The sequence below is a fragment of the Emys orbicularis genome, chromosome 13 (genome assembly GCF_028017835.1).
Source record: "Emys orbicularis isolate rEmyOrb1 chromosome 13, rEmyOrb1.hap1, whole genome shotgun sequence".
Taxonomy (NCBI): Eukaryota; Metazoa; Chordata; order Testudines; family Emydidae; genus Emys; species Emys orbicularis.
Window position 1 is genome coordinate 44,407,552 of NC_088695.1, and position 207,011 is coordinate 44,614,562.

General features: G+C 45.4%; 4 protein-coding genes across 5 annotated transcripts; 2 read left to right on the forward strand and 2 right to left on the reverse strand.

Moving 5' to 3' along the window:
• Positions 1–11,452: 11,452 nt before the first annotated feature.
• Positions 11,453–80,546, reverse strand: RGS9 (regulator of G protein signaling 9). The gene is made up of 19 exons (XM_065415655.1): positions 80,484–80,546; positions 65,198–65,294; positions 57,397–57,447; positions 57,130–57,236; positions 56,240–56,291; positions 55,031–55,089; positions 53,710–53,786; positions 51,579–51,660; positions 50,280–50,342; positions 35,503–35,532; positions 34,750–34,811; positions 30,293–30,406; positions 29,399–29,514; positions 28,771–28,858; positions 27,905–28,043; positions 26,709–26,794; positions 23,166–23,283; positions 15,419–15,921; positions 11,453–11,609 (listed from the first exon to the last, which is right to left on the reverse strand). Exons 1-19 carry the CDS (start codon positions 80,544–80,546, stop codon positions 11,453–11,455), a joined length of 2,064 nt encoding a protein of 687 aa, XP_065271727.1.
• Positions 80,547–92,853: 12,307 nt separating this feature from the next.
• On the forward strand, positions 92,854–132,255 carry GNA13 (G protein subunit alpha 13). Its single transcript, XM_065416289.1, has 4 exons — positions 92,854–93,217; positions 97,894–98,120; positions 123,071–123,121; positions 131,014–132,255. Exons 1-4 carry the CDS (start codon positions 92,854–92,856, stop codon positions 131,584–131,586), a joined length of 1,215 nt encoding a protein of 404 aa, XP_065272361.1. The 3' UTR covers positions 131,587–132,255.
• Positions 132,256–150,590: 18,335 nt separating this feature from the next.
• Positions 150,591–171,058, forward strand: AMZ2 (archaelysin family metallopeptidase 2). 2 transcript variants are annotated; one of them, XM_065416062.1, is made up of 7 exons: positions 150,591–150,627; positions 153,429–153,711; positions 155,065–155,238; positions 157,114–157,242; positions 166,799–166,962; positions 169,790–169,966; positions 170,770–171,058. In XM_065416062.1, the coding sequence occupies exons 2-7, from the start codon at positions 153,429–153,431 to the stop codon at positions 170,914–170,916; spliced, it is 1,074 nt and encodes a 357-aa protein (XP_065272134.1). In that variant the 5' UTR covers positions 150,591–150,627; the 3' UTR covers positions 170,917–171,058. The 2 variants fall into 2 exon arrangements, with proteins under 2 accessions (XP_065272134.1, XP_065272135.1); XM_065416063.1 differs by lacking the exon at positions 150,591–150,627 and having other exon boundaries at positions 153,487–153,715; positions 155,059–155,238.
• An 8,601-nt stretch (positions 171,059–179,659) lies between these two features.
• SLC16A6 (solute carrier family 16 member 6) lies at positions 179,660–186,253 on the reverse strand. Its single transcript, XM_065416150.1, has 5 exons — positions 186,019–186,253; positions 185,099–185,242; positions 183,147–183,275; positions 180,599–181,420; positions 179,660–179,901 (listed from the first exon to the last, which is right to left on the reverse strand). The coding sequence occupies exons 1-5, from the start codon at positions 186,251–186,253 to the stop codon at positions 179,660–179,662; spliced, it is 1,572 nt and encodes a 523-aa protein (XP_065272222.1).
• Between the last annotated feature and the right edge of the window lie 20,758 nt (positions 186,254–207,011).

The window sequence follows — 207,011 nt, forward strand, 5'->3', positions numbered from 1 at the left end:
TGCTCCAGCCACATTGGTAATAGTGACAAAGCTTTGATGTCCCCCTCATTCAACAGAATGTTGTTTAGTTCAAAGCGAAGAACAGAGGCGATTCTTTGCTTTTAAATTATTAGCTCCCTAAGTCTTCTGTAATGATATAGTTTGACTGAAGTGTGCAGTTTATTAACTACATAAAGACGATATTATTAGAGCGGAGAAAGGCAGCAGAAAGTTTTGCCTTTCAGCTCAGCAGCAGGGGTTTTTGATACTTTGATCTCAATCAATGCTCAATGTCTTTGTGAGATAGAGGGAGCAGCAGAAGTTACCTTTGGCACCACGGCTACATCAATTATTTAGCTCTTTTTCTTATAAATTAAAGTGTTCTTCAACTTTTACCCCAATTTCTGCTTTTGTTTTTTCCCCAGTTGATGGCGGGAGGGGGGAGGGAGAGGCTGACTAAAAATGTCTGGCTGCGTGTGCTAATAATAATCATACGGAGCTTGCCTGCATCCCAGTACTGAACTCATGTCTTAGATGAGCTTCTTCAGAATTGGGGTAATGGATTCTTGACTACAACAACGAAAGGGTGGTGCTGGTTGATTTGGTGTTTAACCACATGGTTATGGGGGTCGTTAAAGCATGATTTAATGTATTTAATTACTGCACCATTTAGTTTCTTATACATCCAGGGAAGGGTGGAGTTGGAGACTGCGACATGAAGGTCTCTCCAAAATGGAGAATATACACACCTGCCCAGTGAGTCTTTTAAGCTGAGAGATGCAGGTGACTGCAGAGGAGGATGGGAGTTAGTGAGCTGGCTGCTAGCGTTGTGGATGAAAAACGTGAGAAAGGAAATTACACACATGCCCGCGTTCTGGATTCCTGAGAGTCTCTTTCCTTCTATGCCCCGTTTCCCTCCGGAGGCTCCTTTCTCTGTACCATCAAAGCCCTTCCTGTGACAGGGCTCTGGCAAAGATTCACCTCTCAAGCCCTTGGGTTTTCTATGTCTGAAAAGTCTGATCCACTCGCCCCTTGGCACCTGGGAACAGAGCCCATCCGGGGTCGTGTGAGATTCCATAGCCTGTCAGGAAACACCTGGACCCAGATCCTCAGCTCGTGTAAATCAGAAGTCAGTGACATCAATGGAACTACACCGATTACACCAACTGAGAATCTGGCTCTGATCTTTCAGACTGTACCCTGCAGCATTTTGGGGGGGTTGAAATTCTGTCCCTCTGACTGTGACCTTTTTCTGAGGAGGAAATAACATAGATCTTTGGGGAGAGTAAAAGCATGAACTCTGGGAGCTTTAATACACACACAGCACACTGGAGAGAAACATAATTCTGTTTTCATGGTGATCAAAGTTTTGCAAGAATGAGAACATGAGGCGCTGTACCAAGCTGCTATGGCAACATGAATTTTAAAAAGTAAATCAAATTACAAGAGCTTCCCTTCCCCTTTTTAGAGCGGCATGGAACAGCTCCAGGAACCAGTATCACTAAGAGGATCCCATCTAGCAATCACAGCTGCTTCTGAGCCAGGCACATGGCAAAATGTATAAACCATGTCACCAGGGAGCAAGGAGGAGATTCCACCAGTGACTGGATTCCCCGCCCTCTCCCCCCATTCACACCCCTATCTAGGCTCTAGCCCTCCATCAGGGCATCTTCACAATGTATTGGTCCTAATTCTAACTGGGGGGAATTCACTCCTGTGCAGAGGGCCAATACAAGACGTATCCACTGCTTAAGTCCCACTCATGCCCTATTTTGAGGGCATGAGTGGGGTTTAAGTGCTGCACAGGCCTCTGCACCAAGGTGAATTCCACCCAGAGAGCATGATTTCCAAGAGCATCATTACCCAGAGAGCTGTGCACAGGGGCTCTGTTTACCTCTCCGCTTCCAAGCTGCCAAGGCAGCAGTGACTGGAAAGTTACTGATGTGATGCTGCAAAGAGCCGCCATGCTCTGAGTCAGCTATTCTTCACTGAGCCTATTCTATATGGATCCCTTTCCTGCAATCATCACTGTGGTATGCACATGGCATTGCAGATAGGAAGAGCTTGCAGGCTGGCCAGAGCTACCCACACCACATAGGCTGGCAAAACTGGGCCAGAAATCTCATGTGAGATATCAGGTACTTCCTGCTTCTGAGGCCTGATCCCGTGAGATGCCAAGTGCTCTCTGCTCCTTTCGAAGTCAGTGGGCCTGGAGAGCAGAGCACTCAGCAATGCCTGGTACCAGGCCTCTGAGGAACAGGCTCTCTCCCTGTATTTGGCACTTTGGCTGCCGGCCCCAGCTGGAGAGAATGGGGTAAAAACGGCAGTCGGAGGTGCCTAAATATGTAGCATCAGACACCCAGCATTCCACTGTGCCACATTGACACGGCATGAGGAGAGCTTGCCCTGATGCTGCCCCTACCCTCTGGGCAAATCACGGATTTCAACCTCCAGGGGTGTCAGGCTGGCCCCTTTCACCAGCATAATTCCCATGCACGTGAACTCCAGAAAACTTGGTTGTGTCTCAGCTACGGGCCCATGTTTGGGTCTGTTTTTATTATAGCCAGAATAAATAAATAAATAAACCCAACCCGAGAACTTGATCCCCCCACTGCACTGTGTGTGACCCCCTCTGTCAGCTGGGGATAGGTTGGGACTCACATTGTTAATCAAGTATCTTTCTTCTCTCTGCCACCCCCCCCCCCCAAGGAATTCTTGTAAGTCCTTCCATTACCACCCCCGCCATGTAATGTCCAACAGCAAGAACCAGGAGCACAAGAGCCGAAATTTCCTGTGCCTACAAGTCAAAAGCAGCTCAGTAGCAGTAAACACTGCCTGTGGGATATGCACAGATGTCCGCTTTGCAGGGCTGAGGCGAACGGTAATAGGATCTGAGCGGCTGAGGCCGCTTTATGTGCCTGTGCTGAACTGGGGATAAAATATCTTCCTCCCCCCACACACTCACCCCGTCAGCGAGGAGGCAGGTGCAGCAGAGACCGACTCGCACTAGGGCAAAGGTTCTCCTCTGCTGCTGCTGGATTCTTCTTTCTTCTGTCAGCCAAGCAGCAGGGAACTTTTTGAGACACTGCCCACAGGGAGCGATCACTTTTCCCAGTCATTAACCTTACACATCCTTCACGTTATCAGAATACTTTGGATGTCTATGTTGCTGCAGCAAGCTAATTCCTCCAGGTGACTTCAGCCAGCTTTAAATGGGCTACCGCACAGCAAGGGGACCTGAACAACCAGAGCCAAAAGCACGCCAGTCTCCAGCACGTCAAGCCTCCGGCGCACGGGTGGGAGGGAGTATCGCCAGACGTCATTGTGCTAGCCGAGTGTAGTGACACGAGCACGTCTCGGAGCTGTCTAGGGATCTGAGGCCTCCAGAGGGATAACTGATAAGGTCCCGCCCCCGTGTCGACCTCTCAAAGGTGTTTGCATCCTGGAGCTGATCACTCTTACTACTGGCTGTGGACACTGAAGACCCCTCTCTGGGTGCACATATAAATCCCACCTACGCCCCATTTTGAGGGATTAAGTGGTGCATAGAGCTGGCACTGGCCCTTGGCACAGAGGCCAATTTCACCCTCTGGGCACAAAGCAGGGTCAGCATGGGCAGCAGCCACAGCAGGCCAAACTTCTCCTGTGCTGCCACCAGTTTGCCTTGCCCCTAATCTGGAGGCCCCATTCGAACTGTACAGTCTCCAGCCCCATTCAGCCCTGGGCTGCTCCGCTGATATGACCAATGGCAGGGAAGATTGTTGTGTGTCCACTCGGAACTGGAAGGAGTCTCCATGGGTCACTTAATGGTCACCACATGGCAGTAGCTTTTGCTCATGTCTGTCGGCATTATTGGAAAGCCAGTGCTGATCCGTGATTAGTCTACTCTCTATCACACTAGTGGAAAATAATCAAGTCAAATTCTTTGTTCAAAATACCTAGAAATAAGATGCTGATGTGTTCCATCAAAATTTACCTAGGAGCCTGGGTTATGCAGCAGGACTCCAGATCTGGGGAAAGACCCCTTCTGGTGTTGGAACCAAAGCCATAGGAGTGCATTTGGAAATTCAGCGGAGTCTGAGAAGTCAGATTTGGGAGGCCTACTTGCTAGACTGCTCTGACATTACCCACTAATGTCTTTGAGGGCAACAACCAGTGCTGGATCTTTCCGTAGTACCTAGGAGCCTGGGTTATGCAGCAGGACTCCATTGTGCTAGGCATTGTACAAACAATTCCACCCTGAAGGGGTCAGTGTTTGCAGAACCCACTGCTGCAATAAGGGATTTCCAGTCTTCTCTGGATCTGTTTTACCGTACGCCCTTTGGGACAGGGATTGCCATGATTACTGTGTACGGTACAGCAATGAGCACACTGTTGGTGCTACAAAAAAAAGAGAACAAGCTGTCAGGGATGGCCATGGAGAATCAATGCACCGACCAGTTGATTGTGACATGGTAAGCTCCTGGCAACAGGCCGCACGCCTTCCTCACAAAGCTCAGAGGATAATGTCAGAGCTCAACACATAATCAAATCCCTATTCCGATACAGTGCGGGGAGAAGCCCACTAAAAGTGGTTGCTGTCAGTGGCCATCGCTGGTGTGTCTAAGCACTCTGTGTCTGTCACAGCCTTACAGATAGGAGGAAACCACACGGATACAGCTGGGTTCTAAATAACCATGTTTACCAATGACATACAAACATACATGGCCTAGATACATGTATACACTGCTACTCAGTTAGGTTCTGGTGGCTTCTGCAATAGAAGAGGAAGGTGGCCCATTAGAGCAGATGTTCTCAACCTTTTTCTTTCTGAGGCCCCCCCCAACATGCTATAAAAACTCCACGGCCCACCTGTGCCCCCAACAACTGGTTTTCTGCATATAAAAGCCAGGGCTGGCGTTAGGGGGTAGCAAGCAGGGCAATTACCTGGGGCCCCATGCCACAGAGGGCCCCCACGAAGCTACATTGTTCAGGCTTCAGCTTCAGCTTCAGCCTGGGTGGCAGGGCTCAGGGCCCTGGGCTTCAGCCCCATGCAGTGGGGCTTGGGATTTCTGCCCTGGGCCCCAGCGAGTCTAATGCTGGCCTTGCTTGGAGCCGCTCCTGAAACCTGCTCGAGGCCCCCTAGGGGGCCCCGGACACCTGGTTGAGAACTGCTGCGTTAGAGGGTTCCCCAACTATTTAAAGGGATACTCCCCAATTCCGCTACACCACAAAGTTGCCCTAAAATTGTGAGTATTGGGTTCTATATTTATTACTACTGCGCAAAGCAAGTACAGCAGAGTAACTTGTAACACACACGGTGTTAACGATGGCAGATTACACCACATTTGTCACACTGACGTCAGAGATGACCATTGTCCGTAATGAAGAGCAGTGGAAGCAGATCCTTCCAGTAAATAGAAGGGAATCAGGGAGAGAACACGTTTTCAGTTCTCTTTTTAAATCTGGTGCTCTTGGAATATTTTCGTCTAAGGGGAAAGCTTAATCATGAGGGGCTAGTTTTCTCTGTTCAAAGTCTGAGCCAAATCCAAATCAAAACTCCCAAGGCAGGCAATGGGACTTTTAACTGCAAGGTCCAGCCTGAGTTATGTTATACCGAAGATATTTTTTTCCACAATAAAATAAATGTTGGATCATATTGCCAGCGGCTTGACACTTTGAACAGAAGGGACTGTCAGTATGCTCAGCCTCTGGGAGAAGGGAATGAGAGGCGGGGTCAGAGCAGGACATAACCCAGTGTTATAAAAGAGCAGTTCTTCTTTGTAGATGAGCTTTGCACAATATTTTTTATCTCATAATTAAAGGGTAAACAATGACTGTTTTGCACAGGGTCAGTTAGACGCCAGGTGTAGGCTGTATTGCTGTTGGCTTAAGCTATTCATTGCAACAATGACTGTGCTAACTTCCACCTGAGTTTAAGAGTGCAGGCAGAGTGGTACAAAACAGCTAATAGCGGATTCTGAACAGAGACGTGGGCCCAGCCGCTGACCAGACACTGCTGCATGATTCCCCCCTTCCCTTTGTGAAACTGTCTCTACCTAAGAATAGCTAGAAAACCAAGTAGGTGTTTGTGGCTTTCCACTACCCAGCAGGGCACATGAGGAGTTGCTGATTGGCTCTGAACAAAGCCCTGTCCCTTTCCAGTATTCTTCAGACACAGGGATAGTGGCCTTGAATGTAGGAGGCAGTTAAAGTAGGTCAAAATCTTGGAGGGTTCCAGACTCCAGCAGGGGTCTAGCTCCCCTCCTCACAATGGGGTGAAAGAGAGGAGAAGTGGGAATGGGGGTTGCCAGAAGGACTCAGTATCACAGTGGAAGTCACCATAAACGATCGTGGCTGATTAAAAGGCAACATGTCTAAAGCAAACAGAAGGGAATACATTTATATGCAATGTACCACAAATCTGCGGAACTCGCTGCTGTAGGATGTTGGGGAGGAAAACAGCTGAGGAAGTGCTTTAAAAAAGTATATGAACATGAACATCTGCAGTTACACTTGCTAGGATAAAATGGTGAGGGAGCCACCAGTCATCATGCTTCAAGGCATAAACTCACAAACAATCAGTGTCAGCTAGAAAATTGGTACAGCGTTACTAGTTGGGCACTGCGTGTTGTCCAAGGCCCCAGTTCAGGAAAGCACTTAACTTTAAGCATGTGCTTAAATCCTACTGAGACCAATGGGACTTAAGCACATGATTGAGTACTTTGCTGAACTGGGGCCCAAGACCAGGATTCCAGAGTAGATGGATTATTGCTCAGCTCCTGTGTAACAATTCCTCTTTGGAAGGTTTCCTTCTCAGAGAAGCTATTTCGTAGCTAGTGCTAGGAAAGGGAGGGAGGGATGCTGCACCTTTGGGCTCCTGTCTGATTCCCTTCTGGTCTTTGGGACCCCTGAGCTGGACAGGGGTGTTTCTCTGCCAAAGCAGCTACAACTCTAACAGGGTAGGGCCAGTTCAGAAACATCTCCAGCTGTGTCTGACCAATTGCCTAGGTCACCTTGTCCCCAATACAGGTTGGGGAAGCTGTCTTCGGGGTTCACAACATGACTCAGTGAGCATCAAACAGGCCAGGCCAGTAGCCTTGTGGTCTGTACTGCCAGGCAGGAGACCTGGTATCATTCTAACTCCCTCCTCGTGCTCCCTGGGCTGGCAGCAAGTGTGCTCAGCCCTGGAGTTGGAGGAAGGTGTCTTGTTCTACCATACCCTCCCTGGCTGATGAAGGAGCTGCACTGATTGGCTCCTCCCCTCTCTCCTCGGCCAGAAGTGCGTCCCCCATCTTTACCATATGCTGCTGTCTGTCAGGATCCATCACTATACAGGGACATGAATGCCCAGGGCAGGAAGCCCCCCCTCTCTCTTTCATACCTAAATTAAACATTGGAATTGGAATGTCCCAGTGAAATAAGGGCCGGGTGGCAAAGCCCGTCTGGAAGGTTTTAAGGCTGAAGCCAATATATTACATAGGTACTCTTTGCTGTCCCCCATCTCTCTCTCTCTCTCACACACCCCCTCCCCCCACCCATTTCTCTCTCTCTCAGACCACCCCCCCACACACACCCATCTCTCTCTCTCACACACACACACACCCCACACCCATCTCTCTCTCACACACCACCCCACACACACACCCATCTCTCTCTCTCACACACACACACACACACCCCACACCCATCTCTCTCTCTCTCTCTCACACCACCACCCCCACACACCCATCTCTCTCTCTCACACACACACACCCATCTCTCTCACACACACACACCCCACACCCATCTCTCTCTTTCTCACACACACCCATCTCTCTCTCTTTCACACACACACACACCCCACACCCATCTCTATCTTTCTCACATACACCCCCCACACACCCATCTCTCTCTCTCTCACACACACACCCCCACACCCATCTCTCTCTCTCACACACACCCCCACACACCCATCTCTCTCTTACACACACACATCCACACACCCCACACCCATCTCTCTCTCTCTCACACACACACACACACCACACCCATCTATCTCTCTCACACACACACACACACACCCAACTCTCTCTCACACACACACACCCATCTCTCTCGCTCTCTCACACACCCCCCCCACCAATCTCTCTCTCTCTCTCTCACACACACACACACACACACACACCTATCTCTCTCTCTCTCTCTCTCTCTCTCACACACACACACACACACACACACACACACACACACACACACACACACACACACCCCGCACACCTATCTCTCTCTCTCCTCCCCAAATATCAGTTTAAACTCAACGGTGAGCCTTATAAGGCCACATCATCTCAGGACCTGGACGCACGGAATCAAAGTCCCCAGCAGAGGGCAGCAACTCTTCAGCAAAAACAGACAGGGATAGTGTCTGGCCTGAGAGTCTTACAGAATCTTCCTCTGGAGGTGGCCGTTGTGACCCCATAAGAAGCTGTGGGAAACCTTCCCCTCCAGTTGTAAAGAAAGGGAGGGTCCTAGTGACGCCCAGGCTGGGACCCCTGCATTAGAAAACTCCCTGCATATAATGCTGGGCAGCAGGAGTGTGGATCGAGACCAGGTGTGTTTGAAATCTGGCAGGATTGCCCCGACGGGCCATGGTTTAGACCATACACAGGAGAGGGTGAGAGGGTGGTGCTGGGGGGACTACGATTTAAATGAGGGGCCCAGTTCTCCTCCCACTTGCACCAGTTTTGCATGGTGCCAACTTCAGCAAGGTAGGGTTACCATATTTGAACTTTCAAAAAAGAGGACTCTCGGGGGGGGGGTAGCCCCGCCCCCTAGCCACTCCCTCCCACTTCCCGCCCCCTACAGAACCCCCAACCCATCCAAACCCCCCTGCTCCTAGTCCCCTGATGGCCCCCTCCCGGGACCCCACCCCCATCTAAACCTCCCTTGTCCTTGTCCCCGACTGCCCCCTCCTGAGACACCCCCCAACTGCCCCCCTAGGACCCCACTCCTTACCTGTCCCCTGACTGTTCTGACTCCTAGCCACACCCCCGCCACCAGATCCCTGGGACTCCCACGCCTATCCAACCGCTGCCTGTCCCCTGACTGCCCCCCCGAGCCCCCAACCCATCTAACCCTCCCTGTCCCCTGACTGCCCCAATCCCTCTCCACACCCCTGCCCCCTGACAGCCCCCCCACAGAACCCCCGACCCATCCAACCCCCCTGCTTCCTGTCCCCTAACTTCCCCAATCCCTCTCCACACCCCTGCCCGACAGCCCCCCCAGAACCCCCGAACAATCCAACCCCCCACTCCCTGTCCCCTGACTGCTCTGATCCCTCTTCACCCCCCGCCCCCTGACAGCCCCCCCACAGAACCTCCGACCCATCCAACCCCCCCTGCTCCGTCCCCTGACTGCTCCGATCCCTCTCCACACCCCTGCCCCCTGACAGCCCCCCCATAACTCCCAACTCATCGAAACCACTCCCTGCTCCCTGACTGCCCCCCAGGACTCCCCTTACCACCATGCCGCTCGAGCCACTGGCTCCACGTGGAGCAGGCTGCCGCGCTGCCGTGTGCATAGCCCCTCCCCCACAGAGTGCTGAGGCGGGGGGAGCGGGGGAGGGGCTCTGGCTGCTGGAGGCCAATGGGAGCGGCTCAATCGGGCCCAGCCACCCTATCAGCCGCGCCGCACTCTGCATGGGGGGGGGGAAATCCCGGACGGCTATTTAAAGACGAAAAAGCCAGACATGTCCGGGGAAATACGGACGGATGGTAACCCTAAGCAAGGTCCCTCCTGATTTTCGTGGAGGTCATTGAGAGGAGAATCCGTCTCTGTTTGCGGGCAGCCTGGCAGCTCCCAAGAGGAGGAAGGGAGCATCTCACATCCACCTGACACAGGAGCAGGGTGGGAGCCACATCCTGCAAAGAGTGTGGGTCACTATGACAGGACCATGCCAGGTGGGGGGCACTGGGAGAGCTCCAGAGACCCTCCCCCCTCCGCCTTTCCCCCTCAACCCTTAAAAACAAGCTCCTTCAGAGGAGATTAAAGAAGAGAGGTTGTCCTATTACAGCCTTGCCAAGCTGGGCTCCATTCAATGATTCCACTGGTGTCCCTCTGACCCACCCCAGCGTTTATATCTATGTTAATCAAAAGCAAGTGGTGATGGGCCTGAGCCAGAACCATGAATCTGAACAGCCTGAGCTTTATGGTGGGGACTGGGGGGCAGGGGGCGGAATTCACACATTGGCCCATCACTAAAGAGAAGGACTCGAAAGCAGATCTTCAGCTGAAACAGCCAATACAGCGAACTGCGTTGGGCTCAACCAAGTACAATGCGTTAAACAGCAGCTTTACTTCCAGCCACAGAAATTGTCCATGTTATTGCGGGCAGGAGAGGTGAAGACTTTAAATGCTGCAGTCGGAATCAGCGTGTTGAACCATTTCAAATCAACATGGACACATATCCACATACCATTAGAAAATACAAAATAACGCCAACACCTACAGTCGCGGGCCACGTGGCCTATTTACAAAACAACACCCAAGGTTAGTCATGTTTAGGGACTGCCACTGTACATGAACTCGTCTGTAGAAACTGAGAAGAGGACTCTCTTGATGTACTGACACCGTACAAGGAAGGTGATTTCTAACACTCTTGGCAGAGATGCAGTTAAGGCGTGGCACAACATATCAATTTCACGTTCAGATGGGCCCAATCTACTGAGTTTGAATCTAGGGCCAATCCCGATCTTCCCAAACGTTCAGAAGGGTGGTTGGATCCTCGGTGTCAAGGCCCATCTTGGCACTGAAGGCCTATTGGAGGTAAGTGGAAGATAAGAAGTCCTTTGTTTTCTGTGGGGTTCACTTTTGTTGTTGGCTAGTGGGTTATGCCAATCCATCTACCTTACAGTTGTCCCATGAGGATGTCTGAGCTTAGATTTCCCCCCCATCCCCAGCCATCAGATGCCTTCAAGTTACATTGCTTTAAAATTCAAAGCTGTTAATAATTAGAGATGGGCCTAAACTCAAACCCAGATTCCAAAGACACCCAAACTTTGGAGATGCTTAAAGTCTGAATTCCAGTCTTAGAAAGGCCTTCAAGACAATTAAATTTCACCAGCACAGCACTTACTAACACCTCAGGATCAAGAAACTACTTACATGTGAAAGAGTATCTCCGAGGACATATTTTTATCAGCTATAAGGCAGCAAATAAGGTTCATTTATCAAAAAGTCAGTAACAGATGAGTCTGACTTTCTAAAGATATGAAGGAAAATAGGTCAGGAGACACTTAGAGTTCCCAAATTACACACAGATGTGCGCAACTGGGTCTATTACTCATAACCAGGGTGGTTTGAGCATCTTTGACGCTGAAGCATAATTCTAATGCACTTTTTTAGCAGCATGGTTCATATATTGAACTGTACATGGTGAACCTTGCAGAGTCAGGGCCTGGAAAGAAAACATCCATTTATAAGTAGGTCACATCCTGTCTGCCTTAAGAGTTGCTTGTTATCCAGCTTTCCCTTGTTCTGTAAAGTTCTCCCAAGGGCAGATAACTTCCTTCACAGAGTCCTTACAAGCCCGGGGGCAGTCCTCCTCTTCCTCCTCAGAGTCTATTGGGTAGATTCTGCTCTCCAGAGGAATATCCACTTTTATCTGGAAGAAGCTGTGTTGTAAAATGAAAACTCGTCATACACAAGGCACTTTCTGAAGTGCTTTCTGAAGACAACCAACCCGCAGCATAGAGTTTGGCTTTGAGTTTTTCTATTTCATAGAATCATAGAATATCAGGGTTGGAAGGGACCTCAGGAGGTCATCTAGTCCAACCCCCTGCTCAAGGCAGGACCAATCCCCAGACAGATTTTTACCCCAGTTCCCTAAATGGCCCCCTCAAGGATTGAACTCACAAGCCTGGGTTTAGCAGGCCAATGTTCAAACCACGTGGCTTGAAGAGGGGAGAATACACATACCAACCCCACTGAAGCAAAAGTGCTGAGTGCCACAGTTCCACAGCCAAGTGAATTAAGAGGTCTTGAATTTGTGCATCTGTTTTTGCAGTTTAGGCTCAGTTACCTGGTCAGGAGCAGAGATAGACCTAAAAGTGGCAGGGGAGGGCTTTCCATTTGGATTAATTTTAGGCTAGGAGAGGAACCAGGGCTAAGGCGTGAGGGTGATGGAATCTCCAGGCCAACACCTCTTGGGTCATAGGCTGGTGTTGTACTATTTTGACCCCAAATGGTGGAACTCTTGATCACCTCACAAGGTTCCCCCCATCTTGTTATCTGTTCTTCCACCTCCGTGGGCCACATCTGAACCAGATCTGGGGAAAGACTCCTTCTGGTGTTGGAACCAAAGCCATAGGAGTGCATTTGGAAATTCAGCGGAGTCTGAGAAGTCAGATTTGGGAGGCCTACTTGCTAGACTGCTCTGACATTACCCACTAATGTCTTTAAGGGCAACAACCAGTGCTGGATCTTTCCAGCAATGCTGCCACCCTCTCTGCCTATTGTCAAGGTGGCCATTCAGCACAAGAACAAAGTGCTCACACCAGGACAAAGGCATCATTTGAAGATCGACTGTGCCTGGAGACAGGCAGCACAAAAACCAAACAAGCTCTCCTGAGCTGTGGTTTTCAATTAGACTGTAAAAAAAAATCCCTTTGTGGGCCTGAGTCCCAGTTCTTCTTGCAGGAAAACACATTAGCTCGGAGAGATCTGCATGAGGTAAGATGACCGGGAAGGATACAGACTCCGAGGAGGCTCAATGTGTGTATGTCAGCAGCCTCCCTCCCTCACCATCAGTCCCAGCAGCTCTATTTGTCTATCATACTCGTATGCCCTCTATCGTCACAGTATCTGTGCACCTCACAATCTTTAATGTTTTGCTCTGTTGGAAGATGCGAATGGCTGCCACCAGTCACAGATCTGGGTGAAGTCTAAGCACTCGTGTGCTGGATTAATGAAGGAGAAATAAAGTGTCCTTTGTTTAGTGATAGCTGACACAGTAGAAGCCACTGCACAAGGCACGGACCAGCACAGCAAGGCTAAACCCTGGGGGCTGAGGTGTTTCCCTGGAGACTGATTGCAAACACAGGGGCTGGAGCTATTACCGGTTGGCAGCTGTGTGTGGGTGACAGGAACCCGAAAGCCAGGAGACAGTGAGAGAAGCAGTCATGAAGGCAGCCCTGAGAGGGAGCAGAGACAGAGCTCTGTGGGACAAAGGACTGGCTGGAGAGGCAGGCTTGGAAACTGTGAGCCAGGAAACTGCCTGCTGCTGTTTGTTTCTACTGTGGTCAGGGAAACAGGGCGGTGTCCACATTCTTTGTAAATAAACAGGATTGCACCAGAACCTGACTCATAATCAATTTCTTCTCCTAATAGAAACAGCCCAGCAAGGCCCTGAATATGGGCTACCCATTTGGGCCATGGGAAAACAGGATTTATCCTCACAGCAGGTAAGGAGGCAATATTATCCTGGTTTTACAGGTGGGGACAGATGCTAAGGGACTTGCCCAACGTCACCCAGGGAGTCTGTAGCGGAGCAGGGAATTGAAGCCAGGTCTCCTAAATCCTAGGTGAAAGCCCTAACCACTGAGCCCGAGCCAAACTCCCCATCTCTTGTGCAGGCCTGGGCCGAGCGGAGGGTTGGAAGATCCCTGGCTACATCCCCAGATACAGCTGGGTCTGAGGGAGGTGAGGAGGGGGAAAGACGACGACACTGAGGAACGGGTAGGGTATGTCAAACATGCTCAGGCACTGGGGTGCAGGGAGCCTCAGAACCACAATAACCCAGGCAGCTCGTTCTCACGGACACAAATCCTGCCAAACCAAACTCCCATGCGCTCCCTGCTGAATCCACGGGCAGGGCAGCCCGGGGGCAAAAGGAACCCTTTGACAGGGCCCCAAACCAAGCCAGATGGGGTCACAGCGCCCCTCTGTCACAACGGAGGGCAGTTGGCCCAAACCTGAGTCACGGCTCTGTGAGCCGGGTCTCAACGCCCAGGCAGGAGATGAACCCAGCCCCATGGGATAGGAGCCAAGCCACCGCTACAGGCGCAGGTGTAACCCACACAGCTCACTCTACAATACCCCCTCTCCTCCAGTGCTCCCCTCAGTGGTAAGGCTTTTAGAAGGGGGGGGGGGGAGGCTCCATTTCAGATTTGGTCCCAGCCATCCCCCCGAAAAAAACCCTCTGTGCGGCCCTGTCAACAGGGCCCCCCAGGAGCATTGCAAGCAGCAGGCTGACATGGGGATTTGCAGCCCACGTAATGCGGGGCAGGAGGGCACAGGGCAGGGAAAGTGAGCGACATTGCTGAGTTACCCCTCCCTTGCAGAGCTACGGGCCCCGGGCACTGGCTTACCTTGGGGGCTGCTGCCCTGCAGGGCTAGCTCTGAATCCAGACCGGCTCCAGGGCAAGGCAGCAGGGCCTGCAGGTGAGGCTCATCTGTAGCCTCCCACACCAGCAGGCGGTGGCAGAAATCCTGTATTGCAGCCTCCCTATCCCTGGGCTGAAAGGGAAACGGGGGCTGCTCTGTTAGCTAATGTGTGTGTTGTTCCTCTGGCTGGTTCCTAGCTTGTCTCTACAGGGTTGGGGGGTCATCCCCATGCCCACCCCATCCGCAAGCTTCCTGTTGGCCCAAAGAGCAGAGGAGATGAATGGTTTCACGCACACAATGGACAGGTGTCTGGGAGCAGGTGTGAAACTGGTTTAGGCACAGCAGGCCGGGCCTAGCTATAGAAGTTAAGCAAGAGCTGGGGGCTTGGGAAACGCTGGAAGAGATCTCTGCCCTTCCTCCCACCACTGAGCTTGGGGGTCTGCCCCCCGGGGCTCACCAGCTGCAGCCTCTAGCGATCGTCATCGCTGAGAGCCTGCCCCAAAGGCTGGTGGTGTTGGGGGAGGGGGTGTTTGCCTACTGGGTATTTCCCTCTTTCCCTTCCCCCGTCTCCTTATTTGAAAATTCTGACAAGTTGAAGAGCTTTTCAGAAGTTGTAGGCATCTTGGCAAGACCCTCTGACTTCTCAGGGCTCTTCCACTCGTCGGTGAGAGACAGAGAGCGCCATTCTCAGTTACTCTGGCCCTGCGCTGAGTGCGGTGCCGGAGGGGGTGGGCGGGGTGGTAAGCCACCTTTGCACGCCCCATGTTCTGAGACTCTTCAGTGCCTCTAGTGTTAGAGCCATCTCAGAGCTGTGCTAATTTATACCCTACTTCTCGCAATCCCGTTCTCTGAGAGTATAGCTGTAGCACTGTGAGCTCTGTCCATCTCCCTCTCTGCACCTGGCCCACCCAGATGTTCTCAGGGGGCCATGTCTGCCCCATGGGAGGCCCCTTCATGTGCCAGAGAGCAACATATAATTAGGCGGAGAGAGCATGGCTAGCGAGGTGCAGACACCACTACCTGGGAGTCCCTCTCACCCAGGCTGGACGCCTGTAATCACTCAGAGCTGAGTTCCTTCACACACCACAGGTATACTTACTTGGTCACTTTTTTGGACTTCTGCTGCAGTTGTTGTTCCAGGTCATCCAGTGGCTGCACCTTTCCGTGGGTGACAGCCGGGCACTTCGGCGAGAAAGTGGCAAACACCGGTGAGTTTAAACATCCCCGTTTCAAGAACCTGCTGAAGGACAAGGTCGTCCGGGATTTGGGAGGCACCTTGGCTTCCATGTTCCCCAGCACCTGGCTGTTGCAAGTGCCTGATTCAGAGTCCATGGAAATCTCTGTGCTCTCAGTGATAGAAGGAAAGTGGTTAGTATTAGACTCATTGGCTTCCCATTTCCTCTCCAAGCAGGGGGTGCTGTCCAGGGCTACACTAATGGGTGAGGGGCAGACAGTGCTGTTTGGCAGAGTGATGTGTCCAGGGGATTGGGAAGGCAGGTTGTTTGGGATGTGGCAGGAGGGGTGCGGAGTTGATGGAGATGAAGGAACAGAGGTACCGGTGTACACAGCCAGGTGAGGGACCGGAGCAGTGAACTGACACAACTGCAGAGAAGAAAAGGAGACATTTTAGAGCAGGAAAAGCTGCCTGCTAGTCATGGGATACACAACACCAAGCCCCCAAACCCTCCCTCTAGCTACCAACTGGAAATAATTCCCCCGGAGAAGGCAAGTGAGAGATTACGAGCATTTTGGGGGATATATAGTTTACTGGAGCTCAGAGATCACAGCAATGTGGGGCAGGTAAATACCTCGAAAGGTAGATAGGTAGACTGTGTATATGAGAGACTGTGTGATGGTGCCCTCTAGTGACTGGCCCTGAGATAGGCTAAGGGGCCCACTACTGCTAGCTGCTGGAAGAGCTCTCTCTTAGCTCAAATGATAGAGGCTTGTGTTCTTGGATCTGCAGGACCTGGCATCCCTGCAGGATGTACATAGTAATGGTGGTTGTCAGATCCATAACAGCAGGAACCAATTTATCTGCCTGGCACTGAATTACCCCTGGCACATCTACCGTGCCATAGAAATGCTGAGGATTATTAATAACAACACTCCAGAGAGCGAAGACTTGGATGGCGAATCAGGTTGACAGCTTGTGGCCCGTATTGTAGGTTAGGCTGATGAACACTTAGGCTAGAATTTCCCCACATGGAGGGCCTCTGACTAGGCCATTGGTGGAGAGGAGAAGCGCTACCTGACCCCGGATGTGTCCCCTCAAAAAGGCTCCTGTCTGCTGGTTCAAGCTGCTGTCTGCTCCTACAGCCACCAAGGGGCATCCCTAGCTGAGCAGTATGGAGTCCATGGGGCCATGAGGGAATTGAGAAAGGGAGCAGCTAGAGGGCAGAGCAAAGGAAAGGAAAAATATGGAGAACAAAAGAGAGAGACTGGACAGAAAATTAAAAGGATGGGAAATAACCCAGGAGAAAAGGAGGGAAGGGAAAGGAGCAGAACAAACGAGAGATGGTGGCAGCTGGGTCAAACCATCACGGTAGCTCCACCAAACCAGCGCTGGAAACTGCTTCCACAGGAGTGGCCCAAACTCACTGCAACCCCAATGCACCCTGGAGGAATTTGGACCTGGATCAGTGCCTGCATTTCACGGGCCATTAATAATGGTCTGAGCCAAAATCCCACCAAGAACACACCGAGCTTGGAGGAAGGTTTGAATCCAGACCCAGACTTTTGAAGCTTGAGCTCACCTCTAACAAGATGGGCCCGGATGGCAAGAAACGAATCCACGTGTGGGTCTAGACATTCCAGAGTGCTGAGCTGGGGGATTGCCTTGAGACCCATCTCTCACTGCCTTTTGCAGGGCCTTAGGGCAGCTAACTCAGCTCTATCACTTTTCACCCCAAGCTCACAAATGGCTTTGCGAAGGCGGGTGAGTATCATTATCCCCTTTATAGAGCTGGGTAAAATGAAGCATAGAGATGTGACTTGCCCAGGATCAGAACCTACATCTCCTGATTCCTAGTCACCTGCCCTACCCCTGGACCAGTCCCCTAGATCATTGCAGTATTGTTAATGCAAGTTGCCTTTGCTTGTCCTGTCAGCTCAGCCAAATCTTAGCTGCACAGGAGAGCTGCCAGCTTCACTCCAAACTCTGACTCTCCTCTTCAAAGGATACAACTTGGTGTTATCTTCAGAGCATCCTCCCCCCAAAGCACTGTGCACTTGGGACAGGACAATCCCCGCCTGTCTGCCCCTGCATCAAAGAGCCAGAGGGAAGCCAGATGCAGAGTTTTGTTCTACCTTGTTGTCTGTGGTGGGCTTCCGTACCATCAGATCAACTACTCTTATTATCTTTTCTTATGTTTGTTAATATAAGAAAGAGCGGGCAAGAGAGAATAGGGATTGAACCTCCTTGAAGAACAAAGGACAGAGGACTAAAAAAAAAAAAAAGAAAGATACAATTCCCTGACAAATGCCGCTGCCACCATGCCACCGAATACAGCACTTTTCAAACCTGATTGTCATGAGCAAACCTGATTCATGACACCCCACGATGTGAGGGATTCTCCTCCCGCATTCAGGATAGGTTGGGTGGGATGCTTTGAGGGCTTTCTGACAAGCAGGAGCTGTCCCCTCCATGACCTCTCTCCTCTGGCTCAGTCAGACTTTGGGGAACTCTAAACTTGTTGCTTTGAGCTGCACTGAGAAGAACTAGCGCTATCCTAGCTATGCAGATGCTTCCATCCACCGAACTCCCTCCCATTGGCCTTGAAGATGGCAGATCTCCAAGGGAATGAGGTATTGAAGAAGTCATCTCTTCTTTCTTTCCCTTACATGCTGATATGGCCATCTGTAAGCATCGCTGGGATTCCACAGAACAGGCCGTGGCTGCACGTATAAGGGCAATGCTTAGGCCGGAACAAGAATGAATGATGGATTCATTTCATGCCACAGGACGGGCCTTAGGGACGGTGAGGCGTGGAGGTGCTCACAGAATCAGAGCAGCAGTAGGGAGTTCAGTGAGGGTGTAAAGGTCTGTCTCCATGAGCTAGCAGGAAGAACGGATGAGCCAGATGATGGAGCTCCAGATCCCAATCTGCCTTTGGGAAATCATCGCTCTCTAGAGAGTCGGAATATCTCAGCATTTCAGAGACTTGGACAGTTACTCTGAAGCATATACACTGATGTACCAAAAGGGGGAGCTAGAGGGGACCTGGGGCCTGATCGAGAATCCACTGAAGTCACTGGAAAGATTCCTATTGGCTTCAACAACCGCTGGACTGGGCCACCGTTACCAGGCAGATTGTTATAAGGGAGCTCATCTTACCTAATTCATTAAAAAGAGATTAGTTGTAAGCAGGGAGTTCTGGGAGACTATAAGGCTCTGTTGTTGCTAGTTACAACTGGGGAGCGTATCTAGTGACAACCCGGTTAGCCCCCGAATCCATTACAACATGGTTAAAGCATGTAGTGAGGGCGGGACTTTGGTTATGGATGGCATAACCAGGCTAAGATCTGACTTGAAGGTGCATGTGTGACGGACGCCATCTTGGCTGACTCCTCAAGGACTGACCCAGGGACCTCCAGAACTATGAAGCACAAGCACCAAGGCTGTCTAGCTGCGGCTGTAACAGTCTTGTGACCTCCATGGGAGACCGAGTGTGCACCCTCACCTGTGGGTTACACAGGCTCAGAAGGATAATTTGCCAATGGTTTTATCCTAGATGATGCATTTCAGGCTTCTCCACGGCATGGCTTTACCATAAGGTTCTAAATAAGTCTCTACCAGCAGAAATAAAAATATGCTCAACTGTTTAAACCAAAATGTTAAAAGCAGCAGCACAAAAAGTAAATACACACATGCAAAGAGACAACACAATGAAGGACAAACACAATGGTCTTTTCCATTTTCTACATACACTTTTATTAGACAGATGAGCTAAAGCAAATAAAACAAAGAAATGATGGCTAAAAATCAATGGAGATTCATTGGAATGCAATGAAATCCAATGGACACGAAATCCAATGGCAGATACGGAGTGAAGTTCAATTCATAGCATGCTGAGGGGGATGGCCGATAAACAGGCCTACTCAGAGAAGATGAAGAGCAAGGGGTGAACGCAGCCAGCTACAAATGGAATACACTGTGAGATGGGGCACCAAAAATGAGCTTACTTCTAAGAGTGCTGGTATTTGGTCATGATCTTGCCAGTCCTGGGTAGATGTTTCACACTCACAGGGTCTGCCTACGCTGCATCAGAGGTGTGACTGAAGCACATATCGACGCAGTGAAGCTGCAGCAACGTGGGCTGGTCAGGCCCACCTAGGACCTTGGGTACAGATGCAAGCAGCTAGCCCATGCTGATGCCCCTACTGCTGTGCCTTCCCTGCTGCTGTTGTTGGAGCTACACCTCTATCTACCCGGGCTGCAGTCACACCTCTGATTGCAGGGTAGAAATGACGGCTGGGCAGTGTTGAGACTTAGATAAAATCTGGGGAAACCAGTCAATGGAGGTGAGAACTAAAATCGATTCATTAAGCCGACTGACTGGAACCTATTTTATTATTTGTGTTATGACAGCATCTAGGAGCCCCAATCATGTATCAGGGACCCATTGTGCTAGGTATAGTACAACCTATAGAGAGACTATAGAGCTCACATGGTCCTTGGTTTCCCTTAGCTGTACATAAGCTTACAGGAGATCCCACATTGCCTCGGACTGACCCTGCTAACTGCAGAGTGCCCTCAATAACCATGTAAGTGGAGAGTAGCTGACAGTGCCCAGCACCTTGCAGAACTGACCCTGCCAAGTGTGGGATACGTTTGAGAATGTAGCGCCTGCTCCCGCTCCCATTAAAAGCAATGGGGATAATGCCATTGACTTCAACAGGAGCAAGAGCAGAGCTTTAACAGGCAGGCATCCAAATCAGAGTGAACAAACCAAACACACCACATGTTGTTTCAACTCCTCAAGGAAGACCTAGCTGTCATTATGTTAGCACAGCTCAGGAGAGCCGCCTGCACCCTAACCAAATGTTAGAAGAGGAGCTCCTCTCATTTTACAGTGATACCAGAATGGGACACAGGGACGGCCAGACTGGATCAGACCAGCAGTCCATCGAGCCCAGTATCCTGTCTCCAATAACAGCCAGTACCAGCTGCTTCAGAGGAAGGTGCAAGAAATCCTATAGGAGGCAGATGGGGAGTAACCTGTCCCCCAGGAAAGGTTCTTCCTGACCCCTATTAGTTGGAGGCTGGCATATACCCTGATGCATGACCATTTATATCCCTTCCAAAACCCTTGGGGGGTTTAATCATTATTCTTCTAACGCTGCATGTTCCCATTACAACAAAAGTTTGTTCCTACCTGTAAGTTTCTTACCTACCATGCCAAAGGCGGCACTCTAGCATGTTCTGATGTGCACGTTCGGCACATTCTCACCTATGCCCGGGAGGAAACGAGGACTGGACAAATGTAATGGGATCTGACCACAGTTCAGAAAGGGGCTGCAGCAGAATGGTGACGGTATAGGCTAGAGTGGGAGCAGAACCTGGCACAATCTGGAGTCTCGAGCTAGGATTTTTAAAGGAGCCTAATGGAGTCATGTCATTAATAATGGAATTTGTGTGCCTAACTCCCCTAGGCTGATTGGAACCTGGCTTTTCCTGGGAAGGTCAATGAGGTGCCTCCAAGGACAGGGTTCTCTATGCCCACTGTTAGCCCCTGACTGCCGATGGGATTCCAACCTCATGGGAGGCCTTCGTTGTTCTAACTGACTGGTGAGGGCATCTCTATGGGAGGAATGGGGGGTAATAGTAAAAGAAAGAAGCAGCCCAGAATAGAAGCAATGCGTGTGAGAGATGGAAGGACTTCCCTTCGCCTCCTCCCTCCCCCCACTGCCCAGGACATTAGGACTGGCTGCTGTCTCGGACACATAAAGTCCTGGGCGGAACAAAGGTGCACCCGCTCCCATCGACTTGCAAGAGTTTGGCCTGAGAAGGGACCTCACGGAGTGGCCCAAGGTGATAACGGGGAATGTCGGAGGCTCCCCAGCTCACAGCTCCAAACCCTTACATGGTACGGATGGCGTCTCTCTGAAATGCACCACCGCACAGCATGGCGAGAGCCTGATGTGGATGCAGCACAGAGCTCCTGAGCAACGGCCGCTGAGCCTGTGACCTTGACAAATGCTCTGGGAGCTGAACTACACTGGCTACTGAACAAGTGTACAGCTGCAAGGCGCTGGCATGGCTCTGCCCCCAGGGCAGAAAGGCTGAAACTCATGTCCAGATAAAGAGGAGAAACTGCTTCTGGGATTCTTCACCTCCACAGCACCTCAGCCCTGTTGCCAGCCACATCCTGCTCTCGCTGCCTCCAGTAAAATCATCCCAGTGAGAGCAGTGGATGAGCAAGACCGAAAGGATTAAAACGTTTTCTGAGCCTCAATGTTTGCCCATCCCCCAGCATCCCCTAAATTCTGAAGGAGGAGGAAACTTCTTTACCTTCCGCCCCTGGGTTTTCCACAAATCCCATCGTGTCCTGGTGACCTTGGCTGGTCCAGCCCCAGGGGCTTCCCAGGCAGGTTTGTATCTCCCTGAAATGTGTTTTGTACCTAACTGGAGGGTTTAGGTTTCAGGAAGTAATTTCCACTCCCCATCCCCTCCAAAAAGGAACAGGAGAGTATTTTATTACACTAGGGGCTGAATAAGCCCTTCTGACCTCTCCCAATCACAGCGGCTTCTGGGCCACAAGCCGGGATGACCACTGGAAGCTGAGGTTTGTTCATTTTTAACAAGGGGAAAGAGCATCGCAGGGCAAAGACAAGGCAAGAGCAAGACAGGGTTTGCTAAAGGAAACCCATCAGGAGCAAGGCACTGCTCTTCCACCCGTCTGTCCTAGCAGGAGGCTGCTTTTCCCTCCAGGCCCATGCATAACTCATTACATGGGTGAGTTCCTGAGGGACAAGGAGAAATCGCTCTCACTGCTAACCACCTCTAGGCTGAGATCTTCAAAGCTGCCTAGGGAATATGGGGGCCCAATTACCATTAAAATGAGTAGGGCATCTTCCAAACCGCCTAGGTGCCTTTGGAAATGTTAACCTTGTTGCTCCCACCAGGCATCCTTCTGCACAGCAGCTGAGCACAACTGCAGCCTCCATGTGCTCCCTCCTATTGCCACATGGGTGCAAGCCACCCGAAGCAGAGCTGGCCAGCTGCACCGAGCAGTGCTTGGGGTACTTGCGGTGGGCATGCTCCCACAGCATGCCTGAGAGCACCAAGAGGTGATGGACCTTCTTGTGCTCTCCCTGGGGTGGGGTGGCTCTGCCCCACCTGACCCAGAAGACGGGGACAGGAGAAGGAGCTGAGTGCTACGCTGCCTTGGGCATCGTAACAGAATCACGATCCGAGTTCTCTGGGTTGCAGGCAAGGATTTAAGAAGCAGAGAGACACAGATGGAGTTTTGGATCCTGGGCAAGGTTTGGGGCAGTTATAAAACATCCCTTCCCGGACTTGTAAAAGGAGCACATCGCATGGGACCCACAATGCGATTCGGACACAGCCGGCTTTCTGACTCTAGCAGCATTGCCGTGCCTGTGACGTGACATCTGCTGCTAGATGCCATGGCAACCTGCAGGAAGCAGGCTGCAGGGAGGAAGGGGTCTGGAAAGGTAAAGCAGCACTGACACCTGCAGGTGGGGGGCAGGAATCTCAGCACCGGCCTTGCCAGCAGCCCCTTGTCTTGTCTTTCCCCTGCTTTATGCCCTAGACAAGGATCTGGAGCCTACTTAGGAGGCTCCTGCTTGAGCTGGCTCCTACGGTCCAGCTTGCTCATAACCTGGGTAATATCCACGTTTGTTGCTGCTTCTTTGGCCTTGGCCTCTTCTTCCTGCTGCCTCAGGATGACGGGGCTGGGGCTGGAGCGGAGGTGACGGCGTGCGAATGGGAAACTGGAACTAAGCACAGAGAGAGAGAGAGAAGCAGGGAGTTACTGGAGGACAGAGGCAAAACTGACCAGAAAATGGGTCCCTGTCACCAAAAGCCCAAGGAACCTGCGTGGAGGGAGGGGGGTTGTTAGTATCCTCCATTTGGAGCAAACGACCTGCTTAACCCAGGGTGCAGAATGTGCTTGCTACAGACTCACATTCCAGACATCTCAGCAGAACCCAGCCCAAGGGCCCGGCCCTGCCACAATTAACTCCCTTTAGCTTCTTCAGGAGCCAGGCTGGGCCCCAGACTCAATTCCCGATGCTGCAAACGTTTCTGTCTGCGCGTGACTATCGCCCCACCGATGCGAGTGCAGTTCAGCCGCAGGATGCACTGAGCAGACTTTTCCCATGGCATTTCCTGCACATTCGTCCTCCCGGCCCGTTTTCACGCCACCCAGATGTTCCGTTGTTATGAAATTTCATACAAGCAGTAACGTGATGATGAGATTGTGCAGGATTAAGACACTTCATGTAAACCCCTTAGCTGGGAAAGGCTCCACAGTGCCATGAAGACGTCATGAAAATGGGACCAGGTTTGAATCGGCCAAACTGCTCAACTGTCATGGATTTCAAATTATGCTGGGAATATTTTGTCCAACTCTATCAATGAGGGCCCAGTTCTGGCACCCGTAATCACTCTGAGTTCACACTGAAATCAGTGGAACTATCTGCACAGGAAGGTCTGACTTATCACGAATAAAGGTGGCAGAATCTGGCCCTAACCAAGAAAAATGGCTGTAAAATAGTAGCAAGCCCCCTCTCCTGTCTCATTTAGAATCTCTTAGAGAGGACACTGGATACAGAAACACCTAAATTCCGACACCACCCCAAGTCCAACAATAACCCCCAAATTTCCCTTGGCTGGTGCCAATTATTCCAAAGTAACAGACGTGTTTTCGATACACAGCAAATAACACAGCAATTCACTGAGCAAGAAGCGCCTGGGCTGAAATCCCTGAGCATCCAGATGGCCCCAGGTAGAGAAGAAATACCAATTACAGAAACAGCCCATTCAATTAAATCCCTGAGGCTATACATTAGATGTGCGTGTGGGCTCCTGTCACAGCATCTGAACAAAGGCGGTGCATGTATGAGATAACATACGATGCTGATACTGGACACTTTGATCGCATCTTTCAGCTAAGGATCTCAAGGTGCTTTCAAACAGCAGCTGGTTATGAATTCTACCAGCCCTAGGAGACAGGTGACATAATACCCATTTCACAGAAGGATATGTTGAGATACAGAGAGACAAAGAGCCTGATTTGTAAACGTGCATTAGTGCACGTGCCATTTCCACCACTGTGCCAATTAGGCAAATGCATGTGCAAAGTAAGAGGTGTATGGAGCGTGCACATTTTAAAAGCAAACATGGTCTCAGTGAATGGACTGAAGCCACACAAATCAGTTGCAGAGCTGCCAGCAGAACAAAAGGGTCCTTGCTCCTGGTCCCAGATATGGGCGTAGCAAACTACCCCTTCATTATACACATCAGAAGGTAACTAACACTGAGCCTGAACCATTGAGGTCAATGGGAGTTGTGCCACTGACCTCAATGGGATTAGGATCAGGGCCATTATGTCCTTAATCATCAAACATGTGCTAGAAGGGATGGGAATGATGGGTGAGATTTTTACAAGTGCTCTCTACATTGGCCTAACTGCTAGTGACGTCAGTGGGCACTTTACCATTGACTTCAATGGGGGCAGTTATCAGTGTTTCTCAACAATCGGTCCGTGGACCGGCGCTGGTCCCTGAGATCTCCCTGACACAGCTTAGGAAGGCAGCAAGCCAGTCCCTGGTATCAAAAAGGTGGAGAAACACCATTAGACCAATGCTCAAACCCTGCCCTAAACGCTTTCTGTAGTGAAATGCACTGCCACTTTGGCTGCAAATTACTTCCCTCCCTTCCTGAGCAGTTTCACCTTACACCACCCTGAGCAGACCTAGAGCAAGGCTCCTCTCTAACCTCTACTCGCAAGGCATATTGGGCTCTGATGGCCCTCTTTGGCTGTTTAAACAGGAGCTTTCATGTCCTCTGTGACGCACAGATCTCTCTCTCTCTCCACTTCCTTTGCTTTTCCGGGATGGAACCATTATCAACAACAATGAAAACAAGTATCAAATAAGCAGCCTTTGATGTGTTTTTCTCTCTCAGCGTATGCTGGATGGATCCCGGGAGCAGCTAGCTGCAAACATGAATGCATTTGCCAGAATTACAAGCGACCTCTCCAGGATGTGCGGCACGGTAGCAAGACAGTGGTGGCAGCTGGGCGTGTTACAGAGCTGCACGTTGCATCTGCTGAGGTGGGGAGGGAGGGAATCCTGATCAATTATCGTCTACTATTGCAGTAGTATCTGGAAGAGCCCTGGACCAGGATTCTGCACAGCTAAGGCACAAGAACAAATCAAGAGCTGGTGTCTCTGCAGAGGAGACACAATCTCCTGACAGGGATCCCAACGTCCCTGAAGCCTGGGGTAATCTGGCATCTGTATCTGCTCCTCTATGGCCTTAACACGACCTGCCATTGGGAGTGGTGGCCCCCAGTAACAACCTCATCCAAAGCCCATTGAAGTTAGCAGGAGTCTTTCCATTGACTTCAATGGGCTTTGGATCAGGCCCTATGAGAGCAGAGCTTGTGAGACCCCCTCCTCCTTACTTGCTGGGTTATGGGCTGTCAGGGGCACAGAGAGGAGCTCCCTGTTCCAGAGGCAGCAGCCGCCCCTTTTGGCTCGGACATGGCAAGTTTGGCCTGATGAGACGACTGTACTTAAACCAGGCTGCCTGAAGTCCCTGAAACTGCTGCGCCAGCTGATACGAGAAGCCAGCATTTGATCTGGAAACAGTCTTGTGGAGCCGGATTTCCCAGTGCCTTGCACCTTGTGCCAGCATTCCTTCCCACCAGTGCAAAAGGGAGTGTCAGACACTATGACTCCGCTCTGCTTTGCACTGGTGTAAACAGCTACCTGAGTGCAGGGCTGTGAGCGCTAACACCACAGAAATGCCAAGTGCCATGGAGCAGAACATAGTTACCCCATCTCGCCTTAAAACCCAGAGGGCTTTGGATGGGATCACTTTAACCCTGCGTAGGTTCTCTCAGGCCTGATGTACAGCACCCCTCTGGGGGCGGGTGATTATTAGCTCAGCAGTCACAGCCTGTCCATGCAGACGCAATAGACAAAAAAGGATTTAGCACTTGCCAGCTAGGCTCTGAACTGCACACAAGCCGTTTCCACGGGGTTCACACACAAACAGGGTAATCAGCAAGACTTAAATCCACTTTAATTAAACAAATGTCTAAATCACAGTCATTTCGCAGAAACTCAGGCTCTTTGTATCCCCAGTACAATCAAAAAGCACATAACCCACAATTACACCCCAATTTACTTGCCTTTTTTTCACTGTCTCTTGGGGCACAATGGCCTTGGCCAACATCTCCTTGTATATTGGAGACTTTAAATAGCGACCATAAGAGTCCTACTGGGGGGAAAAGGGAAACCGGTAGTTATGGATTGCAAACAGCCTAATTAAAATCATCTTTGAGTGCAGCTGCTCAGGCGCCAATGAGGCTGAGAAATTGGAAGTCTTGCCCAGCAGATCTTATTCATTAAAACCAGCAGCTTCTCATCCGCCAGGAAAGTCCCCGATGTAGAATTCAGAACGAAAAGGGGATTGATGAGCCTAGCTCAAGACTAAGTTCTTTTAGGCTACGTCTACACTGCAATAAAAAGCCCACTGCCCCGAGTCTCAGAGCCCGGGTCCACAGACACAGGCTCACAGGGCTTGGGCTGCAGGGCTAAAAATAGATGTTCGGGCTTGGCCTGGAGCCTGGCCTCCGAGTCCCACCCCTCTCGTGGGGTTTCAGAGCCTGGGCTCCAACCCAAGCCCGAACGTCTACACTGCCGTTTTTAGCCCTCCAGCCCGAACCCCACCAGCCTGGGCCAGCTGACCTGGGCCAGCCAGGGCTCTTTTACTGCAGTGTAGATTTCCCCTCACTGTCATGGCAGTGTACTTCAAGATCCTGAAAAAATAACAGGAGTACTTGTGGCACCTTAGAGACTAACAAATTTATTAGAGCATAAGCTTTCGTGGGCTACAACCCACTTCTTCGGATGCATCTAATGCATCTAAGCTTATGCTCTAATAAATTTGTTAGTCTCTAAGGTGCCACAAGTACTCCTGTTATTTTTGCGGATACAGACTAACACGGCTGCTACTCTGAAACCTTTCAAGATCCTGATTTGCCCTTAAGTTCTTTTAGGCTTCTCCATACAAATGTGCATCCTACCACATGTTGACTTGATCTAGGATGCAAAATGATAGATACCGAATAGGGTGGGCATCTATAACTCCAGAGTTAAGATTCAAATTTGGGACTTCCTAGCTCTTAGCCCTGAGTTCTATCCACTAACTAGAGCATGTTGCCTTATAATGGGATGGCATGTACCATTTCTTTCCCACTGCAGGGCAGCAAGTGGTCTCCTTTCAAATAGGGGTCACTTGGGAGCGCCAGCAGCCAGCATGCAGAGACACGGAAAGGCATAGACAAGCTGGGATGCCTTCCGGATTTGTAAGCAATTGACAAACCTTTTTCATGAGCATATAAATATGAGTTTGAGCAGCATCTAAAACGTAGCGATGAGGGTGCTTGAGACCTCTGACTGTGATGCCCATCGTTGTGCCATCAATGTTAATCCAGCGCCTTGCCCCTGGAGCCAGGAAGAGTCTGAAACCAGAAACAGTCAATTTCATGAGGTGAGAACTAACCGAGACTGTTCTGCTTCCACGGATGGAACGAAAAGTGCTTCCAACTGCCAGCCAGAATTAACCCCCGGTTCTTGGTCATACCCTAGGGTAGTAAACCTCCCTTTTGCCAGAATGACCACCTCAGGCACCACCTACAATCACATGCTTTGATGCCACAATTTACAGTATTAACAGTATTTTGCACTCAGGTCCTGCTCCAAAACCCAATGTGGGTCTCTCCATAGACTTCAATGGGCTTTGGGTTAGCCTCTCATCCGGAAAGCTCCAAGTGCTTTCACAAATATTAATTAATGATGCCTCATAACACTAATGAGAAGTATGGACATAATACCATCCCCATTCTCCCGACCGGATATAGGAGTCTGAACATCACAGAATAAGACTTAGGCAGAACCCAGAGCTTTTGTCTCCCAGCAAGACTCACCCTCTCCCTTGTATGAATCATTGGGTGGATAGGGGAGGGGGAAAGTTGCTTTATAATAAAACAACATTTGGTTTCTTTATCTAAAGGGGCTTCCTTCCTCCAGTAGGACTATCCCACATGCGTGCTTCATGCCAGCTCCCAAAGGAAATCCTGGCAGATACTCAGCAATCCACTTTTCCTAGAGGAGAGCAACACAAGACAAGGATGGGGATGGCGACACATCAGGAAGATGGACTGAAAACCAAGGCGTCCTAACACTCACTTGTAAATTTCTTCTGCTTTTTCTTTGACCTTGGATTGGTCTCCATACTTCAGGTCCTCACAGGCTTCCCAGAACCCCAGGTTCTCTCCTGAATAATGAGGGATCAGTGACAAGGGTGGGAGAGGGACAAAGAAAATGACGGCTGAGTGAAATAAAAACCCTCAATTGAATTCACTTGATTCAATATTTGTTAGCTGTGCGCCTGAAACTCTCCGATTATGACAGTCACCCTGAGGCCTTCTGTTTGGCGTAGGCTTTTTGATGGCTCTCTACCACAAGGATGAATTTCACCCTAAGTGCATATAAAATTGACACGTGCAATTTCTTATTAGCATCAGTTGATTTGTAGGTGCTCTGGCAACAAACCAGCTCACTTTGCAGAGTGAGTTCTTTGCTGTTGCATTTTATGTCCTCTGCCACTAGATGGTATTGCATGCACTGACTCCACAGCCTGTCTCCCCAACCATCAACATCACTTCTTAAGCCTTCCCATTTTTGTCTCAGATCACTGCCCCTATTATAAGGTAATGGCTTTCTAAAAATACCCCGTCAGCTGCCACGGTGTGTTGTAAATATGCTGTAGCGATGCTGAGAGGGTGATGGGGGAGGGACAGGAACACAGACCCACCACTGAATTCTTTCTTCAGGAACAGCTGGAAGTTCTGCCGGCCTTTCGGGTCCCTCATCAGCTCGTTAAAATTAAAGGCCCATCGCTCCACGCGCATCCTGGTAGGGATTTCCACTCTGCAAAGGTTTGAGCACAAACACCACCGTTTCCCTCTGGAATCAACTCACTGCTCACCGCGGGATTGGGCATATTAATTAAAAACAGAACGCCCTTCGCTGGAGTGCCAAGAGATTTCCCAGCGCCGTCTGCTTTCCAGTCCGCTGTAATGAGCTCCTGAGGTCAGCCCACTAGGTAAGTAGCAATTAAACAACCTTCTGCACAGTGGGATCAGGAATGACAGTCAGAGGGGCCGATTCTGCTCTGATTTACACCAGTTCTATACTGGTGCCACACCACTGGCTTGCTACTGCTGATTTACATTGGCGTGACATTAGAATCCAACACAAAATATCTGGTGCTTCAGGCCTTAGGCAGGGAAATCTCTTGCTGAAGTTTTGCCTGCCCAGGACTGGGGTCCACACCTATAACTTAGCTAAGGATGTTCCCTTGCTCACAATTGGCCACATTCTGCTCTCGGGTGAATGGCAGCCCCTCACACTCATCCAAGAGCAGAATTAGGCCCAGAAGCATGGTATGAATTTATGAACTCCCACGCCATTAAGGAAGACTACACTTAAAGAGAAGGCAGATGATACTGCAAGTACAGACGTCAACACTGCCCAGGGACCACTGACCTTTCCACGGTCAAGCTACCTCACATGCGAAGAATAGGAAAGCATCGCCACTTATCACAGGAGAGTGGATATCATGAGTAGGTCAATGCTTCTTTTATTTCAATATCCCGCAACGTAAAGGCTTTGTAAGCCACAAGTTGGTGGGAGAGTAAATACATACAGCTTTGCATTGAGCTCCCAGAACTCAGAGTCATCAGTTATCCAGGGGTTGCTGGGGAGGCATCCAGACATGATGGGATCATTGGAGAGGAACTGTTCACAGTACTTCACAAGCCTGAAAATAATTCAGATGAAACCAAGATCACAGAATCATAGAATATCAGGGTTGGAAGGGACCTCAGGAGGTCATCTAGTCCAACCCCCTGCTCAAAGCAGGACCAGATGATCGGCTGCAAGCAGCACTTCAACCAACATGTTTATAAACCTAAGGAAATTATTACACAGGGCTTGGACCTCTTCCTAAGTGCATGTATAATGGGGCCCGGATTCTGAATGGGACCTCTGGGTACTAATGCAATACGAATAATAATTAATAAGAACAATGAATCTTTTCCCATCCAGCCACAACACGCAACAAAAACACCCACCAAATGCAGGCCTGTATGTTGTCTTTCAAAAGTGGCCAGTGATCTTGGGGAGGTCCCAGTGTTTGGGAGCTGAACTTAAGACACACCCAAGGTCACACAGTGACTTCAGAAGCAGAGCGAGGAATAGATTCCCTCACAGTATGGTTGATGCTTTGATATGAGAGGAAGGGAGCAGACAGAAAGGAAAACGGATGTTGCAGGAACCTGAACTGGGATCCAGACAACCTGACTGATGGACTTCGGGGACAACTTCAAGAAGGACCTTGAGCAGCTACCTTACAAAAATGGCATCTTTTTAATTTTGCTGCAATGGGTTCCCTCCCGGGGCTGTCCTGTCCAGCAGCCTGTCTGAGTGAACCCTGGGTAGATGGGACATGACTGAGCATGCCCCAGCTGGCTATCACGTTCCTCTCCACTGTATAGCTTATTACTCTGCAGAGCACTTTGAGCTGTTTTATGTATGAAGCCAAAGTCTCTTCTGTTCTAGTAGGAGCAAAGCAGAGAAATATTTAATGTCCCACCTCCAGTTCAGGGGCCGTCCAGACTTGTAATTACAACCAATTTCATTAACACACTGTGAAAGGTTTTTTCCCCCTTCTTCACTTTTGAAAAATTCATCGGGTTTCTGTGTTTAAAATTCATCCCAGGCTACGCTGCTCTCACATGTTCAAAGCTGGGTGCGTGCTGTCCACAGCAGTGATGCTAACAGATATCTTGGCACAGGTCCTATCACTATACAAGGCTGCTGCACAAAGCATATTGTGGGTTTGACACCAGCACACTTGATACTATTGTCTCAGTGGAAATGCCAAGGCATTCAGCGCTCGCATCATTCAGTCCAAGCCATATATTCTAATCGAGCTGCAAATCTAAACCTGTCAGCTCAGGTTACAGTGCATTTCCAGCTCCTCCTGGATCAATAAAGCACTGTGATGTGTGCATACTGTCTGGAGACTGATCCTGCTCTAACCAATAAGGATTAGAGTCAGGCCTGATCTCTGAGATTGGCTCAAGGTCCACATTTCCTCAAAGCTGAGGGAAGCTTGGCTCTAGGGACTGGGTTTGACCCAGTATAGAGACAGGGCTAGTCACTCTTGTGTGAAGAGTTTCATCAGCAAATGTTAGCTAATTAAGCATCACAGCACCCCCGGGAGGTAGGCAAGTGCCCTCAGCTCCAGTTCAAAGACTGGGAAACGGAGGCACAGAGAGGTGTATGTGGCCTGCCCAAGGCCACAGAGGGAAGACAGAAGCAGAGGCAGGCACAGAACAAGAACTCCTGACTCCTTTCCCCCGTTATAACCACTAGCCCTCCCAGGCCTTCCTCAAGAATGTACCATTTCACACCCACCTGGGGAAATGGCCAGGTAACATGGCCAGTACCAGGTGGATTGCAGGGTGGGGGGAAGGAATCCTCTCCAGAGGGCATGGAGCAGCCGCACAGCCAATGCATGGAGATTGCTTCAGCCCAATGATAGGAACGGTGGCTTCCACGTGTGAAGGTCATGGGGATAGGGCTCGGGACCCTGCTGTCCTTCCCAGCCATGCACTGCTGGGTAAGAGGTGCACAGCCTCCCAAATCCTCAGGGCTGCACCAGTCCCAAGGCCTGAATGCTCTCCACACACCCCAGGAGAAGGCAGGACTTGTCTGTGTGCAATTCCAAATACTATCCCACTATGACACGTCACCGTCCCCGCGCACTTTTGGTTGATTGATTCTCTGGCCTGTGTTAGGCAGGAGGTCAGACTAGATGATCAAAAATGGTCTCTTCCCTCCTTAAAATGTGTGGATCTCCCAGGCCCACAACTGCCCCTGTCCCAGCATTGCCAATCCCAAGCACTCAAGATTCCTGAGTGATGAGCCCCTACGCCACATCATGAGATTGGTTTAAACTCATGAATGTTTAAATATCCTGTAATACATTTGGGGGGAAAGGGAGTTGCCTTCTGGGTTTTGGGCCTCTAGAGGTCACATTCTCAGGTTTTCCTCTACAACCATGAGGGACAGAAACTTCTGGGGGTTTTTTAAATGAAAACTGGGATAGTCTGATGTCATCACATGACTCCAAGAGCTGGAGCTTTAAGACAAAACACCAAATTTCACAAGACTTGCAGTAAAATCGCAAGAGAGGGTGGCACTATCTGCAAAACAGCTGGCAGGGCTTGATGTGCCTGGACTAGACTCCAATGTAACTGTCCAGCACATGCAAACCTCTGCGAGAAAATAAGTGACCTATGTCTGAGGTTGGGCATCATCATCTCCATGGCAAATGCCAAAGGGATGTGACCTCTTTGCCAATCAAGCACTACCCACATCAAATCTAGCTAGGTCCTTATGACAGTCTGGCTGGATGTTCAGTCAGTGTCTATCACTGGAGATCTTATGCCATCTAAGCTTCCAGCGCCCAGGTCACGTAGCAGCAATGCTTGGTAAACATGCTTTGTAATTCGTTGGTCTCCCATCCCTGAGAGCACAGCAGGTAACTGGCATGATCAGGGATCTGTTTGGGAAAGACCCCAATGGGGAGCAGGGCCGCCCAGAGGATTCAGGGGGCCTGGGGTCTTCGGTGGCAGGGGGCCCCTGCTGCCGAATTGCCGCCGAAGACCCGGCACTTCGGCGGCAGGTCCCGGGGCGGGAGGACCCCCCCGCCGCGGGTCTTCAGGGCACTTTGGCGGCGGGTCCCGGGGTGGAAGGACCCCCCGCCGCCGAATTGCAGCCGAAGACCTGGAGCGGAAGAAGCTCCGGGGGCCCGGGCCCCGCGAGAGTTTTCCGGGGCCCCCGGAGTGAGTGAAGGACCCCGCTCCAGGGGCCTCGAAAAACTCTCGTGGGGGCCCCTGTGGGGCCCGGAGCCTGGGGCAAATTGCCCCACTTGCCCCCCCTCTGGGCAGCCCTGATGGGGAGTGAGGACAGTCTGTCACTCGGCCTACCGTGAGGACTAGCCTTCAGCCACCACTTTTAACAACGTGGGACAACCAGGATATGTTTACACTGTCCGCGGCACCGAGTCAACAGACTCAGGCTCTGGGGGCTCATGCTACCACGCTGAAAAAAGCCGTGTAGACGTCGTGGACCGGGCTGTGAAGCCCATTCCCTTCCTTAGGCTTCAAAGCCCGAGCTTCAGCCTCAGCCTCAACCTCTAAGCGCTGTCCACACAACTATTTATAGAGCGACAGTATAGCCCCGCAATCCCCAGTCTGTAGGCCCGGGCTGGGAGGCTTGGGCAGTGGAGACGCGCCCCCAAGCGACTTCATTCACCACATTCTGCAGAACACCCACATCGGGAACTAGAACACTGACACCCAGCTGATGGTGGCAAAGCGGGTCGTGGAGGGGAAGTGTCCATCTCCATTGGTCACTTAGCCCGCTACAGCAAACAGATACAAGACAGAGACACAGCAAAGCAGCCTGTGAAAAGCAGCTGTTGCACTCTGATACTGTACAGCTGGATTCCACACCACCAGATACATTATCTGTCTAACATACTGGTAGTTCTGGTGCTTTCCACTGCTGGAACCAGAGAGTTTTCTTTATTGATGGTGCTTTGTTCCACTCTGTTTTCCCAAATAATCCTTTCCTTTTAACCCAGAACCTGGGTTACGTTCACGGCCCTTCAGCCTCACTAGTCATGATACTGACTTCCTGTCAAAACGATGGTGGTGGTGATGAATATGATAGGGTCCCTATTCTCAGTCCCTGCTTAGTCAAAGTTCCCATTGGTTATAACTGGAATCTTAACGAAAGACCTGATCCTGTTCCCATTTCAGTTTATGGCTAATTGCAGAAGTAAGCCTTCATGCCAGGATTGGGACTCAGAGACTTCTCTGCTTTATGAGTGACCTTGGTTTTACCACCAGTTTCCAATCCAGTTATTACACAGCCTTGAGACACTGTGTCTAAAGAACACTGTGTGAGGCCATGCAATTAATTGCCCTAGTGTGTCACCCGCTGTCAGAGTAAATAGGTTAATCATTTCATTAACGGAAGAGAATTAAAGACTAATTAATGTGTGGGCATAAGGGAATCAGAACTTACCCTCCAAGGGAGACAGAAGACTTCACTGTGGACTTCATGATGACTTGCTGATAGTACATGATCTAAGAGGCACAGATATGTTTTGTAGTTAAGAGAATTGCAGTCATTTGGGTGAAAGCTGGTCATCTACTTCATCCCTTCTGCAAGATAGCAGGACAATTACAATCGTTTCTGCATCACCCCTAACAAGTGGGTGTCCATGGAGTCCCAGAGTCACTGAATTATTTTATCGCCACAGTTATTTTCATTAGGGTTTTTCAAATGTCTCGAGAATGTTCTATAATGTGCAAGTAATTAGCCGGAGTTCCCCATGCTCTATAATAATGGAATAATAGCTACAATGGCACTTCTGTCTGCACAATGAGTCTGATCGCCTACAGATGCTCTGGAGGATTTAGGTGTGCGATTATCATTGCTACTTGGTTGTCTCTATGCTGGCAACTTTTGGGATATTTCCTATCATGGTTCTATCACTGGTGCAGCTCCATCAGTATTCAGCAACGGTGGGAGAGTTTTTACCACGACATTGTTTAATCCTGCTGAGAGCTTTCCCACCATTGCTCACAATGATGTCAGTGCAATGCGGGGACATTTCCTGAAAATGCATTAGACTGAAAGCTTTTGGAGGCAGGAACAATGTTGATCTGTGTGTATGAGAAGCACCTATCTTTGGGCACTAATGCAACACAAATTCCAACAACAACAATAATAGACAAACACCTAATATTTGCAAAGACGTGAAGGTCAAATTACCTCTCTTCTATAAACATCAATGGTTTTTTTCTGTAAAACAAAGAAGCAAAAGCATTAAAAGCAAAAGCATTAAAGTTGGGTGGGTACTCAAAACTACTCTTTAAAAGAAGAAAATGCAGTTACAGGATTCCCTATTGGGAAAGGTTCTCCAGTTTAACCCTCATTACAATTGAAAACAAATACAGGCTAGCATCCAAGCAGCTCATCTAATTAGGGTATCATCAATTCTTATTTAGTCTGCAGAAAAGAAGAGTGAGGGGGGATTTGATAGCAGCCTTCAACTACCTGAAGGGGGGTTCCAAAGAGGATGGAGCTAAGCTGTTCTCAGTGGTGGCACATGACAGAACAAGGAACAATGATGTCAAGTTGCAGTGGGGGAGGTCTAGGTTGGATATTAGGAAACACTATTTCACTAGGAGGGTGGTGAAGCACTGGAATGGGTTACCTGGGGAGGTGGTGGAATCTCCATCCTTAGAGGTTTTTAAGGCCTGGCTTGACCAAGCCATGGCTGGTATGATTTAGTTGGGGTTGGTCCTGCTTTGAGCCGGGGGTTGGACTAGATGACCTCCTGAGGTCTCTTCCAACCATAATCTTTTATGATTCTATGATTCTAATGCTAAGTGCATCTACAGACCATATGTGGCTCCATTAGATGTATGTATTGTATAGTGCCGCCTACTCCATCACAGCCTATGTGGGTTGTAGCCCACGAAAGCTTATGCTCTAATAAATTTGTTAGTCTCTAAGGTGCCACAAGTACTCCTGTTCAATTACAGGGTTATTCTAATGGAGCTAAAATAGATTCATTTAGCAGACACAGATTAGATCATTCAATATTAGTTAAAGGAGACAGGAACCAACACATTGCAAAATATAAACACCACAATTAAAAAGCCTCAGAAACAATATCTGCGGTGGAAAGGTGGTTAAATTGTGATTTGAATAGCTCAGACTATGTTATATGTCATCCACAAATGAACGAGCAATTGAAGGCAAGAAATTAACTGCAGGCTGTTTATTCACGCAGCTTCCTTTGAAGCGCAGCACAGTTATTTTGTCTTGAATAAACTGGAGGAGAGAGAAGGAAAGGCAGGTAAAGTCAGGGATCTTCCAGGCAAGACTCTAAAACCTTGTGTAGGCTTTTTAGCCCCGAGTCTCCCATTAAAGTCATGCCGCTAATCTGCCATGCGTGATCTTTGGAGCTGCAGCCCAGAATTATCCCATCTAATTAACGCTGTGGGAGAATCAGTGCCATGGATTGCTTTGTGGCAGGCTTGCACTTGCGAAAAGTGTTGGCTTGGCAGCCCTAGAGACCCAAGTCCTTTGTCCACTGAGCGAGTACAGAATGGACAACAAGACCAGCACAAGTTCCTCCCTCACCCCCCACAGTCTCGCCAGTGAACCTCAGCCTTGATCTTGTCAGCTGCATCTGTACTGAGGCAAAATTCCCACTGCAGTTCACAGGAGTTTTGCCTGGAAAAGGGCTGAAGGATTGGGCCCTTAATTTAAAGATTTGGCAGCAATTTTGATGGGCTGTAGTAATACCATTTGGAAAGTTACATTTGCAGACATGAGGGTTAGATGCTTCTCTTTTAAACAAAAGCTTAGATTATTCAGAATCTGTACATGCCATGTGGGTCACAGAAATATGTCCAGCACATCAGATCCAATCCAGGAGTCAGGTACTGGACACCTCTGACCTACCCCCCAAAAAAGAATTCATTCCTTCTGCTTTCTCCTGACTGCTGCATAATCCCCTCAGGCCACCAGTGCCACGTTTGCTTGCTATGATCAGAGAGCTACCACTCTCCAGCTGCACACAAGCACCCTTTTACACATATGGAGGGAGAAAATGTGCACACCCAGCTGTTTCTGACAGGATATACTCACCACCTCAGTGACAAGAGTGGGATATGCAGCAGAGCATCCAGCATGCACCATTCTAACACAAATCCAGCTAGTGTGATGCTAACACAAACCTATCCCGTGTGGTACTAACACAGATCTAACCTACATGACATAAGCAGGAGAAGGTATTTCAAGAGACATCCATTGGAAATATCATGAATAGATCTGACCTGCTGCAGTGAAAGCGACCTCAGCTGAAACAAACAAGCTAATAGGAAAAGCAAAAACAATTTCTGCACCAATGAGAGTGATTCCCTACTCAGGGCCGGCTCCAGGCACCAGCTTAACAAGCAGGTGCTTGGGGCAGCCAAGGGGGAGGGGCGGCACCTGCGGCAATTCGGGGGCGGCAGGTCCCTCACTCCCTCTAGGAGCGAAGGACCTGCCGCTGAACTGCCGCCGCCGATCGCGGCTTTTTTTTTTTTTTTGCTTGGGGCGGCAGAAATGCTGGAGCCGGCCCTGTCCCCACTAGATACATGCAGGACCTGATGTGAATGAGAGTGAGGCTTACACAACAAGGGGAAAATGCAACCCCTCGGAGTACAATAAGATCTTTTCACACATGGGATCCAATGGCCTTAATCTGCCTTTGGAGGACTTTGCATTTGATGGAGGACACAACTGCCTTGCTTAGATGGAAGGGACTGATAAGTAGCACGTGCTGGTGAAAGACAGGGAAGGAGAGAGCTTATTAAAAATAGGGGCATCGCTCCTGTTGTCTGTGTACAGGCAAAACTCCTGTGGGTGTCCGCAGCATGCAAGGAATCAGGCTCGGAATGTAAAGCTCCAATGGTATCAGCTGATTAGTATTGGAAACTTGAAGACAATGGGAGTTCTGCTTGAACCTCGGCTGCAGGCTCATTATTTGCAACAAGCCTGTTATTCTGCACGTGGTTAAATTGTTAGTTGAAATCTGCACCCACTGTGTCTGTCATATTGGGCCGGATTCTAAGCCCAGTGAAGTCAATGGGAAAACTCTAGTTTCTTTCAATGCAGCATCAGCTTCATTGTAAGTACTGTGAGAGCTGATAGCATATTACATAATGGGACTAAAGATCAGCCTGTGTTTGCACACATTTCCTGTTCTGAGTTGGCACCGCTGGCTAAATAGCACCTATTAAAGCCACATAAAGATTCCTCACATTTCTACATGGGTTGTCTTTATTTCAGATCCAATTGCTGTAGCCATGGAGGGCAGAAAATCATCTGCTTCTACCCATAGGACAGACTGAAACCCACTGCACTTCTACTACCTTAGAAAGTATCTTCTTTGGAGAACTACAGTTCTATTCCAACCAAGCTATTTCATGTATAATGGGAGTTCACTATCTTCCTGAGGAGCCCTGAGACATAATCAGATTTACCACGTGCTGGCTAAACTATTCCACTTGCTGAGGCATGAGGGTGGCTGGTGCGGTTAATTTAGGAAACATCAATGGGTTGACTCCATTAGATCAGAAAGAAAAATCTTCTAAATTAAAGGCCCCCCTCACCATGGGCGGTGGGTATCATAGGCAGGGGTAGGCTGTGCCTCCCCAAACAGCCTAGCATTGCCCCGCCCACGCTCCGTCCCCAGGCCAGGCCCTGTTCTGCAGTTCCCAGTGCTCCGCCCTAGCTGGCCCAGGCTGCCTGGGGCTGGCTGGCCTGCCTCCCGCAGGGACTCAGGGTGACTGGGGCTGGGGCCGTGCTGCTCGGAGCACCGGGGCTGGGGGCGCTGCGGCCATGCCGCCCTGCCACCTGGAGCACCAGGGCTGGGGACAGCCTGGCTGGCTCCAGAGCACCAGCACCGGGGGCGCTGCCACCCAGCACACGGGGGTTGGCCATGCCACCCGAAGCACCGGGGCTGGTCATGCCACCCGGCTGCCCAGAGCACAGCGCGCTGCTGCCTGGCACTCAGGGGCTGGCCGCCCGGAGCACTGGGACTGGAGCCTCGTCGCCTGGCACTGGGATCCGTGGTGTGGGTGCCTTGGGCTCCTGCGGGGAGAGGGGGCAAAAGTGGAGGGGGAGGGCAGAAGGGGAGGAGGAGAGGGAGGGCAGAAGGGGAGGGGCCAGGGCTAGCCTCCTCCAACGGCTGCCTATGCCCCCCACTGATCTTTATTATCCTGGATGGATATTTCTGACAGACACAGTGCAGCTGGATGAGAAGAGAGGAAAGGAGGATGCCCAGCAGAATGGTTGTAGACGGCTTTCATGGAAGTTAAGATGCTCTAGTCTTCTACAGCGCAACAGATCAAGAGCCTCAGAGGCAGGCAGGCAGCCATGACACACGCAGGAGAAACAAATAACTGGTGGGAAAGAGAAAAAAGGGGGGGGGAAGAGTAAATTAAATGTTACCTAGAGTAATAAATCCATGAATGAAATTGGCATTGTTAGTCTTCAGAAAAATATCAAAGCTCTTCTCCAATCCGTCTGTGTTGTAACACCACTAACGTCCTACCTAGGCACCTGGCAGTATTCATCTGGAAAGCATTCCTGAGTGTTTTGTATTGACTTCAGTGAGAGCGCTGGGTGTGCCAGGGATGCAGGAGAGCCGGCCTTTGACAAGACAAACGGGTTTATTTCTGAAGCAGGGGGAGTGACCTTACTTTGGAAATGAAGGCCCTGCAGCAAGAGGTAATGGGTCACCACAGTAAAGAGGTTGGCACAGTGAGCCCTCTGCGATCTCCTCCATTCCCAATTTGAGGGTCACAAGCAGGTGTCAGGGGTCATGGCCCCTCCCCCTTCCATATTGCTAAACTGGAGGGTGGTCCCATCCAGATAGGAGGAGGCAGGGTCCAAACTAGATGGGAGGCGGTGCCAGGGGCATCACAGAAAAGGGGGTCATGGCATGGTAGCTGAGCACGCTGAATCTGGGATGAATTGAAAGGTGGGCACAGTACGGAACACATGATTCCCCATCCCCTCCCAAAGGCTGGTGGGAGTTTTGCTGGGTTTGCAGGATAACGCCCCCTGTGCCTGGCTCTAGACAGTTGTATTCGCCCCTTGCTTTCCCGAGTACTAAATTCACACAACCCTACACACGGGGATGGGGGCTGTGATTTAAACATACCGATTCTGAAACAGCAACTGGATCCTCTCAAAGGCATGAAACCATTAGGAAGTAACTTCCTTCTTGATCACTTGGCTTTCTCCTGGAGTGGGGCCCCAAACATATCCCCCAAATCCACACCCTCTCCCCCCAGCTTTGTGGAAGTGAATTGCTATTCTCAGTCCAGCGCCCAGCGGACAAGCCTTCCTCCACGTCACCAGTCAGCAGCGTACTTAGCCCCCTGGTTTGGAGTTTCAGGAGAAAGCTGAGGACTGGACGGGCCATTGAGACTGGTCTCCCCTCTCACCACTAGAAGGTAAACACTAGAACGTAGGACATTGTAAAAAGCGAAAAAGAGTCCTGTGCACCTTATAGACTAACAGACGTATTGGAGCATAAGCTTTTGTGGGTGAATACTTTGCTGGAGCAGGGAGGGGAAATGGGCACTGGCAGCATTCATGCTGCACCTGTCATGTGGGTAGGGAGAGGGCTTCAGCCTCCAGAGCTGTCAATCTGGCAGCGTTTTACAATCCTTAACTCCACACTAAGCATTTTAAGACAACAAAAGAAGGAATCCCAGCGGCCTCGCTCCCACCGCTGCACTCAGCTCCCCTTAGCTTCCTCCCACAATATTTCCCGCACCCGCATCTCTACTTTCACTGCTTCTGTCTCTGCTAGAAACCCATCCCAGCGACTGTAAACGCTCTGTGCGTCCTGGCTCTCCTCTGCCACCTACAGCTTGTCTTCACGGCGATTTAGTGCCCAGCAAGCCAGGGTGTGAATCTACTGTGCACTAGTTTGCCAGGCATTCACTGGCCACGTGGATGCTGCTGCCACACGTTGAAAGTTTCCTCGTGTGCGCTGACGTACTGTTCCTTGGAACTGGAGTATGACAAAGCGCACGAGGGAACTTTTAGTAAGTGGGCGCAGGGTCCGCGTGGCCAACAACTGTGCAGCAGCTACTGCATCATAGATTCACCCCCCGGCTTGCCGTGTGCAAACTTGCCTTTAGGTTGAATTCAGAGACCCACTAAACATACCGCCACTTTTTCCCAACCCACTATGCCTACAGGCCCCATTCCAACTCAGAAGCACCCTCCCGCCCTGCCGTGCACCATCTCCGACAAAGAGAGAAATCCTACGCTCGGATTTATACAGGAATATCATTCAGCGGCCAAGGGCCATTTACCATTTTCCCTTAATGAGTGTAAAACAGATTCACTGAGTAATACCCATCAACCAGTGAATTATCACAATTATCCAGTGCAGAAGCTTAATGTCCCTCTAGGCTTAAATCAAAATGCCAAATTAGTGAAGGCTCCAGCCAGTCTCATCTGACCGTCACATGCTCTACAAAAGGTTCTGCGTGGTGAGGTTTCTATCAGCATTCAAGCAGCACACACACAGCCCTGTCACTCGAGCCGAAGCTCCAAAGGCAGCATGCACATACACAGCAACTGGAAGAGGAAAAGATGAGATGTACCAAAGCGTCTCCTAACCAGGAATCCTTTGTCTGGTCCAAACCTGGGGGGATGACGGGAGGAGCTCCTGGCACAATGCTGTGCCCTGGCTCTGAACACAAGCTGCCGAGGATTAATCCCTTGTGTGCTGGTGAATATCTCGGCTTGTTGGGGCAAAATGCCCCTGGGGTGCTGTTCACGTGCCGCAGGTAGATCAGTTCCAAGTGGCACGCAGAACATACGTGGGTGCACCGATAATCAGGGCAGAGCACGTAAAGGACTAGTTTCTACAGCAACAGAGATGGGCCCAGGTGGTATTTGGATCTGGAGTTCTGGGTCAGGCCCATCTCTTCCTCAAAAGTCTTCCTCTGATACTCCACCGTGGGAGTAAAGGGGGTTGGAAGTGACATTGGAAGGTACTGTTGCCAGTTTTCACTGTGATCCTGATTCCGAGTCGCTGCTGCCTGAAGGTAAAGGGCCAGATCCTCAGCTGGTATAAATCAGCGAAGCTGATCTGAGGATCTGGTCGCACTTGGGAGAAGACGTCACTGTTCAGGATACTGGTGTGATTATAAAGTCTCACGGCGTTTGTGTGTCACTTGTTACTACAGCACTAGTGATCCCTTCAGACTTTCCACCAAACATGCTTCTCACAACCACCCCCTAAGGAGCTGGTACACAGGGGCGGCCATTGGTCATTCAACTCCCTGCAGAAAAGCAATGGGGGGGTTAATCTTCACCTGCAGCTCCCGTAGGTGCAGCCAATTTCTGGAGCCTGCTTGCCCAACCTGCAGACTGGCCTGCCATAGGGAGGTGTTGGAGGTGTACCCTAGGATTTAGACATAAGTCAAGAGGCAGCAAGATGGCCCCTTGTTGGGGCCTCGCTCGACCAAGCCTTCTTCCCAGCACAGCCTGCCCCTTTCTGCTTTGCTCTGTCGCCATCACCTTGAAAAAGAACATGAGGGACCCAAGCCCCAACGTCTCCACAAAGACAAATGACCTCATAGAAACGCAAAGCACCTCCTCCTCTCCCTGAAATGCACCTTGTGGGTTACTGATGTCCGTCTGGACCGCCACAAAACTTACTTCATGCAGGGTCATAGCCCACACCCAGGCAGTGCCCTCCTCAGGAGGGATAGCTCAGTGGTTTGAGCATTGGCCTGCTAAACCCAGGGTTGTGAGTGCAATCCTTGAGGGGACCATTTAGGGATTTGGGGCAAAAACCTGTCTGGGGATTGGTCCTGCTTTAAGCAGGGGGTTGGATTAGATGACCTCCTGAGGTCCCTTCCAACCCTGATATTCTATTATTCTTTGCAGCCAACAGTATGTCCTCAGCAGGGCCGGCTCCAGGGTTTTTGCCGCCCCAAGCGGCACAAAAAAAATAAATAAATAAAAAAGCCGCGATCGCGATGGCAATCTGCGGCGGCAATTCGGCGGGAGGTCCTTCGCTCCGAGTGGGAGTGAGGGACCGTCCGCCGAATTGCCGCCGAATAGCTGGACATGCCGCCCCTCTCCGGAGTGGCCGCCCCAAGCACCTGCTTGGCAAGCTGATGCCTGGAGCCGGCCCTGCTCCTCAGAGTAGGAAGAGCAGAAAATGTTTTCCATTCATTTAACTGTTGAGTCCCTTACTGAGGATAAGTAGAGGCTCAGACAAACCCAGTTCCCTGTTTCCAACCTCAGGCGCATTCCTGCCTGGCCACTGCCGCCTGGGTTTCACTCTGAATTTCAAGTTCATGTGGTGCAAAACCAAAACCTCCAGGTTTCATATCAAAACCATACGGAGCTATGCATTGAGCATGATTTTGATGTCAATCCATAAATTATCCCAAGCACGCTTAGGCATGGCCTAGGCACGCTCAGATCCTTTCAGTGACAATGGTCTAGAGTTTCAAGTCTGCAACACACCCTGAAACCAGGGGGGTAGCGAGCATGTCCTGATTTCCCTGCAAACGTTTTCTGCAGCTCTAGTGCCGACCTAAATATGTCAATCAACAACTAAGTCCTGCCGGCTCATTCCGGAGTGGCTAAGAGATGTGTCCCTCACCATGAGGTGGCCAATCACAGAGCAGAATGTTTCACTAGCTCTTGCCTTTCCCAGATCTCCTGGGCTGACCAAAGTACAAGGGAACACTGCCATGGGAGGAAGAGGAGCAGAAGGAGTCTCAGAGCGAAGAAAATGCTGTTCCTATGTAGTGCACTGAAGTGCCTTTGATGTACAAAGCCCCACTGGCAAGAGCAAAGGAGAAGCACTGAGAGAAATGACAGGTGATTATTTCCAAGGCTGTGGAATTACTGTAACGATGCTTCTACTTGTGATAGCACTAGCTAGAAGCTGGGAATGAGGGGCTGGATCACTAGATGATTACCTGTTCTGTTCATTCCCTCTGTGGCACCTGGCATTGGCCATTGTCAGAAGACAGGATACTGGGCTAGATGGACCTTTGGTCTGACCCACTATGACCGTTCTTATGTCCTGGGGTTTACAGGGTCTGGAAACAGGCAAATTACACCTACTTCTTCATGGACTCCAGGACGGCGTTTGAAATTAAGAACCAGCCCATGAAATTAAGTGCCCATCCTGCGCCAGTGCACTGAGCTCCATCTCTGGACCTGCAGCCTCATTGCCGAGCACTGCCAGCGGCTCTCCTCTCTGCTGGGAGCTGCGCAGAGGGTTGTGAGACTGGAGCTGAGCGAGAGACGTGATCTGGGGGATCTGAGCATGAAAAATGCCAGATTCCAGCTGCACACCCCGGACTTGCAGCGCTGTGGCCACACTGCCCGCTGCTGCCCAGATCTCGCTTCCCTTCTCAGCCAGAACCATTCACTGGCAGAGTTTGATCTCAGCAAGAACCAACTGGGGTGGAGCAGCTCATCCATGCACTGAAAAAGGTGCCTTGCACAGTCTGGATCCTGTGGGCTTTGCGACCATCCTGTGGCTTTGGCAAGCCCAAACCATAAGGGAAAATTTGAAGTCTTAGATAAGGCTCTTTTGAAGATGCATCTCTTTAAAATGCATTGGTCACTCCATACTACAAATCAGGTTTTGAATCCTTCCTACCACCCGCTTCTTTCATGGTTCTGTATGTTAGTTAGTGCCTACGGTATATGCTCCTCTCCACTCCTTAATACTGGCCTTTGTATTACAGTGTTGTCATTCACTGCTTCTAAATATGAAGTAATTGCTCATGTTGTCCCTGCTTGATGAAACTCCCTCCCATAACTTTATAGCTGACTTCCTTGGCTAGCTTAGGTAATATTTTTCAGTTTAGGTTTTCTCCAATTATTTTTACCCTTAATTTGCTGGATTTTCCAGTTTCTGTATCTTGCTTATTTGCTTTATTGTCCCATCTCCATGACATTCATGAAAGGTGCAACAGAAACCACGGAAGTAGTTATATTAATTGTAGTAACAATCGCTATCATTTCAATTAGCAACTGTGACTAACATGGACATATTTATCAGTAAAACTCTACTGCTATTCATAGATTTTAAGACCAGAAGGGACTATTATGACCATCTAGTCTGACATGCTGCATAACACAGGTCTGAGAATTTTACCCTCTAATCCCTGCATCAAACCCAGTAACTTGTGATTGAAATACAGCCCCTCTTTTAGAGAGACATCCATTCTTATTTTAAAATAATTAAAGTGATGGAGAATCTATCACAAGCCTTGGTAAGTTGTTCCAGTGGAAGACTATGCCTTATTGCTGAAAATCTGCATCTCATTGGACTTCATCCAACCACAACCTACTGGGCAGCACTAAAAGCCACCTCAGAAGTGCCATGACTCAGCCGCTATTTATTCCCCAAAAAAACATCTAGACAGTGAGCAGCTTGTATAACGAACTATCCCAGGCAAGAAGCAAGCACTTTGATACTGCTCATTCCAAAATCAGCTTCAAAGAAGTAATTTTGATGTCTGAAATTAACTATCAATGGGAATATTTTCTCTTCAGCTAAAGGAAAACTAATTAGCAGACTAAGCCCTGGGGGGGAAGAGGGGGAATCGATCTAAATTACGCAACTTCAGCTACGTGAATAATGTACTTAGATCGACTTACCATGGTGTCTTCACCACGGTGAGTCGACTGCTGCCGCTCCCCCGTCGACTCTGCCTGCGCCTCTCGCGGCACTGGAGTACAGGAGTTGACGGGAGAGCGCTCGGGGGTCGATTTATCGCATCTAGACTAGACACAATAAATCGATCCCCGCTGGATCGATCGCTGCCCACCGATCCGGCGGGTAGTGTAGACATACCCTAAGATGCAATAGCCTGGGCCCAAGCAGAGTCATGAATAAAGCAAACTGCAGTTGGATTAGTGCACATGTTTCTCCTGTCCTCATTGTTCCACATGTATTATAGCTAGATCCAGGTCCTATCGAAAACATTAGTAAAACTGTCATTGGCTTCAGAAGGAGCAGGATTTGGCCATCAGGGCAAGATCCCCCAAAGAGCTGAGTGCTTGGTGAGAAGACTAAAAGTATCATCGTTCTGCTCAGCTCCTTGCAGATTGAGCCTCAGGAGTTTGGGAAAGCTGCCAGTCTAGAGGGGCCAGAAAGCCTGGCATTTTTCAAGAAATGCAAGAAAAGCTGCTAGTCAGATGCTGGAAAAGTCTTGTGTTTCAGCCAATTATTCTGGTGCATTAGTTCCAATCAAACTTTGAAATGGAAAATAGAAACAGGAAGCATCCTATCCACTTTGCATGGAGAAGATTAACTTCCAGAGACAACCACCCGGAGGCGCAGCTTAGAGCCCCAAACTGCTAGAGCTTCTCAAAAGAGTTTCATCCACGTTGGATCGATGGAAAGTGGATTTTTCACAAAATGGAAATCTTCGCTCAAAAACTTCCATTTGCATCTAAAATGTTTGGGTCTTTGTCGAAAAACTGAGGATGTGAAAAATTGAAAACGTTTGCTTTTTAGCAAAAACCCGCAAAATTGCAAAGATATCCCTCCCCCAGACACCCACTGCTCTGCTTATCCACTTTTCTCTTTCCTATTCCCTCTCTCCTTCTGCCCCTTTTTCTTGTTCCACTCCTCTTCTCTTTTCGCCCTCTCCTTTCTTTGTGCTGCTCTGTTACTTACAGCAACCTACCAAATCGTACTCATTTTCATTTATTTCTGTATTTACCTTCTTTAGATTTAGAATAAATAAAAAGTGCCCACAGACAGGCTCTGAGCCTCCTGTTAATTATATAAAAATTACAAAAATTGAAAAGCAATACAATGAGTTCAACCCATCTACGAACGCAAACAATATATTGCCCCCAGACATTGGTCTGTACTGCAATCCACCTGCCTCTCTCCAAAGGCCAGGGGAAATAAACAAGCACTGTAGGGTGCCCTGAAAGCCAGCAAATCTGGACTGGATGTGGGAGGACTTTACAGAGAATGCCCTGCCGGCCACTCCCTTGCTATTATATCCAGGGGAATCTAACAGCAGTGCTTCCACTAACTTGAACCGCAGCAGTATATCCCAGGGAGAGAGGGAACACCAAGGGTCTGATTCTGATCTCCCACTGGTGTTAATCAGGAGTAACTCCGCTAAACACAATGGTGTTACACTGGCATGAAGGAAAAGAGTGGAGCATCCAGCTCATAATGTGAACAGTGAGAGGCACAGCTCCCTTGCCTCTTGTGCTAGTGTTCATTATTTGTCGCTGGTGTCCATGACATTCTCTAGACCTGCAGTATGCCAAGAGTGAATTTTGGATTTCTTTGCAGTTGCCTGTTATTACTGCCCCTGGGGCTTATTTTCTGTCCCTAAATTAAAGAGTAAAATCTTTCCTGATAATGTGCAGATATTGCAGTACGGACCGTGGGAACACTGGGTTGGGGTTTCAATCATAGCCTTATTGTGTGCGTGTGTGTTGGTGGAAAGGGCCCCCTGACAATTCAGAAGCCTGCAGTCCTCCTTTAGCTACGGAGCAGGCACAGCAGGGGCAATAGGAGTATACTCTTCCCATCACCCTGCCAATATACTCCAGCTTTGAGCCCAGAAAGCTGAGAGGGTGTTAAAGTTCACGTGGCCCATTCAGGGCCCGATCAAAGCCCATTGAAATCAATGGAAACTCTCGCATTGACTTCAGTGGGCTTTGCATCAGGCCTTCACTGCTTGGGCTCTCTGCTGAGATGCTAACAAGGGAGTCAGCTGTGCTAGTGAATTGTTTCTTTTGTTGTGGGGGCTTTCGTCCAGTAGGAACTGAACTGAGAACCATTAACTCGTTTCACATAAGTCACTGAATAGCCATCAGAGGGTTAATGACGTTTGAAAACATTTGCAAACCTAAAGATGTCTTTCCATGATGCCAGCTATAATATTGTGGGGGACAGTCTATCTGATTACTCTTTTCAGTCTCTGTTTGGATCCTCCAGCCCAACAGCCACTCATGTTTTTATTTCCTTTTAAAGGACATTTCAGTAGCTCCCACTTAGAGCAAAAAGAGAAAATACTAAACCCTAGCATTTTCCTCTGCTTTTCAGTCGCCATGGCAACAGAACCCACTTGCCCAAAGCAATTATCTGCCTCTGACAGCGGAGATGTTTAAGGGCCGTTATGAAAATGAAAAGTTTACTGGAGATAGGGTGAGCTTCGTCAAAGCAACCATCACCTTTGATTCAATGAGAAATGCTCTGCCTTCGCTCACCAAGCACAGGCCAAACATATGCTGTCAGCTGAGGCCCTAGGCATGTAAATATGGGACCACTTGAAATACTATATACTCGTTCATTAGCCCGTTCATTTATAAGCCGACCCCCCCAAAATGGATAGGTAAAAATAGCAAAAACTGTATGACCCTTTCATAAGCTGACCCTATATTTCAGGGGTTGGAAAACTTTGGCTCCCGTCAGAGTAAGCCGCTGGCGGGTTGGGACATTTTGTTTACTTGGAGCGTCTGCAGGCATGGAGCCCCTTGGCTCCCTGTGGCCGCAGTTCGCCGTTCCCAGCCAATGGGAGCTGTGGGAAGTGGCACGCCCATTGGCTGGGAACGGCGAACCGTGGCCACAGGGAGCTGAGGGGCTCCGTGCCTGCAGACACTCCAGGTAAACAAAACGACAATGTATTAGATATTCAATTCAATGATTCCATAGAGTTTAAAATCATCAAATTTTGGTGTAGACCCATTTATAAGCCGACCCCCGCTCTTTGATGCGTCACTTTTTTACCAAAAATATTCGGCTTATGAATGAGTATATACAGTAACTGACTCACAGTCTCCACTGTTCACCTTCAACAGAGCCATGGGTGAAAGATAAGGACGGTTCTAGCTACCACAGCATACACTTAGTCCTATAGACCAGTGGCTCTCAACCTTTCCAGACTACTGTCCCCCTTTCCAGAGTCCGATTTGTCTTGCATACCCCAACTTTCACCTCACTTAAAAACTACTTGCTTACAAAATCAGACATAAAAATACAAAAGTGACACAGCACACTGTTACTGAAAAATTGCTGACTTTCTCATTTTTACCATATCATTATAAAATAAATGAACTGGAATATAAATATTGTAGTTACGTTTCAGTGTCTAGTATATAGAGCTGTATAAACAAGTCATTGTATGAATTTTTAGTTTGTACTGACTTCACTAGAGCTTTATATGTAGTCTGTTGTAAAACTAGGCAAATATGTAGATGAGTTGATGTACCCCCCAGGGGTACGCATAGCCCTGCTTGAGAACCAGTGCTATAGACAAGTCTACACCAGGGCTACATCATTTACATTCATTTACATTCTCAGATCAATAGCACTACTCTGTTTGATTTAACTAATGTGGCAAGAAACCACTGAAAAACTGATAAGCAAAGTGAAGCTGCCAGATTCTATTCCTAGGGCCAAATTCTGCTCTCTCTCACATCGTACCAGCACAAATCCAGAGTAACTCCACTGCACTCAGCAGAAGTGAAAATCAAATGGGTTTGACTTCACAGTTCTGGTTCTGGCATAGTTCTACATGCCTATCAGTTGTTATTTGGCTTGATATGGCTCGTTCAGACTGTTGCCATGCAACGCTGGAGATCCATGGAGCGCCATTCACACACAATGAGTAGGTCTGCACTGCAATCGGAGGTGACTGCAGCCAGCGAACGTATGCCCAAGGTACCTTTGATACAGCTAACTTGAGTATTAATAGCAGTGAAGCTGCAGCAACATGGACTGGACAAGCCGCGTATGTACTCAGGCAACTAGCCCGTGCTGCCATTGTAATTTGAGCAACCTCGATCAAAGCCAGTTCAAGTGTGTCTACACATACTACAGAGGTGCAGTCCACACCTCAGATTGCAGCACATAGATATAGCCTCTGAGTGTCATGTAGATCTACCTGCTATGTCCTCGTACGATCAGTAAGTTTGAAAGCAAGCAGCCTTACCTAGTTTACCTTATTTTCATTGGGATCGGTTACTCGGTCTAGTCCGTAGTCGAGGATGTCTTGCATGCCTGGCTGTTACAAATAAGAAACAACAATACATTGGTGTCTGCTTTTTCAAAACCATCTTAAGTCACGTGCAGAAATCTGCTGCTAATGAATAATTCCTCCAACTGGTGGAAAAAGGTAAAACACTGATTGATCTTTCCTGAGATGGCCGTAGGGCTTGGCTGGGAGTGCATGGGAATATATATGGGACACCCAACAGAGCAAGAAACATCTATAGAAGGGATAACCAAAAAGCATCCAAGCAGAGGTGACACCAGGAGACAATCCAGGAGAGATTTAACAGGAGAGATCCAGAGACATCCAGCCATTGGAGATCAAGGGTGATACAAGGGGCACGTATATAGGGAAAACCATGCTCAAACCAGCAATAATCTATATAGAGGAGACACACCTTGATATAGACAATGAGAAGGGACAGGATGGTACCACTGTTATGTCTGCCTTGGGCACAAGTGATTTTTGAGTAGTTACCTGAGCTCCATCATAGTTAGATAATTGTCAATAATTAGATCTCAGTAGTGAGCTCTTCTGGGGAAAATGGAGAAACAGACCAGGAAAAAAAGTACTTAGTCTAAGTCTAAATTAGAACCAAAAGAACCAAATTCAGCCCTGGTAGAGCCAAAGGGGTTGCATCGGGGATGAACTGGGGCCAAAGTATTTGAGTGGTGCAAAGAGTCTCCCACCAACTGCTTTATCTGCAAGCAAAGGTCTAATTACTGGCTGACATTTGCCTCAGGCTTGACGCATCCCTGTATGTTAACAGCTGGGTTCTCCACTGGCCACTTACTCAGTATACACCATTAAACTGGCTCTTTGATTATGACTGGGATGAGGGAGTCAAGCTCCTGGCTACATGTCAGAGTCTAACAGCACGCTGGGACCAGCCTGGCTTCACTCAGGAAACACCCTGGTGACATGTGCCTCCAAAATAACAGCCCCCCGGGGGCAAAGGCAGTTAGGATTCTCTGTTCGCAGCATGGATGATGTGGTGAGTTGTTCCTTACTTCCCCTTTAAGAGCAAGTCTCAGGGGTTCGGGAAGTGATTCGGCAGAGTGGATTAAAGTCTCTTTTTTGCGTCTAAGTGCACCTCTGCATCTCTGGCAGCTGGCCAAGCACAACCTTGGAGGCAGTGCCCCCAAAGCTGCCTTCTTAAACATGCAGTAAATTGCTCCTGGCTGAGCTCTCTGGACCCTATACCTCCAATATAGACTTTACAGCTATGGAGGACAGCATTCTACTTACAGGTGTTCGATGCACTAGCCAATAGGCTTTCTCCTGACAATCCAGCGCATACCTGTCTGCCTTTTTCCGTTCCTTTCCTGTCCTGCAAAGCAAAGAGTAGGTTTTAATCCCATCAGAGGAACGTGTGGGTTATTTTTCCCTTTTGATGACATTTTCTTGCATGTTAGCCACAGTTCTCACTGATGGGGACAGCACCGAAGGAATTTGCACTGTTTTCCTTTAAAACTAGCAACAGCGAGAACATGATGCTGTTCTGACCTTTCCTCAGCCTCCTGACCTACAGGCTCACAAGGCTACATTCAGAAGGTTTGAGTGTGTGCTGCTTCTTCAGGCCACAACTAAACTCTGCTATTTCTTGACTGCATGTCTTGCTGTCCTAACTTACAACTGACGATTGGTTGAACCCCACTGATATCAATGCAGGGTGCTAGTTTTTGAGTAACCAACCTCTTCCTGAGCTCAGCTGGGATTAGGTGTAGTCTCTTCTGTTTGGCCTGACAACAATTTGTTAGAATTCCTCCCTTTTACCTGCACTCAATTCTGCCCCCTCATGTATGTCTGTTCCCTGTAACATTTCAGGTGCCTACAGTGTCTGCTGTTTACCATGCGGGAGATAACTGTGATGTCTCTGACACCCATTTGTTTGGGGAACGGGTGGTTTTGATGGGAACAACTGTCCACAGAAGAACATAGCAGACACCATACAGGCCTGGAAGCTAGGTAGTCCTAGGTCTAAACCTCTGACCTCTGACTTGGGGTGCTAGTTCCCAATGCATTCACTGCATAGCAATGAACAAGTCACTTCCCCTGTCACTGTTTCAGTTGCCCCGGGTGAAATTTCACAGAGATGTTGGGAGGATCAGTGTTGGCTTTAAAAAACGCACTGTGCATCTCTTAGGCTATGTTCACACTGCAGTCATGGAGTGTGACTGCCCGAGCTAGCTTCAATCTAGCTAGCTCAGGTCCCGGAGCAGTGATGCCATGGTAGCATGGGTTTCAGCCTGGGCTCTACAAGCCTGCCCGGAACCTGGGTAATTACCAGGGTGACTAGACCGCACTGAAGCCAACACTGCCCCAGAGCTCCACTGCTCCAGCACCCTAACTAGCCAGATTAAAGCAAGCTCGGGTATGTCTCCATGAGCTGCAATCACACGCCTGGACTGCAGTGTCGACATCCCCTTAGCCTGAGCCAGATCTGTACCAAACAGTGTTAATTTGCAGCAACAAACAGGAATTGACGGCATGTTTCCAAGAGGCAATCTGATAGATTCTGTTCTGACTTGCCTGATGCAATTGTAATGCGGAAATGCAAGGTGCTGGGGTACCAGGCAACATCTTATATGCAAGGGCCTAGATGCCTAAAGGTTGAGACAGGAATCCAGGGTTAAGCCCCTAAATAAAAGTGGCCTGATTCAAAGTTCAAAGGTGCTGAGCACATACAGCAGAGAAGACGGCACCAGAGACCTCATGCTGGCTGTCGGCCAGGCCACTCAGATGGTGATTCAAAGAGAACCTTTTACAACTCCAAAGGGTCAAGGGCCTGATTCGGAAATCCCTACTCCAGCAAAACTGGTATTGAAGTTGCTGGAAGCTTTGCCTGAGTAAGGTCTTTTGCGCGGCAGGATCGGGCCCCTCATTTTCAACAGAAGTTGTAACAGAAGTAAGAGCAAAAACCTACTTTTGCATGTGCAATGAAGCATTTGCAAAGAGGTATTTGCACATGCAAGAAGGGTATATGCACACCCACACATGTGCTCCTTTGCATATGTAAACGACACTGCAACTCCACATTGTGTGTAAGCGAATTTAGTTATGCTTGTGTGCAAGAGCAAATGCAGGTGCAATGGGAGAGTGTGAATTTGTGTAGGCCACTGCCCACTCCCTTGAAAACTTGGGCTAAACATTCTCAGTTAAGTGTCAAACGAATAGCAGGTCATGTGTGGAGGAATACAGTTCATATGGAAACAGTTTTCACCTTCACGTTCCCAAGGGACTGTTAATAAGCTGCTGTAAAATTGTAATTTAATATTTTTAATTGAACTCTATTCTTTGATTGCACATCAAGTTAACACCCCATAGTCCCTCATGCCCCCAAATAAAGAAGCAGGTAACAGAATTTGAGAGAGCTCACCTATACTGCTCTTTGGCCTGCATAATAACAAAATCCCATTTGTAGTTTATTTTTTTATTTAGCAAGTTGTAATGTTCCTGAAATTAAAAAATAAAAAACCCAGTTAGTACAAAATTATGAACAATTGTGACAGACCTGGCAATTTCCTGCAATATGCTTGGAAGATTAAGTTTATGTATTATTGCGGGCCAGGATTGGATGTAACTTCTCTAGAGGAGAGATGTGACAGATGTGAGACCTTGGAGTTCAAAAGACTACACTGAAAATGTAGCAGACAAGTATGGACTTCTGGGACAATTAGAGTGAAGTGTATTTCTTGGGGAATCCCAAGGGAGAAGTTAATGTGAATTCCCCAGCTCTGGTTATGCAAAAACCAGCCTTCTGAAGCTGTGCCCTGAAGAGAGGGCCATTGTCTGCTGATTACCTGTTACAGACGGCCAAGATCAAAGGTCCGAGTTGTATAAAAAAAATGGCTGTACTGCACAGACTTGGGGTCTCGTTTTGGGTGATAGATGGATGAATTTGTAACCACAGGGAAAACAGCTTTATGTTTTGAAGGACTAAAACCTACCAGAGTCAAAGACTGGAATCAGGGGGTGATCTCTGGTAAGCTTTCTAGCATGCGTGTAGGGTTTTTTTTTTTTAATTATTTTAGTATGTTTGCTCTGTAATGCTTAAATGTGCTTGCTTAGAAGGCAATGGGTGGTGACGTATAGCTGCGGGAAATACACGGGTCATCCCCCTCGGACAGGAAGCAAAATGCAGGCACTGGCCTTTTAGGCAGTCTGGCTTGCTGGGGATATCACAGTGTAGGCAGGGACCTATGCAGCCTTAAAATTCCCAGTCAGGAGGGAGGGAAATGTGGGTCTCTGCCCAAGAGAGGAGACAGCTGGGAGCCAGAAGCCTAAAGTGGTGGACCAAAGAGGGTGAATACAGGTGCAATGGCTCTGAAACTGTGACAACACCATTCAGTTCAGAGCTTTTGGTTCTCAACATGCAGAACATGATAAAAACACGCCCTCCTCTCTGAACTAAACAAGGGATAGGCTGGCAATTTGAGCTAGAAAAACTGGGTGGTTCTGAAATGCATTACTATGAACTACATTCACTCTGAATACTTCATTCCAATATTTTGGAGAGGGTAACTGCCCCACTAAAATGATCATTTACTTTAAACACTTTTGTACATCCGCAGCTATTTCACAAAACAAAGGTGCCACTGGGGAGTGCACTGGCAGCTCTTTGTCACTTTCCACCCTCCAATCTCAAGAGCAGCTGGCTCGGAGCTGGCAAAGGCACAAACAATAGAATGACTTCCTACCTTTTCATACTCTTCCAAAATCCCTTTCCTCTTAATATTTTTCTTGGCTAGGTAGATTGCTGGGAGAAAAGCAAAAAGGTTCAGTTACGAGGCAGATCAATAAAGTTAGTCCCTGGAACTGGCAAGCTGACCCTATGACAAAGAGTGGACCATTGTCCATCGTGACATCTTTCCCAGACACAAGCTCCAATCTCACAGAAGCCCACTCAAGAAAGATGTCCTTAGGGGCTACAGTCTGTCAAGGATGCTCCACTTGTCGATACAGAAGTGCAAGAATGGCTATCCTGCCTTACTCTCGAGCTTGATGTGGTTGATTATGCAGCTATATGTCAACAAATTGTGCCTTCCTTAAGGCCTGGGCCAAAGTACATTGGAGTCAATGGAAGGGTTTCAATTTGTCTTCAATGGGCACTGGATCAAACCCTTAAAAGGTTAGGAATATTTTTTTTTCCAATTTGGGGGCAATTTTGTTGTTGTTATAAAGCTTTTAAAATATTTTCTTTTAATGTTTAAAACCAAACTGGGTTATTTTCAGAAGGCGAGGCCTTAGGATTCTAGGACAAATATATAAGGTACAAAAGTATCAGGTAAATAAAAGCTGGTGACCTAGGCGTTGGGAGCAACCCCGCAATGAACAAATCAGTGTGCACAGGTGCCAACTTTCCTTGGCGCCGGTGGGTGCTCGCGCCCCCCCCGCCCCGACTCCGCCCCCTCCTTGCCCCTATTGGACCTCTTCCCAAATCCCCGGTCCCGCCTCTTCCCTGAGCACACCGCATTCCTCCTCCTTCCCCCTCCCTCCCAGCACTTGCTGCACAAAACAGCTGTTTCGGGTGCAAGCACTGGGAGGGAGGGGGGAGAAGCAGGACTCGGCGGCACGCTCAGGGGAGGAGGTGGAGGCGGTGAGCTGGGGCGGGGGGTGGGGCAGGGAGCTGTCGGTGGGTGCAGAGCACCCACCAATTTTTCCCCATGGGTGCTCCAGCCCCAGAGCACCCACGGAGTCAGCGCCTATGTCAGTGAGTACCCTAAAGCCCATGAGCAGCCCTATAATAATAAACCAAGATGATCAACCCAGTCTGCATAGCCAGAACAGCAGGACCTAGAGAAAACACTTAAGAGTATCATCAGCATCCACCTGACTATATGGGAGTGTGCTGTACATCCTCACGCTCCATTCAGCTTTCACAGAATAGCTATAATGTTAACACTTACCATAGTCGGTATCATCTGCTGCCCACTGCTGGGTGGGCCAGAAATATGGTGTCTGCAGAAAGAAGCCAAAAACAAAACCTCAGTTTTCATGTAGCCACCATCAGCTGCATCTGGCTCTTTAAAATCATTACATTTGTTGGTATCATATTGGCTACGTTGTCTTTTTGTGTAAACAGAAGGAGGAGGGAGTCACCTGCTTTGCAAATATGCTACAAAAAGAAGCTTATCGTTCCCCATACTTCTACCATTTAAGAGGCTGAATCAACACACACACAAAATATCCATATTCTTAGCTCAGCATAAGCAGTTAGGAGGATAAAACAAGGCTATTTTTGTTGTTGTTATTAAATCAGGTTTAATGGAGTGTCAATTACATATCCACTTCCTCTGCTTTGACAATCAGTTATTGTTAACAAGGTGAGACTTTCAAAACCATGCAAGCTTTCAGAACATCAAAGTGCATGCTTATGTCTTACTTTGCAATGTTCTCCTTGATATTGTCAAGATGTTGGAGCTTGGATTGGGGAACATGAAGGGAACCAGACAACTGGTATTAATAACCTCATTTGAAAACTATATGATAGTGCCCTAATCTCTCATTGTATGTGGAGGCAAGTCCAACCATGAACCATGATCCTAATTGCTTATCACATCCTGTTTCTACAGTGTATTCTATTTGCTCATCATACTGTCTCCTGAAATTGTTCCAGTGATTTCATTTGCTAGTGTACAAGCTGCCAGGGAAAATACATTCAGAAGGAACCACTGGCGTTTCAAAGCTACAAGGAAAAGTCATTTAATTATACCGAAGCACAGAAGCCTCCATTTCTAAGCCAAGATGTAGGGTACATTATGTCCAGCCAGCATTCTCTGTCTAAGATATGACTTGCCTGAAATCTGTAGAGGCTGCTATCTGTTTTGAGGGTGAGGTTTTTCGGCTCCTGCAGAGGGTAGATGTATCCATACTTGACAATTAGATTCCCCAAGTTTAGTGCCTCTAAAAAAAGAGAAGTCAGATATATTGATGATACAAAGAGACTGCAGCAAATTTCAGAAGCAACCCACTACCCAGGAGAGAAGAATGTAGGTTGCATCTAACAACGAATTATAGTTTCACGATTCAAAGCTATAAAAGCATTAGATGGTTACGCTCCTACCTTCCTCAACGATTTTCAGATGCTGGATAATCCACTGCAGTAAATCACTACCTGCAAGGCAAAGAAAATACCAGACACTATAAATCAGAAGTGGTGTGCAGCCCACAGAGTCCTGCACTACAGTCATCATCTCCAGTATGGAGATGGAGGCTGTGAAGACTATAGGTCCTAGCATGCCAAGCCCTATCTTAAGCCAGGCAACTGGCACATATTAAAAATTAAGGCAACTGCACTGCATTCCCATTTATTCAAAGCAGGTGTGACCCACAGGCTTCTGGCTAATTGCCAGTCCAGCTCTTGGTCGGGTGGTAAATGTACAGTCAAACCCATGCAGTAAAAAGGGATCCTGCAGACTACAGCAGGCCCTTCTCAGTTATCACACTGTCCCTTGATGATGGTACTTGATCTGATGTTTTCCCCTTGTCAAACAGATCTCACCCATTGGTCTTCTCAGCATTTCCTGTGTCACTCAACTAACTTGGAAGGACTTCACAGCTAACTGGAGAGCAGAGCATGCTCTGAAATGATGTGAGCACAGCGCCACTGGAAAGTAAATTTACCATGCTTGGGGCAGCGGGGGAGACTAGTGCAGAGGAGCCCAACGACTGTAGCTCCTCTGCCCTACGCTCCTACAGCCCCCACAGAGATGGAAACCCATGAAGCCACCAAAGAGGGGCTGCTGCTGCAAGTCAGGGGCACCGGAACAGGAGGGGCCAGAGGGCCATGGCCCCCACTTTTAATCGTCCCTAAGGACGAATGATGGGGGGAAAAGGGGTGGGGTCTTAGGGAGAAGAGGCTGTGCGGGAACCGGGTCTCGGGGGAAGGGGCAGAACAGGGGCTGGGGCCACAGTTCAGGTGCCGGTGGGGCCCCCCGCACTGTTAGGAAGCTTCTGCCACCCCTGCTGCAAGTGGGGTAAGAGTCACCCCTCTGAAGAGAGCTGACGCCAGGCCTACGCATTATTAAGCCCTCAAAGTAGAGATTTAGTGGGACTTCAGCGATCCATAGGCCTCTTGTGCTGGTTCTCTGAATAGGGTGAATTTCACCCAAGGGAGCGCATGCCACAGAAGCAAAATACCCACATCCTTCTGTAGGTCTAGCCTTGTCTGCTCATGTATGCAGAGAGGAACATGAGGCCCCTAATCTCCCTGTGGCGTAATTGCTCCATGTGTACGTGACCGATAATAATACACACCTGTTTCCTTCATTCATGGAGCGGTGAAATTCACCTCAGTGCAGAAGGCCAACAAAAGGCAAGCACAGTAAAGTCCCACTTAAATCCTAAATGGTGCATTATGACAGGGTGTACCAGGCCTCCTCTAGCCTGACACACCCGCCCCACGGAAGAACGTCACTTGGGAAAGAGGGGCAGTGAGTTTAGTCCTCCAAGCACTGCCTAGAGATGCCACACAGGCTCTTAGTACCAGCAGAACCAACAATACTTGATTCCCTCCCCAGCGGCTAGACGGGAGAGACAGAGGCAGCAGCCAATCAGGATCCATCAGGCGAGATAAGAAGGCTTTGCCTGCTTCTTCACGGGGTGGGTGTTGGTTGAATTTGGGGCAGAAGAGGAGCTCTCTGGTTCTAACCCAAAGCTCCCAGGCCTGGGTCAGGGCCTAGCAATCCGACTGCACCTTCAGCTGAAGCGTGCAATGAACTGTTTATTTTTTGTTGTGGAGTTGAATTGCCTGGGTGGTCATTTTCAGTTGAGTTTCAATTCACTGCTAGACTAGCAAGGCGCTTGCTGTTTGGGGAGGCCTTGCTCCTAGACAGTTTTGATGTACACAGGCCATGTTTGGGCTGAAGTGGGACTTGACAGAGGGGATGAATTTCAGCCTAACGGCTGCGAAGTACTTTGAGATCCTGAGATAGAAGCACAATGGAGGGGCAAAGTATTATCACTACTTAGATTGTAAGCTCTCTGGGGCTGGGGCTGTCTCTTTTGGGGGCCTGTCCAGGACTAGAGCTGCTAGGCGCTATGGCAACACAAATAACAAATAATAGTAATTGCCCCTTACGTGAGGCACCCAGCCAGTCTCGGCACAGGGTATTTTTAAACATCTTCTAGCTACTGCTATTGTGCCTTTAGATATCTCCAAAAGCCTCCATTTTAAAATTCATATTTCTGCTGGTTTTTAATGACTATCTTTCTGCCATAACCAAACAAAATCTTTTATAAAGACTAACAATTTTCAGCGTAGCTAGTGAGTCTCCACATCAAAACCCAACATAATTGGAAATGTGAAGTGGATGTGTTCTTTGTAAAGGTGAACTCATAGGGAACATTGTATTGCCAGCATGAAAAGGAAGGGAATGCTCATCAGGAATCACACAACTCAATTAGAATCCTTACTCGCAAATTAAATTGAAACATAAAGAAACAATTCAGGTTTCAAAGGCTGGAAATGTATAACTCAGTGATATAAAAAGCATTCATGAATCCAAGTTGAAAGGGGATTTATCGTTTGAATAGAAATACATTCAGTAGGCAGGGAGGTAGAAGGCTTGGGGAATTGGTAATGGGGAACAGAGTAGAGCTGGTTAAAAAATGTTTTTCTACAGGAAGTTCTGGGGAACAAAAATCTGTTTTGCAAAATTTTCCATGAGAATTTTTGATTTTCAAAAACAACATTTTCAGTGAAAATGGTTTTAAAAAACTAAAAATGTTTTCAGCCTTTTAAAACCATTTTTGTTAACAAAAATAACTGTTTTTTTATTTAAATGTTTGGGTTTTAAAAACCAAAAGCCAGAAGTTTTTCCTGAAAACTGAACCAAAAAATGAAAATGTTAAAAACTGTAAGATTTTGGTTATCAAAATATTTTCAGTTTCCATTTTTTAGACAAAATTTAAAAAAAACTGAAAAATTTCAGTCAAAATTAAAATTTATATTTTTCACTTTGGTCAAAAAGCTATTTTTGTCAACGATATATTTTGATCAAAAAAATATCAACCAGGACTAATACAGAGCCCCTCATTTTTAGGTCGGCATAGGTTCAAATCTAAGAATTGTTACCATCTGCTGGCTATGTGACATGAGTTTTGTGGGCCTCTGTCCAGACATCTCCATCACAAGAAACGCCATCTGAACTGACACTAAATGGCCAGTCTTATGCAAAACCACGTCTGGAATGGGTCATGGAAACGGAACTACCCTCTCATAGCATCAGATGACAATATCAGCACCACTTCTCTCTTATCATGATGGTCAGGGAGTGGTAGTGATGGACTTTGAAGGGGACCCAGCTCAGTCATCCTGGGCCAGAAGGCTGGTGGCTGTAACAGGGACCTCAAAGGTGTGGGGTGTTAAGGAAAGAAATGGGGGGGGAGGGATCTTCCAAGAAGAATCCCTCCTCCCTAGAAGAAAATGTGCCCAAAAGAGCTGTTCTTTGGAAACCATGGTTTCCCTATTAAGGAAGTTGGTGATGAGGTGGTTGTAGGGGCATGTGATGGGTCAGGGTGGCTGTGTTAGGTATTTTGGTTTTAAACCCTCACCCCTGCACAGAGGGGCCACATGAGGTCTGGGAATCATTTAAACCCCAGTGATCTGGCTTACATGGGAGAGGTAAGCGATGCATAGGTCTTGTGCGCATTTTCCACACAGGGGTGCATTTCTCCCATGGGAATTCCCTAGCGTATGCAATGCATGTGCTTTCCTGTCACCTGCTCTCATGGAATGGGCAAAGGTGTGGCCAAACGATGTCACTGGGGGGCAGGAGTAGGCCTGCAGCCCTAGAAAGAGTGTCTGGGATAAAAAGGGTTCAATGATGAAAGAAAGACAACCTTCACTCGGCAACAGCCTGTCTTAAAAGATAAACCCAAATGCACAGAGCACAGTTCTGCTGTTGCTGCTTTAGAAGGCCACCTCTGTTAAATAACTGATCTTTGCTAGCCCCTTGAGTCGTTTCACTGGTTACCTGCTTTTGCAAATAATACCAAGTGCTTTCTCTTTCAAAATTCCCTTTGAAATAAATTCTGTCATTGAGTTCAATGGGTGTTAGTACCTAGCTTCTCTGTCAAGAGTGGTCAATAAGACATATCAGAGGGAAGCCAAGTTCCATGTACTGAAATGTACTTCAGCTTTCAAAGGCCTCTCAAGATGATATGGCCTGTATCCGTCAGCCATACATAAAGTCAGCGTCAGCCTCCACTAGCCCTTTCCTTATCTTCTGAGGAGCAAACAAAACTCTGAAGCTCTCGCCATTTAAACAAGGCCAGGCTAAATCGCATTCGGTCCCTGATCAATTACTAGCCTCTCTCTTCAAAAGTCACCTACAGCTGCGGATTGAAATGTTGACCTTTCCTGACATTATACTGATTACTTAGCCTTGTACTAGGTGCCTGGAGCTTTTATCCCACTGACTGCTTCCTTAAATAGATCAAATTAAAAGATTATTCTGTCACTCCTACCTAGAGAGCTCTGTTCGTAAGTGCTCTCCCTAAAAGACACAAATTAAACATGGGTGACTATCTGCCTTTTGCAAAGAAATTCTGAAACTTTTTAGGGATTTGGCATGCACCTACGTAGTTTCCTGAACATGAAGAGCCAAGTTCTCTGCATTGCCTGCAGTGGAGTTGTGCCCATTTACACCACACACTCTAGTAATAATGCTATTGGAAGATGTAGGGCTATATATATGCTATACATCTCTTCACTGACTTTGTGCTACACCTGTTTAAGCAAACAGAGGGTCTGCCCCATAGTGTGTAGAAGGATAGAAGGCACGGTCTGAGAATAAGATTGATGGCCAGGACCTCCCAAGTTCTGCCAGCTATTCCCTGCCCTGACACCAATTCCCATTGTGCCCTTGAGCAAGTTACTTAACCTATCTACCTCAGTTTCCCCATCCAGAAAATGGAGAAAGCAATATTCCCCTACAGATCTTCAGGGCCAAACCCTCCTCTCAGTTATCCCTGTGCAGCCCCAGGGCATCACTGGAGAGAAGGATTTGGCCGAGAAGAACTGCAGGACTTTCTGCCGTCCTGGGTTCCCAAGGGCTGCAGAAAAGGGAAAGCTAGAGCAGAATTTGGTACAAGGTGTGCAAAGCAGTGAGTATTTATAGTGTAATATTCTTCTGATGGTTTCTAGGAGAGGGAAGTAAAGGTGTTGATAGTGTATTTCCAGCGACGTGTGAAAGGAGCTGGCACACACAAAAGGAGAGTGTGTTCGTAGCTGACGGTAATGACAAACTTGGCACATCAAAGCACAGCTACCTGTCTGTTTCTTCTTCAACCTATTCAAATGAGGAAAAGCTGTAATTTAGAGGCACCGAAGTGGGTTGAATATTTTGCTCCTCTCCAGTGAATTCAAGAAAAATGATTATTACCAGAAAATGCTCAAAGGGGAGATTAATTGGTTGCTATTCATTTCTAAAACTCCATATTACAGTCTCGTATCGCTCTGCCCATTTTAATTCTTTCTGGAAATGTATATCCAGATGTGATGAGGCACACTCTCATCGCCTGTTAGATGTGGAGTTAAGAGCCAGTGAGTGCACCTATGACTGACTGATGGCCTCCTGCCCACTGGGGGGTGGAAGTAGGTAAGGATCATTAGGTACCTGAGCTTCACAAGGAACTGGAGGGAACTCAGTAGGGAGGAGACTGCAGAGGGGACAGGATTCTCCTGTGGAGAGAAACCCCCAGAGAGCAGGTCAGGCTCCTGTCAGAAGGGAGCCCTGAGGTAGGGTCAGTAAAAGCACTTCAGTGGAAGCTGAGAGGTGGAAGGATGGTTCTTCCAGCAGAGAAAGGAGGAGCTAGGCGGACCTGGGGAGAATCCAGAGGCCTGGGAACCAATGGGAGGCTGCATTAGGCACAAGCTGTAGGAAAGCAACATGGGGGAGGTCACAGGAAGGAAGTGGCCCAGGGAAACAGCAGCAAGTCTGAAGAAGCCGACCTGCCTGCTCAATACAGGGTTCCTGGGCCAGAACCCAGAGTGGGGAGTGGGCCTGGGTTCCCCCACCAGTCCCTCAAGAAGGATCATGCAAGCCCATTGGAAGCAATACTGAGCTCGGGGTGAGGCTGATGACTGACCCCAAAGGATGGGATGGAGGCTCTTTTGTATTGGGATGTCTTGTGAACTTTCAGTTGGACCTTCTTGTTACCCTGGAAGGGGACTGAACTTAGTGACTTGACCAGAGAGCTGAGCCACGGAAGACCCAGCAAGAGACAGACGGCCTGCAGGAGATGCCAGGGACAAGGACCCCTTGCAGCATTATACCCTGACACAAGGGGACGCGACAGGTGGAGAGCACATGACCTTACGCCATAGCTATTGAAGATCTCTCCGAAGTAGGTACGTAACAAGGGTGGAGAAGGGAGCAGCTCTGTGTTCAGTTCTGACACAGTGTGACTTGTCAAGGCCATATGAGCAGTCATTTGTTCTTAACTAGGAATGACCTTCCTCTCTGCTGCTTTAAGGGCTGGGGTGAACTCCTGTGCCCATTTAAGTCAATGGGAGTTTTGCCATTGACTCAGTGGAGCCAGGATTTCAGCCCAGATTCCCAAAGATGGGTGCATGAAACAACAGGCCTATATTTGCAGACACTTCTCGTAAGTGGGCAAAATGTCTGATGTGCATGCAGAAATAACGTATTTGTACAGGCACATGGCCCATTTTAGGCTCCTATCTGGCACACACTGCCTTGTCTATCCTAGAGGTTTAGAACATTCGTTAGAATGTATTATAGTAATACACTTTTAAACCAGCATGGCTAAGGAGTTTCTGCCCAGCCTACTCAGAGTTAATCCCCTCTCAGGGGGTTAATTGTATATTAAATGCTCATTTGCGCTGCACTTGTTTGACAGAATTCTCAGCACTCTTTACACTGACAGATCCAGCCTGTAACAAAGGAACAATATTCCTCCCCAGTGATGGTAAATGGAGAAAGGGTCTTGATTTTTATCCCTAACAAACAGTGGCCTCATGCTGGATGATGAATAGTTGTGTAAACAAAAGCTAACCAAGAATTTTAAACAGCCTGTCTAAAAGCTCCTTCCCCTCTCAACTGACCAGCCTGTAGTCACCTCTCTCATTTGATGGCATCATTTCACTAGTTCTCCAATCATCCATAGAGTCTCCTGGGTGGACAAAACCTGTCTTTCCGGTGTAACCAACAAGCAGATTTTTTATTATTAACAAAACTCTCTCAAGTCTTCTGTATGCATCCCAGAGTGATAAAATAAAGGGGGGGAGGGCGAAGGTTACAAGCCCATTTTTTTCCCTTTTTTGCCTAAAACCACCAGCATACACGACAGGAGCATAGCCACGGGTGGGCCTGGGTGGGCCATGGCCCACCCACTTACCATCCAGGCCCACCCAAATTGCACCCAGACCATCTCCCCAATGGGAGCGCCGGGCTGGTGGGTGGAGTGGGGCAAGCCCCAGTGCCCGGACCCCGCTCCCTGCGCCCAGATCCTGCTCCCCAGCGGGAGCGCCAGGTGGGCGGGCAGAGCGGGGCAAGCCCCCGCGCCCCAACCCCATTTCCATGGCAGGGGCGCACAGGGACTACAGTCAGAAGGGGTGGGAGGGACCCCCACTTGTCCTGGCCCAGGCCCCACAAAACCATAATCCCCATAAGTGGAGGTGGCCCCCCGTCATTGCCCGCCCACCCAAAAGTGAGGCCCACCCAATTTTCCTAGCCTAGCTACGCCACTGATACATGGTGATGGGAGCCATATAAATTGCTTGTAAATAGAATAATAGTAAGAGAAGTCAGTTTTTGGTTCATTACCATTTGTATGAAGAAACAGGCTCTTCTCCAGAGGCTCAGAAAAATAGCAGGGTAGTGCCATTGGCATCTTACCTGTCATAGCATGTGGAATATTTGTGATCATCACCCTCTGAGTGTGCATTTTGATGCCAGTGTCTGGATTCTGCATCTCCATGAGGAGGGCTTCGATCTGCAAAGCATGATGGGTATAAGCAGTTTTGTGAGAACAAACAGGAGGGCAAAACAACAGCACAGCCTGACCTGGTCCATTTTGTAAAGGCAACTAATCCAGACTAGCACAAAGAGAGAGAATTAAGGGGCTGGGCTCACCCCCCCCCATCCCCTCCCTCTTTCATAGAAGCTGCTTATGTGAATATGCTACTTGTACAGGCACGCTAGCCCCAGTGGGCAATCCCGCCTCAAAGTGCCATCTTGCAACCATTCCCTGCTAGGCTACCCCATAGGAGAGGCACACGCCTGTGATTAGCTTACCTGGCCACTGGATGTGGCTGTTCCACACGAATTCGGCTAAGAGAGAATTCAGCTTGGCTTTTTCAGAAGAGATATTGACCAAGGACAAACTACAAACATTGGTTCCTTTTTGTTCTGCTAGCAATTTGCTGGGGCATCAAGAGAACTGTTGCAATACCAGTGGGGGTGAATAATAACCAGGCAGCTAGCTCCATTGCATACCTATCCCCTTTTGCTTAAAGACTAACTTGAAAGTGCATCACTCATGGGGTGAATTAGCAAAGGTGTCCACACAGACTGGGTGAAAGCCAAACCCAAGACTGTCTGTTTCAGGGCCTGCAGAGAATAGCTGGGGTGGATTTTTAAAATACAACAGCAGCAAAAGTACGTTCCACGGCTAACGGGCTGTGCAAAAAGTGCAGGTCAGTTGGAGCCTGACGTCAAAGAGAGCTCAGGGTGGCCAGCACCTCTCAGGCAGCACTCAGCATCCAGCAGGTTAGGAAGATGGCTAAGGCGTCCTCCTTTTCTTGACTACAGAAATAAGGCACAGCTCTGAGCAAAGAGGCAGCTTTGGGGTTCTTCCTCCCTTTTTGTGGACCACTGAACACCACTCTCCTCTCACAACGGTGAGATCACCAAAAACCCCACTGAAGCAAGTGGAATAACAACAGTGTAAAATGCCTATAAGTGAGGGGAGAAACGGGCCCATCCTGCTGCTATTCTGGAGCTCTTATAAAGAGAATAGCTCACTCCTGCACTAACACTTAGGCCCAGATCCTCAAGAGTATTTAAGCACTACCTCCCACTGATTTCAATGGGAGCTGAAAACAATGGGAGTTATGTGACTAAACACCTTCAAGGTTCTGGGCCCTCCGGCATGATTTTTAAAGATAAGTGAGGCACCTAAAGATGCAGATAAGCTCCCAGGTGCCTATCTGCATTTTCAGCCATCCAAATACCTTTGAAATCGTCCTCTCCGCCCTTTTTTAAAGAATACAAAATAACGTTTTATCCCTTTCAAGATTTGATTTCCTTTTAGCTACCAGACTTTGCTCTGAAGATGGAGGAAGACAGAACAGTTGCTCTGAGGAGAGGAAAGATGGTCCCATGCTTAGGGCATTAGCCTGTGACTTGGGAGACCTGGATTCAATTCCTTGTTCTGTCCCAGACTTCCCGTGTGGCCTTGGGCGAGTCATTTAGCCCCTCTGTGCTTCTGTTCCCCCCCCCCCTGCAAATGGGGATAACAGCACCACCCTACCTCCCAGAGGTGTTGTGAAGAAAAATACACTGAAGATGGTGAGGTCCTCTGACAGTGTAGCAATGGGGGTGTAGAAGTACTGAAGATAGCAGGTGTGCAGAAATCTAAAGATGCAATGCACAGAAAACAAAACCATGACAGGTAAGTTACAGAGCTGCGAACACCACAGTTCTGACCCCTGCGAGTCCCAGCAGCTTCAGTGGGAGCTGTGCCTTTCAAGACCTGGTCCTTTGAGCCCATGTTCCATTTTGACCCCTCGTGTCTGGAGTGGCTGCACAGGGCTCTCAGCATCTCCCTGCTGGGCCTTTACTAGTCAAGAGCCAATAGTTGGTTCACAAAACCCACTCAGTCTTCTGGTGCAGGATGTTCTCTTTTCCTAATGAGCAAATAGCTCCGGAGACTTGTAGCTTTCCTACCCCTGCTGAGCACCCTCTGGTCCTTTAAGAAATAACATATATCAAAAGAAACAAGCGAGACAAGCTAGGGAGCTACATCGGGGGGTGCCTGCTGATTCGGCTGCAAACTGCGCACTTTGCTGATCAAAACTCAGCAGGTCTTTTCCTCTTCTCCTAAGGGAGCCGGCTGCTTATTAGGGATTCCTAGAGATTAGAAGTTGCCATCAGCACCAGCTTGTCAGCAGGAGCAAGAAGGGCTGTTTAAAATACGAGGACATCTGCTTTCTTTTCTGCAGCTTTGTCACATTTTGTAACATGATTTTGCCCAGGAGTGCTCTCTGGATGGTTTTCATTTTGTATATATTGAAGCCACATCTTGGCCTTGGTCCACGGGTGAAGGCTGCCACTGAGATCAATTCACAGCAGGTGAAATTTACCACAGCGCAAAAAGCCAGCACAAAGTATAAGTACAATTGAAGACCCTCGTCAGTCCTATTTTGAGCGGATCAGTGGTTCCTAAGACCTCTGCATAGGGGTGAATTTCATCTCTGGGAAAGCCTCCCTGGTCTGTATTTGGGAGGCCATCAACTGTGAAGAGGAAAAGCAGAATCCTGAACTCAGGACTCGGGGAAGAAGTTTATTATTTGTTTTATGGTAACACCTAGGAATCCCAGTCCCAGTCCAGGGTCAGGATCCCAAGATGCTAGGCACTCTACAGACAAAGAACAAAGCAAACAGTCCCTGTCCAAAGAGTTTACAGTCTAAGTGCAGGAGGCAGCAAGTGGGAAGCAAGCGGGTGGGAGGAGGAGGTAGTACAGTGAACAGAATTTTGAGTGTCAGCTATTTAATCCTCCAACTCGTTACCTGCTTTGCTTTTTCCCCTTGCTTGGAAATCCTGATAAGGAGAGGCTTCTGCAAGTCAAAGCAGCCTCCAAGTGCTAAATGAGCAAGTGTCTCTGGAGCAATCTCCTGCATTGCTGCATATCATGAGTCACCAGCCCAGCCCCATTGACATCTGGCTGCAGCACTCAGTTTTGGTCCTTGGGGGCATCCCCAAATACAAATGATTAAACTCACAATTTCTGCACTCCATCTTCAATACAGTCACTATGTAAAATCCCTTGGCTCAGTGAGGTTTTATAGCTCACTGTTGTGGCTAAGTGGTTGATGCCGTAGCTTATTCAAATGCTGAAGGGCACAACTGCCTTCGTAGGCAGGTTAGTTCTTGTTTCATGACATTGGCCACAGCTTTCATTATGGGGTTGAGGTTTGGGGCTGTTTCGTTTTTACTCATCAGTGGGTTCCAACTATTCCGGGAAATCAAAAAGGGACACAGAAAACAAATGAGTTTGAAGGAGTCTCCCAGGCTATCTGGACCACAGTGTAGGAAACCTCCAAGATAGATCTGGTGGGCACGAGAAGTCTTCTCCAACATAATCTCCTCTGATTGCTCCTTTTCTTCCATCTGGCATTTGTGTTTCCTTGAGGGGCGTGTTTCTACAATAATATAGCATAAAACCCCCCTGCAGATAGCCACAGGAAATAGAGAAGCATGTTCCCCTTATGGAGGCGGAGGTGTTTAATGCTGCTTCAAAATGTAGGTTTGTTTCCTTGCAGAAAAATAGCCTTATTGGAAGGCAATGTATAGAAATGGGATTTTTTGTCCCTGTAGGATTGTCAGTTGTATTTCAAATGCTCACCTCCTGCTTCAACTCTTGTATTGTTTGTATTACAATAACACCTATAGGACTCCACCAAGATCAGGGCTGCATTGAAGTAGTCACTGAACAAACACATAATAAGAGACAGCTCCTGACCTGAAGATCTAAATAGTCAAGACAGGCTTTAAGGGTAGGAGGAGATACAGGGCACAGAGAGGCCAAGATCACACAGCAACTCAGTGGCTGACTGGGAGTGGAACCTAAGTCTACAGAATCCCCGCCCAGTACCCTCGCCACTACACCACACTGCTTGTCCTACCATGGTCAATATAAAACTACAATCTCGTCCCTTAACAGTTTTCCCTCCCCACACCCATTCCCTTTCAGTTTTTCAGAAGGGTTTACAGTAGAACCTCAGAGTTACAAACACCAGAGTTAGGCCTGGTCTACACTATGAGTTTAATTCGAATTTAGCAGCGTTAAATCGAATTAACCCTGCACCCGTCCACACCACGAAGCCATTTATTTCGAAATAAAGGGCTCTTAAAATCGATTTCTGTACTCCTCCCCGATGAGCGGAGTAGCGCCGAAATCGATATTGTCATTTCGAATTAGGGTTAGTGTGGCCGCAATTCGATGGTATTGGCCTCCGGGAGCTATCCCACAGTGCACCATTGTGACCGCTCTGGACAGCAATCTGAACTCGGATGCACTGGCCAGGTAGACAGGAAAAGCCCCGCGAACATTTGAATTTCATTTCCTGTTTGCCCAGCACAGGAGAGCACAGGTGAGCACAGAGAGCTCATCAGCACAGGTAACCATGCAGGCCGATAATCGAAAAAGAGCACCAGCATGGACCGTACGGGAGGTACTGGATCTGATCGCTATATGGGGAGAGGATTCAGTGCTAGCAGAACTTTGTTCGAAAAGACAAAATGCCAAAACTTTTGAAAAAATCTCCAAGGGCATGATGGAGAGAGGCCACAATAGGGACTCAGAGCAGTGCCGTGTGAAAGTCAAGGAGCTCAGACAAGCCTATCAGAAAACAAAGGAGGCAAACGGTCGCTCCGGGTCAGAGCCGCGGACATGCCGCTTCTACGCCGAGCTGCATGCAATTCTAGGGGGGGCCGCCACCACTACCCCACCTGTGACCGTGGATTCCGGGTCGGGGATAGTCTCATCAGCCACACCTGAGGATTCTGCGGACGGGGAAGAGGAGGAGGAGGAGGAGGAAGACGAGCTTGCGGAGAGCACACAGCACTCCGTTCTCCCCAACAGCCAGGATCTTTTTCTCAGCCTGACTGAAGTACCCTCCCAAGCCAGTACCCAAGACCATGACCCCATGGAAGGGACCTCAGGTGAGTTTACCTTTTAAAATATAAAACATGGTTTAAAAGCAAGCGTTTTTTAATGATTAATTTGCCCTGAGGACTTGGGATGCATTCACGGCCAGTACAGCTACTGGAAAAGTCTGTTAACGTATCTGGGGATGGAGCGGAAATCCTCCAGGGACATCTCCATGAAGCTCTCCTGGAGGTACTCCAAAAGCCTTTGCAGAAGGTTTCTGGGCAGTGCAGCCTTATTCCGTCCTCCATGGTAGGACACTTGACCACGCCATGCTAGTAGCAAGTAATCTGGTATCATTGCATGACAAAGCCTGGCAGCGTATGGTCCCGGTGTTTGCTGGCATTCAAGCAACATCCGTTCTTTATCTCGCTGTGTAATCCTCAGGAGAGTGATATCGCTCATGGTAACCTGGTTGAAATATGGGAATTTAATTAAGGGGACAGAGGTGGCCCTTCCTACTGGGCTGTTTGCCTGTGGCTGAAAAGAAATCCTTCCCTGTAGTAAGCCGAGCGCGGGGGGAAGGGGGGGGTTTGGCGCTAAGCTTTTCACGTGTGGCTAGCAGGGATCTTCCCTGATACCAGCCACGCGGTGGGGGGAGGGATAAAGCGATCATCCCAGAGAATTGGATGGGCAGGGGTTAGTTTGTTTTCTGCTGCTGAAGGTTAACAGGAAAACCGCAGCACTCAACGGGCTTTGCTTGGTATGTGGGAAAGGAGGACGCAGAAGCCGAAAAACAATGGCTTACCATGGCCGCATGCAAGCCAAATTCTGTTGCCCGGACCTGCGTCTGTGATCTCTAGCAGCAAAGCCACAGGCACTCAATATTAAGAGGTAAAATGCAACCTTGCACAGAAATCACATGTGCTATGTAATGTGAATAATGTTGTTCACCGTGAAAAAGTATAAGCATTGTTCTGTAAAATGTATCTTTTTAAAAAATTCTCTCCTTTTTTCCCTCCCTCCAGCAGCTGCAAATTTTTGAAGCCTCCCTCCTCCGTCCCGAAGGCTATCTCAGATAAGGCGTCGGAAAAAGAGGACGCGAGACGAGATGTTCGCGGAAATCATGGAATCCACCCGCAATGAAAGAGCTCATCTGAATGAGTGGAAGGACACGGTTTCAAAGTATAGGAAAGATGCCCATGAACGTGAGGACAGGAGGGACCAACATGAGGACAGAAGGGACCAATGTGAGGAGAGGAGAGACACTCGAGATGAGAGGTGGCGGCAGGAAGATCAGAGGAGGCAGGATGCAACGCTGGGGCTGCTGCATGAGCAAACAGACATGCTCCGGCGTCTGGTGGAGCTTCAGGAACGGCAGCAGGATCACAGACTGGCGCTACAACCCCTGTATAACCCCCCTCTCCCCTCACCATGTTCCATAGCCTCCTCACCCAGACGTGTAAGAACGCGGGGGGGGAGGCTCCGTGCACCCTCCCACTCCACCCCAGTGGACAGCCCAAGCAAAAGGCTGTCATTATTTTAACCTTTTTTTAGTGGCCTTTTCCTTCCCTCCGATCCTCCTCCCAAACCCCACCCAGGCTACCTTGTCAGTTCTCTCCCTCTTTTTATAATCAATTAATAAAGAATACATGATTTTTAAACGATAGTGACTTTATTTCCTTTGAAAGCAAGCTGTGATCGAAGGGGCAGGGTGGGTTGCCTACAGAGAATGAGTCAATAAAGGGGGCAGGTTTTCATCGAGAAACAAACAGAACTTTCACACGGTAGCCTGGCCAGTCATGAAACTGGTTTTCAAAGCTTCTCTGATGCGCTGCGCTTCCTGGTGTGCTCTTCTAATCGCCCTGGTGTCTGGCTGCGCGTAATCAGCAGCCAGGCGATTTGCCTCAGCCTCCCACCCCGCCATAAACGTCTCCCCCTTACTCTCACAGAGATTGTAGAGCACACAGCAAGCAGCAATAACAATGGGGATATTGGTTTGGCTGATGTCTGAACGAGTCAGTAAAGTGCGCCAGCGACCTTTTAAACGGCCAAATGCACATTCCACCACCATTCTGCACTTGCTCAGCCTGTAGTTGAACAGCTCCTGACTCCTGTCCAAGCTGCCTGTGTATGGCTTCATGAGCCATGGCATTAAGGGGTAGGCTGGGTCCCCAAGGATAACTATAGGCATTTCAACATCCCCAACGGTTATTTTCTGGTCCGGGAAGTAAGTCCCTTGCTGCAGCCGTTTAAACAGAGTAGTGTTCCTGAAGACGCGAGCGTCATGAACCCTTCCTGGCCAGCCCACGTTGATGTTGGTGAAACATCCCCTGTGATCCACCAGTGCTTGCAGCACCACTGAAAAGTAACCCTTGCTGTTTATGTACTGGGTACCCTGGTGCTCCGGTGCCAAGATAGGGATATGGGTTCCATCTATCGTCCCACCACAGTTAGGGAATCCCATTGCAGCAAAGCCATCCACTATGGCCTGCACATTTCCCAGAGTCACTACCTTTCGTAGCAGCAGCTCCATGATTGCTTTGGCTACTTGCATGACAGCAGCCCCCACAGTAGATTTGCCCACTCCAAATTGATTCCCGACTGACCGGTAGCTGTCTGGCGTTGCAAGCTTCCACAGGGCTATCGCCACTCGCTTCTCAACTGTGAGGGCTGCTCTCATCCTGGTATTCTGGTGCTTCAGGGCAGGGGAAAGCAAGTCACAAAGTTCCATGAAAGTGCCCTTACGCATGTGAAAGTTTCGCAGCCACTGGGAATCGTCCCACACCTGCAACACTATGCGGTCCCACCAGTCTGTGCTTGTTTCCCGGGCCCAGAATCGGTGTTCCACGGATAGAACCTGCCCCATCAACAACATGATCTCCAAAGCGCCGGGACCCGCGGTTTGAGAGAATTCTGTGTCCATGTCCATGTCCTCATCACTCTTGTCGCCGCGCTGCTGTCGCCGCCTCCTCCTTGCCTCATTTTTCTGGTCCTGGTTCAGCATAAACTGCACGATAATGTGCGAGGTGTTTACAATGTTCATGACTGCTGTCTTGGGCTGAGCGGGCTCCATTCTTGCCGTGGTATGGCGTCTGCTGTGTTCACCCAGGAAAAAAGGCGCGAAACGGTTGTCTGCCATTGCTTTCATGGAGGGAGGGGTGAGGCTGTACCCAGAACCACCTGCGACAATGTTTTTTGCCCCATCAGGCACTGGGATCTCAACCCAGAATTCCAATGGGCGGGGGAGACTGCGGGAACTATGGGATAGCTATGGGATAACTACCCACAGTGCAACGCTCCGGAAATCGACGCTAGCCCCGGTACATGGACGCACACTGCCGAATTAATGTGCTTAGTGTGGCCGCATACATTCGACTTTATACAATCTGTTTCCAAAATTCGAATTCTGTAAATTCGGATTAATCCCGTAGTGTAGACATACCCTTACAAACTGATTGGTCAACCACACACCCCATTGGAACCAGAAGTATGCAATCAGGCAACAGCAGAGACCAAAAAAAAGCAAATACAGCACAGTACTGTGTTAAATGTAAACTACTAAAAAAAATAAAGGGAAAGTTAAAAAAAAAAAAGATTTGACAACTAAGGTAAGGAAACAATTTCTGTGCTTGTTTCATTTAAATTAAGATGATATAAAAGCAGCATTTTTCTTCTGCATAGCAAAGTTTCAAAGCTGTATTAAGTCAATGTTCAGTTGTAAACTTTTGAAAGAACAACCATCACATTTTGCTCAAAGTTACGAGCATTTCAGAGTTACAAACAACCTCCAATCCCTAGGTGTTTGTAACTCAGAGGTTCTAGTGTAATTTAATAAATGAAACTTAGTAGAGAGGTGTCATACAGAGGGTGCTGGGAGAAAAGGGCAATAGAAACTGGATTAAGCTAATTCAGAATAAGGCACTCCAGAATTAACTAATTAACTCCATGTGTGTGGACACACTTATTCCAGAATAAGTGTGTCCACATGGAGTGAGGCCTGGTCTACACTACCCGCCTGAATCGGCGGGTAGAAATCGACCTCTCGGAGATCGATTAATCGCGTCCCGTCAGGACGCGACAATCGATCCCCGAATCGACGCTCTTACTCCACCAGCGAAGGTGGGAGTAAGAGCCGTCGACGGGAAGCCGCGGAGGTCGATTTTGCCGCCGTCCTCACAGCGGGGTAAGTCGGCTGCGATACGTCGAATTCAGCTACGCTATTCGCGTAGCTGAATTTGCGTATCTTAAATCGACCCCCCCGTAGTGTAGATGTAGCCTTAATTAGGAAGAGTTAATCAGGAATAGCTATTTCTGAATAACTTTCTGTATAGACAAGCACTTAATGTCATAGGCTGCTAATGCTAATGGAGATGTTTCGCTCAGGGCCTGTGTATCTAGAGCAGAAGGATCTGAGTTCCACCATCCCTGCTGTCCCCAGGATATTTCAAGTGGCTGTACTGCAGTGAGCATCACAGTGCCAGGCCAGAAGTTCCAGGTGGCCAAGGATTTGCTCCAGTAGCAACTCAATGTTGCCCCTCGTTCATTGCACAGATGAGTTGAGAAAATAGTTGCCTGCTCCTCTCAGATACACTTCAATACACTACTAAACTCGGAGTTATGCCTATGCATCGGCCTGAAAGAACAGACCACGATCAATTATACATTTTTGATGCTGGAAAATGAACTCTTGGGATATATCCACAATACAGATCCCTTCCTCTTTAAAGGCATAAAGTGGATGGACTCCCGCCACTGGATTACTGTGCTGTTTGCCATGTGTGTACTCCCTGCACTGTGCCTAATTGACCTTTGCTTATGCAAACAGGATTGACTTTAAAGCCAGGTGGAGATAGGCTTTGGGATTACACAGCAATTCCCCTCAGAGCAGACATTTCCAAATTCCAACACCTTAACCCAGGATTCAAATGCTGTTTGCGGAGTGTTTTGCCTGTGATGGCAATGCATTCAGAGATGAAGGGGTTGAACCACGTTCTCACACCAAGCCCCCGTGTCTTTCCTTAAAACACATGCTCCCAGTAGACTCTGTATGACGCCAGCACCCACTCGCAGTGCTCTAATTGAACATCTGCCACCTACTCCATCAGAAATGCTTGCCCAACTCTGCTCCCTCACCCAGCCTTCCCTGCTCCTATTTGTAAAGAACACACTCCCAGCTCCAACTTTGAGGCGGTAATGCACCCTTTCATCTTAATCCCAGCATCATCCTGCTAATTTTATTCTTTTCTAGGCCTGCAATTAATAATCACATTTCGAGACAGGGTAACAAAGTGCTTTTACAAACATTACAGAGCTTGTTAACCCACTGAAACGTTATTTAAAAAAAAAAGTGGAGATGGAAAGTGTGTTTCCCTCCAGTCCACTCACACCCGCCCACTGCACACTATTGCTCTTTTGCTACAAAAATCCTACCCCCAAATGCTAACCAGCCTGGAAATTAACAGCCTCTGCCACACAACCCTTCTTTGCTCAAGGTTACCCCACACCACTGTAACATTGCCGCCTCATGAAATTTACAAAGATATACGCAAAAGTCAAAATAACATTCATACCTAGCCCTGTTCATCAGCAGAACTCAAAGCACTTTATTAAGGAGGTCCATAATATCATCCCCTCTTCTGAGGCACAGAGCAGGGAAGTGACTTGCTCAAAGTCACCCAGCAGGTGAGCTAGGAATAGAAGCCAGATCTTCCAAGTTCCAGTCCTTTATGCTATCCACTATACTGCCTCCCCTAGAGCCAGGGTGCACAACCTTGCCAGACTACTATACCCCTTTCAGGAGTCTGAAACCTGAGCCTCCACCACTCAGGGCTGAAGCATGTTACTTGGCTTCATGGGGCCCTCTGTGGCATGGGGCCCTGGGCAATTACCCTGCTTGCTACCCCCTAATGCTGGCCTTGCACTTGTGACTCCCTCCAAACCCATCTTCGCCAGGTTGAGAAACACTGATCTAGATGAGTTGACATACCACTCAGAAGACCTCTGCATACCCCCAGGGGTACATGGAGAATCACTGCCCTAGATGATGGATTGGAGAGTATAGGACATAGATCCCTTAGACATGAAATGGGATTTTTATGCTCAACTGGTCATTTGTTATTTTACCTTATGCATGAAAAGTCAGCTCCTCTGTGCTGCTCCATCAGCCCCACTCCCCGCTCACTCCCTCTCCTGCAGGAGACGTGCTATGTGTCTATGCATTTCTTAAGAGATGTCAATGGTTTGGGACCCAATTCTATGTCAGTTCCAGGGGGAAGGGCAGAGCAACGCCTGCCAGGGAACAATCTGAGAGTCTGTCTCCTCCCCTGTCCCCAAGAGGTGTCAAGCCCTGCTCCTGTACATTTCATGGAGTTTAAGCCCAGATCATCTAGTCCAGAAGTTCTCAAACTTTTGTACTGGTGACCCCTTTCACATAGCAAACCTCTGAGTGCGACCCCCCCTTATAAATAAAAACACATTTTTATATATTTAACTCCATTATAAATGTTGGATGCAAAGCAGAGTTTGGGGTGGAGGCTGACAGCTCGCGACCCCCCAGGTAATAACTTCACAACCCCCTGAGGTGACCGACCCCCAATTTGAGAATCCCTGATCTAGTCTGACCTAAAGCGCAGCTCCACTGATGTCTAAGCCCTGGAGCAAGAATTCTACTTAATGTCTGAGAATGGCAAACCCAGATCAAATACAGCTCTGAGACTGGGAGGCTCCGAAAGGACGATTTGAGGGCAAAAGGCTGTGGAGAGAGTTTGATCTGAAGGAATTAAAACCAAAGATGGAGCTGGATTGAAACCTCCAGTTCTGAGCTCGGGATCCAGGAGTCAGGCCTGTTTCTACTTAAACCATTCTTCCAGAAGACGCTAGAAGGGGCTTGAGAGACCAGCTTGAAAGGGAAGCAGAGGGCACAGGTAGGCCCCATCCTTCAGCCCTATCTACATATGAGTCATGATGCAGCTAACACAGAACCGAAGGGAAATGTACATATCCCACCACCAGCCTGAGGCCAGCTGCTGCACAATGGTGGGCCAGGTCCTCGGCGGGTGTAAATCACTGAACGGTGCCAATTTACACCTGCTGAGGGTATGGCCTGAAGCATGTGTAACTGGGAGGGTTTATTTCTTAAGCTCGCTTCACTGCCTAACAGGCTTTCCTGCCACAGCACTTCTGAGACGGTTTATGAGAGAAAAACGCGTAAATAAAAGAACCCCAGCAGCTGTCACAGGCACTTCCCATCGCCAGACTGTGCTTTAAAACAGCCAGCAGGTGCCAAATTCATGCCTTGCCTTCTCCAAGGGCAATGCCTGCCATACGCCATCCGGCACACGTGTGTCTTGCTGAAGGCTGGGATGAGTCGGTGTTAGAAACTCCTGTTACCAGGTGTTGGCTTACGGGCAGAGGAAACTACAGAATCCTTCCCAAGGATAATCGCCAAGGTCTTTGTTGTCCTTCGGAATCCCCTGTGCTCCTTTCGCATTAAGCTTCTTACATGCTAACTCTTGTCATCACCTGCCTTTGGGCCTGATTCTGATCCCACTGACACTGGGGTAAAGCAGGAGTAACGCCAAGAGACAGACACTAGAGTAAGTGGATCCAGATCAGGCCCCTTTTTTTCTCTTCTTCCCCTTCTTAGTCCCTTATTATCTTCCCTCCCCCTTCACTTCCAGCTCTTTGGGGATTTTGGTTCTCTCCACGAACCATCTACTGCAGTTCCTCATTACAAACAATCCCTTTCATCTACAATATCACCTCTCTCAGACCCACATCCCTCCACTGGCTTTTGTAGCCTCCCATTTCTTCTCTTTTCCTCTCCTCTTTAACCTACCCTCCATTTTTCTCACATTTATTCTTCACTGATGGTAACCTCTCAGCTGGTTCTATACCAGTAATGTGACAAACTAGCACTGCTCTCTGCTGGATGGAATCAGAACTGCTAGACTGTGTGGCATAGACCTGATAGTGCCAACAGCTAATGGAGATTCATCTTAACCTCAACTAGTAGAGGCCTGTGCTTTTTGGAGCAGGAAGGGCTGAGTTCTAGCCCCACTGTCGCCCTGAATTTCTGAATGCCCATAGCGTGTAAGGAGGCACAAAACAGAAAAGGCTAAGAGGACACTACACAGAGTGGAGAGCATCAGAATGTAAATACTTAGGGAAGGGATTTAACAGCGTCTCTTTAGCCTACCACTTAAAACCCTATTGTAAACACCACAGCAGGTGCCTGGCACTGCCAGCCTCCTTTAATACGGCAAAGGAAACTCTCAAAGCTTGATTATTTCATGCTTTACACTTCCAGGGCACCTTTCGCCTGAGGAGCTCCGAGCGCTTTACAAAGGTGGGTAAATATTATCCCCACTTCACAGAGTGGGGAACTGAGGCACAGAGAGATTCTGGCTCACATTTTTCAGACTAGACTCTATAATTTTTGGGCAGGTCTGATTCTGGGTGCCCAAGTTTAGACACCACCCAAAACCCTAGGCATGGTGACTTCCCCTCCCACCACATGGGGGGGGGGAGGAAATGGGGTACTGCTCAGGGAGGAGGCCACCCTACTGCTGAATGGTTCCTGCAGCACAGTGAGCAGCCTGCAGCCCCGCTGTCACAAGACTGAGTGAGCAGGGCAGAGCAAAGACCCCTGGCCAGGACTGCAAGGAGGAGGACCACGCTGCAGGGGAAGTCACCCCGCTGCTGAATGGCTCCTGCCCTTTTGATTATCCAAACTCTCAGATTATCTGAACAAAATCCAGGTCCCCCCTGCTAACCAGATAATCCAGAGTGTACTGGCATTCATTGCACCTATATAGACCCTTCCGTTTTAGAATCTCAATGCACTTTGCAGAGGTTGATAAGCAGCATCACTCCCATTTTACAGCAAGGGTAACTGAATGCTGTGCATTTGGTTTTGTTTTCATATATAGGCCAATTCTCTGTACCTTCCCATCACCGTCAGTAGAATTTCACAGAGTACAAATCAACCCCAAAGTTGGCCCACTATTTTTTCTTCTTGACAGGACAGAGCTTCTCTGCCAAAGCCACTAGAAACAAACAGCCCCAAAGGAAGTATTGTGTGTACCTCCTTCAGTGTGAAAAGTGCAAGTGTTAGTTGCTATAGGACTCACATTGAGACTGTATAAATTCACACTCCATCTCATCTCACCTTTAAATTTGTGTTCCCACCATTTCCTCCTGTTGGGGTGTTTACATACACGCTCTGCCAAAAGAGTTGATGTATATACTTTTTTTTTTTTTTTCTTGCTGCCCCTGATTGTTTTGGAGAGTTACCTATATCACAAACCTGAACCAGACAGCTGTACTTGTCACTGGAAATTCAGCTAATTCCATTCAACAGGATAAGCCATAGACAAGAAAGACAGACTACTCATGGGAGAAAAGCTGGATTAATACCTATCCTGTTTAAAATCTTTTCAAATACTGGTTATATTAAAATGCTTTTAAATGGATGATGAAAAACATAGAAACACTTTACAAAATTATACATTTCATCCAAACCATAGTTTCTCATCATCATGCTCTGTAAACGTCTAACCATTATAAATACACACGCCTTCCAAAATGCTGTACAGCAGCCAGACCACAAACCTTTTGGCACGATGTACCCTTTGAAAATGTACATTGGCTATCTGACATATGTAGCAAAGAGTGACTCCTGGGAGGGAAAATAAACCAGATTATGGCTCAAAGCAGAATTAGGGAATCGAACTCTTGGGATAATGATTTTTATCCCTGTGAATGATCTAGTTAGAGTAGCCCTCAGGGGGAAAAAATAAATAAAAAAACCTTTCCAATAGGAGGCATAGTATAAAATTGCATGATTAGAGGAATTAATGTTTTTGTGGCTGTTTTTAATATCCATATTAAGCACCCCTTCCCGCTCTGTTTTAATACAATGCCTCTACGACTCCCATGATGCAAACAGTGCCATGTAACAGGTTGCCTTCCTCTGGAGCCTGCAGAAAACGAGGACGCTTGCCTCGAATCCTTCAGTAACACCAGAGCAGGAAAAAGAGAACTAAAAAGGATTTCGAAACACTTAATAACCAATAAGTCACACAAGTGCCCTTGAAGACGTTTAATTCAACAAATGATCATAAATCATACGTAATAACAAAATGCCTCTTAACACCGTGCCCATCCTACTGCCCCCTTGATTAAGCCATACAGGCGGCAAATATTTTACAGATGTGTTTAGGGGTCCTAAATAGGGGTCTACAATAGATAGTGATGTTCATGCTATCGGGCAGAATTGCTATTATTTTTTTTCAAGACCGTGTTACCTTTTTCAGGAATGCCATTCTTGGCCTGTAATGCTGCCCTTGGTCCACCCGTTTGACAGTCATCGTGAGTCAAGGCAACAGCCACAAAGAAAGCAAACTAAAAACCACAAAACAATTAAAAGCCAGGTTTCTACTCAATTGCAGGGAAGCTGAAGCTGAAGCTGCTGCTGCTGCTGCTGGAGACTGGAGCACTCCCCAGTCTAGAGACTAAGGACAGCGGTGAGCAAACACTGCTCCGCCACAGCCAATCAACAAGCAGCTCCGAGGAGCTGATTTGCATGGCCGGCCGGCCTCAGCGCTTCCCACCTCTCAGCGCTAGGGGGAGCTCGCCTGCACACACAGCGAGGAGAAAGGCTCAGGAGTGGGGGGGAGAGGGCGTGTCTTCAGCCAATCAGGTCTTTGCAGCGTCTCAACCTTCCAAACCCGATACATTGTTGCATGCTGTGGAATGCCAACTAGCCACCTCAATTTTTGATGATATTTTAAAGGATTTTTTTAACTTTACACCATGTAAAAGAGATTTAATAAAAACTGTCTTTCGATCAACATATTTTGCTGATGTATAGTGATAAGAAGTTGCTTTAAAATACAGTCTAAACAAATAAATATTTCTGCCCAGGGTTAACATTTCATTTCTAAAAAATAAATCAGCATTTTCAGTTGTTTAATAAAAAGTGCCTTTGCCAACATTTCTGCCGAAGTGTAATAGGAAAGTATTTTTAAAATCAACATTCCTGATGGTGTTTAAATGTAGTAAGTTGTGAAAAAGTCAACATTCTTACTGTTTACTGGAAAACATTTAAAAATATTTTCTTTGTTTAATAAAATGTTTTACTACTACTAACAAAATGCCACTTTGTATTTAGATCATTTTTCTTATTATTCACGTAGTACTTCTATATAAACACCACTCCACAGAAAACAAAAAAGACAAAGAGTTCCCTTAAAGAGTTCCCAGTCAAAGGGCCCAATCTGGCTCCAACTGAAGGCAGTGGCCAAACTCCCAGTCAGTTCAGAAGCAAGGTAGGGTCCTAAATCAGCCACATACAGGGGACAACAATTAGGTTCTAAGGGCTGCAGCCTAGCGAACACTTAAGCATGTGAGAAACGTTACTCACGTGAGTAGTTTCATTGAGGTCAATAGATCTAATGATGTGAATAAAGTTACTCATGTTTGGAAGACTGGAGCTTAAAATCATGAAGGGATAATGTTGATGAAATCAACAGATTTCTAGAGGCCCTGATCCTGTTACAATGCTGAATGTTTTCAACTCCACAGAAGTTAACAGGGGTTGATAGAAAGTGATCCTTGCAGGATCAGGCTCTTAGGGCTGTGTCTTAGCTGACCTCAGTAGTAGGTCGCGCCTCAGGAGAGGGAAGGGAAGGATCCAGAAAAGAATGAGGCCAGCTGAGTTCTTAGGACAAAAGAAAAAGTGCAGAGCAGTGGAGTCATAGGGACAAAACATGGGGATCCCAGGCAAAGCCCACTCCGAGATCATGTCAAGGGAGTCAGTGGATGTCACCAAGGGAATTCTGCCCAATGCATGCTTGAATAAGCACTCCAAAAAAGGCCCTACAATCACACAGAGTCTCCTCATGATTGAGCTTCCTCCTCCAGGACTGATTGATGGGTGAATACTGTCTGACTGACAGTACTGCGGACTGAAATCCTTCATTTATCCAGACAGGTACAATGGAGCAATAGTCATGCAAACTTCCTCATCTCTCCCAAGTGATGCACTTCAGCCCTGATCAGGAGGGACAGCCTCTGTGGCTGAGACAGAGGAGAAACCTTGGTGCTATACGAAAACAATAATTGTGCCAGGTTTCATATCTAATACATTTCACAGAAACACCTGCCATTCATGAGGCCACATACCCCAATACATGCCACACACACACTCACCATAAATGTGCCCATACACTCACCACTCACATGTGCACTCATCCATACATATAACACATACACCAAGCACATGCACATGTATACACTCACCATAGACACAATCACTCACACCACTCCATGTGTGCATACACCCACATCCACACTGCAAAAGCATGTACATATCACACACATTAATTAATATACACTATGCACACACTCCTTTGCATGCACTCACATACATGCTACACCCCCACATACATATCATACATGCAAGTGCCAACACACCATACATGTGGATGCACCCACAAAGAGACCAAGCACATACATACACTATACACACATATGCACACCAAACAGATGCACATATACACTACACTACAGTCAAACACATCTCTCAGCATTACACTCTTTTGTGATTTCCATGACATCACGGGCTCCTACACTTCAGTAAAGTACATTGGCTCTGAACTCATTGCAATGTTGTCTCTCCATTAACAGCCTAAAGGCACTAATAACCTCCTCAGTTGCATTGCAGCTCTTCGGAAGCATCTGAATGACCAGGCTTTCCTCCTATATCCTGTCTCTACTCATGAAGATTCCCATGGGAACTGCCTCCCTTTTGCATCTCTCCCAACCATATGACAGTCAGCACGCTTGCTTTACAGGTGGTTTTCCTCTGGAATTCTCTGCTTCCTGCTGCTGCGTGATTTAATGATTATTAATGACATCTGTAGTTCTGCCTGCAAATGCGAGGGGAAATAGATCTCTGACTTCAGGGCATTAGCTGATTGTCACGGGGTTCAGGAGGGATTTTTTTCACCCATTTTCATCCTTTCACAATTGAATTGTCTCATTGTTGTTTTTCCGAAAGGAGTTCATCTACTGGCGATCCTCATCAGTTGACAAAAGGACAGAAAATCTAGCAGCACAGAAATCTCCTGAGGGCAATCAGCAGGAGAAGGAAAGGACTTAGAGTAGACTCATGCCTGGTCTACACCTAAAACTTAGGTCAACCTAGCTACACTGCGAAATTTCACACCCTGTGTGACATAATTAGGTCGACCTAACCCTTGGTGTAGACACAGCTAGGGCGATGGAAAAATTCTTCCGTAGACCAAGCTACCACCTTTCGGAGAAGTGGATTACCTACATCGATGCAAAAACTCCTTCCGTTGATGCAGGAAGCATCTACACTACTGCTCTACTGCTGCAGCGCCATGCCTGTGCCACTCCAGCCGCTACAGTGTAGACATGCCCTAAGTGAAGTGGAAGAGTAGTGAAGTTGTCTAGTCATTTCAAGGACTATAGTTAATGGAAATTATTTGGTTTTCCAGGAAGAGAGATACTTCAGGAGTGTTCTATGCCTGTATAGACGTAAATAGATAGAGCTAGAGCCACAAAGGAACACAGCTGCTGCAGCGCATAACTTTTAGGTGCCTTGCCACCCAGTGGAATACACAGCCCCAAGCTAGGCATCCAGGCTCCCTATACCCTGCATGGAGAGAACTAGGAGCCTAAGAATGTGGTCCACAAAAGCCAGTGTGCTGAGCGGGGAGCTGCCAAGGCTAGCCAGAAAGAAATGCCAAGGAGAGCGGTGTTGCCTAAGCCACACCCTCTTAAGTGACTTAGGTGCCTCCTTCTGGCCCAGAGGGAGGCATCAGTTTCTGTTTGGGATTCCGAGCTGTGAGCCCTCTTCTGGGCCTAGGCACCTAAGCTACCAGTTCCCCTCTTGTAATGTTTAGCCCCATGGTTAGAGAACGCACCCAGGATTTGGAAGACGGGGGTTTAATTTCCCCCTCTGCTTCACGCGGAGAAGAGATTTGAAACTTGGGTCTCCCTCCTCCCAGGTGAGTGCCCTAACCACTAAGCTATGGGGTATTCTGGGCCATGTCTCTTTTAGCCTCCTGTTGAAGCTGTTCCACTGTAGATAAATAATTAAATGTTAATTGGCTCAGAGGAATTGGAGCCTCCCCCTTCCCTCCATGCCCTGGTGAGTCCACCAAGAGCAAGACAAGAATAGGTTTAGTTAGCAGCAAGGGAGATTTACGCTGGATATTAGGAAAAACTGTCTAATCTACGGATAGTTCAGCTCTGGAACAGGCTGCGTAGGGAGCTTGTGGAATCCCCATCACTGGAGATTTTAAAGAACAGACTAGACAAACATTTGTCAGGGATGGTCTAGGCCAGGAGTAGGCAACCTATGGCACGGGTGCCAAAGGCGGCACGCGAGCTGATTTTCAGTGGCACTCACACTGCCCGGGTCCTGGCCACCGGTCCGGGGGGTTCTGCATTTTAATTTAGCTTTTAAATGAAGCTTCTTAAACATTTTAAAAACCTTATTTACTTTACATACAACAATAGTTTAGTTATATATTATAGACTTATAGAAAGAGACCTTCTAAAAACGTTAAAATGTATGACCGGCAGCGAAACCTTAAATCAGAGTGAATAAATGAAGACTCGGCACACCACTTCTGAAAGGTTGCCGACCCCTGGTCTAGGCCTAGTGACTCCTGCCTCAGTGCAGCAGGACTAGAGGGCTGCCTGAGATCCCTTCCAGCCCTACGTTTCTATGATTTCACACCATTAAGTGCTGATCTAGGGGTCCCACTGAGGGACACAGCCATCCTACTAAAGAGTTCACATTTGAAAACTGGGGCCATATGTAGCAGGAGTTCCCAAACTGGTCTGCACATCTGCTCTGTTCCAGCAGAGACATTTCCTCACCTCATAGAAACCCAGCCCAGGACTCTTTCAGGGTTTCTAGAAGTTTTCTGACTGGCAAAACTAAAATCTACATGCATCTCTGTGCCCCCCTGCATGGCTGCTTCATGTCTTCATTTGTCAGGAGTCTCTGGTGTAAATTCAGCTGAGATCAGCTTTGCAAATGACACCAAAGTCAGAGAGGTAGCAAGCACACAAGAGGACAGAGATGAACTGCACGGAAACCTGTTGAGATTACAGCACTGTGGGCTGCTGGCAACATGAAGAGTTCCGATACTAATTATGGAGGAAGGCTAGTGACTCCATAGTTAAAGGTTGCAGCAGGATTTCTCTTTAAAGTCCAATTTAAATGTAAGGGCCTAAAACTAGGGAGAGGAAATAAACTACTTACACACCAAACCATTCTCTTGATTAGGCATCAACAAATAATGATATTTCCTACCTTACATTATTAAATGATGACACAATTACTCAACCGCCATTAGATCCTACTCCTTATAAAACATGTGCTTCAAAATCAGCATATGAATAAGCACCCTGAGGGGGCTGGAGCATCCAAAGAATAGAGCCAAAATCAGGAATGGATTCAGGGCTCCATGCTGTGAGTCAGAAAAGTCCGGGCACCTCACCGAAAAGCTGCTCTTCATTTGTGGGCCAGAAAGGTTGCCCTGCTGAAGCAGAAGCATCAGAAGCAGACAGCCAACTGTCCTCTTAGATCAGATGTAAAGTGGCAGTTAACTACCAAAGACTAGAAATCAGTAAATCCTGGCCTGTGGTGGCTGGGTAGATTTTGAGTTTCCTTGATTTGATTTTGTGTGCGAGTCTGTTGGGACTTGGGCATGAAAACAACGGGCTAAAAGCATTGGAGGGAGCCAGGCAGAATTAAGGCAGGAACTGTGCAAGATTTCCTTGCCACTCATTGATTTCTGCCAATGCACAGTACTAACCTGCTGCACCCCTGCAAATTCAGTCCCGAAACATACTCACTGGGGAAATCACTTTCTCTCCTTGTGTCTCAATTTTAGAATGGAGCCTGTTATACTTATGTAGTTACATGCTTCATAAGAGTGTTGGGAAGCTACATTTTTTAGGGCCAGATTTTGCCCTGCTGGTCCACAGATCCCTGAGTAGCAGTGGCAACTGCAGATCCTGGACTCGCGAGGGCCCACAAACTGTTACCTCTGTGTGTCCACCAACGTGCCACAAGACACCACCCTTCCTCATCTCTTTTTGGCGAGGAGAGGGCAGAATGCTAGATGCCTGGAGGCAGAATAATGCAGAGAATCCTGCCTGGGGTGAACAACTCCACACCATACCCAATGAGGCACCATGCCTTAAAGGCAAAATTGAATCCTTAATGATTGAAAAATGCTCTAGATCTTCTGACAAAATGCATAATAATAAAAACTCCACAGCAGCTTAATCCAATGAAATGCCAGGGAAAGATCTCATTAGAACCTAACTTTGTGTCATTGTCCTGATGTTAAAGTGCATTGAAATTAAAATCAATCTCGACAAATCTGTTCAGTCTATTCACATCCAACTAGTCAATTCTCCTTGCTCTCTCCCCTCTGAATGAATAGTACAATGTTTGAAAGAGGAACTCTTTTTAATTCTATTTTTTTTTAAGAACAAAGTATTTGTTTTTGGTTCATAAATCACAATCTGCAGTTTGCAACACCAAAAGCATGCAGTGTGTGACCCCCTTCTTATCTGAGGAATTGAGGGATAATAGAAATGAAGCAAGTAGAATGATATTGTAAGCATGTCAAGCATATACTTCAGACTGAATTTCATTACCTAGCTTTTTCACCAGTACATCTCAAAGTTCTTTATGAAGGAGGTCAGTATCATTATCCCCATTTTACAGATGGGAAAACTGAGGCATAGAGAAGTAAGCAATTTACCCAAGCAGTCAGGGGAAGAGCTAGGACCAGAACTCACACCACCACTGTTCCAGACTAGGTCTCGATCCGCTAGGCCATAGTGCAGAAATGAAGATGCTTCTACAGCAGCAACATAAAATCTGTGAGCAGGAAGGGGCTGTGTTTGTCTATTTCCCATCTCCCCCACAGACAGGCCTGGCAGCAGTAGCGAATTAGCTTTGGTGCTGGCATAAGTGGGCACAGCGCCTGCTGACTTCACTGGGAATTGTACCTGCCTAACCAAGGCTGAATTTAAAAATCTCACTGAAACACACACATTGCAACAAACAAAGCAAAAGCAAATCATTCATTCCAACAGGGAGAGACTTTAAAAGTGATCTGGAAATGGACACAAAAGGATGGAGTTTCCATCGGATGAGTGGGATTTGGCAGGTCTGGGAGGCACATAGTAATGAAGGCACAGAACTCACTCAGTGGAGGTAATCGGGTCATGGTAAAATCCCTCCTTGGACTGGACATTGCATAAAGCCTTGTCTACATGGGAAAGATTTGAATCTAAGGTGTGAATTTAAACTGATATTGTTATACAACCACCCTTGTAAACACTTTTATTCCAGTTTAAGTGTGTGTGTGTGTGTGTGTGTGTGTGTGTGTGTGTGTGTGTGTGTGTGTGTGTGTGTGTGTGTGTGTGTGTAATATCTCTATTTGTATAACGGTATAATTGGTAAAACTTTCCCATAGACAAGGCCTAAGACTTCATTTCAAGGAGACAGAGAAGCAAACAAGCTGGTGGGGGAGTTGTTATGCCAAGTGGTGTAGGAAGAGACTTGAGTAGCTAGGGAGTTTTCACCCCTGGTATTAAAAACAATGGTCCAGTTAAAGTCCTCTGAACAAAAAGTAAAACCTTGGAATGTATTCATCATGCACTCTCCTCTGAAGTGCAACAACAGATAGGAGTTTTGGGAACATGACACTAGAATGAGGAATCCGAGGAGGTTCAGGCTTCTGCTGTGATGTTTACACAAGGATGGGGATGGGAGGGAAACAAAGAGGAAATGGAACGTTTCGTTCTTTATTAGCATTTTATCAAAAATGGAGAAAGGGCTTTAACATCTTTAAGACTTGGTTATTAGCTCATATTACAGGAATGGTCCCCATTTACGGATGGAAACTCTACAACTGCTAGGTGGAGTGGTTAGTATAGGCTCAAGGGAGTGCAGAGTTTGCAATCACATATTTGATCTGCCTCAGCTTTGGTCATGGTCATTTTCGTTGATCATCTGTGCATCACAATGGGAATTTAAGCTAACCTACCAACATACGGCCAGTTCCTCAGGTAATTGCTACTACTCAATTGACTTAGATGGAGGTATAACAGCTTTACACTAGCTGATGATCTGGCCCAAAAGGTTAAAGGGCAAAAAGGTCAGTCATCTTTTTCTTACAGTTTCACTAGTGGCATATTTTGGGTCGTATTGCTCAAACACACACACAAAAGTAATATTGTTAAAATGCATGCACACACAGGTCAATCACACACAAACAAAACAAAAACTGAGCTACATGGTGCCATTTTTACAATTACTTGTCATTTTTGGATCAGTCATATTCTTTAAAGGCACACACACACATACAAAACTCACATCACAGTAAAACAAACACAGGTGCATGGGTCATCTAACTCAGACACATGCAAGTACACACCCATACACACCTCACATCACTCAGACATGGTCATATACAGGTCATTTTACAGAAACCCACTCACTGATTATAGATTCATAGATTCATAGATTCTTTCTAGGACTGGAAGGGACCTCGAGAGGTCATCGAGTCCAGTCCCCTGCCCGCATGGCAGGACCAAATACTGTCTAGACCATCCCTGATAGACATTTATCTAACCTACTCTTAAATATCTCCAGAGATGGAGATTCCACAACCTCCCTAGGCAATTTATTCCAGTGTTTAACCACCCTGACAGTTAGGAACTTTTTCCTAATGTCCAACCTAGACCTCCGTTGCTGCAGTTTAAGCCATTCCTTTTCTCTATCCTTTCCCCATCCCCTAATCCCTAACTTGGGCATCCAGCACTTTTTCCTCTTTCAATACTTTTCTGCCTTTTGTTCTCTTGAGAATATTTTAGGTTTGGAAAAGAAAAAAAAGCGGGGGGGGGAGCGGGGAGGGGGAGAAATGGTTGTGGAAATTGTGACTGAGTTTTCATGTGGGGAAACGTTGGCAGTTTATTGGAAAAACTATTTCCTTTAAATCAATACTTAAAAGTATCAAAGTTCACATTCCAGAATACTGGGTATGGTTTGTCTGGAAGTCTTACAGTGAGTTTATCAGGGTTAGATTCCGTAAGTACTAAGGATTAGATTTTATCGGTAAATGTCGGTAAACATTGTCCAAAGAGCCATGAATTTTGGGGGCCTACTTTTCTGAGTGCTCCCTTTGAGCCCGCTGGTAAACAGCACAGAGAGACAAGAAAGGGGTAGAAGCAGGCGAGGAAAGTCACGGTTGTCCAGCAGAACAAGATAACAAAAAACCCATTCTGGTGAAAGGGAAACGAGTATAAGGCACTACGATCAAAAGAAGTTAGGCTTCTAACTTCTACTGAGGATCCTAACTTCCATTTAAATCTTTGGAGGATTCAGCCCTTACTGTCTGTCAGGCAAGCTACTGACTCGCACTTAAAAATCTTGCGTTAATTTTTAAACGAAGATGGTTGAGCCAGAGTCCCCAGTTCTGAAAGTCACAACTGCCACCGCGTATCCCCTGCACATGTAACATCAATATTATCCTCCCGATCTGATTTTCCCCTCTCCAGAATGAATTACCATCTCACAGATGAGAATTTACTCGGAGGGGAAATAGAAATAGTTGTTTGAACAATAAAACAAGCAATTCAACCCTGCTCCCCAATTCCATCAGAGAGAAGAACCAGGCCTCTGCACTACCCTTCCAGCGGGATCTCACAGACTGTTTCACTCTCTGTCTAGTTCTCCATGGTTCTGTTGGTTTCATCATTTTCCTTCCTCTCTCACTTTGCATCACTTCACTTTCCCATCCCTCACCCTGTGTTCTTCTCACACAGTTAGTCCTGTAGTCTATTGGCTGTTCCTCACTGCCTGTTCCCCGACTTCCTGTCCTGCTCCAGGGGGTCAAACTGCTGAAACGACACTTCTTTCAGGCTCCTTCTCTCTCCAACTGCCCACTCCCAGCTGTCCAGTTCTGACTGTCACCATCCAATTGTCCATTTCCAGCAGTCACTCTCAGCTCCCCAGACCCTACTGACATTCCCAGTCCCAACTGTCAGTCACTCCACATTTCCAGCTGTCCACTTCCCAACTGTCAGGAAAGCCTCCAAAGCCTTCTAATCACGATATTACCCCTCTTCTTTTAATCAAAGTGAGTGTCACAGACTGACAACATCCTGGAATATTGTGGACAAAGCTGAATTTGGCCCACAGTGTTTTGAAATCATGCGCCTTCAAACCATCACAGACGAAGAGCTGCCCTGCATATTGTGTTTAAATGCTCAAGAGAGATTTGCATTTACAGATACAAATAAACTCCTGAATTGTTCCATCATCAGTTTGATGTACACATTTCCATAGGTGCTGGAACTAGGGATTCTGGTGCACCCCCTGGCTTGAAGTGGTTTACAGTTTGGTTCAATGGCTCTCAGCACCCCTACTATACACATTGTTCCAGCACCCCTGTACTCTTCTGCTTCTAATTATCCCCATTCCTTAATTAATTCCCTATTCATGAGTGACACCACCTGCTCCACTATGCCTACGCAAACACACTGTGCAAGATTCCCTGGACAATTATGTTCCCTTTGCTCTGGCCAGGGAGAGTGACTAACTGTATCTCCCCAGCAGGAATAGAGTTGATGTAGTGGCTCCTACATCATTTCCTTCATGTGTAAGAAAGGTCAGAGCATGTTTTGCTATGATTATCCTGAGCTGGTGGACAGTCCCACCCGAGATGCTCTAACCCAGGGGTAGGCAACCTATGGCACGCATGCCAAAGGCAGCACGCGAGCTGATTTTCAGTGGCACTCACACAGCCTGCGTCCTGGCCACTGGTCCAGGGAGCTCTGCATTTTAATTTAATTTTAAATGAAGCTTCTTAAACATTTTAAAAACCTATTTACTTTACATACAACAATAGTTTAGTTATATATTATAGACTTATAGAAAGAGACCTTCTAAAAACATTAAGATGTATTACTGGCACACGAAACCTTAAATTAGAGTGAATAAATGAAGACTCGGCACACCACTTCTGAAAGGTTGCCGACCCCTACTCTAACCTTTAGCAAGACCAGACTTGGAGGAAGGGAAAGCTGAGCAAAGTGACTTGCTCCCTGGTAGCCTTCTTCTGCTGCATCAACTGGATCTCAGCTGCAACAGAAAATCTGGCCACTTATTTTATTGTAGTAGTTATGATCTGAAAAGTGACTGTAAAAACGGCAGCCTCTTACTCCACAGATCTGCTGTCTCTGTGCTAATCTACTTACTTTATTGAGTAAACTAAGTTGATTCATGTTTAGTCCTATGAGATGTGTTAGATCTGAACCACTAAAGGGGGACTGGTATGCATTTTGGTCTGGCTATGTAACTTCAACAGAATTGCCAGATAAGATGTATTTGCAAAATATTTATTATTACTGAAATGTGTGGACAGAACCCATTTTGACATTCTGATCCCAGGCTGAGTTTGCAGTAGTGGATGTTAGAAAAAATATCTTACTTGTAAATTGAAGATGTATAATATGGAATCATAGAGACACCAAAAAACAAAAGTAAACAGGAAAAAAAATAGAGCCACATGATGCCATTTTTCCAATGACTTGTCTCTATTTGGATCAAAACATTAGAAACTGCCCCACCCCACAAAAAGTCAATTTTTGAGTCTTTCCAAGCCCCAAATGACACTATTACTACAGCAGCAAAGTTAACATGAAAGGGCAGCAGAATCTGGTAAAACAAGAGAAGGGTGAGTGTGCAGGCAGGCCTTGGGAGAGAAATGTAACTTCATCCCAGTTACAGACAGTGCGGAAGCCCCCACAAGCAGGGCTGCCCAGAGGATTCAGGGGGCCTGCAGCAAAGCAATTGCGCAGACCCCTTCCATAAAAAAAAGTTGCAATACTATAGAATACTATATTCTCGTGGGGGCCCCTGCAGGGCCCGGGGCCAATTGACCCACTTGCCCCCCAGGCGACCCTGCCCACAAGCTCTGCTGTGGGTACAATTGTCCCCTCGTTCCCCCCTCTCTCATCAGCCCTGGGCACACCTGTACATGCATGAATGTCCCTGTGTGCACAAATGTGTAAAAGCACGTGTGTGCATGTGCGTACACAAACGGGTGTGTTTGCAAACATGGTGAGGGCTGTGCGGGTGGCACGCAGGTGCACTGAGTACACACACTTCGCAGGCCTGCTTGTCTGCGGGCCTGCTCTGCTCGTACCCTGCGCGTGCTGCGGGACGTAGGCACGGGCTGTCACGTTGCACGCGCGCGGGGAGTACGCATGCGCAGACAGAGGCGCGCGGCCGGCTGGACGCTGGTTAAGGCGGAGTCGCCTCCAAATACCCTGGCTCTCGCGACGTCCTCCCATGAGCTCCGGCACCGCCACGCCCCGCGCAGTCGGCCCCTCAGTCCCGCCCAAGTACACACAGCCGAGACCCAATAGGCGGCAATGCTGTCACGTGATGGGGCTGGGTCGCGGAGGGGAAGGGTAATCATGTGACGACGGGCAGGCGGCGGCGGATAGGGCAACACAGTCACGTGGCGGGTGTGAGCGGAGCCCCGCCCCCGCGGTCACGTGTCTCTTTCCGGGCGGCGGCAGCTGCGGCTTGTGAGGCGCATGTGCAGGCGTCCGCGCCGAGGGGGCCGTTGGGCTGCAGCTGCGGCGCGGGGCGGCCGCTCCCTGGCAGTGTTTGCTAAGATGGCGGACTTCCTGCCGTCCCGCTCCGCGCTGTCGGGCTGCTTCCCCGGCTGCCTGCTGACCAGCACCGAGGCCGAGCAGCAGCGCAAGTCCAAGGAGATCGACAAGTGCCTGAACCGCGAGAAGACCTACGTGAAGCGCCTCGTCAAGATCCTGCTGCTGGGCGCGGGCGAGAGCGGCAAGTCCACCTTCCTCAAGCAGATGCGGATCATCCACGGGCAGGACTGGGACCGGACGGCCCGCGAGGAGTTCCGCGCCACCATCTACAGCAACGTGATCAAAGGTGGGCGCGGGGCCGGGCCCCTCTCCGGGGCCGGGCCGCGGCCGCTGGGCTGGGCTGGGCCGGGATAGGGGGCGGGGCTGGGGACCGGCGACTGGCCTCCCGGGACGCTGGCCTGGTGTCGGCAATAGTGTCCGATGGCGGAAGGGGGAAGGTCTGAGGGGCTGCCGAGAGAGAGCGCGCGGGGGGAGTGGGTCTTGGGGGGAGGGGACGAGAGAGGGGGTATGGCCCCCCAGGCGAGGGAGGTATGGGGGGGGAGAGGAAACGAGCCGGGAGAGGTGAGTGTGTGGGGCGGGGGAGGGGCGAAGTAATTGGTCTCCAGGTGTGGGGGTAAGAGAGCGCGCTCGGGGCTGTGGCGTGGGGGTGGGTGAGGGGGGGGGAGGAGGAGAGAAAGCATGGGCGGGTTTGGCCCCTGAGGAAGGAAGGTGGGGGTAAGAGAGGATGGTGTGGGGAAGCGTGGCCTCAGGGAGGGGGGCCTTGAAAGCACGAGGTGTGTGGGGGGGCATAGCCCGGGGGGGGGAGATGAGAGCATTGGAGTGGGTGGGGCACAGAAACCCCACCTCCTCCGGGGGTCACGAAGAGCCTTTACTAGACTATTACCTTCCTCAGACTTGTCCAAGCAGCAGCCCGGGCTCTTACCATCTGATCATTTGCTGCCTGATGGGCTTGGTTTTATTTCAATCACTTCACACTTTTATACAACCCAGCACTAGTTTATGCAATAACCACTGAGGGGAGAGTCTCCGGGCTGGTGGGCCACCCTACAGGAAGCAGAGGTAGCCTGGGCTGTAACCAGTGACGTACAGTGCTCTCTGATGTGAGGTTCAGTATTGAGGGATTCTAGCTTATTGTGAAGTAGTTTCCTAGCTTTATTCATGCAAAACACATACAAAAAATTTCATTCTGACATATTTCAGCTTCACCACTTCCTAGTAAGGTGTCCCAGTGTGGAAAGGAGGAAACAGTGTACTTGAAAGTTTATATATATATATATATGGAAGAGAAGTGTCCTGTGTATGTGGAGAGGGATTTGCATATCAAATTGATTTAGTAGAAGCTGCATTGCCATAAATGTGGAAACTTAGACTGACCTAGTTGTTAAGAGAGGCCCACATATTCATCCTGCTCTGTGCTCCCTCCAGAGCCAGAGTGCCATAACTGAGATGTGCATGTGACTTCAATGAGTTTGTCCGATGATTGCTGTCATCCTTTTATCTTTTTCTTACCCAAGCCCCTCTAAATTTTTAATCTTCACTCATCTCATTTTCAGAGTAGACTATAAAGTTTTCAAGGCAACAGGGATAAGATTTTTCAAAATATATAAGTGATTTAGGAGTCTTAAATCCCATTTTCAAAGTGTGCCTGTGATTTAGGAGTTAAGTTCCATTGACTTTCAGTAAAACTAAACTATAAGCCTAAAAGTCACCCTTGAAAAAGGCACCTAGACTCCTAAATTAATTACTCAGTTGAAAATTTTACCCCTAGTCTTTGTTCCATTGAGTGCCTAGTATGTGTTCAGGAGCTGCAAAAACTAAATAATAATGCTTTCCCTTACCGTGAGGAAATATGTATTGGGCAGATGCTCGGGGCAGAGTTCTGTTTGTAAATTCAGGTTGTTATGCTGTAAAACAGTATGCAAATAAGGACTGCAGATTAATCTTCTAATACTTTAATTTTCTTTCCATTTGCCAATCTGGAAGGTATGGTTAAGTGTTACCTGAAGAGAATGACCATTTTAAAAATAGTTTGTATATCACCCTCATGATAAAATTAGACATTTTTCTTATAAAAGTGGTTCTCACATCAAGATATTTTGATCCCATGTGCCTGTCCTGTACTTGCGTCACCATGCTGATTTCCTCTTTTCAGACTTTCTCCTATCTATCAGTAAATCTAATGGTAGCATTAATCCCTCAGTCGTGTTATTTTTTTACTAATACTGTGTAGATAGATTTTAAAAGGTCAAATATTAAACTAGTTTAAATTGCTTAGTTCTTTTTTCTTTAAGAATTCATCAGAGTAAGTAAGAGTAGGGAAGTAGTGTGTGTATAATGGCACTAACCATGATTAGTTATTGTGTAGATTTAATCAAATCAGAGTATCTTTAAGAACAGAAATCTACATTTTATGAAGTGTTGATTAATGTCATACTGGTAAACGTGTTGACTAACAGTATCCCTGAAATCTATAATTTCAGTGTTGCTACTGTCTTTAGGCATAACTAAAGGAGGTTTTGGAACAAATTGATACATTAAACTGTAATAAGTCACCAGGACCAAATGGTATTCACCCAAGAGTTCTGAAGGAACTCAGATGTGAAATTATAAACTATTAATTGTGGTATGTATTGTTTACATCAGCCTCAGATGACTGGAGGATAGGTAATGTAATGCCAATTTTTAAAAAAGGCTCCAGAGGCGATCCTGGCAATTAAAGGCCTGTAAGCCTGACTTCAGTACCAGGCATATTGGCTGTAGTAAAGAACAGAATTATCAGATATATAGATGACTCTTCCTCAACATACTGTGTTCATCACGGCTTTTGTAAAGGGAAATCATACCTTGCCACTCTATTAGAATTCTTGAAGGGAGTCAAAAAGCATATGGACAAGAGTGATCAAGTTGATATGATGTCCTTGGATTTTTCAGAAAGCCTTTGACAATGTTCCATACCAAAGGCTCTCAAGCAAAGTAATTTGTCATGAGATGAGGGATGGTCCTCTCAGGATCAATAACTGGCTAAAAGATAGGAAACAAAGGGTAGGTATAAATGGTCAGTTTTCACAATGGACATAGGTAAATAGTGGGGACCGTCAAGGATCTGTACTGGGGCCAATGCTGATCAACATATTCATAAATTGTCTGGAAAAGGGAGTAAACAGTGAGGTGGCAAAATTTGCAGATGATACAAATTTACTCAAGATAGTTACATCCAAAGCTGACTGCAGAGAGTTACAAAGCAATCTCATTAAACTGGGTGACTTGTCAAGGAAGTGCAGATGAAATTTAGCGTTGAGTACAAAGTAATGCATGGTGGAAAACCTAGATCCCATAATTTTCTACGTATAATTGGGATTATTTTACCTGTTATCATTCAAGGAAGAGATCTTGGAGTCCTCATGGTTAGGTCTCTGAAAGCATCTGTACAGCAGCAATTGAAAAAACTAACAATGTTAGGAACCATTAGGAAAGAGATAAGACACAATATCATAATGCCACTGTATAAATCCATGGTACCCTGACACCTTGAATACTGCATGCAGTTCTGGTTGCCCCATCTCAAAAAATGTATTGGAACTGGAAAAAATATACAGAAGAACAACAGAAATTACTAGGGCTATGGAGCAGCTTCCATATTAGGAGAAATTAAAAAGATTGGGACTGTTCAGTTTGGAAAAGAGCCAACTGAGGAGGGATGCGATAGAGGTCTATAAAATCATGAATGGTGTGGAGAAAATGCATAAGGACATATTACTGTATTTACCTCTTCACAGAACACAAGAACCGAAGGTCACCCAGTGAAATTAATAGTCAGCAGGTTTAAAACAAGCATAAGGAAGTACTTCTTCACACAGCCCACAGTCAACTCCTTTCCAGTGGATGTTGTGAAGGCCAAAAGTATAATTGGGTACAAAAAAGAATTAGATAAATTCATGGAGGATAGGTCCATCAGTGGCTGTTAGCTAAGATGATGAGCGATGCAACCCCATGCTCTGAATGTCCCTAACCCTCTGACTTCCAGAATCTGGAACTGGACAACAGAGGGTGGATTATTGTTCTGTTCTGATAATTCTGTTCTTTCTCTCCAAAGCATCTGGCATTCGCCACTGTTGCAAGACAGGATATTGGCCTATATGGGCCATTGGTCTGACCCGTATGGCCATTCTTATGTTCTTATCTAACAAGTATAATACAATATATGGAAACAAGGAGATGCCTTAAAGCAGGACACTAGAGACTTCATTGTATTCTGAAATAGTGCTTAGCATAACTAATTTATAGGCCTGAAATCTTGGGCTCTTGCCAGGTAAAGTCAACTGCCATAAACTGGCTTCAGAGTTTTGACAAGTGACAAATAGGCCTTATAAAGTGATGAAGTGAGTGAAGTAATATCTTTTACTGGACCAACGTCTGTTGGTGAGAGAGACAAGCTTTAAAGCTTATACAGAGCTCTCTTTCAGGTCTGGGAAACTAACTCCGTGTCATTTGTGTCTCTCTGACTGAAGTTGGTCCAATAAAAGATGTTACCTCACCCAAGTTGTCTCTAATATCCTGGGACCAACATGGCTACAAAGCTGCATACAAATAGGCCTTGTGACATTTTTCATTTGCCAGCTCAGATTGCTTACTCTGTCGTTTAGAATATTATTTACGATCCATACTAGTCATAATACAAGATAAAAAATCCTTGTAATATGAACTTTACAATATTGCTGGTTCTGTTCTTCATAAGGATCTTAATTTTCTGATTGCAGATATTGACAGCTTTCATATTATCCTGAGATACAGAGCATTAATAGCTAGGATCCCAGCCCTGCAAATATTTACGCATCATGCATATGGTTACATGTGTGTTTAAGTCTTTGCAAGTTCAGGGCCTAGTGTAATAACTAGACATGGCAGATATTGGAAGTATCTAATCATGGCACTTTTCCATTTTTTTTTTTTTTTTTTTTCAAGGTGTGAGAGTCCTCGTAGATGCTCGAGAGAAACTTCATATTCCCTGGGGAGATCCTGACAACCAGAATAATGGGGATAAGATGATGGCTTTTGATACTCGGTCAACAATGGTGGCACAAGGGATGGTGGAGACTCAGGTTTTTTTACAGTACCTTCCAGCAATAAAATCACTGTGGGCAGATAATGGAATCCAGCATGCCTATGACAGACGCAGAGAATTCCAACTGGTAAGCTGTGGCTTTCTTAATACGGTCAATAAAATCTGTATGATGCATTGTTCCTGTATCATTTTTCAGTAAACACTAATTTAAATCTGCCTCCTTCAGGCTGTTATCGTTGATGTATAATGTATATCACGAGGCCTACCTAAAATACTAGCCCATGGAATTGCAGATTAGTTATAGCTTTTACTTTTAACCAAGAAAGACAGATCGAGCTGAAATAAAACATAAGGAAGTATTAGTCCCCACTTTGCAGATGACAGAGGCGAAGTTCAGTAAGGTTGACTTGCTGTCATGCTCTGAGTCTGTAGCCGACCTAGTAATTGAATCTAGATGGTTTGTCTCATTCCAGTGCCTTAACTGCAAGACCATTCTTCCTCTTTGGTGCATTGAAACTTTTTAAAAACGATGTGGAGGAGAGAATTAATACCTAGTATTTTATGTGATTATTCTTCCTTTAAAAAAAAAAGGTGGTGTTATACACTTGATTTTTATTAGAAAAAGGGTTTTTAAACCACTCTTCTCTATTCCAGTCTGAGAAATCTTGCAAGCATTCCCTCTGTACATTTCCTGATTCATTTCATGAGTGTTATTTTCACGTGATCAGCTATTTTGTTTTGTTGAAGTTCAGTTGGAGATATGGACTTCTAGTTGAATAGCTTGATTCTAGGATGGGTAGGTGTTTGTGTGGGATGGCAAAAGAAACACAGGGTGATTAACCCATTGGAAGTTGCATTTTTAATATAAGTGATATGGAAGAGATACAAAAAATTGTCGTGTCTTTAAATGAGGAAAAGCCCGGTTCTGACTGAAAATCAAACTCTAGCATAGAATAACATTAAGGTGATTTTCCTAAATAGTGGAAGTTCTGATATAACTTACAAATAAAAATTGTGCATTTGTAACCTTGATCCCTTCTAAAATACTACTTAGTATGCAGGTGAATTTGCCTAGTGTTGCATGCTTAGTAACAATGGGCTTCCATGTCTTCACTTGCTAAGTAATGACTAGTTGAGATTTACATGGGATACACAATGCAATCTCTGATTAGTTTTATTTGACTTCAGGGGATTTGGATTTTCAGATTCACTACACATTATGTAAGTAGTTGACCATGCATACTCACTAGACACCAAGTTTAAGGACTAGCCAATTTTTTACTCTCTCAGCCAAATTTTACGTTTCCTCTCCCTCTTTGATTAAAAAATAAATAAAAATCAAAATTTAAGCTCGGACATCTGTAAAATTTGACTTTTAAAAGTTCCCTCTTAACACTAAAATGAGATAGCCAGGTGGAACTTTTATCAGAACCATAAATGTGTAGTTCTAGAAGGGAAATTTGGAATGTATAATACTTTAAATTGCAAGCACGATTTGATTTTGGCTCATCTCTAGTGGAATAAATTTAGAGGAAAGAAGATATGTTAACCCATCAATTTCATTCTTTTACACCAAGTTTCTCTTGCTACTATTGTGCTTTTTAAGTATTCGCTTTTTGTATTATATTGATTGGTATATTAAAAAGTTAAACCACTTCAGTCTTGGATACAGGAACTCTGTATTTAACTCTTTGTTTAGTATATCTCAGGTGACAAAGTTCTGCTACCTACATTGATATTGTGAAACAAAATGAAAATTCAAAGTTAAAGCTGATGCTGTTGGACTAGCCTGTGACAGTGAACTGTTGCAGTACATAGGGATGTCAGAGCTTGCACTCTTTGGCCACTACTGTAGGTAGATTAAGGCTAACATTTTCTTAACTTGATTTTTCACTTGCAGTCTTGTTACAATTTAAAATACACAAACCTAGATTGTTAATTTCATAGTCTTACCTCAAATATGGGAGTTATTTTTATGAACAATGGACCATGTCTCCTAAGCTTTTATGGGCTATTGTATACACTGATTTAACATAAGCTGTGTAAATACTCTGTTATAAATATGTATTGACCTGAGGCTAGACTGGCTTCTAGAGAACATAAATTGGGTGAGCATTCAGGCAGTAGGAATATTGTGGACCAGCTTAGTAGCGATGCTATATGAGACTAATTCCTGGCAAACGTGCTGCCTGTGTTATCAAGATGTTGGACTGTTGCTGAGGCAAGTGTGATTGGCTGTAAAGGGAGTCTGGTCCAACACAGGAAGTTGAAGTGAAACATGGCTTTACCTTCAGAAAGAATTATAAAGGAGTAAAAGTTTTATCAGTGCTCGGGATTCTCTTCTGGTGTGGAGATGATATTCCTGATAAAGTATTTACTATGGATGACACAGCCATCTTTATATTAAAAAATAAATAAATTAATGAATATGCTCAGTCCTTTAGAGCAAATAGTTCATCTTGAAAACCTTTCATGGAAAATCTTTTCATTAGTCACACTTGGTGTTTTTAATCAGTCTTTAAGCTGAAGAACTCCTCTCCCTTGCTATCTTCATGTCTTAGTCCATCAAGTACGCTTTGACGACAGTTGTGACATATGCACAGTTTTGTTTTGAGTAGGAGCTAGAGTAGGTGCACTCTTCTAAAAGTCACCAGAAAGACTGATTAAACTGTCCCCAAATTAGATTCTGTATGAATGTACATCTGTTAGAGGCTACATTTCTGGCCTAACCATCTGTATTTTTAAAATAAGTTATAGCAACTGCCTTGACTGAATTAAGACTTCAAACTTTTGTTTATACTTGTATTGCTTATTGCCAAAGTTACTTAAAAAAATCTCATTCCAAGGTGTGTGTGCCAAGTTGTAAATGTGAACCTAGCTAAATATCACCATATTGAGTGCAATGTGTGTGCAATCATATAAGGAGACATGGTTCTTGCCCCAGGATCAAGATCAGCTCTGTCATGTACCAATGGATGATATGCCGGTTTGGTAAAGTACAGATTTTTGATGTCATTGCTGAAAGGCTTTGTAGAGGTCTTTTTAGTGGGTTTGATTGAAGAGGAAGGTTGTTCAAGCATGTGGCATGGTGTGGGAGGAACATATGGAAGGGTTGCATAGGAGGGAGTCTCAGGAGTAACTAAGGCAGTGGGAGGGAGAATGTGAAGACATGAGTAGAGAGGTAGACACATGAGTTGTGCAAGGCCTTGGAAGTAAGGACTAGAAACTTGATGGGAGCGCAGGATGAGATGCATACAAGAAAAATTTGCACTTGATCAGGCCTTGTTCACCTCACAATTTGACAAAGGCTGTTGTGGGGGGATGATATGACGCCGCTGGAAGAGTTGGATTTTTGGAGATATAGAAGTAATGACAGGATTTGGTGAAAGTGGAGGAGAAAGGAGTGGAATATGACATTTGGAGGTACTGTAGTGAAAGTTTAAAGGTCACGAACAAAGTTTTCAAGAGATGGGGTTCAGTTTTCATTGCCCTGAATTTGAGGTTGTATAGGAACAACAGTTAGGCGGAGATGTTGCAGGTGTAGTTAGGAGACTGGACAGAAGGAAAAAGGTTAATGAATAAGAATGGAGTCATCCGTGTGGACATGGTAAGCTGGAACTATGGGAATGGATGAAATTTGTGTGCATGAAGGCAGAAGAAAACCAGCTAAGAGCAGAGCAGTGAAGGAAATGAAGTGAGTGAAAGCAGTGAAGATTGCTCAAAGAAAAGGGTGGAGGGGAGAGATCAACTGATTTAAGTGACAGAATGTGGAGGGTGAATACTGAGAAGAAAGGCAGGTTGAGAATGTCATCAGAGGTACACCTCAAACTTGTTTGTAACAGTAGAAGAGCTCTTATGAGAGAGCATTGAGTTTGTCCTTATAACAAATTAATGAAACGTGGGGGAAGGAAGGTTTTGAGGAGAGAATTAGAGCTAGAGATGGGAGCATGGCATTGAAGAATCAACTTAACCTTAGCAGTGCTGGTGGGATGCTAAAACTCAGTTGCAGCTTCTTAATAAGAGGCAGGGTTACTCTGTGGAACTGATGATTTCTAATCCCTGCTTTGCCACTAATTGTTGTGGTCTTGAGCAAACCATTAACTGGGGTTTCTCAAGCTGCAAAATGGGGATGTTACTTGCCTACTTCAGAGGTGCTTATGAAGATCCATCAGTTAACCGTGCTTTGAAGATGGAAAGAGCTATGTAATACTTAGCACTTTTATAATGACTAATTATAATCCTTCAAACAAAAAACTTCATTTAAAAACCAATTCAGGCTGTTCAAGTGATTAATCCACTAACACAGTTTATAAAGTCAGGAATTTCCTAGTTAACTTCTCAGCCATTCCTTGCCTTCATCACGTTCCCGTCCCACATCCACCGCACTCATGCCACGTCTTCCCTCTGCTCAGACCATGCAATGCTAACTGACCACAATCACTGGCTGTTGAGAAAACCCACAACATCCCACATTTCTATCACCTAATAAATATTACAAACTTCTAAGCCAATACATTCTATTCTAAACTGTTCCCTCTGTCTTCCGACATGACTCAGGTAAACATAACCAGCTAAAATCTATGCCATATACCCGAACAATCTCCTTCAATGCAATACCAAGTCAACATTCCAATCAGTTACAAAACCTCCCTTTGTAACCACTCCACGTGGAGGGAGTGAAATTTGCAGTGTTTTGTGTGGAGGTGGAGGGAGGAAGCATGTGTTTTTGTGGGTGGTAGATGTGGAAGAGGTAATGTGGAGAAAGTGAAATTATAGTTATAGATTGCAAGTGGTGGCTGACAGTTTAACTAGGGATTTCCTTGCTTTTATGCTTGTGTTGGTGGAATATTGGCTTGTTCAATTTAAACTGTTTGCTCGTTTGGGGGGGGGGGGGGCCTCTTTTCAAAGTTACTGCCAGCTGAAGAGGAAACTTCTAGTGCCAGTGTTGTCTTGCTTTTATTACTGAGGAAGGTGCTTCTGTGCAAGAACACAGATGGGGGAAGAGGGAGTGTGAGTGCATGCTAGTAGAAGGATCCCAGGGCAGGTTAAGGGGAAAGCAAGCTCCCAGCCTGGTGGGGAAGTACTCTGGTAAGAATATCTCCAGGCAGGATTTCCTTCTAGGGTTTTCCCAGTGTTTTGCGAGATAGGCAGGACCAAGCTGAAAACTCAACTTTTCAGTCCCGTCATTACTTTGACTCAGACTTAAAGGATTTGCATCAGGTGAAAAAACTTTGAGATGGATTTAGTTTTGGTATCAGCACTTAGTGAGGTATCCTTTCCCCATTTTGCATACTTTGAGTGACTATTCACCAACATATCCCTTAATAATCTGGAGATATGATTTTTTGCCCTACTTGTGACTTACAGGGATTGGTGGTGTTAGGGCTAAACAGTTTTAAGTGCATGGATGCAGTAATTCCACCTTGGTCTGTGGAATCACCATTTACAGAGAACTGCAGCTAATACCAGTGTTGAAACAGGGCGGAAACAACTGGATATGCATTTTACCTCTGGATTCCTGTTTACGTGTGGCATTGCCTCTAAGCGAGATCAGATTACGGTATAGAAAACCGGAAAAGGCATGTTCAGTTAGAATCTTTCTTGCTACTTTTGCTAGTGTTTCTCTGTAGCTTTACATGTTGCAAAGGAGGGGGGGAAATCTTATGGGATATTGTCCACACTGAGTTCTCTTCCTGATTCAGCTTATTATGAGGAGATAAAATGGTACAAGTAGTCCTGATTCCAGATAGGCTTCTCTCTGGAAGGAGTGATTCCCTAAATGGCCTGATGAGAGTAGTGAACAGAACTTACTGTAACTATTTTTTATGGGACTGGGTTGCTGAAGAGATTGGTAGTGAAATAAGTAACCCCTCTCCTCAAGGTCACTGGCTTGAAAGTTGGTCCAATAAAAGATATTACTTCACTCTCCTTTTCCCTCTAATATCTTGGGACCAGGATACACTACACTACATATTGCCATTTATGCTACCCATTTTGGGGGTAGGGTGGCAGTAAAGGTTGCATTGCCTATAATTCTGTGAAGTGGGGGAGACAATCCACTTCCAAATTTTTTCACAATGTCTTTCAGATCTTCAGAAGAGTTTTAAAGTTCTTGAGAATTTGCTATGTATTCTCCCTCTTTAAAAACAAATTGTTGACTTTAAAATATCACAATTTGATTTTGATTATAGGACTTCACATTTGGGTTAAGTCTAGTTTTAGACAATATGAAGAGACCTGAATTCCTATATTAGAGTATTCTGGGCCTCTGGCCACAAATGTTGGCAATTCTCCAGGCCTCTTAATTTCTGTGGGTATATCTACACCACAATATCTGCAGTGCTGCAATTACACCACGATGGTGTAGACCCTTACTCTAGTAACAGGCAACAGAGGGTTTTTTTTTCTAGTAACAGTTTTTTTCCCCATAGCTGTAGTAAATCCACCTCCTTAAGGTGGTAGCTAGATTGATGCAATAATTCTTTCGTCGACCTAGTTTACAATGCGTGTTAAGTCGACATAACTATATCTCACAGAGCATGAAATTTTTCACTGCCCTAAGTGACATAACTAGATCAACTAAGTTTTAAGCATAGACTAGGCTTATGCAAACAACTAGATACTCTGATTTTTATAACACTTTTATTGATCTGAATAATCTTCATTCCAGTGATACTTCATGCTAATTTAAGTGCCAGCTTTCCTCATTTTCCAAAATGGGGCTAGTTTCCCTTTGGGTACGTCTACACTTACCTCCGGGTCCGACGGCAGGCAATCGGTGTTCTGGAATCGATTTATCGCGTCTTGTCTAGACGCGATAAATCGATCCTGGATCGATCCCGGAAGTGCTCGCCGTCTACACCGGTACTCCAGCTCAGCGAGAGGAGTACGCGGCATCGACGGGGGAGCCTGCCTGCAGCGTCTGGACCCGCGGTAAGTTCGGACTAAGGTACTTCGAATTCAGCTATGTTATTAACATAGCTGAATTTGCGTACCTTAGTCCGAAGCGGGGGGGGTAGTGTGGACCAGGCCTTTCAGACATACAAGTTCTGCAGTAACTCCATTCTGGCTCTGCATTCCTCCCTTATCCAACATTCTTTCCTCCTTGCTTGTGACTTGTTTCTACTTAGCTACAAAATTTAAAGTAATTGCAGAGTCCTGGTGTGGTCTAGCGCATTGATCTCATAGTGAGAGTTGGTTTTGTTTGCATTGTAGAGCAGTTTGTTCTGCAACACATTTCCAAAACACGTAGAAAATAAATTTCATGCTGCAAGTTGGTATGCTGTGTTCTGAGCAAGCAGTAGTGTGCTCCTGGTGGCCTTGTTAGTCTTGTATGCTGCCTCTTGTGGTTGCAATTCTGTATCTAGCCGGTGATGTGAAGTCTGTTCAGTGTGGTTTGTGTTTACACCTAGTAGTTGTTTCCTTCTGATGCATTTGTTCCTTTTGTAAAGGCAGCTGATAAAATGGTTCACATGCAGTTTGGGATTTATTAAATATGGACTATATTTTGGTAGGTATGGACTGGGTATCCAGAATGTTGCAGTTGGCATGCTGCTTCTACACTTGGGAGACGCAAACTCTTCCCAATCAAGAACACCACTGGCAGCTTGCCAGGGGAACACATTTAATTTGCATATGCGGACTACTTTATAGGGCATGGTAAACTTCATGGGGAGAAGGATGGCCCAGCGGTTGGGGCACTGGCCTGGGATGTGGGGAGACCCAGGTTTAATTCCCTGCTCTGCCACAAACTTCCTGTATCACCGTAGACAAATCACTTAGCCTCTTTGTGCCTCAGTTCCCCATCTGTAAAATGGGGGTTTTGGAGAGGAGACAGGCTCCAGCGAGATAAAATCGCCACCCATTGGAACATCCTGAAAATGACACGCCTACAACCAAGTCAGTCACGGATACATTTCCTACAATCTCTTTAATCCAAAAGAAATCTAACCAATATCTGTTTGCTTTATTAATAAACTAAAAAATGTCGTCTTAGCCCAGTGATATGACACCAAGTGGTAATTAGGAGACTAGGTTTTAATCCTGACTGTGCCATTGATGAGCAGTGTGCTTCTGGGCAAGTCACTTGATCAATTTTTTTAGATTCTCTTAGCATTTTGTCATATAGAAGTGAGAAGCACCAAAAAGTTAGACTTGTTATAAAGTCATCCTTGTTAAATTTGGTTATAGAAATGAAATTTGACTGTCCTCTTGATTCTGTGTATATCTGTGCAATGGTCAAAAAGCCTGGTCTGAAAGGAAACGTTTTTTTAATATCTGCTGGTGAAAGGTACACTGATGTATTTTCCAAAGCTACTAGATTACTTGTGGTGGTCATAGTTCAAGGTGTCTCTGCTGTTGATTTCTGCAATAATTATTTCTGCGACTTGTGAAAGCCTGTTGGAGCAGCCTTTTCCACACTCTGCTTGCAGTGCAGTGTTTGAGATGTTGGCATAATAATACATTCAGAGCTGACTTTCTTGTTGGCCACTAAACTTGAAGGTAGCCTGTCTTGTTGGATCACATTGCAGTGGTAAAGATGGCAGTGGCCAGGGGACTAGGTAGCTTAGGGATTTCTAATTGGATAGAGAACTATATATCTCTAAGTTGTCAGTTGAAATCTAGCCCAAAATGGTGGTAACAAAGCTCACTATTGCACTGTATAGGTGGAATAAATTTGGTGTCTGTGCAGTTCTAGTCATTCGTGTCAAACAGTACCTCACTTGGGAACAAGGCTGTCATTTTCAGCAGAGACCAAGGAATGAAAGGCTGTGGAGAGTGAACCTCCTTTGCATCTGTATAGTGACTTCCTTGAGGATTGAGGCAAACTGGCAGGGTCATGTTGGGTGGGGGAAAGCTTGTGCTGCTATTGCCCATGCTGTACCTGCTCCTTGGATAAATAGGATTCAAGTACTCAGAGCTGTCAAACTTGCACCTTCTCATGAGCATTGAATTCACAGCGACTACACGGTGTTACAGCTAGTTGCTTTCACATTTGTTGTAGACCCAGACTCTACTAGATTCTTTTTTTATTTAAAATGTTCCATGTTCAGTCCACAACCCTTCTACGAACCTAGCATAGCAATAGAAAGTTGTAACTTTGAGCATCTTCCCCAACCCACAAAGCAAGTGTGAGGAGACCTAAGCATGGCTGACCTTACTGCATTGTCTAGGAGGAAAGCAGAAGAACAGTTGAAGTGCTGCTGTTGGCTATGGCAGCAAAGTAGCTGCTGCATTTGTTACTAAATAGTTTAATTTACTTAAGCAAACTGGTCTGCCAATTAAGTTTGCATTTGCTGGTCTGTTTACTGATACATTGTGAAATGTATGAGTGTAGTACTGATCTGGAGCTTGTACTTTTACCAGATCTGTAATACTTGTAACAGTGCTGTTGATCCTGGATATTGAGTATTAAATTAAGTTACAACGAAGTCTTACATTATTCTAACACTAGGCCTCCGTTTACTCCAGATTTTTTGCCATTAATATGGAGTAATGAGAGGGAAGGATGGATAATAGGAGCTTGGAACATGCACTTGTGCACTGAACACAAGCAGCTTTGGTTGTCAAATATACTATAGCCAAAATATCATTATTAATGAACATTTGAAGTTTGGAATCTATTCTCCCTACTAAACTAAATTTACTACATTGATAAATGGGGGGGGGAAAGCAAACCTTAATTACAGTTGCTGGCCATCCCCTGTGGATGCACAAAGACCGAGGGACCGGGGCTTGGCAATTGGAGGAAAGGCCTACGTTACACAGGAAAGTATTTCTCTGTGGAGGTATTGGAACTGATGCCTGTATTGATGACAAATGTTACATGCATCTAAAAAGAGTAAGGAATTTTGAAAGCTAAAGAATTCAAGGTATTTTCTAAAAATCTCATGACCCCTTTGTCCTCACAGAATCCTGAGCCCATGATAGATTTGGATATTTCAAAGCAAGCAGTCTTGAATGCTAAAAGATAGTGAACCCATTCAAATAAAACACCCACTTTCACAGCCTTTTAACCCAGTGTGCCATACTTTCTTTAAACGTTTTCCCTGAATTAATCTGTGGCTGAGACTAAGCATGATAAATTTCAATGGAAAAGGAATTGAGGAAATTATAATGGAGTGTGGAAAATAGAGCTGGAAACATCACTTAACTAAGGCGTCGCTAAGGAACTGGAAAGACTCAAAAATCTCCTTAATGGGCTGCTACAGGATCAGAAATGATATACAGCAAAGTGATATTCTAATTGTATTTGCATAAACAGACCTGAACTTCTGTATTGTATCCCTTCCCTAGTAGTGCCACAGCAATAGTTTGAAAGAGACTAGAATCTCAGCAGTTTGAATTGATTAGGAAAACACTGCTTGTCAGAGCACAGATGATATAATCATCTACTGCTGACTGTTGAAGGGGAGTGGATGCAGAAATTCTAGCTAAGAAAGTGAGAAGTCCTCTGGCAAATTAACATCAGATAGAGCATAATTCTGTTCACGTTTTATTTGACTGTCTTACACTGGGTTTCAGATTTTTAATAAGGATTGTTTAAACCTCTTTCCAAAAGCACAGATGAATTCTTGCCCTAGTACAATGGTTCTCAACCAGGCGTACGCAGAGGTCTTCCAGGGGTACATCAACTCATCTAGATATTTGCCTAGTTTTACAACCAGTTACATAAAAAGCACTAGTGAAGTCAGTACAAACTAAAATTTCATACAGGCAAGGATTTGTTTATACTGCTCTATATATTATACACTGAAATGTAAGTACAATATCTATATTCCAAGTGATTTTATAATTGTATGGTAAAAAATGAGAAAGTAAGCAATTTTTCAGTAATAGTGTGCTTGTGCCAATTTTGTATTTTCAATGTCTGACTTTGTAAGCAAGTAGTTTTTAAGTGAGGTGAAACTTGAGGATATGCAAGACAAATCAGAGCCCTGAAAAGGGTGCAGTAGTCTGGAAAGGTTGAGAGCCACTGCCCCAGTATATTAATTTCTGTTGTGAAATCCCATAACTAATGTAAAATGTTGGTTGCCTTATGTGGCATATGGGTGCTGTGCGTAGGATTTTCTGAACGTTTTGACTTTGATATTTAGCTTTTTATTTCAAGGATTTTGTAGGCACAGCTCTTATGTCAATTTTTAAATGGTTAATACACAAAATTAGTGATTTGTCGTGCATTTTGCAAGCTGTAATGATTTCACATCCTTAAATGTAATCAAAAGGTTCATGACAAGTAGTCAACACACTTGGTACACAAAATGTTTGTTTAATTACTTTGGTTTAAGCTTCTTCGTTGAACAAAGAAATTAGAACTTTCCCTTACTTAGTTCAAATAGATTGTCTTAGATGTAGTCAAAGTGACTGACAAGGAGGTGATGAAAAGTATTTGGTCTGTGGTTTTTCTCATAAAAGATTGAAGGGGGGAGTGAATTCATGCTATTAATTAGAATCCTCATAAAGGATACTTACCCCAAGTGCATGAGTCAGTCCATATTCTTATGAAGCTCTCCTTTCCTAGTGCACTTGTCTTCTGCATAGCATACAGAGCACTAAATGTAACAATTTCTAGTTTGATTGGCGGTTCATAGTATGGGAAGGTGATTTAACACACTATTACTGTTCTAACCTTTGTAACTCTTATTCTAATGCAACACACTATAGTGCTAGCATGTTTCCATATGTCAGATTAGTGCTTCTCATGCTTTTGGTACACTTGATAGAGTCCTTGCCAAGCTCTGCAAACTAGCTGCTTTTGGAAAGGAGCATAGTTCTGAATGATGAGTGACAGACTTGCAGACTCACTGCTGCTTCAGGGTTAGATTAAAAGCAGTTTGAGTTGCAAATACATGAAGTCATGGAGCCAGGGGGTCAGTGCACTGAGGGAAGAAAAAAATGTTTACAGTCTGGTTCCAGTCTGTTTTGCACATAAAACATCTGAAGTTTATAGATGCTTCCAGAGTTTAAATAGTAATTGGGAGGTGGCAGTTTGGTCTTGGATAGTACGTGCTCCCTGGTCAGTACTTGTTCCCAGTTGATTTCTGTAGTAGTTAGAGGATGCCCTGGCCTGAAATGTGTCAAATCATTGTAGAATGAGATTCCAAACGGTCATAGTTCAAAAGTATGTGTGTGCCATGCCCCATCCTCCCACCCGCTGCAGGCAAGTACTTCCATAAATGGCTCTAAGATTGTATATGGAGGGAGAAGATGAAGAAACTTCTGCACTAAGGAAGTGCAACAATAATCATTTGGACAGAACATCCCATTTCTTTACTTTCATGGGTTAGTTTCTATTCTGGACCTGGCAAACTAAAACAGCTGAGTGCTTAGTATATAGATCATTTGGTATCCTGGCACTTGCAAGTCCTTCACGTCACACTCAGCATATTTCCCTTTTTTTTTTTTTTCATATTCCTTGGGCTGACTTGAACCTCTGTGGAAGAGGTTGGAATGGTCTTAAGGAGGTCCTCCTCACAGTTTGAAGCAGTGCTGTGGCAAAACTGTGAGCTATAGTGATGTCTTACATCCTTAAGTTTTGGTCAGAGTTTAAAAACTTGCTCCAGGCTCAACAGACATTGGGCTTTGGATTTTGTCCTTAAACTCTGTGTGCATGTACAAAATCTCTCCACAGCTCAGAGCTGTTTAACTTTTGATGAAGCCTTGGATTGGTTGGGTGATTCTAATGTGATATGATGCATCTTGCTGTCTGGGTCTCTGACTTGAAAGTACAAGTTGAACCTCTCTAATCTGGCACTCCCTGGTCCGGCAACATCTATGGTCCGGCATAGGCATTGACTCTGTGGGTGCTCCAGGGAAAAATTAGTGTGTGCGGAGCATCCACCAGTGCCAAGCTCCCCCCTCCTCTCGTGCGCCAGCAGCCCCACGCTTACCAACTCCTCCTCCTCCCTCCCAGTATTTCCGGAGCCCCGTGAACAGCTGATTCTCAGCATTCAAGCTCAGGGAGAGAGGGGGAGGACCTGGGGCTGGCAGCTGGGACACAAGCGGGGGGTCATGCTGGGCGCAAAGCCTATGAGTGCTGCAGCACCACCACCACTGCTTCCCACACCTATGGAGACCCACTGGCACTCTGCATTGACCTCCCGTGGTTCAGCAAATTCTCTAGTTTGGCACCAGTCAGGTCCGAAGGGTGCCAGACTAAAGAGGTTCAACCTGTATCTCCAGTTGTTAGTGACTGAAAACTGTTATATGATCGCCGTTTGCAAAACAAGCTGGAGTTTTGCATCTGGTTCATAGGAAAATTGTGCTTGTTCTCACTCTGAAGCAGTAGTAAGTGAGTTTGCAAGTTTTGTTTATTTAAAATAGTTTTCCCCTTCCCTCCTCCTCCCCTCTTACCCCCTCTCCCCTGCCAAAGTGCACACAACCCCAGCTTGTTTGTACACCGCCTGGCAGGTTTCTTTTTTGGGCATTTTAGAGAGAATGTAAAATCCTTATTGATTGCCTGTTGGGGAGAGGATAATTAAAAACTGGAACAGCTTGCTTTATTGTCAACTGAGCTGTGGCTATGGTATCTCTGGTACTTAAAATCTTAACTTGATCATATTTCTTTGAACAGAGTTATATGGGGTTAATTAGGATAGTATTCAGTGAACTCTGAAATAATGAAAGTGTTAATTGGAGCAAATCTGAGACTAATTACAGGAGATATTTACTAAATTCAAATTAGTGAGTTGTTTTGAATAACCAGTGCAAAATCAGTTTTAGGATTTAAAATAACAAATGGACACCTTGGATTAATGAAGTGCTTTTTTTGGACTGCATGTTAGGTTAGAACAGGGATCGGCAACCTTTGGCACGCGGCTCGCCATGGTAAGCACCCTGGCAGGCCGGGCCGGGTTGTTTACCTGCCGTGTCCACAGGTTTGGCCGATCGTGACTCCCACTGGCTGCGGTTCGCGGCTCCAAGCCACTGGGGGCTGCGGAAAGTGGCGGCCAGCACATCCCTCCGCCCGCGCTGCTTCCCGCAGCCTCCATTGGCCTGGAGCGGTGAACCGCGGCCAGTGGGAGCCGCGATCGGCCGAACCTGCAGACATGGCAGGTAAACAAACCGGCCCGAGCCGCGTGCCAAAGATTGCTGATCCCTGGGTTAGAATCACTGTCATGTCCATCTGTCCATCCCTGCTTCTCCTCCTATTTGCAGCAATTTGGATTGTTTTATGGCAACTACAGCAGGTGTTTCTGTAGAAGAGTAATATCCAGAAAGTATTTGGTGTGTTTTTAGTATATTTTATGTAGAGTAAAAGCTCAAAAGAGAATAGAACAGCATTTGTTCTCCATGGGACCGTGGTTTGGGAACCCCTAGGTTAGTCTGATTCCGCAGTAAATGGTGGATGGGAGATTAAACAGGTATTACTGGTTTACAACCTCCTTTTTAAAAACTTCTTTCCCCTTGTTTCTATTAACATGGTTAATGTTCAAACTGAAAATGTTAAATTTGTTTCACCAATAACTTGTTTGACCTCTTTGTTTTCCTTGTCAGTTGCACTTTAACTCATGTTTAGTTTCACTTTTTAGTTTTCATGTAGTATCAAGTTAGTGTAATGGTTGGATCACAAATCCCACAGAGGTCTCTTTTTAAAAAAAATCCAAATTACAGTTTGAGTTTTGGAAAATAGTGCCGTTGCTTATTTCTTGTGAAATCCTTTCAACAAATAATAAATGCGAGGCGTAATCTACGCGATCGTGTCTCTTTAACAGTAGAGTTGATTCCTTTCTGCTGACTGAACAGTGAGCAGTAACAAGCAAAACATTCACATTTCATTCTGTTTTGAGTCTAAAGTTTACCTTGTTCTTTCAAGGCAGATACTGAGATAGGAGTTGTGTTAAAGCAGTCTAGAAGTGAAGCCTTCTCTTCCACAATGGAGTTCTGATTGGGGTTTGGCTTTTTTTCTAAGCATGTAATGTTGTGCACAGAAAGTGCTTAAAAAAGAAAAAGAAAATAAGATGTTTTGAGCAGAGGTGGGACAAGCTGTGATGTGCTTGTTACTGACATGCTTACCCCAGGAAAAGTATTTTGGTGTTCTCTGTGAAAACAGGAGAATTTCAGTCACAGATTGAATCTATCTGTCTAGGGAGCTACACAACCAGTCTAACACTTAGTCAAAAATCAGAAATCACCCTAAACTGCATATTACAGACTTAAAAACTGAATATCATACTAATGTATTCAGGAACTGTGACGAGTGATGTATTGTTTTTTTGTATCTGATCTCTATATACAGTATCAGTGCTTTAGCTACTTCTAAATTACATTAGACAAAGATTTTTTTTTACAGTTTTAGGCCTTGACACTGCTACATTTAAAACTGTACAAGCAGTAACTGTGTTTTGACACACTGTATTCTTGAATGGCTTTCTTGCTATTTTGATCAGATGTGACTGGAGCTTTTACTAACACTACTCTTTGACTAGTCTGGCACTTTTTTCTAACTGATTTTAAAAAAATCAGTGTTTTAGAGAAGGGACAGGCTCTTCAGAGGCTAGAGGATAATAGTGGTAGTTGGGACACAAGTTGTTTCCCTTCTTCCACTGACTTGTGTGATGTTGGGCAGGTTGCTTAACCTTCCAGTGCCTCAGTTTCCCTATCTATAAAACAGGGAATATTCACCCGAGGCCCTGCGTTCCTTGGTGAAAGGCACTTCTAGCAGTCTCCACATGGGAAGCAGTACAAATTTAATAAAAATAGGCAAAGATTGTATACATGAGAGGAACCCACTACTGAACTGTGGAGAGGTGGGAGGAGTGAATAGAGTAAGAGTAGTTGGATATGAGGTGAGGGGGGGATTACTCCATAGAATCCCTGAAAACTCAGTGGGAAGTTGTTAATGAATTCTTGGCTGAACTAGGAAGCCAGTGAGTGACTGATGTGGTGATGGTCCTACCAATGTCTGCAGAGTAGCCTACCTATGATGTTAGATGTTCTAAAGTTCACATGGCTTCAGGAGGCCATGAGGCTGGAATTGGCATAGCTGTGGCTGTATATGAATGTGGCTTTCAGTGGATGCAGGATCAGGAGTTCAAGGTCAAACTCTCACTCAGTCTTGATGACAAAGGACTTTAATCTGGCCTAGTTTTATTGGTCTAACAAACACAAACCCAAGGAAATTCAGAGTTAAGGTGACTGTCTAACTCAGCAATAACTGAACTATATTTATTGCTAAGATTCCAAAATACTGCAAATGTTACTTAACATTGATGGCAGCAGTGTTGCTTCATGATCAACCCACTTTGAAATGAGCTGTATGAGTTTGGGGAAACGAAAACTAAAGGCCCCTTGCTTTGCTAAACCCACACACACCTGCTATGTATTTGGATAAAACAGTAACCAAAAGCATGCACACTTAAACTGTAGTTTTGAGGTTTATTAAGGTGTTGGCATGCTACAGAATTAAGGATCCTAACTAACTTCCCCCCAACCCTGTGTTCATAACCAGGCTACCTGCATTTTCTTGTTAGTTTTCATGGTTTGTGCACTATCTGCACCCCAGACACACCCTCCAATAGTATCAACGTTGTGATTACCTGTTGCTCTTAGCGCTGGCCAGGGCTTCTGACTACTTACTTATCCTTTTCTCCTCTTCAAAGTACAAATAATGTAGGGGAACAGGAAACATTGATAGTGAAGAAATGAATACTGAGTGGGTTCCTTAAATCCCAGACCATTTGCAATTAGAAATGTCCTTGGTTTCTCTTTCTTGCCCTACTCAAGGATAATCCAGTTCCTTGGGGGAAACCTGCAGGTTTCCTCTTAACATAACATAACATAACATAAGAATGGCCGTACTGGATCAGACCAAAGGTCCATCCAGCCCAGTATCCTGGCTACCGACAGTGACCAATGCCAGGTGCCCCAGAGGGAGTGAACCTAACAGGTAATGATCAAGTGATCTCTCTCTCCTGCCATCCATCTCCACACTCTGACAAACAGAGGCTAGGGACACCATTCCTTACCCATCCTGGCTAATAGCCATTAATGGACTTAACCACCATGAATGTATCTAGTTCTCTTTTAAACCCTGTTTATAGTCCTAGCCTTCACAACCTCCTCAGGCAAGGAGTTCCACAGGTTGACTGTGCGCTGTGTGAAGAAGAACTTCCTTTTATTTGTTTTAAACCTGCTGCCCATTCATTTAATTTGCTGGCCCCTAGTTCTTATATTATGGGAACAAGTAAATAACTTTTCCTTATCTACTTTCTCCACATCACTCATAATTTTATATACCTCTATCATATCCCCCCTTAGTCTCCTCTTTTCCAAGCTGAAAAGTCCTAGCCTCTTTAATCTCTCCTCATATGGGACCCGTTCCAAACCCCTAATCATTTTAGTTGCCCTTCTCTGAACCATTTCTAATGCCAGTATATCTTTTTTTGAGATGAGGACACCACATCTGTACACGGTATTCAAGATGTGGGCGAACCATGGATTTATATAAGGGCAATAAGATATTCTCCATCTTACTCTCTGTCCCTTTTTGAATGATTCCTAACATCCTGTTTGCTTTTTTGACTGCCGCTGCACACTGTGTGGACGTCTTCAGAGAACTATCCACGATGACTCCAAGATCTCTTTCCTGATTAGTTGTAGCTAAATTAGCCCCCACCATATTGTATGTATTTCCAATGTGCATTACTTTACATTTATCCACATTACATTTTGTTGTTCAATCACTTAATTTTGTGAGATCTTTTTGAAGTTCTTCACAGTCTGCTTTGGTCTTAACTATCTTGGGCAGTTTAGTATCATCTGCAAACTTTGCCATCTCACTGTTTACCCCTTTCTACAGATCATTTATGAATAAGTTGAATAGGATTTGTCCTAGGACTGACCCTTGGGGAACACCACTAGTTACCCCTCTCCATTCTGAAAATTTACCACTTATTCCTACCCTTTGTTCCCTGTCTTTTAATCAGTTCTCAATCCATGAAAGGATCTTCCCTCTTATCCCATGACAACTTAATTTACGTAAGAGCCTTTGGTGAGGGACCTTGTCAAAGGCTTTCTGGAAATCTAGTACACTATGTCCACTGGATCCCCCTTGTCCACATTTTTTCACCCCTTCAAAGAACTCTAGTAAGACATGATTTCCCTCTTCCACATGTTTAAAGTAGACTTATCAGTCCAATGTTGTTCTGTTGGATCTGCATCCAAACTGGGACAGGTGAATAAAAACGTGTACGCTTAGGCTATGTCTACACTACATACTTTTTAGCGACACAGTTGTGCCGCTACAGCCATACCACTAAAGGCACACCGTATAGCTGCTGTTTGTCTGCAGGAGAGAGCTCTCCTGCCCACAAAAAAACTCTTCCTCCCTGCCCCCAAAACAAGCTTTGTGGGCAGGAGAGCTCTTCTGACAAAGCCCTGCTCACACCTGTGATTTTTGTCAGCAAAACTTTTGTCATTCGGGGGAGGATGGTTTCAGACCTCTGAAGGACAAAAGTCCTTCAGGTTCCAGTGCAGATAATGCCTCTGGGCTTGTCTACACTGGCACTTTACAGCATTGCAACTTTCTCACTCGGGGGTGTGAAAAAACACCCCCTGAGCGCTGCAAGTTTCAGCGCTCTAAAGTGCCAGTGTAGACCATGCACCAACGCTGGGAGCTATTCCCCTCGTGGAGGTGGGATTTTTTAGACTGCTGGGAGAGCTCTCTCCCAGCGCTATGCCATGACCGCACAAGTGTGGCAGCGCTTTAACGTTGCCAGTGAAGACCTGTCTTCAAGTTGTGTTATTTCAAAGTCTTAGTTAGGGCTCTTTAAAGGCTATCCCTATTGAACAAATAGCAAAACACACATGCTCTACTAAAGTCCTTTAAAATTTAATTGTGAGAACAACTTGGCCTGGTTTTAATTTTGATTACTTGGTTTGCATGTAAATTAACTCACTTTGTTTTTGTCAGTGAATTGGTGCCACTCAGTAACTGTTCTGGTTTAAAGGGAGCATTCATTCATTTGCTGTGCATTTCAGTCCAAGGAAAAGTTATTTACTTGTTCCCATAATATAAGAACTAGGGGCCAAAATGGTTACTTTCCTTTAAATGCTAGCAGTATACTTGGGCCGTTAGCAGTTTGCTTGTTGTTGAAAGTTTTAGCTTTTAAGAGGAGTTCTCAAGAAGTGTATTAGACTTTGGGAGCCTGCTAATAGTTTTTATAACCCACTAGTCTCTCATGTAAGAAGAATGACTGAAAGCACATCTAGTTATTGCTGCTGTCTTTTGGTGAAGGAAAATTGGACGCTGCATCTATGACTTAGGTAGAAACAGGCTGGATTTGTAAAAACTTAATACAACGCTGAAAGGAAAGCTGCTGGTTAGAATGTCTGTCTTCATAAGGACATAGGTGTTTTCCTCATAATTTGTTTGAAACATGACTTGTGTGATCGCACTAAAAATAGTTTGCTTTGACTTTCTTCAGTAGAGATCACAAGACTTCAGGAGGCACACAAGCTGTCTGAATCAAACCTTTCTGAAAATGGAATAATTGACAGTTATGAATCAAGTTATTTAACAGTGAGCTTCCTGTGGTTTACACAGACTTCTGAATCAGAGGGAGGATTGAGGTCTGCAGCTGAGCTGAGCCTGGACAACTTTGATTCCAGTTAAACAAAAGAACACATCTATGAGCATTCAAAGCAATTCTCTGAAATCCAAGAGAATGATAGAGGTCTATTTTAGTTTTGTACCAAAGGTGCAAAGGCTGATGTTCGAACAGAGGAAGATCTTGTAAGGCCACCCTGCAAACCTAACCTCCAGAAAGCCATGCATCTTGCTGTATCATAGTGAGTGTATTTTAAAATACTGCTTTATCACACCACTCGTTGCTTGAGCACATTTGTCACCAAAGTGAAACACTTCAGCACATAAGTTGTCATGCAGAATTCTGTCCTTGGATCAAGTTGTTTTACCTCTTCACTGATATTCGCATCTTCATGTTTATACTTAACCATTCCCTCGCTCTGCGAGATCCTTGAACTGTGAAAATAAAGCTTAACAGCATCTTTCAAGCGATGTGTATATATACCACTCTGATTGACAATGATTTTATATAAACCACGCTTTTGGAGATCACTGCTTGAAATTCCCGTATTTTCAAATGTCAGAACAAAGTTAGTAGCTTTCACTTCAATTTCAAGTACATTGAGGCTCCCACTTAACACAGTTCTGCCTTAGCCATGTGATAATGTTGTATATGTGTGACCAAACCAACGCCTAGTTTACACTTAAAATGTAGGTTGACATAGCTACATCAGTCAGGGGGTTGAAAAATCCACACTGTTGAGTAATGTACCTATGTTGACATAACCCTCAATTACAGATGCAGCTAGGTTGACAAGAAAATGCTTCTGTCGATCTAACTACCATTACTCAGGGAGGTGGTGTTCCTATACCAACAGAAAAACCCCGTCCATTGGTGGAGGTTGTGTCTGCACTATGTGGTTATGCCAGTGTAGCTACAATGCCGTAGCTATGCTGGTCTAATCCCCATAGTGTAGACATTTCCCAAGTTAAGGGAACCATGCTAGAATACGAATCTTTCAACTCATTACATCCTTGATTCTGCTAAGTTGATCCCTACCTCAGTTTTGTAACAGTTCCCTGAAGCAAAACTTGAAAATTCGGTTTGTGTTGAGGTTGTGAGTTTTTTGGTGGGTGTGTTTTTTGGGGTTTGTTTTTCAACTTTGATTTTAAAAAAATAAGTCCTGAAAGTTTGTGTTAGCCTTAAAATATCAAAAATCCAAGTCTTGTCTTCGTTGACTTTTGCTCATGGACCTTTTTTTTTTTTTTTTTTTGAAAAACTGATCTTTATTTTCCAGAAATATACAAACTTATTCTCTCATTTCTCCATCTTCTTCTACTCCTCTGATGTACAGGACGTTGTTACATCTTATCAAAACTTCACCAAGGTGTCCTGACAACGCACCATCTATGTATTCTTCCGTGTTTGCAAGCTGCATGTTCATGTAGCCGTCGACAGACACCAGGTAGCGGATCTCAGGATAGATGAGGAGCTTTTAGCTTAGTTTAGGAAATAGAGGTATTGAGTTTTTAACAAAGGTTTCCTGTCTCACAAGTGCTCAGTAGGCACTAGAGTTTAAATGAGTGTTAAATTGGAGTTAAAAAATGTCTGTTCCCCTTTCAGTCACTTGGATTTGTCTTTCATGATGACACTTCACTAGTTTTCCAGTCACCATAGACTTGGTGTACCTTCGACTTTGTTCTCATTTTCTAATTCTTACTATCACTGGTGCAGCTCTAGCAGTACTGAGAGCACTCGCTTAGATGGGGCGACTCTTATTCTTGCATCATGTCATTTAGATATACTCTGAGCAGCTGTTGGAAAAAAGATTGATTGGGATCTTTGGATGCAAACTGATATAAATACTAAAGTTCTCTCAAATGCAAACTAAACGGGGGGGAAAAATTCCTAATCTTTCACTTAGCCATCCTGGGTATTACAAGTAACAATAGTAGGTTTAAAAAAAAAAATTAGACAGATGTGACTGTATCCTTTAAATAGAATTGTAACAGTTGCTGTCTTAGTCCTCTTAAATAAGGGCACACTTGTCCTTTAATCCACATAATATGCGTAAGACTTTTCTATCCTCTGTATTATTAAAAAAAAAAGGTGTATTAGTGAAGAATATTGTCTTATTTTTGGCCTCAGTAGGTCTCCTCATATCCAGTTACTATACCAATATATATACACAAGAGTAGCCCTGAAAGGAGTTATTAAATGTGCCATATTGTCCTTGTATCTTACCTGTACATTCCAAGTGCTCTGTGGGGACTAGATATTCTATTTTTTCATTAAAGTGATATTTACTGGCTTTGCATCTTGCCCTTTACTCAGCTGAAGTATTTATAGATTTCTAACTTTTAAGCCATGAAAATGTGCCTAGAATATGCTGTTGTCTGAATTCCATCTTCACCTGATTGGGAATAGTGTGTTTGAGCAATTCTTAAATCTACACAAACTTTCTTCTTAGACCATTCAGCATGGACAACTAAGCGAACAATGGTGGGGCTGTAGTCAGAGCAGTGCTTAGTCCAGTAAAATTGAAGGGGTGCAAGTGAGGCTGAAATGATCAGTAGTCAAGACTCTAACTTTGAGCTGTGTAATGTACAGAAATGACCTGGGTAAGGAGAAAAGACTCTAAAGCTAGAGACACAAGGAGGAAAATGTAACTTGAAGTCCACAAGAACTGAAACTCTTACCTTCTTAGAGGTAATATAAGGTTGAAGCATATTGTCAGGAAGTTTGCCCCATTGCTGTCACATCGGTTGTGTGAATGGATTTGGGTAGATAGGGTGGCTGTCATTCCAGCCCAGAGAATGGACTCTCAGGGTACGTCTTCACTAGCAATGCTAAATCGCTGCCACAGCAGCACTTTAACATGGCTTGTGTAGTCGCCGCGGCATAAAAAAATACCTCCATGAGGGGATTAGCTACCAGCACTGGGAGCGCGGTCTACACTGGCACTTTACAGCACTGAAACTTGCAGCGCTCGGGGGTGTTTTTCACACCCCTGAGTGAGAAAGTTGCAGTGCTGTAAAGTGCCAGTGTAGACAAGCTCTCAGGTTAAAGAAGTGGGGGAGGAAAATCTATACTTTATATAAAAGCATCCTTGTAACTGGAATATTTATTTCCCTTTGGTTTTTTTTTTTCATAGCTTTTTCTGACTCTCTTAAAATGGCCATCTTCAGGACACATCTTCTGATGCAGCAGCAAACAAGCTAAAAACCCAAGTAGAAGTAGCTTTCTCAATGCAGTTGCTGAAGCTTTTGAGCATTAGTTTGTAAACTTACTGTCAAATGCGTAGCTATAGAGCATTGCCATTACTGTGTGCTAATGTAGCTTGCATTCATGTTATCAGGAAATCCCCTCTTCTGGAAAGCAGCTTTTGGTGCTGCTTTATGACCTTTATATGTTGTGGTTTAGGTTGTGTGCTTTAACAGAACAATCACTAGTGTGGCAAGAAGCTCTCAGGACTTAAATGAAAAGGTAGTAACAAATTCATTTAAATGCAGAAGAGTTAAGGCCTCGTTAGAGCAATGTAGATTCCTTAAACAGAATAGTGCGGTCTGATTTAAAAGTTCTCTTTGAAGGTTCTTGGGACAACGTTAGACTATCTAAGTCCATATTTAGGTACCTAAATAGTCTGATTTCCCCCCCTCCCTCTCCCAAAAGATGTTGAGCACCCAACAGGCCCCATTAGAGCCTAAATAAGGATTTAGGAACTTAACTTTAAACATGCTTTTTAAAAAAATCTTGTCCTAAATCTTTAAGGTAGAAAAGGTGTTTTGGATTAAGAAAAGATGGAGTCAGGAGACCTGGCATTTCCTGGCTCTGCTGCAAACTTCCTGTGTTCGAGCAAGTCGCTTTTCTATATGTTTCCTCATCTGTCTAATAGGAATGCCTGCCCGCCTCTCCCTCACAATTTATGAAGCACTGAGCTTTTGTAGTAGATGGCATTGCAAGTGTGAAGTCAGTTAGTCCTGTAGTCATGCTGAACAACCACTGCCTTCCTCCAGCAAACTTTGAAATCTGTTAGTTTTCCAATACTGTAGTTTGTCAGTTTATGAAAAGTATGTGACATTAAACCGGATATAATAATATATATGATAGTGGTTCTTTAAATACTCGCCTCAGTGTCTGTCCCTTTAAGTACATCAAGCATAGGATGACTCACACCGAAGTCCCTGCCTTGTCTAATTAAAGGCTTGGGTTTTAAAACTGCAGCTTTACTGTGAGTATGGTGTATACTTGCACCAGGTGACCTCTACTCCTGCAAATGAAAAAGCTGGCAAAGATACTTAACTTCTGAGCCTGTCAGAACTAGTCAGAAGTTTCTGGTGTCTTGATTACGTTAATGTCCTAACGCCTGCTCAGACTTCACATTTTAATGCTGTCTGCTCTGGAAAGGACTGACCTTCTCGATCATTTTTTAAAATATTCATTCTTAAGCGAGGGACCTTATCAAAGATATAACTCTGCTCCCTTATCTTTAGTTCTGTTATGACTAAATGTAGTACCTCCTAATCTTGAATATTTTATGTAATTCAAAGTCTCTTGATGCACAGATTAATTTTATGTACTGCAAAATCTAGTTGACTTCCTGCGCTTACCTTCACTGGCAGAGTAGGATAGACTGCTCTCTAATTGAATTGACGGCCAAGTAAGCCATATTTGGATTGCTTTGTAGTTAAGAATTGGAGAAGTGTAACTTACAACTTTGCCCTCTTGTTATGACACTGAATATCTCAACAAGGCATTTCAGTTATAACACTCTAAGTTTGTCATTTGGCATCAACCAAAAATAGAATTATTCAAGCTTCTATAAATTTTAGTTTTTGCACCTGAGGGTGTTCAGAATTGCAATTGCCACATGCAAGGGTTGGTATTGTCTTGAATTTGAAAGCTAGTCTGTTCAGGAGAAGAAATATTATACAGAATTGCAGCGTAGAGCACTATTCATAACTTCCTAAACAAGGTGTGCTTATCCAGGGTGTTCTTTGGCAAGAAGGCTTATTCCAATGTTTTAGATTCATCCATTCATTATGGTTTTACCGTTCCGTCTATTGCTACTTGCTATGCTCAACAGCTAGCAGGGCCTGTAGAAATGGGAGCTGACTTCATTGTGCAGTTTAAATGAACTTCTCTCAGTTGACCTGTATGTACCCAGGCAGCTATATACGGACTACTCAGGAATAGCAAAAAATATTAAATGCAATATTTTATGCTGAAGTTGAGTCTGAGGTTTCTACAGTGATTACCCAAATGAACAGCCCTAATAAAGTGACAATCCTAAACTTTAAAATAGTTCTTTTTAACTATTACAAATTAGACTGTCCCTGCTTTTTTACATGGTTGAATATTAATCTCCATTAGTATCAAGCTCACTAAACTTCTTTACATACAGTTGCATACAGAATTTATAAAAGTCGGTGACTAAAGCTTTTATACCAAGTATGTTTGGTTTCAGTAACTGGACTTCAGAATGTAAACTGCTGTGACCAAGTATGCCAGCTGTGAAAAACACTGATGAGTTCATTTTGTTTTTTAGGGGGAATCTGTAAAATATTTCCTGGACAACTTGGATAAACTTGGAGAATCGGTAAGTTTAATTTAGTTGGGAAGTTTAAATCAAGTTAGTCTTGGATATCATTAGGGATTTTGTTGATTCAGTTTAAATATGTAACTTGTATGTGGTAATTGGGGAGTAGTGCTTTCATCTTGTTTTAGTAATTTACATGACCTACAGGTTGACTGGTAAAACATCCAAACATGAGTGGCTGTGGGTAAGGATAGGGCCGTACCAAATTCACAGTCCATTTTGGCCAACTTCATGATCGTAAGATTTTAAAAATCCTAAATTTCATGATTTCAGCTATTTAATTCAAAAATTTCATGGTGTTGTAATTATAGCGGTCCTGATCCAAAAAGGAGTTTGGGGGGGGTGGAGGAGGGCAGTCCTACTGTAGGAGGGGTTGCGGTACTGCTCCCCTTACTTCTGTGTTGCTGCTGCTGGCGTCGCTGCCTTCAGAGCTGGGCAGCTGGAGAGCGGCGGCGGCTGGCTGGAAGCCCAGCTCCAAAGGCAGAGCTGCTGCTGCTGCCTGAAGACCTGGGCCTTCAGTCAGCAGCAGCCACTCTCTGGCCACCCAGCTCTGAAGGCAGCAGCACAGAAGTAAGGGGGCCATGGTATGGTATTGCCACCCTTACTTCTGCGCTGCTGCTGGCAAGGTGCTGCCTTCAGAGCTGGGCGGCCAAAGAGCAGCAGCTGTTGGCCAGGCATCCAGCTCTGAAGGCAGCACCCCGCCAGCAGCAGCGCAGAAGTAAGAGTGGCAATACCGCGACACCCCTAAAATAACCTTGCCCCACACACACACAACACTCCCTTTTTGGTCAGGACCCCCAATTTGAGAAACAGTGGTCTCCTCTGTGAAACCTGTATAGTATAGGGTAAAAGCGCACACACAAGACCAGATTTCACGGTCCGTGACACGTTTTTCATGGCTATGAATTTGGTAGGGCCCTAGGTATGGAGTAGAATAGGGTGATTGTCCTGTCTGGTAAAACCCTCAGAAAACAGTATGATAGGGGCCAGGAGAAGTCTGTGGATACAAATTGCAGAGTCAAGCAACCACCACGGAACTCTACAGAATATATGAAGTCAGTAATTTTTCCATAGAAAGCACATGGTGCTGCTGTGTTCTGAAAATGTCTGCGGAAATAGCACTGTTTCCATATTTGTATTTAATTTGAAAATCAGATATGCTCTTTTTACAAATAAAAAATATGGCTTTTTCTAACAAGCTCCCACTGGGATCTAAAAGTCAAGCTGGATTTACTGGGTTCACCTATCAGAGGGGTAGCCGTGTTAGTCTGAATCTGTAAAAAGCAACAGAGGGTCCTGTGGCACCTTTAAGACTAACAGAAGTATTGGGAGCATAAGCTTTCGTGGGTAAGAACCTCACTTCTTCAGATGCAAGTCATCTGAAGAAGTGAGGTTCTTACCCACGAAAGCTTATGCTCCCAATACTTCTGTTAGTCTTAAAGGTGCCACAGGACCCTCTGTTGGGTTCACCTATCACTTTCAATAAAGATTCTGACGTTAGCTACTCTCTAACTATTCTGATGCATGAGCCATGTTTAAATCCAGCTCAGCTTCTTCTAACACGACTAATAGGGTTCAGAGGTGGTAAGCTTGTTTCCATGCACACCTGGAGCAGATCTGGTAAATAGGGTGGTTTTATTTTTAGTCATTCTTATGACCATAAATGTACATTAAAGAAAAAAAAATTAATTTGCTCTTTACAAAGTGGTTATCCAGATGGTGTATTTTGGTGTCCTGAATTTGCTAGTAACACTGTACGTCCATTGATCTGGATGGCTCTGGGACATTACAGATCTAATTATTGATACTCAAAGATGCCTCTTGCTAGAAAACTGTGCGTACATGTAAGAAACCTCTAGAACAAGAAATTGTGACTGTACAGATCACGGTTACATTTTATAATGTGCCTGGCATATAACACAGTTAATATAAATTTAACATGGGATGGAATCTTTTTGTCTGCTTTGGAAAATGTTTCAGCATTCCATTTTCCATGGGATTGTATTGCCTCCTAATAATGACAGCCATTTTGATTGTAATTTTTGTCTCATGAGCTTGTGTGTATATTCAGTTTGTATATTCATGTCCAGCGGTCTTGTTTTGCAGAACTTATGCATGAAAATTGGCCTTACAATGGGAAACTAACATCAAACCTAACTGCGGAGACACTGCATCTCTGTTATATTCCCAACTCCGGGGATGCTCTGGCACTGGAGCGCACACATGCCCCGGGGGGGAAAGGGTCCTCAGCACCCACCAGCCACAGCTGTTCGGCATCTCGGGGAGAGGCTAGGGGGAGGGCAGAGAGCCACAGGCAGGCTCAGACCTCTGGGAGGGGGTGGACTGGGGGCAGGAAGAGGCAGAGCGAGGGCAGGGCATTGGAGGGAGGCGAGGAGCAAGGGCGGGCCTTGGTGCAGCACCCACAGGGAAAAATAAAGTCAGCACCTATGTTCCCAACAAATGCTTTGAAGCCTAATAATACCCGATACTTGAGAACATAAGAACGGCCATACTGGGTCAGACCAATGGTTCATCTAGTCCAGTATCCTGTCTTCCAATAGTGGCCAGTGTCACGTGCTTCAGAAGGAATGAACAGAACAGGCAATCACTGAGTGATCCATCCCCTGTTGTCTGCTCCCAGCTCCTGACAGTCAGAGACTAGGGACACCCAGAGCATGGGGTTACATCCCTGATCATCTCGACTAATGGCCATTGACAGTCCTATCCTCCATGAACTTATCTAATTCCTTTTTTGAACCCTGTGATAGTTTTGGCCTTCACAACATCCCCTAGCAACAAGTTCCACCAGTTGACTTTGCATTGTGTGTGAAGAAGTACTTCCTTTTTGTTTGTTTTAAACCTGCTGCCTATTGATTTCATTGGGTGACCCCAGGTTCTTGTGTTGTGATAGAGTAAATAACACTTCCCTGTTCACTTCCTCCACACCGTTCATGATTGTATGGACCTCTATCATTTCCCCTTCTTTAGTCGTCTCTCCCTGAAGCTGAACCAGTCCCAGTCTTTTTAATTTCTCCTCATACAGAAGCTGTTCCATACCTCAGTCATTTTTGTTGCCTTTCTCTGTACCTTTTACAATTCAAATATATTTTTTTCAGATGGGGTGATCAGAACAGCATGCACCTAATTCTTTCTTTTCTTTTTTTGCAATGATTTTGAGTGAGGAGAGTCTAAGCTATCATCTAAACTTAAACTATATGTGGAACCAAAACAAAACCTTTCCTAACTTGATTATCAGGTTAGATCTCACATCACTTACCGAGTCTCATTTAGAAGTTCCAACATCAGTGCTGCTTGTTTGCCTTTTGCCTTATGGCATCTGTCTGAAGCAATAAAAGGAGTACTAATTGTTTGTCTCTAGTAGCCACCCAGGTGGCTTTTTTAACTTTGTTCTGATTTTTCACACCCATTGTTATGCCTGTCCACACATTAAATTTAAAACAATCATTTTGACGGCTGCTTCTGTTTTGCAGCCACCTTAAAGTTCTTAATCAGAACTATAAAAAGGAATGATAGCAATATAAGAAATTCCAGTTAACTATGCCTTAGAGTCTCTAGCTATAAATACAATAAATAACTTCATTTCTTTAGAAATTGCACCTTGAACTAAAATGATTTTAGTCACTTATTAGAATGGTGACTTTTAAAGTTGGATAATAGTATTTAATTGTAAATCACAAATGTTAAGAGGTGTAGCTTCCTTCAAAATCATTATCGTTTGACAGAAATGACTAGATCTATTCAGGCAAATGCAAGGTAATTTTGTTATGAAAGTGTAAATCTAGCTTTGGGTAGGTTCTCTTGGTTTATTCTTTCCCATTTGTGTATTAGAGCACAGCTTTTTGCTGGAGGTTAAAGATTATTTTTGTACTTTGGAACTGTAGCAGTTTATGGGTAGAAGTACTCACTACTCCTGTCTCATGCAAACAGACCGATGCTGTGAAGTTACATTGTTAACGAACAGATATGACTCTGGTCTTTTCTCCTTTAACATAAGGAAGCTAGAGAGATCAGCATGTCTAAAACCTGCTCGTTCAGATTGTTTGACCAGGTCAACAGAATAAGGAAATCTATTCGTTTACATACATGATTATAACCAGGCATGTTTATTTCAAAGCTGAATTGTAATTTTCTCTGTTTTTCCGTATCTTTCTCACTATTGGTCAAGTAGAATATTAATTGTAAACATTTTATATAGGACCTTAGCTTTGCATAGCATGTTAGATTATGGCTATGGTCATAGTTCTCATCAAGCTGCTACATGTGCGTGTACATGAGCAAGTATAAATAGCAGCGTAGCCAGGTAGCACAGGCAACAACAGCAGAGGAACAGCCAAGCCGGGCAGGTACATACTCTGCACAGCTCAGTCGTCTCTCTGCTTCCTGTGTTACCCCAGCTATACTGCTATTTGTATTCATTCTAGCTCTCATTGATCTATCACGAGCATCTGTGCATGAGTAGGGGAATCATATCCCTACCTCAGCGTGGACATATCCTCAGAGACATGGTCCCTGCCTTGAACAGATTCCAATCCAGATTAGGCAGACACAGTGAGTCACACTAGCAAGTGACACATTCTGATATTTCTAAGTAGGTTGGGAGAGCAGACAGTTCAGGAGTGGAAGTAGAGGGTGGAAAATAAGGCCAAAGTAGTGGGTTTTGAGGAGGCATTTGGAGGAGTTGGAGTTTGGCTCCTTGGAATGAGAATGTTACAGACAAAACAAGCAAGGTCGGAATAGGTAAGTGTGGGAGAGCAGGAGAAAAGGAAATGGCAAAGCTGAGAAAGGGGGCGGAGTCCTAAGGACAAGGTTGAGAGTGACAGGAGGTGAGATGCAGGCTGAGGAGATGATTTTTAGCTCATGGACATGGGATGTTTCAGGGAGGCCAGTGATGGAGTGTCATTTGTACTGGCTAAAAGAACAATAGCGTGATCCAGAACGTTGGCAGTGAGGATTGAAAGGAGGGGATGACTTAAGAAATTGTACAGGAGCAAGAAGGCCTCAGAAGTCTAAATGTGAAATAGAAAGGAAGGAATTGGTGCCCTGTGGTTGCATGTATGACAGGGAAGAGTGGATCAGACTGTGGGGATGGAGAAAGGAATTAGAAGGAGGTGAAATTCAGCTTTTTTCCTATGCTTAGGCATTGGGAAACCAATGAGGAGATGGGAATTGATGGAATCTTCTCAGTTGGTGGTGCCTTCAACTATGCACAGACTACTTGACACTCACATTGCCCTTTACAGACTCTGTACAGTTTGATTAAATGTAGCCAATTGTGAAGTAAAATGTGGTGGCTTTTATATGCCAGTAACACTAAACAGTCTTTAAGAGGGGAAGTGAAACACTTTTTTTTTTTAATTGAAATTTAAGCTGAACGTTAATGCCCAGTTGTGAGCTTAACCCAGGTGTCCTGGTCACTGATGGTGCTCTTGCAGGCATGTGTGTCTTGGGAGTTCTAATAGGAGGTCAGGGTCTTGCATTTTATCTGCTGGAAAGGAATTGTAGAAATATGCTTTGTGCCCTGTTTTGTGTATTTGAAATATGTGTTTAAAAAGTCTGCTTGTCTTTTACCTTAGAAATATCAGGAATATCTGGTTTTCCCTGGCTTTGATGGAGGACTTCTTTGAGAGGGAGTTGATCTCAGGAATGTGTTTGATCTTTTGCTCCTTCACAGAAAGGGTGGTGGTGGTCACTCTGCAGCAATGACAGCCGCTCTCCCAAATGTTCATTAGGCACTGCAGTTAAGTGTGTGTGTTTTATCTAAAAAAAAAAAAGGGGCATTTTAAAATCTATCTAAAAATCCTTTCTCAGTTTCTTAGTTTTCAGTCTCTGTGATATAATTTCTCAGATTTTCCCGTGTTAGTCTTTTCCTGGCAGCCAATTGAATGTTGTAAAGCAAGCAGGAAAACTTATTAACCTTTCAGGCTGCTTTTATCCATGAGAGAGGCAAAAAAGGGCAAAAGCCCAGCTTTTTCTTCCATGGGTCACTTTTAAGACAGTAGGTGGAGTTCTAAAGGCTTCAGCTTTCCTTCTGAGAAACTAGGTCACGCCGTCATGGATGTATGTCAGTACCTAAAGATGAGAGCAAAGAGGGGAGCCTTGAGGTGGATCAGAAAGTTTCTTGGTAACTGGTTTTTATCAGAATCACCCAAACATCTCCGTTGTGGCCAGTTTGAATAAAAGAATCAGGAGTTTAGAGAAAACGGTTGCTGTTCCCTCATTAGATTCACTTTCTGATTTTCATGCATTAAAACAAAGTGCTCCTTAAAATCTTCAAACCCATTTTTAACCTAATTTGTAATTTTATTTACCAATGCTTTTGTTTTAAGCTTAAACCCTTTTAAAATTTAATTTTAACAAATGTCTATTAAAATAGAATCCCATAATTCCCTGTCTGTAAAAGCTTGTAGTGATATATCTTCTTGTTAATTGTTTTTAAACAGTTTGTCTGAAATTTTATAACAATCCCTTATTGAAAAGAATTAAACATTCAGGTTTTGTATAGCTTTAATTTAAAGCAAAACAGGCATATTCGGGCATTTCAAAATCTGAACTGTACTACTGTTAAATTATAGTTAAATAAACAAAACTAGGTTTATCCAGGGGTTTCTTTCTATCCCCAGTAGAAGTTGGTTGAATCAGAGTTCTCTTGACATTGCTTCACAAGTTTTTCCAAAGGTCTCATGTTGAGCAGTGAGCCCTTCATTGACTAGGATTATTAGGAAAAGCTCTTTGAATAGATTAAGTGAAGAGAGACTTGCTTTTAAACTTCTCTAGGTTTCAAACATAGCTTGTTTTCCAAAACTGCCATGAATACCAAAGCATGACATGTCTGAACAGTGAAGTATAACAAAGGATTTATATATACCTGGAGAACAAAGCTGTGCACATAAAATTTAGCAAAGTGGCTGCTCAGAGGTAAATGCACAAATCAGCAAAATGACTCCTGTGAAAATGGAGAAGCCAAAAATGCATTAGCTTTCTTTAGGGATCAGGTCCCACAACTTTGGCCTCTTGGATTCATCTGTTTAAATTCCTGCACTTTGGAAACACAACTCTTTCTTGCACTGAGTATTTTCATTCCATTGGATGTCGCTACTCATAGCGGAACGCCTAGAAACTTTCTCATGCTGCCTGTTACCCATGAGGGAGAAAGGCAACAGGTTGCTGTGCAGGCATCAAGGAGTTCCTTGTGTTTGGATTCTTTGTGATGGCATCTATGGATTCCATAAAAACTTAGGTAGTCTCAATACCTTGTCAAACAGTGGTTCTGTTCTTTAATTATGAATCATGATCAACTGAGCAATATGCCAAAGAGGGGGAAGCTAGTGAATGAGTGCTTACTGTTAGAATTGGTAGAATCATTCGAATGCAGCCCTCTGGGGTAAAGGGTGGCAGCCAACAAATGCATATTGTATAACAGATGGGGGAAGGAGACTTGTTACAAGAATCTGTAGTGAGGGAATAAAAGAAGCTGGTGGCATGAGAAACGGGTAATGCTCCTTCCAATATTGTTTACCAAGGTCACTTGATATGTAGCAGAGGGAAAGTTTCAGTTCTCTAAAGCAGTGTTTCTCAACCTTTTTGATACCAAGGACCAGTTTGCTGCCGCCTTAAACAGTATCAGGGAGGTCTCAGGGACTGATGCCAGTCCACAGACCGGTCGTTGAGAAACACTGCTCTAGAGGGATTCTCATTTTAGGATTGGGTGTGTTAATCCCAGTTTTAGCAACTGAGATCTTTTTAAAATGGAATAGTGCATGGAGACTCGGTTCAAAAATAACTTTCCTTCCAGCTTTTCTAGGTCAGAAGTCTGCTAAAGCCACTATGCTCATTATTGTTCCCTAACTGGCAAACTTTGCTTTATTTTTTAGGATTATCTTCCATCGCAGCAAGATATTCTGCTGGCACGAAGACCCACGAAAGGGATTCATGAGTACGACTTCGAAATTAAAAATGTTCCCTTCAAGATGGTTGATGTAGGCGGCCAAAGATCAGAAAGGAAACGTTGGTTCGAGTGCTTCGACAGTGTCACATCGATACTTTTCCTGGTCTCCTCAAGTGAATTCGACCAGGTGCTCATGGAGGATCGGCTAACAAATCGCCTTACAGAATCACTGAACATTTTTGAAACAATAGTCAACAACCGGGTTTTCAGCAACGTCTCCATCATTCTATTTCTAAATAAGACAGACTTGCTTGAGGAAAAAGTACAAAAAGTGAGCATCAAAAACTATTTCCCAGAGTTTGAAGGGGACCCCCACTGCTTAACAGACGTCCAAAAATTCCTGGTGGATTGTTTTCGTACCAAACGCCGGGACCAACAGCAGAAGCCCCTATACCACCACTTCACCACTGCTATTAACACAGAAAACATCCGGCTGGTTTTCCGTGACGTCAAGGATACCATTCTTCACGACAACCTCAAGCAGCTTATGCTACAGTGATGTGCAAAAAGACATTTTTATTTGAATACCTTTTGTGTTTTTAAATTGTGGTTTACAACAGGAATAGAAAAATCCAGGTCCTGTCAGACTTCTTGATGTGTGGCTGAAAGCTGCTGCTGAGCACATTATTGCCAATTTCTGCTGAAATTGAGGCTTTAATCTCTTCCACTGTAGCTTTGAGTTGACTCAGTTATTTTATAGCAAACCTAAGTCCAAATAACCTGTAAGGTGACTAAACTTGACCTCCAGTGCTTGTATGTTGCAAAAAGTATATCTAGAAAATGCACTCCACCGTCAAAATTCCAAGTCTAGACTTCAGTGTAACATTCATCGGAATTACATTAGACTTGTAGTAGTAGTTTTTGAAAACTGTTCCTTTTCACCTCTTCCTTAAAACTATAATGAAGACTGTGATAATATAGCTGACTTTGATTTCTCAGGTCCTTCGTTGGTTAGATATTCCATAAATTTCTTGTTGGAGTCATTTAGAAACTAGGATAATGGTAATAAAGCCTTTCCTGCCTTAAATATAAAGTTTTGCATGGGTTTTTGAGTGTAGGGTATGCTTTAGGTCAGGAAATACAGAAAAGTTGGGAACTGTCAGCATTAATACCTTCTGCCAGAAATGTGTAAAGACTAATATGATCAAGAACTAGTAAATGGCACAGTTCACTCTAAACTTCATTTTCTATTGCATATTTTAAGTACTCTGCTTGTTAGAGCTATAACAAAGCACAGAGCACTATGATCTGAAATGTTGATCTGTGGGAAGGAGAAGCAAACTGAGCTTTAGAATCTGTATTCTCACTTTGTCATGATGCTGAATAGCTTACATCCAGGTACCTTGCCCCAGAGTTTAGGCCGATTTGAAATGCTTTTGTATCTTTTCACCATAACTTTTACAGTGTGCCTAGTCCTACATCAACAAGCATTCACTAACGCACAGAAGTATTTGCAAACATAAGTGCCTCCTGTCTTCTGTCCTTCTGCAGTGTTTTCAGTGGCCTTACATGAAGACAAATTCCCCAGACAGTGGCCTTATGCAGATATGGGTAAATAGGCCGAACACCACTAGGCCAAAAGTCTGTACAGAAAGATGAGCATAACATGTCACAATAGTAAATGCTAAAGTCTGAAAACTTCAGAGAATCTGTCAGAATCAGGTCTAGAAATCCTGAAGAATCATAAGAATGGCCATACTGGGTCAGACCAATTGTCCATCTAGCCCAGTATCCAGTCTTTTGGCAGTGGCCAGTACCAGATTCATAGGAAATGAACTGAACAGGGCAATTTATTGAGCAATTCATCCACTGTTGTCCAGTCCTAGCTTCTGGCAGTCAGAGGTTTAGGAACATCCCTGATAGTCTTGACTAATAGCCACAGATGGACCTATACTCCAGGAACTTACCCAGTTCTTTTTTTTTAATGCAGTTATACTTTTGGCCTTCACAACATCCAGTGGCAACAAGTTCTACAGGTTGACTGGGTGGTGTGAAGAAGTACTTCCTTATGTTTGTTTAAAACCTGCTGCCTGTAATTTCATTGGGTGACGCCTGGTTCTTGTGTTGTGTAAATAACACTTCCCTGTTCACTTTCTTCACCTTGTTCATGATTTTATAGAGCTCTATTATTCCCTCCCTCCTCCCCATTGTCTCCTTTTGAAGCTGAACAGTCTGTCTTTAATCTCTCCTCATATGGAAGCTGTTCCATACCCCAGTCATTTTTGTTGCCCTTTTTTGTACTTTTTCCAATTCTAATCTTTTTGGAGATGAGACGACCAGAATGGACATACTATTCAAGATGTGGTCGTATCATGGATTTATGTAGTGGCATTATGATATTTTCTGTCTTCTGTCCCTTTCCTACTGGTTTGACTACCACTGCACATTGAGCTGACGTTTTCAGAAAACTACCCACAGTGACTCCAAGATCTTTCATGAGTGGTAACAGTTAATGTAGAACCTCTAATTTTGTGTATATTTGTCATTGTTTTCCAGTGTCCATTACTTTGCATCTGCCATTTTGTTGGACAATCACCCAGTTTTGAGATCCCTTTATAACTCTTAGTTAAGTCCAAAGCTGACTGCTATCTTGAGTAATTTTGTATTATCTTAGCAGTCAGCTTTGGACTTAATTATCTTGAATAATTTTGTATCATCTGCAAATTGTCACCTCTCTGTTTACCCCTTTTTCCAGATTACTTGAATATATTGAACTTGAGGGACCCTGCTATTTACCTCTCTCCACTCTGAAAACTGAACATTTATTCCTACCCTTTTTCCTGATCCATGAGAGGAGCTTCCATCTTATCCCAAAGTATGACAGCTTACTTTGCTTAAGAGCCTTTGCTGTGGGACCTTGTCAAAGACTTTCTAAAAGTCCAAGTATACTGCATCTCTGCAACAGCCTTGTCTTCCTTGAATGTGCCTTTAGCACCTCGATTGTACAGTGCCCCCTCCTGATTGTTTGGCAGGCTTCCTGCTTCTGATGTACTGAAAAAATGTTTGCTGTTAGTTTCTTTTGCTAGGTGCTCTATAAATTCTTTTTTGGCCTGCCTAGTTATACTGGTACACTAGACTTGCCAACGTTAGTGTTCCTTTCTATTGTCCTCAGTAGGATTTGACTTCCAATTTTTAAAGGATGCCTTTTTGTCTAACTGCCTTTCTTATTTTGTTTAGCCATGGTGGCATTTTTTGATCCTCTTATTATTATTTTTTTTTTATCGTAAGAATACTTGAGCCAAACATGCTACAGAGGGTTTTCTAGAGGTGCCATTTGTCATCAGCTATATTCTGCCCAAAGTTCCATTACAACTAACTCTTGTGGGGTTTCACTTTGGTTGCAGGGCAAAATATACTCTTGGCTGGAACTTTGTATGCCAAAGAGCATGTTACGAAATAAAATTAAGCTTGGCCAATTGGTGTTTTAAAGAAGTAAGTCCAGGTCACTACTGCACAAATCAAGTAGTTCTGTTTACCCCTGCCAGTGTTCTGTTTTGCTACTTGCCCCATAGAACAGGTCAATTCTTGTGGCGGGAGAGCAATTTCTTAAGGTGGGTTTTATCATAGATGCACTGCATGTGTGGCAATAGTTTGACATGTTCTAATAGCTTAAAACAGTCTGCATTGAAGATGGGATCATTTTGGAGGGAGTGGGGGAAGCTTGGGCTCTATTCCCAACTTTGCCTCTGACTTCCTGTGACTGTCATTTAAACTTCTCTGTACCTCATTCTCTCATCAGTAAAATGGGAATAGTGCTTACCCACCACTGTAATGTGCTTAGAAATGCAAAATGCTCTTCTTATGCCAAGGAGTTCTGTCAGTCTAAACCAAAATCAATTTTTTTAATAAGTGAAAACACTGAAATTTCACATCACAGGATCTGTTTGTTAAAATTGATACCCATGCAGGAATAGCTCCTGTCTCTCAGTGGTGTCAGGCACCCACAAGTCCAGCTGAAGTCAATGGGAGGTGAATGTTAAGGATAAAGTGAAGTCCAAGGGCTTGATTAAGTAAATGTTTCTGAAGAGTCCCTAACAGTGAGTAAATCTGCTTTTCAAAATGCTTCCATACGCCTTGGACTAATCCAAAATACATGTTACTTTGTTTTGGTTAAGTGTCATGTCTGTTCTTCCCAGAAAGGTCTTGTTTTCTTAACTAGAATTCTAGCCACCCCTCTCCTTGGATCACTCAGCCTTAAACTTTGACATCAAGACAGGGTAGGAAATTTAGTGTGTGAAACTTCTCTCCATCTGAAACATACTCAGACTAATTCCATCTAAGACAATTATATTGATGTAAATCATTGATGGTATTACCACCCCCCCCCACACACACACACACACACCCTCCCCCCTCTCCCCCCCCGCCCGAAAACTAACCTTGAAACATATATTTGTTCCTATGTGACAGACGAGCTCAAAACTACACTGTGGGCATTTTCATCTTTGTACCTATTACTTGCAGACACACTGAAAGAAAGCACGGGTTAGGCTGCTTTATTTCTTTTGGGATTTGTTACTGGATGTCTTTTTTGGGGGGGGGGGAATGTATAATTTGGATGCAAGGTGTAGTAACGTAATATTGCTGAACAGAGACTGTCCATATACGTACTGAAGCAAAAGCAAACGTGTGATCAAAATCAATCTAATAAAAGTGAAGATTTGAGTGTAAACCAGTAAGTATGGTACAAAGTCAGGACTTAAATTTCCAGTAGAGGTGGGAATGCAGGAAAAATCCTAAGGCTTTAATAATAATAATAAAAAAGCTACTTTTAACAGGACTAATTTTCTAAGGATCATTGGCTAGACACTGCTGCACTGAATGATCAGTAACTGCATTGAGCTACGATTTCTATATACCCCTATCTTGTACAGTCTGTACTTGAAGGTGAAAATGGCATTTTAACAAACGTTCCTTGTTGTATTGTTTAAATTTGTTTGGTACCTGAAAATAAATGGTGGCTGTTCACCAGGTCTTGAAAAAATCCACTTTCCAATGGAGTAGGTCCCCACATTTCTCAGGTGGAATAAGCCATCAGTTCCTGATGAATGTAAGCTCTCATTTTAAAAAGAAAATTCTGGCCCCTAGAGAGAAAATTCTGGCCCCTCTCATCTTTCCAGAGAGGCCTCTGGCTAATAGGCTTAGTCCTTTGGCTAATAAGTGTCTGGTAAAGGGATTTTAATCCTGCCATCCAGGATTCTAGCAAACCTAAAATGCTTCAAGCATGTCTGTAGTATTCCTGACTCTTGGCTAATACTGAGTCAGTATTTTGAACTCCACTTAACTTCAGCAGAAACTTTTAACTAATAGGCTTTTATTCCATCCTGCTGCTAATGTATGTAAAACTTTAATTTAAAAAAAAAAAACACACACACACACACACCTGATAGTTCTGAAGACAGCACTGTTTGGGATATGGCCCTATGAGTTTATAAGCAAGTTGCCACTTAAAGGGGTGCACAACTATCGCAGTCTTCAATTTTCCTGCTGGTTGCCAAGCTAGTCAAGAATCTCTAGGCATTTATCTTTAAAGATGGTTGCAGAAGTTGTTTTCCAACAGCAGCATTTCCTGTTTCAGAATAATCAGTGTTTCGTGCTAAAATAGTCACAATATGACTTTTCGGGTCTTTCTGTATTTGATGGTACCATGATGTAGATTAATCTAAGGGTTTTTTTTTAAATTACACAGCATTGCAATACAGTGCCATTTGCAATTTCTTTGCCTTGAACTTGAAAACAAATAATTGAATTGCAGAATATTTAAAACTGCTTTCCTGCGCTTTCAATAGCAGTGAGAGCTTACCTTCCGTGAAGCCTTATGAAAAATATTTTGTAACAACCTCATAGATACTTTAACAATCAAGATTTGTATTCGCTTTGTATAAATGTTTGTGGCTTACAGTTTTTATATGTGTATCTTTTATAACTTTCCAGGGGCTAACAGCATCTTTATATTGTACATTGCTCTCCTTGCTTTAGTTCAGAATTGGCAATAAATTATTTCTAAAGAAGGTCTTAAAGAAAAAAGCATCACTTGCTTTTATAAAATGGTTAAATTACTAATAGATTAAAGCCTCTTACATTCAGTTGTACATTGCTCTGTACATACTCTGCAAGTGTTGCCTTTCAGCTATTAATATTTGCCTTGTGTTTAAAAAAAAAATTACTGACGATAAATAAACGTATACAGCCTCATTTGGGTGCTATGAATTTACTTTACCTTCAGTACTTAATCATATTATAATAAAAGGTAAGGGGGTTTGTTTAAGGCTTAAGAACAGCAAAGTTTGACTCTGCCACTGATTTAAAAAATTCACTAATATATTTTGAATTCAAACTTTTGTAGCAAGGACATTGTAATGATTTCTGGGCTTGCACAAACTGTGCTGACGGGCATCCTTCCAAAGCTCTTGGTGCCCTTGACATCCTTTCAGCATAGGAGATACAATGTAAAAATTGAACAAAGCAACAGCATTTTTTCCTCACACTGTGGCACAGCATTTGATCACCAGTCTTGTGACCAGAATTTCAAAACCGTTAAGATGTTGGATCATCTGAATGGCACTTGTGTGCTTTTTATGGGGTTCAATGGCAAAGCCTTGTATAAATTAATTAGCTTATTCAAAATATAGCTGCAGGGATTTGCAGCCTTCCTTTTGTTGGATCATAGAATACAGCAGTGTCAAGTTTTCACCATAGTATTTTGTGTAGCTACAATACTAAACTGTTAGGAGGATGGTGCTGATCCTCTCTCCATCAGCTATGGACCTGTGCCTGGGATGCTGCATGGCTCCTGCAATGCTGAAGTCCTACTGCATGCAATGGGAGTTAAGCACGTTGCAGGACCCAGCTTATATTTGTTTGAAGTGTCAAAAATATTGAGTCATCCTCTGATTAAATGCATGATAGCTGCCATCTGCACAGAATTTTCTGCTTTGGTGACCTTAAGTTCAGCATCAACTCCATCACCCCACACTAATCTTCCTACGAAGTAATGGGGGGAGGAGGCGGCTGCTTTCCATCTCCCCCTCCGCCTCCCTTGTAAAGAACATTCTTCACCACTAAGAGAGAGTATGCCATCTTACCGGTTGACTGTGAGGAAAAATACTTGACCTTGTGGAAATTAGGAGATAAAAGGTGTAGTGCAAGATCACTGGAAAAGAAGTCCGTCCGTCCCCGTCCCCCCTGCTTTGCAATAAGGTTTGATCAAGGTCCTCAAGTGTTGCAGTAACTTAGCTGTTCCTGTAGAACTGATTCTTAAAAATGGTATGTCACATCATTGCTTTCACTTTACCACTTACCTTCACACTGAAGAAATGCCTGCACTTGAGTGACTCATCAGTGCTTGCCGGGACTTTGATACCTATGTAATAAGAGGGTTTCTCTGTTTTGAACTGCTTTATATAATCTCCTTTACCTACCCTCTCTTGTGTCAAGAATATAGCCTCTTGGCTTGGAGGGCTCAGCTGAACACCTGCCAGAACTCTAAATGACCAGCCCTAGTGCCAAAAACTAGCTAGTACCACTTATTCCCACCATCGGAAGACAGGAGTGTCGTAGGCCCCTCTTACATCAAGGATTATTTGGGCTTTTCCTTTTGGTTGTATGAACTATGTAGATTGGGGTGGTGGCCAACCTGTGGCTCCGGAGTCACATGCAGCTCTTCAGAAGGTAATATGTGGCTCCTTTTATAGGCACAGACGCCGGAGCTACAGGCGCCAACTTTCCAATGTGCCGGGTGGTGCTCACTGCTCAACCCCTGGCTCTGACGCTGGCCCTGCCCCCACTACACCCCTTCCCACCCCCTCTCCTGAGCTTGCTGTGCTCTCCCTCCCCCTCCCCCAGCCTCCTGCATGCCAAGAAACAGTTGATTGGGAGGGAGGGGGGAGGCACTGATTGGTGGGGCTGCCAGGGGGCAGGAGGTGCTGGGAGCAGGGGGGAGAGCTGATGGGGGGGGGCTGCTGATGTGTTACTGTGGTTCTTTGGCAATGTACATTGGTAAATTCTGGCTCCTTCTCAGGCTCAGGTTGGCCACCCTGCTGTAATTTCTAGACTTCCCAGGTGTGTGTGTGACTGGTAGTTCTATGCTACTAAATTAATCTGTTCTGAAATGTGCAGGCTGCAAAACTGATCTAAAACAAGAACCATTGGTAGTTAATCATACCAGTCAGAAGAGCTTGCAAGTGCCAAACTATGCTACAGCGGTAAATAGGGGAAGTTTGGGGAGGGGAAAGGGATGAGAAACTGGGACAATAATCAGCCACTAAATGACTAGGTTAGGGAAGAGTCCAGTCTATCTCACGGAGTTGCCCATTTGAGCAAGCTGAAGGCTTGTTCACTTTTTTATTTAAAAAACAAAAGCTGTACTGTGAGTAGTTTCTTAAACCTCTTCCTTCCTGTCAAAGGAGCACAGATTACACAATGAGGAAACTGACATGAGAGCAAACCTTGCATCAAGCTGCATTGAAATCACCTCCTGCGCAGCTATTTGCATCCAGTTGTGCGGCTGCTCTGCTAGGCAAGCCAGGGAGGCGGGTTCAAACTGACTGCGGGTTCTCCTTCCTGGGCAGGTGCTGACTTGCCCATTGTCCTGTTTCTCAGCTCGAGTGCAAAGTGCCACAGGAGCAGCTGCCTCGCAGGAGAAGCATTTGCTCTGCAGGACAGGTGTGTAAACAGGACCAAAGTCTGCTCTGATTCAGTGCTTGGCTCTTTTGCATCCAATAACAAAGGTACAGGGGAAGCAAGGGGATGAGAACTCTGCTTATGCTCTAGATCCCAGCAAAATGAGGAGCTTCTATTTTCTGCATATAACACTGGGATTAAGCCAAGGCCACTTAATTTCTGTTCACATCGAACAGCTCCCATGCTACCTGAAATCTTGTCCTCCCAAAACTGTGCTGTCAACGGATAGTCTTCTCTTGAAAAGCATTGCATATTTAGTCACCAGCCTGAAAAAAACCAAAACACTTGTCTAAAAACTGAGTAACCTCTAAAGCCTCACGAAACACCTAAATTTACTATATGGCTGCAGAAGTTGGCAGCAAAATATTCTTTGTCATGCACGTTTGTATGGATCTCCCATAAGTCATTCTCCCATCCTAGTGAACCTAAAAAACAGAGCAGAAAAACCCCTAGGTATGGGGGAACAAAATAAAGTTTCTTTTTTTCAGTCAAGATATATTAAGGGTGCTTGGTCAGAAACTGGAGTTACTTTGTTTTTAAATTAGGCCAATAATTAGAAACGATGGGCTTGAAGCATCAGATTCCAATGTACTACACTTACCTACCCAGGTGTTTAAGCAGAGTGGTATCAGTTTTTGCTGCACTTCCATAAACCACAAGCTCAAATCTTAGCAGGGTGGAGGGTGGGCCCATCCGTACAAGGTAGATAAATGGAGTTCTATACAGTTTATTCTGTAGGGGTGTTCTGGATAAGAGCTTAAACAAGGATCCTGTCAGAACTCTGGTGCTGTTTGTAAGAGTGGTGGTTGAAGGTTTGTCTTATTGCATCTGAAGTGTTTTAAAACTAGAAGCTTTTAAACCCAGATTTTTCCCTTTTGAGCTATTTGTTTGGGTGTGTGTCATGATTTTATCTTTTGCAGAGTGGTCCAGTGGACAGAGACCAGGCCTGTGATCCAAGAGAATGGGTTCTGTTCCTGATCCTGCTTCTGACTCTGGGGGTGATTGCAGGTGGTTTTGACACATTGTTGCAAACAGTTTAGTTTTTCTGCACTAGCACCTACGCCGTGAGCACTGGGTGCTAAAAAATGGGTGCAAAACATGCTAGTACATGCAGAGGTTCTTGATAGCAGGATCTGGCCTAAATTAGATTCAACACACCAAGGGATGACAAAGTATAAAGGAGGGAGGGAAGGAATATGGTGAAGGCTCATGCCACATGCTTGTTATGTGCACATCTGATTAATATATTTCAAAAAGAAGGAACTAATGTGAGCGCCAAAGAAGACTGAAGGCTGGGGTGGAGGGTTTTTTAAAGTAAGCATTTGACTGTGCAACAGCTCATACTCTGTTGGATAAAGAGCCTCTTGTGTGTACTGTCTGCAAATAAAGAGTGGACAACAGCCGTAACAGGAACCGGCTTATTCTTTGTACCAGTATTTAACTACTTCAGGCTGGGCTGAGTGACATACTGCTCAGCTGTTTCTCTCCCCACCCCCACAAACTGAGACCTGTTTTTTTTTTCTTTGTGCTCCTCCTCAATTGCAAATTTAAAAAAACAAGATCAAATGAATGACCAGAAGGGTTTGGAATAAAGCACAAGTCCCTCCTGACTCTGGCTGGTTCTACGGTACATGGCTCTGCATTTATGTGATGTTTGTCCCTAACGTGTGTGTAAGAGATTATTTTAATCCCCTGTTCTCCCTTCTTTCTCCCCCTCTGCATTGTTTGTGTGCAGGCTGGGTAAATGAAGAGCAGGGGTTTTTGACAGAAGTTGGGCGCCCTTCCCCACTGAGAGAAGCTCTCAGAAGAACACGTGAGCAGCCCCACCCTCTGGCAGGCGAGAATGTGGTGGCAGAGTCATAGAAAATCCTTAAACTTCAGTTCAGTAAACAAGCTGCAGAAGATTCAAGATAAGGAATCAAAACATCCAGAAGAAATGAGAAATACACCCAATAAAGGCAAGAGAAATACTCCCCGCCCCCCCGTGTGCAGACAAACATATTCTGTCAGTCTGAAGAAGTGAGGTTTTTACCCACGAAAGCTTATGCCCAAATAAATCTGTTACTCTTTAAGGTGCCACCAGACTCCTTGTTGTTTTTGTAGATACAGACTAACACGGCTACCCCCTGATATCTGTCAGTCTTGTCTCACTCCTCAGGGCTTGATTAAATATTAAGGACTTGATTCTGCAAACCCCACTTTAGGATACACTGAGGTAAGCACAGCTGTGCTCCAGTGCAGGTGGAGGCTAGGTGAAGCTGCACATAAAGGTTAATGGGTGAGGCAGAGCCCCCTCCACAGCAAATAGCAGTGCTCTCTCACAACCAGGCTGAGTAGTGAAAGGGGCAGGCCTTTGGGAGACACGGAACATCCCTGCAGAGAGTAAGGCTTCAACACAATTGTCAGCCTACGCATAGGGTGGTTGTAAAGCTATAATCTGCCTCTTGGATGGCTGTTTAGTCCAGGCCAGGATTTAGAGGCCCCCTGTTTGGGGACTCTGGCTACAACAGGTGGCTTTTGGTTAGTGTGGGAGCTAGAGAGCTGGGAGGATCTACAGTGTCCTTGCTGTAGCCAGCAGCCTCAAAAATGAATACAACTGGCTGCGGTCCCCCATCCCAGGCCAATGGGGGCTGCGGGAAGCGGCGCGGGCCGAGGGATGTGCTGGCCGCCGCGTCGCGCCACCCCTATTGACCTGGAGTGGAAAACCGCGGCCAGTGGGAGCTGCGATCAGCTGAACCTGCGGACGTGGCAGGTAAACAAACCAGCCCAGCCCGCCAGGGTGCTTACCCTGGCGGGCCGCGTGCCAAAGGTTGCCGATCCCTGGTATAAATCAATACAAAATAACCTTCACTGTCCTTTTTCGATGGGTGACATTGAAGAAAAGTGACATTGTTTTAAACGTACAAAGGTCAATGACAAGTCATCCTGGATGTTTCTCTCTCTCTCTCTGTCAAAGCTTCAGTTACTGTGAGGTTGCAGATGATTTCTTCCTTAATTGGAGAAGACCCCAACTGCCTAAATCAGCAGGGATGAATGCATGGATGGTATTTAGACACTTTTTGTAATTAAACTGCATATTATCACTCATCTAAAACATTAGCAAGGTAAATTGTTTTCTTTATTTCCTGTTCACTGCAGTGGGAATCAAGCGTGAAAGTAGCTGGATGACAGCCAACTACTACACCAGAGCCCAGCTTAGCTTCATTGCTTCCTCCTCCTCCTCGATTGGCTTATAGCAGGCCATATCCCTCCCTGGGGTGACTCCATTGAGGTTAGTGGAGTTATACCAGAGATGAATTTAACCCAACGCCTTTCCTTAATACTATGACTTGCCTCTATGGTGGAGGTGGTACTGTCTAGTGGTTTGAGCCGGGCACTAGGAATCTAGACTTCTGAGTTTGATTCCAGGCGCTGTTGCAGCCTTGCTGTATGGTGATGGGCAAGTCACTTAATAGGTCTGTGCCTTGGTTTCCCCATCTAGTGAATGTAGATAATCTGTACCTCAAAAAGGTGTGATAGGGGCTCATTAATTCTTGTAAAGCACTTTGAGATCCTTAGAGGAAAGATCCACTCTATACACTTGCAAAATATTATTTAATTATTCATTGATCTAGGAATCCCACAGCATATCTCGATGGGATTTCACAGGTCCGGTCTCTCATGTTTTCCAGATACTTGCTTTTGTAATAGTCACCAGCGACTGCAAATAGGTTGTCCCTGTAGCTGGAACTGTTTGGAGCACATACTCTTGCTGTTTGGGCCTGATTTTCTTTCCCCCGAATTTGCATTAAAAGGGATTTCTCTTTGACTAGACATGCCAAACCTAAATGCCATTCCATCTCTTGGTGACTCCTTATCTCAGCCATTGTGGGGAAACTCAGTAAGCAGAGATCTCAGGGTGATGGCGGTGAAAAATAGGACAAATCTTAAAATACTAATAATAAAGATCCAAGATATGGAATGCACAACTAGTTTGTTGTTCTGAGCACAGGATTGGGATCCAGCAAGTCCTGAGTTCTAATCCTGTCTCTCACTATGACTCCCACTTTGTGACTTTGGACAAAGCAGATAATGTCCCTGCCTCCGGGCTTGTCTACAGGGGAAAGTTAGACCAGTGTAAAATAAGATGTGAACTGCAACTGCTATAGTTATACTGTGTGTACACTTATTCTGATATAAGATTGGCTTTTCCTGGTTTAATTTGTCATTTTTTAAGGGGTTTAAACTAATCGGCAAAAAAGTCACTCTTATTTTGGAATAAGAGTGTCCGCAGGAGTAGTTATTCAGGTATAATTATACCAGTATAACTAGTGAAACATTCCCATGTAGACAAACCATCTGAGCAGTGAGCACAATTATACCTGCTGGCAGGATTCAGTAATGTTGGTAAAGTCCTTTTGAAGATTAAAAGCATTATCTAAGGGTTAGATCTTCCTTTGTTTGTTTTTCGTTATAAACCAGTCAGGAAACTGTCCAGTGTGCTGGAGAAAGGCTGCTCCTGGCAGAAACCAGGAACTCTTAATATTTGGGGGGTTTGTTTGTTTGGTTTTGTTTCTTCAGGGGAAATCGCTCAAGGTTGCTTGCATTCAGAAGGCAGAAAGGATCACAGCTGTGGGTGAGAGCAAGTTTCCATGACTGATTCAGTCACTGTTTTCTCTGCTGTTAGCCAGTTTTTGACACAGTTAATGTCAATTGTGTTTGTGGCATTTAAGTGCAAGAACAACAACAAATTAAGTACATCAGAAGCAGGAAGTCAAACAATCCCTGGGGCCACTGGACGGTCAAGGTGCACTGCTAAAGGTTCACTCAAGGAAGACAAGGCTGACGCAGAGAAGCTAAATTAATTGCAGAGGATGTGAGGGAGATTCCCACACCTGAGCTGATCTTTTTAGGTGATAAATCGATGGAACTGTCCCAGATTGAGGTGATGTTAGAGGAGGTTTTGGAACAAATGAATAAGCAGTAAAAAGTCACCAAGACCTGGTGGCATTCATCCAAGGGGTCTGAAGAAACTCAAATATGAAATGCCAGCACCACTAACTGTGGTATGTAACCTATCACTTAAATCAGCCTCTATTCCAGATGACTGGAGAATAGCTAAAGTAATGTCGATTTTTAAAAAAGGCTCCATAGTTCAATTGTGTCAATTACAGGGTCATAAACCTAATCTCAATACCAGCAAAATGATAGAAACTAAAATAAAGAACAGAATTATCAGACCTATAGATGAACATGATTTGTGGGGGAAAAGTCAACAGGGCTTTTGTAAAATCATGCCTCACCAATCTATTAGAATTCTGTGAGGGGGGTCTACAAATGTGGAAAAGGGTGAGCCAGTGAATATAGTGTACTTGGACTTTCAGAAAGCTTTTGACAAGGTTTCTCACCAAGCAAAGTAAGCAGTCATGGGATAAGATGGAAGGTCCTCTTATGGATCAGTAACTGTTTTCTATCTTTTAACCAAAGTGTAGGAATAAATGGTCAGTTTTTAGAATGGAGTGCAGTAAATAATGGAGTTCCTCAAGGATCCATACTACGGCCTGTAGTTTTCAACCTATTAGTAAATGATCTGGAAAAAGAGGTGACAAAGTTTGCAGATGATACAAAATTACTCAAGATAGTTAAGTCCAAAGCTGACTGCGAAGAGTTACAAAGAGATCTCACAAAACGTGGTGCCTGGGTCACACAATGGCAGATGAAATTCAGTGTTGGTAAATGCAAAGGAACGCATATTGGAAAACATAATCTCAATAACACATACAAAATGATGGGGTCTAAATTAGCTGTTACTACTCAAGAAAGATTTTGGAGTCATTGTGGATAGTTCTCTGAAAACGTCAGCTCAACTTGCAGTGGCAGTCAAAAAAGCTAACACAACAAAAAAAAAAAAGCAGGAACCATTAGTAAGACAGTAAATATAATGCCACTATATAAATACAGGGTACGCCCACAGCTTGCAAACTGCATGCAGTTCTGCTTGCCTCATCTTAAAAAAGATATATTAGAACTGGAAAAGGTACAGAGAATGGCAACAAAAATGATTAGGGGTATGGAACAGTTCCCGTAATAGAATTGAAAGAGTGAGACTGCTCAGCTTGGAAAAGAGATAACTAAGGGGCGCTAGGCTAGAGGTCTATACAGAGAAAGTGAATAAATTAGTGTTGTTTACCCCTTCACACAACACACAAACCAGGGGTCACATAATGAAATGAATAAGCAGCCCGTTTAAAACAAACAAAAGGAAGTACTTCTTCACACAACACACAATCAACCTGTGGAACTCAGTGCCAGGGGATGTTTTGAAGGACAAAAGTATAACTGAGTTCAAAAAAGAATTAGATAAGTTGCTGGAGGATAGGTCCATCGATAGCTATTAGCTGACATGGTCAGGGATGCAACCCATGCTCTGGGTGGCCCTAGCCTCTGAGTGCCAGATGCTAGGAGTGGATGACAGGTGATGGATCACTCGATAATTGTCCTGTTCCGTTCATTCCCTCTGAAACATCTGGCATTGGCCACTGTCAGAAGACAGGATACTGGGCTCGATGGCCCATCGGTCTGATCCAGTGTGGCTATGTTCGTATATCTCGGTTGAGGGGAAATAGCTATTGAACAAACTTCCAGAGGAGACTAGGGAAATTCATCTGACTGGTCTTTTGGAAATGCTACAAAACTTTTTTGAAAAAATCTTTCCACTACAAGCGTGATACTCACAATATTGAATCCTCATCCCCCAAAAAGGGTTAGTTGCTCAAATCTGAATAATCAAAAACTAAAACCCTACTGAAAGAGTTCTACTCCAAAAAGGGAGAAATGCCAGAGACTCCATGAAGTTCAGTAAGGACTTGGCTGTTGACATTGATTTTTTTTACACGGATGGTACTCAGAGTCTATGATAAGCTATCTCATTACCAAGCCACTCTCTCAAAGATGACAGTTCACGTTTGTTCCTGGCTGTAACTCTGCTGATGTCAATAGAGTTACCCTAGCAGTGAATTTGCCCAATATGATTTAGAATTTTAGAGAGTCCCTTCCCCATGCTTTGTTGCACAAGTGTAACGAGACACTCAGAAATGGAGCATCCTCCTCAGAACTTGCAGACAGGCATAAAATGATGGCTAGACATCCTAAAGCCAGACACAGCGTTTCTCACAGGGCACTTCCGCACGTCTCAGGATGCCATGCTAACACAGCTGAAATGACAGGAAATGACATCTGAGTTTGTGGGGGATTTTTTCTTTACAGAATGGCAGCTGCGAGAAACTGCTTTCTTCCTGAAAACCCTCCAAGAGGCAGAGCTAGTTAATTCCTGTAAAAACCACAGATGTATCAGCTGAATCTTTCACAGGGCCCCTCCCCATATCTCATGCTGCACCTTGTAGCTGGGATAACAGGAAATAACAGTTGTTTGTCTGCTGCCTATAGCAGCTTAGATAACACTGCACTCCAAGCTGCCCAGAAAGAGGCAAATTCCTGCAAATTCATTAGATTTAGACCTGGTCTACACACACAGATATTGCACTGATTTAACTAAGTACTAAGGAATTGAATTAAGCTAAATCAATATTAATTAACCGATGTAACTGTCCACCCAAGGGGGCTGCACTGATTTTAATTAAATCAGTTTAGCAATAGATTTAGTTAAATTGGTGCAGTTTGCCCTGAGAGAAAAGCTCCAAGAGTTGTCAGGTTTCACAGAAGGACAGCTGTCTTCTGCAGATTGACAGCAGCAGAACACTATAACCCACTTCATCAGATGCATGGTGTGAAAAATACAGTAGGAGTTAGATGCCCAAATCCATGGGAGTTGGGCATTAACTGCCAGCCTAAATGCTAGACTGTCATTCCATCAGCATAGGTAGTGTCCTGTTAGAGCCCAATCACATGTGAGCTCTCTAGTTTGGCCTTTACCAGTGCCGTGGATCCAGATTTACTAAGGGCACCGAGGCCATAAACTCCTTCTTTCTTTAAAGAGTAGTTGTTGGCAATGCTGTTTCTGAGCCATTCATGTGACTCTGCCCTGTGTCACAAGAGCCTTTTTAAAATCCCACAGCCATCATCAGTCTTGAAGCTCATCTATCTAGGGATCTGAATGCAGAACTCCCATCATCTAGCCCTAAAATAAGATTCCACTCACTTGCACCATGGTGCTACAACAGGTTGAGAGAGTTCTGGTATCCTATATCAGAGGGGTAGCAGTGTTAGTCTGGATCTGTAAAAAGCAACAGAGAGTCCTGTGGCACTTTAAGACTAACAGATGTATTGGAGCATAAGCTTTCGTGGGTGAATACCCACTTCGTCAGACACATGCGTCTGACGAAGTGGGTATTCACCCACGAAAGCTTATGCTCCAATACATCTGTTAGTCTTAAAGGTGCCACTGGACTCTCTGTTGCTTTTTACTGGTATCCTATAGTGGCTTCATAAGACATGTAAAGGCTTCCTGGATACAATTAAATGACTCCAAACAACTCAAATACAGCTGCTGGGATTGAATTGAGCTAGCTTGCAGAAGTTTACCAAACTGGTAGTACTTTTAAAAGAGGATGCTTTCTCATGCTCCAGAATTTAAGCTTTCATTTATAAAAAGTCTGTAGCCCCTGTGTTTGCAAAGAAAATCTTTGCATTTTGAAGCAAGTACAAACTGGTGGAAGGACATCTGTCTGAGACTGCACACAGCCTAAAGCAGTACTTCTGCAATGTGTTGGCTCTGTAGCTTAATGACAATAAAAATATTTGTTTTAACTATTGCACTACTGTTCAAAATATGCAAGAAAGAAGAGAGATGATCATATTATTTTGAGAAACTATAGTCTACTGTGGGTAATGTCTCATTTTATTGTCTCAAGTGGGAGCATGCCACTATTTTTCTTCCATCCCTGCCCCCTCAGGGCATCCCTATGGAGGTTTTAAACAACCAGAAAAGAGAAGTACCTGGCCAGGATTAGATCCCTACAGAAATGGTACGGAAAGCCCTTATATAAATCGATGGTATGCCCACATCTTGAATACTGCGTACAGATGTGGTGGTCTCATCTCAAAAAAGACATACTGGCACTAGAAAAGGTTCAGAGAAGGGCAACTAAAATGATCAGGGGTCCCCATCTGAGGAGAGATTAAAGAGGCTAGGACTTTTCAGCTTGGAAAAGAGGAGACTAAGGGGGGATATGATAGAGGTATATAAAATTATGAGTGATGTGAAGAAAGTAGATAAGGAAAAGTTATTTACTTATTCCCATAATACAAGAACTAGGGGTCACCAAATGAAATTAATAGGCAGCAGGTTTAAAACAAATAAAAGGAAGTTCTTCTTCACGCAGCGCACAGTCAACTTGTAGAACTCCTTACCTGAGGAGGTTGTGAAGGCTAGGACTATAACAGCGTTTAAAAGAGAACTGGATAAATTCATGGAGGTTAAGTCCATTAATGGCTATTAGCCACGATGGGTAAGGAATGGTGTCCCTAGTCTCTGTTTGTCAGAGGGTGGAGATGGATGGCAGGAGAGAGATCACTTGATCATTACCTGTTAGGTTCACTCCCTCTGGGGCACCTGGCATTGGCCACTGTCGGTAGACAGGATACTGGGCTAGATGGACCTTTGGTCTGACCCAGTATGGCCATTCTTATGTTCTAAAGCTGCATAACATAAACCTGTGTTCTTTGGATGTCATTGCCTAGTAGGCCATCCACCCAGTCTGTGGCACAGTTCCAGGCAACTGTTCTAACTGAGGTTGGTCAAAAGTTAGGCCGGTCCTTATGGTTCTTGATGCAGAACAAGGCCAGGTTTTAGCATTGCTCAGGCTGGAACAGGGAGCATAGTTGGCTACTCTTCCAGTCTTATGACAGGTCTTATGATTTGGGGGTGTATTTATTTAAAGCCCCAGCTGCTGGCAGCGAGAGATTGCACATGGAGCTCAGCTTGCTTTCTTTTTCAAGTAACTTTCTAACCCTCGTGGCAGCCGAGAAAAGCTCGAGAACACGGAGCAAGTGTGATTTCCAGGCTCAGAGCCCGGAAGGCAAAGAAGCAGCACCTGCAATTCATTAAAAATCATGAGATTGTTATGGAAAAATTCAGTTGTTTGCAGTGTTGTCGCTGGGTTGGCCCCAGGATACTAGAGAGAGATGTTTCAGAGTAGCAGCCGTGTTAGTCTGTATCCGCAAAAAGAACAGGGGTACTTGTGGCGCCTTAGAGACTAACAAATTTATTAGAGCATAAGCTTTCGTGGGCTACAGAGAGAGATGGTGGGTAGGGTGACCAGATAGAAAGTGTGAAAAATCGGGACAGGAGGTGGGGGGTAATAGGCACAAGCCCCAAATATCGGGCCTGTCCCTATAAAATCGGGACATCTGGTCACCCTAATGGTGGGGGAGGCAATATCTTTGACTGCACCGATTTCTGCTGGGGAGAGAGGCAAGCTTTGGCACCACAGAGCTGTTTCAGGGTCCGAGGGGGATGCTTGGGAGGAGTGTGGGGGGGTGGTCGTCTGAGGGGGAGTGTTATGGGGTGTGGATGCTGGGAGGGGTGAGGGGGTGTTATGGGGAGGGGGCGTGGCACTACGCGGCTCAGGGGTGTGTGTGGGGGGCCCCTATGGGAATGCGGGGAGGGGCACGTTGGGGGCAGCTCCGGCCCCTCACCCCCAGCAGCCGCTATAACCGCCCATGATGTTTGAGTCACTCTGACGCGTTAGGGGGCTGGCTGCAGGCCCGACGCCGGCCGAATGGGCGGGCTGGGCGCGCCGCGCCGCGCCGCGCCTAGGATTCGGGGCGGGGGCGGGCTCTGGTCTGGAGCCGCCCCTCCCGACTCCCGCGCCGCTGGGAGAGCGGGCAGGGCCCCGCCTCCGGGCGCTGGGGCAGGAGGGTAAGGCCGCGCCCAGGCCCGGCAGCTTGGCGGGGCGGTATGGGGCCGCACGGGGGGGGTCCCCGGGCGGAATGCTGGGATAGGTGGGGGGCGCTGAGAGGGTGCTGTGGGGGGAGCAGGGGTGCTGAGAGTGTGTTGTGGGGGTGCCGAGAGGATTGTGTGGGGTGCCGTGAGGCCAGGGGATGTTGGCAGGGGGTGCTGTGGAGGTCAGGGAATGCTGGGAGGGGAGCGAGGGGGATGCTGGGAGGGTTGTGGGGGTAGGGGGTGCTGAGAGGGTTGTGGGGGGCAGGGGGTGCTGAGAGGGTTGTGGGGGGCAGGGGGTGCTGTGGAGGTTAGGGAATGCTGGGAGGGGAGCAAGGGGGATGCTGGGAGGGTTGTGAGGGGTACGGGGTTCTGGGAGGGTTCTGTGGGTTGCTGGAAGGGTTGTGGGGGGCAGGGGGTGCTGAGAGTATTGTGTGGGGTGCTGTGAGGCCAGGGGATGCTGGGGGGGGGGAAGGAGGTGCTGGGGTGGCAGGGGATGCTGGGAGGGTTGTGGGGGGCAGGGGGTGCTGAGAGGATTGTGTGGGGTGCCGTGAGGCCAGGGGATGCTGGGAGGGGGGCAGGGGATGTTGGGAGGGTGGGGGGGAGAAGGAGGTGCTGGGGTGGCAGGGGATGCTGGGAGGGTTGTGGGGGGGGCAGGGGGTGCTGAGAGGATTGTGTGGGGTGCCGTGAGGCCAGGGGATGCTGGGAGGGGGGCAGGGGATGTTGGGAGGGTGGGGGGGAGAAGGAGGTGCTGGGGTGGCAGGGGATGCTGGGAGGGTTGTGGGGGGGCAGGGGGTGCTGGGAGGGTTGTGGGGGAGGCAGGGGGATGTTGGGAGGGTGGGGGGGGCAGGGGGTGCTGTGGAGGTCAAGGAATGCTGGGAGGGGAGCGACGGGGATGCTGGGAGTGTTGTGGGCGGTGGGATGCTGGGAGAGGTGTGGGAGACATGCTGTGGGGGCAAGGGGCAATGCTGGGAGGGGTGTATGATTGGGAGATGCTGGGAGGGTGTGTGGGCCACTATGAGGGGCGAGAGGTTGCCAACCTTGGTTGGACATATTCCTGGAGATTTCATCAGATGACCTAATCTTTAATTCCTGGAGACTCCAGGACAATCCCAGAGGGTTGGCAACCCTAACTAGGGGGATGCTGGGACTGATGTGTGGGACATGTAATGTGGGTTGTACACAATGTGTGGCTGTGGTGGAATGTAATGGGGTCTGTGTGGGGAAGTAATTGGGGTTGCTGTGGGGTGTGTGGTTATGGGATTAGGGTATGTATTTGGAGGTGTGAGGTGGATTCTGTACTAACCCCATGCACCCTGGGATAGGATGTGTAGGCATGAGGGATGAATTTCAGTGTCCCCCTTTGAGGTCTGAACAACACAAACAAAAAAATAGTCCCTCTTCTCAGCATCTGATACTTTTGTTTTTCTCATTTAAAAACCAGCAATGAGTAAAATCAAAAGTATGTTAAAATAAAATACACTCTTTGTGCACAATGGACTGGAACTAATTGTATCAACATTGTTCCTTCAAAAATCTCCTCAATCCTGCCTAATACTTTTTGTAACACATTGTTAGGAGAATGAAAATATCATCTATAAAATCTCCTTTCTCATAAATTTACATATATGTTCATATTATGTTCTACTCTTAATTATTGAGTCTACTTTATATTTCCTAATGCACCCTGCAGTGCAGGCACAATTGTTATCAAAGCCATCTTAATACTTAGCAATCTAGCATTCAGACCCAGAGTCCGCTAATCACAGATGAAGATACAGGGAGAAGCAAGAGATGAGATAGCAAGATACTATTCTAAGTGGTGGATGATTAACAGAAGTCTTCTTATGGGGGAGAAAATTGGCATCAATTTGTATTATACTGATAAGTGCTTCACCCACTGCATAATGATGAATTGTTTGTGGGGTTTTTTTGTTTTTTGTCACATGCCTTTTGTTCAGTCAGTTACTGCTAGCATTGCCTAAGCTTACAGAAGAAACAGCTTCCTGGTCTTGATTCTCCTACATCAGCATAAACCTATTGAAGTCAGCTGAGGGAGTTGCACTGTTTTTGTTTTTGTTTTTTGTTTTTTACACTGGAGCAAGTGAGATCAGAATCAGTTCTAAAGATCTTGTTGGAGTGGGAGCCACTAGTCCAGTGGTTCTCAAACTTTTGTACTGGTGACCCCTTTCACATAACAAGCCTCTGAGTGCAACCCCCCATATAAATTAAAAACACTTTTTAAATATATTTAACACCATTATAAATGCTGGAGGCAAAGCGGGGTTTGGGGTGGAGGCTGACAGCTCGCGACCCCCCAGGTAATAACCTCATGACCCCCTGAGGGGTCCCGACCCTCAGTTTGAAAACCCCTGCACTAGAATGATATAGTAGCAAAAGGGATTTTTTAAAGCAGAGAATGAAGTGAGGGAATGACATAATACATAGAACTAGACTGGGAATTGTGAGTTTGCAGCAAAACTTTCCCATGCTGGTCACTTCCCCCTCCCCTCCAAAAAGCAGAAGCTGCTTGTGTGTTTGGGGGCTGGGTATGGAAATTGTAGGGAAAAGAGGAAGCTAAACGGCCTGTGCCTCAGCAATCCTGGCTGGTTAGCTAGCAACAGGCTGTGGAAAACAGCTTGTTAGCTTACCAACACCTCAGAAAAGGAATGAGAGGCTGGGGGTCATCAGGTGGTGGTAGAGGAAGGAAGCTGTTTAGAATACATGCTAGGTATGAAACCAGGATTTTATAAATGCTTTTGGTCTTTTCTCTCTTTCAGATGAAGGTAATTAAACATTCTGAGCAGATCCTGAAGACAGCATTGATCTCCAAGAACACACAGCTTGTGAAGCTGTATGAGAATCTTGAGTCTAGGGAGAAGTGTTTGCTGAATGAAGCGTTTCAGCCAGACAGTGTTCTCTTCAGACCCATCACTCTTCATTCGGAGTCAGACTGGATCTCCTCACACCCTGAGCCCACCCAGGACTTTGAACAGTTTTATAACGATCCTTACAGAAGCAGACCGACATCTCAGAAAAGTGCCATTTATGTACAGCCCATTGGTAATGTCTAACTGTGATCGCTGAACCAAGCCATCTGTGTCTTTAATATGCCTGTCCCATTAAATATGAACTAATTAGGTTATATGTTCCAATTTTCAAATAAAAAGACTTTATAGTAGATCTCAGACAAAGTGGTCTAGTGGTTAGAGCAGGGGACTTGGGCGTCAGGAGTCCTGGGTTTTATTCCTGATTCAGACATTCAGCTATGGTGTTATGGAAAATTCACTGAAGTCCTGATCCTGCAGGCGCTTATGGATGTGTTTAACTTTACTCATCCGAGTAGTCCTATTAGAGTCAATGGAACTGAGTCATGTGAGTAGAGGTAAACTCGTCCATAAATACTTGTAGGATTAGGCCTTTTTGTGCCTCGGTTTACCCATGTTCAAAATGGTGAATATTTAATTAAGCATTACTGGAGTGTTGTGAAGCATAATCAGTGTTTACAATGTGCTTTGATTTCTTTGGATGAAAGGTGCTATAGAAATGCAAATTACTGTTTTTAATATTTTTTTTTCTGTAGTGTCTTGCATAGAGATATGTCATTGAGGCTTACAGTAAATAATATAGATGGATTTAAGTCGTACTTCCTGGTAGCTTTCACAGTTTTTGATTAACTTGTGTATAAAATTGTGTTTTAAGAAAAACAGGAACAGTCATAATCTTGGGAAAAGAAACCCATTGAAGGTAAAAACAAACCAACAAACAAATACAATATGCTAAACCTCAGTCCTTCAGTTTCCCTACTCCATCCATATTTGATCAGTGTTTATGGGAGTTGCCATTACTCTTAAAGCTGAAATTTTAATTACGGTTATGAGTAATCGATTCACTATTGCAGTCTACAGCACTGACGTCAGTTTCTGTGTTGCCTCTTGTGGGTAGCATTGTATTGTTTGGTTGTTTTTAATATCCAGTATCTCAGCACTTGACAGTGATAAACAATGCCCTTATTTAAAAAACAAACAAACCTCCCGCTTCATTACTGTACAATAATTATCCCAAACATGGCTGTGTCATTGTTATGAGATGTAGTACCTTGGAGTATTGCAGTAGAATAACTTGATCACTTTGTTTTTAGGCTAAGGGAATAGAAGTTAATAAAATAAAGAGAGGCTTTCTTGGAATTGCATGGAAATGGTGAAAGGTTACAATTGTGTTTGTGCCGTGTTCTATAATATTGCTCGTATTTTCTTTTGATAACTTGGGGTAAATGTGATGTTCATTAACAAACATGAAATAAGAGGGAATATTAAAGTTCTCATTCTTTTGGGGGATTTTAAAAAAATATGAGTTGATTGAATGAACTGCCATAGCAGGTTTATAACCTGATGTTATTTTGGACTGCTTATATAGGTTCTTTTGGGGACACCAAAGTTAGTACGGAGGATTATATGAAATGGTTGAAGGATTACTGTGAAGCCTTTTACTATGGCCTATCTGTAAAAATCCTGGAGCCGGTTCCTGTTTCACACACAAATTGTGCTTTTCGAGTGAATGAGTACACATGCAATCTACAGATTCATGCAGGTATGTAGGGAGGAGGAGAACAGCATCAAATTCAGAACCACCTCATTGCTAAAAGATTGGGATAATAAAGAAATGAAAACTGTGTTTCATGACACTCTAAGTCGGGGTGTTGTGATGATAAATACATTAAAGATTGTGAGGTGTTCAGATACAACAGTATGGGGGGGTTATATCAGTGCCGTAGGCAGACAGAGAGAAGGATGGATAACTTCAGATTCTTTGTCAGCAGCGCACCAGAATCTCCAGTCATGATGTGACCTACAGTGTAGTGGAGAAGTGTGGCTTAGTTGTTTGAGCATAAGTCTAGGACTCAGTAATGCAAGATCCTAATCCCAGCTCTGGTTTCAGACCTGATTCTGCAACCTTTATTCATGTGAGTAGTTCCGTTGCCATCAGTGGCGTTATTCATTCAAGTAAGAGCATCCGCATCAGGCTTCAAAAAAGCAGCTGAGTCATTCTGTTATAGCAATATAACACATGCCTGGTAGTGCATTCAGGCTTGATCACTAAGTTCCCTAAACTAACCAAATGGTCAGCTAGCCAAGTAGTTTTCTCTTGAATGTTAGTTATTTAAAACTAAAGCAAATGTATTGTATGAATCTAAAGATCAAATAGATGTCCAGCTAGTTTAAACTGAGATACATTTTCTTTGGATACTGCCATGAAATCACTTGATGATTACCTATTCATAGAGGTTTTTAAGGCCCGGCTTGACAAAGCCCTGGCTGGGATGATTTAGTTGGGAATTGGTCCTGCTTTGAGCAGGGGGTTGGACTAGATGACCTCCTGAGGTCCCTTCCAACCCTGATATTCTATGATTCCCTCTGAAGCACCTGGCATTGGCCACTGTCGGAAGACGAGATACTGGGCTAGATGGACTTTTGGTCTGACCAGTATGGCCTTTCTTCTGTTTCTAATGTTATCTTTTTTGACCCTTAGAATGTCAGTCATGGTGGTGATTTTTGTGATGTGACTACTAGAAACTTTCCTGAGACCACCAAGTGTTCCTCTGACTTTTAGGACATTTAACCTGCAATAGATTCAAGCATCTACCTTTATTAAGCATCCTGACCACTCTTCTAAAACAATAATTCACTGCATTGAATAGAAAAATATTATCTACCCTAAGGGCTTGTCTAGGCTTATTGCTTTGCCAAAGCTCACTATGAAACTTTCAGTGCCCTTTAGCAGGGTCCACGTGGCAACTTAATGCACAGCAAGCTAGTGTACTGTAGCTTTCTGTGCACTAATATAGTGTGTTGACAAGCCCCGATTCATCCTGATACCAATCCTGCAAGCAGAACTCCCATTGGAAATTCTGTGTATGGAGGGTTTTTATAGGATCTGACCGCATGTTAGCAGCATTAATGGCTCCAGTTTGATAATGTGGCTGGACCCCTACATCGCATAATCCAGTACTCCAGTATCCCTTTCAGGAGTCTGATTTGTCTTGTGTACTCCTAAGTTACACCTCACTTAAAAACTACTTGCTTACAAAATCAGACATAAAAATACAAAAGTGGCACAGCACACTATTGTTGAAAAATTGCTTACTTTCTCATTTTTACCCTATAATTATAAAATAAATCAATTGGAATATAAATATTGTACTTACAGTTCAGTGTATAGTATATAGAGCAGTACAAACAAGTCATTGTCAGTATGAAATTTTAGTTTGTAGTGACTTCGCTACTGCTTTTTATGTAGCCTATTGTAAAACTAGGCAAATATCTAGATGGGTTGATGTACCCCCAGCAACACCTCTGAATACCCACCTGGTTGAGAACCACTGGCATAATCCTATGACTGCTTTCACAGGTTTCCTCTGTGGTGACTCGTGCTTCTTTTGAAGGGAGTTTTTTTCTGATTATACAGGGGACCTCTTGAAATACCTAAAGAAGAAAAAGCCAGAAGATGCTTTCTGTATTGTTGGGATAACAATGATAGATCTTTATCCAACGGAGTCCTGGAATTTTGTCTTTGGCCAAGCCTCTTTGACAGAAGGTATTATGTCCGGAGTATATCAGTGGAGAAAACTAAAATGACTCCAAAATGCTAGGAATCAATTTACTGTTAAAATGTGTATAAAATACGATAAATATGGGAAATGTGAATTAAATTGATATATAATTTATGGGTATATAATTTTAAAAATAGTGTGTGAAATTGTTCGAACTCATACAGTTCAAAGTCACTACATTCGAAAGACAGTCAAAAAGTAAGAAACAGTTTTGATTGATCTACTGTTAAAAGAAAAATCCCTAAAACTTTGTTCATAACTTTAAATATGTTTCCCTTTCTATACCGAATCTTGTTGGATTAGTTCACAGCCCTAAAGGGGATTTTTTGGTTGACACAGTTGGGTTGGTGTCGGTTTCTGTTTGTTTGTTTAGAGAGTTACAGAAGTGCCAAAGAAATTGAGTTCACATTTTCAAGATGTCATTTTTCATACTCTGGTAAGTCAACAGTGCCTTTTACTTTTTAAAACAAAATCTTATGCAAATAAAGAAGGCTTTGCTGCCCAAAGAACTTAAACCCAGCTCAGAACATATCAACGTCTGTCCAAATCATCTATTTTTCTACTGCCACAAGCAGAGGGTGGGCTGAAAAAGAACAGCCAAAATTAGTGAGTTGCTGCTACAAAGACTCTGAGGACCTTCTGCAACACCAAAACCCCTTGGCAAAGGGTCCCCTGTTCTTTGCAGACAACTCTCACCTCAGACAAACCCAGTACACCAAACATTGTACAGGATATTTATCCATAAAGAGAAACGTAAGCTATCTACAGAAGACTCATAACTTGTCAAGATTCATAATCATTGTGAGATGTATATATGGGATGGATATATATGAAATGAGAGAGCGAATGCTTTATGACTTGCAGTAAAAATTAGTCACTGGGGTTAATGCCTGTTCCAGGATGGGGGAGTTGTCACCCCTTGCTGTTTAGCCGAGGATGCAATGCAAGGCTCAGTTTAGCTTTGTGCAATAGTAAGACTTTGAATGGGAAACCATCAGAGCCAACTGCAAACAATCGAAACCACTTGAAGGTAAAAAAAGGGACTTTACAACAAGACAGGGGTTTGCCCTGTCTCTGAATAGGAACAAAAGGTTGGTTTCAGTATAACAGGAGGAAAGACCCTCTGGATCCATTCACTAAGGAAACCCCTTGTGGAACGAGGGTGTTTTCATGCATGTTTGCCTCATGTTTCTTGGTAAACCAAACAGCTCTGCAATAGCTCAGTGGTTTGAGCATTGTCCTGCTAAACCCCGGGTTGGGAGTTCAATCCTTGAGGGAGCCATTTAGAGATCTGGGGCAAAAATCTGTCTGGGGATTGGTCCTGCTTTGAGCAAAGGGTTGGACTAGATGACCTCCTGAGGTCCCTTCCAACCCTGATATTCTATGGTAACAGACTGACCTTTGTGGGGAAAACCTACTTTATTTGGTAGGAAAGGTATTTATTAATAAATATAGACCCAAGTTCACATTTTGTGATTCTGTTTTGCACTGTAACCATATGTTTCCACTGCTCTCTTGTTTCTAGTTAAATCTTTATTCTTTCTTACAATAAAACAATACTAGCTTTATTTCAGTGCTCACAAGGACTGTGTGGTTTACAGGAGCGGTGGTTTAAGATAAAACTGGAATACACTACTCCTTTGGGAGCAGAGAATCTGGGATTTCTGTGAGTTGCCAGTGTCATAGGGGAATGATCCAAAGGAACTTGGGGACTGGGGAGCACCTATTGTTCACCTGCAAGGGGAAGTTAGGGCTGGCATAGTCCAGAGGAGAGGGCTTGAGTGGCTGAAAGGCTGATGGTGTTAGGGAGATGATGCCCAGCCAGGCAGTGGCAGGACTTCCTCATGCTGGAGGTAGGGGATAACAAGGTGACTCTCAGTCTTGAGTACACTAAGAACCGTCACACCCTCTATCTAACAGGCTAAGATATGGGCGATGTCTTTCACTAGGTATACTGGAAATAAGAAATATTTTGACAGGTTAGTCATGTAGCAGATGTAATTTTATGTACATTTTTATGTTGTGTACAATTTTAAATGAAAATAACTTTTAAAAAAATCTTGCAGTCTTATGATCTAGTCTTCCTTGTACTCCTAAATCTCCCGGTCACACAAAATCAGAATTTGGCATTCCCTAGGAGTACTAATTGAGCCTCTAGCTTGTGATAGACTTTCGCTGTTGCAAAAAAACCAAATGATTGTTAATGTGATTTTTTTTTTTTAATGCATAAAGTCATCATAACATTTAGACTGTTTGGTTTTGAGTCTGGTGTCACTTTACTGTAAAATAGGAGTCAGTACATCAAGGGCAATGGAGTGACTCCTGCATTAGTGAAAGGAAACTCAGGCCCTCTCTGTCCTGATTGCATGTTTGCAGCATGAGTTCACTTCATGGACCACAACAGCCTTTAGTCTATGATACCCAAAATCTACACCTCAAAATATTGTTCTTTGGCTTTTTCACCATAAAATAGAGTGCCTGTGGTATTCAAAGCAAAAATATAAAACATTTTCTCATCTTAGCTATTCCAAAAACATGTATGCTTGCAAAAATCTGATCAGGCCAGTGACAGAGTAAAATGGTTTGCTTAGCGGCAGGGCTTAGTGGGCATGTATATTTAACTGCAAGACTTAGTTGGCATAAAAAGCAGTCTTGCCATGGGTCATATTCTGTACTCAGTTATAATTGGACAGCTGCATTGATTTCATTGAGGATTGCTGGACATAAGTGCAAGTAGATTTTGGTCTGACATCTCTCCAAAACACAGTGTAAGTAGCTCTGTCTATTTCTCCAGAGTCTGATCGCTAGCAATCAAATCCAGTTTGCATAGGTGCTTCTGATTTGACTCATTCTTCAATTCCCAGCTTATGGGCCTGATACAACAAGCACTCTGTTTGCCAAACTCCCGTAGAAATCAGTGGAATTGCCCTTACTTACACATGTGGTGAATTTGGAATTTTTTATATGTTGATTCTTTCTTTTATAATTGAGATTCTAACTTATTTAACAAAATACTGTTTGAAAAGAATCAATTGACTTACCATGTTCACCTGAGAAAAGGTTCACAGTTAAGATTTTGGCCCCGTTATGTATATTTGTAATTTAAACAGTATTTTTCCATTTCAGTGTTCTTTTTTTATTTTTATTTCCCCTATATTGGCCAGGTGACTCCAGAAATGAGGAATCTAAATTATCTATGTATCACCTGTGACAAAACCTGGCACAGGCTCCAAGTCAGCAAGGCATGTGACTAAGTTTATGAGTAGCCCTGTGGACTCGAATTAGACTTCTCACACATTTAAAGTTAGCCCCATACTTAAGTACCTTCCTGAACTAGGCAATACAGCTTAGGGCCAGATTCTGGGAGGTTTTGAATGTGCTCATTTGCCACTGACATCAATCTCAGGATTGGCCCTAATATGGCTATGAGCAAAAACTTGAGAAAACCAAATGTTCGTCAAAATACAAAACAACTCCAAACCAAAACTAAAACAAAATGAGCAAATGGAATAAGACAAAAATAAAACAGGACCAAAACAATGAACCAAATCCTAAATTAAATGCAGGGACCATGCACATAGGCCCAGTACACAAGCTCATCCACTGATATCCAGAGCTGCCTTAAAAGGATGTCAGGTATCAGAGGGGTAGCCGTGTTAGTCTGGATCTGTAAAAAGCAACTAGGACTCTCTGTTGCTTTTTAAAAGGATGTGTTTCCGAGTGCTACTAGACCCCTAACTTCAGAACTACCTGCCTGCCACAAAATGTGCCTTCAGAGAGCATTTTTATTAGGTGGAGATGACCTCTGAACCCAAAATGAGACAAGTATCAAAAACTAGATTTCTTTAGTTGAAATAGAAACATAAACTTCCAGAGTTGCCTGGAACAGCCCCATCTACCCTTTTAGGTAACTTTTAAAATACTTTTTTAATGATATTTTATAATAGTGCAGTTTTAACACTGAAAAATTAAGCCATCAGTTGGAATCTCTGCATTAAAGTTGAAAGCTCAGCCTTAACTCTAGCCCCTCCTCCTGTGCCTTATAAAGTATGGTCCAATCCTGGGAGATGTTGGGAGACTCTGCAGCCAATGGGAGATGGAGGTGCTCAGGGTCAAGATTGTACATTGTTTGAGGCAAGGCCTATGTCTTCTGATTGATACAACAAGGCTCCTACCATGTTTTGGAGGCTGTAAAAGACTAATACAATCTATAATACGTCCTGGAAGAGGTCTTCTTTGTTTTTTTTTTTTAATGTAAAAATGTCTGCACTGATTTTAATAAAAACTTTATACACACATAGCCGCAAAATACCTCTGAGCTTCAACAAAGCCTGCCGAATTTCAGCCTAAAATAATAATTATTTTCTTAAATTAATTTAATTGAAAAGGAGTGGTTAGAATGGAAGTTGGAATTCCACCTGCACCATAGTGTGTGCTACGTATGCCAGCTATGTGCTGGCTAATGCTGGAATAGCATTTAACAATAGCAATCTGTATTCACGTAGCTGTGCTTCAGAAAGGGCAGAGATTCTAAAAAGGAAGTTGCACCCATTTCACTCTGCTGCACCCATTCTATTCAGTAGCTAAGCATAGAGGGTGGGATCCATGAAGGGACTTAGGCGTTACAACACAGCACCTAACTTCTGGCACCTAGAAAATCCAAGAATATCCCTGCCATCCACCAAGCCAAGTGAAGTGCCTAGGCTTCCTCTACAACAACTGGGTAATTAAAATGAATAGATTGGGGAGGCAAAAATCTGTCTAAACCTGATGAAAATATAATAATAAAAACAAGTGTTCTCTGTTCTCTCAGCCTTTCATGAGCAATTTAAACAGATTAACATAAAGTAAAGATCAAGCGTGGCGTCTGGCTTTGTAGTTGGTTGTTTTAATAATTGTTTTTTAATTGCCTGGCAGTATGGATCATTGTGTTTGGTTTCTATGACACAGACCACATCTTCAACAGTGGTCCGTGTATTTGGGACAACATTTGTTTGTGTTTGGTGTCCACTCAGATGAATGGTGAATGCGAAGCAAATGCTGTTTGTGCTCAAATTGCAAATTTTTCCATGGGCCGAACAGCGGGTTCAAAGATAAAGATTTGGGGCTTGATTTCCCCATTGCTAAATGTCCCTTTGGCAGTGGTGTAACTCCATTCATCTAATTTCAGTAGAGTTATGCCAACTTTAAAACTGGAGTAATACATTGGTGACTCAAGGCCATGGCTGAGACCCTTCTGAAAATTCAGCTAATGAGCATAAATTCACGTGCCAAAGAAGCCCATATGCAGTTGCTGAAATTAACTAAGAAATAGTGGTAACTCTTCATATTTTCTGTCTGTTTAATGTCAGAGAGATAATGTCCCATTGTGCACCTTTGTTCATAATCCTGCTTTAGGAGAGAAGTCTGTAATCCCTTATTATACAGTAAATCACCTGATACCATTCCAAATTTGCAAACTCTAAATTTAAAATTTGAGTGAAGTTTGAGACCAGTGTAAAATAATCTGCTGGAGTCTTTAACACTTTATTTGAAGTTTGTGGAGAACATTAATGTTGTAAAAACAATATTTTACATGCAGCGCCAGGGGCTTTTTGACTAACTGCATGTGTTCTTTGGATGCACTTTGTTGTTTAGTTTACAGTTTGACATATAAAAGCTGAGATACATGGTGTTTTATGCTGAAACAATATGTGTATTTATTGCTAATATGTAAAGTCTCATAATTAAGGCTAAGTTTTTTGTCACGGATATTTTTAGTAAAAGTCAGCGACAGGTCACGGGCAAAAAAGAAAAATTCACTGAAGCCGTGACCTGTCCCTGACTTTTACTAACTATATCCCTGACAAAATGGGGTTCTGCGGGTCCCCACGCTACCTGAAGTGGGGCAGCTGCACAGGGACTAGGAGCTGCCTGCAGCAGCTGGGAGCTGTGGGGTACCCCTGGACACCCACAGCTCCGGGGGCCCGCAGCGGCCGGGAGCTTGGGGGTTCCCCTACTGCCCACGAGCTTGGGAGTTCCCCGCTGCCCATGGTGGCCAGGAGTTTGGGGGTTCCATCAGCAGCTCTGGGGGCCCCCGCCACCTGTGGCGGCTGAGAGCTCAGGGGTTCCCTCACCATCGGCAGCTCGGGGGGCCCCCACCACCCATGGCGGCTGGGAGATCTGGGGGTTCCTCTGTGGCGGCCAGGAGCTGTGGGGTACCCTGCCGCCTGTGGTGGCTTGGAGCTCCAGGGGCCGCCAGAGGTGGCAGGGGTACCCCGCAGCTCCCTGCCCCCGCGGGCCATGGGGTACCCTGCAGCTCCCAACCACCATAGGCTGGAGTCACAGAGGTCGCTGGAAGTCACGGATTCTGTGACCTCCGTGACTAAATCGTAGCCTTACTCATAATTGCTGTTGTGCAGATTTCCAATTTGATAAAATGCACTGGGAAAATGTTAAAGTACCCATATTCAGAACGTATCTTATGACACCATCTCACACACATTTTGGAGACTCTCTCACAATTTGTAGAATTACCACTTGAGTTCATTTCTGCAGGGCTCCTGCACTATAGAATTTAGCATCACTTCATGGTGGTAGGGAACTTTTACCCTGAAAAAGTTTAGGTGTCCAGTGAGTTTAGGCACTTACAAGGTTTGCTGGGAATTTTGTGGATTGCAGTGGAGCCCAAACTGTGTCTTAGGTGCCCAAGTACTGTCGTGAATCCCACCCCAAGTTCTCAAGCTACATTTAATGTCTGGCAGTCTGCATTTTTTTGTCTGTAAACTTAAACATATTGGTGAAATTACACTTATTCAGCACCTCTGAGGAACACTTGCTGACTTTATTGGGTGGTGTAGATGATTGGTACCTTTCAGGATCTGTCCTGCTTTGTGTCATGGAGAAAACCACACAAGGAAAATCATCAGATCTAAAGCTCCTTAGGGGAACGTCAGAGTATGACACATGCAGAGCTAGAGCGCTCCTTTTGACCCCTAGATATAGTGGGCACCTGCCCTTTTTGCTACTTATTTGTATTGTACTGTGTTTTCTTTATGTGCAAGGGGAGCTTTAACTGTGATTGTAATCTTACTTATTTTTTTTAAGTCAGTCCCTCTCCCTGGGAATGGCTGTGTCCTTCTGGGCCATGTCTCTTAGGGAGGCTGGAAAGTTTTGCTTTCACACTCCCTATTTTAACGTTGCCATCCTCCAGGCCTTTTAACTCAGCCATCCTTCTGACAGGATACGCATGGATGGATACTTTTTGGAGGCCCATCATTGCTTTTACATGGTTAGCTAGGTGGGTCATTATTGGGCAACACAAGGCAATTCCTCCCTCAGTGGCAAAGTTATTTCCCCCTGTATCACTTGTACCCCCCTCAAACCTGAGGAGTGAGAGCCAGGTGTGGAACTCCCATACTGCATTGCAGAGTTAAGGGCCTGAACATTCTTGTGTGTGTACATTATTGTTTCTCTTTCTGCTGCTGCTCTACACAGCACTTCTCTCTTTATTATAAGTCAGCAATGATTCTCAGTAGAAACTTTTGATCATGTGCGGTGTAGGCCTGCTGACTTCTTACATGCAGGACTCCTGTTGATGACATCAGGATTTTATCCTGCAGGAATAGATTTTCAAATGGACTGTTTTTGTTTTTACAGCAACCTGGGGTGGTTAATGCAAAGTAGGCACCAAATGCCCCTGATAATTATACACACGAATGTGGGGAAGGGAGCCTTGTAAACTGTGTTTGACAACCTGAGTCATCCACTCCTTTCTGAGTCACTGTGAATCAGTGGTGCCACAGAAGTCATGTTCCATCTCAGTGAATAATAGTGCGAGGCGCTGGCCTCATGTCTTCCTCATCACATTGCTAATTATAACATCCAAAAGGACATAAATAGCCTAGTAATGTTCAGTGTCCCACTACAGTGTTTTTCACAGGGACCTGTCATACAGGAAATGCTCAGTAGTAAGGTGCCTTGTACTTCAGTTATTCCTGCAATAATTTTGATTTGACAGCTCAGAAAAATCAGCACAGTGGGAATATATTGGACTCACTACAGGTCTGTCGTGTCTTACGCTGGGGTTAGGTTCCGCAGTCAGCGCGTAAAGCGAAAAATCACGTATAGTCAAAATTACATTGAGTGTAATGGCGGGTGGAATCGCCCTCACTACAGGTACAGTATTAAAATTGTTATTTTTCTCTCTTTTTGTTTTGTTTTTGTTTTTGCCGACCACGTAAAGCTGAAATCGCGCATGTTAAATGTGCGTAAGATGCGACAGACCTGTACGTGGAAGATCTGGATTCATTAATTGAAAAGGAAATGTACTGTATCTGTGGCATAGATCCTGCGTAGTGTAATGCATTTCAATAATATCGTCCTATGGTTAAGGTACAAGACAGGCAGCCAGGTGTTTTGGATACTAATCCTGCCTTTGCTCCTGATTTTCTCTGTGGCCTTGGACAAGTTACTTAATCTCTCTGTGCCACAGCGTATCCCTACATGAAATTAATGTCTGTAAAGCATGGTGAGATGAAAAGACGTCATATAAGTGCAAAATATTAAAAGTAATAATCCATGTGCCTTTTTTAAAGACCGTGCGTGTGCAAAATCATGTGCGCTATGGGATCCTAAGTGTGTGTGTTCCCCGTTTTTGAAGATTGTGTCAATATGTGACAATTATTCAGCACCTACATCTGCAACTCTTGCTCATATGAGTAGTTCCACTGAAGTCAATGGGATTACACAAAGGAGGAAATGCTACTCAACATGAGTAAGGTTAATTGGGCTTTTAAACATCAAGGGAATCTGAGTGCAAGAGGTTTTTTTGTTTTGTTTTCTCAGATCTTTGCTCTGAGCTCTGCCAAATCCTTCTTTGACCAGAAGAGGTCGCTAGTAGTACATGTAAAGCACTTTTACTACCTTCTGAGAGGCTGCTCTTTGTACTGCTTTCCAGGGCTATAAACCAGTACACTGCTAAACAGTAGCTAACTTGCTCAGAAATAGATGAGGGTAGATCTACTTGTCCTTCTGTGCTGAGCCATAAGCTGAAGGGTACATTCACTAGAACAGGTGGCGAAGCAAAATGGTACAATGTATATTATTTTATATTTTGATGCTTCCTGTGTTTGAAGACTTCTGTGTATCTAACACAATGTAACTCAAAACATAGAAGTGCTCTTTTGGCATTGACTTAAAATAGCAAAGCTAGGACTTCAGATCATTGTAAGTTTAATCACAGTTGTGTTTGTGAGTAGGGCTCAACTTATAACTGCTGGCAATTACGCTCTTCACGAGTCTTCACAGAGAAACCAACGCGCAGACGTTGGGCCTGTTATAGGCAGTCTGGCTTGCTGGGAATATCAGTGTAGGCAGGGAACTGTACAGCGTGGAAAACCCCTGGTCAGGAGGGGGAGAGAGATGGCTGCCCAAAAGAGGTGCTGGCTGAGGAGCCTAGAATGCACCCTCAAGGGACCGCAGCGCAAGAATACAGGGGCAGTTGCCCTGAACTGTGAAAGTGTCTTCTCTAATAGAATTCCTATTTGATTTCTTCTTAAGGAATGGGGATCTTCAGCTTTGCCAGGTATGACAGTGACTTTTATAGTGCGAGCTACAAAGGCAGACTGAAGAGAGTCAAGAAGCTTCCCTCAGCAGACTATTCAGTTTTTGATGGCTATTATACTCCTGTAATCAGCAGTCTGCTGCTTCTGAGGTCCTGCAAGGTGGGTGCCTGTTGGGCTCTAGAGAGTTATTGAAAGCCTTAAATTTCTATTTGGACATAAAAATAGCTTTTGTTTCTAAGGGTTTAATTCTCTTGCTGGTGTAAATCAGGAGCAACTCCAGTGAAGTCAATGGAGTTACACCAGTGTAAATTACAGCAGAATCGGTCTCTTCATCCTCCAGCCTGGCAGTTGAGATCAAGTGGGATGTTCAAGCTGATATTCCTTACACTTGTGTATATTACTCCTGCACCGAAAAAATAAAAATTCTGCATACAATATTGTAAAATCCTGCAAATTTTATTTGTCAAAATAACACTACATAATCACACCAGTTTCAATTATTTTGGTAATTTATTTACCTGTCATCATTCTGTAGCAGGAGGATCATCCGATTTAGATCAGTTTTGTAGGTGGATTAACAGTCATTAAATAACAAAATGCAACCTCATTCTCCATGCAACAAGACAAAACAACCTTAACATTGCTCATGGTGATGGGAGTGACGTGTTACTAATTGTTAATACTGCAATATCATTCCAATGTTGCGCTGGATTTTACTTAACATAATATTTTAACAAAGAAAAACCAATTGCCTAACTGCACATTAGATAATATTATGGTTTCTTCAGACTAAGTAGGATTTTGAATAGTTCAGCAGTAGATCATTTAAGCCTTGACAAGATACACTGACAGCTTGCATGTGAGAAATGGAGGCACCATTTGGGCATATTAGTGAAAAATATTGATCTTTCAAAACATGCTTGTATATTTGGTGGCTAATTCTGAAAATCACAACATAAATGGATGGGGATGAGGGTGAGGCACAGGTGCTTTTCTATAATGAAACAAAAAATAGATGAATTCATATGGGAACTTAATAAATCATCCTTCCCAAATGTCTATAACAATACAGAGACACAAAAAAATTCCCCCAGGAGTAGAGAGTTAAAGAAACCCCTATGACAATCCTGTTTCTCTGCCCCCTCTCCCACAGAGCCCTGCTGGGAACCGGAGACCTACAACCTCTCCCCCCCCCCCCCCCGAGTCTAGCCATGCCCCCCCCCAGCTAATACACCTGAAACCCCTACCCCCCCCCCGAGCCCAGCCACAGGGTACCCCCAGAGCCCAGACACCTGCACCCCTCTGACCCCAGAGCCCAGCCATGGCCCCTGCAGCGCCAGACACCTGCTCCCCTACCCCTCAGATCCCAGAGATCCCAAGGGAGAAACAGCCTGATGCTTGGTCCCAGGCTTTTGTGGTGTTTTCTGAACGCTGCCATCTCCTTCCCTGAGGGTGTGTTGAGAAGTGCTGCTGTCGGGAAACCTCTAACTCCCTCCCCCTGGTAGTGTCTTCTATGTGTGAACTGGGCTCTGCTGGGTCCTGTGCCCCCTAGTGGCGTCCAGCAGCACTGAAGCCCGTTTCTGTGGGGGAAAGGAAATTCTGTGGGCACAACATTAATTTCTGCAAAAATTTGCATTACACAGTGGTGCACAATTCCCCCAGGAGTATATGGGAGCAGGGTGTTCTCAGTAGAGGGTACTTGGAAAGGGTGGATTAAAGCCAGATCTGTGAATCTGAACCCTGGGTTGAGAAGAGGCCCAAGAAGTGACAAAGTTTGGACCCAAGGATACAGTTCATCTCAAGAGAGTGTTGGTGTTTGCTGTGAGGATTGGGGAGCAGGGGTTAGCACTGGTGGGGCAGAGAACCAGGAGTGGCATGAGCATTTTTGCAAGGGGGCGGGGCTTTGGTTTGCTAAGAGCCCTTTGGTTGGATTGGATCCAAGCTCCATTAATCTGGATCCACTGCCAATCTGCTTCACTTTGGTTGGATGGAGCCTGTTTAGTAACCTCCAGGCCTATGTGTTTAATCACCCTCTTCCTGAAGAGATGGTGTCTGTGGGATACCTGAGGGCTTGAGATTTTTTGTAGCTGCAGGAAGGTCTTTGTTGTTGTTGTTGTTAGTGGTTCCTGTTGTCAGTAGATGGATGTTGTTTGATAGCCTGTGTCCGGGGACCTAGAGGGAACGATAGGTGCATTTTTCTAAATTGGAGAAATCACTTCACCTATTCAATATGTTTTAATTTCCAAATCAAGGAAGACCATGCCTCCCTGTGCTCAATATTGACTGAACTAAATAAAACATAGTAAATCCTTAATTTGAATGTCAGTAAACTCAACCTCTGCGGGTCAGTCGGGGGCTGCGAGTCTTAGCTTGTTATTGTTTGTGAGGCACTTTGAGCTCCCTGGATGTTAGCACTATGCAGAAGTGTGAAGAATTATCCTTATAAACAAACATCAGGTTTTTTTAAATCCCTTGAGCATATTCTGGGGAGCGGGATATCTTGTTTTTATTACAATAGTGTCTAGAGGCCCCAGCTGAAATTAGGGCTTCACTGTGCTAGGTGCTGTATAAACAGATAGGAAGAGACACTCCCTGCCTCAGGGAGCTTAGAGCCCAAATCCACAATACAGAACAAGGATGGAAGAAAGTAAGTATTACTATCCCCATTTTGCAGCTGGGGAACTGAAGCACAGAGCGATTGTGACTCACCCAGTTCACAGAGGAAGTTTGTGGCAGGACTGGGAATTGAACACTCACTTCCTTTCCTTAACTACAAGGCCATCCGCTTCATTTTTCTGTAACTAAAATTGGTACCAGCCCCGTGCCAGGTCTGTTGCCCTGTCTTGGACTGGGTTGGAAGTGGAACCGTTTTATCATCAGCCCATTTTGTAAGGTGCTGTAATGGGTACTGCCAGTGTAGGGAGAGTGGAAGAAACAGGGGAAAACATAGCTTACAATAATTTGCAAAATAAGACCTGTGTTTCAGACCCTGACCCATGAGATTGGGCACATCTTTGGACTCCATCACTGTCAGTGGCTGCAGTGTGTGATGCAGGGTTCCAATCACCTGGAGGAATCAGACCGACGCCCATTGGATCTGTGTCCAATTTGTCTGCGCAAGTTGCAGTCTGCCATTGGCTTTCACATTGTGGAGAGATACCAGGTACAAAGATATTGCTTACTAATGGAAGATTTGCCACTGAGGAACAGACCACTTCCTCCTGCGAGTCTAGAACCCTGCCAATAGTTGATGCTTCAGAGAAAATGAAAATCTTTCTTCGTCATGATGCACCTGACTACTTGTGCAACACTGTATATGGGGGGATTCCTTACAGATCCCTGTGGCTGTTTGCCCAGGCCAAAGAGCATGAAATTTGATTAGCCAGTAATTAGCTTGCATTATCCAATCCCAGTTTTTAACCTTTTGACCACTTGCAGGAGTGAATCCCACAACTGCACACAGAAGGAAGAAACATTTTTCTTGTGTTTGTTTCTGCCACTTTGTTTGAAACATTGCTATGGAAACTGTAGTTTGTGTCTGCTTTTTTCTTGGTGCCTTTTTGGTCCCCTACTGCAGTACTTACAAGACTAAAAAATCAGGAGCACAGACATTCATGGCCTCCGGAGGAAACTGTGGTTTGAGACATGCAAAGAAAGATAATTGTTTATGCAGAATACTGGCCCCGTGGTTTATTGGAAACTAAGTGTTTACTTGTTCTACTAAGTAGTGAGCTAGAGAAGCAGCTACTTACAATGACAATTCTGTGTATTTAAGATTGAAGGCAGAATAGCTGTATACACAGTTGGCCTGTTGAAAAGATCCTAATCAATATAAATTGGTTTGTTGTTACCAATAGAATATAATGGAGAGAGGGAGCAAACCGTTTTGGAGTTGCTCAGTATTTTAATTTGGTCCAGTGTTCATCTGAAACATGAATGGCCATTCAGCTTGTGTATCTTTTCTAGGCGTTACTTGGGTGGATGGATGAAGATGGTAGTGGAATGGATGCTGAACTCAGAAATGAAGCCAAGATGGGCTTGCTGAAACCTGTGGAAGCATTTAAGGAGTGTCGAGAGTGGGTATTAAAATGCCTTGATGTCTTGCAGAAATAAAGCTGTAGGATGTATGTAGTATCAAAGGGGAAACATTCTCCTCTATTTAAAGAGTTACTTTCAGGTTGACTACTTCTAAAACTGTTGTTACTTGATATGGATCATCCACTGCATTGTAAGGATCTGTAAATAAAAATCCATCCCTTTGTCGCTGAACATTTTACCTTTATACCCTCCTTCCCCAGACAGTAACTATTTCTGCCATGACCTTACAATATTTGGTCTCTGCTGCTCTCATATCAGAAATCAAGGTACATTTTAATCTTAATTGCAGTAATATACAGAAGAACATTTAACATCTTGTAAACAGGGCCTAATGTGTAGTTTTTAAAATATATATTCTAAATGTTTGCGGAGGATTGTGGTGTTTATTTTATTTAGTTTTTTTTCTAGCATTGGAAAATTAGGAGCATTGGACAATGAGGAGTCACTGAAGCTGCAAATACGGAGTGGTTGTGCTAGTTGTCCAGGCACTGTCACTAAATCAGGGAGAGGATTCCATCCCCAGTACCTGCACATATTCCCTACGCAAAGGCCCCTAACCTGCAGTTGTCTCCGTGTGGGTGCAGGGTCTGTTTGTGGAGAGTCATTTGCAGGATCAGGACCAAAGTGAGTTTTTACTTGGTCTTCTCCTAGAGAATCGGGAAATGGTGCCTGGGTCCTTTAAATTAGGAACAGAATGAAAAGAACCTAGTTAAAAGAGACAAAGCAGTACAGATTTAATTAATGTGTTGTGTGTGATGGGTTTAATTTCCCGTGGCAGGGTATTGTTTTAATTACGGTTACCAAGACCCAATTATGCTTTCAATTTTCTTTATATAATCCTGTTAGGACACTTCCTTAGTCTGTTGCTGCTAAATTGCTTTCTTCCCATCATCACCCCAAAGCAAGGCTGGTGGGCCAGATTTCACACTGTGTACAATTTTCTGGATTATTTTTGCACTCTATTTCACATTTGTGCTCCCTTCCCAATCCCTATGCATTGTGAGTAATTAGCTTTCTATTTAAATTTATAAATAAACCAATGTTATTCCAATGGAAAAAATATATTCCAAAGGAACATTTTATGATTTTAAATTTAAATCAGTTTACAATGTGTTCTAATATTTATTGCTATTATTATTTCCATCGTGCTGTGCTTGTGGAAATGACACATGACAGTCTAATAAAAGGACACAATCCATACCCCATAGAGCTTCCATTCTGAGTCTGTGGTCCTGTAATCTGATCAATGTGGGAAGACTATACTGAATGGAGGGTGTGCTCTGCTCAGGAAGAGGGGTTCATCTGTGCAGATCAGATTGCAGGATTGGGGCCTAATCCTGCAAGCACTTCAGCACAGGAGTAATTTGGTTTACATGAGTACTCCCATTGTCGTCAATCTGATTTCTTGGGTGAATAAAGTTTACTCACATGCTTAAGTGTTTGCAGAACAAGGTCCAGGTCTCTCCAGGCCACTTGGCACCTCAATTGTTAAAGGCAGGTAAGCCTTTATTTGTGTTATCAGTGGATTTTTGTTTCCACCAATTTTGAAATAATCAATCCACACAGGATGTACATTACATCTCTGCTTTCGTTATATTTTTAAAGTTTGGCATATATTTGATGACAATCACTAGGGATAAAACTATGGAAAAGGCCAAAAGACTTCAGTGGGGCCAAGATTTCACCCTAAATCTTAAATGGATAAATATTTCTTTTTAAAATGACAATACTTTAAAAAATTAAATGTTAATTTGTTTGTATTTAAATACTATGATAATTCACAGGCACCAGAATTTCTCCCTCTACATAAAAAGAAAGTGTATTTCCAGACTCCATTTTCAATGAGTTTTAGTTTGAAATATTTAAAGGAGGTGTAAAGGTACCTTATTCCACTAACACAGGGAGTGCCACAGAATGCAGAAAACATAGCTGAGAAATGGTGAGCGAAAGCAGAAAAATGACTTGTGCCCCAGTTGACTCTTTCTATGCAGGCACAATTTATTTAACTCCATTTTATTTTTGGAAATAAGGAGAAAAAGTGTGTGTGTGTGTGTGTGTGTGTGTGTGCGCGCGCGCGCGCGGGGGGTGGGGTGGGGTGGGTGACCAGACAGCAAATGTGAAAAATCGGGACGGGGGTGGGGGGTAATAGGAGCCTATATAAGAAAAAGACCCCAAAATTGGGACTGTCCCTATAAAATAGGGACATCTGGTCACCCTATGTGTGTGAGAGACTGAGTGAAGGGAAATCTTGCAAGGATTAAGTGGTTTATGCATAGGGAAGGTAACCATGGATGGCAAATTCACTAGAACCTCTATTCCCATGTGTAACATGAATATTCTCCTCAGCCAGGATTTTCAGGCTGAGAGGGTTTGAATGTTGGGGAAGAAGTTTGATTTTAAATGTTTCATTGAAAGAGAGCAAAATGCTTCCTCTCAAAAGGTTGTATGCGGTGCAGTTGTAAGCCCTGTTGGTCCTAGGATATTAGAGAGACAAGGTGGGTGAGGTAATATCACAGAAGTTGGTCCAATAAAAGATACTTCCTCACCCACCTTGTCCCCTCACAAAAAGAACATGCTTTAAAACAACAACACTAATCACTCTGCTTTCAAATGACTCTCCAGAGGAGTGAGACTTTGTAGGTCTGCTGGAGGTGCAGGGCTAAAGATTTCTCCAAAACCCAGTAGCAGAAGAGCAGTTTCTGGTTCTGTCTGCGTGGGTCATAGGAAGCAGGAAAAAATATCGCTCCCTTTTAGGGTGACCAGACAGAAAATGTGAAAAATCGGGACGGGATGGGGGGGGGGGGGTGTAATAGGAGCCTATATAAGAAAAGGACCCAAAAATCGGGACTGTCCCTATAAAATCAGGACATCTGGTCACCCTACTCCCTTTTGTTGTGTCTGCCCTTAGCCACCTGAGTGCTGCTGGCAAACAGCTGCACGTGCAGACGAATTGCTCTGGAGTGGGCTGGAAAGCAATCTGCTCCACCCACGGGTATAGCAGTCAGACTGTAGTGGGAGGGGCAGGCCCTCTCGCTCTCCCGCTCACACACGTGTCACGGGCTGTGCAGCGGGGAAGATTAAACATGGCAGGCAAGCAGCAGCAGGCTGCTCTCTGTACACCAGTGAGTGCACCAATCTTTATTTTGGCTGTGTGGGGTGTTTGATTTTACCCTGTCTTTTCCTGGTGGTGGTGTGCCAGCCTCTTTAAACCTGTTTGCATTATAGAACTTATTGGCATGAACTGTGAACCTTGTTTTGTATCTGGGAGGGGGCATAATGTGGCCTAGGAGCAGATGCGGCCTGTGTATCTTTGTACAGTAATGTGTTTGCAGCTGCCAGATCTCTGAAGGTGCAGAGGAGGGCAGAGCGGAAGCTGTGGTTATAGTTGATAAACTCACTGTGTGTGGGGGGCGGGGTGTGAAGGTAAGGGGGGATAGGGGGAGATTCTTAAGCATATCTCATGGTTGATGGATATTTATTTGTGATGATATACACCTCTACCTCGATATAACGCTGTCCTTGGGAGCCAAAAAATCTTACCGCGTTATAGGTGAAACCGCGTTATATCGAACTTGCTTTGATCCACCGGAGTGTGCAGCCCCGCCCCCCCGGAGCACTGCTTTACCGTGTGATATCCAAATTCGTATTATATCGAGGTAGAGGTGTATGTATAACTGAGGTGGAATCCAGATCCTGCCTTGTAAGACATGGCTGCGCTAGTGTGGGGAGGGGGTGCAGAGAGTGGCTTCTCTCCCATTCCCACACACCCGTTGAGCAGCAGGGCAGGAAACCCACTCAGGATGTAGACCCTGCTACTGCACCATCCTGGACACCGCTATCTTACAGAGGTGTAATCTGCTGCTTTGGTGAGTGTTGGCAGGTGCCCAGCTCCTTGTATCTATGCTGCAATGTGCAGCAAGAGCTGCATATTGCTTCTTCTCAGAGAAGCAGTAAGGTGTGCCCCACTATACATTCACCCTGCACTGCTAAGATGACAGAGGAGGCCCCTTATGTGAGGCCAGCACTGTCATACCCCTGAGCATGGCTCAAGATAGAGAGGGCAGGATTTGGCTTTAGGCCTTGTCCACACAGGGGACTTATTCTGGAATAAGGTAGGGTGTGAATTCAAAGCACAGTCTGGAATAGATATCCACTACTCCAGTCGATTTCCTGTTGTAGACAAACCCTTAGTTGTGACCCTTATATGTCTGGCCAGTTGCCAGTGCAGCGCATGGTGTCTTAAAGGATATATAGGGGAAAAAATCCAGCAACAGAAACCTACTGGGGAAGGATTTCTGTGATTTGGACCAAATGCTGCAATCTTTATCCAGACAAAATCTTAATTGACTAGTGGGATTGACTTCTTAATTGACTTCTCCTGAGTGAGGACGTCCGGGTCAGGTCTTGTGATGGTTTGCAGGATTTACCTTATTATTACTTTGCATCTTATCAGTATGTTCATTCATCTCTCTGGGTGCACATTATTCACTAAGGTTGAACACCTTGTTAAACTGTCCTTCTTTATAATGTGTAAATGAGGCTTGAAACAACAACTCCTCTCTGGTCTCTTAGTTCCAGTCTTGTCTACTCTGGTCAGTTGGATGACAGGTTCATTATGACGTCAGATACCAAGAAAGCGACATCTAATGGGGAATTGTTAATTTTTTATTTTTGGGGGGTTCGGACATGACATTACTAGTATTTTGATGGGGAAAAAATGTAAAACCTCATCTTTCAGGCCTTATTTATATATCATACAGGATACAAACACTCCCCCCCCCCCCCCCTTCTGCAAGTTACCTTATGTAACTTCCTTTATCTGTAGATATATGGATGACACTGGACCCAATGAACCAGACAACTGCAAGAGGTTATTTTATAGTCATGGTTGAAAGAAACAAATTGTATAAATAAACTAACTTAACTTGCAGATATAGTGTCCGAGTCTCTGTCTTGCACCTTTAGTAATTTGGACCAGTGCAAAGTGGATGTAAAATGTTACCAAATAAGAATGGTTGTGTTTTTACCCCACTTTGCTCTGGTTTAAATGACTACATACAGGACAATAGAGAATCTGCCCCATGTTGTCAAATGGAATTACTTTAAATTGAGGTGTGTGTGTGTGTGTGTGGGGGGGAAGTTAACTCAGAAAAAAAAAATGTTATGGGGGGAGGGATAGCTCAGTGGTTTGAGCATTGGCCTGCTAAACCTAGGGTTGTGAGTTCAATCCTTGAGGGGGCCATTTAGGGATCTGGGGCAAATATCTTTCAGGTATGGTATTTAGTTGGAGTTGGTCCTGCTTTGAGCCGGGGGTTGGACTAGATGACCTCCTGAGGTCTCTTCCAACCCTGATATTCTAGGATTCTATAGTGGAAGTCACCAGATGGCAGTTCTTTTTCTTAGCAAATTGTGCAATCTCTGTTATAGTTTTGTGATGCACGTTCTTTTTGGGGAATCTGTTGCAAATAGCATGTTTACTGTCTACCTTAATCTAAACAGTTAATTCTTGTGGCAGAGTTGCTTCCTGAAAACTGGCCATTGGTGTTGAAACTGGGATTTTTGAAAGAGAGGTTTGCCTGCATGCTGTTTGTGATCACCCTTTGTTCCAGGACTGATGTATAAAGAAAACAAGTCACACTAAGAAAGTGCCATTGATTTCTCCTCCAGTGAATAATTAGTAATAGTACTTACTGCCCACTTTCATGCTATGAGCTAGTAATTAAATAGGGAATTGTGAGAGGGAATGGGGAGAATTGGATTAAATTAATATAAGAACCAGGGTTTTGCAGAAGAGAAAGTTAATGCCTCAGGAAGTGTTATGGCCCTGTGCAATTTAGTTTTACTTTTGAGGCACCAGGCAGTTGCTTTGTAATATAACACACATTCTTCTCTATTCACTGAGACAGTATAATAATTACATGACTGCTTAGATATGATGATGATGTTCCTCAAATGTGTATATGTTATCAAAGCACAGTTACCTGTCAGAATGATGCACTGATTATAGCCCAGAGTACAGTGGTACAAATTTTACAAGAGCACCAGTTCTCATTTCAGGTCAGTGTTAATCCACCCTCTTACACGCAACCAATATAAAAGAATGCACGGTTGCTCAATCCACTGGGTAAACACGGTCCTTCAATCTCAGCAAGCTGCATGTGATAGCAATGCACTCCTGAAAGCCTTTCTAAAGAGGGAAACATAATAATCAAGCCTTTTATTCACAAGGCTGTGTGTTACTTTTTGCGAGGTTACTACAGGACAATGGAGAAGCACAGCACTGGAGATCTGGAAATTAAAGGGGCAAAAAGTGTTGTTTTTCAAAAAACTTTATTGTAAAACTCAGTATTTTATATCACTTCCAGACTTCACTAGATACATTACAGAACAAACCAGCAAATCCTGTTTTGAACGCGTTAAAGCCTGCTTTTGTGGGTCTTTTGTGCGCATATGCATGCGAACATACACGTGCCTGCTCATGCTATGGACATAAACAGAAACTTATTGTGCAGCCATTTATAGACATTATTATTGAATCTGTATTGGAAATCCTTGTAAAAAAGTGACAGTAGAACCTCGTTAATCTGCAGAACAGGTAGTTTTCTCACACACACAACCTGGCAGCCTCTCCCACTTCTAAACAAGTTTATAATAGCAAAGTGCTGTAGTGAGGTCTCATATTACTAAGACTTCATTAATTTTACAATTATATTCTACAGTACATTTACCAGCATGCCAGAAACATTAGCATAAATTAAAAATAAACATTTACAAAAATAAATACAGTTTTGTGATGTGGTATTGTGTTTGTTCACTTACCCGCTAGCTCACAAAATCTAGTCATGTACAATGGATCTTCCAGTCATTCATGCAATTTAGCGAGGTTCTGCTGTACATGATAAAGTGCTGAAGGCATATTAAAAAAAAAAAAAAAAAAACAGACACAAAACTGCAGCATAGTCTCACTAGTCCTCAGGCAGTAACAATGGATTGCTATAGCCACTTTGCTGCAGGAATGGGTTTCTTTTTGGACATCTAAGACAGTTTAAACAAAGACACCTTCCTAAAGAGAGGAGTTTGATACAGATTGTCCCACATTTCTATGGCTGATAAAATACAGACATGTTAGCATAGCAGTTAATATACAGTGCCACTTCCACTTAAATACAGAGAAACATGTCAAGATGTATGTGTACTAAGAACCAAACAAACTTTTTACTTGTCCCCCTGAGTTGCCGAGTGGCATAATAATGCATAAAGGAATCTACCAAAATAAGAGTGAGTGAACAGCCAGTTTGTTGTCTTTCAGAATTCCCTTCTTTACAGGTAATAAAACAGGAAACACAATAAGGACCCAATTCTGCTGTCACTGAAGTGAGTGGCAAAAAACTCACTGACTTCAATGGGAACAAGGTAGGGCCCAGTGTGATGATTTTCTTTCCATTGTAGAAGACCAGTTATTTGATGCCTACAGAAGCTGAAGAACACACTGATTGTATTCTAATAATGTAAACGGTTACTGGTAATGGCCAAGTGCCTTTACTATTTAATATTAGCTGTACTGACTTTATTCATGTTAATTCAGTAGTGCCGCAAAGATTCCTTTATGTGCAGCTGTGGTAAGTGAAAGTTGCAGGTATGTTTAGGAGCTAATCCTACAGGACCAGATTCCCAGCTAGTGTTATTCAATGGAGCTATATCAGTTTACACCAGCTGAGGCTATGACCTACAGTCTATTAAAAGATGGATAGTATCTCGCATTCAGTCTACCACAGAATTATTTTAAGAGCATAGTTGTCTAAGACCACCATAGTAAAATCAGGCAGCATTCACAACAACTTGTGATTTTTCAAAACAAAACTGAGTTTACAAGATAGGCATTGAAAGAATTGATGCAAAGAGGTAAAAAGGTTTTCTGCTGAATCAAGATATTTTTTCTCTCCAATTCAAATTATTTATCTGATAGCCTTTAACAATCCTAGAATAACTTAAAAAATAATAAATACTGGTTTAAATTAAAGACAGTACATCTTGCTAGCAACAGGAAACGATTCTTAGGATGCTAGTTTGTAGAGAAATAACTTTATAGTGAAAGATCTGCAGTAATAACTGGCCATAAAAATAAGTGGTAACCTCCAACTTCCCAGCATTTACAAAATTCAAGTTAACTAAAAACCAATTTACCAATAATTCTACTTTAACTAATTAGCCTACCCTACTGCCCCCATGTCTTCTTACAATGATCTGAAACAAGAGTCCATGTTCTTCTGATGGAAAACTCAAGAGTTCAAATTATGTTTATTTATTAAATAATTTCTTCTGCATTATTTATTCTGTTGATTGAATAAGATTTACAGTTTGGGAAGCCTGCCAGGCAATCAAAGATTGTGACCTAATAGATTTAGTTGTAGGGGCCACTTCTGATTTTCTTTCATACAACTTTGTTTTCCACTTAAGAGCAGTAGAACTTTTAGGTGTCATGTATTAGGAAAGCAGAAATGTGAACCACATCTCTTCATGCGGGACAGGAGTATTCTTATGTAGCTAGCAATGCATGGCCATCTCTCATATGGAACCTACCATTGCTGGTTTAAAAAAATAAAAGCAAATCTTTCCAAAATAATAGTTGTTGATGGCAACTTTTTCACATTAAAATGTTGCATTCCCTTTGAAGTATAGTTTTAGAACATGGAGCAGAGCTGACTTGTTTTCCCCAGATTTAACACAGAGTGTATTGGATTTATAAGGACCAGCTTTTTTATGCTATGCTGTCACAGCTTCTTACTGAATCATCTATTTTTCCAAGATCCATTTCAATAAAGTCATCTGGTAGGTCTTGTAAAGCTTCCGATGCATTTTCTTCTAAGCCCTGCTTCTGACCTTGACACAGTACTGTCTTGCATGGCCTTACTAAGGACAGAAACACAGCACCCAGTACCATGCCAGCAGCACAGGAGTAGAATGCTGATCTGTAGTTCTGTGTCACGTCCACTAGCACACCTATGGAGGAAGCATTTTAAATCCATTAAAAATAAAAATCACATCACACACTCATCATTTTCCTGCCCATCCCATTACCTCAAAACCAACACCCCTCCCAACTTTTCGATATAGTTGCCACTGTATTTGTAGGATATTGCAACTTGAAGATACAGGTACTGGTAATCAGCTAACCAACCATTACGGGTACCTTTTTAAGCCTTAAAATATCAAGGGTCAACTTAATACATATTTAACTGACATCTGCCAATACAGGCCTGACTTATTTTGCAGGGGGTCTGGCTAGAAGGCACTATATAAATGAGTCATTTTCATGGGTATATTTTATTAAAACCTAGAAAGAATGCCAGTTTTAGGATTCTAACTGGAACAGGGTAGCAGTGCTGCATTTTCCTTCCTTGAGGCTCTTCTATAGAGGATGCCTCATCTCCAAGACACTGCAGTCCTGCATTGCAGCAACTTTCTTTCCAGCTCAAGAGGGTTGGATGGGACATTGCTTGGAGACTTCCACTATTTTTCCTAATTCAGTCAGAAAGGTTGTTCTAAAGAGGTATAAGGTATTCTTGCCTTCCCACCCAGACACAGGAGCAGCACTAACCACAGGCCTAACCCATTGCAACATGGTTATTAGGAAGAGGCATCAATAATAATAGTAGCGGATTGCAGCTATTCAAAAAGGTACATAGTTTAAAGTTACCTGCAAGGGGTGGTCCAGCCAACCCAGCCAAACTCTGAATGAAGACATAGACTCCAGCTGCAGAAGCCATCCTGTCAATACCAGCCACGTCATCTTCGGCTAACATTGGAATGTGTGTGCCCGCTACAGTTCCAAGCATAAACCCAAAAAATATGCTACATATCATCAATCCCCAAAATCCATAGGCAAGAGGGAAGGCAAACAGAGCTATGGAGAGCAGAATGACACATATGAGTTCAATGTAAATCTTGCGGATAGGCTTCTTGTTGAGAACCCAACCGGCACTAATTCTTCCAAAGACTTCAGCAATGGCCATTGCAGACAATATGTATGCAGAACGATCCTTATCGATACCAAGACTGATGCTGAGAGGAATGATGTAGAGTGACGGAGCAAAGAATCCCAGAGTAGCAAATAGACCAAAAAGTGCGTAACAAATAAAGCCGTGGTCTTTCATCACAGAGAAGTCCAGTAGTTGGATTTTTGGTTCTTTCGGGGAGCTGCTAGCTTCATCAAGCATCTGTATGGTTTCCTTTGGTTCTTCACTTTTCAGCTCTGCTTTGGTGTTTCCAGGCACACTGCTGGGTGAGGTAGATACTTCTACTCCTGAGTCAATTGAATCTATTGAGGTGCGTGTTTGCTCATTTTCAAGCATGTACTTAGTCTCTGTATGCGCTTCTGTTGGTAATACTTTCACTTCTTCCTGTGCTTGGATAATAATAGGTCGCAGCAGTGATCCACAGATAACAATGCCTAACTGTAGCACCCCAACAATCAGGAGACTGTATCGCCAACCAATCTGCTCCTTCAAAGAGGTGATAGCTGGGGAAATGGGGAGCAGAGAAGAAATTATAAAATAACAGGAAGCCTCCAAAATTTAAAACAAAGCAAACAAACATACACATTAAAAAAAATAATCAGTTATTGGGTCAAACTCTGCTCCATCTAAAGTCAATAGGGTCCTAGGTGTCTCAAATTAGGCACCTAAAAACTAATGGCCACTTTTGAAAGTACAGCTTACTCGAGCTCACTCATTGGCTCCCTATCAGAATTCCAGATTCCCGGTTTTAGGCTCAGCCTACATTGGCTAGTATTTAGAGTCTGACCTGTAGTAACTACGGGCTTTCCCTTCTCTTCTCTGGTAAACAGTCTTTTCAGACATTTCTTAACTGGCGTGGGCTGGCAGCAGGGCCGGCTCCAGGGTTTTTGCCGCCCCAAGCGGCAAAAAGAAAAAGAAAAAAAAAAAAGCCGCGATCGGTGCTTCATTCTTCGGCGGCAATTCAGCGCCAGGTCCTTCCCTCCGAGAGGGACTGAGGGACCCACCGCTGAATTGCCGGACGTGCCGCCCCTGCTTGCTGCGCTAGTGCCTGGAGCCGGCCCTGGCTGGCAGGCACTTTGACCAGCAGGGAGCAAGTAGGTATTATTTTTAATGAGTGTGCGTGAACTCAGTTTTAAAGTTTCCTTTCCTTTCTGACCCCATCCTGAAGCCAGTTAGTAAGGGGGAAGTTTTTTCTCTATTCAAACTGTGTGCTGGTGCTTACATACAAGCCTTCCATTACAAGGGTTTCTTTAACTGAAAATGAGTATTTTGCATTAACTGAAGGCAGACCACACCAGCAGACTGCATGATCTGATCAGTAGAGAAATGGCAGGTTTCTTCTACTGGCATTTTCCAGAATAGCTAAATGACGGGAAGCAAAGATGATGGGGAGTGGGTTTCCAGAAAGTACAGTACTAGGAAAAAAATTCCTCTTCTTATGGAATTCTAGGAAGGCCTCATACAATTCACTCTCCCAAGATCTTGGGGTTGGGTTTCACATGACACATACTCTGAAGGATTAGTGAAGATAGAGATTGAGGGTGACTCCAGTTACAGCCCATGCTATAAAGTAGCCATGGTAACTACCCTGCCTTATTTTTAGCTTGCCAGAGCTGTACAGGGAACCTACCAGATGGGGTATCAGTGTGGTTTACCCTGTTCGGCCAGCAGAGACTGAGACTAAAAAGCCAAGCCTCTCCCCCGACATTGATTTTTTTTCTTGCCAATAATAACAGAGGGGCAGATTGATCCCCTATGACGTAACACCATGCAGGAGATAGGTTTTCTTCTGCATTCTTAGGCAGAGGAAGGCAGCAGAAGGCTAGGGACAGTTGTCCAGAGACCTTGTGTCTCCTTGTAGCTCTGGGTTCCTGGCACATCCCCACCAACTCCAATTTCAGTGAAAGTTAATAAGACATGTCATTGTCTTGTGACCAGAATAATTAGGATCTAAACTTAACCCTATGCAGGAGACAGGCATTTAAGCTGTTTATCCAAAAATTCCACTGGGACTAATTTTGAAGACCTTACTCAGGCAGTGTCTTCAAAAGGACTTTTACCCTCGTAAGGACAGCACTGGCCCAGAAACTACAAGTGTCAATGAAATCAATATAGTTGTGATTAAGGCGTCAGCTTATGTAAGAATCAGGCTCTCATTTGGTCGGTAGGAGGATCACACAACGTATTGCTTACGTACACTTGTGTTTACAATACTTTGGTCTTATATACCTGGCGCAAAAGAGAAGACAGCAAAACATTCTCCTGTGGATGCCACTGCAGTGACCAGTGAACGCCGTTTGTCAAAATATTGTGACAAAATGGTGACAGTCGGGAGGAAAGACAGACAGTATCCCAAGCCTGTGAATAAATGCCAAAAATTGTCATGACAATGAGGTGGTGAAATTGTGGGATCAATTCTGCCAACTAAGTAATTCACCTAGGGAAAAACAGAATGACCTCGCATAGCCAAAACCCACTAGATCCTGCTTCCTACTCCCAAATAACTAGGAATTTCCAAGGATCATTTATTTAGTTACTAGTTTGTCTGTGGTGCTCATCACCCTGGCGTCAGAGCACTTCATGGACAATAGCTTTATCTTTAAAACACCCTGGCCATGTTGGCAAGTATCATTATCCCCAATTTACAGATGGAGAACTGAGCTACATAGAGTCAAGGGCTCAATTCTGGCAAGGTGCTGTGCACCTTCAGCTTCCACTGAAGTCATAGGTATGCCCCCCCCCACCAACTTCATGGCTGTGAAAAATGTGTCATGGACTGTGAAATCTGGTCGTGTGTGCGCTTTTACACTATACTATAGGGATTTCATGGGGGAGACCCGCATTTCTAAAACTGAGGGTCCTGACCAAAACCTGAGACTCCTGTGGGGGTGGGTGGGGACAGTATTGCCACCCTTACTTCTACGCTGCCTTCAGAGCTGGGCGGCCGGAGAGCGGCAGCTGCTGACCAAGGGCCCAGCTCTGCAGGCAACAGCACAGAAGTAAGGGTGGCAATACCATACCATGCCATCCTTACTTCTGTGCTGCTGCTGGCGGCGGCTCTGCCTTCAGAGCTGGGCTCCCAGCCAGCAGCTGCCGTTCTCCAGCTGCCCAGCTCTGAAGGTAGCGATGCCATCAGCAGCAGCACAGAAGTAAGGGTAGCAGTACCACAACCTCCCCCTACAAGAACCTTGTGACCCCTTCCTCCCCCACAACTCCTTTTTGGGTCAGGACCCCTACAATTACAACACTGTGAAATTTCAGATTTAAATAGCTGAAATCATGAAATTTATGATTTTTAAAATTCTAGGACCATGAAATTGACCAGTTTTGACCGTGAATTTGGTAGGGTCCTAGTCATAGGGAATTGACTGTCGTCAGCACATCTACAGGATCATTTGACAATTTTCAGGATCAAGCCCCAGGTGACCTGGCCTAGGTCACAGAGGAAGTGTGAGGCAGAGGCCGGAAAACAAACCCAGCTCTCCAGAGTCCCAGTTCAGTGACTTAACCACAAGCTCCTCCTTCCTCTCTGGAAAGGGAAATAATTTCACAAGAGTCTGGAATGGGACTCCTCACAGCAAGGCAAGCGACTTTGGTGTGATAACAATACTCAGAAATCTTCCAGAAGATTTCGTGTGTTCTTTGCAAAGCTAAGTAGTGGCTTTTATACACACACAAAAACTGAATTATTTTATATAACAAGTGTACACACGGGCTTTGGAAAATATAGACCTTGATGCCTATGGGATCTTAAAATGCAATACGCCCCCTTGACATCTCCCTTCCCCCTCCCCCCAAAAAAACCCCAAAACAAAACCGGGCAAGCGTTCTGTTGGAGAGTTTGAAAAGAAATCAGTTTTGAAGTGGTTGACACAGGCAGTCTTTGTGAAAGAAATGGGTTTTAAGGAGAAATATGAAGAGGAGATGGTTTGTTGAATGAGAAATGGGAGATGGTTCCAAGTGTAGGTGGCAGCTTGAAAAACAACCAACAAGAAACAGAGCCGGCAAAAGATGATGAAAGGAACAGCAAGGAAGCAGGATTGGGAGGAGCATAAGGAGTAAGACGAAGAGTCATTAAAAAAAAAAAAATTAAGCCAGTTTAGAATAAGGGAATCCTAAATTGTGTTTGCGGGAAACTTCACCAGTAGATGGAGTATCTGAGAGATGTGGAAGTAACTCACCAGAAATTAGGCCAATTGTGATATACATCTCGACAACTGTGCGTGCAAAGGAGGCTGTGACCATTCCAATACTGATCAGTATACCTCCGACCATCACCACAAGACCGTGACCAAAACGGTTACTCAGGACTGTAGACAAGGGAGCTGCATTGGGGGGACAAAAGTGCATAAAGCATGACAGTAATTTGTAAAACTCCTGTCGTCTCGGATCCCTTCTCCCCATTTTCTCCTCCTTTTATCCCTCTAGTCATGCTGGCGCTCTTCTTTGCTCCATGTCGGTCTACTCCCACACCCTTGCTACTCTATCCGCCCTTCCCCAAGCATTTTATACCCAGCGAGAGATCTTGCAGCCTGAAATAAATACTTAGCTGAAATCTTGGCCCCACTGAAGTCAAAACTCCCACTTCAATGGGGCCACGATGTCACCTTTCGTGCTTTTATAGCACTTACCAGCTGTATATGGCAAGTCACTTTACAAAAGTACAAAAGTTTGGTGCTCATCATTATCCATCCCCCACGTTTATGGAAACGGAGATGCCGAGAAGTTAAATGACTTGTCCAAGCTCACAAAAGCAGAGACATGTACAGAGCCCAGTTCATCCCAGGCCCTGTCTGTGGTGGTTCAGATTGAGAATGCAGAAGTGAGTTGTGGAAGTAGCAGAGACGAAGAAAGGGAACTGATGAGTAGAGTGGGGGATGGGATGTTGAATGACTTACCTGCTCGTTTCCTTGCTCTTTATGGTTTGTGATAGTGGGATATGCAGGTTGTCAACCATAGATAGCTCAGAGGAGGGGGGAGTATATACACCAAGTGTGATGTGAATGTGTGTAAGTCCCAATATTTATATGGGTGCACCAGTGACATGAACACAGACCCTGAATAATTTTCAGTTCAAACTGAAGATGTACTGTGCACTTACCTGTAAAAGTTAGTACAAACACACATATTGAAATTATCCACGATATCCTGCTGTTGGTTTCATCAAAGCTTTCCATCAAATCAGTAAAGAAGACTCCAAATGATTTTATAATACCGTATGTAAGTGCTTCCACAACAAAGAAAGCAAAAGCAACAGTCCATCCCCATCCTCCATCAGGCACTTTAGTATAAACATTTGGGGTGGTGCACGACATTTTTATAGCTTTGACAGTCATTCTTAATCTGAAATAGAGGGAAAAAATAAGACATCTTTTTAAATTCATTTTTTTACAAAGTCTAATAATTGTAACATCACAGAAAAATATTGGGGAGGAGAGTCGCTTTCTCGCTCTGCTGCTGTGAGATTAAACACAGGGGACTCAGGTAGACGTTTCTCTTTTCTAGGATGAGATAGGAGTGGGCCCTTTGAATCAAGAACCAGAAACTCATCACTCAGCATCAGGACAAGCTGTCCCAATCAGCAAAACTAGAGATTAAAAGCAGTCATCTGAGTTAAATGCAGATGGGATACAATTCAGGAAAAAATCCACAGGAGAGCTCCAAAGGGCTCATGAAATGACACAGACTTCAGAACAATGCTCCACCAATCATGTTTTTCTAACTTTGCTGACATTGAACAAAAAGTAAAGCAGTAGAGGGAGGATGAGACTTCCATCCTGCACTTCCTCAAGGACCTCTCTGCTGTCTCAGCCCAAAGCTTCAACACAGCTCCACATGGTTTTTGCAGAGCTGGTTAGTTACGTAAATCAGCTAGAGGCTATTTTTTTCCTGTGGCTTTTAAAGCCATGAAATGCTTTCCTGAGCACACATAGTGGCTGCTAAGATTCAAGGAAAGAGAGTGGAGTGGCTTGTATCATCAAAGACATAAAGATAGGGAAAAAAAACCTCTGTTTCCTTCACCTCTCCCAGCTCGATGGTTTGAGCATTGGCCTGCTAAACCCAGGGTTGTGAGTTCAATCCTCAAGGGGGGCTATTTGGGGTAAAATCAGTACTTGGTCCTGCTAGTGAAGGCAGGTGGCTGGACTTGATGACCTTTCAGGGTCCCTTCCAATTCTATGAGATCGGTACATCTCTATGTATTTGGAGGTGGGTTCAGCCCCTAGTGGTTCTTGGGGCTAGGAAACATGGGTCTACTTCTGAAGCTTTTTCCCTGGTAAGAAGGATGTTAGGATCAGTTTGTCTGATGCTGAGGAAGTTAAAGGTGACCTTCAAAACAGAAAGACCAAATTGCTTCAGCGTGATGGACTGAACTTACAGCAATAGTAAAGGAGGGCACTGAACACACTATAAAGGAAAACCACGTGTCCCCTTACCACAAGGCTCAATCATGATGACATGCCGGAGATTGCTGATTAGTGCTCAGTGAAACACCCAATCATGCATTCAGTGACTTCACACTCACCACTAATCCCATCTGCAGGCTAGGACTGGCATACACGTCAAATAAGTCCTATTGTTAACAACACTGCATGGTTTTCTGGAGTGTTTTAATACCATACAGGATATTAAGCTAGGCCCAAATCATCCTGGTGTAACTCTGTTGACATCAGTGGAGTTACACCAGGGATAAATGTGGCCCATTAGCTTTTAAAAGTACTGAAATACTATGTCAAAAAACAAATCGACAAAAAAAGACCCCAAAACCCACACAACCCAGGGTTAATCTTAGTCTCCAATAGTGTTTTCTGAAAACTGGCCTTGTAGTGGGTGTGACGGCACCAATATGAGTCATGGAGTCCCTGTTGCCAGCTAACCAGAGTAGGTCAAGACTCCATTTTATTTTGTAAGTCTTCAACATACACAAGTGCAAAGGGTCATTTCTCTTTCTGGGGTTCCCACTAAAAACCAAGGCCCTATGTCAGAACAATCATCCCACTAGCTGAGGAGGGCTACGGCTGGGCAGAGAGGTATGAGAGATGTCATGGTCTACACTAGGGGATGGCCCTGTCACCCACCTGCTGTGTGACCTTGGGCAAGTCACCTTCTCTCTCTATGCCTATTTCCCTTCCCACCCTTTCTCTGTCTTTTCTAGTTAGGGCTTGTCTCTGCTATGGAGGCTACAGCACCGTAGCTATGGCTCTGTAACCCCATAGCGTAGATGCATGCTACAGTGACAGAAGCGGGTTTTCCATCATGGTAGGATCTCTACCTAGGTTGATGGAAGCATTCTTCTGTTAACCTAGCTCAGGGGTGGGCAAACTACTGCCCGGGGGCCTCCTCCGGCCTTCCAGACGTTTTAATCTGTCCCTCGAGTTCCCGTCGGGAAGCGGTGTCCGGGGCTTGCCCTGCTCTGGCGCTCCAGCCGGGGAGCGGTGTCCGGGGCTTGTCCCACTCTGCGCAGCTCCTGGAAGCAGCGGCATGTCCCCTCTCTGGCTCCTATGCGTAGGGGCAGCCAGGGGGCTCCGCACGCTGCCCCCACCCCAAGCGCCGCCCCCGCAGCTCCCATTGGCCAGGAACCGTGACCAATGGGAGCTGCAGGGGTGGAATCTGTGGATGGGGCAACTTGCCTGGCCGCGCCTCCGTGTAGGAGCTGGATGGGGGACATGCCGCTGCTTCTGGGAGTTGCCTGAGGCAAGTGCCGCCCGGAGCCTGCACCCCCAACCCCCTGCCCCATCCCTGATCCCCCTCCTGCCCTCAAACCCCTCGGTCCCAGCCCAGAACACTCTCTTGCACCCCCAACCCCTCATCCCCAGCCCAGAGTCTGCAGCCCCAGCTGGAGCCCTCACCCCTTCCCGCACCCCAGCCCCCAATTTTGTGAGCATTCACGGCCTGCCATACAATTTCCATACCCAGATGTGGCCCTCGGGCCAAAAGTTTGCCCACCCCTGACCTAGCTGCATCTACCGCCGGGGTTAGGAGCGATGAAGCTATGTCAATTTAGGCCTTAAGTATAGACAATGCATTAAATTGTAAATTCTCTCTTACTAGGTACCTCTTACTGTATAGTGCTCAGAACAATGGGACCCAAAACACTAGCACTAACCTTGGATCTTGAACTATTCCCAGCTGGTTGTTTTATCCCTGCTCTGCTATTCCCAGCCCCCAAATCTTTACACAATAATGTTTTCCTTCCCCCCATTTTCTACCTGAGTTGCTTCAAAACATCCAGAAAGCTACCTTGGGCTTTTCCCAAATGAATCTGTTAGGTCTTGTATGCTAATTTCAGCCTAAGTTTAGAATTCAAGGATGAATTTCAAATAGAGATACTGACACACCCTTTAAGTGTAACAGAAATCTGTATGTATGGCATACTCTTTGCTAGACTGTGGGCTTATTCATTAAAAGCCGTTCCATTCGATCATGTCAACACTCATTCAGGACATGCACTTAGGTATATTAAAATGTACTTCAAGATTCCTTATGGAAAGGATAGAAAAAGCTGCTGCAGGGCATTTGATACAGGTCCCTAACCAATTTACAAGTTCTCGTTTTTTGACGATGCTTAAGAATTTACAGTTTTGCCCCTTGAAACGAGTCCCATAGGGATAACACGGACTCCTGGAAACTGAAGAGTAAACCTGGGCTAGGAGGCATGTTGTCTACACAAATTGTAACTTTTCCTACTTGGCTGAAGAGACTGCAGTAGGGCATGTTTGTGCTGAAAGACTTGGCAACTTAAAGAAAATGACCTGCCTTCTTTGGTTAAGCACAAAGGGTCAAATCCATTCATGTTGTAACTCAGAAAGTACACAATAGTGACTGTACACACAAAGACCAAATTCCTTACAGCTAGCTAGAAATGGCAATTAAAAATGATGTATTTCTAGCTTTCTGAACAGAAGACAGTCCGTGCCCAGCGTAATTCACAATTAGGGAAACTCTTATAGGGATTGTGTATTTCAGAGATGCTATAGCAAGTCTCTTGTGGAAAGTGTCTTTCACATTGATGCTGTGTTGAATGAACATTGATATGTTATTGTTTTTTGTAAAGGTATTGTACAAAGTTACTGTATATATTTTTCCTATCATACTGCTGTTCTCATTATTTAAATCCAGCCAGAGAAAACTGGTTGAAGTTACTTGTTCTCAGATGGAACTATATCAAATAACAGCAGCATCCTAAACCTTCTATAAAACGGGGATTGGGAACAGGAACTGAAAATGAACCTTAATAACTTAGGGCAAACTTCTGCTGTCTAGCCACACGGTGGAATAGAATGCTGGCGATCCGCTCTTCCCCCTTCAGTAGAACACTCGGATCCACCTGGCAGGTTTTACCAATATTGTGTCCTCCCAAAGCATGCAGAGCCCTCGCTGCTCTGGATCTCCATGCTGCTTCATCTGCTCTCCAAAGGCACTGGGGACCCTCTCCAAAGTAGACATGATTCAACAAAGCATTGGATGATGTGTTCCCGTCCATTCAACATTTAAAGCCCATGCTGATGTCCTACTGACCTCCGTGAGATTAAAACACACTTCAATGCTTTGCTGACTAAGAATTGGGTTGAGCACGTGCTTAGCTTTATGGCTCTACTTTGCTGATTTGGAACTTGCCCTCACCAGAAAGCAGATCATTAGCGTCCAAATATCGCTCCAAAGTTTGTTTGAAAGAATCTTGATCCCTCAGCAGTGGGGCTCTAGGAATACAGACCGGTGTGCAAATCTGGGGCACTACAGATGTCATAAATAATGGAAGAAATGAGTGAGAGACACTAAAAGAAAAAAAGAACAGGAGTACTTGTGGCACCTTAGAGACTAACATTTATTTATTTGAGCATAAGCTTTTGTGGGCTACTAATTTGTTAGTCTCTAAGGTGCCGCAAGTACTCCTGTTCTTTTTGCGGATACAGACTAACACGGCTGCTACTCTGAAACTAAAAGAAAAGCAGTTTTGAAATATACAACCAAGTTCCTTTAAAAAAAAATAAATCTATAGATCACGAAGGACCACGGCAAAAATTATCTGGGTGCAAAAATAAATAAATAAATAAATTAATTTTTTTTTTTAAAAAAGCGCTCCTGGTTCCTAAAAGTGATGTAGGGAACATTTAGTGCGGGGGCAGATTTTCGGCATCACTTTCTGAAGGTTTAAGCACAGTTACCACGGGGACTGCGGAAGCGCTCGCGAGGGGAGCCAGCCTTTCCCTGGTCACGGATGCTCCTAGTTACAGGAATAAAAGAACGGCCACAAGGCAACAAACTTTGAAGCATAAATCTCACTTACCGGGTTTGCTGCTGCTGGGGGGGGGGGGGGGGGAGGAGGCGGGACCCCCCCACGCCACAGCGGGGTGCAGGCGAGCTCAGCAGCGGATCGGCAGCATGGTGAGGGAGCAGGGGGCTGGCTGGAGCAGGAGCCCCCCAAGGCGGGGAAGGGGCTGGGGAGGGCAGCCGGGCAGGGACCCCTGTGCAGGGGAGGGGCTGTGGCTGGAGAAGGGGGGGAGAGAGGCGCTAGCCCCACTCTGAGCAGGGCTAGGGTCTGTGCCCGGCTGCTGCCCCCCCCCCGGCCGGGCTGCCCCCCAGCGCCTTGCTCCGGCGGCTCCCGGCTGCCCGTCCCCTTCTCCTGCCCGGGCGGCGGCTGCTGTCCCCCCTCCGCTCACTTCCCAGCTTTATATAGACCGGCTCGAGCCGGTCTCTGCCGGCGGACCCGGCGCGCGCGGCAGCGCCATGTGCGCGCCGGGCCCGGCTCGCAGCAGCCGCTCCAGCCCGGCGTGCGCTGCAGGGAGGGGGGCGCGGGGGTGCGCGCTGGGGAGGCGGGGCAGGGAGGAGAGGCTGCCGCCCAGAGCCAGTGTGCGAGCTGCGGGTGGGGGGGAGAGTGCATCCTCGTCCTGGGGCTGCCGCTGTCACCCCAGGGTGACCCGACTCTCCCCCAAATACCCCACACCCAAGGGGGTGACCCTCCCCTGAAACCTTGACTCTGCTTCGCCCCCCCAACCAACAGGTGTCCTGCCTCTGCGGTGCACGCCGCAGGGTGTCCCTCTTCCTCCCCCCAATACCCCCGCGCCCCACAATCCCCGGGCTCTGCCCCCACTCCCAGAGACCCTGGATCCTTTGCATTCCCCCCCTCCTCTTTAATGACTAGCCCGGACCTGGGAGAGGTGATGGCCCCTGGGCCCCCCGCCCTGGGCCCAAGCCAGGGGATGCTCTCCCGCCGGAGCAGCGAACGCGGGGCTCGGCCAGGCCACCCAAGCTAACAAGGCCGAGTGACGGCAGAGGCGCAGCCGGCCCCGCACAGCCGCACGCAGGGCTGTGGTTTGGCCAGCCGGCCTTCCAAACCAACCTCGCCAGAAGAGGGGCTGCAAGAAAGGCTGCGTTTCCTGCTCCTTCCCAGAGCACCGAGGAGGCCATTATTATTGGGAATGGGCCCCGCTGGCTTGCTTAGGGGAGGCGGGGGGCAGCCGTGCATTTCACCGTCCTGCGACTGGGGTGCAGGCACCTGCTGGACTCAACCTTCAGCATCCTTCAAGCTGGAGCCCAGAGGCTGCTCGGGGGAGACGTGGCCACACCTTCCCCGTAGACCCCAGACAGAAATCCGACAGGATTCCTGGCTGGCCCCAAGCCACGCTCCTAGATCTACCGCTAATTGATGCCAGGATAGGACCCGTCTGCGCTGTAACATGCGATGTTATTTCATCACCATGCACCGCCGAGCAAAGGCGCACGCTGCAGAGAAAGCAGCCCGCCCGCAGCAGTGCCGCGGGGAAAGAAGTTGGGTCAGAGGAGTTACTGCGTTCAGGGGGCTGTGGCGCGGGGGGGGGGCTATAATTGGGACAAAACAAAGTGCCGCAGCCCCCAGCGGCTTATTTCACCCTTGCAAAGGGTAGGCGCCGGGGAGGGGGTCCCTGTTGCAAAGGGGTCGCAGCAGGGGAGGAGGGGGCTGCAGCTGCTGCTCGCGCCACCCGTGCTAGGTGTCTCCTCCCCCCCAGGCAGCGCGGCGGCTCCGCTCTCCCCGGGGAGAGGAAACCCTGGAAGCGCCTCCTCGCGCTCGGGTCCCCGGCGGGCGCGAGCCCGACAGCAGCAGCAGCATCCTCCGGCTCGGTGGCGCGAGCGCGTCCCAGGTTCAAGCTCGTGCAGCTGCCACTGACTGGAGCTGGTCCGGGCAGAACAGGTTTCTGCCAGTTTGGGTGTGTGCATGCGTGTGTGTGTGTGGCGGCTGCTGGGTGTGAGACTTAATCCCCGCCGGAAGCGGAGCGCTGCTTGCTGCAATGGGCCATGACGATGGCTCCAGGCGCCGGCGTTGCATGGCAGAAGCATCCCCCCGAGGAAAGAGCCAAGCGGCTGGGTCTCCCCCTGAGTCAGCAGTTTGCAGCCTGCACCCCTGAATCTGCCGGAGCCGGCTCCATTGGAGTTGGGTGTGTTTTTTGTTTTTTTTTAATTGTGTGGGCAGGAAGGCTGGTGATTAACCACGCGACTGCCGCTTCTCATTGTTCTGCAACAAACCCGGCCGTGCCGAATTGTCATGCAGATTTCCCCGCTTTGCTCCCTGACTCCCAATTCCGGGCTGGAAAACAAATGATATTTTATTCGCCTGCCCTGGCCGAAACGACAATCATTCGCCTTCTGCGGCGGGGTGGGGTGGGGGGTGTAAATCTTACTGCGTGGACATGAAGAGTGGGTGATTTTGCTAATGCTGACGCGCTTTTAAGTGTGGAAGAACTGGAAGAGAAAGGGTTAACTTGTCACCCGTGCTGCGTTTAAGGGACTCGGTCTGTAGGAAGAGTCGCGTTTTATTTCGCGTGTAGCCCAAACGGATTGACGAATGGGAGCGATTCTTGGCTTTGTGGTGCGCTCAGTTCATCCTGCAGCCTCCCATTCAGCCGGTCAAGTCCTGCACCGTTTTGGAGGGTCAATGTTGCATCCTATTTGTTTAGAGAAGGGCCCTTCCTCTCTGTGTGGAAAGGAGACAGAAGGGATAAGTGTGTAAAGCAAAGGAAGCAATGGGTCCCCCCCCACACACACACTCTGTTTGCAGCCTTAGGTACTGCTGGCATCCCACTAAAACACTGCTTGCTTTGAAACAGCTGCATCCAACATTTTCTTTAATTCTCAAATACAGTTGGCATGTGCAGTTTAGAAAGACGTGCAAGACGGGATCCTATGGATCGTGCGTGTGACAGTGCAAAACCGCAGCTCCAGCCTGCTATAAGGCAGCAGAACTGGAGGAGGGAATCTGGTAAGCTGCTCTTTTAATAATAACACTTAGCACCTGCAAGGGCTACATCTTCCCAGGATATTTTTAACCACTATTTTGGGCGGCCAACCTGAGCCTGAGAAGGAGCCGGAATTTACCAATGTACATTGCCAAAGAGCCACAGTAATATGTCAGCAGCCCCCCATCAGCTCCCCCCATTCCAACCTGCAGCGCCTCCTGCCCGCCAGCAGCCCCACCAATCAGTGCCTCCTGCTCCCTCCCCATGCCTCTCGCCCGCCTTGATCAGCTGTTATGTGGTGCTCAAGAGGCTCTGGTGGGGAGGGGGGAAGAGCGAGGGCATGGCAGGAGAAGGGGTGGAGTGGGGGCAGGGCCTGGGGCAGAGCAGGGGGTTGAGCACTGAGCACTCACCTTCACATTGGAAAGTTAGCATCTATAGCTCCAGCCCTGGAGTCAGTGCCTATGCAAGGAGCTGCATATTAACCTATGAAGAGCCGCGTGCGGATCCGGAGCCACAGGTTGGCCACCGCTGGACTATTTCCTTTCCTTTTTAGTGCCACAATAATGGTAGGTCTCTTTTTGCAGCCTTAACAAACAAACTAAAAGGCTGAGTGCGGATTTCACTTTTAATCACTAGAAAAAATAGATAACTGTTTTTGTTAAGTGTTTTAAAGCTTTCCCTTGGTTTTCATGTAAAAAAAAAGTGATGTGGTCATAAAATAGGTAGGACAGCCCATCTTACAGATAGTATTATTGTTTGTTTGTTTGTGTTATTGTAGCTCTTTGGAGCCCTAGTCACGGAGCAAGACCCTGTTGTGCGAGGTGCTGTACAAACACAGAACAAACTGTCCCAAAGAGCTTAGCTGCTTTGAACTTTAAACAGGATGTGGACACTACAGAAACATGTTTGTTGGTCTCAGTCCAGTTGCCCAAAGAACCATCTGACACGTGCACTGGTCATGAACTTAGATGATACCCTCAAAGCGGAGTCAAAAGGTTGAATGGACCATTGAGGCTGAGGCACATTGCTGGATATAACCCTCACCCTGCTACGGCCCAAACGTGGATACAGCGTGTGACAAAGACCCAAATGAAGAATGCAACAAAATTATCCATGTAAGAAACATAAAATGCCTCATGGTTCCTTCTGTGGAGCTGTAGCTCCCAAACTTTTTCATGCTGTGACCTCCTTTGGGCTCACGTCCGATAACGTGACCTCGAGGGGTCTGAGAGGTGGTGATGGGGTTTGAGAATTAAAGGCTCGAAAAACAGGTTCTGCCCCTGGCGGAGCGGGGGGTTTGCAGAGCGAGCCCACCTTGTGCTCACCTGGCAATGGTAGCTCCTGTCCCGCAGGGGCTGGCTGGGCGTGGGTCCCCATTCTGGGCATTGCAACCTGGTCCCTGGTGTGTGGGTTTGTGTCACAGCACTACGCAGGTTTGGCCTGGGCCCTGTAATTTGAGTGAGTGGCGTTGTGAGTCCGTGCTCCATGAGCAAGGCCGTAACACCTGGAACAGGGAGTTGAGCCCAGCCAGCCCTGCAAGACAGGAGCCTCTTCAACTGGGACATATTCTGGCTTTCTTACATTTTCTTTTTTTTCCTCTTTTTTTAACATCTCGCCACCCCCTGGCACCCTTTTGCGACCCTTTCTAGGAGTCGCAACACACAGTTTGGGAAATGCTGCTGTAAAGTAAATAACTCTGTAACCTCAGCTCCACGGTTCTTTATTCCATAATTTTCAGAATAAAGTGAGGGGAAACCACATTTTTGTGGAATGAGGGTAACCTTGGGACTAAAATGTGAGACTTTCCTCCAAACCTGGATCATTTGCAGGTATGTTGCTGAGCCTTATGAGGAGGCATGCACTGATTCTACCTATGCTGGTTCTGTGGCTAAACAGAATGCTTGAATCTTAGCAGCTGCCCGGTCTGGCATCTTGTGCCAGCATTCAGATTTTGCTTTCTAAGTTAACTTGGTTGATGATGTGATGAGCTTTCCTGACTCAAATTATTGGTAGCCCCAATTAAAAGAGTCACATTATGTACCTTGTGAACCCATGGAAGTATTCGGTGCTTTGTTCTCTAAGTGCACATACTGTGTACTTGATAAAATCAGATTCTGGTTCTTCTCGTTTTTTTAATTTCAGCATCCCTCTACACACATGCATTGTTTGTGAACTTAAAGCAGGGCTCTTGTTCTGGATTCTTGAGCCTTGCACCATTAATCATTGCTGTTTGTGTTTAAATTCACTGACTTTTGCCCACTTGTAACAGATTTAATTTTTTTATTAAAGCTAATGTTAAAAAAATTATATAATACATAGGTTGTCTGTACATCTGGGTCTAGGGCTTAGATTATCCACAAATACAAAGTTTGTTTTTAAAAGTCATATGATACATAGAGTACATAATCAGCAATAACCCAAATTTAGGTGAATAGATTTAACAGTACAGTTTAGGTATTAGAATCTGAATACTCGGGTATCATTCCTGAAAAGTGTACAGAGATTTAGTTGTGGAAAGCAAAATATATCAATGAGTGGAGATTGTCCCTCAGTAATTGAGAATTAGGTAGGTTGTCCCTTTAGAAAATACAATCCATGAGGAAAGTATTTCAGTGACTTTCCTGATTGCGCTTATCATCAGCACGCCAGCTCATCCCTCCTGGTATTGCGGATGTCCGGTGATGTGTTCTATGTAGATGTCCCTCGACCACCTGATGACGTCCGACACCATGAGTTGCCGCATCAGCTGAGCGTAGCGTTGACCGATTCCACATTCTCTCAGCTCTCGCTCGTTACTGGGGTCCCATGCGCCCAAGGCTCCGACAGTCAGTCCGTGTGTCTGAACCTGGTAACCCTTAGCTCTCAAGGTTTCGGCCAGAGGGGCGTATTTCTCCATCTTTCAAGTTTGGGCATCGTGGAAGGCCGGGGTCCTGTTCTTGAAGGGCACTGTGACATCTACCATGATGATCTTCTTCCAATCCTCATTGGTGATGACGATGACCGGTTGCAATTGGCTGTCGGTTCTGGGGATGGCGGAGTTTACGGCAACCTTCCCCAGGGGTGGCGGGATGGGTCTGGCCAGGCGATCTTGAATGGCGTTGGGTCGCAGCTGCCAGGCTCTGAAATGGGGCTTGCAGCTACACAGGACGTGGGGTAGGAGTACTTCATTCAGACCACAATGGGGTATAAAACCGTATCTTGTTTGCTCTGCTGTACTTGTGGACTGTAGAAACTTGCCACATTGCCATGGTAATATAAAACTATAATACACAAATAACTCTGCCTAGTTCAAATGGGACTCAGAAGAACTTTAAGGAATCTGGTTTATAAACTTTCAAAAATTAGGAAATAAATCAAGATATTTGTTCAGTTCTTAAGTCATTCTGCTCATTTCATCTCATATGACATGTATAATTTCTCAGTTGGTAAAGCCCTCCGGAGTCCCTGTCACTCAGATTGGGGGTAGTAAATGATCACACACACACACAGAGGTATATGTTACTGAGAAACAATCTGAGCTTTCTTTAACTTCAATTGGCAACTCAGGGAACTCCCCTTAACTTTCAATTGGCAACTAACTCTCATTGACTTCAAAGAGCATAGCCTCTGAAGACATCAGCATATGTCCCATCCTCTGTAATTCCGCTTTACTAAAAACCTTTGTGTGAAAAGGACCTTTCTAAAGAGTTCATGGCCCTATCCTCCACCCATTCACCCTGTTGGTTACAGTGCAAGTAGTTTTGAGGCAGTGGAAGAGATGTGTGGCTCCAGATGAGAAAATAACATGCTAGTGTTCTTAGAATAAAGAACAAAGAAAGAATATAGGGCTACCACCTTTCCTTTTGGCAAAGCTTGAATGTAGCCCTGTCCTTGTCTGGCCTCTCGGTTGATTGAACTCTTCCTTGCTCATCCATCTGTCCTTTTCCACACATGTCTGCCTTCCTCCTCCGCCCCCCATTTCTGCTCATTTCCTTTGCTCTCCTTGATACTTTTCCTCCCACTTTATTTTGCAGAGTGTTATTCATGCAAACTGTCCACACTTTGCAGGTTGTTGTATACTGTGTATTTGTAGCCATGTCAGTCCCTCTCACCAACTGGAGGTGGTCCAATAAAAGATTATTGCCTCACCCTCCTTGTCTCACACTTCACGGAGGGCAATAAGGGAAATCAAGGAGGCATTGGCAAGGGAGATGTGCAGTTTTGGGTGCGGTCTGAGGGTGATGTAGAGAAGGAAGGCTGTACCAGATTGCAGCAGCTGCAGAGGGGCAGGCTCTTGCACCAGCGGTGGTGAGAGATGGTGCACAATGTGATGAAGGAGAAACAGGAAGGGGAGGTGAGAGAGAGAGGTGGTCTTTTGAGCAGGCTGCAGAAGCTTCTTGGGTAATTTTGAAAGCAGGTGAGCAAATAAAATGAATTGGATGCTGACGTGGCCGGGGAGGCAGTTGAGTTGTTAGGAGATGGGGGTGTTGTGGGAAGGTGGGCAACAGCATTCAGCACTGGCTGGTGTCTGGCCAAAGGGCAGTTCATTTACAAGCGTGAGGTGTCTTTGGCTCTTAGTCCTGCCTCCCCTGGTTCATCCCACCCAACCCAGCTCCTCCTCTCCACTCTGAATTCCCTCCTGGGGATCCTCTAGTTCCCTCTGTGGCGGGGAGCACTCCTCCCGCGTCACCAGTTCAGCACCTCACTCCATGGCTTGCCCATGTGCTTCAGGCCAGTCAAAGGGCCTGCTCAGCCCCAGGGTTCCCACACAATGGCTTGGAAACCAGGGGACTCGGGCTAAGGTATACACGCTACCTCTCTGATTTAAACTTTCTTTGGGGCTACTGACCCACATTCGCTCCACATGCGCCCTGCGGTCTGAGATTTAGTAGTGGAGATGGTCAGTCGCTGAGGCCTTTGGGACTGACATCAGGGGGACTCACCGAGCAGGCTCAGAAAAGCCTCTCTCTGTGCTTTAAACGGGCAGATTCTTCCATAGCTGGCTGATCAGGCGCCCAGTTCAAAGGGGTCACGTTGTCGGGTTGTTGGGTTCTGGCTGACAGCTCCATTCTCCAGGCCGGTCTGGAATTGTGTAGAGATTAGCTCACAGTGGCCCAAAGACTCATTCTCTCCAGAGCAGACTGGAGACAATTTAATGGATACAGTTTTCTATACAGGTAAAAAAATAAAGACCATACAGACATTTCCTGCTCTCCCCTCTGGCTATGCCCAACCTGCTTGGATTTATTTTACGGTGGCCATTAATTAGTCACATCACAGCATAGCTTCTTTTCTGAGGGGGGGATACTTGAATTGACCTCACTATTAAAATATAGCTGTCCGGTGTTCAAGAACCATTTATTGCAGTGTAGGCCTGGGCAAATCTCTGCTTTGTGGGCGGCATTTCTCTCTCCTAATAGAAACTGAAGGATGCTGCATAAAGACATATTTATAATTTCCGCCTTTTTAAAGCCTTCTGATGCCTTGCCACTGAATTGTGCAGGGATGGACAAGCTCAGTAGTGGCTTTAGGCTTCCATACACTCAGCTTGTTACGGTGGCAAGCACACCGTACAGCGGCCGCCCCGTGTGCTTAAACATGCAGTCTTCAGATATGCAACCTCAGGCAGGCTGGTGTGCAAACATCCGGCATACGGCAGTTAAAGAAGGAATTCTGTTCAAACAATGCGGAGTGATGTATTTTTAGATAGTCAAGGAAATCTCAAGCTCGGACAGCCAGCTGCAGCACCCAGCATTCAGTAACTGTCCTGGTCTCGTTTGGAAGAGAGTGGAGTTTGGGTCCTTGGGAAGCGCTGCAGTGGTTCTAAGGAGTCACTGTGGCAGGTGAATTTGCTGCTGGGTTGCAGGGGGGAGGGATCACTCAGTGGTTTGAGCATTGGCCTGCTAAACCCAGAGTTGTGAGTTCAATCCTTGAGGGGGCCACTTAGGGATTGGGGCAAAATCAGTACTTGGTTCTGCTAGTGAAGGCAGGGGGCTGGACTCAATGACCTGTCCCTTCCAGTTCTAGGAGATAGAATATCTTTATTTATTTATTTTGAACTGGCGAGACACCCCTCCCCTCTCTTGCCTCTGAACAATTGTTTTCTCAGCCGGGGGCTCTGATTCAACAAAGCACCTAAGCATGTGCTTGAGTACCCCTACCTACTAAGCAAAGCACTGAAGCCCGTGCTTAAATCCCATTGAAGTCAATGGGAAAAGCACATGCTATAGTACTTTGCTGAATATGGAGTTTGCATGAGTCGTTGTTGGGCAGGATGACTGGACAGGGAAAACTTGGCATAGCTTATCTGCCACGTGGGCAGGTCTAGGTTTCTTTGTACTTTGTTCCACATCGCCGTTAATGGCCTTTGAGGGTTTATGTGCTCTGCAGCTGGGAGCAAGTCTCCCATCTGGGGTGGATAGACACGTGCTAGCTCCACTCGAGCTAGTGCACTAAAAATAGCAGTGTGGACTTTGTGTCATGGGCTGGCCCATGGCCTGAGAACGTACCCAGAGGGCTCTGAACTCGGGTGGCTAGCTCCCGCTGCCACTTGTGCCACCACGGCCACATGACTATTTTGAGCTCGCTAGCGCCATCATAGCTAGTGCCTTTCTGCCTACCGCAGCTATGGGCATGTTCCCAGCTGCAGTGTAGACATACCCTGAGAGCTCAGAGGATCAAGCAATACAGACGTAGGCCTCAAATGACCTTTTCCTTTTCAATTAGAGAGAAGACAGTGTCCTTTGAAAATGGTTCGGATTGCTTGTGTTAGCCACGTTATACCCGCTTACCTCCCTACAAGAAATCGAAACATCTGGCAAAAGTTCAGGCTCACTCTCGGATGGCTGGAGGTGCAGTTAGTTTGGTCAGGCAGGGATGTGGCATTGTGGTAGGTCACTCATGCTAGAGATGTGCCAGGCAAAGCCATAAGCTCTTTTATTAGCAGGAAGTATCCTACCAGCTGGGTTTGTTTTTCAGATATACAATTTAAAAAGATACCTTGCTTGGGCATTTTCAGCTAGGAGTGCCCTCGCACGTTTTGCACCCTTCTTGCACAAAAGGACACTTTTTCACAGGCTGTTACTCTGACATGCAGATTCGGCTCTTATGATGCTCAGCTTTACTTTGCTTGCTCACTTTACTGTGCTATTAGACTGGGAAGACTGGTGTGCATGTGGCGAGGATGTCATGTGCATGGAGAGTTTCTGCAAAGCAGGCAGACAGCATGGCCCCCATCCTACAAGTTACTCTGTGCAGGTAGAGTGGTAACGTAGAGTCCCGCACTGGGCCTCGCTAGGCCCACTGATGTGAATGGCGAGCATATACGGGTGCTGGGTCCTCGTGTATGGAGTGACCTGCAGGATCAGGTCCTAAGATCCTAGAAGTTTGAGATGGTAAATACCAGACTATTGAATGGACAAGGCAAGATACAGTGCCCCGACAGAGGATGTAGCCATTTAAACTGGTAGCATACTTGATCTCATTCTGAAGGCTGAGAAGATGTGAGTTGTTTGGAGGCCAGGAAAAATGTCAGAGGTCAGGGTGATGAGCTATTGCTTCTGGGCATGGGGGAGCATAGCCTGGCTGCCGCATTCTGGGTCAGCTGGGGCTGGATAAATCAGGGGCCCAACTGACCTTTCCCTAAACTGAATCTAAAGCTGAAAAAGTTCAGATAAGGGGCATCCTCCCTGCTCCTCCCACTCTGTCTCCTTGACCTCAAACAGGATCTCCACACTTTGCTCCATGACATCCCCTTCCCATCATGATGGCTTCTCCCAGGAGGCTTCCTGGCCTCTTTTCCTTTCAGAGCCACCCCATCAGACACTCCTCTACACCCCCAGACTGCAGGGATTGGAAACAATGGGGTCTCAGTCTGTCTGCATCTTCTGAATAGCCTTGCTTTGTGTGTCAAATCAGAATGTCAGTGTGATTTCTTTTCTGGTGTTTTTAGTAGGGCTTTCTGAACAGCTTCGAACAAACTACATTTCTTGGTTCAGTCCTTTTACAATAGTATCAGTGTGCTCTTCCTCTCTGATGAGTACAGGCACTGTTTCCAATAAGGACTCAAATATAGTTTAAGAATTGGGTATGGTAGAAGAGGCGATTTGCGAGTGTGACCAAGTTTCCCATGGACTTTTAAAAAAGTGGTTACAAAATCCTCAAGCTATTTAAAAAAAACACCCATTTAAAAAAACCTGACTGTAGCAGTTTTGAAGGGTGTTAGAACCTGCATTGGAGACCAGAGCCTTCTGTCCGTAGAACAGGTCTATCCACAGCAGCCTTGGTGTCAGCTTCCCCCAGCACTGAGCTGCCTATGTGCCACCCTGCTCTGTAAGGAACACCCTTGGAAGGGACCATGGGTGAAAGGGGAGTCAAGAAGGGACAGGATTCTGCTGTCAGCTGCTTCCGTGTAAATCTAGAGTCACTGTACTTAAGTTAGTGGAATAGTCCACATTTACGCCAGTGTAAACGAGATCAGAATCAGTTGTTTTTTTGTGTAGTGGACACTTGCCCATTATTAGGAATTGGAAGAGGGACACCAGCTTATTTCATCTCAACCCACAACCCGCCTGCACAGGCTAATAACTTTCAGTCGCTGCTGCTTTGAACCCCAAGCTTCCAAACACATAGGCCAGGTTTACACTAGATACTTTTCCCGGTATAATAATGTCGATTAGGATGTGATTCTCTACAGCGTTTGTAAAATGGCAAAAAACTCTAGTGTAGATACAGTAATACTGACAAAAAAGTCCTTTTGCTGGGATAGCTTATTTTGTTTGGGGAATGGCATAAGCTGTATTGGCAAAAGAATTTTTCTGCTGGTATGAGCTGTGTCTCCACTAGGAGGGTTTGCTAGTACAATACAGTACCAGCGTAGCTATACCAGCAAAGCCTTTCTAGTGTAGACGTGTTTCTGGGGTCACGGGATTACATGAGAATGTCAGCTTTCTTTTTTTTTTTTTTAAATAAAAGCATAAGTCTCTAGCCCTCGTCACCTTTGTCCAGCTTGTCCTTGTCCATCCCTCCACGAATGCAAGTCGATGCCACACCATTCTATTTCATTGCGCGCATGTTCTTTCCATTTTTGGCCAAAGAGTTTTATCATGGGACCGGCCTAGCGCATTTTCGGTCTGCCCAGGGGTCACTTGTGGTCTCTGGGGATCCAGTCACTGATGCGGGTTGTCGACTTATTGTCTTGCCTGCAGACTACATGACCTGTCCATCTCTGCTTTGCGTTGTACATTGCCTGCACTACATCCGTCACCTCTGTATGCCTTCTGATCTCATTCGGTATATGATCATGGAGCGTTGGTGTGGGGGTGAACGGGGTTTGACAGCGAAATACGGCGGAGCATATGCTCTGGCAGGTTTTACCAAGCCGAGAAGGTGTCAAGCTAGCGTCCAGGGTAGTACGGAGTCCGACCGTACCTCTTTTACTCTAGGGCAGCCCGGCCAAAGTGGAGGGGTACCGCAGCTACAGGGCACAAGGGCTGGCACCCCGAATGCACTGCGGCAAAATTCTCCTGCCAAACAAGCCACATAAAAGCAGAATAAACCGGGAAACCGAGCACAGACTCATGCGTCGGCCTGACCATCGCTCACAACCTGGGGTAGCACAGGACAAAAAAACAGAAAATGGCTAAAAGAATAGTCCAACAATTTGTTGCAAGTCACAACACAAGCCTAACCCTCATGCTTGTGGAAAAAGCTTGAAAAAGTGATCCCTAAAATCTCAAAATCCAGAAAGCAAATAACAAGGACCCCTTCTCCCCATTTATTAATTTTTAAAATCTTGTGATTTCAAAGCCCGTCTCAAGATTCTGGAACGCTTGGTGTTGGCAAATTTGCACTTGGAGGTTACGCCACGGGGAACTGTTCATAGTAGCAAATGCAACACCTGATAGTGTTTGCTGGATCAATCCCTTGGGCTGGATTGGAACCAGAGTCATCTTATGAAAAGATTATAAGAATTGGTTTATTTTATTCCGGGAATATTTTTTTTCAATGAAAGTTGGCAAACTTTATGGGATGTTTCTCTATGTACACAAGGCAATATTTAAAGAGCTCTGCAGTGTACGGCAGCCTACAAGCAGCTTTCACCTGAGAAAAGAGAGTATCCTGTCCCTACTTATTTCAGAGGCTTCCCTTTTCATTAGGAGAAAAAAAACCTAACTAAAACAACCAACCCAGCCCAGAGGCTGATAATAGGAAAACCAGTAAAATCTGTCAGGGAACTTTCATCAACTGGGAAACTTTCATCATCGGAGAAACTTTCATCAACGGAGCCCTGCAGGAAACAATTTGGGCTCATTCGTTCAAAACCTTCTTTCTGAAGGAATTCTGCCCCCATAAGTCTGTTTCACTACAATGGGAATTCTGTCTGGAAATGAAGGAAATTTAGTACCAATCTAATCTAGCTCTCTGTCTGATATAGGTTCTTTTTGGTAGTGTAATACATGAGGGGATGACTGTGGTTTTGTGGTTAATGCACACAAATGGAAGTCAGGACTCCTGAGGTCTATTCTTGGCTCAGGCAGTGGCTCGTGTGTGATCCTGGACAAATCACTTAGACTGTGCATCTGGAGGGCTGTTCTGTACCTCACACACTTCATTAATGAATGTCTGTAAAGAGCTTTGAGAGCCTCAGATGAAAGGTGTTAAATAACTTCACAAGGTTATATTTATGATGATGATTTTTTATTGTAAGTGAGAAGACTAAAGAAAGATGCTGATCTGAACTGAAGCCCTAAGACTTTTAAAACTTAATAATGAATTTGACTGGGAAATTATGACTTATTTCCCACTGCCAGCTGCTGAATTCTTGACCTACACATGGTGTTTGTTTTGTTTTCTCTCTTTTTACCCTGCATCTCATGGTCCTTTTGGTTTTTATTATTCATTTATTTACTCTTCCTTTGAGTTTATCTAGATCATTCTTAATTTTGTTGCCCTCCTCAGTTGTGTTGACTGACCCTCAAGTTTTGTATTATCAGCTGCACATTCTTTTCTCAAGGGCATTGAGACACAACTGGAAACATCTGTCATAATACTGGCCCTAGCTGGACTCAGCTAGCTTGCTCCGTCTACTTCAAGCCGCTGATACTCAGTGCTCTCTGTATTTGATATTAAAGCCAGTTCTTTGCCCATTCAAATGTCTCATCCTTTGATATCATTCTTATTGTCCTTGCAGATTAGGCTTGTGCTGATGGTTTTATATAAATAGCCTGAAGGCTTGTAAATTATATGAGCTTCCTGCCACCTCATTTCTTGTTACTGTCTCATGAAATTCACACTGATTTCTTAGGCATCAGCTCATTTTTTGTAAATCTTGGCTGATTAGTTTAGTTAAATCGTAACTTTCAACATGTTCCCCAACTATAACTCTAGGCAGTTTCTCTAGAGAGCCCTACAGGCATTTGGTCCCTTAGTTCTGACTTACATGCCTTCCTATAGCCACCTTAGACCAAATCTGCCCCCAGCTACCATCCTGAAAGCACACTGATTTCCGTGACGATCCATCAGCACACAGCCACTACATCAGCTTCTCTCCAGCCTCTCCTGCCCTGCCCTGTATTTCTGAGACCAGCGCTGCTCTCTGGGCACTAGATTCTGACACCCTTACTCATGTAGAGAACTCCTTGAGTTCAACAGGACTACTCATGGGATAAGCTGCTATTCCAGGTGAGGAAGCGTGTCATGTTCTGGCTCAGTATGAGGAGTGGGCCTATTCAGTGTAAATAAGGTTTAATTTTTAAAATTGAGTTTTACTAACTGACCTTAGTCCTTGTAAATTATTAAAAATTGTGGAAAGTCTGCACATAAATCCTATTTGCCTGTTTGCTGTCTGGAATGCAGATTAATAACACCCCATGACATAAGAACATAAGAATCGCCATACTGGGTCAGACTAATGGTCCATCTATCCCAGAATCCTGTCTTCCAACAGTGACCAGTACCAGATCTTCAGAGGGAATGAACAGAACAGGGCAATTAACAAGTGATCTATCCCCTGTCTTCCAGTCCCAGCTACTAGCAGTCAGATGTTTAGAAATACCCAGATAATGGGGTTGCGTTCCTGACCATCTTGGCTAATAGCCATTGATGGACCTATCCTGCAGGAACTTATCTAATTCTTTTTTGGACGCATGACCTCATGCTCAAAGATCAAATCTGAGATCACATTGCAAATCGAGGCAAAATTACTTCTCCAGTGATCTTTAACTCTTAATTGTATAAGAAGAAGTCAGGCTTGATTGTTTATACAATCAGAGTCTGTAGGTTTGATATGGGGTGATTAGGGAAAATGGGCACTGCATTTGTTTCCAGGCATTGGAGTAGTTACCAGTTGAGTTACAGCAACCTTAAATTTGACAGCAAAATTGCAACTGCTGTGTTTGCAAAGCAAAGGAAATGTCTCTGCAATCGAAAAACAATTCTTACCCTCACTAGGATTAGGGTCTAAAAGCTTAACTCTTTCCAGTGCTAATTGTCTCTTGTTTTTCTTGCACAGGAACATTTGCTGTAATGTAAAGGTGTCCCCCTTATGGAATTCAAAGAACAGTTCGACATCATTTAACTTCAACTTTTGTCTAGTCTTTTGAAGAATGGGCATCATCACTTTACAAGGCCAAATAGAGAATTCTCCTGTAAACACCAGTAATCTAAATTGCATGCTTCCTGGGACAAAGTAATTTATAAAATTGGATGCCGTACGGACAATTTGTAATCAGGATAAAGAAGCTTGGGAAAAACAAGTAAACCATTTTTATATATTAATAAGACGTTATTTTAATTGCATATTTAGCAAAACCCCACAATTATTAAATGACAATATGATTATTGTGACTTCCTACAAGATCTCACTTAGCATGTCAGCTGTTTGCAAACGGAAAAGAGAGAGGAAGAT

Coding starts and splice junctions, on each gene's coding strand:
- SLC16A6 (XM_065416150.1), bottom strand. CDS start 186,253: ATGACTGTCAAAGCTATAAAAATGTCGTGCACCACCCCAAATGTTTAT. Junction 185,243..186,018: donor GTTTGTACTAACTTTTACAG/GTAAGTGCACAG, acceptor CCCCCAATGCAG/CTCCCTTGTCTACAGTCCTG. Junction 179,902..180,598: donor GGCTGGACCACCCCTTGCAG/GTAACTTTAAAC, acceptor CTTCCTCCATAG/GTGTGCTAGTGGACGTGACA.
- RGS9 (XM_065415655.1), bottom strand. CDS start 80,546: ATGACTGTCAAACGGGTGGACCAAGGGCAGCATTACAGGCCAAGAATG. Junction 50,343..51,578: donor GGCTAGTGCATCGAACACCT/GTAAGTAGAATG, acceptor TATTTGTAACAG/CCAGGCATGCAAGACATCCT. Junction 29,515..30,292: donor TGGGAGCTCAATGCAAAGCT/GTATGTATTTAC, acceptor AAACCTTTGCAG/AGTGGAAATCCCTACCAGGA.
- AMZ2 (XM_065416062.1), top strand. CDS start 153,429: ATGAAGGTAATTAAACATTCTGAGCAGATCCTGAAGACAGCATTGATC. Junction 157,243..166,798: donor CCAAGCCTCTTTGACAGAAG/GTATTATGTCCG, acceptor TTTCTTCTTAAG/GAATGGGGATCTTCAGCTTT. Junction 166,963..169,789: donor TGCTTCTGAGGTCCTGCAAG/GTGGGTGCCTGT, acceptor CCTGTGTTTCAG/ACCCTGACCCATGAGATTGG.
- GNA13 (XM_065416289.1), top strand. CDS start 92,854: ATGTGCAGGCGTCCGCGCCGAGGGGGCCGTTGGGCTGCAGCTGCGGCG. Junction 93,218..97,893: donor CTACAGCAACGTGATCAAAG/GTGGGCGCGGGG, acceptor TTTTTTTTCAAG/GTGTGAGAGTCCTCGTAGAT. Junction 98,121..123,070: donor GACGCAGAGAATTCCAACTG/GTAAGCTGTGGC, acceptor TTTGTTTTTTAG/GGGGAATCTGTAAAATATTT.